Raw genomic sequence first — 288358 nt, 5'->3', positions numbered from 1 at the left:
AGCAGAAAGACAATCAGTGGAAGCAGCTGCAGACTGCTAAATCCAAGGAGCAGCCATTCCACTTAAAACCACCGGAGGGAGCCCAAGAGCAGAACTCACAAAAGTGCCACCTACAACCACCGGAGGGAGCCCAAGAGCGGAATTCAGAACACTGTCCGTCGTAGTCCAATTAATAATGAGTGTCCCATGACGTTCTCCCCTATAGAACAGTGACATCAGGTGATGTCACTGCTCTATAGGACCCTCAGTGACACACTGACAGGAGACAATGGCTCCTGCAATGCATCACTGAGAGGTTACCTTAGAACAAAGTCTCACTTTATGGCAATTGCTGCATGGGAAAATTTCTCAAACAGCAATGCCAAAAGACTAGGAACTATTTTTTTACAGCGGCGGAGGAATACAGTGTGGAAGGATACCTTCTGCCTGTCATTGTGTTCCTGAAGCCCATAAAGAGCGGTCACATCAGCTGATGCTGCCGTTCTCCCCGGAAGATCGACATGGGACACTAGTGGATTTATGCAGATCAAGGAGTATATTGGTTGTTTGTTATTTTAATCTTTTTGTACAGATGACACTGGCATAAGGGATCAAAATGACAAGTGATGGTGAGTATGTAATCTATGTTATATGTACTGTATGTCTGTATGTATGTATTGTATGTAATGTATGAATGTATTGCATGTAGTTTGTATGTGGTATGTATGTAGTATGTATGTTGTATGTAGTATGTATGTAGTATGTAGTATGTATGTAGTATGTATGTAGTATGTATGCTGTACGTATGTAGTATGTATGTAATATGTATGTAGTATGTACATATGTATGTAGTATGTATGTTGTATGTTTGTAGCATGTATGTATGTAGTATGTATGCATGTAGTATGTATGTATTATGTAGTATGTATGTATTTAGTATATATGTAGTATGTATGTAGTAAGTATGTATGCAGTATGTATGTAGTATGTATGCAGCATGAATGTAGTATGTATGTAGTATGTATGTTGTATGTATGTTGCATATATGTATTATGTTGTATGTATGTATGTAGTATGTATGTTGTATGTATGTAGTATGTATGTAGTATGGTGTATGTATGTTGTATGTATGCATGTTGTATGTATGTAGTATGTTGTACGTATGTAGTATATATGTTGTATGCATGTATGTAGCATGTATGTTGTATGCATGTAGTATGTATGTTGTATGTATGTTGTATGTTGTATGTTTGTTGTTTGCAGTATGTAGTATTTTTATTTATTTTTTTACATTCAACAAATTAGCTGGATGATGGGAATACTACTTTCCCATCATTGGCTAATGTGTCAATCACTGCCATTGTAGCAGGCATAGCCTGATGAGACTTGTAGACCCACGGCAGGCCACACAGACCCCCGAGAGGCCCGTACAGATCCCCGGCAGGTCACACAGACCCCCAGCAGGCCGTACAGACCATCCAGAGGCCCGTACAGACCCCCGGCGGGCCGCACAGACCCCCAGCAGGTTGCACAGACCCCCAAGAGGCCCATACAGACCAGCGGCAGGCTGAACAGACCCCCAGCAGGCCCATACAGACCCCCGGCAGGCCCACACAGACTCCTATGGTCACGCACACACAGACACGCAGTCTCCACCCACGCACCGCCCACACTCCATTATAGTGCATCATTGCACTATAGCAACTTCCGATTCCGGCATCCGACATCTTAAAAGTATCGGAACTCGGTATCGGAAATCCGATACAGCGAATATCGGCCGATACCCGATATTTGCAGTATGAGAATGCTCAACACTATTCAACACATTAGCCGGATGATGGCACTACTACTGTCCCATCATTGGCTAATGTGTCAATCACTGCAATTGTAGCAGGCATAGCCCGATGGGACTGCACACAAACACAAAGACCCCCGGCAGGCCGCACAGACCCCCGAGAGGCCCGTACAGACCCCCTGCAGGCCGCACAGACCCCCGGCAGGCCGCACAGACCCCCGGCAGGCCCGTACAGACCCCCAGCAGGCTGCACAGTCCCTCAGCCGGCCGCACAGACCCCCGAGAGGCCTGTACAGACCCCCGGCAGGCCGCACAGACCCCCGAGAGGCCTGTGCAGACCCCTGGCAGGCCGCACAGACCCCAGCAGGCCGCACAGATCCCCAGCAGGCCACACAGACCCCGGAGAGGCCCGCACAGACCCCCCGGCATGCCTGCACAGACCCTCCACGGTCCTACACAGACACGCAGTCTCCGCCAGTGCACCGTTCACACTCTTCTCCCCTCTGGAACAGAATGTACAAGGAAAGATAGGGCTTATTTTCATTCCGATATTTGTGTCCCATTGACTTGCATTGGTTTCTGGTATCGGTGTGGGTGATATCCGATATTTTTTGGATATCGGTCGATACAATCCGATCCCGATATTTCCGAATATCGGACGGTATCACTCAACACTAACAAGGAGATATAGCAGTAAGCATTAGGGTTGAGCGACCTTGACTTTTTTAGAGTCGAGTCGGGTTTCGCAAAACCCGACTATCTCAATAGTCGGGTCGAGTGAAATCGGCCGATTATGACGTAAAGTCGGGATCGACCAAAACACGAAACCCAATGCAAGTCAATGGGGCAGCATAGTCGGCAGTGAGTGGGGGCCAGGAAAACACCTAGAGTGCCCATTTTAATGCCAAAACCATGCATTCTTCTTAATGAAGCTTGTCAATCTTAATTTCCCTTATAATAATAGTTAAGGTAAGGTAAGTATTTAAATTTTGCAAGTGCTGTGATCCTGAGCAAGCGGGGGGGCCCACTCGTTGGCATTGGCACTGGCACAGGGCCCCTCAAAGTACGGCGGTGTGTTTGCACGGCGGGGGCGCCTCCCACCGGCAGCGACACTTTTGCGTACTATGAGGGGCCCTGTGCCAGTGACGTCGCCAACGAGTATTCCTCCCCCCACCTGATGAAGGAACCTGCACTTTCATCTGCACCTTCCTCTTTGTCCCCGTGTAAGGTGGTATGGTATGCGGGAAGAGGAACCTGACTTTCAGCAGGGTCACAATCTTGCTGTGTAGCGTGCACGGGGAATGTTGCGTTATGGGTCAATGTACCAGCAGACTCATCTATCAATGGCTGGGCAATGGGCAGGATGAGGAGGAAACACAGATATAGGCCCAAAGAATAAAGTGGTTTAAATGCAGTTCAAAATTGGTAAGAGGACTAACCAGGGGGCATTGCTTTGTTCAGTGGAGGACAACTGTAATGAGAGGCTGACACAGAGAGTAGGCCCAAATCAGTAATTAGTCTAAATGCAGTTTGAAATTGGCAACAGTAGTAAACAGGCGGCACAGCTTTGTTCAGTGGAGGAGAACAGCAAGGAGCGGCAGACACCAATAGTAGGCCCCAACCCAACTAGTAGGCCAAATGCAGTCTAACATTAACAACTACTTAACGAGAGCCTGAAAATGGAACTTCAGGACAGGAAACCAGGAGAATAGCAAGGAGCGGCAGACACTGTTAGTAGGCCCCAACCCAACTAGTAGGCCAAATGCAGTTTTTCCATTTAACAACTATTTAACAAGAGCCTGAAGATAGAAGCTCAGGAAAGGCAACCTGTAGAACACCTTGGAGCGGAAGACACCGTCTCTACAACCCAGACCCAACTTGTAGACCGAATGCAGTGTTGTTTTTCAACAACTACTTAAGAAGAGCCTCAAGATTGAAGCAATGGAGAGGCAACCTGGGGAACAGCTTGGAGTGGAACACACCGTCTCTACACCCCTGACCCAACTTGTAGGCCGCATGTAGTGTTGTTTTCAACAACTACTAAACGAGAGCCAGAAGATTGAAGCAATGGAGAGGCAACCTGGAGAACACCTTGGAGCGGCAGACACTGGTAGTAGGCCCCAACCCAAGTACTAGCCCCACTGCAGTTAGATTTACAAAAAAATACTAAACGAGAGCCTGAAGATCAAAGCTCAGAAAAGGCAACCCGGAGAACACCTTGGAGCGGCAGACACTGGTAGTAGGCCCCAACCCAAGTACTAGCCCCACTGCAGTTAGATTTAAAAAAAACTACTAAACGAGAGCCTGAAGATCAAAGCTCAGAAAAGGCAACCCGGAGAACACCTTGGAGTGGCAGACACTGGTAGTAGGCCCCAACCCAAGTACTAGCCCCACTGCAGTTAGATTTAATAAAACTAGTAAACGAGAGCCTGAAGATCAAAGCTCAGAAAAGGCAACCCGGAGAACACCTTGGAGCGGCAGACACTGGTAGTAGGCCCCAACCCAAGTACTAGCCCCACTGCAGTTAGATTTAATAAAACTAGTAAACGAGAGCCTGAAGATCAAAGCTCAGAAAAGGCAACCCGGAGAACACCTTGGAGCGGCAGACACTGGTAGTAGGCTTTAAACCCAAAATTTTGGTCAATGGAGTTTATAAAATGTTCCAGGGGTACACAGGCAGCATTGGTGTGGTAAGCGGAGGACAATTTCTATTTGGGACTGCAGACAGACTTAGTAGGCTGTCCCCTGTGGACCATGCATCCACAACATTAACCCAGTGCGCCGTAATGGACATGTAACCTTCTGTGGACATGCCTACTGGTCCATGCATCTGTTGTCAGGTGCACCTTTCTACTATTAGATAGCCTGAGAGCATGGACAATGCGGATTTTTACATGATGGTGGAGGGCTGGGATGGCTTTTCTCGCAAAAGAAGTGACGACTGGGTAGCTCTTACCGTGGTACAGCGTAGTCCATCTGGGCTTTATAATTATAAATTAAAGAAAAAAAGTAGGCTGTATGCACTTTGAAATAGGTTCCAGGGGTACACGGGCGGCAGTGGACTGGTCACTGGAGGACTAGTGGAAGGAGGGACCGCAGGCAGGCGTAGTAGGCCTAACATTATAAAATTGGGCTGTAGGCACTTTATAATTGGTTCCAGGGGTACACGGGCAGCATTGGTCTGGTCAGTGGAGGAGTAGTAGAAAGAAGGGACCGCACACAGGCTTCGAAGGCCTAACATAAAAAAATTGGGCTGTAGGCACTTTTAAATAGGTTCCAGGGGTACACGGGCAGCAGTGGTCTGGTCAGTGGAGGAGTAGTAGAAAGAACGGACCGCAGACAGGCTTCGAAGGCCTAACATAATAAAATTGGGAGGTAGGCACTTTATAATTGGTTCCAGGGGTACACTGGCAGCAGTAGACAGGTCAGTGGAGGCCTAGTGGAAGGAGGCACCGCAGACAGGCTTCGAAGGCCTAACATAAAAAAATTGGGCTGTAGGCACTTTTAAATAGGTTCCAGGGGTACACGGGCAGCAGTGGTCTGGTCAGTGGAGTAGTAGTAGAAAGAACGGACCGCAGACAGGCTTCGAAGGCCTAACATAATAAAATTGGGCTGTAGGCACTTTATAATTGGTTCCAGGGGTACACGGGCAGCAGTAGACAGGTCAGTGGAGGCCTAGTGGAAGGAGGGACCGCAGACAGGCTTCGAAGGCCTAACATAAAAAAAATTGGGCTGTAGGCACTTTAAAATATGTTCCAGGGGTACACTGTTGTGAATTCTGTGGCGGAGCTCCCTCCTGTGGTCACAAGTGGTACTTCGGCTGGTTCTCTCTGTGAGCTTCCGTTGGTGGAGGAAAGTGGTACTGCGGCTTCTGAGTTTCCTTCCTCAGGTGATGTGGTGAAGTCGTTAGGTGCTGCTCTATTTAACTCCACCTAGTGCTTTGATCCTGGCCTCCAGTCAATGTTCTAGTATTGGACCTGTTTCCTCCTGGATCGTTCCTGTGGCCTGCTGCTCTGCATAGCTAAGTTCCTCTTTGCTATTTGTTTGCTGTTTTTTTCTGTCCAGCTTGTCAATTTGTTTTTACTACTTGCTGGAAGCTCTGGGACGCAGAGGGTGTACCTCCGTGCCGTTAGTTCGGTACGGAGGGTCTTTTTGCCCCCTTTGCGTGGTGTTTGTAGGGTTTTGTGTTGACCGCAAAGTTACCTTTCCTATCCTCGCTCTGTTCAGAAAGTTGGGCCTCACTTTGCTATATCTATTTCATCTCTACGTTTGTCTTTTCATCTTAACTCACAGTCATTATATGTGGGGGCTGCCTTTTCCTTTGGGGTATTTCTCTGAGGCAAGGTAGGCTTATTTTCTATCTTCAGGCTAGCTAGTTTCTCAGGCCGTGCCGAGTTGCATAGGGAGCGTTAGGCGCAATCCACGGCTGCCTTTAGTGTGGTTGGAGAGGATTAGGGATTGCGGTCAACAGAGTTCCCACGTCTCAGAGCTCGTTCTTGTTTTTTCGGGTTATTGCCAGGTCACTGTATGTGCGCTGATCTCTATGTCCATTGTGGTACTGAATTACCTTTCATAACAGTACACGGGCAGCAGTGGTCTGGTCAGTGGATGAGTAGTAGAAAGAACGGACCGCAGACAGGCTTCGAAGGCCTAACATAATAAAATTGGGCTGTAGGCACTTTATAATTGGTTCCAGGGGTACACGGGCAGCAGTAGACAGGTCAGTGGAGGCCTAGTGGAAGGAGGGACCGCAGACAGGCTTCGAAGGCCTAACATAAAAAAATTGGGCTGTAGGCACTTTTATATAGGTTCCAGGGGTACACGGGCAGCAGTGGTCTGGTCAGTGGAGGAGTAGTAGAAAGAAGGGACCGCAGACAGGCTTCGAAGGCCTAACATAATAAAATTGGGCTGTAGGCACTTTATAATTGGTTCCAGGGGTACACGGGCAGCATTGGTGTTGTCAGCGGAGGCCGATTGTAATGAGTGTCTGCCAGTTAGTAGTCCCAAACAATAAATAGATGTTAATCTCTCGCATGACAACAAAACGAAACCACCAAAGGGTGCAATCATTCAGTACTGGGGTGGGCTCCTCTGCGGAGTTTCAGACCTAGTAATTTGGCGCAAAGTATTTACTTGGGTAAATATAGGACACTGCCAAGCAATATGTTAAGTACCATCATACATGTCAATACAATGGTATTGTCAGTGGCTGGAATTTAAGGATGTCAGCGCATAGACTAAACATTGGTGGAAATGTGAGAGATAATTGTGCAAGTGGTTTAGAAATGTTTGAGCTGGGGGTGGGGGAACTCTCTTGTGGCCGGCGGTACAGGCCCAGGGCCCCTCATGTTACAACAGTGTGTCTAACGTTGGGTGCGCACCACCACCGCCAGAGACACTTTATTGTACTATGAGGGACCCAGTGGCAGTGCCGTCGACCAAAAGCGGGCACACCCACCTCTTCAGACAAACAGCACTCTCACGGGTGCTGGCGCCAAGTGGCGATACCACGGCCCCGTGTGGGGAGTTTGGCCATTTAGGGAGGTGTAAACATGCCGTATGCTGGACAATCAGGTGCTGCAAATTATGAGATTGGAAAAGTCATTCAGAATAGTCCACAGGCAAGACCTTTACATAGGAAAGCTAGGTGTCAGCCGGGCAAGGTGGGGCAAAAGATTTCGAAATCCAGTTGTGGTTCATTTTAATGAAGGTTAGATCATCTACATTTTGGGTAGCCAGACGAGTCCTTTTTTCGGTTAATATTGAACCTGCAGCACTGAATACTCTTTCTGATAGGACACTAGCTGCCGGGCAAGCAAGCTCCTGCAATGCATATTCTGCCAATTCTGGCCAGGTGTCTAATTTGGATGCCCAGTAATCAAATGGGAATGACGGTTGAGGGAGAACGTCGATAAGGGATGAAAAATAGTTAGTAACCATACTGGACAAATGTTGTCTCCTGTCACTTTGAATTGATGCTGCAATACCTGTCCTGTCTGTGGTCATAGCAAAATCACTCCACAACCTGGTCAGAAAACCCCTCTGTCCAACGCCACTTCTGATTTCTGCCCCTCTAACACCTCTGGTCTGCTGGCCCCTGCAGCTCGTGTGAGAACGATCACAGGCGCTGTGTGCTGGGAATGCCTGAAGCAAACGGTCAACAAGAGTTGATTGTTTGGTTGCTAATATTAGTTCCAAGTTCTCATGTGGCATTATATTTTGCAATTTGCCTTTATAGCGAGGATCAAGGAGGCAGGCCAACCAGTAATCGTCATCGTTCATCATTTTAGTAATGCGTGTGTCCCTTTTGAGGATACGTAAGGCATAAACCGCCATGTGGGCCAAAGTTCCAGTTGTCAAATCTGCGGTTGTGCTTGGTTGAGGCAAATCTACGTCACTTGTGTCCCTCAAAAAACCATAACCCGGCCTTGCCACGCCACCAATTTCCAGTGGCCCCGGAAAAGCTTCCTCATTAAAAATATAATCATCCCCATCATCCTCCTCGTCCTCCTCTTCGCCCGCTACCTCGTCCTGTACACTGCCCTGGCCAGACAATGGCTGACTGTCATCGAGGCTTTCCTCTTCCTCTGCTGCAGACACCTGATCCTTTATGTGCGTCAAACTTTGCATCAGGAGACGCATTAGGGGGATGCTCATGCTTATTATGGCGTTGTCTGCTCTAACCAGCCGTGTGCATTCCTCAAAACACTGAAGGACTTGACACATGTCTTGTATCTTCGACCACTGCACACCTGACAACTCCATGTCTGCCATCCTACTGCCTGCCCGTGTATGTGTATCCTCCCACAAAAACATAACAGCCCGCCTCTGTTCGCACAGTCTCTGAAGCATGTGCAGTGTTGAGTTCCACCTTGTTGCAACGTCTATGATTAGGCGATGCTGGGGAAGGTTCAAAGACCGCTGATAGTTCTGCATACGGCTGGAGTGTACGGGCGAACGGCAGATATGCGAGCAAAGTCCGCGCTGGTCGGATAACCCCGGATAACTTTTCAGGAAGCACTGCACCACCAGGTTTAAGGTGTGAGCCAGGCAAGGAATGTGTTTCAGTTGGGAAAGGGAGATGGCAGCCATGAAATTCCTTCCGTTATCACTCACTACCTTGCCTGCCTCAAGATCTACAGTGCCCAGCGACGACTGCGTTTCTTTCTGCAAGAACTCGGACAGAACTTCCGCTGTGTGTCTGTTGTCACCCAAACACTTCATAGCCAATACAGCCTGCTGACGCTTGCCAGTAGCTGCCCCATAATGGGAGACCTGGTGTGCAACAGTGGCAGCTGCGGATGGAGTGGTTGTGCGACTGCGGTCTGTGGACGAGCTCTCGCTTCTGCAGGAGGACGAAGAGGAGGAGGAGGGGGTGCGAACGGCTACAGCCAACTGTTTCCTAGACCGTGGGCTAGGCAGAACTGTCCCAAAATTGCTGTCCCCTGTGGACCCTGCATCCACAACATTCACCCAGTGTGCCGTGATGGACACGTAACGTCCCTGGCCATGCCTACTGGTCCATGCATCTGTTGTCAGGTGCACCTTTGTGCTCACAGATTGCCTGAGTGCATGGACGATGCGCTCTTTAACATGCTGGTGGAGGGCTGGGATGGCTTTTCTGGAAAAGAAGTGTCGACTGGGTAGCTCGTAGCGTGGTACAGCGTAGTCCATCAGGGCTTTGAAAGCTTTCAAGCTTTCAAGCTTTCAAGCTTTAGGGCATCATCTCTAACGAGATTAGTCTAGCTATGTGGGCGTTCAAACCCTGTGTACGCGGATGCGAGGCTAAGTACTTCCTTTTTCTAACCATAGTCTCATGTAGGGTGAGCTGGACTGGAGAGCTGGAGATCGTGGAACTAGCGGGGGTGCCGGTGGACATGGCAGACTGAGAGACGGTGGGAGATAGTATTGTTGCCGCCGGTACCCTAGATGCAGTGTTTCCTACTAAGAAACTGGTGATTCCCTGACCCTGACTGCTTTGGCCTGGCAAAGAAACCTGCACAGATACTGCAGGTGGTGCGGAAAATGGTGGCCCTACACTGCCGGAAGGGATGTTGCGTTGCTGACTAGCTTCATTGGCCGAGGGTGCTACAACCTTAAGGGACGTTTGGTAGTTAGTCTAGGCTTGCAAATGCATGGTGTTGTTAAATGTCTATGCATGCAACTTGTATTGAGACTTTTCAGATTCTGACCTCTGCTTAAGGTAGTTGAACATTTTTTGACAGATGACTTTGCGGTGATCAATTGGATGTTGTTTAAAAAAATGCCAGACTGCACTCTTTCTAGCATCGGATACATTTTCAGGCATTGCAGACTGAGCTTTAACCGGATGGCCACGCTGTCCTCAAACAGGTTTTGACTTTGCCACGCGTTTTGGGCCAGATACGGGCCCGGCAGATGGAACCTGTTGCGATGTTGATGCCTGCTGCGGCCCCTCCTCCTCCGCTTCAGAACTACTGCCGCCTGCACCCTGTTCCCCCAATGGCTGCCAATCGGGGTCAACAACTGGGTCATCTATAACCTCCTCTTCTAGCTCGTGCGCAACTTCGTCTGTGTCACCGTGTAAGTCGGTGGTAGAGCGTTCGTGACGGGGCAACATAGTCTCATCAGGGTCTGATTCTGGATCAGTACCCTGCGAGGGCAATGTTGTGGTCTGAGTCAAAGGACCAGCATAGTTGTCTGGCTGTGGCTGTGCATCAGTGCACTCCATGTCAGATTCAACTTGTAATGGGCATGGACTGTTAACTGCTTCACTTTCTAAGCCAGGGACGGTATGTGTAAAGAGCTCCATGGAGTAACCCATTGTGTCGTCTGCTGCATCCTTCTCTGTTGTTGTTTTTGCTGAAGAGGACAAGGAAGCGACTTGTCCCTGACCGTGAACATCCACTAACGACGCGCTGCTTTTACATTTACCAGTTTCAAAAGAGGAGGCAAAAGAGCTAGAGGTAAGCCAAAACTTGCTCTTGCTGCTTCGGCTTTAAAAGCGGTTTTCCTACTCCCAGAAAAGGGAGCGTTCGAGGCCTTGTGTAGCCAGACGACGAACCTGGCTCCACAGCTGCAGACTTAGGTGCAATATTTTTTTTTCCCATGACCACCTGATGCTCCACTACCACTACCATCATTACCAGCTGACAATGAACTCCCCCGGCCACGACCTCTTCCACCAGACTTCCTCATTGTTTTAAAAACGTAACCAAACTAACGGTATTTGTTGCTGTCAAACAACTTACACGGTGAGCTATAAACTTCAGTATGATTTAGATACCCCTTTACAGGTGGGTGAGACCGCAAGGAAAAGCAGGCACAATGTTACACACTCTGTTTTTGGTGGCACCAAATGAGAGAGATGCCACACACGCAGGACTGTCACTCAAGCACAAATGTCAATATTAATCTCCCACTGTTTTTTTTTATTTTTTCAGGGAGAATTTAGAAACCCCCCCCCAAAAAAAAAATGATTTTTTAAGGAAGAATTTAGAAAACAAATTAAAAAAAGGGATTTTTTCAGAGAGAATTTAGAAACCAAATTAAAAAAAAAAAAAAAATGAGCTTTCTATGGCCCACTATCTGAGAGAGAGAGATGGCACACCCAGGAGTCAGGACTGGCACACAAGCACAAATGTCAATATTAATCTCCCACTGTTTTTTTAAATTTTTTCAGGGAGAATTTAGAAACCCCCCCCAAAAAAATGATTTTTTAAGGAAGAATTTAGAAAACAAATTAAAAAAAAGTGATGTTAGGAGTCGAATTTCCTCTGCTGCACAGGGGGAATCTCGATCCGTCTCCGCTGCGGTCTCCCATTCTTCTCCAGCCGCAGTGGAGTCTGCTCAGCAGGGACGTCGATCCCAGCGTCTCGCCCAGTCTGACTCTGTGCGAAGAGTTACTGCTGTTTTTCCTGCTTCTGCCATTGAAGCCAGTGCTGGGCAGCGGCGAGTGGACGTTTCTGGATCTAAGTCCTGCTTTTCTCTTTCTGAGCATGCCCAGGGCAGGATCTCCCGTTGGAGATCGAGGGTCACATGCTCAGGTACTGCAGCACATCCCATTGGTCCTTTTGGCAGGTTCTGAAAACGCAAAACTTCTGTAGCTGTTTCCTGTGCTGCAGCTATATAAACTGCGCATGACCGCACGGCCATGCGCTAGTATTGTCTTGTAAATATGTGTGTGTGTTGTGAGTGAAAGTCGCTCTTTAAATAACCCTCCCTATTGAATGTCAGTTCGCGGAAGGTGTATGTTTGCTATCTAGCGCCCGACTTATCCAACAGCACAAAACACACATTACAGCTACCAGTTGCTGTGTCCGCCAGTACGGCGCTGTGCGCTTGCTCTGCGCTTTCCTGACCCAATCCTGGGTGGTTAGTGGCATCCGTCAGTGCGGCACCGCACGCACTCTTGTGCCTTAATATTATTATTTATGTTCCTCTGACACACCCAGTTGCGGTGTTGTGCCAGCAAGTGTCTAATCGGACTTCAATCCTGTGTAGGGGTTGAGTCTGCTGACTTCTTGCTCGCACTTTATGTGCGGTACTGCGGTCCTGTGACGCAACAGGATCGCTTCCTTCACGCAGGGTGAAGTTAACCCATGTGTGTATACTTAGTACCGCCATATAGTTCGTCTTACTAGCAGCAGGGTCTTTTACCTGCACGGTGGACCTCGGACTGCGAACGCACCTAATACCATAACATCTGATTGTTGGTGCGTTCCGCCAGTCCCTAACAAGTGATTTTTTCAGAGAGAATTTAGAAACCAAATAAAAAAACAAATAGGCTTTCTATGGCCCACTATCTGAGAGAGATGGCACACCCAGGAGTCAGGACTGGCACACAAGCAGAAAGGCCAATATTAATCTCCCACTGTTTTTTTTAATTTTTTCAGGGAGAATTTAGAAACCCCCCCAAAAAAAATGATTTTTTAAGGAAGAATTTAGAAAAATTAAAAAAAGTGATTTTTTTCAGAGAGAATTTAGAAACCAAAAAAAAATAAATAGGCTTTCTATGGCCCACTATCTGAGAGAGAGAGATGGCACACCCAGGAGTCAGGACTGGCACACAAGCAGAAAGGCCAATATTAATCTCCCACTGTTTTTTTTTATTTTTTCAGGGAGAATTTAGAAACCCCCCCCCCAAAAAAAATGATTTTTTAAGGAAGAATTTAGAAAACAAATTAAAAAAAGTGATTTTTTCAGAGAGAATTTAGAAACCAAAAAAAAATAAATAGGCTTTCTATGGCCCACTATCTGAGAGAGAGAGATGGCACACCCAGGAGTCAGGACTGGCACACAAGCAGAAAGGCCAATATTAATCTCCCACTGTTTTTTTTATTTTTTCAGGGAGAATTTAGAAACCCCCCCCAAAAAAAAAATGATTTTTTAAGGAAGAATTTAGAAACCAAATAAAAAAAAATAAATAGGCTTTCTATGGCCCACTATCTGAGAGAGAGAGATGGCACACCCAGGAGTCAGGACTGGCACACAAGCAGAAAGGCCAATATTAATCTCCCACTGTTTTTTTTTTTTTTTTCAGGGAGAATTTATAAAACCAATAAAAAAAAATAAATAGACTTTCTATGGGCCACTATTTGAGAGAGAGATGGCACACTCAGGACTGGCACACAAGCCCACAGGGCAATATTAATCTCCCACTGTTTTTTTTTTTTTTTCAGGGAGAATTTATAAAACCAATGAGAAAATAATAAATAGGCTTTCTATGGGCCACTATTTGAGAGAGAGATGGCACGCTCAGGACTGGCACACAAGCCCAAAGGGCAATATTAATCTCCCACTGTTTTGTTTTTTTTCAGGGAGAATTTATAAAACCAATAAAAAAAAAAAAGATATAGGCTTTCTATGGCCCACTATTTGACAGAGAGATGGCACGCTCAGGACTGGCACACAAGCCCAAAGGGCAATATTAATCTCCCACTGTTTTTTTTTTTTTTCAGGGAGAATTTATAAAACCAATGAAAAAAAAATAAATAGGCTTTCTATGGCCCACTATTTACAGAGAGATGACACGCTCAGGACTGGCACACAAGCCCAAAGGGTAATATTAATCTCCCACTGTTTTTTTTTTTTCAGGGAGAATTTATAAAACCAATAAAAAAAAAAAAAATAGGCTTTCTATGGCCCACTATTTGACAGAGAGATGGCATGCTCAGGACTGGCACACAAGCCCATAGGACAATATTAATCTCCCACTGTTTTTTTTTTTTCAGGGAGAATTTATAAAACCAATAAAAAAAAAAAAAATAGGCTTTCTATGGCCCACTATTTGACAGAGAGATGGCATGCTCAGGACTGGCACACAAGCCCATAGGACAATATTAATCTCCCACTGTTTTTTTTTTTTCAGGGAGAATTTATAAAACCAATAAAAAAAAAATAAATAGGCTTTCTATGGCCCACTATTTGAGAGAGAGATGGCACGCTCAGGACTGGCACACAAGCCCAAAGGGCAATATTAATCTCCCACTGTTTTTTTTTTTTTCAGGGAGAATTTATAAAAACAATGAAAAAATAATAAATAGGCTTTCTACGGGCCACTATTTGAGAGAGAGATGGCACGCTCAGGACTGGCACACAAGCCCAAAGGGCAATATTAATCTCCCACAGTTTTTTTTTTCAGGGAGAATTTAGAAACCCCACAAAAAAAAACAGAAAAAAAAGTTAGGCTTTCTATGGCCCACTATGTGAGATGGCACACACAGGGATGGCACTCGAGCAGAAATGCCAGTCTTAATCTCCCACAGCTTTTGTTTTTAAGGAGAATTAAAAAAAAAAAAAAAAACACAGGGACTGTCCTACAATTACTATCTCCGTGCAGTAATCTCAGCCAGGTATGGCAGGCAGCAATAAGGAGTGGACTGCTGCACAAATTAAATAAAAAGTGTGGACAAACAAACAAGATAGCTGTGCAGAAAGGAAGGAACAACAGGATTTGTGCTTTGAAAAAAGCAGTTGGTTTGCACAGCGGCGTACACACAGCAATGCAGCTATCAGGGAGCCTTGTAGGGCAGCCCAATGAACTACAGCGCTGAGGAAAAAAAATGGAGCTTCCACTGTCCCTGCAAACAAAAGGTGGTGTTGGACAGTGGAAATCACTACAGCACAAGCGGTTTGGTGGTTAATGGACCCTGCCTAACGCTATCCCTGCTTCTGAAGAAATGGCAGCAACCTCTCCCTATGCTCAGATCAGCAGCAGTAAGATGGTGGTCGGCGGGAACGCCCCTTTATAGCCCCTGTGATGCCGCAGACAGCCAGCCCATCACTGCAATGCCCTTCTCTAAGATGGTGGGGACCAGGACCTATGTCATCACGCTGCCCACACTCTGCGTCCACCTTCATTGGCTGAGAAATGGCGCTTTTCGCGTCATTGAAACGCGACTTTGGCGCGAAAGTCGCGTACCGCATGGCCGACCCCGCACAGGGGTCGGGTCGGGTTTCATGAAACCCGACTTTGCCAAAAGTCGGCGACTTTTGAAAATGAACGATCCGTTTCGCTCAACCCTAGTAAGCATGATTACCTAGTAATATATAATTTCATAAATAAAAGATGAAGATTAGACTCCAGCTGATAAAATTTCAAATAGCAGCCTATCAAAGACAAAAAGAATGCATAAAAAAACATGAACAAAGCTATTATGTACATACCCCTGATAACATTAATCAAACAGGATATTGCAGTTCTATATAATCCTGGTACATATAGGTCCTCATACAGTGAGGTGCATAGAACCTATAGTGCATAGTTGGACATGAGAAAAACTGTGCTGCATATTTAGTCATATAAGGGTATTGCTTATGTAAAAAACTCCCCTCAAACCACGTGAATGAAAAGTAATTGAGTAAATTGGATGGAGATTGGACATAGAAGCACATAAGGGCAAGAGAGTATCTAGTCTGTAATTAAGGTATGTTACTACGCTTAACACATTAGCCGCTGCACACTTAAATATTAGTAGCTGAGTTTATTCTTCTATGGTATTATATGAACAATATTAGCGTCATAAAGACTTTCCCTTAGAATCTCAGTTATGTCTTCAGCAGATAGGCGCTGATTAGGGGGCAATAATGACATCCTCGGTCAATGTGTTAAGCACTTTCTTACCCCTGTGCTTGGAAACCTGGAATGCCTGGTGCAGTATCGTGATGCAACATCCGTCACAATAGTTATCTGTCAGTATAGTCCCTGGCTTCACCCTAATCCTGCAAATTATTCTGAGAAGGAAAATATTGTACACCATTCTTACTGCGGCAGACGTGCATCAAAAGCATACGGCATTTATTGTGTGACAGCTTGGTCTAAAAATACAAATAAAAAATTGATTGTTAAAAAAATTGCATTGCTATATATTTATACAGCAGCCGCACATGTCCATCTGAATTGGGCAAATTTTGCTGTGCTTCTAATGCTGCAATTTTTTCCAGCAATGACGTTCAATACAGCATTTATCATGCTAGAGTTGGGTCTCAAAACCCGATCCCCCAAAAAATTGTTTGTTAAAAAGAGTCCCATTGCTATTTTGAGATGCAGTCTTATACATCCATCTGTAGTGGGCAAATTTTTCAGGCATTGTAATACTGTCTGCAACGTTTTTTCAACAGGGATTTATCATACGTAATTTTAAATATGCAAGGTGCATGGTAATGAATGGGGAAGTGGATGTAATGCTGATAGTGAAGGCAGAAGTCAAGGCCGTGGGCAAGGTGAAACTGTGCCTACCACAGGAGCACAGCAAACACACACATCATATCGATCTAGCTTCCTGTTCCACTTGGTAAGGGGTTCAGATTATCTCTCTTGAAACAAGACCAGAATGAGTGGAATAGAACTAAGCAACAGCATGTATAAAAAAGACTTGGGTACACTAATAGATCACAGGCTGCACATCAGTCAACAGTGTGATGCAGCAGTAAAAAAGGCAAACACAGTTCTAAGATGTATTAAGAGAAGCATAGAATCTAGATCATGTGAAGTAATTGTCCCCCTCTACTCCTCCTTGGTCAGGCCTCATTTGGAACACTGTGTCCAGTTCTGGGCACCACATTTTCAAAAAGGCATTGAAAAACTGGAGTAAATTCAGAGAAGAGCTACCAGGATTGTGAGCGGCCTGCAAAACGTCCTACGAGAAACAGTTAAAATAATTTTTATTAATAATTATTTTTGCAGCCACTGGGCACCGCCATTTTCCTTTGCAGGAGTGTAAGAGTCCATGCACGACACTTACACTCTGCAAATTCTATGTTACTATATACAATTATTAGGTTCTGTAGAAGGACGTAGATCTGGGGATTTATTATGATGGAATATAGGCTGAACTGGATGGACAAATGTCTTTTTTCGGCCTTACTAGCTATGTTACTAAATACGGTAGCATTGGGCATAGGAGACTGCAGTCGGCGTCCGACCCCATACCTATCATTGAGCTGCTCCCTGCTGTGATCTGGCCACGCCCCCTGGGCTGTCTCCACTTCACAGCAGAGGCAGGAGGTTGGCGCCATCTTTCTTCAGCCCACACAGTGAGTGTATCTGTGAAATCCACTGTGACTTGAGAGCTGCGAGAGCTGCACTGTTATAGGAGGGACAGCTCCATCTGTCTCTCCTTTCACACTGTCAGCAGCGGCCATTCCCTGTCCTCTTCTATGCTGCCTGGTGCCCTGGCTCTAATCTCTAGAATTGCTAGAGAGGATGAAGTGCTGTGGTCTGATGTCCTCTTATCAGGAGCTGCAGAGAGGTAACAGAGGGGGATGGGGGAGGCTCTCTGTGCTGCTCCGACCCAGCCTCTCAGGCTATGTGCACACGTAGTCTGGGTCCACTGCGGATTTTTCTGCAGCAGATTCCAGTAGATTTGATAAATACGTAGTTTAGGTGCATCAGGGGCTCTGCAAATGCATTGTGATGCCTGCAGACCAATCCATCTATGTCTGCATTCCAAATGGCACTCCTTCCATTCCGAGCTCTGTCATGCACCCAAACAGTGGTTCCCCCCCACATATGGGGTATCAGCGTGCTCAAGACAAATTGGACAACAACTTTTGGGGACCAATTTCTCTTGTTGCCCTTGGGAAAATACAAAACTGGGGGCTAAAAAATTATTTTTGTGGAAAAAAAAAAATTATTTTCACTGCTCTGCGTTAATAAACTGTAGTGAAACACTTGGGGTTTCAAAGCTCTCACAACACATCTAGATAAGATCCTTAGGGGGTCTACTTTGCAAAATGTTGTCACTTGTGGGGGGTTTTCAATGTTTAGAAACATCAGGGGCTCTTCAAATGCAACACGGCATCCCATCTCAATTCCAGCCAATTTTGCATTGAAAAGTCAAACGGCGCTCCTTCCATTCCAAGCTCTGCCATGTACCCAACCAGTGGTTTACCCCCACATATTGGGTATCAGCATACTCAGGACAAATTGCACAACCACTTTTCCGGTACAATTTCTTCTGGTCACCTAGGGAAAATAAAAAATTGGGGCGGAAAGTTCATTTTTGTGAAAAAATATTATTTTTTTATTTTTACGGCTCAATATTATAAACTTCTGTGAAGCACTTAGTGGGTCAAAGTACTCACCACACATCTAGATAAGTTCCTTAGGGGGTCTACCTTCCAAAATGGTGTCACATGTGGGGGGTTTCAATGTTTAGGCACATTAGTGGCTCTCCAAACGCAACATGGCGTCCCATCTCAATTCCAGCCAATTTTGCATTTATCCTGGTACTCAGGACAAATTGTACAACAACTTTTGGGGTCCATTTTCTCCTGTTACCCTTGGAAAAATAAAACAAATTGGAGCTGAATACATTTTTAGTGAAAACAAATTAAATGTTCATTTTTTTAAACATTCCAAAAATTCCTGTGAAACACCTGAAGGGTTAATAAACCTCTTGAATGTGGTTTTGAGCACCTTGATGGGTGCAGTTTTTAGAATGGTGTCACAATTGGTTATTTTCTATCATATAGACCCCTCAAAATGACTTCAAATGTGATGTGGTCCCTAAAAAAAATGGTGTTGTAAAAATGAGAAATTGCTGGTCAACTTCTAATCCTTATAACTCCCTAACAAAAAAAAAAATTGGTTCCAAAATTGTGCTGATGCAAAGTAGACATGTGGGAAATGTTACTTATTAAGTATTTTGTGTGACATATCTCTGTGATATAATGGCATAAAAAATTCCAAAATTTTCAAAATTTTTGCCAAATTTCCGTTTTTTTCACAAATAAACACAGATAATATCAAAGAAATTTTACCACTATCAAGAAGTACGATATGTCTCGAAAAAACATTGTCAGAATCACTGGGATCCATTGAAGCGTTCCAGAGTTATAACCTCATAAAAGGACAGTGGTCAGAATTGTAAAAATTGGCCCGGTCATTAGCGTGCAAACCACCCTCGACCAAATACAATCCATTAAACAAGAAATTCCTACAATTTGTTAACGGTTTACATTTTACCTTGCTGTAATTATAAAAAGGTTAAACAATTAGTACAAATGGGAAGTACTCCTAAATATCACTAATCAATGTCAGAGTACTTATTTCTTCTATGATTGATTCTCTTTCTGTGATTATACCTTATTCTAAGCTTTGTAAATCTGACAAATTTGCAATAAACCGTATATCACAATCTGAGACTCCAAAGATTAAAGGGATTGTATTGTGAGAACATATTTTGATTCAAGCCGATGTGATGATCGACTGATCGAAGCAAGGGTGGCTTCTTCCACATCACGATTGACTGTTATCTCCAGCAGAGAAATTCTTACAGTATCTTGTTGCAAGGTAATCTTAGTAACCCCATTTTGTCCTTTATAGAGTGGATCCAGGCAAGGTAGTGTCCACTAATCATATCATTGAACCTTAATATTGTGAGGCATTCATTTTGATTACTTAACATTTGCAAATCTATGGACACATAGTATTGCAGGTTACACAAGAAAATGTGCAAATTATGTAAGTCGTACCAAATAAAGCTATGCCACAAATAGCTACAAAATATTTCTTCATAATTTTCTTACTGAGAAATGAGCATGCTTCAGTAAAACAGCAGTAATTTAAAATAGCCCAGTGAATAAGATCATCCATCTGTGAGCATCCAGAGGTAAACAGGTGCACTTGGGAGATTTTTTTCTCTTCTATTCTCTTCCATCCTCAATACGAAATATTAGTTCTATTCTAATTTGCCTCGGGTTAAATTCTGAATCAATTAATAGTTGTTGTTTAAGATTCATGTCTTATCGGTGTTATTAATATCTATACCATTGATTAATGGAACCTAAACTCCATGTTATGCGAGATATATGTTAAAGTCTCGTATATGACAAATTGCATATGTATAAATGCATTTATTAGTATAGCATGTCTTCTTTTTCTACCAATGTGTTAGAGATGATCAAATCGGTTTGATGTGTATTGAATTAAAGTTGAATTATGAATTTTGCTTCCAGGCAAATATAAACAATTTGAGATTTGATGAGCGAATCACCAAAAAATGCCCATCAGTGATGGGCCATCACCATTTTACACATTGCAAAAGATTTCATCAAACACAGAAGGTTGACATGTCCTCAGTCTTGGTGGTGTGAGCTACTCATAATACAATGAAAAATGTGCAATAGAAAGATGAAAAAGGACCTTTGACGTGGGCTGTGAGTTTGCAAATTTTTACCTTATAGTGACCAAATACCTCATGTCTTTTATAAATAAATGTTCACATATTTTTCCATTTTTCTGCAGGATGCAGCCAGGCCCTTTAGTGTTGGTTGGGTGAATTGGTGTCGAGTTTCCACTGCTGCACAGGGGGAATATCGAGCCACCTCTGCTGCGGTCTCCCATTCTTCTTCAGCCACAGTGGAGCCTGCTCAGCAGAGACATCGGTTCCAGCGTCTGGCTCAGTCAGATACTGTGCACTTGGTTACTGCTGATATTCCAGGCTCAGCCATTGTAACCAGCACTGTTCAGCGGCGAGCAGACGCTCCTGGGACTAAGTCCTGCTTTTCCTCCACTGAGCTTGCCCAAGGGACTACCTCTCATTGGAGGTCGGGGGTCACATGCTCAGGTCCTGTAGCTGCTCCTATTGGACCAATAGGAAGGTTCTGGAGAACTTACTCTATAAAGGGTTCGCATGGCCGCACGGCCATGCGCTAGTATAATTCAGTATTTGTGGATGTATGCCTGTTCTTGTGAAAGCTCGGAATCATTCCCATCCCTAGAGTTGTTGAATGCTCGAGAGTGTTGTAGCTGTCTAGCGCCAGATAGTGCCATCCAACACCAGGCACAAAATATACTGCGTCTATTCTGCAGTGACTGCCGCTGCGGTACTGTACGCACACTGTGCGGCTATCTTTTGCATCTCCTGAGAATCCATCTGTGTAGGGTGGGAACTCCCGTTTGATCCCAGCATCTGACTCAGGGCTTCATCAGGCGCGGGCTCAAAAGCCACCGAGGGTGAGAGCGGGATCAACCACCAGCATAGTGAAGGTGAGTTGCAGGATTCTTGCTAGTATCCAATTGCTGTGCCCTGTGAATGCTAACAGGGCACAGCGTTGTCTTTAATCCTGATGACTCTGTGATGCAACAGAGTTCGCTCCTATACAGACAGGGTGACGGTACCCGTGTCTATTCAGGCGTAGTACCGCCATATAGTGCCGCCATTTACTAGCAGCAGGTTCCACTCCTGCACGGTGGACCCCGGGCTGCGAACGCACCTATGCTATCTCTATATTTACTCGGTACATTCCGCCAGCCCTAACAGTATACTAGCGCCAGGGTCTGGCAAGTAATGGTGGACGATCAGCGTCTACAATGGTACATCCAGCAGCTGGAGGGTAGGTTGGCGGCGCTTGAACGCACAAACTTGGCTGTGGATGTCACCGCAGTTGCTGCTCAGGCTGCTAGCGTAGCTGCAGCCAGTTTGTCCACTGCCATCCCTGCTTCAACTTTATCCTGTATCCCGTTACCAGACAAGTTTGCTGGTGACAGTAAGCTGTGTCAGGGATTCGTGAGTCAGTGTGCTATACATCTAGAGCTCATGGCTGCACGTTTTTACATGGAATGGGATAAAGTGGGATTTATTTTATCCCTTTTGTCGGGCAGGGCATTGGAGTGGGCAACGCCGCTGTGGGAGCACGATGATCGTGTGGTGCAAAGTGCTGGTCACTTCTTGGACTCTATGAAACAGGTCTTTATGGGACCTCATGTCACTCATGATACAGTGCTCCAACTGATGGCATTGACACAGGGCTCGTCCATGGTCAGTCACTTCGCCGTCCACTTCCAGACTTTGGCATCTGAGCTGGAGTGGCTGGATAAAGTCCTTATCCCGGTGTGTTGGAAGGGACTGGCTTGAAGTACGCCTTGACCACCAGGGAGATTCCTAATAGGAATATACTCACCCTCAGACGCGCCCTGCTTCTTTCCGGCAGCCTTCCTTCCTAAGAATCAGCGCTTGAAGGACCTTTGGTGACGTCGCGGCTTGTGATTGGTCGCGTGAGCGGTCACATGGCCGGTCGCGCGACCAATCACAAGCTGCGACGTCATCTAAGGTCTTTCACGCGCTGATTCTAAGAAAGGAAGGCTGCTGGTTAGTACCAGGGCGCGTCAGAGGGTGAGTATAGCAATATTTTTTATTTTAATTCTTTATTTTACACTTAAATATGGATTTCGATACCGATTTCCGATATTGCAAACATATCGGAACTCGGTATCGGAATTCCGATACCAGATTCAGAAGATCGTCGACCTCATGGCGGACCCCACACAGGGTCGGGTCGGGTTTCATGAAACCCGACTTTGCCAAAAGTCGGCGACTTCTGAAAATGGCCGACCCATTTCGCTCAACCCTATTCTCCAGATATAGACTCCCACTGGGGAGATATTTGCAAAGTCATCAACCTCATACGGGAAAACTCCCTCTACGCCAAGTTGGAGAAGTGTGTGTTTGAGCAGGAGTCCTTGCCTTTCCTTGGCTGTATCATATCCGCCCAGGGATTGGCTATGGATCCTGCCAAGCTACAGGCTTTGATGGACTGGCAGGAACCCCATTCTCTCAAAGCGGTGCAGCACTTTATGGGGTTCATTAATTACTATCGCCAGTTCATTCCCCACTTCTCAACTTTGGTAGCTCCCTTGGTTGCCCTCACCAAAAAGGAGCAAATCCCAAATTGTGGTCAGAGGAGGTTTCCAGAGCCTCTCTCTCAATTAATTCATACTTCGCTAGCGCTCCCATTTTACATTGCCCCGATGTTGACAAACCTTTTATTATGGAGGTGGATGCCTCTTCTGTTTGTGCTGGAGCAGTCCTCTTCCAGAAGGATGCTCAAGGTTGGAAACATCCTTGCTTCTTCTTCTCCAAGACCTTCACACCAGCGAAGAGGAATTATTCTATCGGGGACAGGGAGTTGCTAGCCATGAAGTTGGCTTTCTCAAAGTGGAGACACCTCCTGGAGGGGGCTCGCTTTCCCTTCCAAGCTTACACCGACCACAAGAATTTGGTCTATATATAGACTACCCAGCGGCTAAATTCTCGCCAGGCCAGATGGTCCCTGTTCTTCTCCCAATTCCATTTCACCCTCCATTTTCTCTCTGGGGAGAAGAACATTGTGCCGATGCTCTTTCCTGCTCTGTAGTGTCATCAGTGGAGGAGGAGGACCCTCTGCTCATTGTCCCTTCTGAGAGTCTGAGGACCATGGCTCCTATTTTGCTAGAGTCTATGCCCCCGAGCAAGACTTTTGTGCCATCAAATTTGCGACCGGAGGTTCTCTCTGTAATAACCCTGCTGGCATCACTGCATGGCCTCGCATCCCCCACCTGCATTACTCTCAAACTCACTTACTTCTCTGGGCCTTGTGGTGACTTCTGTCTGCTGGCAGCTCCATGCTGTGTGCCTCATGTCTGCTGTTTGCTCGGTGCATGCCCTGTCTGTGTAAATAGGGGGGCGGCGCCAGCAACTTCTGTTTCTTATAGAGACTGTGCACCTTGCTAAGGTGTCCCTGGCCAATCGCCATGAGGCTTCCTGTATTTAAGACATCCCCACCCATTGGTGGGGGCCTGTGCAACTTACTCCTTCCGTCAGTTCTTAGCTGCTGAAGTGCCAGGCCATGTCTCTGTGACTCTTGTGTTCCACCACCCTGGGGGGCGTTGTACCCTGGTCTGTGTCCTGTGTAGCCACCCAGTGGGGCTTCGTACCCTGGCCTATGTCTGCCACCCAGAGGGGCGCCACACCCTGGCTTGTGTCCATTTCTCTGTACCTTGTCTGGTTCCTGACTCTGTCTTAGTCTAGTCCTGTTCCTGTGTTCGTTTATATCCCAGTCTTGATTTCCTTTCCCTTCTGTGTGTTCTGTCTGTCTTGCTTTGCTCTGCTGTTGGCTCCGCTCTCTGTGACCTTGCTTTGCTCCTGGCTCTGTATTCTGTTACCTTGCTCTGCACTCTGTGGCTTTGCTCTCTGCTCTGCACTCTGTGTCTTGCTCTGCACTCTGACTTTGCTCTGCTCTCAGCTCTGCACTCTGTGGCTTTGCTTTCAGCTCTGCACTCTGTGTCTTGCTCTGCACTCTGTGGCTTAGCTCTAGCTCTGCTCTCAGTAACTTTTCTCTGCACTCTGTGGCTTCGCTCTGTGGCTCTGCTCCCTTGCAGTTCTACCTGGCTCCGCTCTTTGCGGTTCTACTTTTCCTGCTCTTGGCTCTGCCTCCTGCGATTCTGCACTTGGCTCCACCTCCAGCTCTTGGCTCTGCCTCCTGCTTTTGGCTCCATGTCCGGCATCTCTGTTATTGGCTCTAGCTCCGATGCTTTCGCTCTGCATCCGCTCTTGCAGTCTTCCTCTACCTTTTCTTAAAGGGAAGGTGCCATCAAAAAAAATTTTTTTTCAGAAATTGTAAAAATGTAAAGAATTAATGATTACATTTTCTTAAAAAATATTATCATTTGTTTATAATTTAGTAAAATATGAAAAATAATTTGAAAAGTTTTGGAATTTCCACTTTTCAACACTAGGGGGAGCAGCTGCTGAAATTTCAGAAAAACCTAGTGTACAAATAGCTCACATTACAGCACTGCAGTAATTATGGGCGGAGTCTGCTGACCTGTGTGATGTCTCCTCTCCTCCCCTTCTGGGTGTTTGCTAAGGGATTAGAGAGGATGATATTCAGGAACCCGGTGAGCAGCCATTTTGTTGGTGACTGCAGAGTATGGCTGCCGTCACACTATCAGCATTTGGTCAGTATTTTACCTCAGTATTTGTAAGCCAAAACCAGGAGAGGAACAATTAGAGGAAAAGTATAATAGAAACATATCACCACTTCTGCATTTATCACCCACTCCTGGTTTTAGCTACAAATACTGAGGAAAAATACTGACCAAATACTGATAGTGGACGGCAGCCTTAGGCTACTTTCACACTAGCGTTGTTGGCTGTACGTTGCAATGCGTCATTCAGAAGAAAAAAGCATCCTGCAAAGTTGTCTGCAGGATGCGTTTTTTCCCCATAGACTAACATTACCGACGCATTGCGACACGTCGTAACTGTCGTGCGACGGTTGCGTCATGTTTTGGTGGACCGCCGCCACAAAAAAAGTTACATGTAACGTTTGTGCATCGAGTCCACCATTTTCGACCGCACATGCACGGCCGAAACTCCGCCCCATCCTCCCCAGACCTTACAATGGGGCAGCAGAGGCGTCGTAAGACTGCTTCCACTGCCCACGTCGGGCATTTCTTTCACAGCATGCGTCGGTACGACGCACTGCGACGGGCCCGTACCGACGCTAGTGTGAAAGCAGCCTTATACTGACAAGTAGACGGTCACCGAGGATGGCAGGCAGCAAGGATTCTGGGAGATATGTGGTGGAGGGAGCAGGGTGACAGCAGCACAGAGTATTTCAGGATAGCAGTGTGCTGGTCTATAGGGGCCGCCTGTTCGGTGTGCGGAGCAGCCAGGGATTGTACATAGAGCGCTGTCTTTTATACACATGGATGGACCGTCTGCTTCATAGAAATCCAGGAAACATTTCTGCGGATTGATGGCCTGGTCTGATCCAGACTTTGCATGCAGACCCCATTCCCCTCCTCAGATCCTGTCTTCCCCATCCTGTCCTGGCGATGTGTGAAAGCGAGGTGACAGGCGCAGTCTGGGGTGACGCTGGGAAGGAAATGTAGCCATATAGTAACAATAAAAATGAGACCCCTCTCTTCAGCTGCCTCACCAGCCTTCCCCTGACTACACCTAACTGGAGGTCATGCTTTACCCTCTATTACCCCAGACCCGCGTGCAGGTGCTCAGCCAGAACCACAATAGAATGGGTCCACTTTCTGAAGATAATACTGCCATAGTGTTCTCACATAATACCGCCATATAGATCACACACAATACTATCAAATAGATCACACAATACTGTCATACAGTTCTCACATAATACCACCATATAGATCACACATAATACCGCCAGTGTTCTCACATAATACCGCCATATAGATCACACATAATACCGCCAGTGTTCTCACATAATACTGCCATATAGATCACACATAATACCGCCAGTGTTCTCACATACCACCATATAGATCACACATAATACCGCCAGTGTTCTCACATACCACCATATAGATCACACATAATACCGCCAGTGTTCTCACATAATACCGCCATATAGATCACACATAATACCGCCAGTGTTCTCACATAATACCGCCATATAGATCACACATAATACCGCCAGTGTTCTCACATAATACCGTCAGTGTTCTCACATACCACCATATAGATCACACATAATACCGCCAGTGTTCTCACATACCACCATATAGATCACACATAATACTGCCATAGTGTTCTCACATAATACCGCCATATAGATCACACATAATACCGCCAGTGTTCTCACATGCCACCATATAGATCACACATAATACTGCCATAGTGTTCTCACATAATACCGCCATATAGATCACACATAATACTGCCATAGTGTTCTCACATAATACCGCCATATAGATCACACATAATACTGCCATAGTGTTCTCACATACCGCCATATAGATCACACATAATACTGCCATAGTGTTCTCACATAATACTGCCATATAAATCACACATAATGCTGCTAGTGTTCTCACATAATACCGCCATATAGATCACACACAATACCACCATATAATTCTCACAATAATGATCAAGCATAATACCACCATACAGATCACATAATACCATCATATAGATCTCACATAATGCCACAATACAGCATGACGCCCGCAGCTCCTGTTATCGCACGCATTGAGTTGTGTGTGCAATGGGGAAAGATATGCAGGGGGGAGAGGAGTGCATAGAAGTGGATTAGATACACGGTTCACCAGACAGTATCACACAGGAGAGGATTAGATACACGGATCACCAGACAGTATCACACAGGAGAGGATTAGATACACGGCTCAGCAGACAGTATTCCACAGGATTAGATACACAGGTCAGCACAGGATAGGATTAGATACACGGCTCAGCAGACACTATCACACAGGAGAGGATAAGATACACGGCTCACCAGACAGTATCACACAGGAGAGGATTAGATACACGGCTCAGCAGTCAGTATTCCAAAGGATTAGATACACAGGTCAGCACAGGATAGGATTAGATACACGGCTCAGCAGACACCATCACACAGGAGAGGATTAGATACACAGGTCAGCACAGGATAGGATTAGATACACGGCTCAGCAGACACTATCACACAGGAGAGGATTAGATACACGGCTCACCAGACAGTATCACACAGGAGAGGATTAGATACACGGCTCAGCAGTCAGTATTCCACAGGATTAGATACACAGGTCAGCACAGGATAGGATTAGATACACGGCTCAGCAGACACTATCACACAGGAGAGGATTAGATGCACGGCTCACCAGACAGTATCACACAGGAGAGGATTAGATACACGGCTCAGCAGTCAGTATTCCACAGGATTAGATACACAGGTCAGCACAGGATAGGATTAGATACACGGCTCAGCAGACACTATCACACAGGAGAGGATTAGATACACAGCTCAGCAGTCAGTATTCCACAGGATTAGATACACAGGTCAGCACAGGATAGGATTAGATACACGGCTCAGCAGTCAGTATTCCACAGGATTAGATACACAGGTCAGCACAGGAGAGGATTAGATACATGGCTCAGCAGACAGTATCACACAGGATAGGATTAGATACACGGCTCAGCAGTCAGTATTCCACAGGATTAGATACACAGGTCAGCACAGGATAGGATTAGATACACGGCTCAGCAGACACTATCACACAGGAGAGGATTAGATACATGGCTCACCAGACAGTATCACACAGGAGAGGATTAGATACACGGCTCAGCAGTCAGTATTCCACAGGATTAGATACACAGGTCAGCACAGGATAGGATTAGATACACGGCTCAGCAGACACTATCACACAGGAGAGGATTAGATGCACGGCTCACCAGACAGTATCACACAGGAGAGGATTAGATACACAGCTCAGCAGTCAGTATTCCACAGGATTAGATACACAGGTCAGCACAGGATAGGATTAGATACACGGCTCAGCAGACACTATCACACAGGAGAGGATTAGATACACGGCTCAGCAGTCAGTATTCCACAGGATTAGATACACAGGTCAGCACAGGATAGGATTAGATACACGGCTCAGCAGTCAGTATTCCACAGGATTAGATACACAGGTCAGCACAGGAGAGGATTAGATACATGGCTCAGCAGACAGTATCACACAGGATAGGATTAGATACACGGCTCAGCAGTCAGTATTCCACAGGATTAGATACACAGGTCAGCACAGGATAGGATTAGATACACGGCTCAGCAGACACTATCACACAGGAGAGGATTAGATACATGGCTCACCAGACAGTATCACACAGGAGAGGATTAGATACACGGCTCAGCAGTCAGTATTCCACAGGATTAGATACACAGGTCAGCACAGGATAGGATTAGATACACGGCTCAGCAGACACTATCACACAGGAGAGGATTAGATACATGGCTCACCAGACAGTATCACACAGGAGAGGATTAGATACACGGCTCAGCAGTCAGTATTCCACAGGATTAGATACACAGGTCAGCACAGGATAGGATTAGATACACGGCTTAGCAGAAACTATCACACAGGAGAGGATTAGATACATGGCTCAGCAGACAGTATTACACAGGAGAGGATTAGATACATGGCTCAGCACAGTATAGTGATAGATACAGGGTCTGATGTCCTGTGAGGAGCTGCAGTGAGAGGTCGTGCAGCACAGAGCCTCCCCCATCCCCCTCTGTTACCTCTCTGTAGCTCCTGATAAGAGAACATCAGACCACAGCACTTCAGACTCTCTAGCGATTCTAGAGATTCAGCCACACACCAGGCAGCAGAGGACAGGGAACGGCCGCTGAGTGTTGAGGGGAGACAGATGGAGCTGCCCCTCCAACAGCACAGCTCTCAGTCACAGTGGAGCTCACAGGTACACTCCACTGTAAGCTGAAGCAAGATGGCGCCGATCTCCTGCCTCTGCTGTGATGTGGAGATAGCCCAGGGGGCGTGGCCACATCAGAGCAGAGAGCAGCTTATAATGATAGCTATGGGGTCGCTTCCCGACTACAGATCTCTATGTCCAGGGCTGCCATATGTGAAGACTGTAAGTGTCATGCAGCTACACTTACAGTCCTGCAAATGAAAATGGCGGCGCCCAGTGGCAGAAAAAAAAATGAATAAAAAAAAACAATAAATACTGTGCACTTGAAAATAACATAAAAATAAGGAATTAACCCCTTCATGACCCAGCCTATTTTGACCTTAAAGACCTTGCCGTTTTTTGCAATTCTGACCAGTGTCCCTTTATGAGGTAATAACTCAGGAACGCTTCAACGGATCCTAGCGGTTCTGGGATTGTTCTTTCGTGACATATTGGGCTTCATGGTAGTGGTAAATTTAGGTCAATAAACTCTGCGTTTATTTGTGATAAAAACGGAAATTTGGCGAAAATTTTGAAAATTTCGCAATTTTCACATTTTGCATTTTTATTCTGTTAAACCAGAGAGTTATGTGACACAAAATAGTTAATAAATAACATTTCCCACATGTATACTTTACATCAGCACAATTTTGGAAACAAAATTTTTTTTTGCTAGGAAGTTATAAGGGTTAAAATTTGACCAGCGATTTCTCATTTTTACAACGAAATTTACAAAACCATTTTTTTAGGGACCACCTCACATTTGAAGTCAGTTTGAGGGGTCTATATGGCTGAAAATACCCAAAAGTGACACCATTCTAAAAACTGCACCCCTCAAGGTACTCAAAACCACATTCAAGAAGTTTATTAACCCTTCAGGTGCTTCACAACAGCAGAAGCAACATGGAAGGAAAAAATGAACATTTAACTTTTTAGTCACAAAAATTATCTTTTAGCAACAATTTTTTTATTTTCCCAATGGTAAAAGGAGAAACTGAACCACGAAAGTTGTTGTCCAATTTGCCCTGAGTACGCTGATACCTCAAATGTGGGGGTAAACCACTGTTTGGGCGCACGTCAGGGCTTGGAAGGGAAGGAGCGCCATTTGACTTTTTGAATGATAATTTGGCTCCACTCTTTAGCGGACACCATGTCACGTTTGGAGAGCCCAAGTGTGCCTAAAAATTGGAGCTCCCCCACAAGTGACCCCATTTTGGAAACTAGACGCCCCAAGGAACTTATCTAGATGCATAGTGAGCACTTTGAACTCCCAGGTGCTTCACAGAAGTTTATAACGCAGAGCCATGAAAATAAAAAATAATTTTTCTTTCCTCAAAAATGATTTTTTAGCCTGGAATTTCCTATTTTGCCAAGGGTAATAGGAGAAATTGGACCCCAAATGTTGTTGTCCAGTTTGTCCTGAGTACGCTGATACCCCATATGTGGGGGTAAACCACTGTTTGGGCGCACGGCAGGGCTCGGAAGGGAAGGCACGCCATTTGGCTTTTTAAATGGAAAATTAGCTCCAATCATTAGCGGACACCATGTCACGTTTGGAGAGCCCCTGTGTGCCTAAACATTGGAGATCCCCCAGAAATGACCCCATTTTGGAAACTAGACCCCCAAAGGAACTAATCTAGATGTGTGGTGAGGACTTTGAACCCCCAAGTGCTTCACAGAAGTTTATAACGCAGAGCCATGAAAATAAAAAAATTAAAATATTTTCTCAAAAATGATCTTTTAGCCTGCAATTTTTTATTTTCCCAAGGGTAACAGGAGAAATTTGACCCCAAAAGTTGTTGTCCAGTTTCTCCTGAGTACGCTGATACCCCATATGTGGGGGTAAACCACTGCTTGGGCACATGCCGGGGCTCGGAAGTGAAGTAGTGACGTTTTGAAATGCAGACTTTGATGGAATGCTCTGTGAGCGTCACGTTGCGTTTGCAGAGCCCCTGATGTGGCTTAACAGTAGAAACCCCCCACAAGTGACCCCATTTTGGAAACTAGACCCCGAAAGGAACTTATCTAGATGTGTGGTGAGCACTTTGAACCCCCAAGTGCTTCCAGAAGTTTATAATGCAGAGCTGTGAAAATAATAAATACGTTTTCTTTCCTCAAAAATAATTATTTAGCCCAGAATTTTTTAATTTTCCCAAGGGTAACAGGAGAAACTTGACCCAAATATTTGTTGTCCAGTTTCTCCTGAGCACGGTGATACCCCATATGTGGGGGTAAACTACTGTTTGGGCACATGCCGGGGCTCGGAATTGAAGTAGTGACGTTTTGAAATGCAGACTTTGATGGAATGCTCTGCGGGCGTCACGTTGCGTTTGCAGAGCCCCTGATGTGGCTAAACAGTAGAAACCCCCCACAAGTGACCCCATTTTGGAAACTAGACCCCGAAAGGAACTTATCTAGATGTGTGGTGAGCACTTTGAACCCCCAAGTGCTTCATAGAAGTTTATAATGCAGAACCGTGAAAATAATAAATACGTTTTCTTTCCTCAAAAATAAGTATTTAGCCCAGAATTTTTTATTTTCCCAAGGGCTACAGGAGAAATTGGACCCCAAAAGTTGTTGTCCAGTTTCTCCTGAGTATGCTGATACCCCATGTGTGGAGGTAAACCACTGTTTGGGCACACGTCGGGGCTCAGAAGGGAAGTAGTGACTTTTGAAATGCAGACTTTGATGAAATGGTCTGCGGGCGTCACGTTGCGTTTGCAGAGCCCCTGGTGTGCCTAAACAGTAGAAACCCCCCTCAAGTGACCCCATTTTAGAAACTAGACCCCCCAAGGAACTTATCTAGATATGTGGTGAGCACTTTGAACCCCCAAGTGCTTCACAGACATTTACAACGCAGAGCCGTGAAAATAAAAAATCATTTTTCTTTCCTCAAAAATGATGTTTTAGCAAGCATTTTTTTATTTTCACAAGGGTATCAGGAGAAATTGGACCCCAGTAATTGTTGCGCAGTTTATCCTGAGTATGCTGAGTATGCTGGTACCCCATATGTCGGGGTAAACCACTGTTTGCGCACACGTCGGGGCTCGGAATTGAGGGAGCACCATTTGACTTTTTGAATACGAGATTGGCTGGAATCAATGGTGGCGCCATGTTGCGTTTGGAGACCCCTGATGTGCCTAAACAGTTGTAACCCCTCAATTCTACCTCCAACACTAACCCCCCCACACCCCTAACCCTAATCCCAAATGTAGCCATAACCCTAATCACAACCCTAACCACAACCCTAATTCCAACCCTAACCCTAAGGCTATGTGCCCACGTTGCGGATTCGTGTGAGATTTTTCAGCATCATTTTTGAAAAATCCGCGGGTAAAAGGCACTGCGTTTTACCTGCGGATTTTCCGCGGATTTCCAGTGTTTTTTGTGCGGATTTCACCTGCGGATTCCTATTGAGGAACAGGTGTAAAACGCTGCGGAATCCGCACAAAGAATTGACATGCTGCGGAAAATACAACGCAGCGTTTCCGCGCGGTATTTTCCACACCATGGGCACAGCGGATTTGGTTTTCCATGGTACTGTAAACCTGATGGAACACTGCTGCGAATCCGCAGCGGCCAATCCGCTGCGGATCCGCAGCCAAATCCGCACCGTGTGCACATAGCCTAATTCTAAAGGTATGTGCACACGCTGCAGAAAATGCTGCGGATCCGCAGCAGTTTCCCATGAGTTTACAGTTCAATGTAAACCTATGGGAAACAAAAACACTTCTTTCTGCGAATTCCGCAGCGGTTTTACAACTTCTCAAATAGAAAATCGCAGTTGTAAAACCGCAGTGAAATGCGCAGAAAAAATGCGGTAAATCCGCCATAAATCCGCAGCGGTTTAGCACTGCGGATTTATCAAATCCGCAGCGGAAAAATCCGCAGAGGACCAGAATACGTGTGCACATACCAAAACCCTAACCCTAGCCCTAACCCTAACCCTACCCCTACCCCTAACCCTAACCCTAACCCTACCCCTAACCCTACCCCTAACCCTAACCCTACCCCTAACCCTAACCCTACCCCTAACTCTACCCCTAACCCTACCCCTAACCCTAACCCTACCCCTAACCCTATTCTAACATTAGTGGGAAAAAAAAATATTCTTTAGTTTTTTATTGTCCCTACCTATGGGGGTGACAAAGGGGGGGAGTCATTTATTATTTTTTTTATTTTGATCACTGAGATAGATTATATCTCAGTGATCAAAATGCACTTTGGAACGAATCTGCCGGCCGACAGATTCGGCGGGCGCACTCCGCATGCGCCCGCCATTTTGGAAGATGGCGGCGCCCAGGGAGAAGACGGACGGACCCGGCAGGATCGGTAAGTATGATGGGGTGGGGGGGAGCACGGGGGGGGGATCGGAGCATGGGGGGTGGATCGGAGCGCGGGAGGGGTGGAACGGAGCACGGGGGGGTGCATTGGAGCATCGGGGGGTGGATCGGACTGCAGGGGGGGTGGATCGGAGTGCAGGGGGGTGGTTGGAGCACGGGGGAGGGTGATTGCAGCACGGGGGGAGCGGACAAGAGCACGGGGGAGCGGCGCACAGGACGGAGGGGAGCCGGAGCAGTGTACCCGACAGATCGGGGGGCTGGGGGAGCGATCGGTGGGGTGGGGGCACATTAGTGTTTCCAGCCATGGCCGATGATATTGCAGCATCGGCCATGGCTGGATTGTAATATTTCACCCGTTATAATAGGTGAAATATTACAAATCGCTCTGATTGGCAGTTTCACTTTCAAAAGCCAATCAGAGCGATCGTAGCCACAGGGGGGTGAAGCCACCCCCCCTGGGCTAAACTACCACTCTCCCTGTCCCTGCAGATCGGGTGAAATGGGAGTTAACCCTTTCACCCGATCTGCAGGGACGCGATCTTTCCATGACGCCACATAGGCGTCATGGGTCGGATTGGCACCGACTTTCATGACGCCTACGTGGCGTCAAAGGTCGGGAAGGGGTTAAAGAGGTTTTGTTTTTTTTACAATATTAAAACGCGGCACCTTCCCTTTAAGTCCTCCTGTCTGAACAGGTTCTTACCTGTTTTACATACCTGTCTGCAGACCGGTCCCTACCGGTTCTTCCAGTGTACCAGCCTTGTCCGCCTGTCCTGCCAGAGAGCCAGCCGTACCTGCCTGCCTACCAGAGAGCCAGATGTGTCTGCCTGCCTGCCAGTGACTCTGTTGTACCAGTCTGTCTGCCTGTGTCCCAGCCATACCCGCTTGTCTGCCAGAGTACCAGCCATACCCGCTTGCCTGTCTATGTTCCGTTGCCCTGTGGGATCAGCAGCCACAGCCAGACACCACCCTGGAGTGGTACCTAGTAGCTTCCTATTCCTATAGCTCTGGACAGTCCTCTAATGAGGTAGTGTATACCTCTGCAATAAAAAATTATTCTAAGACTTTTATATTATATTTTTATTTATACCCCTGTCTCTGAGCGGTTGCTAGGGACAAACATATCTCGTTGGGCACATTCTGGCTTCATATTTATGAACCTGCATTCACCCCTCCCTTTTGTTATTTTCTTTCATAGGTAGTCACATTTTTTCTTTCTTTTATTTCAGTATGATTTATCTTATGTCTCCTCAATCTCCAACACTAGATCACAAGGGTTAACTGGTTTTATGCTACTACAGCCAGTCCAATTTTTGCCAAGGGTGTCTATGAAGCCCATAAAAGATTTTTTTTAAATGTAACCCCCCATGGGGAAATGTTTGTCAGCCCATGCACTTACTCTATGAGCATTACAAGTCTAGGAGACCCGCTCCTAAACCCCTTTACCCCCAAGGGTGGTTTGCACGTTATGGACCTGACCAATTTTTACAATTCTAACCACTGTCCCTTTATGAGGTTATAACTCTGGAATGGTTCAACGGATCCCGGTGATTATGACACTGTTTTCTCGTGACATACTGTACTTCATGACAGTGGTAAAATTTCTTTGATATTACTTGCGTTTATTTGTGAAAAAAACGGAAATTTGGCAAAAATTTTGAAAATTTTGCAATTTTCCAAATTTGAATTTTTATGTAATTAAATCACAGAGATATGTCACACAAAATACTTAATAAGTAACATTTCGCACATGTCTACTTTACATCAGCACAATTTTGGAACCAAAACTTTTTTCTTGTTACGGAGTTATAAGGGTTTAAAGTTGACCAGCAATTTCTCATTTTTCCAACACAATTTTATTTTAGGGACCACATCTCATTTGAAGTCATTTTGAGGGGTCTATATGATAGAAAATACCCAAGTGTGACACCATTCTAAAAACTGCACCCCTCAAGGTGCTCAAAACCACATTCAAGAAGTTTATTAACCTTTCAGGTGTTTCACAGGAATTTTTGGAATGTTTAAATAAAAATTAACATTTTGCTTTTTTTCACAAAAAATTTACTTCACCTCCAATTTGTTTTATTTTACCAAGGGTAACAGGAGAAAATGGACCCCAAACGTCCTGAGTACGCCGATACCCCATATGTGGAGGTAAACCACTGTTTGGGCACATGACAGAGCTCGGAAGCGAAGGAGCGTCATTTGACTTTTCAATGCAAAATTGACTGGAATTGAAATGGGATGCCATGTTGCGTTTGGAGAGCCACTGATGTGCCTAAACATTGAAACCTCCCACAAGTGACACCATTTTGGAAAGTAGACCCCCTAAGGAACTTATCTAGAGGTGTGGTGAGCACTTTGACCTACCAAGTGCTTCACAGAAGTTTATAATGCAGAACCGTAAAAATAAAAAATCATTTTTTTCACAAAAATTATTTTTTTGCCCCCAATTTTTTATTTTCCCAATGGTAAGAGAAGAAATTGGACAACAAACGTTGTTGTACAATTTGTCCTGAGTACGTTGATACCCCATATGTGGGAGTAAACCACTGTTTGGGCGCTTGGGAAAGCTCGGAAGGGAAGCAGCGCCGTTTGACTTTTCAATGCAAAATTGACAGGAATTGAGATGGGATGCCATGTTGCGTTTGGAGAGCCACTGATGTGCCTAAACATTGTAACCCCCCACAAGTGATGCCATTTTGGAAAGTAGACCCCCTAAGGAACTTATCTAGATATGTGGTGAGCACTTTGACCCACCAAGGGCTTCACAGAATTTTTTCCCCAAAAAATTATTTTTTAGACCCCAGTTTTGTATTTTTCCGAGGGTAACAGGAGAATTTGGACCCCAAAAGTTGTTGTCCAATTTGTCCTGAGTGCAATGATACCCCATATGTGGGGGGAACCACCGTTTGGGTGCATGGGAGGGCTCGGAAGGGAAGGAGCACCATTTGGAATGCAGACTTAGATGGAATGGTCTGCAGGCATCACATTGCATTTGCAGAGCCCCTAATGTACCTAAACAGTAGAAACCCCCCATAATTGACCCCATATTGGAAACTAGACCCCCCAAGGAACTTATCTAGATGTGTTGTGAGAACTTTGAGCCCCCAAGTGTTTCACTATAGTTTATAACGCAGAGCCGTGAAAATAAAAAATCTTTTTTTCCCACAAAAATTATTTTTTAGCCCCCAATTTTGTATCTTCCCAAGGGTAAAAGGAGAAATTGGACCCCAAAAGTTGTTGTCCAATTTGTCCTGAGTACGCTGATACCCCATATGTTGGGGTAAACTCCTGTTTGGGCACACGGGATAGCTCGGATGGGAACGAGCACTGTTTTACTTTTTTAACGCAGAATTGGATGGAATTGAGATCGGATGCCATGTCGCGTTTGGAGAGCCCCTGATGTGCCTAAACAGTGGAAACCCCCCAATTATAACTGAAACCCTAATCAAAACACACCCCTAACCCTAATCCCAACGGTAACCCTAACCACACCTCTAACCCAGACACACCCCTAACCCTAACCATAACCCTGACCCCTAACCCTAATCCGAATCCTATTCCCAACCATAAATGTAATCCAAACCCTAACCCTAACTTTAGCCCCAACCCTAACTGTAGCCTTAACCCTGGCCCCAACCCTAACCCTAGCACTAACCCTAACCCTAATGGGAAAATGGAAATAAATACATTTTTTTAATTTTTCCCTAACTAAGGGGGTGATGAAGGGGGGTTTGATTTACTTTTATAGCGGGTTTTTTAGTGGATTTTTATGATTGGCAGCCGTCACACACTGAAAGACGCTTTTTATTGCAAAAAATATTTTTTGCGTTACCACATTTTGAGAGCTATAATTTTTCCATATTTGAGTCCACAGAGTCATGTGAGGTCTTGTTTTTTGTGGGACGAGTTGACGTATTTATTGGTAACATTTTCGGGCACGTGACATTTTTTGATCGCTTTTTATTCTGATTTTTGTGAGGCAGAATGACCAAAAACCAGCTATTCATGAATTTCTTTTGGGGGAGGCGTTTATACCGTTCCGCGTTTGGTAAAATTGATAAAGCAGTTTTATTCTTCGGGTCAGTACGATTACAGTGATACCTCTTTTATATAATTTTTTTATGTTTTGGCACTTTTATACGATAAAAACTATTTTATAGAAAAAATAATTATTTTTGCGCCGCTTTATTCTGAGGACTATAACTTTTTTACTTTTTTGCTGATGATGCTGTATGGCAGCTCGTTTGTGGGACAAGATGATGCTTTCAGCGGTACTATGGTTTTTTATATCTGTTTTTTTGATCGCGTGTTATTCCACTTTTTGTTCGTCGGTATGATAATAAAGCGTTGTTTTTTTGCCTCGTTTTTTTTTTTTTCTTACGGTGTTTACTGAAGGGGTTAACTAGTGGGTCAGTTTTATAGGTTGGGTCGTTACGAATGCGGTGATACTAAATATGTGTACTTTTATTGTTTTGTTTTTTTTATTTAGATAAAGAAATATATTTATGGGAATAATATTTTTTTTTCTTTATTTAGGAATTTTTTTTTTTTTTTACACATGTGGAAATTTTTTTTAACTTTTTTACTTTGTCCCAGGGGGGACATCACAGATCGTTGATCTGACAGTTTGCACAGCACTCTGTCAGATCACCGATCTGTCTGAGAGCACTGCAGGCTTACCAAGCGCCTGCTCTGAGCAAGCAATTGGTAAGCCACCTGCCTCCCTGCAGGACCCGGATGCCGCGGCCATCTTGGATCCGGGCCTGCTACAGGGAGGGAGGTAAGGAGACCCTCGCAGCAATGCGATCACATCGCATTTTGCTGCGGGGGTCTCAGGGAAGCCCGCAGTGAGCCCCCTCCCTGCGCGATGCTTGCCTGCACCGCCGGCACACCGCGATCATGTTTGATCATGGTGTGCCGGGGGTTAATGTGCCGGGACGGTCCGTGACCGCTCCTGGCACATAGCACCGGATGTCAGCTGGCAGCTTCCCCTGTGAGCGTGGCCGATCGCCCTGGACGTACTATTCCGTCCGTGGGAATTTAGACCCACCTCACATGGACAGAATAGTACGTCCAATGACAGAAAAAGGTTAAAATTAGGCCTAGTTTTTAAGAATGCCTTCCTCAAGATATTATCATTCACCGCCACTAGATCACCATGGTTAACGGGTTTTGTGCTGCTACAGCCAGTCCAATTTTTGGAAAGGGTGTCTATGATGTCCATTAAAAGATTTTTTAAAAATATACCCCCAAGGGGAAATGTTTGGACGATTTTACTACTCCAAATTATTTATTTTAGTGTCTACTTAAGGACACATTTTTGGTGCCCACAAAAAACAAGAACACATTTTGATTTTTCTGTTTTCTCCGCCAGATGCACGGTGTATCTGTGGCATCTAAATCCTAACTTTGCATTCATACATTGCATTTTTTTGGTCTGCTAGACTGCTACCCTTGGTGTATACATTATTTTGTGTTTTTTAAAAAATACATCCCACATGTTGAAGCAGTCTGTTATATCAGTCACACGTCTGGTCTATCAGTGGTCTTCAAATGTTTTCTTTTCAGACATACACTCCACTTTTTTCTCTGATACCCTTGATGTATACAGTATTTTGTGTTTTTTTTTTTTAATTTTAAAAAATACATCCTACATATTGGAACAGTCTGTTATCTCAGTCACACGTCTGGTCTATGTGTGATCTTCAAATCTTGGCTTTTCAGCCATACATTCCATTTTGTGGTCTAATACCCTTGATGTATAGTATTTTGTGGTTAGAAAATTTTTTAAAATACAGGCCACATATTTAAACAGTCTGTTATCTACGTCCGACGGCCATTTTATGTGTGGTCTAAAAATAGTTTTTTTCATGAATACATTCCAAATTTTGGTCTGTCTAATACCCTAGGTCTATACACTATCTTGGTTAAAACAAAAAAAAATCTTACAGTGTGGTAGTTCCGTGACAACCCTGATCTATCTGTGGGCTACAAAGTGTGCTTTTGAGGCTTCCATTATCCATTTTTTGCTGTGTGTTACACTAGCTCAAAACAGTAAACACTATTTTGTCATGAATTTTTTTTTTAATTTTTTTTACCCCCATGTGGAAATGTTGGTCAGCCCATACACTTAGTGTATGGGCAGTACGAGTCTAGGAGACACGCTCCTTGGTAATGGGACAGTTTTGTTTAGGAGGCCCTCCTCCATGTTTCTCCCAAGGGGGGATTGGGGTGCGTGCAAATTTAGGTAAAGGCAGCCCTTGCATTGAATGCATAAGGAACCTGCATAGTAGGATCAGTTGAAGACTGTGAAGTGGGTTTTCCTGTGGCCATCCAGTATCTGGGTTCAAAGGCTTATTGGGGTGCATATGACATGGTAGCAGGGCAAGCCTTGCATTCAATGCAACATTTTTTTCAGGAGGCCCTCCTCTACCTCTCATGAAAGGGGTATTGGGATGCGTTGTAATCCTTGGCAGCCCAGCCACTCACAGCATAGGCAATAACAGCATGGGAGACCCACTGTTTAATAATGGCCCTTTAAGAATATTAATGCCGCCTGATTCCCCTCTAAAAATAGGTTTTGTGACTTTAAGAATCCTTCATTCATAAATGAAACAAGATGTGTCTCCTTAGGTGTCACACACCACATGGCCAACTGGGTTGTTAAATGTTACAATGACATTTCCCAGTGAATGCATTTGTATGGGTTGAAAGCAATGTGAAAGTTGAAAAATGCATCAAAAATGCTGCTTGTGAACATACCCCAAATGGTGAAATAATATTTTGGCCTGGGGTAAATTATTTTGCCTTATATAAAAGTCATTAGCCTGGAAAGGATGTACCTTAACATATTTCCAAGAAAAATCCTTTTTGGTTTAGTTTTTGTATGTTTTTTGGTGCACCTGTAAAAATGGCGTGAAACTCTGACAGCATTGCTTACAGCTGTGACCTAGGAGTCAGAACGGCTTCCAGGGGCGAACCCCATGATCCATCATTTTCTGACATTTTTTGACCTTAAAAGGACCCCTGGGGGGATTGTGGTAAAATATTCGGGTTTCCTATAGACTTACATTGGGCTCGTTGCTCGAGTAGAGTATGCCAATTTGCACCCGAGCATTTCACTAATGTTCAGTAAATGCACTCAATACTTGGTTGGGGTGTTACAGCAGCCCAGGTTGCTTTGATAGCAGTCTTTAGCTCATCTGCATTGTTGATTCGGGATTTGGATGGTTCGCCCCAGCAGTTCGCCCCTAGCAGTTTGTCCCGGGTACATTTACTTCACCTTTGGGAAGTTATACCATCCAGCTACCATACCATCACCCCAGAGGACCCATTTAATAAGTGTCGGTCCCTACTGACCGAATACCACAGGTGGCATCACTAACACAAACTTTGTTCACCAATCCCTTAAAAGACTTTTCCCTTTTATTTGAGTGCCCAGGGCCACGGACCGAGTCGCAGCCACTGTGACTTCCCATTCAAGTACTGGACTCGGTACCGAGTACCCAACTGCCCTGGTGGGCTACTCAACTTGGCGTCATGAACAGGATGTACCTGGGGGCGAACTGCTGGGGGTGAACTGCTGGGGGCGAAACATCCTATAACCGTTGATTCTGGTGTCTCTCATCTTCCTCTTGACAATACCACATAGATTCTCTTTGGGGTTATGGTCAAATGAGTTTTCTGGCCAATCAAGCACCATGATATTGTTGTTTTTAAACCAGGTATTGGTACTTTTGGCAGTGTGGACAGGCGCCAAGTCCTGCTGGAGAATTAAATTTCCATCTCCAAAAAGCTTGTTGGCAGAGTGAAGCATGAAGTGCTCTAAAATTTCCTGGTAGATGGCTGTGCTGAGTTTGGTCTTGATTAGAGTTGAGCGACCTTGACCTTTTTAGAGTCGAGCCGGGTTTCGCGAAACCCGACTATCTCAAAAGTCGGGTCGAGTGAAATCGGCCGATTATGACGTAAAGTCGGGATCGACCGAAACACGAAACCCAATGCAAGTCAATGGGGCAGCATAGTCGGCAGTGAGTGGGGGCCAGGAAAACACCTAGAGTGCCCATTTTAATGTCAAAACCATCCATTCTTCTTAATAAAGCTTGTCAAGCGTAATTTACCTTATAATAATTGGAAGGCATTTGAAATTGGGGGTCATTTGGCTAAAGTTGTGTGGGGTAGGGATGGTTCAAGTAATTAGTGGGCCCAGGAAATCTGGACCACGTCACGGCAGTGGAGCAGGGAGAGGTAAGTATTTCAACTTTGCAAGTGCTGTGATCCTGAGCAAGCAGGGGGGGCCCACTTGTTGGCATTGGCACTGGCACAGGGCCCCTCAAAGTACAGCGGTGTGTTTGCACGGCGGGGGCGCCTCCCACCGGCAGCAACACTTTTGCGTACTATGAGAGGCCCTGTGCCAGTGACGTCGCCAACTAGTATTCCTCCCCCCACCTGATGAAGGAACCTGCACTTTCATCTGCACCTTCCTCTTTGTCCCCGTGTAAGGTGGTATGGTATGCGGGAAGAGCAACCTGACTTTCAGCAGGGTCACAATGTTGTTGTGTAGCATGCACGGGGAATGTTGCGTTATGGGTCAATGTACCAGCAGACTCATCTATCACTGGCTGGGCAATGGGCACGATGAAGTGGAAACACAGATATAGGCCCAAAGAATAAAGTGGGCTAAATGCAGTTCAAAATTGGTAACACAGGAATAACCAGGGGGCATTGCAGTGGAGGACAACTGTAATGAGAGGCTGACACAGAGAGTAGGGCCAAATCAGTAAGTAGTCGAAATGCAGTTCAAAATTGGCAACCGTAGTAAACAGGCGGCACAGCTTTGTTCAGTGGAGGAGAACAGCAAGGAGTGGCAGACACCGATAGTAGGCCCCAACCCAACTAGTAGGCCAAATGCAGTCTAACATTAACAACTACTTAACGAGAGCCTGAAAATGGAATTTCAGGACAGGAAACCAGGAGAACAGCAAGGAGTGGCAGACACCGATAGTAGGCCCCAAACCAACTAGTACGCCAAATGCAGTTGTTCCATTTAACCACAATTTAATGAGAGCCTGAAGATAGAAGCTCAGGAAAGGCAACCTGGGGAACACCTTGGAGTGTAACACACCATCTCTCTCCACCCCATACCCATTTTGTAGGCCTAATGCAGTGTACTTTTCTACAACTACTAAACGAGAGTCGGAAGACCGAAGCAATGGCAAGGAAACCTGGGGAACACCTTGGAGTGTAACACACCATCTCTCTCCACCCCATACCCAATTTGTAGGCCTAATGCAGTGTAGTTTCCAAGAACTACTAAACGAGAGCCGGAAGATCGAAGCTCAGGAAAGGCAACCTGGGGAACACCTTGGAGTGTAACACACCCTCTCTCTACACCCCATACCCAATTTGAAGGCCTAATGCAGTGTAGTTTCCAAGAACTACTAAACGAGAGCCGGAAGATCGAAGCTCAGGAAAGGCAACCTGGGGAACACCTTGGAGTGTAACACACCCTCTCTCTACACCCCATACCCAATTTGAAGGCCTAATGCAGCGTAGTTTCCGACAACTACTAAACGAGAGCATGAAGATCGAAGCTCAGGAAAGGCAACCTGGGGAACACCTTGGAGTGTAACACACCCTCTCTCTACACCCCATACCCAATTTGAAGGCCTAATGCAGTGTAGTTTCCAAGAACTACTAAACGAGAGCCGGAAGATCGAAGCTCAGGAAAGGCAACCTGGGGAACACCTTGGAGTGTAACACACCCTCTCTCTACACCCCATACCCAATTTGAAGGCCTAATGCAACGTAGTTTCCGACAACTACTAAACGAGAGCCGGAAAATCGAAGCTCAGGAAAGGCAACCTGGGGAACACCTTGGAGTGTAACACACCCTCTCTCTACACTCCATACCCAATTTGAAGGCCTAATGCAGCGTAGTTTCCGACAACTACTAAACGAGAGCCGGAAGATCAAAGCTCAGGAAAGGCAACCTGGGGAACACCTTGGAGTGTAACACACCCTCTCTCTACACCCCATACCCAATTTGAAGGCCTAATGCAGCGTAGTTTCCGACAACTACTAAACGAGAGCCGGAAGATCGAAGCTCAGGAAAGGCAACCTGGGGAACACCTTGGAGTGTAACACACCCTCTCTCTACACCCCATACCCAATTTGAAGGCCTAATGCAGCGTAGTTTCCAACAACTACTAAACGAGAGCCGGAAGATCGAAGCTCAGGAAAGGCAACCTGGGGAACACCTTGGAGTGTAACAAACCCTCTCTCTACACCCCATACCCAATTTGTAGGCCTAATGCAGCGTAGTTTCCGACAACTACTAAACGAGAGCATGAAGATCGAAGCTCAGGAAAGGCAACCTGGGGAACACCTTGGAGTGTAACACAACGTCTCTCTACACCACGGAAGGGCTGATCCTTAGGAAGGAAGGCTGTTGGAAATAAGCATTGCGCGTCCGAGGGTGATTATATTCTTATTAGGTATATACTCACCCTCGGACGCGCCCTGCTTCTTTATTTGGAATGAATGTTTATTTGCAATGTGGTGTTGACTTTCTCTATTATTTTGGTAATTAATGATTTTATTATTTTCATTGTTTTGCATCTTCTCGGCAATAATATAAAGAAGACGCGACAGGACAACACTCGGTGGATGCCATATCTGTGTTTTCAATTTAAAAAACCTTTCAGTTAACTACTTGCAGGAGAAAGTAATTGTAGCTGGTGGCCATTTTTAGTACTGTACCAGATTTTAGTTGTGTGTTTGTTTTTAATGTTAAAATGTCTGCATTTGATATCTCACCAGTATTTTCTTTTTTATAAGCAAAATACTTTTTTTTTTATTTTATGATGTTGGTTCAAGGGGTACACGGGCAGCAGTAGACAGGTCAGTGGAGGCCTAGTGGAAGGAGGGACCGCAGACAGGCTTCGAAGCCCTAACATAATAAATTGGGCTGCCTGTAGGCAATTTAAAATTGGTTCCAGGGGAACACGGGCAGCAGTAGACAGGTCAGTGGAGGCCTAGAGGAAGGAGGGACCGCAGATGCGCCAATGTTTCCCCCATACCAAATTTGTAGGCCTAATGCAGTGTAGTTTTCAACAACTACTAAACGAGAGCCGGAATATCGAAGCTCAGGAAAGGCAACCTGGGGAACACCTTGGAGTGTAACACACCCTCTCTCTACACCCCATACCCAATTTGAAGGCCTAATGCAGTGTAGTTTCCAAGAACTACTAAACGAGAGCCGGAAGATCGAAGCTCAGGAAAGGCAACCTGGGGAACACCTTGGAGTGTAACACACCCTCTCTCTACACCCTATACCCAATTTGAAGGCCTAATGCAGCGTAGTTTCCAACAACTACTAAACGAGAGCCGGAAGATCGGAGGTCAGGAAAGGCAACCTGGGGAACACCTTGGAGTGTAACAAACCCTCTCTCTACACCCCATACCCAATTTGTAGGCCTAATGCAGCGTAGTTTCCGACAACTACTAAACGAGAGCATGATGATCGAAGCTCAGGAAAGGCAACCTGGGGAACACCTTGGAGTGTAACACAACGTCTCTCTACACCACGGAAGGGCTGATCCTTAGGAAGGAAGGTTGTTGGAAATAAGCATTGCGCGTCCGAGGGTGATTATATTCTTATTAGGTATATACTCACCCTCGGACGCGCCCTGCTTCTTTATTTGGAATGAATGTTTATTTGCAATGTGGTGTTGACTTTCTCTATTATTTTGGTAATTAATGATTTTATTATTTTCATTGTTTTGCATCTTCTCGGCAATAATATAAAGAAGACGCGACAGGACAACACTCGGTGGATGCCATATCTGTGTTTTCAATTTAAAAAACCTTTCAGTTAACTACTTGCAGGAGAAAGTAATTGTAGCTGGTGGCCATTTTTAGTACTGTACCAGATTTTAGTTGTGTGTTTGTTTTTAATGTTAAAATGTCTGCATTTGATATCTCACCAGTATTTTCTTTTTTATAAGCAAAATACTTTTTTTTTTATTTTATGATGTTGGTTCAAGGGGTACACGGGCAGCAGTAGACAGGTCAGTGGAGGCCTAGTGGAAGGAGGGACCGCAGACAGGCTTCGAAGCCCTAACATAATAAATTGGGCTGCCTGTAGGCAATTTAAAATTGGTTCCAGGGGAACACGGGCAGCAGTAGACAGGTCAGTGGAGGCCTAGAGGAAGGAGGGACCGCAGATGCGCCAATGTTTCCCCTATACCAAATTTGTAGGCCTAATGCAGTGTAGTTTCCAACAACTACTAAACGAGAGCCGGAATATCGAAGCTCAGGAAAGGCAACCTGGGGAACACCTTGGAGTGGAACACACCATCTCTCTACACCCCATACCCAATTTGAAGGCCTAATGCAGCGTAGTTTCCAACAACTACTAAACGAGAGCCGGAAGATCGAAGCTCAGGAAAGGCAACCTGGGGAACACCTTGGAGTGTAACACAACGTCTCTCTACACCACGGAAGGGCTGATTCTTAGGAAGGAAGGCTGTTGGAAATAAGCATTGCGCGTCCGAGGGTGATTATATTCTTATTAGGTATATACTCACCCTCGGACGCGCCCTGCTTCTTTATTTGGAATGAATGTTTATTTGCAATGTGGTGTTGACTTTCTCTATTATTTTGGTAATTAATGATTTTATTATTTTCATTGTTTTGCATCTTCTCGGCAATAATATAAAGAAGACGCGACAGGACAACACTCGGTGGATGCCATATCTGTGTTTTCAATTTAAAAAACCTTTCAGTTAACTACTTGCAGGAGAAAGTAATTGTAGCTGGTGGCCATTTTTAGTACTGTACCAGATTTTAGTTGTGTGTTTGTTTTTAATGTTAAAATGTCTGCATTTGATATCTCTCCAGTATTTTCTTTTTTATAAGCAAAATACTTATTTTTATATTTTCTGATGTTGGTTCCAGGGGTACACGGGCAGCAGTGGTGTGGTCAGTGGAGGCCTAGTGGAAGGAGTGACCGCAGACAGGCATCGAAGGCCTAAAATAATAACACATGGCTGTAGGCAATTTTAAATTGGTTCCAGGGGTACACGGGCAGCAGTGGTGTGGTCAGTGGAGGCCTAGTGGAAGGAGTGACCACAGACAGGCATCGAAGGCCTAAAATAATAACACATGGCTGTAGGCAATTTTAAATTGGTTCCAGGGGTACACGGGCAGCAGTGCCCTGGTCAGTGTAGTAGTAGTTGAAAGAATGGACCGCAGACAGGCATCGAAGGCCTAAAATAATAACACATGGCTGTAGGCAATTTTAAATTGGTTCCAGGGGTACACGGGCAGCAGTGGTGTGGTCAGTGGAGGCCTCGTGGAAGGAGTGACCGCAGACAGGCATCGAAGGCCTAAAATAATAACACATGGCTGTAGGCAATTTTAACCCTGCTGTTCTGTTGGTCAAAAATGACCGACTTTGAACTTCAATATTCTTTAAAATATTCAAGATGCGGCTCTGAAACCCGTGGCCGACCGACCCATCCTCATTTAAGTCAATCAACCACAAGTTTCAGAACCGCATCTTGAACACCCCAAAAAATACCAAAGTTCAAAATAGGTCTCCCCAGACCGAACAGAACAGCAGGGTTAAATTGGTCCCAGGGGTACACGGGCAGCAGTGCCCTGGTCAGTGTAGTAGTAGTTGAAAGAATGGACCGCAGACAGGCATCGAAGGCCTAAAATAATAACACATGGCTGTAGGCAATTTTAAATTGGTTCCAGGGGTACACGGGCAGCAGTGGTGTGGTCAGTGGAGGCCTAGTGGAAGGAGTGACCGCAGACAGGCATCGAAGGCCTAAAATAATAACACATGGCTGTAGGCAATTTTAAATTGGTTCCAGTGGTACACGGGCAGCAGTGCCCTGGTCAGTGTAGTAGTAGTTGAAAGAATGGACCGCAGACAGGCATCGAAGGCCTAAAATAATAACACATGGCTGTAGGCAATTTTAAATTGGTTCCAGGGGTACACGGGCAGCAGTGTTGTGGTCAGTGGAGGCCTAGTGGAAGGAGTGACCGCAGACAGGCATCGAAGGCCTAAAATAATAACACATGGCTGTAGGCAATTTTAAATTGGTTCCAGGGGTACACGGGCAGCAGTGCCCTGGTCAGTGTAGTAGTAGTTGAAAGAATGGACCGCAGACAGGCATCGAAGGCCTAAAATAATAACACATGGCTGTAGGCAATTTTAAATTGGTTCCAGGGGTACACGGGCAGCAGTGTTGTGGTCAGTGGAGGCCTAGTGGAAGGAGTGACCGCAGACAGGCATCGAAGGCCTAAAATAATAACACATGGCTGTAGGCAATTTTAAATTGGTTCCAGGGGTACACGGGCAGCAGTGCCCTGGTCAGTGTAGTAGTAGTTGAAAGAATGGACCGCAGACAGGCATCGAAGGCCTAAAATAAAAAAATTGGGCTGGCTGTAGGCAATTTTAAATTGGTTCCAGGGGTACACGGGCAGCAGTGGTGTGGTCAGTAGAGGCCTAGTGGAAGGAGTGACCGCAGACAGGCATCGAAGGCCTAAAATAATAACACATGGCTGTAGGCAATTTTAAATTGGTTCCAGGGGTACACGGGCAGCAGTGCCCTGGTCAGTGTAGTAGTAGTTGAAAGAATGGACCGCAGACAGGCATCGAAGGCCTAAAATAATAACACATGGCTGTAGGCAATTTTAAATTGGTTCCAGGGGTACACGGGCAGCAGTGGTGTGGTCAGTGGAGGCCTAGTGGAAGGAGTGACCACAGACAGGCATCGAAGGCCTAACATAACAAAAATGTCAATACAATGGTATTGTCAGTGGCAGGCATTGAAGGATGTCAGCGCATAGACTAAACATTGGTGGAGCTGTGAGATAATTTTGCAAGTGGTAGAGCACTGTTTGAGCTGGGGTGGGGGGAAACTGTCTTGTGGCCGGCGGTACAGGCCCAGGGCCCCTCATATTACAACGGTGTGTCTGACGTTGGGTGCGCACCACCACCGCCAGAGACACTTTATTGTACTAGGAGGGACCCAGTGGCAGTGCCGTCGACCAAAAGCGGGCTCACCCACCTCTTCAGACAAACTGCACTCTCACGGGTGCTGTCGCCAAGTGTCGATACCACGGCCCCGTGTGGGGAGTTTGGCCATTTAGTGAGGTGTAAACATGTCGTATGCTGGACAATCAGGTGCTGAAAATTACGAGATTGGAAAAGGCATTCAGAATAGTCCACAGGCAAGACCTTTTCATAGGAAAGCTAGGTGTCAGCCGGGCAAGGTGGGGCAAAAGATTTCGAAATCCAGTTGTGGTTCATTTTAATGAAGGTTAGATCATCTACATTTTGGGTAGCCAGACGAGTCCTTTTTTCTGTTAGTATTGAACCTGCAGCACTGAATACTCTTTCTGATAGGACACTAGCTGCCGGGCAAGCAAGCTCCTGCAATGCATATTCTGCCAATTCTGGCCAGGTGTCTAATTTTGATGCCCAGTAATCAAATGGGAATGACGGTTGAGGGAGAACATCGATAAGGGATGAAAAATAGTTTGTAACCATACTGGACAAATGTTGTCTCCTGTCACTTTGAATTGATGCTGCAGTACCTGTCCTGTCTGCGGTCATAGCAAAATCACTCCACAACCTGGTCAGAAAACCCCTCTGGCCAACGCCACTTCTGATTTCTGCCCCTCTAACTCCTCTGGTCTGCTGGCCCCTGCAGCTCGTGTGAGAACGATCACGGGCGCTGTGTGCAGGGAATGCCAGAAGCAAACGGTCAACAAGAGTTGATTGTTTGGTTGCTAATATTAGTTCCAAGTTCTCATGTGGCATTATATTTTGCAATTTGCCTTTATAGCGAGGATCAAGGAGGCAGGCCAACCAGTAATCGTCATCATTCATCATTTTAGTTATGCGTGTGTCCCTTTTGAGGATACGTAAGGCATAATCCGCCATGTGGGCCAAAGTTCCAGTTCTCAAATCTGCGGTTGTGCTTGGTTGAGGGGCAGTTTCAGGCAAATCAACGTCACTTGTGTCCCTCAAAAAACCAGAACCCGGCCTTGCCGCGCCACCAATTTCCAGTGGCCCCGGAAAAGCTTCCTCATTAAAAATATAATCATCCCCATCATCCTCCTCGTCTTCCTCCTCCTCTTCGCCCGCTACCTCGTCCTGTACACTGCCCTGGCCAGACAATGGCTGACTGTCATCAAGGCTTTCCTCTTCCTCAGCTGCAGACGCCTGATCCTTTATGTGCGTCAAACTTTGCATCAGCAGACGCATTAGGGGGATGCTCATGCTTATTATGGCGTTGTCTGCACTAACCAGCCGTGTGCATTCCTCAAAACACTGAAGGACTTGACACATGTCTTGAATCTTCGACCACTGCACACCTGACAACTCCATGTCTGCCATCCTACTGCCTGCCCGTGTATGTGTATCCTCCCACAAAAACATAACAGCCCGCCTCTGTTCACACAGTCTCTGAAGCATGTGCAGTGTTGAGTTCCACCTTGTTGCAACGTCTATGATTAGGCGATGCTGGGGAAGGTTCAAAGAACGCTGATAGGTCTGCATACGGCTGGAGTGTACGGGCGAACGGCGGATATGTGAGCAAAGTCCACGCACTTTGAGGAGCAGGTCAGATAACCCCGGATAACTTTTCAGGAAGCACTGCACCACCAGGTTTAAGGTGTGAGCCAGGCAAGGAATGTGTTTCAGTTGAGAAAGGGAGATGGCAGCCATGAAATTCCTTCCGTTATCACTCACTACCTTGCCTGCCTCAAGATCTACAGTGCCCAGCCACGACTGCGTTTCTTTCTGCAAGAACTCGGACAGAACTTCCGCGGTGTGTCTGTTGTCGCCCAAACACTTCATAGCCAATACAGCCTGCTGACGTTTGCCAGTAGCTGCCCCATAATGGGAGACCTGGTGTGCAACAGTGGCAGCTGCGGATGGAGTGGTTGTGCGACTGCGGTCTGTGGACGAGCTCTCGCTTCTGCAGGAGGACGAAGAGGAGGAGGAGGGGGTGCGAACGGCTACAGCCAATTGTTTCCTAGACCGTGGGCTAGGCAGAACTGTCCCAAACTTGCTGTCCCCTGTGGACCCTGCATCCACCACATTTACCCAGTGTGCCGTGATGGACACGTAACGTCCCTGGCCATGCCTACTGGTCCATGCATCTGTTGTCAGGTGCACCTTTGTGCTCACAGATTGCCTGAGTGCATGGACGATGCGCTCTTTAACATGCTGGTGGAGGGCTGGGATGGCTTTTCTGGAAAAAAAGTGTCGACTGGGTAGCTCGTAGCGTGGTACAGCGTAGTCCATCAGGGCTTTGAAAGCTTCGCTTTCAACTAACCGGTAGGGCATCATCTCTAACGAGATTAGTCTAGCTATGTGTGCGTTCAAACCCTGTGTACGCGGATGCGAGGCTAAGTACTTCCTTTTTCTAACCATAGTCTCATGTAGGGTGAGCTGGACTGGAGAGCTGGAGATCGTGGAACTAGCGGGGGTGCCGGTGGACATGGCAGACTGAGAGATGGTGGGAGATGGTATTGTTGCCACCGGTGCCCTAGATGCAGTGTTTCCTACTACGAAACTGGTGATTCCCTGACCCTGACGGCTTTGGCCTGGCAAAGAAACCTGCACAGATACTGCAGGTGGTGCGGAAAATGGTGGCCCTACACTGCCGGAAGGGATGTTGCGTTGCTGACTAGCTTCATTGGCCGAGGGTGCTACAACCTTAAGGGACGTTTGGTAGTTAGTCCAGGCTTGCAAATGCATGGTGGTTAAATGTTTATGCATGCAACTTGTATTGAGACTTTTCAGATTCTGTCCTCTGCTTAAGGTAGTTGAACATTTTTGACAGATGACTTTGCGCTGATCAATTGGATGTTGTTTAAAAAAATGCCAGACTGCACTCTTTCTAGCATCGGATACCTTTTCAGGCATTGCAGACTGAGCTTTAACCGGATGGCCACGCTGTCCTCCAACAGGTTTTAGCTTTGCCACGCGTTTTGGGCAAGATACGGGCCCGGCAGATGGAACCTGTTGCGATGTTGATGCCTGCTGCGGCCCCTCCTCCTCCGCTTCAGAACTGCTGCCGCCTGCACCCTGTTCCCCCAATGGCTGCCAATCGGGGTCAAGAACTGGGTCATCTATTACCTCTTCTTGTAGCTCGTGTGCAACTTCGTCTGTGTCACCGTGTCAGTCGGTGGTATAGCGTTCGTGATGGGGCAACATAGTCTCATCAGGGTCTGATTCTTGATCAGCACCCTGCGAGGGCAATGTTGTGGTCTGAGTCAAAGGACCAGGATAGTAGTCTGGCTGTGGCTGTGCATGTCAGATTCAACTTGTAATGGGCATGGACTGTTAACTGCTTCACTTTCTAAGCCAGGGACGGTATGTGTAAAGAGCTCCATGGAGTAACCCGTTGTGTCGCCTGCTGCATTCTTCTCTGTTGTTGTTTTTGCTGAAGAGGACAAGGAAGCGACTTGTCCCTGACCGTGAACATCCACTAACGACGCGAGGCTTTGACATTTACCAGTTTCACGAGAGGAGGCAAAAGAGCTAGAGGCTGAGTCAGCAAGATAAGCCAAAACTTGCTCTTGCTGCTCCGGCTTTAAAAGCGGTTTTCCTACTCCCAGAAAAGGGAGCATTCGAGGCCTTGTGTAGCCAGACGACGAACCTCTCTCCACAGCTCCAGACTTAGGTGCAATATTTTTTTTCCCACGACCTGCTGATGCTCCACCACTACCACTACCCTCATTACCAGCTGACAATGAACGCCCCCGGCCACGACCTCTTCCACCAGACTTCCTCATTGTTTTAAAAACGTTACCAAACGAACGGTATTTGTTGCTGTCACACAACTTACACGGTGAGCTATAACTTCAGTATGATTTAGCTACCCCTTTACAGGTGGGTGAGACCACAACGAAAATCAGCCACAATGTTACACACTCTGTTGTTGTTGGCAACAAATGAGATGGCACACACGCAGGACTGTCACTGAAGCGCAAATGTGAATATTTATCTCCCACTGATTTGTGTTTGTTTTTTTTAAAAGGGAGACTTCAGAAAAAAAAAAAATTAAAAAAAAATTATTTTTTACAGAAGAATTTATAAAACAAATAAAATGAAATGATTGTTTCAGGGAGAATTTAGGAAAAAAAAAAAAAAAAAAGGCTTTGTAGGGCCCACTGAGTGAGAGAGGACGCACACAGGAGTCAGGAGTGGCACACAAGCCCAGAGGCCAATATTAATCTCCCACCGATTGATTTAGTTTTTTTTTTTGGTAGATTTTGGAACCCAAATCAAGCAAAAAAATTAATAGGCTTTCTATGGCCCACAATTGGGGAGAGAGAGAGAGATGGCACACCCAGGAGTCAAGACTGGCACACAAGCAGAAGGGGCAATATGAATCTCCCACAGATTTTTTTTTTTTTTTTCAGGGAGACTTGAGAGAAAAAAAAATACAAAAAAAATGATTTTTTTCAGGAATAATTTAGAAACCAAAGAAAATAAAATGATTGTTTCAGGGAGAATTTAGAAAACAAATAAAACAAAAAATAGGCTTTCTAGGGCCCACTGAGTGACAGATGACGCACACAGGAGTCAGGAGTGGCACACAAGCCCAGAGGCAAATATTAATCTCCCACTGATTGATTTAGTGATTTTTTTTGGTAGATTTTGGAACCCAAATCAAGCAAAAAAATTAATAGGCTTTCTATGGCCCACAATTGGGGAGAGAGAGAGAGATGGCACACCCAGGAGTCAAGACTGGCACACAAGCAGAAGGGGCAATATGAATCTCCCACAGATTTTTTTTTTTTTTTTTTTTTCAGGGAGACTTGAGAGAAAAAAAAATACAAAAAAAATGATTTTTTTTCAGGAATAATTTAGAAACCAAAGAAAATAAAATGATTGTTTCAGGGAGAATTTAGAAAACAAATAAAACAAAAAATAGGCTTTCTAGGGCCCACTGAGTGACAGATGACGCACACAGGAGTCAGGAGTGGCACACAAGCCCAGAGGCCAATATTAATCTCCCACTGATTGATTTAGTGATTTTTTTTGGTAGATTTTGGAACCCAAATCAAGCAAAAAAATTAATAGGCTTTCTATGGCCCACTATTTGTGAGAGAGATGGCACGCTCAGGACTGGCACACAAGCCCAGAGGCCAATATTAATCTCCCATTTTTTTTTTTTCCAGGGAAAATTTATAAACCCAATAAAAAAAATAATAATAAATAGGCTTTCTATGGCCCACTATCTGAGAGAGAGAGATGGCACGCTTAGGACTGGCACACAAGCCCAAAGCCCAATATTAATCTCCCACTGATTGATTGATTGATTTTTTCAGGTAGAATTATGAACCCAAATCAACCAAAAAAATAAATAGGCTTTCTATGGCCCACTATTTGTGAGAGAGATGGCACGCTCAGGACTGGCACACAAGCCCAGAGGCCAATATTAATCTCCCACTTTTTTTTTTTTCCAGGGAAAATTTATAAACCCAATAAAATAATAAAATAATAGGCTTTCTATGGCCCACTATCTGAGAGAGAGAGAGATGGCACGCTTAGGACTGGCACACAAGCCCAAAGGCCAATATTAATCTCCCACTGATTGATTTAATGATTTTTTCAGGTAGAATTTAGAACCCAAATCAAGCAAAAAAATTAATAGGCTTTCTATGGCCCACTGAGTGAGAGATGGCACACACAGGAGTAAGGAGTGGCACACAAGCCCTGAGGCCAATATTTTTCTCCCACTGATTGATGTTGTGATTTTTTCTGGTAGATTTTGGAACCCAAATCAAGCAAAAAAAATAAATAGGCTTTCTATGGCCCACTGAGTGAGAGATGACACAGACAGAGATGGCACTCTAGCAGAAATGTCAATCTTAATCTCCCACAAAAAAAAAAAAAAAAAAAAAGGAACTGTCCTTCAATTACTATCTCCCTGCAGTAATCTCAGCCAGGTATGGCAGGCAGCAATAAGGAGTGGACTGATGCACAAATTAAATAAAAAGTGTGGACAAACAAACAAGATAGCTGTGCAGAAAGGAAGGAACAAGAGGATTTGTGCTTTGAAAAAAGCAGTTGGTTTGCACAGCGGCGTACACACAGCAATGCAGCTATCAGGGAGCCTTCTAGGGCAGCCCAATGAGCTACAGCGCTGAGGAAAAAAAAAAAAAAGGAGCTTCCACTGTCCCTGCACACCAAAGGTGGTGTTGGGCAGTGGAAATCGCTACAGCACAAGCGGTTTTGTGGTTAATGGACCCTGCCTAACGCTATCCCTGCTTCTGACGAAGTGGCAGCAACCTCTCCCTAAGCTCAGATCAGCAGCAGTAACATGGCGGTCGGCGGGAACTCCCCTTTATAGCCCCTGTGACGCCGCAGACAGCAAGCCAATCACTGCAATGCCCTTCTCTAAGATGGTGGGGACCAGGACCTATGTCATCACGCTGCCCACACTCTGCGTTTACCTTCATTGGCTGAGAAATGGCGCTTTTCGCGTCATTGAAACGCGACTTTGGCGCGAAAGTCGCGTACCGCATGGCCGACCACGCACAGGGGTCGGATCGGGTTTCATGAAACTCGACTTCGCCAAAAGTCGGCGACTTTTGAAAATGTTCGACCCGTTTCGCTCAACCCTAGTCTTGATAAAACACAGTGGACATACACCAGCAGATGACATGGCTCTCAAAACCATCACTGATTGTGGATACTTCACATTAGACCTTGGAAATCAAGTTCCCAGAGTCTAGAGGAAGAGTGGAGAGACAGACAATCCAAGCTGCTTGAAGTCCCGTTTGAAGTTTCCACAAGCACAATTCCACAATTTCCCCAATTCTACTTTCTCATTGACTTGCATTGTATTCGTTATTCAATATGACTATACAGATATTAAAAATTATTCATGCCGATTTTCCCGAATCTGAATATTTCACTATTCACTCATCACTACCCTCTATGCCTTGGAGATGCTGGCCTGCCCTGCAGAAAATGGACATGTGTGAAGGTGGGCATTCATTAAAATGAACCAGGTGTGGATTAGAGATAAGCGGTGTTCGAGTCGAACTGTTCACTAATTTCAAATTCGAACTGTTTTGGGCGGTGTTCGAGTTGTTCGACGAACCCGAACAATTTGCTTAAAATTCAGCTGTTCGAGTTTCTGTTCGATAACTGTTCGTTCACCAAAAGCCTAGCTTGATTTGCAGATTAAAACTGTTTATCATTGTTAATAGACTGTTTCAGTGTATAGTAGGCGGGGGATAGATCTGTGCTGAAATAACACCGATCTCCATTTTTTTTTCTTTCCCACATTTACAGTGGGGCGGTGCAGTCTCTCAGCCTATGAGCAGTGCACACACACACAGCAATTTGCATGTGATGCACACAAGCAAGGGCATGTGTCATTGGCTGTGTATGTCACATGTCCTTGCCCTATAAGAACCAGCCATTTGCCCCGTCACCACCATTTCCTCACTGCTGCAGCTTAGTGTTAGACGGCACCACTGCTGCTGTGGGCGCTATACAGACTAAGAGTGTTTTTTTTGGAGTGAATTGTCAGAGAGATAGGTTTATGGAGTCGGGAGGAGTCGGGACTAGTTGTAATATCAACCCTTTTCAGGGTAGTTAATAGCAGTTCATAGCACTGTTTGCCAGGCAGGTCTGTGTCAGTGCTATGCAAGTTCTCACAACACTGAGGACGATTCATTCGAAATGACTTCTCCATGCATTTTATGCATTGGTAAAAGCACTATGATGAAAAGTGTGATATGTGTAGATACCTGAAAACATATCACACTTTTCATCATAGTGCTTTTACCACTGCATAAAATGCATGGAGAAGTCATTTCGAATGAATCGTCCTCAGTGTTGTCACAGCATTTGGTGTAATCTAGCTCAGCCAATCCTTTTGGGCTAGTAGCATTGTTTGATAGTTATCTGAGTAGCCCCCTGTGAAGCTAGCTACACCGCCTGTGTATCTCAATTTTTACTGCATCTAATCCAGTTAATAGTTTAGGGTCTAGGAGCAGTGTCTGCACGTCAGCAGAGTAGCCCACCTGTGAAACTAACTACACCACCTGTGTATCTCAATTTTCGCTGCATCTAATACAGTTATTAGTTTTGGGCCTGGGAGCAGTGTCTGCACGTCAGCAGAGTAGCCTGCCTGTGAAACTAACTACACCGCCTGTGTATCTCAATTTTCACTGCATCTAATGCAGTTATTAGTTTTGTGCCTAGGAGCAGTGTCTGCACATCAGAAGAGTAGCCTGCCTGTGAAACTAACTACACCGCCTGTGTATCTAAATTTTCACTGCATCTAATCCAGTTATTAGTTTTGGGCTTAGGAGCAGTGTCTGCACGTCAGCAGAGTAGCCCGCCTGTGAAACTAACTACACCACCTGTGTATCTCTATTTTTACTGCAGCTAATCCAGTTAATAGTTTTGGGCCTAGGAGCAGTGTCTGCATGTCAGCAGAGTAGCCCAGCCACCCACCGCCTTTTTACCTAAGTACTACTTTTAACGGCATCTGGCCCAGGAAATCCTTTTGTACCTAGTAGAATTTGGTGCTACTCAGCAGCGTACTTCACTCATGAAGCAAGCTACACCGCCTGTTGATCTAATTACTAATTTTTAACTGCATCTAGCCCAGGAAATCGTTTTGTACCTAAAAGCATTTTGTGGTACTCAGCAGCATATCCCACCCATGAAGCAAGCTACACCGCCTGTTTACCTAACTACTATTTGTAACGGCATCTAGCCCAGGAAATCCTTTTGGGCCTATTAGAATTTGGTGCTACTCAGCAGCGTACTTCACCCATGAAGCAAGCTACACCGCCTGTTTACCTAACTATTTTGTAACGGCATCTAGCCCAGGAAATCCTTTTGTGCCTATTAGAATTTTGTGCTACTCAGCAGCGTACCCCACCCATGAAGCAAGTTACACCGCCTGCTTACCTAACTACTATTTTGTAATGGCATCTAGCCCAGGAAATCCTTTTGGGCCTATTAGAATTTGGTGCTACTCAGCAGCGTACTTCACCCATGAAGCAAGCTACACCGCCTGTTTACCTAACTACTATTTTGTAACGGCATCTAGCCCAGGAAATCCTTTTGGGCCTAGTAGAATTTGGTGCAACTCAGCAGCGTGCCCCACCCATGAAGCAAGCAACACCGACTGTTTACCTAACTACTATTTTGGAATGGCATCTAGCCCAGGAAATCATTTTGGGCCCAGTAGAATTTGGTGCTACTCAGCAGCATACCCCACTCATGAAGCAAGCTACACTGCCTGTTTACCTAAGTACTATTTTTTAACGGCATTTGGCCCAGGAAATCCTTTTGGGCGTAGTAGCAATTTCTGCTACTCAGCAGAGTACCCCACCCATGAAGCAAGCTACACCGCCTTCTTTCTTTTTCAATCTAACCCCTCGGTTCTGGGGTGTCCACTCTCCCTCCAGCTCTCTCCTTCTCACAGGTGGACTACCGCGTGTTTTCACACTGTGGCGAATCTTTTGGGCCCAGGCATAAGAAGTCGTCGAGGTAATGTATAATATGTGCCGCCTTACAAACGTCCATGACGACACATTTGAGGAAGCAACTAAACACCTCAAATAGTGAGCAGGATATGGAGCACCCCATGGGCAAACAGCGATCTAAGTAGTATGCTCCTTCACAGAAGCAGCCCAATGGGAGGACACTATTCGGAGGCACAGGTAGTAACTGTAACGCACCCTCAATGTCTGTTTTGGCCATTAGGGTGCCCCTTACCAACTTCTTGACCCGCCTGATTGCCTCGTCAAAGGATGTACAGTACATAGTACTGTACTTGGTTCCGCGTCAATGTTGTCGTTTACTGACTTGCCCCTTGGATATGACAAATGGTGGATTAGTCTGAATGTATTGGGTTCATTTTTTGGCACAACTCCCAACAGGGGTACCACTACATCTTCTAAGGAAAGTGTTCTGAAGGGACCTGCTGCCATTCTACCTAAAGATATTTATTTTTTTATTTTTTTGTCAAGACGTCTGGGTGTTGGTAGAGTAAGTATACATTTTTACTCCAGCCTTTCTTGATTTTAGAAGGGCATGACATGCCTATATCTGTGTCTCCTCCTCCTTTTACTCCTCCACCTCTTTTCTTTTCACATGACTATATGTAGTTGTGACGTTTCCATGTGTTTTTTGTGTCTTCTGAGCAGTTTGTCAGCTTTTGGACACCTTTTAAGGTGTTTTCTATGTGTTTTCCATGTGGTTGTATGTGTTTGTGTTTGCCTGCCATTCGTTTCAATAGGGTTCGACGGTGTTCGTCGAACGTTCGATGACCATTTCGTCGAACACGTCCCTGTTCGATGAGCCAAACCCGAACACTAGGGAGGTGGCTCAACACTAGTGTGGATCCCACAAGACTTGTCTGTGCGATTGGCTGACTAAACAAATATAGCAGCCAGGTCCAGCCATTGTTATACTCCACCAGTTTTTTCTACACATTTGAATAAAGGAACTTCTGACTACAGGACCAGTGAGTGCTGCCGCGTTTGTTCTATGATTTGCTATACTCCACCAATTTATTTGTTCAATTTGCCACTCCCAATGTTTTGAGGCCTCCTTAATTAAAAAGGAATAAAAAGACCTGGTTCAAGATGGCTTTTTTTTGTTTGTTTTTGTTTTTGTTTTGTTTTTTTTTGGGGGGGGGGTTATTCGTCTTTTAATTTTTTATTTTTTTTATGTTAAATCACTTCCTTATAACAAACAAACACAGTTGGATTCCTCCTCTAGATCTCTACCTCCTGGTTCAAAATTGTTATTTTTATTTGTTTTCATTCTGTTATTTTTAGACATTTTTCTATACACATTTGTTTTCAGGGCAATTGTTCACCTTTTACCCTCATTTTGTTTCATTTTCAGCCTCCTATCTCTTACTAGACCATTTTACAGCCATTTTATAGCACAAAACTTTGTGTTCCCATTGGTTTCTAAGGGGTTCGGATAAAGTTTGAGTCAAGATCTGGTACCCGAACTGAAATGTGGACTACATTTCAACTGAACCCGATGAGCCTGAATATCTACCGGTCCTCCCATCCCTAGCCACCGCTCATCATTCCAGCTCTCACTCTGTCCTCTGTATGACCCGAAAGCTGTGAACTGCGGTAACCTTATTGACATCACTGCTCATCACAGTCACTGGGTCTCACTGAGTGCAGCGTGAGACTTGGCAGTAGCAGATCAGTGGCTGCTGCTCCATTCTATGGAGCTTCTTTCTCTAAACGGGGTTCCATATGCTGAACTATGAAGTTGGGGATCGTCATGGGACCTCTATGTGGTCTTCGGCGTAGGTGTTTTTTTTTTTAATAAATTGATGAAAGAGGGAATTTTTCAGGGAGTGTTTTTTTTTTTTTACAAATAAAGGACTTTTGTGTGTCTGTTTATATCTTTTAACTATTGTGTTAGTAATGGGAGTGTCTGACAGATGCCTCTCCATTACTAACAGCAGGGCTTGATACCATTTCTGGGGTGGCTGAGGTCTGGTATTTTTAGACTGAGAAGGGCCAGATAAGCATGGACCTCCCATCCTTTTAATATCAGCTCACAAGTCTCTGCTTTGCTTTTCCTCATTATCAAAAATGGTGGGACCCACTTTATTTTTTTTAGCTTACTTAATTTTTTAAAACCAGCACATGCACAGCAGATAGCTGTGAGCTGATACTATAAAACTGGGAAGGTCTGTAAATATGTTGCCATTCCTAGCCTATTAATATCAGGCCTCAGTTGTCTGCTTTCCCTTAGCTGATTATTAAAATTGGGGAGAACTCACATTTTTTAATTAATATACTTGTTTATTTAATAAGTTAAAGGGAATCTCTAAGGCTAGGTTCACATTGCGTCAAGTACATGGCGTTAAACAGATTCGTTAAACGCATGTACAGAAAAGGAGCCAAAATATGTGTAAAATCGTCGTCACGGTAACGCTAGCGTTAACGCATGTGATCGCGTTTTTTCATTTGGATGTCCATTACGAAGTATCCGTTTTGCTGCGTTTGTCACTGTCAATAAAGTTGTCCTTTTTTTTTTTTCCCTTTTGTCATTGTCGGGTGTGGGTGCAGACTCATTCTCCATTTTGAAAGCATTGAGTGAACTTCTGCTAGCAAGATGTTTGTGTCTGAGCTCGTTAGATTTCGCTTGATGCGGTTGCGACTTCGGCAGAGAAAGCGTAGTTTGCAAAGGAGATATTGGATCCACGAAGTGAATTTCTTGCAGAATACATATGGTGCCTTTCACACCCTGTATGTTCAGCTTCGGGATCATCCCTTCAAATTCCAACGCTATCTACGGATGTCCATTGAGACCTTTGATGTTCTGCTCTCACATGTGAAGGATGAGATACATCATCATCGCAGCACTTTTCGTGAAAGCATCTGTGCGGAGCAACGTTTAGTAGTGACTGTGAGGTAATTATACATTTTTTTTATCATTCTACTAGCTGAAGAGCCCGGCGTTGCCTGGGCATAGTAAATATCTGTGGTTAGTTATAGCACCTCACTTCTCTTATTTTCCCATCACGCCTCTCATTTTCCCAATCACATCTCTCATTTTCTCCCTCACACCTCTCATTTTCTCCCTCACTCCTCTCATTCCCCCCTAACACTTGTCATTTCGACCTCACATCTGTCATTTTCTGATCACTCCACTATTTTCCCTCACTCCTCTCATTTTGCACTCACACCTTTTCATTTTCACCTCACACCTCTCATTTTCACCTCAGTATATACATGTTTGTCATCTCCCTTATATATAGTATACACCTGTATGTCATCTCCCCTGTATATAGTATATACCTGCTGTGTGTCATCTCCCCTGTATATAGTATATACCTGTATGTCATCTCCTCCTATATATAGTATATACCTGTATGTCATCTCCTCCTATATATAGTATATACCTGTATGTCATCTTCTATATATAGTATATACCTGTATGTCATCTCCTCCTGTATATAGTATATACCTGTGTGTTATCACCCCTGTATATAGTATATATCTATGTGTCATCTCCTCCTGTATATAGTATATACCTGTATGTCATCTTCTATATATAGCATATACCTGTATGTCATCTCCACCTGTATATAGTATATACCTGTAGGTAATCTGCTCCTGTATATAGTATATACCTGTGTGTCATCTCCTCCTGTATATAGTATATACCTGTATGTTGTCTCCTCCTGTATATAGTATGTACCTGTATGTAATCTCCTCCTCTATATAGTATATACCTGTGTGTCATCTCTCCTATATATAGTATATATCTGTGTGTCATCTCCCCTGTATATAGTATATACCTGTGTGATCTCCTGTATTAGACCTCATTCACACGTTATTTGCTCAGTATTTTTACCTCAGTATTTGTAAGATAAATTGGCAGCCTGATAAATCCCCAGCCAACAGGAAGCCCTCACCCTGGCAGTATATATTAGCTCACACATACACATAATAGACAGGTCATGTGACTGACAGCTGCCGTATTTCCTATATGGTACATTTGTTGCTCTTGTAGTTTGTCTGCTTATTAATCAGATTTTTATTTTTGAAGGATAATACCAGACTTGTGTGTGTTTTAGGGCGAGTTTCGTTTGTCAAGTTGTGTGTGTTGAGTTGTGTGTGGCGACATGCATGTAGCGACTTTTGTGAGATGAGATTTGTGTGGCAACATGCGTGTAGCAACTTTTTGTGTGTTGAGTTGCATGTGACAGGTTAGTGTAGCAAGTTGTGTGCAGCAAGTTTTGCGCATGGCGAGTTTTGCGCATGGCGAGTTTTATGTGTGGTGCCTTTTGAGTATGTGCAAGTTTTGTGTGAGGCAACTTTTGCATGTGTTGCAAATTTTGTGCATGTGGCAATTTTTCCGCGTGTGCAAGTTTTGCGTGTGGCGAGTTTTCCATGAGGTGAGTTTTGCACTTGTGGCGAGTTTTGCATGAGCCTAGTTTTTGCATGTGGCGAGTTTTGCGCGTGGCGAGTTTTGAGCGGCGACTTTTGTGTTTCGACTTTTATGTGGCGAGGTTGGTGTATGGGTGGTGAAATGTGTGCTGAGGGTGGTATATGTGTTCAAGCACGTGGTAGTGTGTGGGGCATTTTGTGTGTGTGTTCATATCCCCGTGTGTGGTGAGTATCTCATGTCGGGGCCCCACCTTAGCAACTGTACGGTATATACTCTTTTGCGCCATCGCTCTCATTCTTTAAGTCCCCCTTGTTCACATCTGGCAGCTGTCAATTTGCCTCCAACACTTTTCCTTTCACTTTTCCCCATTATGTAGATAGGGGAAAAATAGTTTGGTGAATTGGAAAGCGCGGAGTTAAAATTTCACCTCACAACATAGCCTATGACGCTCTCAGGGTTCAGACGTGTGAGTGTGCAAAATTTTGTGGCTGTAGCTGCGACGCCTCCAACACTTTTCATTTCACTTTTTTCCCATTATGTAGATAGGGGCAAAATTGTTTGGTGAATTGGAAAGTGCGGGGTTAAAATTTCACCTCACAACGTAGCCTATGACGCTCTCGGGGTCCAGACGTGTGACTGTGCAAAATTTTGTTTCTGTAGCTGCGACGCCTCCAACACTTTTCCTTTCACTTTTTTCCCCATTATGTAGATAGGGGCAAAATTGTTTGGTGAATTGGAACGCGCGGGGTTAAAATTTCGCCTCACAATATAGCCTATGACGCTCTCGGGGTCCAGACGTGTGACTGTGCAAAATTTTGTGGCTGTAGCTGTGACGGTGCAGATACCAATCCCGGACATACACACACACATACACACACACACACACACACACACACACACACACACACACACACACACATTCAGCTTTATATAGTAGATTGACAAAGACTAGATCTCGGTATCGTGTGGCATAATGTTCATTTAGCAATTGTATATTCTATTGTAACCAGCCTTTTAGTTGATCTTTAAAATCCATTTTTTTTCTTTTTGAATGCCGACAGATATCTGGCTACCGGAGAATCTTTTGCGTCACTGCATTATCAATTTAGACTTGGGAAGTCAACAATTTGCCAACTGGTTCGGGAAACTTGTGATGCCATTTGGAACAACTTGCAACCACTTGTGCTACCAACACCAACATCAGAAATGTGGCTAGCGATTTCCCAACAGTTCGAGGATGTGGCTAATTTCCCCAATTGTATTGGTGCCGTGGACGGCAAGCACATTCGAATTCAGAAACCAGCGCATAGTGGCTCACTATACTACTGCTATAAAAAATACTTTTCTATTGTTTTGATGGCTATTGTGGATGCAAGGTACCGTTTTGTTGCTGTGGATATTGGTGCTTATGGCCGGACTAACGATTCCAGAGTCTTCAGAGACTCCAACATGGGCCGAGGTTTGTACAGCCAAAATTTTAACATACCCTCATCACGACCTGTACCGGGGACCAATGACCCAAGTTTGCCCTATGTTTTAGTTGGTGATGAGGCGTTCCAACTCGGACAAAATCTCCTCAAGCCGTACTCAAGCCATAGTCTAAACTCCACCAGGCGCATTTTTAATTATCGCTTCAGCCGGGCAAGACGTTATGTGGAGTGTGCCTTTGGGATTTTGACATTAAAATGGCAGATTTTACTAACCTGCATGCAACTGCAACCAGAAAATGTGGACCGTGTTGTGAAGGCGTGCATCTGTCTGCATAATTTTTTGGCGAGACATGAACCCCAGGTGGTAGACCCCGATGAATGTGAGTCGAACCTCATTAGCATTGAATCGACTGCTGTTCGGTCTACAGCACAAATAATGAGGCTTCGTGATCAATTTGCACATTACTTCACACATGAAGGCCATGTTCCATGGCAAGACAGACACGTGTGAAAATAATTTAAAGTCTTAAGTTGTATCCTGATGTTTTGCTGAAATGTGTGTGGCTTTTATTGTTTGTTTTATTTCCCACAACCTTATGTCGTGTAAAAATTAAAGTCATATAAGAATCTTAAATTTTAAACAGTTTACTAAATGTTTATGGATTTTTCCAACAAACTGTTGGTAGACAGGTTTAACATATGATATGAGGTTCCATGCTCGTTTCACCCCGGCCTCTATATTGAGGGTTGTAGGCCGGCAAGTCCATTCTTCTTGTTCCCGATGGAGCGGGTTCCTGGGGGCCCACAAATTCCTCAAGAAGGTCGTTCAGTCTTTGTCTAAACATAAGGTTTCTATATATATTTTGAGCGACAGGCACATAGGACAAGAAAAGTAGCTTCCACTCATTAGCAGAGTATACAGACTCGCGGGATTGCAGGTCGGTAATTTCCCGCCTCAGGTCTTTGAGCTCACTGCGACACATGTCCTCTACCCGTTGGAGTCCATCGACGATAATTGCATCAGCTTCATCTTTTTGTGATGCTCGCTTGCGTCCACGCTGTGATTGCAACCGGGCACTCACACCTGCAGCAACAGTGCTTCTCTCCACAGATCGTGGCTCGCTGATGCCAGACATCTTCAGGTTGGGTTGGTTCCACTGGAGAAGGCTCCAGTTCCTCTGTCGGTCTAGGCGCAGCGGCACTGCATATCGTGCTGTAACCCCCAAAAAAATGTTTTTATTATTTTCCTTTCAACAATTATGTCTCGCACACAGACCTATTTGTACTTACGAGTTACGAGCGCTGAGACAATGTTTTTTGAAGGAAGAGCAATTGGTCGTAATGCACATACGGGGTCACCCGTTTGCCACTTGATCCGCTTGGTGCATTCTGACTGTTGCGATAGTCACGGACAAAGCGATCGCGTATGGATTTCCAATGGGTATGGACAGCATCGGCTTTAAATAAAAAAAAAAAAAAGTTATATAAATAGTAGATAGATAGTTTGAAAATATATTAGTAGAAAAATTGTTGATAGTTTGTTACGATAGTTGATATATAAATAGTAGATAGATAGTTGTTAGATAGTAGTTAGATAGATAATAGAGAAATAGTTTAGAAATAGTGTATAGATAGTTGAGAATTGAGAGATAGATAGCAGACAACAAGTGGATAGGTTGATAGGATAGAATTTTTTTTTTTTTTCCACATTTTGCAATGTAACGTCACCAATATTTACCAATTTTTTTCTTTGAGGTTGTCGACTTCTCAATGTATCGGGGATCGAAGTGACAGATAATTTGATCCCACAACTTGCGGTTCTTCACAATGTCATGGTGGGAGCTGTCGCTCTGGTGCCATATGGAGGGGTTGGCTTCCACGAGGTTGATCAGTGTCTCGTTGTCAATAGTCAATGTTTCTTCGACAACGACAATCCTTTTTTTTTTGGTCGCTGACTTGGACTATGTAAACACAAAACGTTATGTTGAAAGTGTCAATTTCACTGGATGGCCATATTCATATATACAGAGATAGATAGATAGATAGATACATAGATATAGAGATAGATAGATACAAAGATATAGAGAGATAGATACATAGATATAGCGATAGGTAGATACATAGATATAGCGATAGATAGATACATAGATATAGAGAGATAGATACATAGATATAGAGATAGACAGATACATAGATATAGATAGATAGATAGATACATACATAGATATAGCGATAGATACATAGATATAGACAGATATAGACATAGATATAGAGATAGATATATACATAGATATAGATAGATAGATACATAGATATAGCGATAGATAGATACATAGATATAGCGATAGATAGATACATAGAGCGATAGATAGATACATAGATAGAGCGATAGATAGTTGATAGATGGTTTATAGATATAGTAGATAGAAAGTGAATAGATAGATTGTTGATAAATATTGGATAGAATATTTCTAGTTTTATATTTACCACTGGCAGTTGTGGCGACGACAGACGGCTAGGGACCTTCTTTCTCTTGTGTCCTCCGTGTGCCACAACCTATTGTGTATGTAAAATGAAAAAAAATTTAACATTCATTGGATCAATAAATTTATGCCTGAAAAATTCAAAATGTGTGCCATATACCTTTGTGGTTTTTGCCTGTTTTTTTTGGGGGGGGCCTAGCAGCCTCGGGCTCAGAAGACTCCTATTTACAATAAAAACATGATTTTTATAACGTGCTTAGCTCAATACAATGGAGTTTCACACAACATTATTGTGGTTTTTTAAAGTGCACGCCTACCGATTGAGAAGAAAACACCGCAGACACGCTGCTGCTGCTGCTGACATCAGTATCCGACATCTGCGTGCAACAAAGCAATACATTTTTAGTACACACACATCCGACAGACAATACAGACTCCCATGATGTATACAGAGATATATAATATATAGAAATGTACTTACATTTCCTGTGATCTCTTTCAAGACTCTGTCACGTGCAGTAGGCCTCAGGAGAAATGTGTGGGTGGGATATTCCTCATTTGGCCGAAATCACATTTCCTGTCACATGACCACATGTGACCACCCTCAAACGCTATTAAAACGTGTGGTTCTATTTGGAAATTTTTCATGATTTGCGTCTGACTGTGTTTGCCATAGCCTTCTATGGCAGAATGAACGCTTCCGTTAGTATTGCGTTAGCTTGGCCAGACCCGAAAACGCTGCAAGCCGCGTTCAAGGTCCGTCAGAAAAAAAATGTTATGTGACAAACGCATACCAATTTTGGGATGCGTCACGATGCGTCAGACAATGCAAGTCTATGGGCGCGTTAGTATGTGCATTACATTGCATTTTTACTACTTAAAAACGTGTCCGTTAGACGGACTCACCTAGCGCAATGTGAACCTAGCCTAAGGTGATTTTTTTTGGACTGTACTAATGAAAGCTTGTGTGGCACCCCTAGGGGTATTTGCCACAAAAATAGTTACTGACAGTAAATACAAATACTAAAATAGCAAGACTGCACTACCACCTCCGGCCAGAAGGGGGAGCTCCAGAGATTCCCCTTGATCCATTCTGGTCTGAGAGAAGAAATGGCAGTTGGGCTAAGGAGCTGAAAGTGAGAGGTCATACAGCTGAATTTCTAACAGCCCTATGACGGTTTCCAGGCCCAAATCACCGGCCTGAGGAGAAAAGGGACAGAGAAAAAGGACATTGTGAGAACCGGGTAGCATTAATCACTACCCAGAACAGGCGCAAAGATGGATACCGGATCCGTGGCTGTATTCATTATATATAATACAGCAACCGGAAAAACGTGAGGTGATATCAGCTTCACTAGGGCCGGACGCAGCAACAGACACAGAGTTCAGCGGTACTCCCGGAGGGGGTAAGCTGATAAAAGGACTCGGTTTGCCCGTCGAAACAGGACCCGGAGGGGACAGATTGGGCCGGCAGCCAGTTCACATACAGCAGCAGGGCCACACAGAAATTGCGTACAATAAGAGGCGAAGACCCCGGCAGGGTCAAAGTAACTAAGAGTTCCCATACAGACTCCGGTGACAGGACTGGTTGTAGATCCCTTTATGTTAAAGTAAACTGGTTAAACGTTTCAGTGCCTCAGTCTTTCATTTGGACAATAGCCAATATCCAGGATCGGGATCATCGTCGCTGGGAGAACCTGCTGCTGATCAAGTAAGTGCCTGCTCCCTCACGATACCCCTTACACTGTGCATTGCCTGAGGCTACAGCACCGGGTCAAGCCACCCGTGACATCCCCCTTAAGAGACAGACCCCATTGGTCCGGTGCTGGGTATCCCGGTCTCCTGGGCGTCACAATTGGCGTCACGAACAGGATCGAGCCAGCCCATATACCGGGTATTGTGTGCCGTGATTGGAGCCCAAAACTTTGAAAACTTGGATGAAAAATCTTGAAAATTGACTTTATTAAAGAAAATTCCATTTCCCATTAAAAACTATTGAAAGTGACTTTTCCCCATTGGTTATAATGGAGTAAAGATGGCCGCCATCACTTCATAACCGTTAGGCACGAGACTGTTAATTGAGCTACGCCATTACCTGAGCCCCAGTCTAACTGAAAAACTTCAGAATCCGCCATTACAGAGCGCGTGGCGGGCGGGAGCAGCAGGGGGCGTGTCATTGTGGGCGGCACCAAGGTGAGCGCTCTGACGTCAGAGTAAGGGGAAAACCAATCCTGCTGCACAGCGGAACGAATCTACACTATCCCGACGGAAGCAGAGGACCGGAAGGGTCCGGATTAACTAAGGGGGCACAGTATGTCACAGCACGGAGACGCCGCAGCACCCGGCGACGCTAATGCAGCTGAAAGACAGAGTGTCGATAGAGAGTCCGGTAGCGCAGCGGTGCAAGGAGTGGTGCCCATCATGCCGGTGCTGATGCCATATACCCCGGGTGGCCCGTGGCTTCCAAGGTATGAAGGTGAGCCTAATACCCTTGACGATTTCAGAGAAAAGATGCTGGCCCATTTTAACATGTTCCCCGTGGGTGAAGTTCAGCGTGTTAGTCTCCTGATGATGCAGTTAAGTGGCCATGCTAAGCGAGAAGTCACAGCATGGGCAGCTGATCTAAAAGACACTGTTGAACGCATATTTGCTGGATTAAAAGCTACATTTGAAACCACTGCCAGCAGCAAAGCTAAAATACGATTCTTTAATTGCAAACAAAAAGCTAATGAGGGCGTGAGAGACTTTGCCTTAAACCTGCAGGAAGCCCTTAAATCACTTACACTGGCTGAACCCATTTTTAACACCGGAGCGGATAAACTGCTAAGAGATCAATTTATTGAGGGACTCTACACCCCTTCTCACCGGGGGCATGTGAGCATGCTTGTTTTTAAGAACCCTGAATTGACATTTGCCCAATTAAAGGAGAGCGCTATACGTCTCCAACTGGCAGAGGCACCTCGGGATCAGGAGCCTGCGCAACCCATGGCAGAGGCTCCTCAACAACAGGGAGTGCCAGTGACATCAGCTATGTCCGGGGCCATTGCTAAGCCCCTGGGGCCCAGTACTAATGAGGCTCTTTAACAAAAGCTTGACTCTTTAACTGATATTGTTGCTTCAATGGCTAAAACCATGCAGGAGATGAGAGGACCCAAGATGGAGTTGGCAAACCATAGAGAAGATGTTCCATGGATGAGACCCCGGAGATACCCGACATGGAGAGGACGACCCCGCGACCGCTACCAACCGGATGGACAGCCCATTTGCCGCCGTTGCCAGCAGCCAGGCCACTTTGCACGAGATTGTGATTTAAACGGGAATTCCCTGGGAATGCGGGCCGCTTCGCAGGAATGAACTTTCAAGGCCCAACACCCTGGCACGACAGGTACATCGGAGGACGACCCATTGTCCCTATCGTGCTGGACGGAATTCCCCTCAACGCTTTGCTGGACACAGGTTCCCAGATTTCATCTATACCGTATATCCTTTATAAGAGGTACTGGGCTGATGCAGATATTGATAAAGGGCCCTCTGATGTTGAACTAGATATATGGGCCAGTAATGGTAAGTTGGTACCGAAACTAGGATTCAGAGAGATGACCATAAAGATTGGTAAAGTAGAATTGAAGAAACAGGGTATAATTGTTGTTGATGTTGACCGGCGGAACTGTGAACCAACTGTATTGATAGGAATGAATGTGTTAGAGAACTGCTTTTCCGAAGTTATTTCTGTCTTACAGCAAATTGCTGAAACTGCCCAATCCTGCCAGCAGAGAGTTCTCCAAAGGGAAATAAAAGTATTGATGTTAAGGCAACAGGTAGAAGTTGCAGGTGGAGAAATCGGCAGTGTGAGGGTAAGTGATCCAACGTCTATTATAATCCCACCAAAAACAGAAATGCTGGTATGGTGTAGAGCAGCCATTGGTACTAAGGGACGAGATTATCAAGCCTTAATAGAACCAGTGTACACCGACAGCAGGCCCACTATACTCACAGCACGAGGGGTAATCGAGGTACACCGGGGACGAGTGCCGGTACGACTTTTGAAATGGGGAGAGGAAGAGGTCACTTTGCCAAGGTATGCTACAGTGGCAAAGCTATATACTGTTGACAACAATGCCATCACAACCATTGAGCCCTTAGAACCAACCTGTCAGGTGGAAGGCAACGGCTCAGACGGAGAATTGGAGGATTGGTGCCAACAGCTACACGTGGGCATAAGTTCAACACCTACCCATCAAAAACAAGGGGTGTATAGGCTAGTGACGGAATATGAACAAGTCTTCAGTAAACACCCATTGGACTTCGGACGGATAGGAGGGGTAGAACACACAATCCCCACCGGTGACCATCCCCCAATAAAAGAAAGATATAGACCCATACCGCCCGCTCACTATCAATGTGCAAAAGATATGCTGAGGGAGATGAAACAGGCCGGGGTAATAAGAGACAGCTGTAGCCCCTGGGCGGCCCCTCTAGTGATTGTCAAAAAAAAGGACTGAACCATGAGAATGTGCGTAGACTACCGGCGGATTAATAACATCACCCATAAAGACGCCTACCCCTTGCCTAGGATAGAAGAGTCCTTGACTGCTTTGAAATCTGCTAATTATTTTTCCACCTTAGACTTAACAAGTGGGTATTGGCAAGTCCCTGTGGCTGAGAGAGATAAGGAAAAGACGGCATTCACCACACTAATGGGTCTATGTGAATTTAATCGCATGCCATTCGGACTCTGCAACGCATCCGGTACCTTCCAGCGGCTGATGGAATGCTGCCTCGGACACAAGAACTTCGAGACTGTCCTCCTGTACCTAGATGATGTGATCGTCTACTCAAAGACTTACGAACAACACTTAAAAGATCTGGCAGAAGTGTTCGAAGCCTTATCCAGGTATGGCATGAAAATCAAGCCATCCAAATGTCACCTTCTCAAGCCAAAGGTACAGTACCTGGGACACATCGTGAGTTCGGAGGGAGTAGCACCGGATCCCGAGAAAATAAGCGCCATAAGGGATTGGCCAAGACCTACCAACGCAAAAGAAGTGAGGCAATTCCTGGGATTGGTGGGTTACTATCGCAGATTTATAAAAGGATTTACCAAGTTGGCAGCACCCTTGCAAGACGCCTTGGTAGGGCAGACGAAGAAACCTTCAAACCGAAACCCTCCTTTCCAGTGGAACGACGAAAGGGAAGACTCCTTTGAACAACTAAAGAAGGCACTAACCGGTGAAGAGGTTCTGGCATACCCAGATTACCATCAACCTTTCATCCTCTACACCGATGCCAGTAATGTGGGACTAGGAGCGGTGCTGTCACAAAAGCAAGAAGGTCGGGAGAAAGTCATCGCCTTTGCAAGTAGAAAGCTCCGGCCTACTGAAAGAAATCCAGAAAATTATAGCTCCTTCAAATTGGAACTACTGGCAGTAGTTTGGGCTGTGACTGAACGTTTCAAACACTATCTGGCCGCTGCAGAATTTATTGTCTATACTGACAACAATCCGTTGACCCACCTGGACACAGCCAAATTAGGTGCGTTAGAACAGCGATGGATAGCCCGGTTATCTAATTACAACTTCAAGATCAAGTATCGAGCAGGTCGCAAGAATGGAAATGCCGATGCCCTATCCCGGATGCCACACTTGAGAGATGTAGAAGAAGAAACGGGGGAGCTTGAAGAAATTGAACTACCAGCCTTCCATCATCCCAAGGCAAAACATCATCAGTCAAGTACCTATCAGAAACAACAAGAGGTGAATTTTAATCCGTTAGCACACCATAGATGGGCTGACACCCAAGACAGCAATCCGGCTGTGAAGTTGGTGAAGGAACTGTTAACTGAGCAAAGTGCATATCCCGATGAGGATGCCCCAGAAGAGACGCATCAACTCTGGAAAGAGAGAGGCAAAATGTTCCTGTATCAAGGGAAGCTCTGTAGAAGGTACACCAATCCGAAAACACATGAATTGGTTTGGCAGATTATCGTGCCTAAACAAGATGTCAAGATGGTCCTCGAAGCTTACCATAATGGTGCTGGTTACTTCGGTTGGAAAAAGTTAGAAGTACTTCTAAGAGAAAGATTTTATTGGGTCAGGATGAGAAAATCAATCGAACAGTGGTGCAGAAATTGTGGCCCGTGCAACCTCAGAAGAAACGATCAAAAGAACCAAAGAGCACCACTGCAGCCCATAATCACCAAACAACCACTTGAACTTGTAGCCATGGACCACGTGAAGTTGACACCAAGCCGGTCCGGCTATGTCTATGCCTTGACCATCGTGGACCATTATTCACGCTTCTTGGTAGTAGTACCCGTAAAAGATCTGACAGCAAAAACAGCAGCCAAAGCGTTCCAAACGTACTTTTGTAGACCCCATGGATATCCGGAACAGGTTCTCACCGACCAAGGTACAGCCTTTGAATCAGAGATCTTCAGAGAATTCTGTAATATGTATGGTTGCAAAAAGATCCGGACGACGGCCTATCATCCACAAACAAACGGCTTATGCGAGAAGATGAACCATATTGTAATAGACCTACTAAAGACTTTACCTGAGACAGAAAGGAATCAATGGCCAGAGAAATTGCCTGACTTGGTGGATCTGTATAATCATGTTCCGGTGAGCTCCACCAACTGCACCCCAGCTTACCTTATGCGTGCAAGACCCGGCCAATTACCAATTGATCTAGAAATGGGAATTCTGAAACCAGACGCAGAAGTTCAAGACTCCAATTGGGATATCATACGGCAAAAGCAGTATCGCCAAGTGCAAGAGAGTGTGGAAAGAAGCCTTCAGCAAACTAGAGAAAGACAAGAGTGAACTTTCAACCAGAATGCTCTAGCGACCCCATTAAGACCGGGTGATCAAGTGCTCAAGAGAAACCGTCGAACCAATAAACTAGACAATCAGTGGGAAGCCGTACCCTACACAGTTTTACCAACAAGAATGGATAATCCTAAAATGTGTCTCATTAGCAAAAACGGAGGCTTAACATCTGTATTAGTGTCAAGAGACAATCTTAAATTGTGTCCGGAAGCATTAAAAGAGCCAGAAGTTGTCCAGCCAGAATCAGAAGTTATTCAACCCATACAGGTTCAACCAGTAAAGGAAAAAGAAGAGGAAATGTATCACACCTGTATAGGAGACTTTCCCAAAACCCTACATAACATGGTGCAGTAGTGGTTCCCATGGTGGCCTTTTACCCAACACCGAACCCAATACCAGAAGTCCCAAGACAGGAAGAGGCTGACCCCGTACTACAGGAGGTTCCAGGCCAGGAAGAACAGATTCCTGGTCAGAGTAATCCCATTCACGGTGGACTTGCCAACTCCATAGTCATGGAATTATCTTTAGCAGAACGGGCAGATACTACATCCGCAGTAGACAGTAGTACACCACATGAAGAGATACCGTCATTACGTAGATCACAGCGTAGTACCCAGGGTCAATTACCGGCCAGGTATGCAGATTACCAACTATAAAGCTCATAATGTGAATTGTATATATGTTATGCCGTATATAGTTAAACAGAAAATGTAGTATAGTCATTGTTATCAGTCTGCAACGTTTAAGCCCAGTGCCTACAGAGACTTGTCTGTATGAACTTCTTGCATATTCTTGAACTTTTTATCAGCCCGGAGGCACTAAATCCAAGCTCCGGAAAGACTGCTTTTTGAACTTTGCTTTTTGCTCTTTTTGAACTTTCTTTAGACTTTATATTGACAACTCCGTTGGAAAAATGGAACTAAATTCCTGGACACAAAGTGCAGTGCCTTTCCTAGTACCTTCAAGGATAGAACTGTATTAATAGACGCTATTTGAAGTGACTTTTTACAGAACTCTATTTTTGTTTCCTTGAGTGATTTTTGTAACTTTTCATTTTTAAGACTCTGTACATATTAATTGTTATTTCAAAATGTTATTGTCCCACAGTCCCGGAGTACTGTTCTTAACTAAGGGGGAATGTGGCACCCCTAGGGGTATTTGCCACAAAAATAGTTACTGACAGTAAATACAAATACTAAAATAGCAAGACTGCACTACCACCTCCGGCCAGAAGGGGGAGCTCCAGAGATTCCCCTTGATCCATTCTGGTCTGAGAGAAGAAATGGCAGTTGGGCTAAGGAGCTGAAAGTGAGAGGTCATACAGCTGAATTTCTAACAGCCCTATGACGGTTTCCAGGCCCAAATCTCCGGCCTGAGGAGAAAAGGGACAGAGAAAAAGGACATTGTGAGAACCGGGTAGCATTAATCACTACCCAGAACAGGCGCAAAGACGGATACCGGATCCGTGGCTGTATTCATTATATATAATACAGCAACCGGAAAAACGTGAGGTGATATCAGCTTCACTAGGGCCGGACGCAGCAACAGACACAGAGTTCAGCGGTACTCCTGGAGGGGGTAAGCCGATAAAAGGACTCGGGTTGCCCGTCGAACCAGGACCCGGAGGGGACAGATTGGGCCGGCAGCCAGTTCACATACAGCAGCAGGGCCACACAGAAATTGCGTACAATAAGAGGCGAAGACCCCGGCAGGGTCAAAGTAACTCAGAGTTCCCATACAGACTCCGGTGACAGGACTGGTTGTAGATCCCTTTATGTTAAAGTAAACTGGTTAAACGTTTCAGTGCCTCAGTCTTTCATTTGGACAATAGCCAATATCCAGGATCGGGATCATCGTCGCTGGGAGAACCTGCTGCTGATCAAGTAAGTGCCTGCTCCCTCACGATACCCCTTACACTGTGCATTGCCTGAGGCTACAGCACCGGGTCAAGCCACCCGTGACATCCCCCTTAAGAGACAGACCCCATTGGTCCGGTGCTGGGTATCCCGGTCTCCTGGGCGTCACACTTGAAATAGGCGTTGATCAGCCCTTTAAGGATATGTAACTTTTATTGCTCTCACTTCTACGATTTTGTCCAGTTTATCAGATGTAAATTAGAAATATTCAGGTCTGGGGAAAAGTGGTTATTATTTTCAATTGACATCAGCTTAACGGAGCAGCGCCTTTGAGTGCTGTTTCCATCCATTTCAGCTATTTTCCAACCACCTAGCCCTTTATGTAGGGTCTGCCGGAAAAATGCTTGAGTTTCCCATTTAATTCCATTACATGTAGTGCTCTTGTCAAGTCTGTCCTAATGTCAGACCGGCTTTATTCGGGTGCCGAGCACTTGAGCATTTTAGATCTCAGTCACTAGTAACTATTTACTTAATCATGTGTGTTCAATCTTAATGACCTTGATGCAAAAATTTGATCAAAAAGCACAACACAAAAAAGTGAATTAAGAACACTTGCAAATTATTAATTGGGCCTCCAATCTACATATATGATTTTGGACTACAGGCTAATCAACTGTACATGGGACAGCACAACATTAACTCTATCTTTATAGTTGGTGACTTGCCCTTGCATTGGCTTCTTTTCAGCTCCAAGTGCCATTGTACTCTGTCCTGACACTAACTTATACTAACAGTATATTTTTTGTGCCGCTGCACAGTTTGTCCTAATGCTCAATGGCGAGAGAACACTGAACGATAATGCAACAGCAGAAAAGAAACAATGTGATAATTATACTGGGGTTGTGCTCCTTCTTTCTGGAGTCATGGGCTCACAATTTCAATCTATCACTGCTCTTCAGCTGCACGCCTGCCTGCTCACTTTAGGGATTAGTAGCTGAAGAGGGAACGTACATTTGGAGTCTACTCACTCGTTGCCTGTTTTGCACACTTTATTAAGCAATTTTCAGAAAGTTCAGGTTGGAGGTTAGGTTAATATTGTAGTGAAGACAAATCTACACTGAGAACTAGCAGAAAAATAAAAGTCAATGAATAGGTAGCTGAAGACAGGAAGACAAAGTTAGGTCTTGGTTGATACACAGCTAGATAACAGCAAAGTCAAAAACATGAAAACCACACAGTCTGCAATACACTTAAGTGTTCTATCTGTTTATTTTCATAGATGCAACACATATCCATTACAGTTAGTGATTAGCGAATATACTCGTTACTCGAGATTTCCCGAGCACGAGCGGGTGACCTCGGAGTATTTTTTACTGCTCGGAAATTTAGTTTTCCTCACCTCAGCTGAATGATTTACATCTTTTAGCCAGCTTGATTACATGTGGGGATTTCCTAGCAACTAGGCAACCCCCACATGTACTTATACTGGCTAACAGATGTAAATCATTCAGCTGCGGCAATGAAAACGAAATCTCTGAGTACTAAAAATACTCAGAGGTCACCCGAGCATGTTCGGGAAATCTCGAGTAATGACTAATGAGTAATAATAATAATCTTTATATAGCGCTAACACATTCTGCAGCGCTTTACAGTTTTGCACACATTATCATCACTGTCCCCGATGGGGCTCACAATCTAGATTCCCTATCAGTATGTCTTTGGAATGTGGGAGGAAACCGGAGTACTCGGTGGAAACCCACGCAAACATGGAGAGAACATACAAACTCTTTGCAGATGTTGTCCTGGGTGAAATTAGAACCCAGGACCCCTGCACTGCAAGGCTGCAGTGCTAACCACTGCGCCACCATGCTGTGAGTATATTCGCTCATCACTAATTATAATCTATGGTGCTAGTCACAAATCTGATATATATATTTTTTTCCAAACATTTTATTGGAATTTTAAAAATTTTAACCGGGAAGGATAGACAAGGAGGGGCGGGAAGGGAAGGGTTGGTATACAAAGGTAGGAGGGATAAACCCCTATGGTAATAGGGGAGACAGGCGAACATATAATACTTTGGTATGATATTTTTAATGGACCATGTGTCTGTGCAGAACTCATGGAGACTTGTCCATTTTTTCTAGCATCATAGTTGAAAAGGGATTTGGACCGTGAAGAGCCTGTACAGCTCACGGAAATCTTATTTTTCTTTATCCATCCATGAAAAACACTGATGATACACCAATCATAAAAACGGATACTGTCCATAAATTGGTGCACACTGATCCAAAACACGGATGACATCAGTACCATTTTTCACATACGTGTTTAAAAACAGACGTGTGAATGAGGCCTAAATTGTAAATAAAATGACCAAAAATACACTAGTAAAGCAAAAAACATAGCAGGGAATTCTAGACCAGTTCCCTGAATGCTGAGGTCATATACTATGGCCTAGTGCTGATTTTTCTGCCCAAAGAGTCATGATGTTGATGTTGGAACGAAAAGAATCTGGACAGGCCACGGCATGGCCTGCTAGCTAGAATGCCTGGGTAGTTTGTGCGATCATCATCTAGTGACAGGTTAGTAAAACAAAAAGCTATTAACACAGAAGACTTGTTTTCTTGTTGTGGCCTTTAATACGAATGCATTATTATTGGTATCCTGGTATGTAATTGTTATCTCCCAAATTTATAACATACTATTTTATCTTGGCTAATGAGATTTTAGATTTTTTTTAGAAGCTTCAATAAAACACCTGGCAGTCAAATTTTCTCCTCACTAGTTTGAGTTCTCAGTAAAACTGCAGTAATTTTTTCTGAAATGCCATTACTGATAAGCACTAAGGAAGAATATTATTCAGTATTCAGTATGAGTGGCTTTAGTATCAGAAATAGATAAGTGTCAAATAAAGGCTTTTCTTTTGCTATATTCGAAGAGTTAAGAATCATTCATAAGGCTGTATTGCAGCTTTATTTTGCACAGCACCAATTCTGCCAGAGAGGTTAAGTAGGCCTTTACTATACTTTTATATGCCTATTTAATAGGATGTCCAACAGAAATTACATCATGCACTTTTGAATTCCATGTGCCTGATTCGTCATTTCATTTCCGCCAGATTGTTGGAGTGAATAACTCTCAATAAGTAACTTTTTGAATTACAACAAATTTGTCAAACAATTTGCACATTTTTTCAAGTTGTCTTCAGTTAATTTTCCACTTTTTTACATCAATGTGGCTTTTCCAGATGTATTAGACAGATTCATTATATGCCACTTTTCAATAAAAGTCTCAAAATTTGGTGTATTTTTATTCCATTACCCTATGGAATGATTTTATATACGGCACCAATGTTATTCCATCATTGTGTGTTCATCTACGTTTTTGTTTTTATTTCAGCTCGGATCGGATTACAATTGGACCCGAAAAAACTCACAGCATGCTGCAATTGTAATCGGAAATCGGATCGCATTCCGCAATAGAAGTCAATGGGTGCTAGAAAAAATCACACAGCACTCAGACCACCTGAGTGCTGTCCCATTTTTACATACGAAATCTCCTTGGAAAAGCTGGCAAATCACATATATCTATAGATGTCAGTGAACAGGCTGGACAGATATTTGACTGGGATGATTTAGTGAATACTCCTTTGAGCAGGGGGTTGGACCAGATGACCCAGGAGGTCCCTTCCAATTCTAACATTCTATGATTCTATGAGAGCATGACAAAAAATGGATGTTCGGTAGGGATGAGAGAACATGTTCGATGATAGTCGGTTGTCACTTGAGAATCAAAGTGTTCGTTTGTGCTCGTTACTCAAGGACTAATGGGCAGTGCTCGAGTGAAAACTCGAGTGAAAAGTCGAATCCCTGTCCAGCATCTTTGCCAATAGGCATGCAAGGATTGCCTGTGAGTCACTTTATTGCCATAACCATCTTGGTTGTTGCATTAATGTGCTTGGCTGGCCATGTGACATTACCAGGTTATAAAAAGACAGGTGATACCTGACTCCATTGCACAGCTGTGTAATACTTTGTATTCGAGGGAGAGGGTGCTTGTCAAGGCCTGTGTGCACAGCATAACGAATCAGAGGCCAGTAGTGTTGATACTAATGCTGAAGCTGAGGCATCATACTAAGAGCTCTTTTAAGGGCTAAATGTTTGCAGCACATACAATTTGCATTCTGTATTCATCCTAGGAAGGAATAGTCGCTGGAGCAGGAAGAGTGACAGAATCCAGTCTGTAGACAGAATAGAGGCCTGTGAAGTCCATTGGCAAATATATACAGTAACATGAAAAAGTGTTTGCCCCCTTCTTGATTTCCTATTCTTTTGCATGTTCATGCTCAGATCTCAAAATAAATTTAAATATTAGAGAAATATATTACAAGTAAACATGAGATACAGTTTTTACATGAAGGTCTTTATTACTAAGGGAAAATATATTCAAAACTGTGGGGCCCTGTGTGAAAAGTGATTGTCCCAAACCCCCCTACTTAAAACATATATTAACTGGGGTTTATGATATCTTTGGGACACTGAGGACAAATTCCCTAGCCACATGCAGACCTCAATTAAGATCACTTAAATAGCACCTGCCTGAATAAGTGTAATAGACCAAAAGATCCTCAAAAGCTAGACATCATGATGTGATCCAAAGACATTCTGGAACAACTAAGAAACAAAGTAATTGAGAACCATCAGTCTGGAAAAGGTTATTAAAGCCATTCTTAAGCTTTGGGACTCCAGTGAGGCACAGTGAGAGCCATTATCCACATATAGTGAAAACATGGAACAGTAATAAACCTTCACAGGAGTGGCCAACTGACCAAAATTACCGCAAGAGTGCAGCAATGTTTCATCCACGAGGTCACAAAAGACCCCACAACAACATCTAAAGAACTGCAGCCCTCGCTTGCCTCAGTTAAGGTCAGTGTTCATGATTCCATCATCAGAAAGAGACTGGGCAAAAAAGGCCTACATGGTAGAGTTCCAAGATGAAAACCATGGCTGAGTAATAACATCATAAAGGCATCTTGATGATCCCCAAGACTTTTTGGAGAATACTCTGTGGACTGATGAGACAAACGTTGAACTTTGTGGAAGGTGTATGTCCCTTTACATCTGGCATAGAAGTAACTCAGCATTTCAGAAAAGGAACATCATAGCAATAGTAAAACATGGTGTTGTTAGTATGATAGTCTAGAACTTTTTGTTGCTTCAGGACCTGGAAAACTTGCTGTGGTAAATGTAGCCATGAATTCTGATGTGTGCCAAAAAAAAGATAATGTCTGGCCATCTGTTCTTAACCTCAAGCTGAAGCACAGTTGGGTTATCTATTTATTTTACTCATTTATACAGCACCATTATTTCTACAGCACATTACGAACATTATTGGCACTCTCCCCATTGGGGCTCACAATCTAGAATCCCTATCAGTATGATTTTGGAATGTGGTAGGAAACCCACGCAAACACAGAGAGAACATGCCAACTTCTTGCAGATGTTATCTTTGTTAGGATTTGAACCCAGAACACCAGGGCTGCAAGACTGCAGTGCTAACCACTGAGTCACTATGCTGCCCAGACAATGATCCAAAACACACCAGCAAGTCCACCTCTGTATGGTTTAAGAAAAACAAAATGAAGACATTGGAGTAGCCTTGTCAAAGTCCTGACCTTAATCCATTTGAAATGCTGTGGCATGACCTTAAACAGATAGTTCATGCTTGGAAATCCTTCAATGTGTCTGAAAAATAACAATTCTGCAAAGATGAGTGGGACAAACTTCCACCAGAGCAATGTAAAGACTCATTGCCAGTTATTGCAAATTCTTGATTGCACTTGTTGCTGCTAAGGGTGGCCCAACCATTTATTAGGTTTAGGGGGCAATTACTTTTTCACACAGGGCCCTGTAGGTTTGGATGTTTTTTTCTTTTAGTAAAAAAATTCATTTAAAAACTGCATTTTGTGTTTATTATGTTATCTTTGTCTAATATTTAAATTTGTTTGGTGATCTGAAACATTTTAAGTGTGACAAACATGCAAACGAATAGGAAATCAGGAAAGGGGCAAACACTTTTTCATACAATTGTAGCTCCTTTTTTCGTGTGGGGGCTCAAAAAATGTAATATATTTTTGATCCATCAATATTACATGCTTTGAGGACCTTTTTTGTGTTATATAACACACCCAAATATCTTTGAAACATTTTCCTGGACTACATTTCTCAACCAAAACCATAGGGTACAGTAAATTTTTCTGATTTCTAAAACTGCTTAAAAGCTTTAAAAAAAATTGTAGGCTTCCATTTTTTATATAATAATATAATCTTTATTTTTATATAGCGCTAACATATTCCGCAGCGCTATACATACATTATCATTGCTGTCCCCGATGGGGCTCACAATCTAACAATCTCACAATTCCCTATCAGTATGTCTTTGGATTTCCATTTGTCTTTCCATTTGTCAGACATACAGTATTACATGGTCTGTGAACATTTCTGTGATCTGTTAACCTCCTAAAAAGCTGTTAAATAGTGTTGAGCGATACCGTCCGATACTTGAAAGTATCGGTATCGGATAGTATCGGCCGATACCCGAAAAGTATCGGATATCGCCGATACCGATATCCGATACCAATACAAGTCAATGGGACACCAAGTATCGGAAGGTATCCTGATGGATCCCAGGGTCTGAAAGAGAGGAAACTCTCCTTCAGGCCCTGGGATCCATAGTGAGGTGTAAAATAAAGAATTAAAATAAAAAATATTGTTATATTCACCTCTCCGGCGGCCCCTGGAACATCACCGCGAGGAACCGGCGTCCGGCAGGTTTCTTTGTTCAAAATGAGCGCCTTTAGGACCTGCGGAATGACGTCGCGGCTTCTGATTGGTCGCGTGCCGCCCATGTGACGCCACGCGACCAATCAGAAGCCGCGACGTCATTCCACAGGTCCTAAAGGCGCTCATTCTAGGAATTTATCTGAGGAATGACGTCGCGGCTTCTGATTGGTCGCGTGGCGGTCACATGGGCGGCACGCGACCAATCAGAAGCCGCGACGTCATTCCGCAGGTCCTAAAGGCGCTCATTTTGAACAAAGAAGCCTGCCGGACGCCGGTGACTCGCGGTAATGTTCCTGGGGCCGCCGGAGAGGTGAATATAACAATATTTTTTATTTTAATTCTTTATTTTACACCTCCGATACCGATACCCGATACCACAAAAATATCGGATCTCGGTATCGGAATTCCGATACCGCAAGTATCGGCCGATACCCGATACTTGCGGTATCGGAATGCTCAACACTACTGTTAAACATTTTGTAGGCCTCCATTTTTAAGCCATACAGCATTATGTGGTCTGTGAACATTTCTGTGATCTGTCAAACTGCTTCAAAGCTTTTAAAAAATCTAGAGGCCTCCATTTCTTAGACATAAAGTGTTACTTTGTCTGAATATTTCTGTGCTGTCTAAAAGTGAAAAAGAAAAAAGCAAGCCAGCTCACCGGTTCTCAGAAGCGCGGAACTCCGTCTTGAAAGGCAATAGATCCATAGTGAAGAAACACATGTACCAGCTTCATAAAAAATAAAAATGCAGATTTTATTGAAGAGATTTAAAAGAGTGCATACTCCACGGATCTCACAATAGCCCCGGGAGGAGAGCGATGCGTTTCGACTGCTGGCGCAGTCTTTATCCAAGCTGATCTTTCCTGAGGCACATACCAGCATATAAAGTAACATGCACCAATCACCGAGAGGTGACATGTCACATGATCAGAAGGTCCTAAAAAAGCATATAACAATTGCATGCTAATACATATATAAACATAAGATAGATTAAAACAAAATAGTGTTATTTGCTGACATTAGACAGATATCAATAATGGAACATTATCTCATTTTTATGGTTTAAACCATCCAGAAAACGTCTGCCCAAAACAAAGATCCAATACGCTTCCCGAGTTAATAGGATTCTATGGATATCTCCACCCCGGTGAGGTTTTTTTATTTTCTCTAGACCCATTACCCGGAGAGATGAAGTGTCCCGTGCATGACAATCAATAAAGTGTTTAGCAGCAGATGAAATATTGCGATTTATATTTTTTGTATTGGAAGTGTCATATAGATGTTCTGTGATGCGATTTTTTAATTTCCGTACAGTGCAACCTATATAAGACTTATCGCATGCACTGCAATCAATTTTATAGATAACGTTCCGAGTGTTACAGTTAATGAGATCCTGTACATAAAATGAATTTGTGTGATTATGGTTCTGGAAGGACTCACCAGTGACAATATGTTTGCATGTGGAACAATTTGTTGTGTTACATTTGTAACAGCCTTTACACTTTAAACATGTGGATTGCGGTCTATCTGAAATGAAGATGCTAGGTGAGAGAATGTTCCCTAGAGTGGGTGCCTTTCTGGCTACAATGTTACAACCATGTTGTGCAAAATTTTAGCAAGAGTCAGGTCCTCATATAAGATTGGTAAGGACTTTTGAATTATGCTTTTAATGGCATTAAATTGCGGGCTATACTGCAAGCATACAAAAGGTTTCTCTGCATATTGCTTGTTGCTAATTTTTGCTGGAACCCTATTACTTGGAGGTGGTTTTATTAAATCTTTATGTTTTTTCTTGGACACAATGTTAAGAGCGCGGTTCAACATCCAATTTGGGTAGCCGCGTTTTTTAAGTTTGGTACAGGATTTAGCAAGATCTTGTTGAAGAGCAACTTCATCATTACAGTTGCGCTTTAATCTAGTAAATTCTCCTACCGGAATTGCCTGAACAGTGTGTTTTGGGTGACTACTGTTTGCGTGGAGAATAGTGTTCCCTGCTAGCGGTTTAGAAAAAGTACGAGTGGCAATTCATTGTTTGTCTATGCCCGTAAGTTCTAAATCTAAAAAGTTAATTTTGGAAATTTCATGTACATAAGAAAATTTGATATTATATTCATAATTATTGATATAATTAACGAAATTTTGTATAACTGACATATCCCCTTTCCAGATGATAAGCATGTCGTCAATATATCTCCCGTACCATTAAATAAATGGCATAAGTTTATTACACGTGGAGTACAAAAAATGAAATTCCCAAAAACCCATCACCAAATTAGCTAAGGATGGCGAAAACTTGGCACCCATCGCCACACCCATGTGCTGCAAATAATAAGCCCGATTAAAAGAAAAAAAGTTGTGGGTCAACAGAAAAAATGTGACCTGTAAAATATACTCAATTAGATCTTGGGAGTAGCCACTGTACTTCTGTAAATTAAATTGTAAGGTTTCCAATGCTATACTATGGGGTATACAAGTATATAGAGAAACCACGTCACAACTAAGCCAGGAGAAATCCGATGACCATTCTTTCTCTGTCAAAATATCCAAAATGTCCCTGGTATCTTTATTGTGGCCTGGCACTCTCAAAACCAGTGGCTGCAATAATGAGTCCAGCCATTGTCCCATAAGTTCATTAGTGGAGCCAATGCTGGATACAATCGGGTGCATGGCTGGAGAAATGCTGTTTTTATGGATCTTGGGTAATCCATATAAAATAGGTGTTACTGGATGGGAAACCTTCAGAAAATCACTCTGTTTCTTTGAAATAACTCCTAACGAGAATCCTTCATCAATAGTGTTGAGCGATACCTTCCGATATCGGAAAGTATCGGTATCGGTTTGGATCGGCCGATATTCAAAAAATATCGGATATCGCCGATACCGATACCCGATCCCAATGCAAGTCAATGGGACCAAAATATCGGAATTAAAATAAACCCTTTCTTTCCTTGTAGGTTCATTCTACATGAAGGAAAACAACTAAGAATAATGTAGGATGTATGGGGGAGGTGGCGGAGACATTAAAGGCAATGAGGATTAGTCCAATCAAATAGAATAGCATGATTTTTTTTTTTTTTAAAGACGTTCGGATTGAAAAAGATATTGACTATGTAAATTTTTTTTTATTTTGTCAGATATTGATGTTTCACTATTCCACGACCTTCCCCTTCTTTTTTTTCCTTTTCCCACACTTTCATCTTCATCATCATCAGCATCTTTGACATCAACTTCTTCACCTTATTCATCTTCTTCTTCATCTTCTACCTATTTTTTTTTTTTTATTACATTCTTCATATTCATTTTCTTCAACTATTATTATTCTTCCTATTCTACATATTCTTTTTATTCCACTGTTATTATTCTTCCTATTCTACTTCTTCATCATATTCTCATTTGTGACAGGCATTCCCGTAGTTGTTATCTATAAAAGTTGGAAGATTACACCTTCCGTTCTGCCAGTCACAAAAGTTACATTTGTCCGCGTTCAGTTTGGCCTGCAGCATCAGGCTTTATCCAGGGGCACCACGAGGAGGAACGGACTCACCCCCATACACTGCTTAGTCTTCTTCTGCATATAATTTAGATAATATCTTTTGCTCTGATATTAAGTGTTATGCTTAATGTTCTTCTGCTCTTTGTTCTGCAGCCTCTTGTTCTTCTGCTTCTCGGTATTCCATGTCGTCGTCTCCAGGGTCGTCGTCTTCAGTGTCGTCATCTCTGCCGTCGTCGTCTCCGCCGTCGTAGTCTCCATCGTCGTCTCCGCCGTCGTCGTCGTCGTCATCGGGGTGGTCTTCCGGGTCGTCGTCGTCGTCGTCATCGGGGTGGTCTTCCGGGTCGTCGACTTTAGGGTCTTCAACTTGGAAATGTAGCAGAAGGTACAAGAAGGCTGAGAAAATGCCAAGAACCAGCTGATGGAACTGGAACTCGGATGGCTACCCGAAGGTTCAAGAGCCTATGGAACTACCGAGGACCAGCTGATGTTACTGGAACCCGGTTACTAAGCAGGAGGTACCCGTGCTAAAAAGCACAACCAAGGACCGCCTGACGTTGGCGGAACTCGGATACCCAGAAGGAGGCACCTAAGCCAAAGGCTCTGCCCGGAACCAGCTGACGTTACTGGAACCAGGATGGGGAGCAGAAGGTACAAGAGCAAAAGACACTGCCGAGAACCAGCTGACGGTACTGGAACCCGGATGGGTAGCCGAAGGTCCAAGAGCCAATGGAACTACCGAGGACCAGCTGACGTTACTGGAACCCGGTTACTAAGCAGGAGGTACCCGTGCCTGAAAGCACTACCAAGGACCACCTGACGTTGGTGGAACTTGGATACCCAGAAGGAGGCACCTAAGCCAAAGGCTCTGCCCGGAACCAGCTGACGTTACTGGAATCAGGATGGGGAGCAGAAGGTACAAGAGCAAAAGACACTGCCTAGAACCAGCTGACGGTGCTGGAACCAGGTGGTGGACCCGAAGGCCCACAGGAGAGGAGAGAACAGCTAGGCCGCGAGGCAGCCGCAGTTACCGAACCCCAACAGTCCTACAGGGGGAGCTGGGCCTACTGGCACTACAGAACCAGCCTTGACTACCAGTTCACGCAGCCCACATAGGAAGCTCCTAAACTGGAGGCACCCTGGAGTTGGCTAACTCGACCGCACCACGACGGGGCAAGCATAGGCGTCTCAGTGAAGTTGACACAACCCGGAAACAGCTGACGGTGCTGAAACCAGGCTTGGCACGAGGGAGTACCTGTGACAAGAACACTGCCGAGAACCAGCTGGCGGTGCTGGAACCCGGATGCGTTGCCCCAGTGTGCAAGAGCCAATGGCACGACCGAGGACCAGCTGACGGTGCTGGAACCCGGTTACTAAGCTGTAGGTGCCCGCGCTTAAAAGCACTACCAAGGACCGCCTGGCGTTGGCGGAACTCGGATACCCAGGAGGAGGCACCTAAGCCAAAGGCTCGGCCCGGAACCAGCTGACGGTGCTGGAACCAGGTGGTGGACCCCAAGGCCCACAGGAGAGGAGAGAACAGCTAGGCCGCGAGGCAGCCGCAGTTACCGAACCCCAACAGTCCTACAGGGGGAGCTGGGCCTACTGGCACTACAGAACCAGCCTTGACTACCAGTTCACGCAGCCCACATAGGAAGCTCCTAAACTGGAGGCACCCTGGAGTTGGCTAACTCGACCGCACCACGACGGGGCAAGCATAGGCGTCTCAGTGAAGTTGACACAACCCGGAAACAGCTGACGGTGCTGAAACCAGGCTTGGCACGAGGGAGTACCTGTGACAAGAACACTGCCGAGAACCAGCTGGCGGTGCTGGAACCCGGATGCGTTGCCCCAGTGTGCAAGAGCCAATGGCACGACCGAGGACCAGCTGACGGTGCTGGAACCCGGTTACTAAGCTGTAGGTGCCTGCGCTTAAAAGCACTACCAAGGACCGCCTGGCGTTGGCGGAACTCGGATACCCAGGAGGAGGCACCTAAGCCAAAGGCTCGGCCCGGAACCAGCTGACGGTGCTGGAACCAGGTGGTGGACCCCAAGGCCCACAGGAGAGGAGAGAACAGCTAGGCCGCGAGGCAGCCGCAGTTACCGAACCCCAACAGTCCTACAGGGGGAGCTGGGCCTACTGGCACTACAGAACCAGCCTTGACTACCAGTTCACGCAGCCCACATAGGAAGCTCCTAAACTGGAGGCACCCTGGAGTTGGCTAACTCGACCGCACCACGACGGGGCAAGCATAGGCGTCTCAGTGAAGTTGACACAACCCGGAAACAGCTGACGGTGCTGAAACCAGGCTTGGCACGAGGGAGTACCTGTGACAAGAACACTGCCGAGAACCAGCTGGCGGTGCTGGAACCCGGATGCGTTGCCCCAGTGTGCAAGAGCCAATGGCACGACCGAGGACCAGCTGACGGTGCTGGAACCCGGTTACTAAGCTGTAGGTGCCCGCGCTTAAAAGCACTACCAAGGACCGCCTGGCGTTGGCGGAACTCGGATACCCAGGAGGAGGCACCTAAGCCAAAGGCTCGGCCCGGAACCAGCTGACGGTGCTGGAACCAGGTGGTGGACCCCAAGGCCCACAGGAGAGGAGAGAACAGCTAGGCCGCGAGGCAGCCGCAGTTACCGAACCCCAACAGTCCTACAGGGGGAGCTGGGCCTACTGGCACTACAGAACCAGCCTTGACTACCAGTTCACGCAGCCCACATAGGAAGCTCCTAAACTGGAGGCACCCTGGAGTTGGCTAACTCGACCGCACCACGACGGGGCAAGCATAGGCGTCTCAGTGAAGTTGACACAACCCGGAAACAGCTGACGGTGCTGAAACCAGGCTTGGCACGAGGGAGTACCTGTGACAAGAACACTGCCGAGAACCAGCTGGCGGTGCTGGAACCCGGATGCGTTGCCCCAGTGTGCAAGAGCCAATGGCACGACCGAGGACCAGCTAACGGTGCTGGAACCCGGTTACTAAGCTGTAGGTGCCCGCGCTTAAAAGCACTACCAAGGACCGCCTGGCGTTGGCGGAACTCGGATACCCAGGAGGAGGCACCTAAGCCAAAGGCTCGGCCCGGAACCAGCTGACGGTGCTGGAACCAGGTGGTGGACCCCAAGGCCCACAGGAGAGGAGAGAACAGCTAGGCCGCGAGGCAGCCGCAGTTACCGAACCCCAACAGTCCTACAGGGGGAGCTGGGCCTACTGGCACTACAGAACCAGCCTTGACTACCAGTTCACGCAGCCCACATAGGAAGCTCCTAAACTGGAGGCACCCTGGAGTTGGCTAACCCGACCGCACCACGACGAGGCAAGCATAGGTGTCTCAGTGAGCTTGACACAACCCGGAAACAGCTGACGGTGCTGAAACCAGGTTTGGCACGAGGGAGTACCTGTGACAAAAACACTGCCGAGAACCAGCTGGCGGTGCTGGAACCCGGATGCGTTGCCCCAGTGTGCAAGAGCCAATGGCACGACCGAGGACTAGCTGACGGTGCTGGAACCCGGTTACTAAGCTGTAGGTGCCCGCGCTTAAAAGCACTACCAAGGACCGCCTGGCGTTGGCGGAACTCGGATACCCAGGAGGAGGCACCTAAGCCAAAGGCTCGGCCCGGAACCAGCTGATGGTGCTGGAACCAGGTGGTGGACCCGAAGGTCCACAGGAGAGGAGAGAACAGCTAGGCCGCGAGGCAGCCGCAGTTACCGAACCCCAACAGTCCTACAGGGGGAGCTGGGCCTACTGGCACTACAGAACCAGCCTTGACTACCAGTTCACGCAGCCCACATAGGAAGCTCCTAAACTGGAGGCACCCTGGAGTTGGCTAACTCGACCGCACCACGACGGGGCAAGCATAGGCGTCTCAGTGAAGTTGACACAACCCGGAAACAGCTGACGGTGCTGAAACCAGGCTTGGCACGAGGGAGTACCTGTGACAAGAACACTGCCGAGAACTAGCTGGCGGTGCTGGAACACGGATGCGTTGCCCCAGTGTGCAAGAGCCAATGGCACGACCGAGGACCAGCTGACGGTGCTGGAACCCGGTTACTAAGCTGTAGGTGCCCGCGCTTAAAAGCACTACCAAGGACCGCCTGGTGTTGGCGGAACTCGGATACCCAGGAGGAGGCACCTAAGCCAAAGGCTCGGCCCGGAACCAGCTGACGGTGCTGGAACCAGGTGGTGGACCCGAAGGTCCACAGGAGAGGAGAGAACAGCTAGGCCGCGAGGCAGCCGCAGTTACCGAACCCCAACAGTCCTACAGGGGGAGCTGGGCCTACTGGCACTACAGAACCAGCCTTGACTACCAGTTCACGCAGCCCACATAGGAAGCTCCTAAACTGGAGGCACCCTGGAGTTGGCTAACTCGACCGCACCACGACGGGGCAAGCATAGGCGTCTCAGTGAAGTTGACACAACCCGGAAACAGCTGACGGTGCTGAAACCAGGCTTGGCACGAGGGAGTACCTGTGACAAGAACACTGCCGAGAACCAGCTGGCGGTGCTGGAACCCGGATGCGTTGCCCCAGTGTGCAAGAGCCAATGGCACGACCGAGGACCAGCTGACGGTGCTGGAACCCGGTTACTAAGCTGTAGGTGCCCGCGCTTAAAAGCACTACCAAGGACCGCCTGGCGTTGGCGGAACTCGGATACCCAGGAGGAGGCACCTAAGCCAAAGGCTCGGCCCGGAACCAGCTGACGGTGCTGGAACCAGGTGGTGGACCCCAAGGCCCACAGGAGAGGAGAGAACAGCTAGGCCGCGAGGCAGCCGCAGTTACCGAACCCCAACAGTCCTACAGGGGGAGCTGGGCCTACTGGCACTACAGAACCAGCCTTGACTACCAGTTCACGCAGCCCACATAGGAAGCTCCTAAACTGGAGGCACCCTGGAGTTGGCTAACTCGACCGCACCACGACGGGGCAAGCATAGGCGTCTCAGTGAAGTTGACACAACCCGGAAACAGCTGACGGTGCTGAAACCAGGCTTGGCACGAGGGAGTACCTGTGACAAGAACACTGCCGAGAACCAGCTGGCGGTGCTGGAACCCGGATGCGTTGCCCCAGTGTGCAAGAGCCAATGGCACGACCGAGGACCAGCTGACGGTGCTGGAACCCGGTTACTAAGCTGTAGGTGCCCGCGCTTAAAAGCACTACCAAGGACCGCCTGGCGTTGGCGGAACTCGGATACCCAGGAGGAGGCACCTAAGCCAAAGGCTCGGCCCGGAACCAGCTGACGGTGCTGGAACCAGGTGGTGGACCCCAAGGCCCACAGGAGAGGAGAGAACAGCTAGGCCGCGAGGCAGCCGCAGTTACCGAACCCCAACAGTCCTACAGGGGGAGCTGGGCCTACTGGCACTACAGAACCAGCCTTGACTACCAGTTCACGCAGCCCACATAGGAAGCTCCTAAACTGGAGGCACCCTGGAGTTGGCTAACTCGACCGCACCACGACGGGGCAAGCATAGGCGTCTCAGTGAAGTTGACACAACCCGGAAACAGCTGACGGTGCTGAAACCAGGCTTGGCACGAGGGAGTACCTGTGACAAGAACACTGCCGAGAACCAGCTGGCGGTGCTGGAACCCGGATGCGTTGCCCCAGTGTGCAAGAGCCAATGGCACGACCGAGGACCAGCTGACGGTGCTGGAACCCGGTTACTAAGCTGTAGGTGCCCGCGCTTAAAAGCACTACCAAGGACCGCCTGGCGTTGGCGGAACTCGGATACCCAGGAGGAGGCACCTAAGCCAAAGGCTCGGCCCGGAACCAGCTGACGGTGCTGGAACCAGGTGGTGGACCCCAAGGCCCACAGGAGAGGAGAGAACAGCTAGGCCGCGAGGCAGCCGCAGTTACCGAACCCCAACAGTCCTACAGGGGGAGCTGGGCCTACTGGCACTACAGTACCAGCCTTGACTACCAGTTCACGCAGCCCACATAGGAAGCTCCTAAACTGGAGGCACCCTGGAGTTGGCTAACTCGACCGCACCACGACGGGGCAAGCATAGGCGTCTCAGTGAAGTTGACACAACCCGGAAACAGCTGACGGTGCTGAAACCAGGCTTGGCACGAGGGAGTACCTGTGACAAGAACACTGCCGAGAACCAGCTGGCGGTGCTGGAACCCGGATGCGTTGCCCCAGTGTGCAAGAGCCAATGGCACGACCGAGGACCAGCTGACGGTGCTGGAACCCGGTTACTAAGCTGTAGGTGCCCGCGCTTAAAAGCACTACCAAGGACCGCCTGGCGTTGGCGGAACTCGGATACCCAGGAGGAGGCACCTAAGCCAAAGGCTCGGCCCGGAACCAGCTGACGGTGCTGGAACCAGGTGGTGGACCCCAAGGCCCACAGGAGAGGAGAGAACAGCTAGGCCGCGAGGCAGCCGCAGTTACCGAACCCCAACAGTCCTACAGGGGGAGCTGGGCCTACTGGCACTACAGAACCAGCCTTGACTACCAGTTCACGCAGCCCACATAGGAAGCTCCTAAACTGGAGGCACCCTGGAGTTGGCTAACTCGACCGCACCACGACGGGGCAAGCATAGGCGTCTCAGTGAAGTTGACACAACCCGGAAACAGCTGACGGTGCTGAAACCAGGCTTGGCACGAGGGAGTACCTGTGACAAGAACACTGCCGAGAACCAGCTGGCGGTGCTGGAACCCGGATGCGTTGCCCCAGTGTGCAAGAGCCAATGGCACGACCGAGGACCAGCTGACGGTGCTGGAACCCGGTTACTAAGCTGTAGGTGCCCGCGCTTAAAAGCACTACCAAGGACCGCCTGGCGTTGGCGGAACTCGGATACCCAGGAGGAGGCACCTAAGCCAAAGGCTCGGCCCGGAACCAGCTGACGGTGCTGGAACCAGGTGGTGGACCCCAAGGCCCACAGGAGAGGAGAGAACAGCTAGGCCGCGAGGCAGCCGCAGTTACCGAACCCCAACAGTCCTACAGGGGGAGCTGGGCCTACTGGCACTACAGAACCAGCCTTGACTACCAGTTCACGCAGCCCACATAGGAAGCTCCTAAACTGGAGGCACCCTGGAGTTGGCTAACTCGACCGCACCACGACGGGGCAAGCATAGGCGTCTCAGTGAAGTTGACACAACCCGGAAACAGCTGACGGTGCTGAAACCAGGCTTGGCACGAGGGAGTACCTGTGACAAGAACACTGCCGAGAACCAGCTGGCGGTGCTGGAACCCGGATGCGTTGCCCCAGTGTGCAAGAGCCAATGGCACGACCGAGGACCAGCTGACGGTGCTGGAACCCGGTTACTAAGCTGTAGGTGCCCGCGCTTAAAAGCACTACCAAGGACCGCCTGGCGTTGGCGGAACTCGGATACCCAGGAGGAGGCACCTAAGCCAAAGGCTCGGCCCGGAACCAGCTGACGGTGCTGGAACCAGGTGGTGGACCCCAAGGCCCACAGGAGAGGAGAGAACAGCTAGGCCGCGAGGCAGCCGCAGTTACCGAACCCCAACAGTCCTACAGGGGGAGCTGGGCCTACTGGCACTACAGAACCAGCCTTGACTACCAGTTCACGCAGCCCACATAGGAAGCTCCTAAACTGGAGGCACCCTGGAGTTGGCTAACCCGACCGCACCACGACGAGGCAAGCATAGGTGTCTCAGTGAGCTTGACACAACCCGGAAACAGCTGACGGTGCTGAAACCAAGTTTGGCACGAGGGAGTACCTGTGACAAAAACACTGCCGAGAACCAGCTGGCGGTGCTGGAACCCGGATGCGTTGCCCCAGTGTGCAAGAGCCAATGGCACGACCGAGGACTAGCTGACGGTGCTGGAACCCGGTTACTAAGCTGTAGGTGCCCGCGCTTAAAAGCACTACCAAGGACCGCCTGGCGTTGGCGGAACTCGGATACCCAGGAGGAGGCACCTAAGCCAAAGGCTCGGCCCGGAACCAGCTGACGGTGCTGGAACCAGGTGGTGGACCCCAAGGCCCACAGGAGAGGAGAGAACAGCTAGGCCGCGAGGCAGCCGCAGTTACCGAACCCCAACAGTCCTACAGGGGGAGCTGGGCCTACTGGCACTACAGTACCAGCCTTGACTACCAGTTCACGCAGCCCACATAGGAAGCTCCTAAACTGGAGGCACCCTGGAGTTGGCTAACTCGACCGCACCACGACGGGGCAAGCATAGGCGTCTCAGTGAAGTTGACACAACCCGGAAACAGCTGACGGTGCTGAAACCAGGCTTGGCACGAGGGAGTACCTGTGACAAGAACACTGCCGAGAACCAGCTGGCGGTGCTGGAACCCGGATGCGTTGCCCCAGTGTGCAAGAGCCAATGGCACGACCGAGGACCAGCTGACGGTGCTGGAACCCGGTTACTAAGCTGTAGGTGCCCGCGCTTAAAAGCACTACCAAGGACCGCCTGGCGTTGGCGGAACTCGGATACCCAGGAGGAGGCACCTAAGCCAAAGGCTCGGCCCGGAACCAGCTGACGGTGCTGGAACCAGGTGGTGGACCCCAAGGCCCACAGGAGAGGAGAGAACAGCTAGGCCGCGAGGCAGCCGCAGTTACCGAACCCCAACAGTCCTACAGGGGGAGCTGGGCCTACTGGCACTACAGAACCAGCCTTGACTACCAGTTCACGCAGCCCACATAGGAAGCTCCTAAACTGGAGGCACCCTGGAGTTGGCTAACTCGACCGCACCACGACGGGGCAAGCATAGGCGTCTCAGTGAAGTTGACACAACCCGGAAACAGCTGACGGTGCTGAAACCAGGCTTGGCACGAGGGAGTACCTGTGACAAGAACACTGCCGAGAACCAGCTGGCGGTGCTGGAACCCGGATGCGTTGCCCCAGTGTGCAAGAGCCAATGGCACGACCGAGGACCAGCTGACGGTGCTGGAACCCGGTTACTAAGCTGTAGGTGCCCGCGCTTAAAAGCACTACCAAGGACCGCCTGGCGTTGGCGGAACTCGGATACCCAGGAGGAGGCACCTAAGCCAAAGGCTCGGCCCGGAACCAGCTGACGGTGCTGGAACCAGGTGGTGGACCCCAAGGCCCACAGGAGAGGAGAGAACAGCTAGGCCGCGAGGCAGCCGCAGTTACCGAACCCCAACAGTCCTACAGGGGGAGCTGGGCCTACTGGCACTACAGAACCAGCCTTGACTACCAGTTCACGCAGCCCACATAGGAAGCTCCTAAACTGGAGGCACCCTGGAGTTGGCTAACTCGACCGCACCACGACGGGGCAAGCATAGGCGTCTCAGTGAAGTTGACACAACCCGGAAACAGCTGACGGTGCTGAAACCAGGCTTGGCACGAGGGAGTACCTGTGACAAGAACACTGCCGAGAACCAGCTGGCGGTGCTGGAACCCGGATGCGTTGCCCCAGTGTGCAAGAGCCAATGGCACGACCGAGGACCAGCTGACGGTGCTGGAACCCGGTTACTAAGCTGTAGGTGCCCGCGCTTAAAAGCACTACCAAGGACCGCCTGGCGTTGGCGGAACTCGGATACCCAGGAGGAGGCACCTAAGCCAAAGGCTCGGCCCGGAACCAGCTGACGGTGCTGGAACCAGGTGGTGGACCCCAAGGCCCACAGGAGAGGAGAGAACAGCTAGGCCGCGAGGCAGCCGCAGTTACCGAACCCCAACAGTCCTACAGGGGGAGCTGGGCCTACTGGCACTACAGAACCAGCCTTGACTACCAGTTCACGCAGCCCACATAGGAAGCTCCTAAACTGGAGGCACCCTGGAGTTGGCTAACCCGACCGCACCACGACGAGGCAAGCATAGGTGTCTCAGTGAGCTTGACACAACCCGGAAACAGCTGACGGTGCTGAAACCAAGTTTGGCACGAGGGAGTACCTGTGACAAAAACACTGCCGAGAACCAGCTGGCGGTGCTGGAACCCGGATGCGTTGCCCCAGTGTGCAAGAGCCAATGGCACGACCGAGGACTAGCTGACGGTGCTGGAACCCGGTTACTAAGCTGTAGGTGCCCGCGCTTAAAAGCACTACCAAGGACCGCCTGGCGTTGGCGGAACTCGGATACCCAGGAGGAGGCACCTAAGCCAAAGGCTCGGCCCGGAACCAGCTGACGGTGCTGGAACCAGGTGGTGGACCCGAAGGTCCACAGGAGAGGAGAGAACAGCTAGGCCGCGAGGCAGCCGCAGTTACCGAACCCCAACAGTCCTACAGGGGGAGCTGGGCCTACTGGCACTACAGAACCAGCCTTGACTACCAGTTCACGCAGCCCACATAGGAAGCTCCTAAACTGGAGGCACCCTGGAGTTGGCTAACTCGACCGCACCACGACGGGGCAAGCATAGGCGTCTCAGTGAAGTTGACACAACCCGGAAACAGCTGACGGTGCTGAAACCAGGCTTGGCACGAGGGAGTACCTGTGACAAGAACACTGCCGAGAACCAGCTGGCGGTGCTGGAACACGGATGCGTTGCCCCAGTGTGCAAGAGCCAATGGCACGACCGAGGACCAGCTGACGGTGCTGGAACCCGGTTACTAAGCTGTAGGTGCCCGCGCTTAAAAGCACTACCAAGGACCGCCTGGTGTTGGCGGAACTCGGATACCCAGGAGGAGGCACCTAAGCCAAAGGCTCGGCCCGGAACCAGCTGACGGTGCTGGAACCAGGTGGTGGACCCGAAGGTCCACAGGAGAGGAGAGAACAGCTAGGCCGCGAGGCAGCCGCAGTTACCGAACCCCAACAGTCCTACAGGGGGAGCTGGGCCTACTGGCACTACAGAACCAGCCTTGACTACCAGTTCACGCAGCCCACATAGGAAGCTCCTAAACTGGAGGCACCCTGGAGTTGGCTAACTCGACCGCACCACGACGGGGCAAGCATAGGCGTCTCAGTGAAGTTGACACAACCCGGAAACAGCTGACGGTGCTGAAACCAGGCTTGGCACGAGGGAGTACCTGTGACAAGAACACTGCCGAGAACCAGCTGGCGGTGCTGGAACCCGGATGCGTTGCCCCAGTGTGCAAGAGCCAATGGCACGACCGAGGACCAGCTGACGGTGCTGGAACCCGATTACTAAGCTGTAGGTGCCCGCGCTTAAAAGCACTACCAAGGACCGCCTGGCGTTGGCGGAACTCGGATACCCAGGAGGAGGCACCTAAGCCAAAGGCTCGGCCCGGAACCAGCTGACGGTGCTGGAACCAGGTGGTGGACCCCAAGGCCCACAGGAGAGGAGAGAACAGCTAGGCCGCGAGGCAGCCGCAGTTACCGAACCCCAACAGTCCTACAGGGGGAGCTGGGCCTACTGGCACTACAGAACCAGCCTTGACTACCAGTTCACGCAGCCCACATAGGAAGCTCCTAAACTGGAGGCACCCTGGAGTTGGCTAACTCGACCGCACCACGACGGGGCAAGCATAGGCGTCTCAGTGAAGTTGACACAACCCGGAAACAGCTGACGGTGCTGAAACCAGGCTTGGCACGAGGGAGTACCTGTGACAAGAACACTGCCGAGAACCAGCTGGCGGTGCTGGAACCCGGATGCGTTGCCCCAGTGTGCAAGAGCCAATGGCACGACCGAGGACCAGCTGACGGTGCTGGAACCCGGTTACTAAGCTGTAGGTGCCCGCGCTTAAAAGCACTACCAAGGACCGCCTGGCGTTGGCGGAACTCGGATACCCAGGAGGAGGCACCTAAGCCAAAGGCTCGGCCCGAACCAGCTGACGGTGCTGGAACCAGGTGGTGGACCCCAAGGCCCACAGGAGAGGAGAGAACAGCTAGGCCGCGAGGCAGCCGCAGTTACCGAACCCCAACAGTCCTACAGGGGGAGCTGGGCCTACTGGCACTACAGAACCAGCCTTGACTACCAGTTCACGCAGCCCACATAGGAAGCTCCTAAACTGGAGGCACCCTGGAGTTGGCTAACTCGACCGCACCACGACGGGGCAAGCATAGGCGTCTCAGTGAAGTTGACACAACCCGGAAACAGCTGACGGTGCTGAAACCAGGCTTGGCACGAGGGAGTACCTGTGACAAGAACACTGCCGAGAACCAGCTGGCGGTGCTGGAACTCGGATGCGTTGCCCCAGTGTGCAAGAGCCAATGGCACGACCGAGGACCAGCTGACGGTGCTGGAACCCGGTTACTAAGCTGTAGGTGCCCGCGCTTAAAAGCACTACCAAGGACCGCCTGGCGTTGGCGGAACTCGGATACCCAGGAGGAGGCACCTAAGCCAAAGGCTCGGCCCGGAACCAGCTGACGGTGCTGGAACCAGGTGGTGGACCCCAAGGCCCACAGGAGAGGAGAGAACAGCTAGGCCGCGAGGCAGCCGCAGTTACCGAACCCCAACAGTCCTACAGGGGGAGCTGGGCCTACTGGCACTACAGAACCAGCCTTGACTACCAGTTCACGCAGCCCACATAGGAAGCTCCTAAACTGGAGGCACCCTGGAGTTGGCTAACTCGACCGCACCACGACGGGGCAAGCATAGGCGTCTCAGTGAAGTTGACACAACCCGGAAACAGCTGACGGTGCTGAAACCAGGCTTGGCACGAGGGAGTACCTGTGACAAGAACACTGCCGAGAACCAGCTGGCGGTGCTGGAACACGGATGCGTTGCCCCAGTGTGCAAGAGCCAATGGCACGACCGAGGACCAGCTGACGGTGCTGGAACCCGGTTACTAAGCTGTAGGTGCCCGCGCTTAAAAGCACTACCAAGGACCGCCTGGTGTTGGCGGAACTCGGATACCCAGGAGGAGGCACCTAAGCCAAAGGCTCGGCCCGGAACCAGCTGACGGTGCTGGAACCAGGTGGTGGACCCGAAGGTCCACAGGAGAGGAGAGAACAGCTAGGCCGCGAGGCAGCCGCAGTTACCGAACCCCAACAGTCCTACAGGGGGAGCTGGGCCTACTGGCACTACAGAACCAGCCTTGACTACCAGTTCACGCAGCCCACATAGGAAGCTCCTAAACTGGAGGCACCCTGGAGTTGGCTAACTCGACCGCACCACGACGGGGCAAGCATAGGCGTCTCAGTGAAGTTGACACAACCCGGAAACAGCTGACGGTGCTGAAACCAGGCTTGGCACGAGGGAGTACCTGTGACAAGAACACTGCCGAGAACCAGCTGGCGGTGCTGGAACCCGGATGCGTTGCCCCAGTGTGCAAGAGCCAATGGCACGACCGAGGACCAGCTGACGGTGCTGGAACCCGATTACTAAGCTGTAGGTGCCCGCGCTTAAAAGCACTACCAAGGACCGCCTGGCGTTGGCGGAACTCGGATACCCAGGAGGAGGCACCTAAGCCAAAGGCTCGGCCCGGAACCAGCTGACGGTGCTGGAACCAGGTGGTGGACCCCAAGGCCCACAGGAGAGGAGAGAACAGCTAGGCCGCGAGGCAGCCGCAGTTACCGAACCCCAACAGTCCTACAGGGGGAGCTGGGCCTACTGGCACTACAGAACCAGCCTTGACTACCAGTTCACGCAGCCCACATAGGAAGCTCCTAAACTGGAGGCACCCTGGAGTTGGCTAACTCGACCGCACCACGACGGGGCAAGCATAGGCGTCTCAGTGAAGTTGACACAACCCGGAAACAGCTGACGGTGCTGAAACCAGGCTTGGCACGAGGGAGTACCTGTGACAAGAACACTGCCGAGAACCAGCTGGCGGTGCTGGAACCCGGATGCGTTGCCCCAGTGTGCAAGAGCCAATGGCACGACCGAGGACCAGCTGACGGTGCTGGAACCCGGTTACTAAGCTGTAGGTGCCCGCGCTTAAAAGCACTACCAAGGACCGCCTGGCGTTGGCGGAACTCGGATACCCAGGAGGAGGCACCTAAGCCAAAGGCTCGGCCCGAACCAGCTGACGGTGCTGGAACCAGGTGGTGGACCCCAAGGCCCACAGGAGAGGAGAGAACAGCTAGGCCGCGAGGCAGCCGCAGTTACCGAACCCCAACAGTCCTACAGGGGGAGCTGGGCCTACTGGCACTACAGAACCAGCCTTGACTACCAGTTCACGCAGCCCACATAGGAAGCTCCTAAACTGGAGGCACCCTGGAGTTGGCTAACTCGACCGCACCACGACGGGGCAAGCATAGGCGTCTCAGTGAAGTTGACACAACCCGGAAACAGCTGACGGTGCTGAAACCAGGCTTGGCACGAGGGAGTACCTGTGACAAGAACACTGCCGAGAACCAGCTGGCGGTGCTGGAACTCGGATGCGTTGCCCCAGTGTGCAAGAGCCAATGGCACGACCGAGGACCAGCTGACGGTGCTGGAACCCGGTTACTAAGCTGTAGGTGCCCGCGCTTAAAAGCACTACCAAGGACCGCCTGGCGTTGGCGGAACTCGGATACCCAGGAGGAGGCACCTAAGCCAAAGGCTCGGCCCGGAACCAGCTGACGGTGCTGGAACCAGGTGGTGGACCCCAAGGCCCACAGGAGAGGAGAGAACAGCTAGGCCGCGAGGCAGCCGCAGTTACCGAACCCCAACAGTCCTACAGGGGGAGCTGGGCCTACTGGCACTACAGAACCAGCCTTGACTACCAGTTCACGCAGCCCACATAGGAAGCTCCTAAACTGGAGGCACCCTGGAGTTGGCTAACCCGACCGCACCACGACGAGGCAAGCATAGGTGTCTCAGTGAGCTTGACACAACCCGGAAACAGCTGACGGTGCTGAAACCAGGTTTGGCACGAGGGAGTACCTGTGACAAAAACACTGCCGAGAACCAGCTGGCGGTGCTGGAACCCGGATGCGTTGCCCCAGTGTGCAAGAGCCAATGGCACGACCGAGGACTAGCTGACGGTGCTGGAACCCGGTTACTAAGCTGTAGGTGCCCGCGCTTAAAAGCACTACCAAGGACCGCCTGGCGTTGGCGGAACTCGGATACCCAGGAGGAGGCACCTAAGCCAAAGGCTCGGCCCGGAACCAGCTGACGGTGCTGGAACCAGGTGGTGGACCCGAAGGTCCACAGGAGAGGAGAGAACAGCTAGGCCGCGAGGCAGCCGCAGTTACCGAACCCCAACAGTCCTACAGGGGGAGCTGGGCCTACTGGCACTACAGAACCAGCCTTGACTACCAGTTCACGCAGCCCACATAGGAAGCTCCTAAACTGGAGGCACCCTGGAGTTGGCTAACTCGACCGCACCACGACGGAGCAAGCATAGGCGTCTCAGTGAAGTTGACACAACCCGGAAACAGCTGACGGTGCTGAAACCAGGCTTGGCACGAGGGAGTACCTGTGACAAGAACACTGCCGAGAACCAGCTGGCGGTGCTGGAACACGGATGCGTTGCCCCAGTGTGCAAGAGCCAATGGCACGACCGAGGACCAGCTGACGGTGCTGGAACCCGGTTACTAAGCTGTAGGTGCCCGCGCTTAAAAGCACTACCAAGGACCGCCTGGCGTTGGCGGAACTCGGATACCCAGGAGGAGGCACCTAAGCCAAAGGCTCGGCCCGGAACCAGCTGACGGTGCTGGAACCAGGTGGTGGACCCGAAGGTCCACAGGAGAGGAGAGAACAGCTAGGCCGCGAGGCAGCCGCAGTTACCGAACCCCAACAGTCCTACAGGGGGAGCTGGGCCTACTGGCACTACAGAACCAGCCTTGACTACCAGTTCACGCAGCCCACATAGGAAGCTCCTAAACTGGAGGCACCCTGGAGTTGGCTAACTCGACCGCACCCCGACGGGGCATGCATAGGCGTCTCAGTGAAGTTGACACAACCCGGAAACAGCTGACGGTGCTGAAACCAGGCTTGGCACGAGGGAGTACCTGTGACAAGAACACTGCCGAGAACCAGCTGGCGGTGCTGGAACACGGATGCGTTGCCCCAGTGTGCAAGAGCCAATGGCACGACCGAGGACCAGCTGACGGTGCTGGAACCCGGTTACTAAGCTGTAGGTGCCCGCGCTTAAAAGCACTACCAAGGACCGCCTGGCGTTGGCGGAACTCGGATACCCAGGAGGAGGCACCTAAGCCAAAGGCTCGGCCCGGAACCAGCTGACGGTGCTGGAACCAGGTGGTGGACCCGAAGGTCCACAGGAGAGGAGAGAACAGCTAGGCCGCGAGGCAGCCGCAGTTACCGAACCCCAACAGTCCTACAGGGGGAGCTGGGCCTACTGGCACTACAGAACCAGCCTTGACTACCAGTTCACGCAGCCCACATAGGAAGCTCCTAAACTGGAGGCACCCTGGAGTTGGCTAACTCGACCGCACCACGACGGGGCAAGCATAGGCGTCTCAGTGAAGTTGACACAACCCGGAAACAGCTGACGGTGCTGAAACCAGGCTTGGCATGAGGGAGTACCTGTGACAAGAACACTGCCGAGAACCAGCTGGCGGTGCTGGAACACGGATGCGTTGCCCCAGTGTGCAAGAGCCAATGGCACGACCGAGGACCAGCTGACGGTGCTGGAACCCGGTTACTAAGCTGTAGGTGCCCGCGCTTAAAAGCACTACCAATGACCGCCTGGCGTTGGCGGAACTCGGATACCCAGGAGGAGGCACCTAAGCCAAAGGCTCGGCCCGGAACCAGCTGACGGTGCTGGAACCAGGTGGTGGACCCGAAGGTCCACAGGAGAGGAGAGAACAGCTAGGCCGCGAGGCAGCCGCAGTTACCGAACCCCAACAGTCCTACAGGGGGAGCTGGGCCTACTGGCACTACAGAACCAGCCTTGACTACCAGTTCACGCAGCCCACATAGGAAGCTCCTAAACTGGAGGCACCCTGGAGTTGGCTAACTCGACCGCACCACGACGGGGCAAGCATAGGCGTCTCAGTGAAGTTGACACAACCCGGAAACAGCTGACGGTGCTGAAACCAGGCTTGGCACGAGGGAGTACCTGTGACAAGAACACTGCCGAGAACCAGCTGGCGGTGCTGGAACCCGGATGCGTTGCCCCAGTGTGCAAGAGCCAATGGCACGACCGAGGACCAGCTGACGGTGCTGGAACCCGGTTACTAAGCTGTAGGTGCCCGCGCTTAAAAGCACTACCAAGGACCGCCTGGCGTTGGCGGAACTCGGATACCCAGGAGGAGGCACCTAAGCCAAAGGCTCGGCCCGGAACCAGCTGACGGTGCTGGAACCAGGTGGTGGACCCCAAGGCCCACAGGAGAGGAGAGAACAGCTAGGCCGCGAGGCAGCCGCAGTTACCGAACCCCAACAGTCCTACAGGGGGAGCTGGGCCTACTGGCACTACAGAACCAGCCTTGACTACCAGTTCACGCAGCCCACATAGGAAGCTCCTAAACTGGAGGCACCCTGGAGTTGGCTAACCCGACCGCACCACGACGAGGCAAGCATAGGTGTCTCAGTGAGCTTGACACAACCCGGAAACAGCTGACGGTGCTGAAACCAGGCTTGGCACGAGGGAGTACCTGTGACAAAAACACTGCAGAGAACCAGCTGGCGGTGCTGGAACCCGGATGCGTTGCCCCAGTGTGCAAGAGCCAATGGCACGACCGAGGACCAGCTGACGGTGCTGGAACCCGGTTACTAAGCTGTAGGTGCCCGCGCTTAAAAGCACTACCAAGGACCGCCTGGCGTTGGCGGAACTCGGATACCCAGGAGGAGGCACCTAAGCCAAAGGCTCGGCCCGGAACCAGCTGACGGTGCTGGAACCAGGTGGTGGACCCCAAGGCCCACAGGAGAGGAGAGAACAGCTAGGCCGCGAGGCAGCCGCAGTTACCGAACCCCAACAGTCCTACAGGGGGAGCTGGGCCTACTGGCACTACAGAACCAGCCTTGACTACCAGTTCACGCAGCCCACATAGGAAGCTCCTAAACTGGAGGCACCCTGGAGTTGGCTAACCCGACCGCAACACGACGGGGCAAGCATAGGCGTCTCAGTGAAGTTGACACAACCCGGAAACAGCTGACGGTGCTGAAACCAGGCTTGGCACGAGGGAGTACCTGTGACAAGAACACTGCCGAGAACCAGCTGGCGGTGCTGGAACCCAGATGCGTTGCCTTGCCTATTAAAGATTGTCTTCCTAGAGCCCCAACTAGCGGTGTTGGAGCAAAGGGTAAGCAGGGGGAGATGAGTGTAGGCCGAAGCCTGCACTGGAGGCAGCTTTGTGTCTGCGTTGCGTTTGCAGGACACTTTGCCGGCTACACACTGGGGGAACAGCTGGCGTTGCTGAACCCCACTAACACAATGGCGTGTGTTTTTCTCTGTGCAGCTAGCACTTGCGGGCAAAAACTAGCGATGTTAGAGCCCGTGTTGAAGCAGGAGGAGGAGGAGAGGAGCAGAGTGTAGGCCGAAGCCTAGTTGAACCAATTTCAAAGGAAACCTTTAACCCCCCCCTCAGGTGTTACAAAGTACAAGAGACACACCTTGTGCAGTATTAATGCTGCACAAGTGAAAGGTTGCTCTTTTAATTTGTCTACTTGCACACGCTGAATGAAAGACATACACAATTTACCCCATTCTACAGTCAAACTGTAGTGGATGCGTGACTTGGTTTTTTGATGAGACGCAGCACAGGTGTCCAAAATAACGCCTTGGTGCTTGGCGCAGCTTCCTGAGCGTTGTTATTTGCTGTACAGGAGTCTGCGCTCTTGTGTTATCCCTTGGCAATGCCCTGTTAGCGCTGCCCATCTTATGACATCATTTCATGTTGGCCGGTGCGGTTAACGATGGCCATAAATCCCAGACCCACAGTGTCTTTTCATAAAGCCACACTGCGGTGCTGGGATTCGTGGCCTTGAGCAGTAAATATTTTGGCCGCTCACACACGTCCTTACACCTGCTTCAGACTGGGCGGCCTCTGCTGATCCCTTCTCGCATGCCGCGGCCATGAGGCTGCACAGTCTGAAGAAGGCGGAAGGAGATGAGTTAAGACAGGCGAAGATATGCACTGCTCGTGCCCATCAATCACACCCTCGCAGTCAAAATAATTAAGACAACGAGGAGCATTTTATTCAGGCAGGGCGGACGAACAGGCGCAAGTAGCCAACCAATGATGTCAGAAGACGGGAAGCGCTACCAAGGGGGGTGCTGCGTATCATTAGAAAGGAAAGTCACACCTCAGGGACAGTGGAATAGTCTCAAAGAGACACATTTTGTACGTGTTGAGTTCCACGTGGGCAAGGAGAAAACATCAGCCACCTTGTACAAATGCAGCAGTACTGCTGTACAAGGTGGCTGTTATACATAGAAACACCTGGGGGTGGGGGCCAGGCTCCCTTCAATTTCAGTTCATGTGCCTGCATGGCGTTTGCAGGTCACGTTGCAAGCTGCACAGCAGGGGAACAGCTGGCGGTGCTGAACCCCACTAACACATTGGCTGGTGTTTTTCTCTGTGCAGCTAGCATTTCCGGGCAAAAACTAGCGGTGTTTGAGCCCAGGGTCAGCAGGAGGAGGAGGAGAGGAGCAAAGTGTAGGCCGAAGCCTGCACTGGTGGCAGTTTTTGGTCGGTTGTGCCAGCGTGGCTTGTGCTGGACACGATGCTGGCTACACAGCGGGGGAACAGCTGGCGGTGCTGAACCCCACTAACACATTGGCTGGTGTTTTTCTCTGTGCAGCTAGCATTTCCGGGCAAAAACTAGCGGTGTTTGAGCCCAGGGTCAGCAGGAGGAGGAGGAGAGGAGCAAAGTGTAGGCCGAAGCCTGCACTGGTGGCAGCTTTTGGTCGGTTGTGCCAGCGTGGCTTGTGCTGGACACGATGCCGGCTACACAGCGGGGGAACAGCTGGCGTTGCTGAACCCCACTAACACATTGGCTGGTGTTTTTCTCTGTGCAGCTAGCATTTCCGGGCAAAAACTTGCGTTGTTAGAGCCCAGGGTCAGCAGGAGGAGGAGAGGAGCAGAGTGTAGGCCGAAGCCTAGTTGAACCAATTTCAAAGGTTACCTTTAACCCCCCCTCAGGTGTTACAAAGTACAAGAGCCACTCCTTCTGCAGCATTAATGCTGCACAATTAAAAGGTTGCTCTATTAATTTGTCTACTTGCACAAGCTGAATGCAACACGTAGACTATTTAGCCCATTATACTGTTAATCAGTAGTGGAGGCGTGACTTGTCTTTTTAAAGAAAAGCAGCACAGGTGTCGAAAACAACACCTTTTTGCATGGGCGCAGCTTCCTGAGCGTTGTTAGTTGCTGTACAGGAGTCTGCGCTCTTGTGATCCTTTGGCCATGCGCTGTGAGCGCTTCCTGTCTTATGACCTCATTTCATGTTGGCCGTTGCGGTTAGCGATGGACATGAATCCCAGACCCACAGTGTGTTTTTAAAAAATCACACTGCGGTGCTGGGATTCGTGCCCTGGTGCAGTAAATATGTTTGCCGCTCACACATGTCCTTACACCTGCTTCAGACTGGGCGGCCTCATCTGATCCCTTATCGCCTGCCGCGGCCATGAGGACACCCAGTCTGAAGAAGGCGGAAGGAGATGAGTGAACACAGGCAAACATATGCACTGCACATGCCCATCAATCACACCCTCGCTGTCCAAAATAATAAGACACCGAGGGGCGTTGTTTTGAGCAGGGGAGATGCACAGGCGCAGCCAGCTAACCAATGATGTCAAAAGACGGGCAGCGCTAACAAGGGTGGTGCTGCGTGTCATTACAAAGGAAAGTCACACCTCAGGGACATTGTAATGGTCTCTAATGAGACACATTTTGTACGTGTTGAGTTCCACGTGGGCAAGGAGAAAAAGTCAGCCACCTTGTACAAATGCAGCAGTACTGCTGTACAAGGTGGCTGTTATACATAGAAACACCTGTGGGTGGGGGGCAGGCTCCCTTCAATTTCAGTTCATGTGCCTGCGTGGCGTTTGCAGGTCACGTTGCAAGCTACACAGCAGGGGAACAGCTGGCGTTGCTGAACCCCACTGACACATTGACTGGTGTTTTTCTCTGTGCAGATTGCATGTCCGGGCAAAAACTAGCGGTGTTAGAGCCCAGGGTCAGCAGGAGGAGGAGGAGAGGAGCAAAGTGTAGGCCGAAGCCTGCACTGGTGGCAGCTTTTGGTCGGTTGTGCCAGCGTGGCTTGTGCTGGACACGATGCCGGCTACACAGCGGGGGAACAGCTGGCGTTGCTGAACCCCACTAACACATTGGCTGGTGTTTTTCTCTGTGCAGCTAGCATGTCCGGGCAGAAACTGGCGTTGTTTGAGCCCAGGGTCAGCAGGAGGAGGAGAGGAGCAAAGTGTAGGCCGAAGCCTGCACTGGTGGCAGCTTTTGGTCGGTTGTGCCAGCGTGGCTTGTGCTGGACACGATGCCGGCTACACAGCGGGGGAACAGCTGGCGGTGCTGAACCCCACTAACACATTGGCTGGTGTTTTTCTCTGTGCAGCTAGCATTTCCGGGCAAAAACTAGCGGTGTTTGAGCCCAGGGTCAGCAGGAGGAGGAGGAGAGGAGCAAAGTGTAGGCCGAAGCCTGCACTGGTGGCAGCTTTTGGTCGGTTGTGCCAGCGTGGCTTGTGCTGGACACGATGCCGGCTACACAGCGGGGAACAGCTGGCGGTGCTGAACCCCACTAACACATTGGCTGGTGTTTTTCTCTGTGCAGCTAGCATTTCCGGGCAAAAACTAGCGGTGTTTGAGCCCAGGGTCAGCAGGAGGAGTAGAGGAGCAGAGTGTAGGCCGAAGCCTAGTTGAACCAATTTCAAAGGTTACCTTTAACCCCCCCCTCAGGTGTTGCAAGGTACAAGAGCCACACCTTGAACAGCATTAATGATGCACAAGTCAAAGGTTGCTCTATTTAATTTTGCTCCTTGCACACGCTGAATTAAACACGTACACTATTTAGCCCATTATACTGTCAAACAGTAGTGGAGGCGTGACTACTAGTCTTTTTAAGGTGACGCAGCACAGGTGTACAAATTTACACCTAGGTGCTGTGCGCAGATTCCTTACCGTTGTTATTTGTAGTACAGGAAACTGCGCTCTTGTGTTATCCCTTGGCAATACCCTGTTAGTGCAGGCCGTCTCATGACCTCATTTCATGTTGGCCGGTGCGGTTAACGATGGCCATAAATCCCAGACCCACAGTGGCTTTTCCTAAAGTCACACTGCGGTGCTGGGATTCGTGGCCTTGTGCAGTAAATATGTTCGCCGCTCACACATGTCCTTACACCTGCTTCAGACTGGGCGGCCTCAGCTGATCCCTTATCGCATGCCGCGGCCATGAGGCCGCACAGTCAGAAGAAGGCGGAAGGAGGGGAGTGAAGACAGGGGAACATATGCACTGCTCGTGCCCATCAATCACACCCTCGCAGTCAAAATATATGAGACAACGGGGGGCGTTGTGTCGGGCAGGGGGGACGCACAGGCACAGCCAGCCAACCAATGATGTCAGGAGACGGGCAGCGCTAACAATGGGGGTGCTGCGTGTCATTAAAAAGGAAAGTCACACCTCAGGGACATTGTAATGGTCTGTAATGAGACACATTTTGTACTTGTTGAGTTCCACGTGTGCAAGGAGAAAAAGTCAGCCACCTTGTACAAATGCAGCAGTACTGCTGTACAAGGTGGCTGTTATACATAGAAACACCTGGGGGGGTGGGGGGCAGGCTCCCTTCAATTTCAGTTCATGTGCCTGCGTGGCGTTTGCAGGACACGTTGCCAGCTACACAGCAGGGGAACAGCTGGCGGTGCTGAACCCCACTAACACATTGGCTGGTGTTTTTCTCTGTGCAGCTAGCATGTCCGGGCAGAAACTGGCGTTGTTTGAGCCCAGGGTCAGCAGGAGGAGGAGAGGAGCAAAGTGTAGGCCGAAGCCTGCACTGGTGGCAGCTTTTGGTCAGTTGTGCCAGCGTGGCTTGTGCTGGACACGATGCCAACTACACAGCAGAGGAACCGCTGGCGGTGCTGAACCCCACTAACACATTGGCTGGTGTTTTTCTCTGTGCAGCTAGCATGTCCGGGCAGAAACTGGCGTTGTTTGAGCCCAGGGTCAGCAGGAGGAGGAGAAGAGCAAAGTGTAGGCCGGAGCCTGCACTGGTGGCAGCTTTTGTTCTGTTGTGCCAGCGTGGCTTGTGCTGGACACGTTGCCGACTACACAGCAGGGGAACAGCTGGCGTTGCTGAACCCCACTAACACATTGGCTGGTGTTTTTCTCTGTGCAGCTAGCAGTTCCGGGCAAAAACTAGCGGTGTTTGAGCCCAGGGTCAGCAGGAGGGGTAGAGGAGCAGAGTGTAGGCCGAAGCCTAGTTGAACCAATTTCAAAGGTTACCTTTAACCCCCCCCCTCAGGTGTTGCAAGGTACAAGAGCCACACCTTGAACAGCATTAATGATGCACAAGTCAAAGGTTGCTCTATTTAATTTTGCTCCTTGCACACGCTGAATTAAACACGTACACTATTTAGCCCATTATACTGTCAAACAGTAGTGGAGGCGTGACTACTAGTCTTTTTAAGGAGACGCAGCACAGGTGTACAAATTTACACCTAGGTGCTGTGCGCAGATTCCTTACCGTTGTTATTTGCAGTACAGGAAACTGCGCTCTTGTGTTATCCCTTGGCAATACCCTGTTAGTGCAGGCCGTCTCATGACCTCATTTCATGTTGGCCGGTGCGGTTAACGATGGCCATAAATCCCAGACCCACAGTGGCTTTTCCTAAAGTCACACTGCGGTGCTGGGATTCGTGGCATTGTGCAGTAAATATGTTTGCCGCTCACACATGTCCTTACACCTGCTTCAGACTGGGCGGCCTCAGCTGATCCCTTATCGCATGCCGCGGCCATGAGGCCGCACAGTCAGAAGAAGGCGGAAGGAGGGGAGTGAAGACAGGGGAACATATGCACTGCTCGTGCCCATCAATCACACCCTCGCAGTCAAAATATATGAGACAACGGGGGGCGTTGTGTCGGGCAGGGGGGACGCACAGGCACAGCCAGCCAACCAATGATGTCAGGAGACGGGCAGCGCTAACAATGGGGGTGCTGCGTGTCATTAAAAAGGAAAGTCACACCTCAGGGACATTGTAATGGTCTGTAATGAGACACATTTTGTACTTGTTGAGTTCCACGTGTGCAAGGAGAAAAAGTCAGCCACCTTGTACAAATGCAGCAGTACTGCTGTACAAGGTGGCTGTTATACATAGAAACACCTCGGGGGGTGGGGGGCAGGCTCCCTTCAATTTCAGTTCATGTGCCTGCGTGGCGTTTGCAGGACACGTTGCCAGCTACACAGCAGGGGAACAGCTGGCGGTGCTGAACCCCACTAACACATTGGCTGGTGTTTTTCTCTGTGCAGCTAGCATGTCCGGGCAGAAACTGGCGTTGTTTGAGCCCAGGGTCAGCAGGAGGAGGAGAGGAGCAAAGTGTAGGCCGAAGCCTGCACTGGTGGCAGCTTTTGGTCAGTTGTGCCAGCGTGGCTTGTGCTGGACACGATGCCGACTACACAGCAGAGGAACAGCTGGCGGTGCTGAACCCCACTAACACATTGGCTGGTGTTTTTCTCTGTGCAGCTAGCATGTCCGGGCAGAAACTGGCGTTGTTTGAGCCCAGGGTCAGCAGGAGGAGGAGAGGAGCAAAGTGTAGGCCGAAGCCTGCACTGGTGGCAGCTTTTGTTCTGTTGTGCCAGCGTGGCTTGTGCTGGACACGTTGCCGACTACACAGCAGGGGAACAGCTGGCGTTGCTGAACCCCACTAACACATTGGCTGGTGTTTTTCTCTGTGCAGCTAGCAGTTCCGGGCAAAAACTAGCGGTGTTTGAGCCCAGGGTCAGCAGGAGGAGTAGAGGAGCAGAGTGTAGGCCGAAGCCTAGTTGAACCAATTTCAAAGGTTACCTTTAACCCCCCTCAGGTGTTGCAAGGTACAAGAGCCACACCTTGTGCAGCATTAATGCTGCACAAGTAAAAGGTTGCTCTATTTGTTTTGCTCCTTGCACACGCTGACTAAAACACGTACACTATTTAGCCCATTATACTGTCAAACAGTTGTGGAGGCGTGACTTGTCTTTTTAACGAGACGCAGCACAGGTGTCAAAATTTGCACCTAGGTACTGGGCGCAGATTCCTGAGCGTTGTTATTTGCTGTACAGGAGTCTGCGCTATTGTGATCCCTTGGCCATGCGCTGTGAGCGCTTCCTGTCTTCTGACCTCATTTCATGTCGGCCGTTGCGGTTAGCGATGGACATGAATCCCAGACCCACAGTGTGTTTTCAAAAAATCACACTGCGTGGCTGGGATTCGTGGCCTTGTGCAGTAAATAGGTTTGCCGCTTACACATGTCCTTATACCTGCTCCAGACTGGGCGGCCTCAGCTGATCCCTTATCGCCTACCACGGCCAGGAGGCCGCACAGTCTGAAGAAGGCGGAAGGAGATGAGTTAAGACAAGCTAACATATGCACTGCTCGTGCCCATAAACCACACCCTCGCTGACAAAATAAATATGACAACGAGGGGCGTTGTTTCTAGCAGGGCGGATGCACAGGCGCAGCCAGCTAACCATGATGACAAAAGACGGGAAACGCTACCAAGGGGGGTGCTGCGTATCATTACAAAGGAAAGTCACACCTCAGGGACAGTGGAATGGTCTCAATGAGACACATTTTGTACGTGTTGAGTTCCACGTGGGCAAGGAGAAAAAGTCAGCCACCTTGTACAAATGCAGCAGTACTGCTGTACTAGGTGGCTGTTATACATAGAAACACCTGGGGGGGGTGGGGCCAGGTTCCCTTTAATTTCAGTTCCTGTGCCTGCATGGCGTTTGCAGGTCACGTTGCCGGCTACACAGCAGGGGAACAGCTGGCGTTGCTGAACCCCACTAACACATTGGCTGGTGTTTTTCTCTGTGCAGCTAGCACTTCCGGGCAAAAACTAGCGGTGTTTGAGCCCAGGGTCAGCAGGAGGAGGAGAGGAGCAGAGTGTAGGCCGAAGCCTGCACTGGTGGCAGCTTTTGTTCTGTTGTGCCAGCGTGGCTTGTGCTGGACACGTTGCCGACTACACAGCAGGGGAACAGCTGGCGGTGCTGAACCCCACTGACACATCACCTAGTGTTTTTTCTGTGTAGACAACACTTCCAGGTGGCAACTGACAGTGTTGAAACCCAGGGAATCAAAGAGGAGCAGAGTGTAGGCTGAAGCCTGCAGTGGAGCAAGTTGAAAGGGAACCTTTAACCCCCCCCCCAGGCATTTGTTGCTGAAAGAGCCATCTTGTACAGCAGTAATACTGCACATGGAAAATGGTGGCTCCGAAAATTATGCTCCTTGCAAACGCTGAAGTACACACTCATATAATGTGTCCCCTCACACCGTCAAACCATCCCGGAAGTGGGACTTTCCTTTGTAATGTGACACAGCACAGCCGTCATTCCAACCCCCTTGGTGCCGGGCGCCACCTCCTCAACGTTGTTTGGTTCTGTCATGGAGCCCGCGCTGTAATGTTATCCCTTGGCCATGCACAGTTAGCGGTGCCCGTCTTCTGACATCATGTAGGTGTCAGGCTGGCAGTGCCTGTGCGTCCAAGCTGCCCGAGATCCAACCTTGCAGTGTCATCTAATGTAGTCCCACTGCGGGCCAGGGATCCATGGGCATGCGCAGTGCATATCATCGCCTCTCACTCACCTCCTTCCTGCTTCTTCAGACTGTGCGGCGTCACGGCCGTGGCATGCTATTAGGGATCAGCTGACGCCGCCTAGTCTGAAGAAGCGTGAAGAAGGGGAGTGAGAGGCTAGTATATGCACTGCGCATGGCCATGGATACCAGGCCCACTGTGGGATCACATTAGACGACACTGCGAGGTGTGATTTCGGGCAGCGTGGACGCACAGGCGCAGCCAGGACGACAACAAATGATGTCAGAGGACGGGCAGCGCAAACTGTGCATGGCCAAGGGATAACATAACAGCGCAGGGTCCATGACGGAATCAAACAACGCTAAGGAGGCAGCGCACGGTGCCAAGGGGGTAGCAATGACGGCTGTGCTGCGTCACATTACAAAGGAAAGTCCCACCTCCGGGACGGTTGGACGGTGTGAGGGGACACATTACATGAGTGTGTAGTTCAGCGTTTGCAAGGAGCATAATTTCAAGAGCGACCTTTCCCTTGTGCAGTATTAGTGCTGCACATGGTGGCTCTTTCAGTAACAAACGCCTAGGGGGGGGGGGACAGGTCCCCTTACATTTTAGTTGTGCCAGCGTGGCGGTCGCATGACACATTGCCGGATACACAGCTGGGGATCAGCTGACGTTACTGAACCCCAATAACAGAGGAGCGACTGTTGACTGTGCACACAGCACTTCCAGGCACCAACTGGCGGTGTTAGAGCCCAGGGACAGCAGGAGGAGCAGATTGGAGGTATTGCCGCACACACAGCTGGGGATCAGCTGACGTTACTGAACCCCAATAACAGAGGAGCGACTGTTGACTGTGCACACAGCACTTCCAGGCACCAACTGGCGGTGTTAGAGCCCAGGGACAGCAGGAGGAGCAGAGGAACAGAGTGTAGGCCGAAGCCTGATTGGAGCAAGTTGAAAGGAAACCTTTAACCCCCCCCCCCCAAGACGTTTGTAGCTGAAAGAGCCATGTTGTGCAGCACTAAGGATGCAAAAGGAAAAGGTTGCTCTTTTAATTATGCTCCTTGCAAACACCGAAGTAAACACTAAAAATGTGTCCCTTTATACCGTTAAACCGTTCCGGAGGTGCGAATTTCCTTCGTAATGGGACACAGCACAGCTGTCATTCCTATCCCCTTGATGCCGTGCGATGCCTCCTCAGCGTTGTTTTAAGCTGTCACGGAGCCTGCGCTGTTCTGTTAGCCCTTGGCCATGCCCAATTAGCGCTGCCTGTCTTCTGACATAATTTGGTGTCAGGCTGTCAGTGCCTGTGCGTCCACGCTGCTCCAGATCCCACCTCGCAGTCTCATCTAACGTAATCCCACTGCGGGCCTTGGAACCATGGGCATGCACAGTGCATAACCTCGACTCTCACTCCCCTCCTTCCCTCTTCTTCAGACTGTGCGGTGTCACGGCCGTGGCATGCTAGGGATCAGCTGACGGCGCACAGTCTAAAGAAGGCGGAGGGAAATGAGCGAGAGCCCGAGGGGAAGACATGCACTGCGCATGCCCATGGATCCCAGGCCCGCAGTGTGACTCAATCAGAAGACACTGCGAGGCGGGATCTCGGGCACCGCGGCCGCACAGGCGCAGCCAGCCTGACACCAAATTATGTCAGAAGACAGGCAGCGCAAATAGGGCATGCCCAAGGGATAACAGAACAGCGCAGGCTCCGTGACAGCTTAAAACAACGCTGAGGAAGCAGCGCATGGCACCAAGGGGGTAGGAATGACGGCTGTGCTGCGTCACATTACGAAGGAAAGTCCCAGCTCCGGGACGGTATAATGGTATCAGTGAACACATTTTATAAGTGTTAAGTTCTGCGTGTGCAAAGAGCTAAAAAAAAAGAGCTACCTTTTCCTTGTGCAGCATTACTGCTGCACAAGATGGCTCTTTCAGTAACAAACGACGGGGGGGGGGGGGACAGGTTCCCTTACATTTAGGTTGTTGTGCCAGCGTGGCGGTCGCAGGACACATTGCCGGCTACACAGCTGGGGATCAGCTGACGTTACTGAAACCCAATAACACTGGGTCGTATGTTTTTACTGTGCAGCCTGCACTTCTGAGCCGCAACTGGCGGTGTTGGAGCCCAGGAATAGCAGTTCAGGTGGTAGAAAGATGAACACAGCAGGAGACCTGGATGACACCCAATTACTTAATCAGGCAGAGGAGTGGCAAATTCCTGCGAGATCCAGGCCTGGTTCATTTTCAGGAAAGTAAGCCGGTCAATGTTATCGGAGGATAGTCGCATGCGACGGTCTGTTAGTACACCACCTGCGGCACTAAAGACACGTTCCGATAAGACACTAGCCGCAGGGCAAGCCAGCACCTCCAATGCATACTGGCTTAGCTCTGGCCATGTATCCAGCTTAGAGACCCAAAACTTGAACGGGGAAGAGCCGTCTGGGAGTACAGTAAGAGGGCAAGCCATGTAGTCTGTCACCATCTGACGGAACCGTTGCCTCCTGCTGACTGGAGCCGCCGGTGATGGTGTAGACATTTGGGGCGGGCACACAAAAGTGTGCCAGAGTTGTGCCATACTGGGCTTGCCTTGGGCAGAGGCACTGCTTCTGCTCCCTCTTTGGGCAGAGCCTCCCCCACTGCCTCGACGCACTGAGCTGCTTTGTAAAGCACTAGCAGCACTCCTCTCAGTTGGACAGGAGAAGATGATGGAATTCACCAGTGTGTCGTGGTACTCCCGCAATTTACGCTCCCGGGTCAACGCAGGGATGAGGTTTTGGACGTTGTCCCGGTAGCGAGGATCGAGGAGGGTGAACACCCAATAATCAGGCATGTTGAGAATGTGGTCGATGCGGCGGTCGTTTCTCAGGCACTGCAGCATGAAATCCACCATGTGCTGCAGAGTGCCAACTGGCCCAGAAACGCTGTCCCCTGCTTGAGACATGATCTCTGCCCGCTCGTCATCACCCCACCCTCGCTGTACACACTGACCACTGGACAATTGTGTCGCTCCCTCCTCTGGACGGAGCTCTTCCTCCTCCATTGACTCCTCCTCATCCTCCTCACAAATTGGCCCCTGCGTACCCCTTTGTGAGGAACCACGTGGCGCTGACTCTCCAGAAGCTGATGGAAAAGGTGACTCCTCATCCTCCACCTCTTCCACCACATCATCCCTTAACCCTTGCAAAGTTTGCTGAAGCAGGCAGATAAGGGGGACAGTCATGCTGACTAGTGCATCATCTGCACTTGCTATCCGCGTGGAATAATCAAAAGGACGCAAAACCTGGCAGACGTCCTTCATAGTGGCCCACTCTGTGGTTGTGAAGTCTGATCGGCGCTGACTGCCACTTCTTTGCGCCTGATGCAGCTGGTACTCCATAACTGCTTGCTGCTGCTCACACAACCGCTCCAACATATGTAACGTGGAATTCCACCGGGTAGGTAGGTCACATATGATGCGGTGTTCCGGAAGGCGGAATCGGCGCTGCAGAGCAGCAATGCGGGATCTGGCCAAGCTGGAACGCCGCAAGTGAGCACACTCTAGGCGGACCTTGTGCAGCAGGGCATCAAGATCCGGATAGTCCCTCAGAAAACTCTGCACAACCAAATTGAGCACATGTGCCAGACATGGGATGTGAGTGAGGTTGCCAAGGGCCAAAGCTGCCACCAGATTTCGGCCATTGTCACACACTACCATGCCTGGCTGGAGATTCGCTGGCAGTAACCACACATCGCTCTCCTGCTTTATGGCATTCCAGAGCTCCTGCGCTGTGTGGCTTCGATGCCCCAATGAAACTAGTTTCAAGACGGCCTGCTGACGTTTGGCCACGGCTGTGCTCATGTCGGTCATAGGTAAACGTTAACGGGTCCATGTGGGGGTGGACTGTGACGGATCCTGCAGAGAGGAATCAGAGGAACTGGTGTAAGAGGAGGAGTCGATGCGTACAGACTGGATTCCTGCAATCCTTGGAGTGGGCAGGACACGTCCTGCGCCACTCGCACGATCTGTACCTGGCTCAACAACATTAACCCAATGGGCAGTGAGGGAAACATATCGCCCCTGTCCATGCTGACTGGTCCACGCATCGGTGGTGAGGTGGACCTTGCTACTGACGGCGTTCAGTAGCGCATGTTTTATGTTTGCCTCAACATGCCTGTGCAGGGCAGGGACAGCCTGCCTGCTGAAGTAAAAGCGGCTGGGCACCTTGTACTGTGGGACTGCCAATGCCATCAAGTCACGGAAGCTGTCAGTCTCCACCAGCCTGAACGAGAGCATTTCCAGGGACAACAGTTTGGCAATGCCTGCATTCAGAGCCTGTGCTCGGGGGTGGTTGGCCGAGAATGCCCGCCTTTTCTCCCATGCCTGTACTACCGATGGCTGTAGAGTAGACTGGGAGTGTGAGGATGACTGGGAAGGTGGTGCTGTGGGTGGAATTACACAAGGTCTCTGGGAGGAAGCCAAACCAGCTGTGCGTGAGCTGGAGGAAGAGGCAACACGAGCTGAAGAGGTGGTAGCTGCCGCTGTTGGTTGGCCTACATCTTCAGTGTGTTTCTGTAACTCCACCGCGTGCCTGGTCCGCACATGTTTCCACATATTTGTGGTATTGAGGTTGCTGACATTTTTCCCTCTTTTTACTTTATGATGACACAGCTTGCATTTGACAAAACAAATGTCATCTGCAACTGTGTCAAAAAAGGACCAGGCACTGCAAGTCTTGGGAGCGCCCTTTTTGGCTTTGGAAAGAGACAGGCTCCTAACGGGTGCCAAAGTGGAGGCTACAGGCTCCGCAGTCTTCCCCCTCCCTCTCCCTCTTTGGCCCGTAAGAGGAAGCTCTTCCTCTGAGCTGCTCCCACCACCTTCCTGTTCCTCACGCCACGATGGGTCAAGGACCTCATCATCTCCACTACCCTCTGCCACCAACTGCTCCTCCTGGGTAGTCTCAGCAGCACAGTACGCACGAGAAAGCGGCACCTGAGTTTCATCATCAGATGCGTACTGCGCTGTGGTCACCGGAGGCACTGGCCCACCTGCCTCTTCAGAGTCAGAGAGAAAAAGGTGTTGGGCATCACTGCACACTGCCTCTTCTTCCATTTCTCCAATGCTGCTTGGCTGGCCCCCTGTTTCCAAGCCAAGAGATTCAGAGAACAGAAGTAGAGACGGCTCCTGTCCTGGGCTCTCTGACTGCCTGGCCAATTTGGCAGGTGGTGAAGAGACAGATGGCTGCTCTCCAGTGCTCTGTGCCTGAGAGGATGTGGCACTAACTGAAGTCGATGCCGAGGCGTTAGCTGCCATCCACCCGACAACGGCTTCAATTTGGTCTTCACGCAGCAGCGGTGCACGGCGCTCTCCGACAAAGCTGCGCATGAAGGACTGTTCCCTGCTGAAACTGAGTGACGACGAGTCACCGGCGCCCGCAGCAGGCACAGAATCACCACGTCCTCTCCCTGCTCCTCTCCCTGCTCCGCGCCCACGCCCACGTGCCTTACTCCCTGCCCTCTTCATCTTGGTTGACAGATAAAGATAAGCAGAAAAGTACTAAGGCCTTAGTGTGCTTATTCCTGTAATGCTCCTCCTAACAGGTGTAAGAAACACTAATGTTGTAAATTGTGGACTAAACTTTATTATTTTTCAAATGTGGCCTACACAAGTGTTAAGTTGTGTTTGGTGAACTTAACTTTTTTTTTGGTGCAGATCGGGCTACAGAGCTAGTTTAAATCACACGGAGACCGTGCAGACAGCCGTAAACGGCGCTGCAAGGCCAAAAAACCCTCCTCTAGGTTATCCTATATAGTGTTTTTCCACTATTTAGCTGGATACAAGTGGAAAGACACTAATAGGAATTTTTTTTTTCAAATTTTAAACTGGCTGCACTATTTGAAAAAAAGGAAATTGTTTTTCAAGGTATGAGGCAGTAACGCACCCTGAGCTGAATCCAACCGGCTATGGCTGCACACAGACTACAGGGCGAGCTGCGCTCACACAGAGACCGTGCAGACAGCCGTAAACGGCGCTGCAAGGCCCCAAAAAAACCCTCTAGGTTATCCTATGTAGTGTTTTTCCACAATTGAGCTGGAGACTGGTGGAAAGACACTAATAGGAATTTTTTTTTTTTCAAATTTTAAACAGGCTGCACTATTTCAAAAAAAGGAAAATTTTTCTCAAGGTATGAGCCAGTAACGAACCCTGAGCTGAATCCAACCGGCTATGGCTGCACACAGACTACAGGGCGAGCTGGGCTCACACGGAGACCGTGCAGACAGCCGTAAACGGCGCTGCAAGGCCAAAAAACCCTCCTCTAGGTTATCCTATATAGTGTTTTTCCACTATTTAGCTGGATACGAGTGGAAAGACACTTATAGGATTTTTTTTTTTCAAATTTTAAACAGGCTGCACTATTTGAAAAAAAAGGAAAATTTTTCGCAAAGTATGAGCCAGTAACGAACCCTGAGCTGAATCCAACCGGCTATGGCTGCACACAGACTACAGGGCGAGCTGGGCTCACACGGAGACCGTGCAGACAGCCGTAAACGGCGCTGCAAGGCCAAAAAACCCTCCTCTAGGTTATCCTATATAGTGTTTTTCCACTATTTAGCTGGATACGAGTGGAAAGACACTAATAGGAATTTTTTTTTTCAAATTTTAAACAGGCTGCACTATTTGAAAAAAAGGAAAATTTTTCTCAAGGTATGAGCCAGTAACGAACCCTGAGCTGAATCCAACCGGCTATGGCTGCACACAGACTACAGGGCGAGCTGGGCTCACACGGAGACCGTGCAGACAGCCGTAAACGGCGCTGCAAGGCCCAAAAACCCCCCTCTAGGTTATCCTATGTAGTGTTTTTCCACAATAGAGCTGGAGACTGGTGGAAAAACACTAATAGGAAATTTGAGAAAAAATGTGCAGCAGGCTGCACTAAGAGCAAAAAAGAACAACTGTGTGAGGCAGTGTGAACCCCCCCTGAGCTGAATACAACCGGGTATATGGCTGCACACAGACTACAGAGTGAGCTGCACACACACACACACACAGAGACCTTGCAGAACGCTGTTAAAACAGCGCTGCAAGGCAAGAGCAAGGTGAACAGTGAAGAACACACAGCGTTTTGCTAAATTAGCCTTTGGAAAGGAAAATAAAGCAATTAGCAAGCTCAACTGGCCCTCAGTTAGAACACAGCGTCCTGTCCCTAACTGAAATCACAGCAGAGTGAGCGCAAAATGGCGGCAGCGCTTTTTTATAGTGCAGAGTGACATCATTTCAGCAGCCAATCCCAGCCTTGCCAGTACTTACATGCCCACCATGCTAAACAGGATGTGCCCACACTTTCATTCATTCCTCATTGGCTGCTGCGTTCAATTTGAATTCTGGGAACTTCCGATTCCGGTATCCGATACGCGGGAAGTATCGGAATTCAGTATCGGAATTCCGATACTGCAAATATCGGCCGATATCGGCTGTCTGCACGGTCTCCGTGTGAGCCCAGCTCGCCCTGTAGTCTGTGTGCAGCCATAGCCGGTTGGATTCAGCTCAGGGTTCGTTACTGGCTCATACCTTGTGAAAAATGTTCCTTTTTTTTCAAATAGTGCAGCCTGTTTAAAATTTGAAAAAAAAAAATCCTATAAGTGTCTTTCCACTCGTATCCAGCTAAATAGTGGAAAAACACTATATAGGATAACCTAGAGGAGGGTTTTTTGGCCTTGCAGCGCCGTTTACGGCTGTCTGCACGGTCTCCGTGTGAGCCCAGCTCGCCCTGTAGTCTGTGTGCAGCCATAGCCGGTTGGATTCAGCTCAGGGTTCGTTACTGGCTCATACCTTGAGAAAAATTTTCCTTTTTTTGAAATAGTGCAGCCTGTTTAAAATTTGAAAAAAAAAAATTCCTATTAGTGTCTTTCCACCAGTCTCCAGCTCAATTGTGGAAAAACACTACATAGGATAACCTAGAGGGTTTTTTTGGGGCCTTGCAGCGCCGTTTACGGCTGTCTGCACGGTCTCTGTGTGAGCGCAGCTCGCCCTGTAGTCTGTGTGCAGCCATAGCCGGTTGGATTCAGCTCAGGGTGCGTTACTACCTCATACCTTGAAAAACAATTTCTTTTTTTTCAAATAGTGCAGCCAGTTTAAAATTTGAAAAAAAAAATTCCTATTAGTGTCTTTCCACTTGTATCCAGCTAAATAGTGGTAAAACACTATATAGGATAACCTAGAGGAGGGTTTTTTGGCCTTGCAGCGCCGTTTACGGCTGTCTGCACGGTCTCCGTGTGATTTAAACTAGCTCTGTAGCCCGATCTGCACCAAAAAAAAAGTTAAGTTCACCAAACACAACTTAACACTTGTGTAGGCCACATTTGAAAAATAATAAAGTTTAGTCCACAATTTACAACATTAGTGTTTCTTACACCTGTTAGGAGGAGCATTACAGGAATAAGCACACTAAGGCCTTAGTACTTTTCTGCTTATCTTTATCTGTCAACCAAGATGAAGAGGGCAGGGAGTAAGGCACGTGGGCGTGGGCGCGGAGCAGGGAGAGGAGCAGGGAGAGGACGTGGTGATTCTGTGCCTGCTGCGGGCGCCGGTGACTCGTCGTCACTCAGTTTCAGCAGGGAACAGTCCTTCATGCGCAGCTTTGTCGGAGAGCGCCGTGCACCGCTGCTGCGTGAAGACCAAATTGAAGCCGTTGTCGGGTGGATGGCAGCTAACGCCTCGGCATCGACTTCAGTTAGTGCCACATCCTCTCAGGCACAGAGCACTGGAGAGCAGCCATCTGTCTCTTCACCACCTGCCAAATTGGCCAGGCAGTCAGAGAGCCCAGGACAGGAGCCGTCTCTACTTCTGTTCTCTGAATCTCTTGGCTTGGAAACAGGGGGCCAGCCAAGCAGCATTGGAGAAATGGAAGAAGAGGCAGTGTGCAGTGATGCCCAACACCTTTTTCTCTCTGACTCTGAAGAGGCAGGTGGGCCAGTGCCTCCGGTGACCACAGCGCAGTACGCATCTGATGATGAAACTCAGGTGCCGCTTTCTCGTGCGTACTGTGCTGCTGAGACTACCCAGGAGGAGCAGTTGGTGGCAGAGGGTAGTGGAGATGATGAGGTCCTTGACCCATCGTGGCGTGAGGAACAGGAAGGTGGTGGGAGCAGCTCAGAGGAAGAGCTTCCTCTTACGGGCCAAAGAGGGAGAGGGAGGGGGAAGACTGCGGAGCCTGTAGCCTCCACTTTGGCACCCGTTAGGAGCCTGTCTCTTTCCAAAGCCAAAAAGGGCGCTCCCAAGACTTGCAGTGCCTGGTCCTTTTTTGACACAGTTGCAGATGACATTTGTTTTGTCAAATGCAAGCTGTGTCATCATAAAGTAAAAAGAGGGAAAAATGTCAGCAACCTCAATACCACAAATATGTGGAAACATGTGCGGACCAGGCACGCGGTGGAGTTACAGAAACACACTGAAGATGTAGGCCAACCAACAGCGGCAGCTACCACCTCTTCAGCTCGTGTTGCCTCTTCCTCCAGCTCACGCACAGCTGGTTTGGCTTCCTCCCAGAGACCTTGTGTAATTCCACCCACAGCACCACCTTCCCAGTCATCCTCACACTCCCAGTCTACTCTACAGCCATCGGTAGTACAGGCATGGGAGAAAAGGCGGGCATTCTCGGCCAACCACCCCCGAGCACAGGCTCTGAATGCAGGCATTGCCAAACTGTTGTCCCTGGAAATGCTCTCGTTCAGGCTGGTGGAGACTGACAGCTTCCGTGACTTGATGGCATTGGCAGTCCCACAGTACAAGGTGCCCAGCCGCTTTTACTTCAGCAGGCAGGCTGTCCCTGCCCTGCACAGGCATGTTGAGGCAAACATAAAACATGCGCTACTGAACGCCGTCAGTAGCAAGGTCCACCTCACCACCGATGCGTGGACCAGTCAGCATGGACAGGGGCGATATGTTTCCCTCACTGCCCATTGGGTTAATGTTGTTGAGCCAGGTACAGATCGTGCGAGTGGCGCAGGACGTGTCCTGCCCACTCCAAGGATTGCAGGAATCCAGTCTGTACGCATCGACTCCTCCTCTTACACCAGTTCCTCTGATTCCTCTCTGCAGGATCCGTCACAGTCCACCCCCACATGGACCCGTTAACGTTTACCTATGACCGACATGAGCACAGCCGTGGCCAAACGTCAGCAGGCCATCTTGAAACTAGTTTCATTGGGGCATCGAAGCCACACAGCGCAGGAGCTCTGGAATGCCATAAAGCAGGAGAGCGATGTGTGGTTACTGCCAGCGAATCTCGAGCCAGGCATGGTAGTGTGTGACAATGGCCGAAATCTGGTGGCAGCTTTGGCCCTTGGCAACCTCACTCACATCCCATGTCTGGCACATGTGCTCAATTTGGTTGTGCAGAGTTTTCTGAGGGACTATCCGGATCTTGATGCCCTGCTGCACAAGGTCCGCCTAGAGTGTGCTCACTTGCGGCGTTCCAGCTTGGCCAGATCCCGCATTGCTGCTCTGCAGCGCCGATTCCGCCTTCCGGAACACCGCATCATATGTGACCTACCTACCCGGTGGAATTCCACGTTACATATGTTGGAGCGGTTGTGTGAGCAGCAGCAAGCAGTTATGGAGTACCAGCTGCATCAGGCGCAAAGAAGTCGCAGTCAGCGCCGATCAGACTTCACAACCACAGAGTGGGCCACTATGAAGGACGTCTGCCAGGTTTTGCGTCCTTTTGATTATTCCACGCGGATGGCAAGTGCAGATGATGCACTAGTCAGCATGACTGTCCCCCTTATCTGCCTGCTTCAGCAAACTTTGCAAGGGTTAAGGGATGATGTGGTGGAAGAGGTGGAGGATGAGGAGTCACCTTTTCCATCAGCTTCTGGAGAGTCAGCGCCACGTGGTTCCTCACAAAGGGGTACGCAGGGGCCAATTTGTGAGGAGGATGAGGAGGAGTCAATGGAGGAGGAAGAGCTCCGTCCAGAGGAGGGAGCGACACAATTGTCCAGTGGTCAGTGTGTACAGCGAGGGTGGGGTGATGACGAGCGGGCAGAGATCATGTCTCAAGCAGGGGACAGCGTTTCTGGGCCAGTTGGCACTCTGCAGCACATGGTGGATTTCATGCTGCAGTGCCTGAGAAACGACCGCCGCATCGACCACATTCTCAACATGCCTAATTATTGGGTGTTCACCCTCCTCGATCCTCGCTACCGGGACAACGTCCAAAACCTCATCCCTGCGTTGACCCGGGAGCGTAAATTGCGGGAGTACCACGACACACTGGTGAATTCCATCATCTTCTCCTGTCCAACTGAGAGGAGTGCTGCTAGTGCTTTACAAAGCAGCTCAGTGCGTCGAGGCAGTGGGGGAGGCTCTGCCCAAAGAGGGAGCAGAAGCAGTGCCTCTGCCCAAGGCAAGCCCAGTATGGCACAACTCTGGCACACTTTTGTGTGCCCGCCCCAAATGTCTACACCATCACCGGCGGCTCCAGTCAGCAGGAGGCAACGGTTCCGTCAGATGGTGACAGACTACATGGCTTGCCCTCTTACTGTACTCCCAGACGGCTCTTCCCCGTTCAAGTTTTGGGTCTCTAAGCTGGATACATGGCCAGAGCTAAGCCAGTATGCATTGGAGGTGCTGGCTTGCCCTGCGGCTAGTGTCTTATCGGAACGTGTCTTTAGTGCCGCAGGTGGTGTACTAACAGACCGTCGCATGCGACTATCCTCCGATAACGTTGACCGGCTTACTTTCCTGAAAATGAACCAGGCCTGGATCTCGCAGGAATTTGCCACTCCTCTGCCTGATTAAGTAATTGGGTGTCATCCAGGTCTCCTGCTGTGTTCATCTTTCTACCACCTGAACTGCTATTCCTGGGCTCCAACACCGCCAGTTGCGGCTCAGAAGTGCAGGCTGCACAGTAAAAACATACGACCCAGTGTTATTGGGTTTCAGTAACGTCAGCTGATCCCCAGCTGTGTAGCCGGCAATGTGTCCTGCGACCGCCACGCTGGCACAACAACCTAAATGTAAGGGAACCTGTCCCCCCCCCCGTCGTTTGTTACTGAAAGAGCCATCTTGTGCAGCAGTAATGCTGCACAAGGAAAAGGTAGCTCTTTTTTTTTAGCTCTTTGCACACGCAGAACTTAACACTTATAAAATGTGTTCACTGATACCGTTATACCGTCCCGGAGCTGGGACTTTCCTTCGTAATGTGACGCAGCACAGCCGTCATTCCTACCCCCTTGGTGCCATGCGCTGCCTCCTCAGCGTTGTTTTAAGCTGTCACGGAGCCTGCGCTGTTCTGTTATCCCTTGGGCATGCCCTATTTGCGCTGCCTGTCTTCTGACATAATTTGGTGTCAGGCTGGCTGCGCCTGTGCGGCCGCGGTGCCCGAGATCCCGCCTCGCAGTGTCTTCTGATTGAGTCACACTGCGGGCCTGGGATCCATGGGCATGCGCAGTGCATATCTTCCCCTCGGGCTCTCATTTCCCTCCGCCTTCTTTAGACTGTGCGCCGTCAGCTGATCCCTAGCATGCCACGGCCGTGACACCGCACAGTCTGAAGAAGAGGGAAGGAGGGGAGTGAGAGTCGAGGTTATGCACTGTGCATGCCCATGGTTCCAAGGCCCGCAGTGGGATTACGTTAGATGAGACTGCGAGGTGGGATCTGGAGCAGCGTGGACGCACAGGCACTGACAGCCTGACACCAAATTATGTCAGAAGACAGGCAGCGCTAATTGGGCATGGCCAAGGGCTAACAGAACAGCGCAGGCTCCGTGACAGCTTAAAACAACGCTGAGGAGGCAGCGCACGGCATCAAGGGGATAGGAATGACAGCTGTGCTGTGTCCCATTACGAAGGAAATTCGCACCTCCGGAACGGTTTAACGGTATAAAGGGACACATTTTTAGTGTTTACTTCGGTGTTTGCAAGGAGCATAATTAAAAGAGCAACCTTTTCCTTTTGCATCCTTAGTGCTGCACAACATGGCTCTTTCAGCTACAAACGTCTTGGGGGGGGGGGTTAAAGGTTTCCTTTCAACTTGCTCCAATCAGGCTTCGGCCTACACTCTGTTCCTCTGCTCCTCCTGCTGTCCCTGGGCTCTAACACCGCCAGTTGGTGCCTGGAAGTGCTGTGTGCACAGTCAACAGTCGCTCCTCTGTTATTGGGGTTCAGTAACGTCAGCTGATCCCCAGCTGTGTGTGCGGCAATACCTCCAATCTGCTCCTCCTGCTGTCCCTGGGCTCTAACACCGCCAGTTGGTGCCTGGAAGTGCTGTGTGCACAGTCAACAGTCGCTCCTCTGTTATTGGGGTTCAGTAACGTCAGCTGATCCCCAGCTGTGTATCCGGCAATGTGTCATGCGACCGCCACGCTGGCACAACTAAAATGTAAGGGGACCTGTCCCCCCCCCCTAGGCGTTTGTTACTGAAAGAGCCACCATGTGCAGCACTAATACTGCACAAGGGAAAGGTCGCTCTTGAAATTATGCTCCTTGCAAACGCTGAACTACACACTCATGTAATGTGTCCCCTCACACCGTCCAACCGTCCCGGAGGTGGGACTTTCCTTTGTAATGTGACGCAGCACAGCCGTCATTGCTACCCCCTTGGCACCGTGCGCTGCCTCCTTAGCGTTGTTTGATTCCGTCATGGACCCTGCGCTGTTATGTTATCCCTTGGCCATGCACAGTTTGCGCTGCCCGTCCTCTGACATCATTTGTTGTCGTCCTGGCTGCGCCTGTGCGTCCACGCTGCCCGAAATCACACCTCGCAGTGTCGTCTAATGTGATCCCACAGTGGGCCTGGTATCCATGGCCATGCGCAGTGCATATACTAGCCTCTCACTCCCCTTCTTCACGCTTCTTCAGACTAGGCGGCGTCAGCTGATCCCTAATAGCATGCCACGGCCGTGACGCCGCACAGTCTGAAGAAGCAGGAAGGAGGTGAGTGAGAGGCGATGATATGCACTGCGCATGCCCATGGATCCCTGGCCCGCAGTGGGACTACATTAGATGACACTGCAAGGTTGGATCTCGGGCAGCTTGGACGCACAGGCACTGCCAGCCTGACACCTACATGATGTCAGAAGACGGGCACCGCTAACTGTGCATGGCCAAGGGATAACATTACAGCGCGGGCTCCGTGACAGAACCAAACAACGTTGAGGAGGTGGCGCCCGGCACCAAGGGGGTTGGAATGACGGCTGTGCTGTGTCACATTACAAAGGAAAGTCCCACTTCCGGGATGGTTTGACGGTGTGAGGGGACACATTATATGAGTGTGTACTTCAGCGTTTGCAAGGAGCATAATTTTCGGAGCCACCGTTTTCCATGTGCAGTATTACTGCTGTACAAGATGGCTCTTTCAGCAACAAATGCCTGGGGGGGGGGAGGTTAAAGGTTCCCTTTCAACTTGCTCCACTGCAGGCTTCGGCCTACACTCTGCTCCTCTTTGATTCCCTGGGTTTCAACACTGTCAGTTGCCACCTGGAAGTGTTGTCTACACAGAAAAAACACTAGGTGATGTATCAGTGGGGTTCAGCACCGCCAGCTGTTCCCCTGCTGTGTAGTCGGCAACGTGTCCAGCACAAGCCACGCTGGCACAACAGAACAAAAGCTGCCACCAGTGCAGGCTTCGGCCTACACTCTGCTCCTCTCCTCCTCCTGCTGACCCTGGGCTCAAACACCGCTAGTTTTTGCCCGGAAGTGCTAGCTGCACAGAGAAAAACACCAGCCAATGTGTTAGTGGGGTTCAGCAACGCCAGCTGTTCCCCTGCTGTGTAGCCGGCAACGTGACCTGCAAACGCCATGCAGGCACAGGAACTGAAATTAAAGGGAACCTGGCCCCACCCCCCCCAGGTGTTTCTATGTATAACAGCCACCTAGTACAGCAGTACTGCTGCATTTGTACAAGGTGGCTGACTTTTTCTCCTTGCCCACGTGGAACTCAACACGTACAAAATGTGTCTCATTGAGACCATTCCACTGTCCCTGAGGTGTGACTTTCCTTTGTAATGATACGCAGCACCCCCCTTGGTAGCGTTTCCCGTCTTTTGTCATCATGGTTAGCTGGCTGCGCCTGTGCATCCGCCCTGCTAGAAACAACGCCCCTCGTTGTCATATTTATTTTGTCAGCGAGGGTGTGGTTTATGGGCACGAGCAGTGCATATGTTCGCCTGTCTTAACTCATCTCCTTCCGCCTTCTTCAGACTGTGCGGCCTCCTGGCCGTGGTAGGCGATAAGGGATCAGCTGAGGCCGCCCAGTCTGGAGCAGGTGTAAGGACATGTGTAAGCGGCAAACCTATTTACTGCACAAGGCCACGAATCCCAGCCACGCAGTGTGATTTTTTGAAAACACACTGTGGGTCTGGGATTTATGTCCATCGCTAACCGCAACGGCCGACATGAAATGAGGTCAGAAGACAGGAAGCGCTCACAGCGCATGGCCAAGGGATCACAATAGCGCAGACTCCTGTACAGCAAATAACAACGCTCAGGAATCTGCGCCCAGTACCTAGGTGCAAATTTTGACACCTGTGCTGCGTCTCGTTAAAAAGACAAGTCACGCCTCCACAACTGTTTGACAGTATAATGGGCTAAATAGTGTACGTGTTTTAGTCAGAGTGTGCAAGGAGCAAAACAAATAGAGCAACCTTTTACTTGTGCAGCATTAATGCTGCACAAGGTGTGGCTCTTGTACCTTGCAACACCTGAGGGGGGTTAAAGGTAACCTTTGAAATTGGTTCAACTAGGCTTCGGCCTACACTCTGCTCCTCTACTCCTCCTGCTGACCCTGGGCTCAAACACCGCTAGTTTTTGCCCGGAACTGCTAGCTGCACAGAGAAAAACACCAGCCAATGTGTTAGTGGGGTTCAGCAATGCCAGCTGTTCCCCTGCTGTGTAGTCGGCAACGTGTCCAGCACAAGCCACGCTGGCACAACAGAACAAAAGCTGCCACCAGTGCAGGCTTCGGCCTACACTTTGCTCCTCTCCTCCTCCTGCTGACCCTGGGCTCAAACAACGCTAGTTTCTGCCCGGACATGCTAGCTGCACAGAGAAAAACACCAGCCAATGTGTTAGTGGGGTTCAGCACCGCCAGCTGTTCCTCTGCTGTGTAGTCGGCATCGTGTCCAGCACAAGCCACGCTGGCACAACTGACCAAAAGCTGCCACCAGTGCAGGCTTCGGCCTACACTTTGCTCCTCTCCTCCTCCTGCTGACCCTGGGCTCAAACAACGCCAGTTTCTGCCCGGACATGCTAGCTGCACAGAGAAAAACACCAGCCAATGTGTTAGTGGGGTTCAGCACCGCCAGCTGTTCCCCTGCTGTGTAGCTGGCAACGTGTCCTGCAAACGCCACGCAGGAACATGAACTGAAATTGAAGGGAGCCTGCCCCCCACCCCCCGAGGTGTTTCTATGTATAACAGCCACCTTGTACAGCAGTACTGCTGCATTTGTACAAGGTGGCTGACTTTTTCTCCTTGCACACGTGGAACTCAACAAGTACAAAATGTGTCTCATTACAGACCATTACAATGTCCCTGAGGTGTGACTTTCCTTTTTAATGACACGCAGCACCCCCATTGTTAGCGCTGCCCGTCTCCTGACATCATTGGTTGGCTGGCTGTGCCTGTGCGTCCCCCCTGCCCGACACTACGCCCCCCGTTGTCTCATATATTTTGACTGCGAGGGTGTGATTGATGGGCACGAGCAGTGCATATGTTCCCCTGTCTTCACTCCCCTCCTTCCGCCTTCTTCTGACTGTGCGGCCTCATGGCCGCGGCATGCGATAAGGGATCAGCTGAGGCCGCCCAGTCTGAAGCAGGTGTAAGGACATGTGTGAGCGGCGAACATATTTACTGCACAAGGCCACGAATCCCAGCACCGCAGTGTGACTTTAGGAAAAGCCACTGTGGGTCTGGGATTTATGGCCATCGTTAACCGCACCGGCCAACATGAAATGAGGTCATGAGACGGCCTGCACTAACAGGGTATTGCCAAGGGATAACACAAGAGCGCAGTTTCCTGTACTGCAAATAACAACGGTAAGGAATCTGCGCACAGCACCTAGGTGTAAATTTGTACACCTGTGCTGCGTCTCCTTAAAAAGACTAGTAGTCACGCCTCCACTACTGTTTGACAGTATAATGGGCTAAATAGTGTACGTGTTTAATTCAGCATGTGCAAGGAGCAAAATTAAATAGAGCAACCTTTGACTTGTGCATCATTAATGCTGTTCAAGGTGTGGCTCTTGTACCTTGCAACACCTGAGGGGGGGGGGTTAAAGGTAACCTTTGAAATTGGTTCAACTAGGCTTCGGCCTACACTCTGCTCCTCTACTCCTCCTGCTGACCCTGGGCTCAAACACCGCTAGTTTTTGCCCGGAACTGCTAGCTGCACAGAGAAAAACACCAGCCAATGTGTTAGTGGGGTTCAGCAACGCCAGCTGTTCCCCTGCTGTGTAGTCGGCAACGTGTCCAGCACAAGCCACGCTGGCACAACAGAACAAAAGCTGCCACCAGTGCAGGCTTCGGCCTACACTTTGCTCCTCTCCTCCTCCTGCTGACCCTGGGCTCAAACAACGCCAGTTTCTGCCCGGACATACTAGCTGCACAGAGAAAAACACCAGCCAATGTGTTAGTGGGGTTCAGCACCGCCAGCTGTTCCTCTGCTGTGTAGTCGGCATCGTGTCCAGCACAAGCCACGCTGGCACAACTGACCAAAAGCTGCCACCAGTGCAGGCTTCGGCCTACACTTTGCTCCTCTCCTCCTCCTGCTGACCCTGGGCTCAAACAACGCCAGTTTCTGCCCGGACATGCTAGCTGCACAGAGAAAAACACCAGCCAATGTGTTAGTGGGGTTCAGCACCGCCAGCTGTTCCCCTGCTGTGTAGCTGGCAACGTGTCCTGCAAACGCCACGCAGGCACATGAACTGAAATTGAAGGGAGCCTGCCCCCCACCCCCCCAGGTGTTTCTATGTATAACAGCCACCTTGTACAGCAGTACTGCTGCATTTGTACAAGGTGGCTGACGTTTTCTCCTTGCACACGTGGAACTCAACAAGTACAAAATGTGTCTCATTACAGACCATTACAATGTCCCTGAGGTGTGACTTTCCTTTTTAATGACACGCAGCACCCCCATTGTTAGCGCTGCCCGTCTCCTGACATCATTGGTTGGCTGGCTGTGCCTGTGCGTCCCCCCTGCCCGACACAACGCCCCCCGTTGTCTCATATATTTTGACTGCGAGGGTGTGATTGATGGGCACGAGCAGTGCATATGTTCCCCTGTCTTCACTCCCCTCCTTCCGCCTTCTTCTGACTGTGCGGCCTCATGGCCGCGGCATGCGATAAGGGATCAGCTGAGGCCGCCCAGTCTGAAGCAGGTGTAAGGACATGTGTGAGCGGCGAACATATTTACTGCACAAGGCCACGAATCCCAGCACCGCAGTGTGACTTTAGGAAAAGCCACTGTGGGTCTGGGATTTATGGCCATCGTTAACCGCACCGGCCAACATGAAATGAGGTCATGAGACGGCCTGCACTAACAGGGTATTGCCAAGGGATAACACAAGAGCGCAGTTTCCTGTACTGCAAATAACAACGGTAAGGAATCTGCGCACAGCACCTAGGTGTAAATTTGTACACCTGTGCTGCGTCACCTTAAAAAGACTAGTAGTCACGCCTCCACTACTGTTTGACAGTATAATGGGCTAAATAGTGTACGTGTTTAATTCAGCGTGTGCAAGGAGCAAAATTAAATAGAGCAACCTTTGACTTGTGCATCATTAATGCTGTTCAAGGCGTGGCTCTTGTACCTTGCAACACCTGAGGGGGGGGTTAAAGGTAACCTTTGAAATTGGTTCAACTAGGCTTCGGCCTACACTCTGCTCCTCTACTCCTCCTGCTGACCCTGGGCTCAAACACCGCTAGTTTTTGCCCGGAAATGCTAGCTGCACAGAGAAAAACACCAGCCAATGTGTTAGTGGGGTTCAGCACCGCCAGCTGTTCCCCCGCTGTGTAGCCGGCATCGTGTCCAGCACAAGCCACGCTGGCACAACCGACCAAAAGCTGCCACCAGTGCAGGCTTCGGCCTACACTTTGCTCCTCTCCTCCTCCTCCTGCTGACCCTGGGCTCAAACACCGCTAGTTTTTGCCTGGAAATGCTAGCTGCACAGAGAAAAACACCAGCCAATGTGTTAGTGGGGTTCAGCACCGCCAGCTGTTCCCCCGCTGTGTAGCCGGCATCGTGTCCAGCACAAGCCACGCTGGCACAACTGACCAAAAGCTGCCACCAGTGCAGGCTTCGGCCTACACTTTGCTCCTCTCCTCCTCCTGCTGACCCTGGGCTCAAACAACGCCAGTTTCTGCCCGGACATGCTAGCTGCACAGAGAAAAACACCAGCCAATGTGTTAGTGGGGTTCAGCAACGCCAGCTGTTCCCCCGCTGTGTAGCCGGCATCGTGTCCAGCACAAGCCACGCTGGCACAACCGACCAAAAGCTGCCACCAGTGCAGGCTTCGGCCTACACTTTGCTCCTCTCCTCCTCCTCCTGCTGACCCTGGGCTCAAACACCGCTAGTTTTTGCCCGGAAATGCTAGCTGCACAGAGAAAAACACCAGCCAATGTGTTAGTGGGGTTCAGCACCGCCAGCTGTTCCCCCGCTGTGTAGCCGGCATCGTGTCCAGCACAAGCCACGCTGGCACAACTGACCAAAAGCTGCCACCAGTGCAGGCTTCGGCCTACACTTTGCTCCTCTCCTCCTCCTCCTGCTGACCCTGGGCTCTAACACCGCTAGTTTTTGCCCGGACATGCAATCTGCACAGAGAAAAACACCAGTCAATGTGTCAGTGGGGTTCAGCAACGCCAGCTGTTCCCCTGCTGTGTAGCTTGCAACGTGACCTGCAAACGCCACGCAGGCACATGAACTGAAATTGAAGGGAGCCTGCCCCCCACCCACAGGTGTTTCTATGTATAACAGCCACCTTGTACAGCAGTACTGCTGCATTTGTACAAGGTGGCTGACTTTTTCTCCTTGCCCACGTGGAACTCAACACGTACAAAATGTGTCTCATTAGAGACCATTACAATGTCCCTGAGGTGTGACTTTCCTTTGTAATGACACGCAGCACCACCCTTGTTAGCGCTGCCCGTCTTTTGACATCATTGGTTAGCTGGCTGCGCCTGTGCATCTCCCCTGCTCGAAACAACGCCCCTCGGTGTCTTATTTTTTTGGACAGCGAGGGTGTGATTGATGGGCATGTGCAGTGCATATGTTTGCCTGTGTTCACTCATCTCCTTCCGCCTTCTTCAGACTGGGTGTCCTCATGGCCGCGGCAGGCGATAAGGGATCAGATGAGGCCGCCCAGTCTGAAGCAGGTGTAAGGACATGTGTGAGCGGCAAACATATTTACTGCACCAGGGCACGAATCCCAGCACCGCAGTGTGATTTTTTAAAAACACACTGTGGGTCTGGGATTCATGTCCATCGCTAACCGCAACGGCCAACATGAAATGAGGTCATAAGACAGGAAGCGCTCACAGCGCATGGCCAAAGGATCACAAGAGCGCAGACTCCTGTACAGCAACTAACAACGCTCAGGAAGCTGCGCCCATGCAAAAAGGTGTTGTTTTCGACACCTGTGCTGCTTTTCTTTAAAAAGACAAGTCACGCCTCCACTACTGATTAACAGTATAATGGGCTAAATAGTCTACGTGTTGCATTCAGCTTGTGCAAGTAGACAAATTAATAGAGCAATTTTTTACTTGTGCAGCATTAATGCTGCAGAAGGAGTGGCTCTTGTACTTTGTAACACCTGAGGGGGGGTTAAAGGTAACCTTTGAAATTGGTTTAACTAGGCTTCGGCCTACACTCTGCTCCTCTCCTCCTCCTGCTGACCCTGGGCTCTAACAATGCTAGTTTTTGCCCGGAAATGCTAGCTGCACAGAGAAAAACACCAGCCAATGTGTTAGTGGGGTTCAGCAACGCCAGCTGTTCCCCCGCTGTGTAGCCGGCATCGTGTCCAGCACAAGCCACGCTGGCACAACCGACCAAAAGCTGCCACCAGTGCAGGCTTCGGCCTACACTTTGCTCCTCTCCTCCTCCTCCTGCTGACCCTGGGCTCAAACACCGCTAGTTTTTGCCCGGAAATGCTAGCTGCACAGAGAAAAACACCAGCCAATGTGTTAGTGGGGTTCAGCACCGCCAGCTGTTCCCCCGCTGTGTAGCCGGCATCGTGTCCAGCACAAGCCACGCTGGCACAACCGACCAAAAGCTGCCACCAGTGCAGGCTTCGGCCTACACTTTGCTCCTCTCCTCCTCCTCCTGCTGACCCTGGGCTCAAACACCGCTAGTTTTTGCCCGGAAATGCTAGCTGCACAGAGAAAAACACCAGCCAATGTGTTAGTGGGGTTCAGCACCGCCAGCTGTTCCCCTGCTGTGCAGCTTGCAACGTGACCTGCAAACGCCACGCAGGCACATGAACTGAAATTGAAGGGAGCCTGGCCCCCACCCCCAGGTGTTTCTATGTATAACAGCCACCTTGTACAGCAGTACTGCTGCATTTGTACAAGGTGGCTGATGTTTTCTCCTTGCCCACGTGGAACTCAACACGTACAAAATGTGTCTCTTTGAGACCATTCCACTGTCCCTGAGGTGTGACTTTCCTTTCTAATGATACGCAGCACCCCCCTTGGTAGCGCTTCCCGTCTTCTGACATCATTGGTTGGCTACTTGCGCCTGTTCGTCCGCCCTGCCTGAATAAAATGCTCCTCGTTGTCTTAATTATTTTGACTGCGAGGGTGTGATTGATGGGCACGAGCAGTGCATATCTTCGCCTGTCTTAACTCATCTCCTTCCGCCTTCTTCAGACTGTGCAGCCTCATGGCCGCGGCATGCGAGAAGGGATCAGCAGAGGCCGCCCAGTCTGAAGCAGGTGTAAGGACGTGTGTGAGCGGCCAAAATATTTACTGCTCAAGGCCACGAATCCCAGCACCGCAGTGTGGCTTTATGAAAAGACACTGTGGGTCTGGGATTTATGGCCATCGTTAACCGCACCGGCCAACATGAAATGATGTCATAAGATGGGCAGCGCTAACAGGGCATTGCCAAGGGATAACACAAGAGCGCAGACTCCTGTACAGCAAATAACAACGCTCAGGAAGCTGCGCCAAGCACCAAGGCGTTATTTTGGACACCTGTGCTGCGTCTCATCAAAAAACCAAGTCACGCATCCACCACAGTTTGACTGTAGAATGGGGTAAATTGTGTATGTCTTTCATTCAGCGTGTGCAAGTAGACAAATTAATAGAGCAACCTTTCACTTGTGCAGCATTAATACTGCACAAGGTGTGTCTCTTGTACTTTGTAACACCTGAGGGGGGGGTTAAAGGTTTCCTTTGAAATTGTTTCAACTAGGCTTCGGCCTACACTCTGCTCCTCTCCTCCTCCTCCTGCTTCAACATGGGCTCTAACATCGCTAGTTTTTGCCCGCAAGTGCTAGCTGCACAGAGAAAAACACACGCCATTGTGTTAGTGGGGTTCAGCAACGCCAGCTGTTCCCCCAGTGTGTAGCCGGCAAAGTGTCCTGCAAACGCAACGCAGACACAAAGCTGCCTCCAGTGCAGGCTTCGGCCTACACTCATCTCCCCCTGCTTACCCTTTGCTCCAACACCGCTAGTTGGGGCTCTAGGAAGACAATCTTTAATAGGCAAGGCAACGCATCTGGGTTCCAGCACCGCCAGCTGGTTCTCGGCAGTGTTCTTGTCACAGGTACTCCCTCGTGCCAAGCCTGGTTTCAGCACCGTCAGCTGTTTCCGGGTTGTGTCAACTTCACTGAGACGCCTATGCTTGCCCCGTCGTGTTGCGGTCGGGTTAGCCAACTCCAGGGTGCCTCCAGTTTAGGAGCTTCCTATGTGTGCTGCGTGAACTGGTAGTCAAGGCTGGTTCTGTAGTGCCAGTAGGCCCAGCTCCCCCTGTAGGACTGTTGGGGTTCGGTAACTGCGGCTGCCTCGCGGCCTAGCTGTTCTCTCCTCTCCTGTGGGCCTTGGGGTCCACCACCTGGTTCCAGCACCGTCAGCTGGTTCCGGGCCGAGCCTTTGGCTTAGGTGCCTCCTCCTGGGTATCCGAGTTCCGCCAACGCCAGGCGGTCCTTGGTAGTGCTTTTAAGCGCGGGCACCTACAGCTTAGTAACCGGGTTCCAGCACCATCAGCTGGTCCTCGGTCGTGCCATTGGCTCTTGCACACTGGGGCAACGCATCCGGGTTCCAGCACCGCCAGCTGGTTCTCGGCAGTGTTTTTGTCACAGGTACTCCCTCGTGCCAAGCCTGGTTTCAGCACCGTCAGCTGTTTCCGGGTTGTGTCAAGCTCACTGAGACACCTATGCTTGCCTCGTCGTGGTGCGGTCGGGTTAGCCAACTCCAGGGTGCCTCCAGTTTAGGAGCTTCCTATGTGGGCTGCGTGAACTGGTAGTCAAGGCTGGTTCTGTAGTGCCAGTAGGCCCAGCTCCCCCTGTAGGACTGTTGGGGTTCGGTAACTGCGGCTGCCTCGCGGCCTAGCTGTTCTCTCCTCTCCTGTGGGCCTTGGGGTCCACCACCTGGTTCCAGCACCGTCAGCTGGTTCCGGGCCGAGCCTTTGGCTTAGGTGCCTCCTCCTGGGTATCCGAGTTCCGCCAACGCCAGGCGGTCCTTGGTAGTGCTTTTAAGCGCGGGCACCTACAGCTTAGTAACCGGGTTCCAGCACCGTCAGCTGGTCCTCGGTCGTGCCATTGGCTCTTGCACACTGGGGCAACGCATCCGTGTTCCAGCACCGCCAGCTGGTTCTCGGCAGTGTTCTTGTCACAGGTACTCCCTCGTGCCAAACCTGGTTTCAGCACCGTCAGCTGTTTCCGGGTTGTGTCAACTTCACTGAGACGCCTATGCTTGCCCCGTCGTGGTGCGGTCGAGTTAGCCAACTCCAGGGTGCCTCCAGTTTAGGAGCTTCCTATGTGGGCTGCGTGAACTGGTAGTCAAGGCTGGTTCTGTAGTGCCAGTAGGCCCAGCTCCCCCTGTAGGACTGTTGGGGTTCGGTAACTGCGGCTGCCTCGCGGCCTAGCTGTTCTCTCCTCTCCTGTGGGCCTTGGGGTCCACCACCTGGTTCCAGCACCGTCAGCTGGTTCCGGGCCGAGCCTTTGGCTTAGGTGCCTCCTCCTGGGTATCCGAGTTCCGCCAATGCCAGGCGGTCCTTGGTAGTGCTTTTAAGCGCGGGCACCTACAGCTTAGTAACCGGGTTCCAGCACCGTCAGCTGGTCCTCGGTCGTGCCATTGGCTCTTGCACACTGGGGCAACGCATCCGGGTTCCAGCACCGCCAGCTGGTTCTCGGCAGTGTTCTTGTCACAGGTACTCCCTCGTGCCAAGCCTGGTTTCAGCACCGTCAGCTGTTTCCGGGTTGTGTCAAGCTCACTGAGACACCTATGCTTGCCTCGTCGTGGTGCGGTCGGGTTAGCCAACTCCAGGGTGCCTCCAGTTTAGGAGCTTCCTATGTGGGCTGCGTGAACTGGTAGTCAAGGCTGGTTCTGTAGTGCCAGTAGGCCCAGCTCCCCCTGTAGGACTGTTGGGGTTCGGTAACTGCGGCTGCCTCGCGGCCTAGCTGTTCTCTCCTCTCCTGTGGGCCTTGGGGTCCACCACCTGGTTCCAGCACCGTCAGCTGGTTCCGGGCCGAGCCTTTGGCTTAGGTGCCTCCTCCTGGGTATCCGAGTTCCGCCAACGCCAGGCGGTCCTTGGTAGTGCTTTTAAGCGCGGGCACCTACAGCTTAGTAACCGGGTTCCAGCACCGTCAGCTGGTCCTCGGTCGTGCCATTGGCTCTTGCACACTGGGGCAACGCATCCGTGTTCCAGCACCGCCAGCTGGTTCTCGGCAGTGTTCTTGTCACAGGTACTCCCTCGTGCCAAACCTGGTTTCAGCACCGTCAGCTGTTTCCGGGTTGTGTCAACTTCACTGAGACGCCTATGCTTGCCCCGTCGTGGTGCGGTCGAGTTAGCCAACTCCAGGGTGCCTCCAGTTTAGGAGCTTCCTATGTGGGCTGCGTGAACTGGTAGTCAAGGCTGGTTCTGTAGTGCCAGTAGGCCCAGCTCCCCCTGTAGGACTGTTGGGGTTCGGTAACTGCGGCTGCCTCGCGGCCTAGCTGTTCTCTCCTCTCCTGTGGACCTTCGGGTCCACCACCTGGTTCCAGCACCGTCAGCTGGTTCCGGGCCGAGCCTTTGGCTTAGGTGCCTCCTCCTGGGTATCCGAGTTACGCCAACGCCAGGCGGTCCTTGGTAGTGCTTTTAAGCGCGGGCACCTACAGCTTAGTAACCGGGTTCCAGCACCGTCAGCTGGTCCTCGGTCGTGCCATTGGCTCTTGCACACTGGGGCAACGCATCCGTGTTCCAGCACCGCCAGCTGGTTCTCGGCAGTGTTCTTGTCACAGGTACTCCCTCGTGCCAAGCCTGGTTTCAGCACCGTCAGCTGTTTCCGGGTTGTGTCAACTTCACTGAGACGCCTATGCTTGCCCCGTCGTGGTGCGGTCGAGTTAGCCAACTCCAGGGTGGCTCCAGTTTAGGAGCTTCCTATGTGGGCTGCGTGAACTGGTAGTCAAGGCTGGTTCTGTAGTGCCAGTAGGCCCAGCTCCCCCTGTAGGACTGTTGGGGTTCGGTAACTGCGGCTGCCTCGCGGCCTAGCTGTTCTCTCCTCTCCTGTGGACCTTCGGGTCCACCACCTGGTTCCAGCACCGTCAGCTGGTTCCGGGCCGAGCCTTTGGCTTAGGTGCCTCCTCCTGGGTATCCGAGTTCCGCCAATGCCAGGCGGTCCTTGGTAGTGCTTTTAAGCGCGGGCACCTACAGCTTAGTAACCGGGTTCCAGCACCGTCAGCTGGTCCTCGGTCGTGCCATTGGCTCTTGCACACTGGGGCAACGCATCCGTGTTCCAGCACCGCCAGCTGGTTCTCGGCAGTGTTCTTGTCACAGGTACTCCCTCGTGCCAAGCCTGGTTTCAGCACCGTCAGCTGTTTCCGGGTTGTGTCAACTTCACTGAGACGCCTATGCTTGCCCCGTCGTGGTGCGGTCGAGTTAGCCAACTCCAGGGTGCCTCCAGTTTAGGAGCTTCCTATGTGGGCTGCGTGAACTGGTAGTCAAGGCTGGTTCTGTAGTGCCAGTAGGCCCAGCTCCCCCTGTAGGACTGTTGGGGTTCGGTAACTGCGGCTGCCTCGCGGCCTAGCTGTTCTCTCCTCTCCTGTGGGCCTTGGGGTCCACCACCTGGTTCCAGCACCGTCAGCTGGTTCCGGGCCGAGCCTTTGGCTTAGGTGCCTCCTCCTGGGTATCCGAGTTCCGCCAACGCCAGGCGGTCCTTGGTAATGCTTTTAAGCGCGGGCACCTACAGCTTAGTAACCGGGTTCCAGCACCGTCAGCTGGTCCTCGGTCGTGCCATTGGCTCTTGCACACTGGGGCAACGCATCCGGGTTCCAGCACCACCAGCTGGTTCTCGGCAGTGTTCTTGTCACAGGTACTCCCTCGTGCCAAGCCTGGTTTCAGCACCGTCAGCTGTTTCCGGGTTGTGTCAACTTCACTGAGACGCCTATGCTTGCCCCGTCGTGGTGCGGTCGAGTTAGCCAACTCCAGGGTGCCTCCAGTTTAGGAGCTTCCTATGTGGGCTGCGTGAACTGGTAGTCAAGGCTGGTTCTGTAGTGCCAGTAGGCCCAGCTCCCCCTGTAGGACTGTTGGGGTTCGGTAACTGCGGCTGCCTCGCGGCCTAGCTGTTCTCTCCTCTCCTGTGGACCTTCGGGTCCACCACCTGGTTCCAGCACCGTCAGCTGGTTCCGGGCCGAGCCTTTGGCTTAGGTGCCTCCTCCTGGGTATCCGAGTTCCGCCAACGCCAGGCGGTCCTTGGTAGTACTTTTAAGCGCGGGCACCTACAGCTTAGTAACCGGGTTCCAGCACCGTCAGCTGGTCCTCGGTCGTGCCATTGGCTCTTGCACACTGGGGCAACGCATCCGGGTTCCAGCACCGCCAGCTGGTTCTCGGCAGTGTTCTTGTCACAGGTACTCCCTCGTGCCAAGCCTGGTTTCAGCACCGTCAGCTGTTTCCGGGTTGTGTCAACTTCACTGAGACGCCTATGCTTGCCCCGTCGTGGTGCGGTCGAGTTAGCCAACTCCAGGGTGCCTCCAGTTTAGGAGCTTCCTATGTGGGCTGCGTGAACTGGTAGTCAAGGCTGGTTCTGTAGTGCCAGTAGGCCCAGCTCCCCCTGTAGGACTGTTGGGGTTCGGTAACTGCGGCTGCCTCGCGGCCTAGCTGTTCTCTCCTCTCCTGTGGGCCTTGGGGTCCACCACCTGGTTCCAGCACCGTCAGCTGGTTCCGGGCCGAGCCTTTGGCTTAGGTGCCTCCTCCTGGGTATCCGAGTTCCGCCAACGCCAGGCGGTCCTTGGTAGTGCTTTTAAGCGCGGGCACCTACAGCTTAGTAACCGGGTTCCAGCACCGTCAGCTGGTCCTCGGTCGTGCCATTGGCTCTTGCACACTGGGGCAACGCATCCGGGTTCCAGCACCGCCAGCTGGTTCTCGGCAGTGTTCTTGTCACAGGTACTCCCTCGTGCCAAGCCTGGTTTCAGCACCGTCAGCTGTTTCCGGGTTGTGTCAACTTCACTGAGACGCCTATGCTTGCCCCGTCGTGGTGCGGTCGAGTTAGCCAACTCCAGGGTGCCTCCAGTTTAGGAGCTTCCTATGTGGGCTGCGTGAACTGGTAGTCAAGGCTGGTTCTGTAGTGCCAGTAGGCCCAGCTCCCCCTGTAGGACTGTTGGGGTTCGGTAACTGCGGCTGCCTCGCGGCCTAGCTGTTCTCTCCTCTCCTGTGGGCCTTGGGGTCCACCACCTGGTTCCAGCACCGTCAGCTGGTTCCGGGCCGAGCCTTTGGCTTAGGTGCCTCCTCCTGGGTATCCGAGTTCCGCCAATGCCAGGCGGTCCTTGGTAGTGCTTTTAAGCGCGGGCACCTACAGCTTAGTAACCGGGTTCCAGCACCGTCAGCTGGTCCTCGGTCGTGCCATTGGCTCTTGCACACTGGGGCAACGCATCCGGGTTCCAGCACCGCCAGCTGGTTCTCGGCAGTGTTCTTGTCACAGGTACTCCCTCGTGCCAAGCCTGGTTTCAGCACCGTCAGCTGTTTCCGGGTTGTGTCAACTTCACTGAGACGCCTATGCTTGCCCCGTCGTGGTGCGGTCGAGTTAGCCAACTCCAGGGTGCCTCCAGTTTAGGAGCTTCCTATGTGGGCTGCGTGAACTGGTAGTCAAGGCTGGTTCTGTAGTGCCAGTAGGCCCAGCTCCCCCTGTAGGACTGTTGGGGTTCGGTAACTGCGGCTGCCTCGCGGCCTAGCTGTTCTCTCCTCTCCTGTGGGCCTTGGGGTCCACCACCTGGTTCCAGCACCGTCAGCTGGTTCCGGGCCGAGCCTTTGGCTTAGGTGCCTCCTCCTGGGTATCCGAGTTCCGCCAATGCCAGGCGGTCCTTGGTAGTGCTTTTAAGCGCGGGCACCTACAGCTTAGTAACCGGGTTCCAGCACCGTCAGCTGGTCCTCGGTCGTGCCATTGGCTCTTGCACACTGGGGCAACGCATCCGGGTTCCAGCACCGCCAGCTGGTTCTCGGCAGTGTTCTTGTCACAGGTACTCCCTCGTGCCAAGCCTGGTTTCAGCACCGTCAGCTGTTTCCGGGTTGTGTCAACTTCACTGAGACGCCTATGCTTGCCCCGTCGTGGTGCGGTCGAGTTAGCCAACTCCAGGGTGCCTCCAGTTTAGGAGCTTCCTATGTGGGCTGCGTGAACTGGTAGTCAAGGCTGGTTCTGTAGTGCCAGTAGGCCCAGCTCCCCCTGTAGGACTGTTGGGGTTCGGTAACTGCGGCTGCCTCGCGGCCTAGCTGTTCTCTCCTCTCCTGTGGGCCTTCGGGTCCACCACCTGGTTCCAGCACCGTCAGCTGGTTCTAGGCAGTGTCTTTTGCTCTTGTACCTTCTGCTCCCCATCCTGATTCCAGTAACGTCAGCTGGTTCCGGGCAGAGCCTTTGGCTTAGGTGCCTCCTTCTGGGTATCCAAGTTCCACCAACGTCAGGTGGTCCTTGGTAGTGCTTTCAGGCACGGGTACCTCCTGCTTAGTAACCGGGTTCCAGTAACGTCAGCTGGTCCTCGGTAGTTCCATTGGCTCTTGGACCTTCGGCTACCCATCCGGGTTCCAGTACCGTCAGCTGGTTCTCGGCAGTGTCTTTTGCTCTTGTACCTTCTGCTCCCCATCCTGGTTCCAGTAACGTCAGCTGGTTCCGGGCAGAGCCTTTGGCTTAGGTGCCTCCTTCTGGGTATCCGAGTTCCGCCAACGTCAGGCGGTCCTTGGTAGTGCTTTTTAGCACGGGTACCTCCTGCTTAGTAACCGGATTCCAGTAACATCAGCTGGTCCTCGGTAGTTCCATAGGCTCTTGAACCTTCGGGTAGCCATCCGAGTTCCAGTTCCATCAGCTGGTTCTTGGCATTTTCTCAGCCTTCTTGTACCTTCTGCTACATTTCCAAGTTGAAGACCCTAAAGTCGACGACCTGGAAGACCACCCCGATGACGACGACGACGACGACCCGGAAGACCACCCCGATGACGACGACGACGACGGCGGAGACGACGACGGAGACTACGACGGCGGAGACGACGACGGCGGAGATGACGACACTGAAGACGACGACCCTGGAGACGACGACATGGAATACCGAGAAGCAGAAGAACAAGAGGCTGCAGAACAAAGAGCAGAAGAACATTAAGCATAAGACTTAATATCAGAGCAAAAGATATTATCTAAATTATATGCAGAAGAAGACTAAGCAGTGTATGGGGGTGAGTCCGTTCCTCCTCGTGGTGCCCCTGGATAAAGCCTGATGCTGCAGGCCAAACTGAACGCGGACAAATGTAACTTTTGTGACTGGCAGAACGGAAGGTGTAATCTTCCAACTTTTATAGATAACAACTACGGGAATGCCTGTCACAAATGAGAATATGATGAAGAAGTAGAATAGGAAGAATAATAACAGTGGAATAAAAAGAATATGTAGAATAGGAAGAATAATAATAGTTGAAGAAAATGAATATGAAGAATGTAATAAAAAAAAAAAATAGGTAGAAGATGAAGAAGAAGATGAATAAGGTGAAGAAGTTGATGTCAAAGATGCTGATGATGATGAAGATGAAAGTGTGGGAAAAGGAAAAAAAAGAAGGGGAAGGTCGTGGAATAGTGAAACATCAATATCTGACAAAATAAAAAAAAATTTACATAGTCAATATCTTTTTCAATCCGAACGTCTTTAAAAAAAAAAAAATCATGCTATTCTATTTGATTGGACTAATCCTCATTGCCTTTAATGTCTCCGCCACCTCCCCCATACATCCTACATTATTCTTAGTTGTTTTCCTTCATGTAGAATGAACCTACAAGGAAAGAAAGGGTTTATTTTAATTCCGATATTTTGGTCCCATTGACTTGCATTGGGATCGGGTATCGGTATCGGCGATATCCGATATTTTTTGAATATCGGCCGATCCAAACCGATACCGATACTTTCCGATATCGGAAGGTATCGCTCAACACTAATTGTGACCTCTTAACCTGCATGCTTCATGAGGGACAGGATGAAATGCAGTTTAGCAATGCCCAAAACTTAGAGCAGCCATGGCCGCAAGAGCATGATGGTGGGGAATGACAAATTTGGAATAAGGGTGATGATGATGAGACACAGTTGCCACTAAGTCTTCTTGTTGTTAATTCATGAAGTCAGGAGGACCAGGGTGCATTAGCGGAAGACGAGGTGGTGGATGGCGAAGTCACTGCCACAACCTGGGAATCTGCAGAGTGAGGCCAGCAGCGCTGAGGAGGAGAGATCAGCAGCACCGAAACAGTCAGAAACAGACAGGAAGAGGCAGTGGGGTCACCAGAAGGACAAGGCGGGAAACTTTTCTGCAGAGCACCGACACTCGTGCATTTCTCTGTCAAAGTACCCAATTTGGGACTTTTTCAATGAGAGTTCGGAAAGTAACAAAACTGCCATTTTCAACCTGTGCCATGCCAAGATCAGCAAGGACATGACCACTAAGAATCTAATCACAACCAGCAGGATCAGGTACATGTCATCTAAACACCCGACATGGTGGGCCAAACGTCTGAGTCCATGATTGGTCCCGTTGGGTAGTAGAGGGTAAGATGTGCACTCTCGCTATAGGTGGTGCAGACTGAACATGGAGGAGTTCTCCACACTATCGTCTTGGATAACAACAGTCGCACTCAAGAATGAAAGTCTTGAAATTTCTTTGCCAAACAAACGTGGTTTTTTTATTGTTGTAAGTGAACACCAATTTAAGAAATATCACCGCAGTATTTACAGAGAGTTTCAAAGTTTTCAGGGTAACGTTTCGACCTGCCGGGTCTTTCTCAAACCCCACTGTAACAAAAATATGTACAACATCACAAAACATGAAACCAAAAACACGAACAACATAAATAGCTAGGATTTATATACATATATACAAAAACAAAAATAAATATAAAGAGAGTCCCTATATTGTTGAAAATTACGAAGACGTCGCCCCGACTGTGGACATGGCGACAGCATGACAGGAACTAATGAAATCCTGGCAGGTATACTGGTACAGAGCTTCAGGCTTTAAAACGGACATATGTTGACAAGGTAGAAAAAAACATCTAGAATCTGTGTACATATTTCAAAAGAGGAGTATACTATAGAGACGTGATTCCTGGAGGGCAGACATTCTAGTGGAATCCACCATAACCGTAACACATAAATATCAAAGGTGCTGGCTCTGTAGGATAACAATCTTGCACAAATACTACAAAACGCAGGATACATGCACAAACAGTATAAAGCGAACAAAACCTTGTAATAAAGCTAAATAGGATAGACTCCACAGGTGGTGGATACTAATAGAAGCTGGGGACTGACTGACCTTTAAAAAAAGTAGAAATCATGAAGGGCACAGATCCCTGGAGGATAGCAGGAGTCCCGTTAGGGGCTATAAGAAAGAAAGCCAGAGGGGTAAGTGAATTGGCTAAAGAAATACGAGTCCAAAATAGCAGGAGGAAAGCAGGTAGATAAAAGTTACCTAGGCTGTGGCTGCAGCAGGTGTCTGCGGTGGTGGTGTGTGTGGGAGCAGGGGGAAGGAGGCGCCTTATGTATCTGGCGGCAGGAAGTGCCGACCAGGAGATGCGCAAGCGCAATAGCACTATAAAAAGTGCGAGGTATGGAACGCACAGGGCCCGGGAGCATGCGCGGTAGGGCAGTGAAGTGGAACGCACGGTGTCTATGGGCTAAGTCGCGCAGGCGCCGTCAGGAGAAGCGCAGTAGTGCTGTGAAGTAGAACGCTCGATGTCTATGAGTAAAGACGCGCACTTTTATTCATACGCACCATCCCATTATGCCAAAAGTCTACAACATCATCCACAAACATTGGCCCATTTTAGCCAAATCTTATCCTAATGTTGAAGCTTTCCAGACTCCCGCACTCATGTGCAAACGACGCCCACAGAACATCAGGGACAACTTAGTCAGAGCCGATGTGGGTAGCTTTTCCAGAGTCCCAAAACAGACCTTTCTTGGCACAGAACGTAGAGGCACATTTCTGTGCCTCAACTGCGCCACCTGCTCTAACATTATCAAGGGTGACAGGATTACCCACCCCCACACGGGCAAATACTTTAACATTAATGGCTTCTACACATGCGACACCAATTATGTCGTCTACCTATTAAAGTGCCCGTGTGGTTTATTGTATGTGGGTGAGACTACCCAACATCTACGTGACAGAATCGCTGGTCATAAATCCACCATACGCTGCAAGAAGACATGGCTACCAGTCCCCCACCACTTCGTTAATGCGAACCATAATGTTTCGCAACTAAGGGTACAGGTAATCGAACAGGTCGAGCGGCCTCGAAGAGGTGGTGACCACATCAGACGTTTGAAAGAAAGGGAGGCCTACTGGATTTACACCCTTCAAACATTGGCCCCTAAGGGCCTCAACAGAGAACTGGACTTCACATTTAAGTAATCATTTAATATTGTGAACTAACCTTGGTAACTTCTATACCTATACAGGTGGTGGATTAGTTTCTTTTCCATTTTTTCTCTTTGACTAACTCTTACTTTATTTTTGCAGACACATTAGCTCTCTGCCTCTTCCGCAGGGTGAGTATGGTCGATTTTTACTTTTTAGTTTTATTCTTATTTTTAATTTTTATTTTTATTTTTATTTTTTATTTTTTATTTTATTTTTTTATTTTTTATTTTATTTTTTTTCTTTAGTTTCACAAACTTCTATTTTTTCTAGACATCGTTTTTTCTTGGGTTATTGCTTCGTAGGTTCATTTTAGTTTCATTATTTTTCCAAAATTCTTCTCTCATTTAGCAATCATCATTACTTCTCTTCTTTCTTAATTTTTTATTCTCATTATTTTTTATTTTTTATTTTTATATCTTCATACTTCCTTTTATTTCTCATTCTTCCTTATCTTTACTCTATTTTCTTTCATTTTTGTCTGCTCATTTCCCCTCTTTAGCAGTATTCTCTGTCTCACCGCTTTTATTTCCCACCTTCCACACATACTCCCCGCCCTCTCCATATTCCCATCATAGTCTGCCTTTCCCTTCCTCCTTTGTTTGTCTCTACATACGCTGTCCCTACTAGGCTTTTTCCTTCCGTAGCATTTACACTGCTGTTTGAGCTTTCTGCGCCTCAGCCACACAGCTTCTCTGTGCGCCTGCGCAGTTACCTCTCCCCTGTACTGCCGTCCATTGCTCTGAATGGAGCGCTCCTCCTGACGGCGCCTGCGCGTCTTTTCTCATAGACATTGAGCGCTCTACTTCACAGCACTACTGCGCTTCTCCTGACGGCGCCTGCGCGACTTAGCCCATAGACACCGTGCATTCCACTTCACAGCGCTACCGCGCATGCTCCTGGGCCCTGTGCGTTCCATACCCCGCACTTTTTATAGCGCTAGTGCGCTTGCGCATCTCCTGGTCGGCACTTCCTGCCGCCAGATACATAAGGCGCCTCCTTCCCCCTGCTCCCACACACACCACCACCGCAGACACCTGCTGCAGCCACAGCCTAGGTAACTTTTATCTACCTGCTTTCCTCCTGCTATTTTGGACTCGTATTTCTTTAGCCAATTCACTTACCCCTCCGGCTTTCTTTCTTATAGCCCCTAACGGGACTCCTGCTATCCTCCATGGATCTGTGCCCTTCATGATTTCTATTTTTTTAAAGGTCAGTCAGTCCCCAGCTCCTATTAGTATCCACCACCTGTGGAGTCTATCCTATTTAGCTTTATTACAAGTGTAACACCTGCACTGGGAACTGTTAGGGCAGCTACTGGTATACTGGGATTTACAGACCCTAAGAAGAGCTTTGCAGCTGCTGTTATACCAGGACCTACAGACATTAGCAGATTTTCCTCTGAGCTGCAGTGGACTACAATTCCCAAGGACCCCTGGACTACAATTCCCAGGGATCCTTGTTTGAGTCAGATGACACAGCTTGGATTGGAGGAGGAGGGACTTGGAGGCAGGAGCTGGGGAGAAAGTGAAACTAAGAATTCAGAGGAAGAAAGGAGCGTGGTATCTTGTTGGGAGAGACGGAGCACGGGGGACTTGCCTGGCCCCATGCTGCAGGGTTGCTGTCCTCCCGGATATACTCGTGTTGCTGGAGAGAGTGCGACGTTGTTTTACCCTCTGGAGCAAGTTGCATCAAGAACTTGGAGAGGTCTGCCTGCACTCCCACTGTATAAAGGACTGAATCCGGCCGCCCCCAGCTGGTGTCCAGAGAACCATCCGACCGTTGGAGACGTGCCGTGAGTGACTTTCTGAGACTTGTGGTCCTACCAGCGTTATTTACAGTGAGTACATTACAGCCCAGACTATTGCCAGTTATATTCGTCTAAGTGCACCAACTGTTTTAATTTGCGCGCCTGCATCCGCGGCAACTGGGCCCCAACGTTGGGACTGAGTTAAACTAGAAGAAACAAACAAAAAACCCTACTACGTTATACTTGCAGGGTTGAAGTAGAATTAGAGTGAGATGTGTATATGACCTTGACAGAGCACAGTTATTTGTATTTCATGTTATTCGTTTAAATCCATCTAATTTATGCTGCATAGCAATAAACCTGTTAAACTGTTTTACTCCGGAACCCTGTGAGTGTGTACTGAGAGTGGCAGGGGCTTCCCGAATCAGCCCCTGGCAGAAGATAATAGCCCTTCTGCAGTCCCAGAGAGAGAACTCCAATCAAGATTCGGGTGGAGGCACTGCGCCCTGGAGAGGTGAGACCCCCCATAACACCCAGTGTACCGTGGTAGCCCTAAAGGGGTGTTACAGTGGAGGCACTGCTGAGATCTAGAACTAACACAGGAGTATTTACTATGGAGACTGTAACAGAACAAGAAGTGTATTTATGGTGTGAAGAGATGGATGTTCCCGCCAAACAAAGCTTTGCAGTGAGTGGTGAGCTCTGTGATGCGTCTGATGAAGAGATACTGAAAATAGTTAACCGACTCACTGAACTTGCCCACCCTAAAGTGGTTGATCGCCGGAAGGAAAAGGGGGGACAGTTACCCACAGCCCTGATTTCAACCGGGCAGATCTTGAGGAAAGAATACTTCCCCTCTATGGTAGTTGTGTCTTCAGAGTATGGTCGACAATGGCAGATCACTTGGCCTACTGAGTCCGAAGTTGAGACCCGGCAACAGGAATCAACCACTCAGCCTAGAAAGACTAGTATATCTCCACCTTCTACTCCACCTATATTCCGTCCTGAAAAGACAGCGGCCCCTGCTGATGTACTTATGACAGCTATGGAAAAGTTAGTCAGTCAGTTTGCCAAGATGCAGCCAGAAGGGAACTACCGTCGTCTAAGAATTTTCTCGGGTGCCCTCCCCACCCCTACTGGAGAAGAAGGATATGATACTTGGAGGGATGTCACTTTACAGTGCCTAGAAGAGTGGCAGTGCACTGATGCTATAAAGAGGCAGAGAATAGTAGAGAGCTTGAAGGGTACTGCTATGGAGGTGGTGCAGGCTGCTTGGCGGAGCAAGCCTCTGGCAACTTATCAAGATTATATGAGTGCGTTAGAAGATGCTTTTGGATCCCCTGAAGATGCTACTGATCTACTCTTTAAACTCCGTACCACCTACCAACAGCCAGATGAGAAGATGTCCGACTATTTATACCGACTAGATAAGCTGGTTCATAGAATAGTATCTAAAGGTGGCATCAGCCCTCAAGAAGTTGATCAGTGTCGCCTGGAACAAGTACTCAGAGGAGCTCTCACTCATGATCCAATTGCCCAGCGGATGAGGTCTTGTGATAGAGAGAAGATTCCTGGATCTTTTCATGAGTTGCTTAAGGAAGTTCGGAAGGAGGAGGTTATTTTGGCCGCAAGAGAGAAGGCATCCCCTCGGGTGACTACTGTTGCCTTGAAGCCAGAAGCCGACTGCCGACACATAGAACTGTTGAAAGTCATCGAGAAACAGGGGGAGCAGATTACACAACTGTTAAGTGCTCAGGCCAAGACAATACAGCGACTTCAAAGTGTTGCGGAGGTAGCCGAGCAGAAAACACTGGTTTCAGGAAGAGAGAAAGAAGATCTCGGTAGAGTGGAGAGTAGGAAACCAGAAGGGTGCTTCGTCTGTGGGAGTCCAGGCCATATAGCTCGTCAGTGTCCAAAGAGGTGGAGCTCAAAGAACTCTTCACAGCTTGCCCATCACCCTCAGAGGCAGTCGGGAAACGGGAAAGGGGGCCAGTAGAACCCCATACTGAGCCCCCATCAGCAACTAGGACCTACTCTACCGCCCCATCTAATAGTGCATCATCGAAAACCCTGCCTGAAGGTTTAGTGGGACCATCCCCACATGTCCCCGCATATATCAATGGTCAACCTTGCACAGTATTACTGGATAGCGGGTCTCAAGTATCTATCATCTTTGAAGGATGGTATAAGAGATATTTATCCAAAGTGCCTCTGAAACCGTTGTCTGGACTCGTGGTGTGGGGACTGAGTGAGCACAGCTACCCCTACAGAGGATACGTGTCCGTGACGCTACGATTCTCAGAGACTGTTGTTGGAGTGGATAAAGAGATACCCATCATAGCGCTAATCTGCCCAGAGGCCGAGGCAGATGAGAGACAAACACCTGTCATAGTGGGAACAAATGCCAACATCTTCCGTACGTTAGCTCAGTGGTGTCGGGAAGTTGGGGGAGAAAATTACTCGCAGACCCTATCCATCCACCCAGTCTGCCTGGAGGCCTATGTGAGAACGGAGGAGGAGAAGAGGGAACTACGGCCTGAAAGCTTTGACCCTTGTTTTGAAGGAAGCGAGCTAAAAGGAGAAGAGAGGGGGTTGGTCATTGATGGCCTGATGATGCGAGGTGCAGTTTTTTCTCTAGGTGAATGGGACATGGGCCTCGCTCATGGAGTGGAGCATCGCATTCGGTTGAAGGATCAAAAGCCTTTTCGAGAGAGGTCCCGAAGATTGGCCCCAGCAGATATCGAAGATGTTAGGCAGCATCTACGCGGTATGTTAGACACAGGAGTCATCATAGAATCTAGTAGCCCTTATGCTTCCCCCATTGTGATAGCTCGAAAGAAAAATGGAGCTATTCGGATGTGTGTGGATTATCGAACCTTGAATAAGCGTACGATCCCCGACCAGTACACTGTGCCCAGAATCGATGAAGCTTTGGATTGCTTGCAAGGGAGCCAATGGTTTTCTGTGTTAGATCTCCGGAGTGGCTACTATCAGATACCCATGTCAAAAGAAGATCAAGAGAAGACTGCTTTTATCTGCCCCATTGGGTTCTTCGAGTTTCAGAGACTGCCTCAAGGACTGACAGGTGCTCCGGCCACTTTTCAGAGATGTATGGACAAAGTAGTGGGGGACATGCACTTACGTGAGGTCCTGGTTTATCTCGATGATCTAATTGTTTTTGGGAAGACTCTGGAAGAACACAACCAGCGGTTGTTCAAGGTGCTGGATCAGTTGAAGGAGGCTGGGTTGAAGTTGTCCCTTGATAAGTGCCGGATTTGCCAGACGACTGTGAAATATGTGGGGCACATAGTCAGCAGAGAAGGAATTTCCACCGACCCCGCCAAAGTGGAGGCTGTTGTAAACTGGCCAAAACCCACCAAACTGAAGGAGCTTAGGTCCTTTTTAGGATTTTGCGGATACTACCGAAGATTTGTACCCCAGTACTCTCGGATTGCGAAGCCGTTAACTGCCCTTACTCAGGGGTATCCCCCTTCTGGGAGGACAGCCCATTCCTCAAGGTCAGGAAAGAAGGTCTACTTTAAAGTTAACGAACTTTTTGGGGATAGATGGACACCGGCATGCGATGAGGCATTCGAGAAATTGAAGTCATGCTTGACCCAAACCCCAGTGTTGGCCTATGCAGACCCCAGCAAACCATATGTGTTACATGTAGATGCTTCTCTTGACGGGCTAGGAGGGATTCTTTATCAAGACCATGAAGGCTGTCTGCGTCCCATCTACTACATTAGTCGAGGATTGACTTCCAGTGAACGCAACTACCCAGCCCACAAACTGGAGTTTCTGGCCTTGAAATGGGCTGTAGTGGACACGCTGCATGACTACCTCTATGGGGTACCCTTTGTGGTTCATACCGACAACAATCCATTAACCTACGTGAGAACCACGGCAAAACTGGATGCCACGGGGTACCGGTGGCTTGCCGCACTCTCTTTGTACGATTTCAGCTTAAAATATCGACCGGGGATCAGTAACATCGATGCAGACACACTCTCTCGCCTGCCTAGGGAACCCTTAAATGAAGAAGAAGAAGGAGGATGGATAGAGGTCCCTGCCCCTGAGGTGAAGACTCTGTGCCATAGACATCAAACTAATGCTCTCCCTATGCAGGGTTGTGCTGAATTCCTAGGAGTATCCAGTGAATCGCTCCCGTTGTTGTACTGCCAAGTGACAAATGTAACCCCAGACTTTCTCCCTCAACTGAGTCGTAATCAAGTCCAAAAGGCGCAGCAGGAGGATCGATCAGTGGGGGTGGTCCGATGGTGGGTTAAGAGGGGCTGGAGGCCCGAAAAGAATGCATTACGAACAGAGGAATCTGTCCTGCTGACGCGGCAGCTAGAGTCTCTGGTAGTAAGAAATGGACTACTATACCGGGAGGCAAAGCGCCAGAAGGAAGGAGTCCACCGACAGCTGGTGTTACCCACCCGATTCCGGAGGATGGTCATGAAGTCCCTGCATGATGACCATGGACATCTTGGCATCGAAAAGACCATGAGTCTTGTGGCTGACCGATTTTACTGGCCTCGGATGGAAGTGGATATTGAAGACTACTGCAAATCATGCTCCCGATGTGTGTTGAGAAAAACCTTGCCTTTGAGAACAGCCCCCCTTGTGAACATTACCAGTGATGGCCCACTTGAGCTAGTGTGCATTGATTTCCTCTCCATCGAGCCTGATGAAAGCAATGTCAGTAATGTGTTAGTGGTCACTGACCATTTCACCCGATATGCCCAAGCCTACCCCACCAAAGATCAAAGGGCAACTACTGTAGCAAAAACACTATGGGAGAAGTTCTTCGTGCATTATGGGCTGCCTGCCCGCATCCATACTGATCAAGGAAGAGATTTCGAAAGTAGACTAATCAAGGAGCTATGCGCTATCTGTGGGATCAAGAAATCCAGAACCACCCCGTATCACCCCCAAGGAGACCCTCAACCTGAGAGGTTCAACCGTACCCTTCTGAACATGTTAGGCACTTTGGATCCCAGGAAGAAGGGACAATGGAGCAGGCATGTGAGTCAGTTGGTTCATGCCTACAATTGCACCACAAATGAGTCAACGGGATACTTGCACTATTTTCTCATGTTTGGAAGAAAAGCTCGGCTTCCAGTGGATATTAGTTTTGGGACATCCTTTGAAAATTCTAATGGGAAGACCTATTTAAAATATGTGTCCCAGCTAAAAGAAGATTTGGAAAAAGCGTACAGATTGGCAGAGCAGGCCTCTGGTCGGTCAGGGAAGCGCAATAAGACTCGCTACGACTGTAGAGTTCGGGAACAAGTTTTACTGCCTGGAGATAGAGTTCTTATCCAACTTCTAGGTCTTCCGGGGAAGCATAAGCTTGCTGATCGGTGGTGTACTGACCCTTATGTGCTGATGGAGAAGCTGCCTGGTGTCCCGGCCTACAGAGTGAAGCCCAAGAATGGGAGTTGAGCTGTCATAACCTATCATCGACACCATTTGTTGCCTGTGGGAATAAACATCCTGTTACCGCCATTGCCAACCCAAGGAGGTCATACAAACCTTCCATGCAATAGGTGAAGTCGTAGGTGTCAACAACCACCCCAGCCTGGAGTTGCTTCAGGAGGAAGTGACAGCGAGTCTGGGGATGAATGGGGATCTGAAGGTCAATGGAGCTACAGGTGGACTGAGGACCCATGCCCCATAGGGGGGGGCCCTGAAAACCAGACTTCTGAAGTGGAAGCACAAAAAAAGGACATTCGTCAGGAGGCGAGGGCGCTCTGCCCACCATTGGGGGAGAGTTCAGAAGAGGGACATTTATTAAATGAAGAGATCCACCTGGAGGAGCCCGTTCTTGACCGACAAGAGTCGGGAGCTGAGGAGGGGGCCCCCTCAGTACACACTCATCCCAAACGGGACACTAGGCCACCCATGATGCTGACCTATGATAGAATGGGACATACCACTGAGGTCCCCCGGCTGATACACTTTAATTCAAAATCTGTTTGGCCTTATTTCCTAGTATCTCCTATGTGTCCAGGAGGTGGTTTGCGTGCAAGTAAATTTGGTGTTAGTCAGGATGCTTTAACCCCCATTCATGTTTCAGGTGGTGAGTCCTCATGTCGTGATGGGACACTTTCAATGACTCACCAGGGGGAGAGTGTAACACCTGCACTGGGAACTGTTAGGGCAGCTACTGGTATACTGGGATTTACAGACCCTAAGAAGAGCTTTGCAGCTGCTGTTATACCAGGACCTACAGACATTAGCAGATTTTCCTCTGAGCTGCAGTGGACTACAATTCCCAAGGACCCCTGGACTACAATTCCCAGGGATCCTTGTTTGAGTCAGATGACACAGCTTGGATTGGAGGAGGAGGGACTTGGAGGCAGGAGCTGGGGAGAAAGTGAAACTAAGAATTCAGAGAAAGAAAAGAGCGTGGTATCTTGTTGGGAGAGACGGAGCACGGGGGACTTGCCTGGCCCCATGCTGCAGGGTTGCTGTCCTCCCGGATATACTCGTGTTGCTGGAGAGAGTGCGACGTTGTTTTACCCTCTGGAGCAAGTTGCATCAAGAACTTGCAGAGTTCTGCCTGCACTCCCACCGTATAAAGGACTGAATCCGGCCGCCCCCAGCTGGTGTCCAGAGAACCATCCGACCGTTGGAGACGTGCCGTGAGTGACTTTCTGAGACTTGTGGTCCTACCAGCGTTATTTACAGTGAGTACATTACAGCCCAGACTATTGCCAGTTATATTCGTCTAAGTGCACCAACTGTTTTAATTTGCGCGCCTGCATCCGCGGCAACTGGGCCCCAATGTTTGGACTGAGTTAAACTAGAAGAAACAAACAAAAAAACCCTACTACGTTATACTTGCAGGGTTGAAGTAGAATTAGAGTGAGATGTGTATATGACCTTGACAGAGCACAGTTATTTGTATTTCATGTTATTCTTTTAAATCCATCTAATTTATGCTGCATAGCAATAAACCTGTTAAACTGTTTTACTCCTGATCCCTGTGAGTGTGTACTGAGAGTGGCAGGGGCTTACCGAATCAGCCCCTGGCAGAAGATAATAGCCCTTCTGCAGTCCCAGAGAGAGAACTCCAATCAAGATTCGGCTGGAGGCACTGCGCCCTGGAGAGGTGAGACCCCCCATAACACCCAGTGTACCGTGGTAGCCCTAAAGGGGTGTTACACAAGGTTTTGTTCGCTTTATACTGTTTGTGCATGTATCCTGCGTTTTGTAGTATTTGTGCAAGATTGTTATCCTACAGAGCCAGCACCTTTGATATTTATGTGTTAAGGTTATGGTGGATTCCACTAGAATGTCTGCCCTCCAGGAATCCCGTCTCTATAGTATACTCCTCTTTTGAAATATGTACACAGATTCTAGATTTTTTTTCTACCTTGTCAACATATGTCTGTTTTAAAGCCTGAAGCTCTGTACCAGTATACCTGCCAGGATTTCTTGACTTGGTCCCGTTGGGTGACACCACTGCTTCTTTCCCTGTGCTAGGTGTTTCCCAATGCCCTGTTCAAAACACTGGCACATATGCCTCTTGCCCTGCATCTGTCCTTTTACATTCTGCTTTACCATCATCAGGTGCACTTTTAAATCCTTGTCCCAGCTCAGCGACGGATAGGTGAGGGATATTGTTGCCTTTTATTTTATTTTTTTTCAGGAGAATGAGGGTTTTGGTGGAATAGGCTTTTGGTGAGTATAACTGTGTTTGTTATTTTTAAATAAAAAGGTAAAACTGTGTTTTGTTTTATTTCTAATAAAAGACTTTATTCTTGCTGTGTCTTTATTTACCATATAACTTAGGATTAGTTATGGATAGGTGTCTCATAGATGCCTCTACATTAGTAATACGTGGTTTTGATGTCACCTGACAATTCAAAGGTGACATCAACCACACAAATATGAACCCCACTTGCCACTGCTACAGGGCAAGTGGGAAGAGACGGGCAAAGTGCCAGAATTGGTGCATCTAATAGATGTGCGCTTTCTAGGCAGCTGCCGGCTGCTATTTTTAGGCTGGGGGCAATATTCATGTCTCCTTACCAGGCTGAGAATACCAGCCCCCAGCAAGGCTGGTTGTCAAAAATGAGGGAACCCAGGCTTCTTAAATTATTTATTTAAATAATAAAAAAAAACAGCATGGGGACCCCTCTAATATTGATAACTAGCCTTGTTGAAGCTAACAGCTGAGGGTTGAAGCCCCAGCTGTGAAATTTGCCTGGCTGGTTATCAAAAATACAGAGAAACTCACGCTGTTTTTTTTAAATAATTTTTTTACAGTGCAGAAGTCGGCTAATGAATACACCCATAAGCAGCTCGTGCTCTCGCTGTTATTAGTGGCAGCAGGTGTCAGATGATGGGACCAATTGTTCCATCAGCTGACACCAGTGACCGGAGGTTTATACCTCTGATCACAGCTGAGCGCACACGTTGTCTTTTGACTGCGTGGGAACCACAGCTTTCTGACCGGGGGGATGATTTCACCACTGGTCAGAAGTGGTGTTTGCCTGCTGTCATGCACATGATAGCATGGTAAACACTGGATTTTCTGGCCCCCATTCAAGTGAATGGTGCACAGATTCGGGTTCGGGTCCATGTACTGTTTTTGTTCCCGAACCCAAACTTTTTGTAACTGTTCCGCCGAACCCGTCGAACCCAAACATCCAGGTGTCTGCCCATCTCTAATAACAGGCGATCAAAATATTGTATCTGCGCCAAAATGGTATCATTAAAAATGTCAGCTCGTTGCGCAATAAATAAACCTCACCCAACCCGAGATCACGAAAAATGGAAATGCTACAAGTATTGTAAATTGGAGCATTTTTCTTAACAAAGTTGGGGAATTTTTTTCACCACTTAGTTAAAAAAGAACCTAGACAGGCTCAGTCTCATAAAAATGAACAAAGCTTGGATTAACACCCACTTTTCCACACCACCAGCTGACAGCAGCACTGTTTGTAATATTCAGTATTTGAATGAGGTGCGCCAGTTGTTGCCTTTCAGGGGTCTATGGGTGACCCTAATCAAGTTTCCTTCATAACTGTTTAAGAACATCAACTATACTATGAAATACTTTTGTTCAAAATGTTGTTATGGATTCAATTACTCATCAATACAGTTTAACACCATTATGGTTAGTGTTGCATTATGGTGGTATATAAAATGTACAAAAAGCGTAGAAAATTAGTTCAGGATTAGATTACTCATCCATACAGTATTAAGTGCTTTCTGTCACATTTTGGTGGTTTGAACAGAAAAAAGTGTTTGAAAATGTTGCTTGTTTTTTTTCATTTCTAAATAACCCATACATTATTCCATGCTTTGGGATATGTTTGTAATAAATAAGACTCCAAAAAAACCTTTACAAATTCTACTGGTTTACATTTGCCAGGCACACAATATTTTGTGCTCTTGGGTACATTTCATTGGTTTATAGCCCTAAAAAAGTCTTCAAAATGTTATCTTTATTATATTGATCACCCATAGATTATTCCGCATTGTGGAGTACATGTCCAAAATGTATTGGTATCATATTGCTCAACCATTGCGTATTATATCTTCTGGGGTACATTTCATTGCTATAAAAGGTTCACAAAACTTGCTGCAAATTAATTGGTATCATGTGGCTCACCCATAGGGTATTACATCTTCTTGGGTACATTTTGTTGTTAAAAAAGGCTCAAAAAAGTGTTTAAAATTTATGGGTATTATATTGCCCACCTATAGGCTATTCCAATGTATAGAATACATTTTGTTTGTATAAAAGCTTCAAAAACTTGATAAAAAATGTATCGGTATTATATTGGTCACCCATTGGGTATTACGTCTTCTTTGGTACATTTCATTGCTATAAAAGGCTCAAAAAACATGCTCCAAATTTAATGGTATCATGTTATTCACCCATATGGTATTACATCTTCTTAGGTGCATTTAGTTGCTATATAAGCCTACAAAAACTTGTTTCAAATTTATCGGTATCATATTACTCACCCATAGGGTATTACATCTTCTTGGGTACATTTTGTTGCTATAAAAGGCTCAAAAAACTTTTTCAAAATTTATATGCATTATATTGCTCACTTTTAGACTATTCTTTGGTATGGAGTACAGTTTGTTGGTATAAAAGCCTAAAAAACCTTGGCAAAAAATGTATTGGTATTATATTGCTCACACATAGGGTATTTAGGGTATTGCATCTTATGGGGTACAGTTTCAGGTAAGTCTCCAAAAACATGTTCAAAATTTTAAGCTGTGTACACATGTTGCAGATTGGGTGTGTTTTCTCACTTTTTTTTTGGCATGGATTTGTGACAAAACCTGAATCAAAACCTGATGACAGCAAAGTGAATGAGAAACCTAAAGTGTCATGCACAAGTTAAGTAACATAGTAACATAGTAACATAGTAACATAGTTATAAAAGGCCGAAAAAAGACATTTGTCCATCCAGTTCAGCCTATATTCCATCATAATAAATCCCCAGATCTACGTCCTTCTACAGAACCTAATAATTGTATGATACAATATTGTTCTGCTCCAGGAAGACATCCAGGCCTCTCTTGAACCCCTCGACTGAGTTCGCCATCACCACCTCCTCAGGCAAGCAATTCCAGATTCTCACTGCCCTAACAGTAAAGAATCCTCTTCTATGTTGGTGGAAAAACCTTCTCTCCTCCAGACGCAAAGAATGCCCCCTTGTGCCCGTCACCTTCCTTGGTATAAACAGATCCTCAGCGAGATATTTGTATTGTCCCCTTATATACTTATACATGGTTATTAGATCGCCCCTCAGTCGTCTTTTTTCTAGACTAAATAATCCTAATTTCGCTAATCTATCTGGGTATTGTAGTTCTCCCATCCCCTTTATTAATTTTGTTGCCCTCCTTTGTACTCTCTCTAGTTCCATTATATCCTTCCTGAGCACCGGTGCCCAAAACTGGACACAGTACTCCATGTGCGGTCTAACTAGGGATTTGTACAGAGGCAGTATAATGCTCTCATCATGTGTATCCAGACCTCTTTTAATGCACCCCATGATCCTGTTTGCCTTGGCAGCTGCTGCCTGGCACTGGCTGCTCCAGGTAAGTTTATCATTAACTAGGATCCCCAAGTCCTTCTCCCTGTCAGATTTACCCAGTGGTTTCCCATTCAGTGTGTAATGGTGACATTGATTCCTTCTTCCCATGTGTATAACCTTACATTTATCATTGTTAAACCTCATCTGCCACCTTTCAGCCCAAGTTTCCAACTTATCCAGATCCATCTGTAGCAGAATACTATCTTCTCTTGTATTAACTGCTTTACATAGTTTTGTATCATCTGCAAATATCGATATTTTACTGTGTAAACCTTCTACCAGATCATTAATGAATATGTTGAAGAGAACAGGTCCCAATACTGACCCCTGCGGTACCCCACTGGTCACAGCGACCCAGTTAGAGACTATACCATTTATAACCACCCTCTGCTTTCTATCACTAAGCCAGTTACTAACCCATTTACACACAATTTCCCCCAGACCAAGCATTCTCATTTTGTGTACCAACCTCTTGTGCGGCACGGTATCAAACGCTTTGGAAAAATCGAGATATACCACGTCCAATGACTCACTGTGGTCCAGCCTATAGCTTACCTCTTCAGAAAAACTGATTAGATTGGTTTGACAAGAGCGATTTCTCATAAACCCATGCTGATATGGAGTTAAACAGTTATTCTCATTGAGATAATCCAGAATAACATCCCTCAGAAACCCTTCAAATATTTTACCAACAATAGAGGTTAGACTTACTGGCCTATAATTTCCAGGTTCACTTTTAGAGCCCTTTTTGAATATTGGCACCACATTTGCTATGCGCCAATCCTTCGGAACAGACCCTGTCGCTATAGAGTCCCTAAAAATAAGAAATAATGGTTTATCTATTACATTACTTAGTTCTCTTAGTACTCGTGGGTGTATGCCATCCGGACCCGGAGATTTATCTATTTTAATCTTATTTAGCCGGTTTCGCACCTCTTCTTGGGTTAGATTGGTGACCCTTAATATAGGGTTTTCATTGTTTCTTGGGATTTCACCTAGCATTTCATTTTCCACCGTGAATACCGTGGAGAAGAAGGTGTTTAATATGTTAACTTTTTCCTCGTCATCTACAACCATTCTTTCCTCACTATTTTTTAAGGGGCCTACATTTTCAGTTTTTATTCTTTTACTATTGATATAGTTGAAGAACAGTTTGGGATTAGTTTTACTCTCCTTAGCAATGTGCTTCTCTGTTTCCTTTTTGGCAGCTTTAATTAGTTTTTTAGATAAAGTATTTTTCTCCCTATAGTTTTTTAGAGCTTCAATGGTGCCATCCTGCTTTAGTAGTGCAAATGCTTTCTTTTTACTGTTAATTGCCTGTCTTACTTCTTTGTTTAGCCACATTGGGTTTTTCCTATTTCTAGTCCTTTTATTCCCACAAGGTATAAACCGCTTACACTGCCTATTTAGGATGTTCTTAAACATTTCCCATTTATTATCTGTATTCTTATTTCTGAGGATATTGTCCCAGTCTACCAGCTTAAGGGCATCTCTAAGCTGGTCAAACTTTGCCTTCCTAAAGTTCAGTGTTTTTGTGACTCCCTGACAAGTCCCCCTAGTGAAAGACAGGTGAAACTGTACAATATTGTGGTCGCTATTTCCTAGATGCCCGACCACCTGCAGATTTGTTATTCTGTCAGGTCTATTAGATAGTATTAGGTCTAAAAGTGCTGCTCCTCTGGTTGGATTCTGCACCAATTGTGAAAGATAATTTTTCTTGGTTATTAGCAGAAACCTGTTGCCTTTATGGGTTTCACAGGTTTCTGTTTCCCAGTTAATATCCGGGTAGTTAAAGTCCCCCATAACCAGGACCTCATTATGGGTTGCAGCTTCATCTATCTGCTTTAGAAGTAGACTTTCCATGGTTTCTGTTATATTTGGGGGTTTGTAACAGACCCCAATGAGAATTTTGTTACCATTTTTCCCTCCATGAATTTCGACCCATATGGACTCGACATCCTCATTTCCTTCGCTAATATCCTCCCTTAAAGTGGACTTTAGACAAGACTTTACATAGAGACAAACCCCTCCTCCTCTCCGATTTTTACGATCCTTTCTAAACAGACTGTAACCCTGTAAGTTAACTGCCCAGTCATAGCTTTCATCTAACCATGTCTCGGTTATTCCCACTATGTCAAAGTTACCTGTAGATATTTCTGCTTCTAGTTCTTCCATCTTGTTTGTCAGGCTTCTGGCGTTTGCGAGCATGCAGTTTAGAGGATTTTGTTTTGTTCCAATCTCCTCGCTGTGGATTGTTTTAGAAATGTTCTTACCTCCCTTCTGAGTATGTTTTCCTGGATCTTCTTTGTTCAAGTCTAATGTTTTTCTTCCCGTCCCCTCTTCTTCTAGTTTAACGCCCTCCTGATGAGTGTAGCGAGTCTTCTGGCGAATGTGTTTTTCCCAGGTTTGTTGAGGTGTAGTCCGTCTCTGGCGAGGAGTCCATCGTACAAGTAATGGTCCAGGAATCCGAATCCTTGTTGTCTGCACCATCGTCTTAGCCAGTTGTTTGCATCAAGGATCCTGTTCCATCTCCTGGTGCCATGCCCGTCTACTGGAAGTATTTTTGACTTGCAGATTTGAGGCAGAAAATAATCTGCAGCATGTCAATTCTCTGTGCGTTTTTGCTCTGTGTTTTTCATCATTCACTTCACTCTAATCAGCCAAAATCACAGGGCAAAAAAAGCAACAAAAACATGGCAAAAAATGCACCAAAAACGCACATTTTTACAGTTGCATTTTTCCTGCCAACAGATAGAGAAATGGTGCAGAAATTTTACTTAGGCCGGGATCATACATACGAGAAACTTGCACGAGTCTCGCATCTCAATATGCGGCACTGCTGCTGGCACTCGGGACCAGAGCATGCAGCTGCATAGAAATACATGCAGCCGCATGCTCCGGTCTTGAGTGCCGGCGGCAGTGCTGCAAATTGAGATGCGAGACCCGTGCGAGTTTCTTGCACGTGTGACCCCAGCCTTAATGTGTGCACATACCCTTATCGGTATTATATTGCTCACCCATAGACTATTCTGTGGTCTGGAGTACATTTCCTGGGTATATAACCCTCAAACGATCATGGCCTTTATGAATCTAGGAGTGCCAACACATGACAATCTGAACAGAATATGTATGAGATCCTCCTTTATGTATAATACAGTGTGTATCTAAGTCCATTAATTTTGGCAGTTCTTGCTTCCTTAGTAAATTAAACTAAAATATCCTAATTTTTTAACAGAAAGACAATCTAGGTTTACTTAAATTATATTCTTTTTTACATTCTTTTAAAATGTTGCCTTATTTACAAGTCATTATGCAGGAAAAAATATTTCTTAACATTTTTTCCTGTAAAATGCAATTTCTAATCAGTTTGGAATGTTTTATTGTCACTCCTTAAAATGTAGTAAAAGTGTGACACCATTGTTCTCAGCAGTGATCTGGGAGTCAGAGATGCTTCCAGAGGTCTTCCCCATGCTGCTCTCCTTCCATTTAGCACTTTACCCATCTATTCCAACATATTCACTGCCCCTCAGACCTCATTGTAGGGTCTGACAGAAAAAAGGGTGGCTTTACTGTAAACTACTATACTTGTTACTCGAAATGAGCAAGCAAGGATTAGAAATTACTTGGTACCAGCAACGAACACCCGAGCATTTTAGTGCTCGCTCATCCCTAATGTTTACGTCCCCCATTCATGTTAACCCCTTAGTGACCGGGCCAAATTTTTAACCCCTTAACCCCGGAGCTTTTTTTGATTTTGCGTTTTCGTTTTTCGCTCCCCTTCTTCCCAGAGCCTTTACTTTTTTATTTTTCTAAGGCCTTATTTTTTGCGGGACGAGTTGTACTTTTGAACTAGACCATTGGTTTTACCATGACATGTACTATAAAACGGGAAAAAAATTCCAAGTGTGGTGAAATTGCAAATAAAGTGCAGTCCCACACTTGTTTTTTGTTTGGCTTTTTTGCTAGGTTCACTAAATGCTAAAAATGACCTGCTATTATGACTCTCAAGGTCATTACGAGTTCATAGACACCAGAGATCGCAGGGTGGATTTTTAGCATATTGTCAGAGCTCAAGTTGCAGTTCAAGTGGAGGTCTGGGGTGCTAGGTTTCTTTTTATACACACACACTAATTAACCGATCATTTACTGAGCACATGTGAGGATGTAAACTAGGATTGGGTGCATTATATGACCATGCAAAATAATTTTTGTCTTGCCAAAATCTGACCATTCTGTGTCCATTAACTGATCAATATTTCTGCACTGATGCCAATTTATTTTCATAACCTAAACCACATTTCTGAGGGTTTCAGCTTTCAAAAGAATAATTTATACAACAAATGGATGAATTTAATGTCAGGTTATAAGCTTTTATTTTCATAACATGGATACGCGACATAACTTCTGTCAGGGAGTGTATGTGTGTTCAGTACATGACTTATTCCTTCCAAGGTCCATATTAAGGACCAGGGGGCACTCATTACAGGTGGAAGAAAGGAGATTCTGGCAGCTAAATAGGAAAGTGTTCTTTACAGTTATAGCAGTCAGAATGTGCAATGATCTACCACAAAACGCTTTTAAAAAGGGGCTAAATGATTTCCTCGGTACACATGACAATGCAGATTATAGTTAATTTAGTGACAAAATGAACAATTGGTGGAGAAAGGTTGAACTTGATGGAACTAGGTCTTTTTCAACCTACATAACTATGTTACCCCTTTAAGTTTACATGTACTCAATATATGTAGCCACTTAAAAATGTCTCTAGATACAGATTATCACTGTAGAATAATGAGCCTATGTGAAACTATAAATTCGGTCTGCGCTAAAAACCCATACCTATAACTATTTTTTTCTTGTAATGCAATCATTTAACACACCACTCCAGCATTGCTTTTTACCACTGGAGTGGGGCTTAAACTTAAGTCCCCTGCCCCCAATCACATACTCAGTCTTCAGCGTCTTCACCATTTTTCCAGCGCCACACCAGTCTTGTAGTGCCATCTTGTAAGCGCAGCTTCTGGCTGGCCAAAAGTCAGAAGCTACATTACAAGCTCTCAATGCAAATCTATGAGAGCCAGAATGAGGCTCACATAGACTTGGTGATTATTAATTAGTGATTTCCGGCTCGCTTCATGAAACACTTCAGCAGTGAAATAAAAAAAAAAACGCTGGAGAGGTGCTTTAAGCAGCATTAAAGAAGAAGCACTTTTTATTTTTTAATTACATGATGAAAATTCCTGTTGTGCCATAAAATGTAATTTGAAGGTACATCAATGGTGCATCAGGTATTATGGATGGCATTGCTGAGATACAAAATACACATGTGGGCATTGGTCCCAGCTCAACAATAGGAAATAAAGCCACATATACATCTCTGGCAAAAATTAAGAGACCACTGCAAAATGTTGAGTTTGTCTGATTTTTCCCTTTATAGGTATATTTTTGACTAAAATGTAAATTGTTCTTTTATTCTATAAACTACTTACAACATGTCTCCGAAGTTCCAAGCAATACATTACATATAAATTTTTGGAAATTAAAAATGGTAAAAATAACAAAAAAACAAAAAATGCATTGCTTGCATACCTCAAATAATGCAAAAAAACAAGTTCATAATCATTTAGAAACAACAATACAAATGTTTTAACTCAGGAAGAGTTCAGGAATCAATATTTTGTGGAATAACCATGATTTTTATTCACAGCTTTCATGCGTCTTGGCATGCTTTCCACCAGTCTGCTTTTGGGTAACCTCATGCCACTCCTGGTACAAAAATGTAAGCAGTTCTTCTTTGTTTGATGGCTTGTGACTATCCATCTTCCTCTTGATTACATTCCAGAGGTTTTCAATGGGGTTCAGGTCTGGAGATTGGGCTGGCCATGGCAGGGAATTGATGTGGTGGTCCTTCGTCCACACCTTGATTGACCAAGCGGTGTGGCATGGCACATTGTCTTGCTGGAAAAAACAGTCCTCAGAGTTGGGGAACATTGCCTGAGCAGAAGGAATCAACTGTTTTCCAGGGTAACCTTCTATGCAGCTTGATTCATATGTCCTTCGCAAACAACAACCTGCCCAATTCCAGCCTTGCTGAAGCATCCCCAGATCCTCCACCAAATTTCACAGTGGGTCCAAGACACTGTGGCTTGTCGCCTCTCCAGGTCTCCGTCTAACCATTAGATGACCAGGCGTTGATCTGAGGATGCTTCAGCAAGGCTGGAAATGGGCAGGTTAATCTTTGCGAAGGGAGTATGAATCATTATTTGAGGTCTGCAAGCAATGCATTTTTTTTGTTATTTTGACCATTTCTCATTTTCAGAAAATAAATACAAAATGTATTGCTTGGAAATTTGGAGACATGCTGTCAGTAGTTTATAGAATAAAAGAACAATTTACATTTTACTCAAAAATATACCTATAAAGAGAAAAATCGAGCAAACTGAAAATTTTGCAGTGGTCTCTTCATTTTTGACAGAGCTACATAAATTCAAAATAACTACTAGATTGGAAATTGAGAGTGCTTTAGCTAAAGGAAATTAGGCTAGCCTTGGAAATTTTCTCTTTTACTGAGTGTAATTCAATCTTATAATAGACCTTCCTCAGTCGTCACTTCTACGTATCAGAACAGCAGTGCAATCTAAGTTAAATTATCAGTATCAAAGTTCAACCCTAATGAAATAAATTTGGTTAAAATGATGTCTTTCAGATAGAGGACACCTCAGTAACTATAATATATTATCAACATTCTCACAGAAGAGGTGTGACATGTGACTCTGAAATAATGGTTCTAATATTTAAGCCTCCTGAAATAATTATTTGCCATCAATCTCTGTTGGAGGAGCTAGCGGAGTCAAGTGATGCATGCAAAGAATGGCAGTTATAAGAAGACAGATTTTAGAGTGTGGTAAAAAATGAGGAATGGAGCCTGGTGACTGTTCCATATGGCTACCCAGTATGTGAATGGAAAATGTCAAAAATAGTGTCTCATCAACTAGTTCTTGACTGTTCCCTAAGAAAATATGCCTTGCATTTCGAGTGGTCTTCAATTGACATTCCAGTGGCTGCGTTCTACATGTGCTCATAGTCACTATCTAGCAAATAATTAGAATTGGTGACATGCAAATCTCTGTAATACTTAGGTAAAATTTTAACTTTTCATTTTATATCTTTAAAGCATAGCAAAATAAAGAGCATACGTGAACGTAATAATGAGGTCAGTCCCAATGCTGTACATATAATGTACGTAAAAAAATAAAAAGTAGAATAGGATAGGAAATAACATAATAATAATTTTTATTTTTATAACGCCAACATATTCCGCAGCACTTTACAATTTTATACGGGACTTGTACAGACAATAAATAAGGACATTAAAGAGTAAACATAGCTCAGATACCAAAAGGAGTGAGAGCCCTGCTTGCAAGCTTTACAATCTATTAGGAAATAGGGTCAACAGAAAAACTAAATGGTAAAATGTGCTAATGTGCTGCGGAATATGTTGGCGTTATAAAAATAAAAATTATTATTATGTCATTTCCTATCCTATTCTACTTTTTATTTTTTTCAAAACGGGTGCTCCCAAGGGTTGCAACGCCTGGTCCTTTTTGGCACAGTTGCAGATGACATTTGCTTTGTCAAATGCAAGCTGTGTCATCAGAAAGTCAAAAGAGGGAAAAGTGTCAGCAACCTCAATACCACAAATATGTGGAAACATGTGCGGACCAAGCACGTGGTGGAGTTACACTGAAGACCTAGGCCAACCTACAGCAGCACCTAACACCTCTTCAGCTCATGTTGTAGCCTCTTCCTCCAGCTCACACACAGCTGGTTCGGCTTCCTCATAAGATCAACATGGAAGAACCTCTGGCACTGTTGTCCAGAGACCCAGTGTAATTGTACCCACAGCACCACGTTCCCTGTCATCCTCACACTCCCAGCCCAGTCTACAGCCATCGGTAGCACAGGCATGGGAGAAAAGGCGGCTATTCTCGGCAAACCATCCCTGAGCACAGGCTCTGAATGCTGGCATTGCAAAACTAATGTCCCTTGAAATGCTGTCATTCAGGTTGCTGGACACTGACACCTTCCATATCTTGATTGCATTGGCAGTCCCGCAATACAACGTGCCCAGCCGCTTTTATTTCAGCAGGCAAGCCGTCCCTGCCCTGCAAAAGCATGTGGAGGGAAACATTAAACATGCACTACTAAACGCCATCAGTAGCAAGGTCCACCTCACCACTGATGCGTTGACCAGTCACCATGGACAGGGACGATATCTTTCCCTCACTACCCATCGGGTAAATGTTGTGGAGCCCGTTACAGATCGTGAGAGTGGCGCTGTACGTGTTCTGCCAACTCCAAGGATTGCAGGATTCCAGTCTGTACACATTGATTTCTCCTCATACTTCAGTTCTTCTGAATCAGCGCTGCAGGAGCCGTCACAGTCCACCTCCCCATGGACCCGTGAACGCTTACCTTTTACGACCAATATGAGCACAGCCGTGGCCAAACGTCAACAGGCCGTATTGAAATTAATTACTTTGGGGAATCGAAGCCACACAGCACAGGAGCTCTGGAATGCCAACAAGCAGGAGAGCGATGTGTGGTTTGTGCCAGCGAATCTCGAGCCAGGCATGGTAGTGTGTGACAATGGCCGAAATCTGGTTGCAGCTCTGGGCCTAGGCAACCTCACTCACATCCCATGTCTGGCACATGTGCTCAACTTGGTTGTGCAGAGTTTTTTGAGGGACTATCCGGATCTTGATGCACTGCTGCACAAGGTCTACCTAGAGTGTGCTCACTTGCGGTGTTCCAGCATGGCAAGATCGCGCATTGCAGCTCTGCAGCGCCGATTCTGCCTTCCGGAACATCACATCGCATGTGACCTACCCATCAGTTGGAATTCAACGTTACATATGTTGGAGCGGTTGTGAGAGCAGCAGCCAGCGTTAATGGAATACCAGCTGCATCAGGCGCAAAGAAGCCGCACTGCGTGCCGTTCAGACTTCACAACCACTGAGTGGGCCACTATGAAGGACATCTGCCAGGTTTTGCGTGGCTTCGATGATTGCACGCGGATGGCGAGTGCAGATGATGCCCTTATCTGCCTGCTTGAAAAAACACTGCAAGCGCTAAGGGATGAGGTTGTGGAAGAGGTGGAGGATGAGGAGTCACAAATGCCATTTGCTTCTGGACAGTCTGCATGACGTGGTTCCTCACAAAGGCCTAGGCAGGGGACACTTTGTGAGGAGGATGAGGAGGAGTCAATGGAGGAGGAAGACATCCGTCCAGAGGAGGGAGGTACACAATGCTCTAGTTGTCAGTATGTAGAGCAAGGGTGGGGTGATGCAGAGCAGGCAGAGATCACGCCTCAAGCAGGGGACAGTGTTTCTTGGTCAGTTGGCAGTTTGCAGCACATGGTTGATTTCATGCTGCAGTGCCTGAGAAACGACCGCCGCATCGCCCACATTCTCAACACGGCTGATTATTGGGTGTATACACTCCTAGATCCTCGCTACCAGGACAACTTTCAAAGCCTCATTACACTGTTGAACTGGGAGCATAAAATGCGGGAGTAACAAGACACACTGGTACAGTCCATCATCTTCTCCTGTCCAATCGAGAGCAGTGCAGCTAGTGCTTTACAAAGCAGCTCAGTGCATCGAGGCAGTAGAGGAAGCTCTGCACAAAGTGGGAGCAGAAGCAGTGCCTCAGCACAAGGCAAGACCAGTAGGCCCAACTGTGGCAAAGTTTTGTGTGCCCGCCACAAATGTCTACACCATCACAGACGGCTCCAGTCATCAGGAGGCAACATTTCCGTCAGATGGTGACAGACCACATGTCTTGCCCTCTCAGTGTACTCCCAGACGGCTCTTCCCCCTTCAAGTTTTGGGTCTCCAAGCTGGATACATGGCCAGAGCTTAGCCATTATGCATTGGAGGTGCTGGCTTGCCCTGCTGCTAGTGTATTATCGGAACGCGTCTTTAGTGCTGCATGTGGTGTACTAACAGACCGTCGCATGCGACTATCCTCCGATAACGTTGACCGGCTTACTTTTCTGAAAATGAACAAGGCCTGGATCTCTCAGGAATCTGCCACTCTTCTTCCAGATTAAATAATTGTTTGGCAGCAGTATCCAGGTCTCCTGTTGTGTTCATGTTTCTACCACCTGAACTGACATTCAGACAACAGACATTAAACTGCCACAAGTGTAGGCCTCCGCCTACACTCAGTTTCTCCTGGATTCCCTGGGCTCCCACACCGCCAGTTGCAGCTCAAAACTGCTGTCTGCACAGTCAACACTTGCTGCCATGTTATTGGGTTTAAGTAACGTCAGCTGCTCCCCAGCTGTGTATCCGGCAATTTGTCCTGCTACCCCCACGCTGACACAACAACAGATATTAAACTGCCTCGAGTGCAGGCCTCGGCCTACACTCTGCTTCTCCTGGAGTCCCTGGGCTCCAACTCCGCAGTTCCTGCTCGGAAGTGCCATTTGCACAAAGAAAAACACTCGCTCATGTGTTAGTGAGGTTCAGTAATGTCAGCTGCTCCCCTGCTGTGTATCCAGCAATTGCTCCTGCTATCTCCACACTCACACTACTTCAGATATTAAACTGCCTCAAGTGCAGGCCTCAGCCTACACTCTGCTTCTCCTGGATTCCCTGGGCTCCAACACCACCAGCTGCTGCTCGGAAGTGCCGTCTGTACAATCAACACTTGCTGCTGTGTTATTGGGTTTCAGTAACGACAGCTGATCTCCAGCTGTGTATCTGGCAATTGCTCCTGCTACCTCCACACTCACACTACTACAGAAATTAAAGGGAACCTGTACCCCCCCAAGGCGTTTGTAACTGAAAGAGCCACGATTGTGCAGCACTAATGCTGCACAAGGAAAAGGTGGCTCTTTTAGTTATGCTCCTTGGTGGGACTTTCCTTCGTAATGAGACGCAGCACAGCCGTCATTCATACCGCCTTGGCGCCGGGCACTGCCTCCTCAGCTTTATTTTAATCTGTCCCAGAGCCTGTGCTGTTATGTTAAACCTTGGGCATGCGCAGTTAGCGATGCCCGTCTTCTGACATCATTTGGTGTCAGGCTGAATGCGCCTGTGCGGCTGCGCTGCCCGAGATCCCACCTCCCAGTGTCTTCTGATTTATTCACACTGCGAGGCTGAGATTGATGGGCATGCGCAGTGGATGGGCAGCGCTAACTGCGCATGGCCAAGGGATAACATAACAGTGTAGGCTCCGGGACAGATTCAAACAACACTGAGGAGGTGGCGCTCGGCCCCAAGGGGGTATGAATGACGGCTGTGCTGCATCTCATAAGGAAGAAAAGTCCCGCCTCAGGGACGGTTTCATGGTATGAGGGGCCACATTTTATAAGTGTTAACTTCAGCATGTGCAAGGAGCATAAGTAAAAGAGCCACCTTTTCCTTGTGCAGCACTTGAGCAAGGTGGCTCTTTTAGTTGCAAACACCTGGGGGGTTAAAGGTTCCCTTTCAACTTGCTCCAATTAGGCCTCAGCCTACACTCTGTTTCTCATGCAATCCCTGGGCTCCAACACCGCCAGTTGCTGCTCAGAAGTGTCTTTGGCACAGTTACTCCCTTCTGTCCAGCCCGGTTCCAGCACGCCAGCTGTTTCCGGGTAGTGTCTATGTCACTTTGCCTCCAATACGTTGTCCTGTCGGGTTGCGGTCGGGTTAGCCAACTCTATGGTGCTGCAGTTTAGGTGATTCCTATGTGGGCTGCGGGAACTGGCAATCAAGGCTGGTTCCGTGGTGCCAATAGGACAAGCTCCCCTGTAGGACTGTGGGTTTTCAGTAACTACGGCCAGCTCAAGGACTAGCAATTTTTTTTTCCTGTGGACCTTCTGCTGCCTATCTGAGTTCCAGCACTATTAGCTGGTCCTTAGGAAGACAATTTTGAATAGGTCCCCCTGGTTCCAGTACCGTCAGCTGGTTCCAGGCAGAGCCTTTGGATTAGGTGCCTCCTTCTGGGTATCCAAGTTCCACCAACATCTGGTGGTCCTTGGTGGTGCTTTCTGGCACGGGTACCTCCTGCTTAGTAACCGAGTTCCAGTACAGTCAGCTGGTCCTCGTTAGTTAGATTGGCTCTTGTACCTTCTGCTACCTCCCGGCTTCCAGTACCGTTAGCTGGTTCTCGGCAGTGTCTTTGGCTCTTGTACATTCGGCTCCCCATCCTGGTGCCAGTACCGTCAGCTGGTTCCAGGCAGAGCCTTTGGCTGAGGTGCCTCCTTCTGGGTATCCGAGTTCCACCAACGTCTGGTGGTCCTTTGTAGTGCTTTCTGGCATGGGTACCTCCTGCTTAGTAACCGGGTTCCAGTAACGTCAGCTGGTCCTCGGTAGTTCCATTGGCTCTTGTACCTTTGGCTACCCATCCGGGGTCCAGTATCGTCAGCTGGTTCTCGGCAGTGTCTGTTGCTCTTGTACCTTCAGCTCCCCATCATGGTTCCAGTATCGTCAGCTGGTTCCAGGCATAGCCTTTGGCTTAGGTGCCTCCTTCTGGGTACTCGTGTTCCACCAACGTCTGATGGTCCTTGGTAGTGCTTTCTGGCACGGGTACCTCCTGCTTAGTAATCGGGTTCCAGTACCGTCAGCTGGTCCTTGGTAGTTCCATTGGGTCTTGTACCTTCAGGTAGCCATCTGGGTTCCAGTACCGTCAGCTGGTTCTCGGCAGTTCCTCAGCCTTCTTGTACCTTCTGCTACATTTCCAAGTTCAAGACCCTAAAGACGACGACCCCGAAGACCACCCCGAAGACAATGACGACCCTGGAGATGACGACCCTGGAGACAACGACCCTGGAGACGATGACCCTGAAGACCGAGAAGCAGAAGAACAAGAAGCTGCAGAATAAAAAGTAGAAGAACATTAAACATAAGACTAAAAATCAGAGCAAAAGATATTATCTAAATTATAAGCAGAAGAAGATTTAGCAGTGTATTAGGGTGAGACTGTTCCTCCTCGTGGTGCCCCTGGAAAAAACCTGCTGCTGCAGGCCAAACTGAACGCAGACAAATCCTGTTGTAAATCTTTTGTGACAGGCAGAACGGAAGGTGTAATCTTCAAACTTTTATAGATAACAACTACAGGAAGGCCTGTCACAAATAAGAATATGATGAAGAAGATGAATATGAAGAAGATGAAGAAGTTGAATATGAAGAAGAATAATAGTTGAATAAAAAAAATGAAGAAAGTAAAAAAAAAATAATAGGAAGAAGGTGAAGAAGAAGAAGATGAATAAGGTGAAGGAGAAGTTGATGAAAAAGATGCTGTTGCTGAGGATGATGAAGAGGAAAGTGTGGAAGAAGTAAAAAAGAAGGTGAAGAGCATAGAAGTAGTGAAACATAAATATCTGACAAAATATAAAAAAATCTTAACATAGTCAATATCTTTGTAACTCCGAACGTCTTAAAAAAAAATAATAATTCCTGCTATTCCATTTGATTGGCCTAAACCTCTATGCCTTTAATGTCTCCTCCACCTCCCCCAATGCATCCTACATTATTCTTAGTTGTTTTACTTCATGTTGAATTAACCTACAAGGAAAGAAAGGGTTTATTTTAATTCCGATATTTTTGTCCCATTGACTTGCATTGATATCGGGTATCGGTATCGGCGATATCCAATATTTTTTTAATATCGGCCGATCCAGTCCGATATTGATACTTCTGGATATCGGAAGGTATCGCTCAACACTAGTGGGTAGTGAAGAAAAGATCTGAATCAAATATGACACCATGTTCCTGGGTACTATTGGTGGAGCCACATGGATATTGCAATATCGGGCATAGGTAGGTCAGTGGAGGGAGGAAACACGAGGACTTCAGTTCTTGACAGATTTAGTTTTAGATAGAAAGAGGAGATGATGTTAGAGAAGGCAAAAAGAAAATCACTGGTATTTTGTAATAATGCAGAAGTAATGTCCAGAGCCGAGGTATATATTTGGGTGTCATCAGCATAAATATTGTACTGAAAACCAAACCCCATCAGTAAGTTAAATGGGAGAGGAAGAGGAGCCAGCAACATATACAGTTGCATGAGAGCTAAATGCATATCAATGGGCACTGATGACACTCGCATGAGTCAGAGGATAACTTACATAGAGATAGCAGAGGGTGCCGTGTGTATATGCTGTGACCCCGACAGTGCCGTTTCGCCAATTCAGGCTTCTTCCATATCAGTGCCCATTGATATGCATTTAGCTCTCATGCAAATAGAGGCATGATTTGGCACCAGCAGGAGGTCATATTTGTATAGGGACTACACATTGCAGCTCATGAGGCCATGGGTTGTTAGTGAGTCTTGTACTCCATATAGATCTGCTATGCAGTATTGGCATTTCTTCTAGATATGGCACTTATAGGAGGCTAGATGTATATGGGGATCACATATTGTAGCCCACAGGTGACATTTTACCTTGAGCTGTTAGCACATTTTTGCACTTTATGTATTTCTACCATATAATACTAGCACCCTTTTTATATAATACAAATCTTCCATCTTCTTTCCGGCCATATTTAGTCTTGGTATATACTATTGCATATTAATAGACATATAGGACTGTCTGTTCAGTACCATTACAGAGTAGTGTTTTCTACATGGTCTATTGTACTTTTTGACCACTGCATTAGTTATTTTTATTAGGCTCCTACGATCATGAGATTGTATCTCCCTATGAGCTGTATACATTTACTGGCATTCTTACATATATCATTGAGAGGTGTATACCGTGTTGTTTATATGCGTGTTTGTTTTTATTGATGTTCCTTGTTTGTCTATTTTCATGGTGTTTTAGTGGTATTCTATATTATATTTAATAAAGGTTTTTCCAATTTTAGTTCTAGTGTGCATACCTTATTTCCCCATGCATACAAGGGAAATTGTGTAGCAGGGAAGGAGATAGTATTAGTATTGCCAGAAGGATCTGCATTAGGAGACATATCTCCTGAGAAAAGAAAATTAGAGAGTGAGCAGATGGTTGAGTGATTTGTGAAAGCATCTCTTGTGTTGTATGTTGGGAATGAATGGATCTGTGCGGTTTAACATTGTGAAGAAAGTATGAGAGCTGTACATTCAGTAGGAGAAGACAGGAGAGTGGGGTTGATATGGATGGAGTGTGCCAAGTTTGTGAAAGAGGGGTAGATGTGGGACATTGCAGCAGCCAAAACATAAATGGCACAAACACATATTATTATTATTTATTATTATAGCATCATTTATTCCATGGCATGTTACATGTGAGGAGAGGTATACATAATAAAAACAAGTACAATAATCTTAAACAATACAGGTCACAACTGGTACAGGAGGAGAGAGGACCCTGCCCTTGAGGGCTGACAATCTACAAGGGTGGGTGAGGATGCAGTAGGCGAGGTTAGAGCTGGCCGTGCAGCGGTTTGGTCGATTGGTGGTTATTGCAGATTGTAGGCTTGTCGGAAGAGGTGGGTCTTCATGTTCTTTTTGAAGGTTTCGATGGTAGGCGAGAGTCTGATGTGTTGTGGTAGAGGGTTCCAGAGTAGGGGTGATGCACGAGAGAAATCTTGTATGCGATTGTGGGAAGAGGGGATAAGAGGGGAGTAGAGAAGGAGATCTTGTGAGGATCGGAGACTGCGTGCAGGAAAGTACTGGGAGATGAGGTCACAGATGTATGGAGAAGACAGGTTGTGGATGGCTTTGTATGTCATGGTTAGGGTTTTGTACTGGAGTCTCTGGGTAATGGGAAGCCAGTGAAGGGATTGACAGAGGGGAGATGATGGGGAATAGCGGGGGGACAGGTGGATTAGTGGGGCAGCAGAGTTTAAAATAGAGTGGAGGGGTGCGAGAGTGTTAGAGGGGAGGCCACAGAGCATTAGGTTACAGTAGTCGAGGCGGGAGATGATGAGGGCATGGACTAGGGTTTTTCCAGATTCTTGGTTTAGGAATGTACGGATCCGTGAAATATTTTTGAGTTGAAGGTGGCAGGAAGTGCAAAGGGCTTGGATATGTGGTTTGAAGGAAAGATCAGTGTCAAGGATTACCTCGAGACAGCGAACTTGTGGGACTGGGGGGAGTGGGCAGTCATTTACTGTAATGGATAGGTTTGTTGGGGGGGTCGCGTGAGACGGGGAAAGACGATGAATTCTGTTTTGTCCATGTTAAGTTTTAGAAATCTAGAGGAGAAGAAGGATGAAATAGCAGACAGACATTGGTGTCATATGGTGAATACTCTTTGCAAATCAGATGACCTGGAAGGAACTTAGTTTGAATGTCTTGCAGGTCTTTCCTTTCTCCTTCCCTGTCTAACTGCCATTTTTAACTGCCCTGGCACTTAGAAAAATATGGCACTTGTAATAAATCTGCACAAGTGCCCAACTGCACAAAAGTGCTAGGTCTCTTGGCTAGGTCTAAATATACAGAGAAGTATGTGCTTAGATCTAAAGGTACCTTCACACTGAGCAACTTTAGAACGATAACGATAGCGATCCGTGACGTTGCAGCGGCCTGGATAGCGATATCATTGTGTTTGACACGCAGCAGCGATCAGGATCCTGCTGTGACATCGCTGGTCGGAGCAAGAAGGCCAGAACTTTATTTTGTCGCTAGATCACCCGCTGACATCGCTGAATCGGCGTGTGTGACGCCGATCCAGCGATGTGTTCACTTGTAACCAGGGTAAACATTGGGTTACTAAGCGCAGGGCCGCGCTTAGTAACCCGATATTTACCCTGGTTACCATTGTAAATGTAAAAAAACCAAATCACTACATACTTACATTCCGGTGTCTGTCGCATCCCCCGGCGTCAGCTTCCCTGCACTGACTGTCAGCGCTGGCTGGCCGTAAAGCAGAGCACAGCGGTGACGTCACCTGCTTTACGGCTGGCGCTTACACAGTGCAGGGAAGCTAACGCCGGGGGACGCGACAGACACAGGAATGTAAGTATGTAGTGTTTTTTTTTTACATTTACAATGGTAACCAGGGTAAACATCGGGTTACTAAGCACAGCCCTGCGCTTTAGTAAACCGATGTTTACCCTGGTTACCCGGGGACTTCGGCATCGTTGGTCGTTGGAGAGCTGTCTGTGTGACAGCTCTCCAGCGACCACACAACGACTAAACAGCGACGCTGCAGCGATCGGCATCGTTGTCTATATCGCTGCAGCGTCGCTTAATGTGACGGTACCTTAACACAAATTTATCTCGTTAACAATCAATTAACTAGCTTAAGACAGCAGGAGACAATAAACTACAAACTACAGAGATAACAAACTTGCAGATCATCATGGATCATAAACTCTATAAACACATCTATGTATTTCACCTTCATCATACACAAACATTAGTGATGAATAGTGTTGAGCGATACCTTCCGATATCGGAAAGTATCGGTATCGGTTTGGATCGGCCGATATTCAAAAAATATCGGATATCGCCGATACCGATACCCGATCCCAATGCAAGTCAATGGGACCAAAATATCGGAATTAAAATAAACCCTTTCTTTCCTTGTAGGTTCATTCTACCTGAAGGAAAACAACTAAGAATAATGTAGGATGTATGGGGGAGGTGGCGGAGACATTAAAGGCAATGAGGATTAGTCCAATCAAATAGAATAGCATGTTTTTTTTTTTTTTTTAAAGAAGTTCGGATTGAAAAAGATATTGAGTATGTAAATTTTTTTTATTTTGTCAGATATTGATGTTTCACTATTCCACGCCCTTCCCCTTCTTTTTTTTCTTTTTTTTTTTTTTCTTTTCCCACACTTTCATCTTCATCATCATCAGCATCCTTGACATCAACTTCTTCACCTTATTCATCTTCTTCTTCATCTTCTACCTATTTTTTTTTTTATTACATTCTTCATATTCATTTTCTTCAACTATTATTATTCTTCCTATTCTACATATTCTTTTTATTCCACTGTTATTATTCTTCCTATTCTACTTCTTCATCATATTCTCATTTGTGACAGGCATTCCCGTAGTTGTTATCTATAAAAGTTGGAAGATTACACCTTCCGTTCTGCCAGTCACAAAAGTTACATTTGTCCGCGTTCAGTTTGGCCTGCAGCATCAGGCTTTATCCAGGGGCACCACGAGGAGGAACGGACTCACCCCCATACACTGCTTAGTCTTCTTCTGCATATAATTTAGATAATATCTTTTGCTCTGATATTAAGTCTTATGCTTAATGTTCTTCTGCTCTTTGTTCTGCAGCCTCTTGTTCTTCTGCTTCTCGGTCTTCCATGTTGTCGTCTCCAGGGTCTTCGTCTCCAGTGTCGTCATCTCCGCCGTCGTCGTCTCAGCCGTCGTCGTCTCCGCCGTCGTCGTCGTCGTCGTCATCGGGGTGGTCTTCCGGGTCGTCGTCATCGGGGTGGTCTTCCGGGTTGTCGACGTTAGGGTCTTCAACTTGGAAATGTAGCAGAAGGTACAAGAAGGCTGAGAAAATGCCAAGAACCAGCTGATGGAACTGGAACTCGGATGGCTACCCGAAGGTTCAAGAGCCTATGGAACTACCGAGGACCAGCTGACGTTACTGGAACCCGGTTACTAAGCAGGAGGTACCCGTGCTAAAAAGCACTACCAAGGACCGCCTGACGTTGGCGGAACTCGGATACCCAGAAGGAGGCACCTAAGCCAAAGGCTCTGCCCGGAACCAGATGACGTTACTGGAACCAGGATGGGGAGCAGAAGGTACAAGAGCAAAAGACACTGCCGAGAACCAGCTGACGGTACTGGAACCCGGATGGGTAGCCGAATGTCCAAGAGCCAATGGAACTACCAAGGACCAGCTGACGTTACTGGAACCCGGTTACTAAGCAGGAGGTACCCGTGCCTGAAAGCACTACCAAGGACCACCTGACATTGGTGGAACTTGGATACCCAGAAGGAGGCACCTAAGCCAAAGGCTCTGCCCGGAACCAGCTGACGGTACTGGAACCAGGATGGGGAGCAGAAGGTACAAGAGCAAAAGACACTGCCGAGAACCAGCTGACGGTGCTGGAACCAGGTGGTGGACCCGAAGGCCCACAGGAGAGGAGAGAACAGCTAGGCCGCGAGGCAGCCGCAGTTACCGAACCCCAACAGTCCTACAGGGGGAGCTGGGCCTACTGGCACTACAGAACCAGCCTTGACTACCAGTTCACGCAGCCCACATAGGAAGCTCCTAAACTGGAGGCACCCTGGAGTTGGCTAACTCGACCGCCCCACGACGGGGCAAGCATAGGCGTCTCAGTGAAGTTGACACAACCCGGAAACAGCTGACGGTGCTGAAACCAGGCTTGGCACGAGGGAGTACCTGTGACAAGAACACTGCCGAGAACCAGCTGGCGGTGCTGGAACCCGGATGCGTTGCCCCAGTGTGCAAGAGCCAATGGCACGACCGAGGACCAGCTGACGGTGCTGGAACCCGGTTACTAAGCTGTAGGTGCCCGCGCTTAAAAGCACTACCAAGGACCGCCTGGCGTTGGCGGAACTCGGATACCCAGGAGGAGGCACCTAAGCCAAAGGCTCGGCCCGGAACCAGCTGACGGTGCTGGAACCAGGTGGTGGACCCCAAGGCCCACAGGAGAGGAGAGAACAGCTAGGCCGCGAGGCAGCCGCAGTTACCGAACCCCAACAGTCCTACAGGGGGAGCTGGGCCTACTGGCACTACAGAACCAGCCTTGACTACCAGTTCACGCAGCCCACATAGGAAGCTCCTAAACTGGAGGCACCCTGGAGTTGGCTAACTCGACCGCCCCACGACGGGGCAAGCATAGGCGTCTCAGTGAAGTTGACACAACCCGGAAACAGCTGACGGTGCTGAAACCAGGCTTGGCACGAGGGAGTACCTGTGACAAGAACACTGCCGAGAACCAGCTGGCGGTGCTGGAACCCGGATGCGTTGCCCCAGTGTGCAAGAGCCAATGGCACGACCGAGGACCAGCTGACGGTGCTGGAACCCGGTTACTAAGCTGTAGGTGCCCGCGCTTAAAAGCACTACCAAGGACCGCCTGGCGTTGGCGGAACTCGGATACCCAGGAGGAGGCACCTTAGCCAAAGTCTCGGCCCGGAACCAGCTGACGGTGCTGGAACCAGGTGGTGGACCCCAAGGCCCACAGGAGAGGAGAGAACAGCTAGGCCGCGAGGCAGCCGCAGTTACCGAACCCCAACAGTCCTACAGGGGGAGCTGGGCCTACTGGCACTACAGAACCAGCCTTGACTACCAGTTCACGCAGCCCACATAGGAAGCTCCTAAACTGGAGGCACCCTGGAGTTGGCTAACTCGACCGCCCCACGACGGGGCAAGCATAGGCGTCTCAGTGAAGTTGACACAACCCGGAAACAGCTGACGGTGCTGAAACCAGGCTTGGCACGAGGGAGTACCTGTGACAAGAACACTGCCGAGAACCAGCTGGCGGTGCTGGAACCCGGATGCGTTGCCCCAGTGTGCAAGAGCCAATGGCACGACCGAGGACCAGCTGACGGTGCTGGAACCCGGTTACTAAGCTGTAGGTGCCCGCGCTTAAAAGCACTACCAAGGACCGCCTGGCGTTGGCGGAACTCGGATACCCAGGAGGAGGCACCTTAGCCAAAGGCTCGGCCCGGAACCAGCTGACGGTGCTGGAACCAGGTGGTGGACCCCAAGGCCCACAGGAGAGGAGAGAACAGCTAGGCCGCGAGGCAGCCGCAGTTACCGAACCCCAACAGTCCTACAGGGGGAGCTGGGCCTACTGGCACTACAGAACCAGCCTTGACTACCAGTTCACGCAGCCCACATAGGAAGCTCCTAAACTGGAGGCACCCTGGAGTTGGCTAACTCGACCGCCCCACGACGGGGCAAGCATAGGCGTCTCAGTGAAGTTGACACAACCCGGAAACAGCTGACGGTGCTGAAACCAGGCTTGGCACGAGGGAGTACCTGTGACAAGAACACTGCCGAGAACCAGCTGGCGGTGCTGGAACCCGGATGCGTTGCCCCAGTGTGCAAGAGCCAATGGCACGACCGAGGACCAGCTGACGGTGCTGGAACCCGGTTACTAAGCTGTAGGTGCCCGCGCTTAAAAGCACTACCAAGGACCGCCTGGCGTTGGCGGAACTCGGATACCCAGGAGGAGGCACCTTAGCCAAAGGCTCGGCCCGGAACCAGCTGACGGTGCTGGAACCAGGTGGTGGACCCCAAGGCCCACAGGAGAGGAGAGAACAGCTAGGCCGCGAGGCAGCCGCAGTTACCGAACCCCAACAGTCCTACAGGGGGAGCTGGGCCTACTGGCACTACAGAACCAGCCTTGACTACCAGTTCACGCAGCCCACATAGGAAGCTCCTAAACTGGAGGCACCCTGGAGTTGGCTAACTCGACCGCCCCACGACGGGGCAAGCATAGGCGTCTCAGTGAAGTTGACACAACCCGGAAACAGCTGACGGTGCTGAAACCAGGCTTGGCACGAGGGAGTACCTGTGACAAGAACACTGCCGAGAACCAGCTGGCGGTGCTGGAACCCGGATGCGTTGCCCCAGTGTGCAAGAGCCAATGGCACGACCGAGGACCAGCTGACGGTGCTGGAACCCGGTTACTAAGCTGTAGGTGCCCGCGCTTAAAAGCACTACCAAGGACCGCCTGGCGTTGGCGGAACTCGGATACCCAGGAGGAGGCACCTTAGCCAAAGGCTCGGCCCGGAACCAGCTGACGGTGCTGGAACCAGGTGGTGGACCCCAAGGCCCACAGGAGAGGAGAGAACAGCTAGGCCGCGAGGCAGCCGCAGTTACCGAACCCCAACAGTCCTACAGGGGGAGCTGGGCCTACTGGCACTACAGAACCAGCCTTGACTACCAGTTCACGCAGCCCACATAGGAAGCTCCTAAACTGGAGGCACCCTGGAGTTGGCTAACTCGACCGCCCCACGACGGGGCAAGCATAGGCGTCTCAGTGAAGTTGACACAACCCGGAAACAGCTGACGGTGCTGAAACCAGGCTTGGCACGAGGGAGTACCTGTGACAAGAACACTGCCGAGAACCAGCTGGCGGTGCTGGAACCCGGATGCGTTGCCCCAGTGTGCAAGAGCCAATGGCACGACCGAGGACCAGCTGACGGTGCTGGAACCCGGTTACTAAGCTGTAGGTGCCCGCGCTTAAAAGCACTACCAAGGACCGCCTGGCGTTGGCGGAACTCGGATACCCAGGAGGAGGCACCTTAGCCAAAGTCTCGGCCCGGAACCAGCTGACGGTGCTGGAACCAGGTGGTGGACCCCAAGGCCCACAGGAGAGGAGAGAACAGCTAGGCCGCGAGGCAGCCGCAGTTACCGAACCCCAACAGTCCTACAGGGGGAGCTGGGCCTACTGGCACTACAGAACCAGCCTTGACTACCAGTTCACGCAGCCCACATAGGAAGCTCCTAAACTGGAGGCACCCTGGAGTTGGCTAACTCGACCGCCCCACGACGGGGCAAGCATAGGCGTCTCAGTGAAGTTGACACAACCCGGAAACAGCTGACGGTGCTGAAACCAGGCTTGGCACGAGGGAGTACCTGTGACAAGAACACTGCCGAGAACCAGCTGGCGGTGCTGGAACCCGGATGCGTTGCCCCAGTGTGCAAGAGCCAATGGCACGACCGAGGACCAGCTGACGGTGCTGGAACCCGGTTACTAAGCTGTAGGTGCCCGCGCTTAAAAGCACTACCAAGGACCGCCTGGCGTTGGCGGAACTCGGATACCCAGGAGGAGGCACCTTAGCCAAAGGCTCGGCCCGGAACCAGCTGACGGTGCTGGAACCAGGTGGTGGACCCCAAGGCCCACAGGAGAGGAGAGAACAGCTAGGCCGCGAGGCAGCCGCAGTTACCGAACCCCAACAGTCCTACAGGGGGAGCTGGGCCTACTGGCACTACAGAACCAGCCTTGACTACCAGTTCACGCAGCCCACATAGGAAGCTCCTAAACTGGAGGCACCCTGGAGTTGGCTAACTCGACCGCCCCACGACGGGGCAAGCATAGGCGTCTCAGTGAAGTTGACACAACCCGGAAACAGCTGACGGTGCTGAAACCAGGCTTGGCACGAGGGAGTACCTGTGACAAGAACACTGCCGAGAACCAGCTGGCGGTGCTGGAACCCGGATGCGTTGCCCCAGTGTGCAAGAGCCAATGGCACGACCGAGGACCAGCTGACGGTGCTGGAACCCGGTTACTAAGCTGTAGGTGCCCGCGCTTAAAAGCACTACCAAGGACCGCCTGGCGTTGGCGGAACTCGGATACCCAGGAGGAGGCACCTTAGCCAAAGTCTCGGCCCGGAACCAGCTGACGGTGCTGGAACCAGGTGGTGGACCCCAAGGCCCACAGGAGAGGAGAGAACAGCTAGGCCGCGAGGCAGCCGCAGTTACCGAACCCCAACAGTCCTACAGGGGGAGCTGGGCCTACTGGCACTACAGAACCAGCCTTGACTACCAGTTCACGCAGCCCACATAGGAAGCTCCTAAACTGGAGGCACCCTGGAGTTGGCTAACTCGACCGCCCCACGACGGGGCAAGCATAGGCGTCTCAGTGAAGTTGACACAACCCGGAAACAGCTGACGGTGCTGAAACCAGGCTTGGCACGAGGGAGTACCTGTGACAAGAACACTGCCGAGAACCAGCTGGCGGTGCTGGAACCCGGATGCGTTGCCCCAGTGTGCAAGAGCCAATGGCACGACCGAGGACCAGCTGACGGTGCTGGAACCCGGTTACTAAGCTGTAGGTGCCCGCGCTTAAAAGCACTACCAAGGACCGCCTGGCGTTGGCGGAACTCGGATACCCAGGAGGAGGCACCTTAGCCAAAGGCTCGGCCCGGAACCAGCTGACGGTGCTGGAACCAGGTGGTGGACCCCAAGGCCCACAGGAGAGGAGAGAACAGCTAGGCCGCGAGGCAGCCGCAGTTACCGAACCCCAACAGTCCTACAGGGGGAGCTGGGCCTACTGGCACTACAGAACCAGCCTTGACTACCAGTTCACGCAGCCCACATAGGAAGCTCCTAAACTGGAGGCACCCTGGAGTTGGCTAACTCGACCGCCCCACGACGGGGCAAGCATAGGCGTCTCAGTGAAGTTGACACAACCCGGAAACAGCTGACGGTGCTGAAACCAGGCTTGGCACGAGGGAGTACCTGTGACAAGAACACTGCCGAGAACCAGCTGGCGGTGCTGGAACCCGGATGCGTTGCCCCAGTGTGCAAGAGCCAATGGCACGACCGAGGACCAGCTGACGGTGCTGGAACCCGGTTACTAAGCTGTAGGTGCCCGCGCTTAAAAGCACTACCAAGGACCGCCTGGCGTTGGCGGAACTCGGATACCCAGGAGGAGGAACCTTAGCCAAAGGCTCGGCCCGGAACCAGCTGACGGTGCTGGAACCAGGTGGTGGACCCCAAGGCCCACAGGAGAGGAGAGAACAGCTAGGCCGCGAGGCAGCCGCAGTTACCGAACCCCAACAGTCCTACAGGGGGAGCTGGGCCTACTGGCACTACAGAACCAGCCTTGACTACCAGTTCACGCAGCCCACATAGGAAGCTCCTAAACTGGAGGCACCCTGGAGTTGGCTAACTCGACCGCCCCACGACGGGGCAAGCATAGGCGTCTCAGTGAAGTTGACACAACCCGGAAACAGCTGACGGTGCTGAAACCAGGCTTGGCACGAGGGAGTACCTGTGACAAGAACACTGCCGAGAACCAGCTGGCGGTGCTGGAACCCGGATGCGTTGCCCCAGTGTGCAAGAGCCAATGGCACGACCGAGGACCAGCTGACGGTGCTGGAACCCGGTTACTAAGCTGTAGGTGCCCGCGCTTAAAAGCACTACCAAGGACCGCCTGGCGTTGGCGGAACTCGGATACCCAGGAGGAGGCACCTTAGCCAAAGGCTCGGCCCGGAACCAGCTGACGGTGCTGGAACCAGGTGGTGGACCCCAAGGCCCACAGGAGAGGAGAGAACAGCTAGGCCGCGAGGCAGCCGCAGTTACCGAACCCCAACAGTCCTACAGGGGGAGCTGGGCCTACTGGCACTACAGAACCAGCCTTGACTACCAGTTCACGCAGCCCACATAGGAAGCTCCTAAACTGGAGGCACCCTGGAGTTGGCTAACTCGACCGCCCCACGACGGGGCAAGCATAGGCGTCTCAGTGAAGTTGACACAACCCGGAAACAGCTGACGGTGCTGAAACCAGGCTTGGCACGAGGGAGTACCTGTGACAAGAACACTGCCGAGAACCAGCTGGCGGTGCTGGAACTCGGATGCGTTGCCCCAGTGTGCAAGAGCCAATGGCACGACCGAGGACCAGCTGACGGTGCTGGAACCCGGTTACTAAGCTGTAGGTGCCCGCGCTTAAAAGCACTACCAAGGACCGCCTGGCGTTGGCGGAACTCGGATACCCAGGAGGAGGCACCTTAGCCAAAGTCTCGGCCCGGAACCAGCTGACGGTGCTGGAACCAGGTGGTGGACCCCAAGGCCCACAGGAGAGGAGAGAACAGCTAGGCCGCGAGGCAGCCGCAGTTACCGAACCCCAACAGTCCTACAGGGGGAGCTGGGCCTACTGGCACTACAGAACCAGCCTTGACTACCAGTTCACGCAGCCCACATAGGAAGCTCCTAAACTGGAGGCACCCTGGAGTTGGCTAACTCGACCGCCCCACGACGGGGCAAGCATAGGCGTCTCAGTGAAGTTGACACAACCCGGAAACAGCTGACGGTGCTGAAACCAGGCTTGGCACGAGGGAGTACCTGTGACAAGAACACTGCCGAGAACCAGCTGGCGGTGCTGGAACCCGGATGCGTTGCCCCAGTGTGCAAGAGCCAATGGCACGACCGAGGACCAGCTGACGGTGCTGGAACCCGGTTACTAAGCTGTAGGTGCCCGCGCTTAAAAGCACTACCAAGGACCGCCTGGCGTTGGCGGAACTCGGATACCCAGGAGGAGGCACCTTAGCCAAAGTCTCGGCCCGGAACCAGCTGACGGTGCTGGAACCAGGTGGTGGACCCCAAGGCCCACAGGAGAGGAGAGAACAGCTAGGCCGCGAGGCAGCCGCAGTTACCGAACCCCAACAGTCCTACAGGGGGAGCTGGGCCTACTGGCACTACAGAACCAGCCTTGACTACCAGTTCACGCAGCCCACATAGGAAGCTCCTAAACTGGAGGCACCCTGGAGTTGGCTAACTCGACCGCCCCACGACGGGGCAAGCATAGGCGTCTCAGTGAAGTTGACACAACCCGGAAACAGCTGACGGTGCTGAAACCAGGCTTGGCACGAGGGAGTACCTGTGACAAGAACACTGCCGAGAACCAGCTGGCGGTGCTGGAACTCGGATGCGTTGCCCCAGTGTGCAAGAGCCAATGGCACGACCGAGGACCAGCTGACGGTGCTGGAACCCGGTTACTAAGCTGTAGGTGCCCGCGCTTAAAAGCACTACCAAGGACCGCCTGGCGTTGGCGGAACTCGGATACCCAGGAGGAGGCACCTTAGCCAAAGGCTCGGCCCGGAACCAGCTGACGGTGCTGGAACCAGGTGGTGGACCCCAAGGCCCACAGGAGAGGAGAGAACAGCTAGGCCGCGAGGCAGCCGCAGTTACCGAACCCCAACAGTCCTACAGGGGGAGCTGGGCCTACTGGCACTACAGAACCAGCCTTGACTACCAGTTCACGCAGCCCACATAGGAAGCTCCTAAACTGGAGGCACCCTGGAGTTGGCTAACTCGACCGCCCCACGACGGGGCAAGCATAGGCGTCTCAGTGAAGTTGACACAACCCGGAAACAGCTGACGGTGCTGAAACCAGGCTTGGCACGAGGGAGTACCTGTGACAAGAACACTGCCGAGAACCAGCTGGCGGTGCTGGAACCCGGATGCGTTGCCTTGCCTATTAAAGATTGTCTTCCTAGAGCCCCAACTAGCGGTGTTGGAGCAAAGGGTAAGCAGGGGGAGATGAGTGTAGGCCGAAGCCTGCACTGGAGGCAGCTTTGTGTCTGCGTTGCGTTTGCAGGACACTTTGCCGGCTACACACTGGGGGAACAGCTGGCGTTGCTGAACCCCACTAACACAATGGCGTGTGTTTTTATCTGTGCAGCTAGCACTTGCGGGCAAAAACTTGCGATGTTAGAGCCCGTGTTGAAGCAGGAGGAGGAGGAGAGGAGCAGAGTGTAGGCCGAAGCCTAGTTGAACCAATTTCAAAGGAAACCTTTAACCCCCCCCTCAGGTGTTACAAAGTACAAGAGACACACCTTGTGCAGTATTAATGCTGCACAAGTGAAAGGTTGCTCTATTAATTTGTCTACTTGCACACGCTGAATGAAAGACATACACAATTTACCCCATTCTACAGTAAAACTGTAGTGGATGCGTGACTTGGTTTTTTGATGAGACGCAGCACAGGTGTCCAAAATAACGCCTTGGTGCTTGGCGCAGCTTCCTGAGCGTTGTTATTTGCTGTACAGGAGTCTGCGCTCTTGTGTTATCCCTTGGCAATGCCCTGTTAGCGCTGCCCATCTTATGACCTCATTTCATGTTGGCCGGTGCGGTTAACGATGGCCATAAATCCCAGACCCACAGTGTCTTTTCATAAAGCCACACTGCGGTGCTGGGATTCGTGGCCTTGAGCAGTAAATATTTTGGCCGCTCACACACGTCCTTACACCTGCTTCAGACTGGGCGGCCTCTGCTGATCCCTTCTCGCATGCCGCGGCCATGAGGCTGCACAGTCTGAAGAAGGCGGAAGGAGATGAGTTAAGACAGGCGAAGATATGCACTGCTCGTGCCCATCAATCACACCCTCGCAGTCAAAATAATTAAGACAACGAGGAGCATTTTATTCAGGCAGGGCGGACGAACAGGCGCAAGTAGCCAACCAATGATGTCAGAAGACGGGAAGCGCTACCAAGGGGGGTGCTGCGTATCATTAGAAAGGAAAGTCACACCTCAGGGACAGTGGAATGGTCTCAAAGAGACACATTTTGTACGTGTTGAGTTCCACGTGGGCAAGGAGAAAACGTCAGCCACCTTGTACAAATGCAGCAGTACTGCTGTACAAGGTGGCTGTTATACATAGAAACACCTGGGGGTGGTGGCCAGGCTCCCTTCAATTTCAGTTCATGTGCCTGCGTGGCGTTTGCAGGTCACGTTGCAAGCTACACAGCAGGGGAACAGCTGGCGTTGCTGAACCCCACTGACACATTGACTGGTGTTTTTCTCTGTGCAGATTGCATGTCCGGGCAAAAACTAGCGGTGTTAGAGCCCAGGGTCAGCAGGAGGAGGAGGAGAGGAGCAAAGTGTAGGCCGAAGCCTGCACTGGTGGCAGCTTTTGGTCGGTTGTGCCAGCGTGGCTTGTGCTGGACACGATGCCGGCTACACAGCGGGGGAACAGCTGGCGGTGCTGAACCACACTAACACATTGGCTGGTGTTTTTCTCTGTGCAGCTAGCATGTCCGGGCAGAAACTGGCGTTGTTTGAGCCCAGGGTCAGCAGGAGGAGGAGAGGAGCAAAGTGTAGGCCGAAGCCTGCACTGGTGGCAGCTTTTGTTCTGTTGTGCCAGCGTGGCTTGTGCTGGACACGTTGCCGACTACACAGCAGGGGAACAGCTGGCGGTGCTGAACCCCACTAACACATTGGCTGGTGTTTTTCTCTGTGCAGCTAGCATTTCCGGGCAAAAACTAGCGGTGTTTGAGCCCAGGGTCAGCAGGAGGAGTAGAGGAGCAGAGTGTAGGCCGAAGCCTAGTTGAACCAATTTCAAAGGTTACCTTTAACCCCCCCCTCAGGTGTTGCAAGGTACAAGAGCCACACCTTGAACAGCATTAATGATGCACAAGTCAAAGGTTGCTCTATTTAATTTTGCTCCTTGCACACGCTGAATTAAACACGTACACTATTTAGCCCATTATACTGTCAAACAGTTGTGGAGGCGTGACTTGTCTTTTTAACGAGACGCAGCACAGGTGTCAAAATTTGCACCTAGGTACTGGGCGCAGATTCCTGAGCGTTGTTATTTGCTGTACAGGAGTCTGCGCTCTTGTGTTATCCCTTGGCAATACCCTGTTAGTGCAGGCCGTCTCATGACCTCATTTCATGTTGGCCGGTGCGGTTAACGATGGCCATAAATCCCAGACCCACAGTGGCTTTTCCTAAAGTCACACTGCGGTGCTGGGATTCGTGGCCTTGTGCAGTAAATATGTTCGCCGCTCACACATGTCCTTACACCTGCTTCAGACTGGGCGGCCTCAGCTGATCCCTTATCGCATGCCGCGGCCATGAGGCCGCACAGTCAGAAGAAGGCGGAAGGAGGGGAGTGAAAACAGGGGAACATATGCACTGCTCGTGCCCATCAATCACACCCTCGCAGTCAAAATATATGAGACAACGGGGGGCGTTGTGTCGGGCAGGGGGGACGCACAGGCACAGCCAGCCAACCAATGATGTCAGGAGACGGGCAGCGCTAACAATGGGGGTGCTGCGTGTCATTACAAAGGAAAGTCACACCTCAGGGACATTGTAATGGTCTCTAATGAGACACATTTTGTACGTGTTGAGTTCCACGTGGGCAAGGAGAAAAAGTCAGCCACCTCGTACAAATGCAGCAGTACTGCTGTACAAGGTGGCTGATATACATAGAAACACCTGTGGGTGGGGGGCAGGCTCCCTTCAATTTCAGTTCATGTGCCTGCGTGGCGTTTGCAGATCACGTTGCAAGCTGCACAGCAGGGGAACAGCTGGCGGTGCTGAACCCCACTAACACATTGGCTGGTGTTTTTCTCTGTGCAGCTAGCATGTCCGGGCAGAAACTGGCGTTGTTTGAGCCCAGGGTCAGCAGGAGGAGGAGAGGAGCAAAGTGTAGGCCGAAGCCTGCACTGGTGGCAGCTTTTGTTCTGTTGTGCCAGCGTGGCTTGTGCTGGACACGTTGCCGACTACACAGCAGGGGAACAGCTGGCGGTGCTGAACCCCACTAACACATTGGCTGGTGTTTTTCTCTGTGCAGCTAGCATTTCCGGGCAAAAACTAGCGGTGTTTGAGCCCAGGGTCAGCAGGAGGAGTAGAGGAGCAGAGTGTTGGCCAAAGCCTAGTTGAACCAATTTCAAAGGTTACCTTTAACCCCCCCCTCAGGTGTTGCAAGGTACAAGAGCCACACCTTGAACAGCATTATTGATGCACAAGTCAAAGGTTGCTCTATTTAATTTTGCTCCTTGCACACGCTGAATTAAACACGTACACTATTTAGCCCATTATACTGTCAAACAGTAGTGGAGGCGTGACTACTAGTCTTTTTAAGGAGACGCAGCACAGGTGTACAAATTTACACCTAGGTGCTGTGCGCAGATTCCTTACCGTTGTTATTTGCAGTACAGGAAACTGCGCTCTTGTGTTATCCCTTGGCAATACCCTGTTAGTGCAGGCCGTCTCATGACCTCATTTCATGTTGGCCGGTGCGGTTAACGATGGCCATAAATCCCAGACCCACAGTGGCTTTTCCTAAAGTCACACTGCGGTGCTGGGATTCGTGGCCTTGTGCAGTAAATATGTTCGCCGCTCACACATGTCCTTACACCTGCTTCAGACTGGGCGGCCTCAGCTGATCCCTTATCGCATGCCGCGGCCATGAGGCCGCACAGTCAGAAGAAGGCGGAAGGAGGGGAGTGAAAACAGGGGAACATATGCACTGCTCGTGCCCATCAATCACACCCTCGCAGTCAAAATATATGAGACAACGGGGGGCGTTGTGTCGGGCAGGGGGGACGCACAGGCACAGCCAGCCAACCAATGATGTCAGGAGACGGGCAGCGCTAACAATGGGGGTGCTGCGTGTCATTAAAAAGGAAAGTCACACCTCAGGGACATTGTAATGGTCTGTAATGAGACACATTTTGTACTTGTTGAGTTCCACGTGTGCAAGGAGAAAAAGTCAGCCACCTTGTACAAATGCAGCAGTACTGCTGTACAAGGTGGCTGTTATACATAGAAACACCTGGGGGGGTGGGGGGCAGGCTCCCTTCAATTTCAGTTCATGTGCCTGCGTGGCGTTTGCAGGTCACGTTGCAAGCTACACAGCAGGGGAACAGCTGGCGTTGCTGAACCCCACTGACACATTGACTGGTGTTTTTCTCTGTGCAGATTGCATGTCCGGGCAAAAACTAGCGGTGTTAGAGCCCAGGGTCAGCAGGAGGAGGAGGAGAGGAGCAAAGTGTAGGCCGAAGCCTGCACTGGTGGCAGCTTTTGGTCGGTTGTGCCAGCGTGGCTTGTGCTGGACACGATGCCGGCTACACAGCGGGGGAACAGCTGGCGGTGCTGAACCCCACTAACACATTGGCTGGTGTTTTTCTCTGTGCAGCTAGCATGTCCGGGCAGAAACTGGCGTTGTTTGAGCCCAGGGTCAGCAGGAGGAGGAGAGGAGCAAAGTGTAGGCCGAAGCCTGCACTGGTGGCAGCTTTTGTTCTGTTGTGCCAGCGTGGCTTGTGCTGGACACGTTGCCGACTACACAGCAGGGGAACAGCTGGCGGTGCTGAACCCCACTAACACATTGGCTGGTGTTTTTCTCTGTGCAGCTAGCATTTCCGGGCAAAAACTAGCGGTGTTTGAGCCCAGGGTCAGCAGGAGGAGTAGAGGAGCAGAGTGTAGGCCGAAGCCTAGTTGAACCAATTTCAAAGGTTACCTTTAACCCCCCCCTCAGGTGTTGCAAGGTACAAGAGCCACACCTTGAACAGCATTATTGATGCACAAGTCAAAGGTTGCTCTATTTAATTTTGCTCCTTGCACACGCTGAATTAAACACGTACACTATTTAGCCCATTATACTGTCAAACAGTTGTGGAGGCGTGACTTGTCTTTTTAACGAGACGCAGCACAGGTGTCAAAATTTGCACCTAGGTACTGGGCGCAGATTCCTGAGCGTTGTTATTTGCTGTACAGGAGTCTGCGCTCTTGTGTTATCCCTTGGCAATACCCTGTTAGTGCAGGCCGTCTCATGACCTCATTTCATGTTGGCCGGTGCGGTTAACGATGGCCATAAATCCCAGACCCACAGTGGCTTTTCCTAAAGTCACACTGCGGTGCTGGGATTCGTGGCCTTGTGCAGTAAATATGTTCGCCGCTCACACATGTCCTTACACCTGCTTCAGACTGGGCGGCCTCAGCTGATCCCTTATCGCATGCCGCGGCCATGAGGCCGCACAGTCAGAAGAAGGCGGAAGGAGGGGAGTGAAAACAGGGGAACATATGCACTGCTCGTGCCCATCAATCACACCCTCGCAGTCAAAATATATGAGACAACGGGGGGCGTTGTGTCGGGCAGGGGGGACGCACAGGCACAGCCAGCCAACCAATGATGTCAGGAGACGGGCAGCGCTAACAATGGGGGTGCTGCGTGTCATTACAAAGGAAAGTCACACCTCAGGGACATTGTAATGGTCTCTAATGAGACACATTTTGTACGTGTTGAGTTCCACGTGGGCAAGGAGAAAAAGTCAGCCACCTCGTACAAATGCAGCAGTACTGCTGTACAAGGTGGCTGATATACATAGAAACACCTGTGGGTGGGGGGCAGGCTCCCTTCAATTTCAGTTCATGTGCCTGCGTGGCGTTTGCAGGTCACGTTGCAAGCTACACAGCAGGGGAACAGCTGGCGTTGCTGAACCCCACTAACACATTGGCTGGTGTTTTTCTCTGTGCAGCTAGCATGTCCGGGCAGAAACTGGCGTTGTTTGAGCCCAGGGTCAGCAGGAGGAGGAGAGGAGCAAAGTGTAGGCCGAAGCCTGCACTGGTGGCAGCTTTTGGTCGGTTGTGCCAGCGTGGCTTGTGCTGGACACGATGCCGGCTACACAGCGGGGGAACAGCAGGCGGTGCTGAACCCCACTAACACATTGGCTGGTGTTTTTCTCTGTGCAGCTAGCATGTCCGGGCAGAAACTGGCGTTGATTGAGCCCAGGGTCAGCAGGAGGAGGAGAGGAGCAAAGTGTAGGCCGAAGCCTGCACTGGTGGCAGCTTTTGGTCGGTTGTGCCAGCGTGGCTTGTGCTGGACACGTTGCCGACTACACAGCAGGGGAACAGCTGGCGGTGCTGAACCCCACTAACACATTGGCTGGTGTTTTTCTCTGTGCAGCTAGCATGTCCGGGCAAAAACTAGCGGTGTTTGAGCCCAGGGTCAGCAGGAGGAGTAGAGGAGCAGAGTGTAGGCCGAAGCCTAGTTGAACCAATTTCAAAGGTTACCTTTAACCCCCCCCTCAGGTGTTGCAAGGTACAAGAGCCACACCTTGTGCAGCATTAATGCTGCACAAGTAAAAGGTTGCTCTATTTGTTTTGCTCCTTGCACACGCTGACTAAAACACGTACACTATTTAGCCCATTATACTGTCAAACAGTTGTGGAGGCGTGACTTGTCTTTTTAACGAGACGCAGCACAGGTGTCAAAATTTGCACCTAGGTACTGGGCGCAGATTCCTGAGCGTTGTTATTTGCTGTACAGGAGTCTGCGCTATTGTGATCCCTTGGCCATGCGCTGTGAGCGCTTCCTGTCTTCTGACCTCATTTCATGTCGGCCGTTGCGGTTAGCGATGGACATGAATCCCAGACCCACAGTGTGTTTTTAAAAAATCACACTGCGGTGCTGGGATTCGTGCCCTGGTGCACTAAATATGTTTGCCGCTCACACATGTCCTTACACCTGCTTCAGACTGGGCGGCCTCATCTGATCCCTTATCGCCTGCCGCGGCCATGAGGACACCCAGTCTGAAGAAGGCGGAAGGAGATGAGTGAACACAGGCAAACATATGCACTGCACATGCCCATCAATCACACCCTCGCTGTCCAAAAAAATAAGACACCGAGGGCCGTTGTTTCGAGCAGGGGAGATGCACAGGCGCAGCCAGCTAACCAATGATGTCAAAAGACGGGCAGCGCTAACAAGGGTGGTGCTGCGTGTCATTACAAAGGAAAGTCACACCTCAGGGACATTGTAATGGTCTCTAATGAGACACATTTTGTACGTGTTGAGTTCCACGTGGGCAAGGAGAAAAAGTCAGCCACCTCGTACAAATGCAGCAGTACTGCTGTACAAGGTGGCTGATATACATAGAAACACCTGTGGGTGGGGGGCAGGCTCCCTTCAATTTCAGTTCATGTGCCTGCGTGGCGTTTGCAGGTCACGTTGCAAGCTACACAGCAGGGGAACAGCTGGCGTTGCTGAACCCCACTGACACATTGACTGGTGTTTTTCTCTGTGCAGATTGCATGTCCGGGCAAAAACTAGCGGTGTTAGAGCCCAGGGTCAGCAGGAGGAGGAGGAGAGGAGCAAAGTGTAGGCCGAAGCCTGCACTGGTGGCAGCTTTTGGTCGGTTGTGCCAGCGTGGCTTGTGCTGGACACGATGCCGGCTACACAGCGGGGGAACAGCAGGCGGTGCTGAACCCCACTAACACATTGGCTGGTGTTTTTCTCTGTGCAGCTAGCATGTCCGGGCAGAAACTGGCGTTGTTTGAGCCCAGGGTCAGCAGGAGGAGGAGAGGAGCAAAGTGTAGGCCGAAGCCTGCACTGGTGGCAGCTTTTGGTCGGTTGTGCCAGCGTGGCTTGTGCTGGACACGTTGCCGACTACACAGCAGGGGAACAGCTGGCGGTGCTGAACCCCACTAACACATTGGCTGGTGTTTTTCTCTGTGCAGCTAGCATTTCCGGGCAAAAACTAGCGGTGTTTGAGCCCAGGGTCAGCAGGAGGAGGAGAGGAGCAGAGTGTAGGCCGAAGCCTAGTTGAACCAATTTCAAAGGTTACCTTTAACCCCCCCCTCAGGTGTTGCAAGGTACAAGAGCCACACCTTGTGCAGCATTAATGCTGCACAAGTAAAAGGTTGCTCTATTTGTTTTGCTCCTTGCACACGCTGACTAAAACACGTACACTATTTAGCCCATTATACTGTCAAACAGTTGTGGAGGCGTGACTTGTCTTTTTAACGAGACGCAGCACAGGTGTCAAAATTTGCACCTAGGTACTGGGCGCAGATTCCTGAGCGTTGTTATTTGCTGTACAGGAGTCTGCGCTATTGTGATCCCTTGGCCATGCGCTGTGAGCGCTTCCTGTCTTCTGACCTCATTTCATGTCGGCCGTTGCGGTTAGCGATGGACATGAATCCCAGACCCACAGTGTGTTTTCAAAAAATCACACTGCGTGGCTGGGATTCGTGGCCTTGTGCAGTAAATAGGTTTGCCGCTTACACATGTCCTTACACCTGCTCCAGACTGGGCGGCCTCAGCTGATCCCTTATCGCCTACCACGGCCAGGAGGCCGCACAGTCTGAAGAAGGCGGAAGGAGATGAGTTAAGACAGGCGAACATATGCACTGCTCGTGCCCATAAACCACACCCTCGCTGACAAAATAAATATGACAACGAGGGGCGTTGTTTCTAGCAGGGCGGATGCACAGGCGCAGCCAGCTAACCATGATGACAAAAGACGGGAAACGCTACCAAGGGGGGTGCTGCGTATCATTACAAAGGAAAGTCACACCTCAGGGACAGTGGAATGGTCTCAATGAGACACATTTTGTACGTGTTGAGTTCCACGTGGGCAAGGAGAAAAAGTCAGCCACCTTGTACAAATGCAGCAGTACTGCTGTACTAGGTGGCTGTTATACATAGAAACACCTGGGGGGGTGGGGCCAGGTTCCCTTTTAATTTCAGTTCCTGTGCCTGCATGGCGTTTGCAGGTCACGTTGCCGGCTACACAGCAGGGGAACAGCTGGCGTTGCTGAACCCCACTAACACATTGGCTGGTGTTTTTCTCTGTGCAGCTAGCACTTCCGGGCAAAAACTAGCGGTGTTTGAGCCCAGGGTCAGCAGGAGGAGGAGAGGAGCAGAGTGTAGGCCGAAGCCTGCACTGGTGGCAGCTTTTGTTCTGTTGTGCCAGCGTGGCTTGTGCTGGACACGTTGCCGACTACACAGCAGGGGAACAGCTGGCGGTGCTGAACCCCACTGACACATCACCTAGTGTTTTTTTCTGTGTAGACAACACTTCCAGGTGGCAACTGACAGTGTTGAAACCCAGGGAATCAAAGAGGAGCAGAGTGTAGGCCGAAGCCTGCAGTGGAGCAAGTTGAAAGGGAACCTTTAACCCCCCCCCCCCCCCCCCCAGGCATTTGTTGCTGAAAGAGCCATCTTGTACAGCAGTAATACTGCACATGGAAAATGGTGGCTCCGAAAATTATGCTCCTTGCAAACGCTGAAGTACACACTCATATAATGTGTCCCCTCACACCGTCAAACCATCCCGGAAGTGGGACTTTCCTTTGTAATGTGACACAGCACAGCCGTCATTCCAACCCCCTTGGTGCCGGGCACCACCTCCTCAACGTTGTTTGGTTCTGTCACGGAGCCCGCACTGTAATGTTATCCCTTGGCCATGCACAGTTAGCGGTGCCCGTCTTCTGACATCATGTAGGTGTCAGGCTGGCAGTGCCTGTGCGTCCAAGCTGCCCGAGATCCAACCTTGCAGTGTCATCTAATGTAGTCCCACTGCGGGCCAGGGATCCATGGGCATGCGCAGTGCATATCATCGCCTCTCACTCACCTCCTTCCTGCTTCTTCAGACTGTGCGGCGTCACGGCCGTGGCATGCTATTAGGGATCAGCTGACGCCGCCTAGTCTGAAGAAGCGTGAAGAAGGGGAGTGAGAGGCTAGTATATGCACTGCGCATGGCCATGGATACCAGGCCCACTGTGGGATCACATTAGACGACACTGCGAGGTGTGATTTCGGGCAGCGTGGACGCACAGGCGCAGCCAGGACGACAACAAATGATGTCAGAGGACGGGCAGCGCAAACTGTGCATGGCCAAGGGATAACATAACAGCGCAGGGTCCATGACGGAATCAAACAACGCTAAGGAGGCAGCGCACGGTGCCAAGGGGGTAGCAATGACGGCTGTGCTGCGTCACATTACAAAGGAAAGTCCCACCTCCAGGACGGTTGGACGGTGTGAGGGGACACATTACATGAGTGTGTAGTTCAGCGTTTGCAAGGAGCATAATTTCAAGAGCGACCTTTCCCTTGTGCAGTATTAGTGCTGCACATGGTGGCTCTTTCAGTAACAAACGCCTAGGGGGGGGGGGGGGGGACAGGTCCCCTTACATTTTAGTTGTGCCAGCGTGGCGGTCGCATGACACGTTGCCGGATACACAGCTGGGGATCAGCTGACGTTACTGAACCCCAATAACAGAGGAGCGACTGTTGACTGTGCACACAGCACTTCCAGGCACCAACTGGCGGTGTTAGAGCCCAGGGACAGCAGGAGGAGCAGATTGGAGGTATTGCCGCACACACAGCTGGGGATCAGCTGACGTTACTGAACCCCAATAACAGAGGAGCGACTGTTGACTGTGCACACAGCACTTCCAGGCACCAACTGGCGGTGTTAGAGCCCAGGGACAGCAGGAGGAGCAGATTGGAGGTATTGCCGCACACACAGCTGGGGATCAGCTGACGTTACTGAACCCCAATAACAGAGGAGCGACTGTTGACTGTGCACACAGCACTTCCAGGCACCAACTGGCGGTGTTAGAGCCCAGGGACAGCAGGAGGAGCAGAGGAACAGAGTGTAGGCCGAAGCCTGATTGGAGCAAGTTGAAAGGAAACCTTTAACCCCCCCCCCCAAGACGTTTGTAGCTGAAAGAGCCATGTTGTGCAGCACTAAGGATGCAAAAGGAAAAGGTTGCTCTTTTAATTATGCTCCTTGCAAACACCGAAGTAAACACTAAAAATGTGTCCCTTTATACCGTTAAACCGTTCCGGAGGTGCGAATTTCCTTCGTAATGGGACACAGCACAGCTGTCATTCCTATCCCCTTGATGCCGTGCGCTGCCTCCTCAGCGTTGTTTTAAGCTGCCACGGAGCCTGCGCTGTTCTGTTAGCCCTTGGCCATGCCCAATTAGCGCTGCCTGTCTTCTGACATAATTTGGTGTCAGGCTGTCAGTGCCTGTGCGTCCACGCTGCTCCAGATCCCACCTCGCAGTCTCATCTAACGTAATCCCACTGCGGGCCTTGGAACCATGGGCATGCACAGTGCATAACCTCGACTCTCACTCCCCTCCTTCCCTCTTCTTCAGACTGTGCGGTGTCACGGCCGTGGCATGCTAGGGATCAGCTGACGGCGCACAGTCTAAAGAAGGCGGAGGGAAATGAGCGAGAGCCCGAGGGGAAGATATGCACTGCGCATGCCCATGGATCCCAGGCCCGCAGTGTGACTCAATCAGAAGACACTGCGAGGCGGGATCTCGGGCACCGCGGCCGCACAGGCGCAGCCAGCCTGACACCAAATTATGTCAGAAGACAGGCAGCGCAAATAGGGCATGCCCAAGGGATAACAGAACAGCGCAGGCTCCGTGACAGCTTAAAACAACGCTGAGGAGGCAGCGCATGGCACCAAGGGGGTAGGAATGACGGCTGTGCTGCGTCACATTACGAAGGAAAGTCCCAGCTCCGGGACGGTATAACGGTATCAGTGAACACATTTTATAAGTGTTAAGTTCTGCGTGTGCAAAGAGCTAAAAAAAAAGAGCTACCTTTTCCTTGTGCAGCATTACTGCTGCACAAGATGGCTCTTTCAGTAACAAACGACGGGGGGGGGGGGGGGACAGGTTCCCTTACATTTAGGTTGTTGTGCCAGCGTGGCGGTCGCAGGACACATTGCCGGCTACACAGCTGGGGATCAGCTGACGTTACTGAAACCCAATAACACTGGGTCGTATGTTTTTACTGTGCAGCCTGCACTTCTGAGCCGCAACTGGCGGTGTTGGAGCCCAGGAATAGCAGTTCAGGTGGTAGAAAGATGAACACAGCAGGAGACCTGGATGACACCCAATTACTTAATCAGGCAGAGGAGTGGCAAATTCCTGCGAGATCCAGGCCTGGTTCATTTTCAGGAAAGTAAGCCGGTCAACGTTATCGGAGGATAGTCGCATGCGACGGTCTGTTAGTACACCACCTGCGGCACTAAAGACACGTTCCGATAAGACACTAGCCGCAGGGCAAGCCAGCACCTCCAATGCATACTGGCTTAGCTCTGGCCATGTATCCAGCTTAGAGACCCAAAACTTGAACGGGGAAGAGCCGTCTGGGAGTACAGTAAGAGGGCAAGCCATGTAGTCTGTCACCATCTGACGGAACCGTTGCCTCCTGCTGACTGGAGCCGCCGGTGATGGTGTAGACATTTGGGGCGGGCACACAAAAGTGTGCCAGAGTTGTGCCATACTGGGCTTGCCTTGGGCAGAGGCACTGCTTCTGCTCCCTCTTTGGGCAGAGCCTCCCCCACTGCCTCGACGCACTGAGCTGCTTTGTAAAGCACTAGCAGCACTCCTCTCAGTTGGACAGGAGAAGATGATGGAATTCACCAGTGTGTCGTGGTACTCCCGCAATTTACGCTCCCGGGTCAACGCAGGGATGAGGTTTTGGACGTTGTCCCGGTAGCGAGGATCGAGGAGGGTGAACACCCAATAATCAGGCATGTTGAGAATGTGGTCGATGCGGCGGTCGTTTCTCAGGCACTGCAGCATGAAATCCACCATGTGCTGCAGAGTGCCAACCGGCCCAGAAACGCTGTCCCCTGCTTGAGACATGATCTCTGCCCGCTCGTCATCACCCCACCCTCGCTGTACACACTGACCACTGGACAATTGTGTCGCTCCCTCCTCTGGACGGAGCTCTTCCTCCTCCATTGACTCCTCCTCATCCTCCTCACAAATTGGCCCCTGCGTACCCCTTTGTGAGGAACCACGTGGCGCTGACTCTCCAGAAGCTGATGGAAAAGGTGACTCCTCATCCTCCACCTCTTCCACCACATCATCCCTTAACCCTTGCAAAGTTTGCTGAAGCAGGCAGATAAGGGGGACAGTCATGCTGACTAGTGCATCATCTGCACTTGCCATCCGCGTGGAATAATCAAAAGGACGCAAAACCTGGCAGACGTCCTTCATAGTGGCCCACTCTGTGGTTGTGAAGTCTGATCGGCGCTGACTGCGACTTCTTTGCGCCTGATGCAGCTGGTACTCCATAACTGCTTGCTGCTGCTCACACAACCGCTCCAACATATGTAACGTGGAATTCCACCGGGTAGGTAGGTCACATATGATGCGGTGTTCCGGAAGGCGGAATCGGCGCTGCAGAGCAGCAATGCGGGATCTGGCCAAGCTGGAACGCCGCAAGTGAGCACACTCTAGGCGGACCTTGTGCAGCAGGGCATCAAGATCCGGATAGTCCCTCAGAAAACTCTGCACAACCAAATTGAGCACATGTGCCAGACATGGGATGTGAGTGAGGTTGCCAAGGGCCAAAGCTGCCACCAGATTTCGGCCATTGTCACACACTACCATGCCTGGCTGGAGATTCGCTGGCAGTAACCACACATCGCTCTCCTGCTTTATAGCATTCCAGAGCTCCTGCGCTGTGTGGCTTCGATGCCCCAATGAAACTAGTTTCAAGACGGCCTGCTGACGTTTGGCCACGGCTGTGCTCATGTCGGTCATAGGTAAACGTTCACGGGTCCATGTGGGGGTGGACTGTGACGGATCCTGCAGAGAGGAATCAGAGGAACTGGTGTAAGAGGAGGAGTCGATGCGTACAGACTGGATTCCTGCAATCCTTGGAGTGGGCAGGACACGTCCTGCGCCACTCGCACGATCTGTACCTGGCTCAACAACATTAACCCAATGGGCAGTGAGGGAAACATATCGCCCCTGTCCATGCTGACTGGTCCACGCATCGGTGGTGAGGTGGACCTTGCTACTGACGGCGTTCAGTAGCGCATGTTTTATGTTTGCCTCAACATGCCTGTGCAGGGCAGGGACAGCCTGCCTGCTGAAGTAAAAGCGGCTGGGCACCTTGTACTGTGGGACTGCCAATGCCATCAAGTCACGGAAGCTGTCAGTCTCCACCAGCCTGAACGAGAGCATTTCCAGGGACAACAGTTTGGCAATGCCTGCATTCAGAGCCTGTGCTCGGGGGTGGTTGGCCGAGAATGCCCGCCTTTTCTCCCATGCCTGTACTACCGATGGCTGTAGAGTAGACTGGGAGTGTGAGGATGACTGGGAAGGTGGTGCTGTGGGTGGAATTACACAAGGTCTCTGGGAGGAAGCCAAACCAGCTGTGCGTGAGCTGGAGGAAGAGGCAACACGAGCTGAAGAGGTGGTAGCTGCCGCTGTTGGTTGGCCTACATCTTCAGTGTGTTTCTGTAACTCCACCGCGTGCCTGGTCCGCACATGTTTCCACATATTTGTGGTATTGAGGTTGCTGACATTTTTCCCTCTTTTTACTTTATGATGACACAGCTTGCATTTGACAAAACAAATGTCATCTGCAACTGTGTCAAAAAAGGACCAGGCACTGCAAGTCTTGGGAGCGCCCTTTTTGGCTTTGGAAAGAGACAGGCTCCTAACGGGTGCCAAAGTGGAGGCTACAGGCTCCGCAGTCTTCCCCCTCCCTCTCCCTCTTTGGCCCGTAAGAGGAAGCTCTTCCTCTGAGCTGCTCCCACCACCTTCCTGTTCCTCACGCCACGATGGGTCAAGGACCTCATCATCTCCACTACCCTCTGCCACCAACTGCTCCTCCTGGGTAGTCTCAGCAGCACAGTACGCACGAGAAAGCGGCACCTGAGTTTCATCATCAGATGCGTACTGCGCTGTGGTCACCGGAGGCACTGGCCCACCTGCCTCTTCAGAGTCAGAGAGAAAAAGGTGTTGGGCATCACTGCACACTGCCTCTTCTTCCATTTCTCCAATGCTGCTTGGCTGGCCCCCTGTTTCCAAGCCAAGAGATTCAGAGAACAGAAGTAGAGACGGCTCCTGTCCTGGGCTCTCTGACTGCCTGGCCAATTTGGCAGGTGGTGAAGAGACAGATGGCTGCTCTCCAGTGCTCTGTGCCTGAGAGGATGTGGCACTAACTGAAGTCGATGCCGAGGCGTTAGCTGCCATCCACCCGACAACGGCTTCAATTTGGTCTTCACGCAGCAGCGGTGCACGGCGCTCTCCGACAAAGCTGCGCATGAAGGACTGTTCCCTGCTGAAACTGAGTGACGACGAGTCACCGGCGCCCGCAGCAGGCACAGAATCACCACGTCCTCTCCCTGCTCCTCTCCCTGCTCCGCGCCCACGCCCACGTGCCTTACTCCCTGCCCTCTTCATCTTGGTTGACAGATAAAGATAAGCAGAAAAGTACTAAGGCCTTAGTGTGCTTATTCCTGTAATGCTCCTCCTAACAGGTGTAAGAAACACTAATGTTGTAAATTGTGGACTAAACTTTATTATTTTGCAAATGTGGCCTACACAAGTGTAAGTTGTGTTTGGTGAACTTAACCTTTTTTTTGGTGCAGATCGGGCTACAGAGCTAGTTTAAATCACACGGAGACCGTGCAGACAGCCGTAAACGGCGCTGCAAGGCCAAGAAACCCTCCTCTCGGTTATCCTATATAGTGTTTTTCCACTATTTAGCTGGATACGAGTGGAAAGACACTAATAGGAATTTTTTTTTTCAAATTTTAAACTGGCTGCACTATTTGAAAAAAAGGAAATTGTTTTTCAAGGTATGAGGCAGTAACGCACCCTGAGCTGAATCCAACCGGCTATGGCTGCACACAGACTACAGGGCGAGCTGCGCTCACACAGAGACCGTGCAGACAGCCGTAAACGGCGCTGCAAGGCCAAAAAACCCTCCTCTAGGTTATCCTATATAGTGTTTTTCCACTATTTAGCTGGATACGAGTGGAAAGACACTAATAGGAATTTTTTTTTTCAAATTTTAAACAGGCTGCACTATTTGAAAAAAAGGAAAATTTTTCTCAAGGTATGAGCCAGTAACGAACCCTGAGCTGAATCCAACCGGCTATGGCTGCACACAGACTACAGGGCGAGCTGGGCTCACACGGAGACCGTGCAGACAGCCGTAAACGGCGCTGCAAGGCCAAAAAACCCTCCTCTCGGTTATCCTATATAGTGTTTTTCCACTATTTAGCTGGATACGAGTGGAAAGACACTAATAGGAATTTTTTTTTTCAGATTTTAAACAGGCTGCACTATTTGAAAAAAAGGAAAATTTTTCTCAAGGTATGAGCCAGTAACGAACCCTGAGCTGAATCCAACCGGCTATGGCTGCACACAGACTACAGGGCGAGCTGGGCTCACACGGAGACCGTGCAGACAGCCGTAAACGGCGCTGCAAGGCCAAAAAACCCTCCTCTAGGTTATCCTATATAGTGTTTTTCCACTATTTAGCTGGATACGAGTGGAAAGACACTAATAGGAATTTTTTTTTTCAAATTTTAAACAGGCTGCACTATTTGAAAAAAAGGAAAATTTTTCTCAAGGTATGAGCCAGTAACGAACCCTGAGCTGAATCCAACCGGCTATGGCTGCACACAGACTACAGGGCGAGCTGGGCTCACACGGAGACCGTGCAGACAGCCGTAAACGGCGCTGCAAGGCCCAAAAACCCCCCTCTAGGTTATCCTATGTAGTGTTTTTCCACAATAGAGCTGGAGACTGGTGGAAAAACACTAATAGGAAATTTGAGAAAAAATGTGCAGCAGGCTGCACTAAGAGCAAAAAAGAACAACTGTGTGAGGCAGTGTGAACCCCCCCTGAGCTGAATACAACCGGGTATATGGCTGCACACAGACTACAGAGTGAGCTGCACACACACACACACACAGAGACCTTGCAGAACGCTGTTAAAACAGCGCTGCAAGGCAAGAGCAAGGTGAACAGTGAAGAACACACAGCGTTTTGCTAAATTAGCCTTTGGAAAGGAAAATAAAGCAATTAGCTAGCTCGACTGGCCCTCAGTTAGAACACAGCGTCCTGTCCCTAACTGAAATCACAGCAGAGTGAGCGCAAAATGGCGGCAGCGCTTTTTTATAGTGCAGAGTGACATCATTTCAGCAGCCAATCCCAGCCTTGCCAGTACTTACATGCCCACCATGCTAAACAGGATGTGCCCACACTTTCATTCATTCCTCATTGGCTGCTGCGTTCAATTTGAATTCTGGGAACTTCCGATTCCGGTATCCGATACGCGGGAAGTATCGGAATTCAGTATCGGAATTCCGATACCGCAAATATCGGCCGATACCCGATACTTGCGGTATCGGAATGCTCAACACTAGTGATGAATAGTGTTGAGCGATACCTTCCGATATTCGGAAATATCGGTATCGGATTGGATCGGCCGATATTAAAAAAATATCGGATATCGCCGATACCGATACCCGATACCAATGCAAGTCAATGGGACAAAAATATCGGAATTTAAATAAAACCTTTATTTCCTTGTAGGTTAATTCTACATCAAGGAAAACAACTAAGAATAATGTAGGATGTATTAGGGGAGGTGGAGGAGACATTAAAGGCATAGAGGTTTAGCCCAATCAAATGGAATAGCAGGAATTAATTTTTTTAAGACGTTCGAAGTTACAAAGATATTTACTATGATAAGATTTTTTATATTTTGTCAGATATTTGTTTCACTACTTCCATGCTCTTCACCTTCTTTTTTATTTCTTCCACACTTTCTTCTTCATCATCCTCAGCAGCATCTTTTTCATCAACTTCTTCACCTTATTCATCTTCTTCTTCACCTTCTTCCTATTATTCTTTTTTTTTACATTCTTTATATTTTTCTTATTCAACTATTCTTCTTCTTCATATTCTACTTCTTCATCCTCTTCATATTCTTCTTCTTTATCATATTCTTATTTGTGACAGGCGTTCCTGTCATAAAAGTTTGAAGATTACACCTTCCGTTCTGCCTGTCACAAAAGATTTACAACAGGATTTGTTCACGTTCAGTTTGGCATGCAGCAGAAGGTTTTTTCCAGGGGCACCACGAGGAGGAACAGACTCACCCCCATACACTGCTTAGTCTTCTTCTGCTTATAATTTAGATAATTTCTTTTGCTCTGATTTTTAGTCTTATGTTTAATGTTCTTCTGCTTTTTGTTCTGCAGCTTCTTATTCTTCTGCTTCTTGGTCTTCTTCGGGGTGGTCTTCAGGGTCGTTGTCTCCAGAGTCGTCGTCTCCAGGGTCGTCGTCTCCGGGGTCATTGTCTTCATTGGGGTGGTGTTCAGGGTTGTCGTCTCCACGGTTGTCGTCTCCGGGGGCGTCGTCTCCGGGGTCGTCGTCTCCAGGGTCATCGTCTCCGGGGTCGTCGTCTTCTTCAGGGGTCGTCTTCAGGGTCGTCGTCTTTAGGGTCGTCATCAGGGAGATCCAGAGTGATTAGCAAAAACCATTTCCAAAAGCTTGAACTTGGAAATGTAGCAGAAGGTACAAGAAGGCTGAGGGATACCCGAAGGTACAAGAGCCAATGAAACCGAGGACCTGCTGACGGTACTGGAACCTGGTTACTAAGCAGGAGGTAAACATGCCAGAAAGTACTACCAAATACCACCAGACGTTGGTGGAACTCGGATACCGAGAAGGAGGCATCTAACCCAAAGGCTCTGCCTGGAACCAGCTGACGGTACTGGAACCAGGATGGGGAGCAGAAGGTACAAGAGCTAAAGACACTGCCGAGAACCAGCTGACAGTACTGGAACCCGGATGGGTAGCAGAAGGTACAAGAGCCAATGGAACTACCGAGGACCAGTTGACGGTACTGGAACCCGGTTACTAAGCAGGAGGTACCCATGCCAGAAAGCACGAAAGCACTACCTAGGACCACCAGACATTGGTGGAACTCAGATACCGAGAAGGAGGCACCTAAGCCAAAAGCCCTGCCTGGAACCAGCTGACGGTACTGGAACCAGGGGGACCTACTCAAGATTGTCATCCAAAGAAACAGCTAATGGTGCTGTAACTCAGATAGGCAGCAGAAAATCCACATGAAAAAAATTGCTAGGCCGCGAGCCGGCAGGAGCTACCGAAAACCCGCAGACCTACAGGGGGAGCTTGTTCTATTTGCACTATGGAACCAGCCTTGATTGCCAGTTACCGCAGCCCACATAGGAAGCACCTAAACTGCAGGCACCATAGAGTTGGCTATCGCCGTGGCATGCGCTTAGGGATCAGCTGACGCCGCACAGTCTGAGGAAGGCAGAAGCAGATGAATGAGAGGCGAAGATATGCACTGCGCATGCCCATGAATCCCAGCCCTGCAGTGTGAATAAATCAGAAGACACTGCAGGGCGGGATCTCAGGCAGCGCAGCCGCACAGGTGCAGTCAGCCTGACATCAAATGATGTCAGAAGATGGTCAGCGCTAACTACGCATGGCCAATGAATAACATAACAGCGCAGGCTCTGGGACAGATTAAAACAACGCTCAGGAGGCAGCGCACGGCGCCAAGGGGGTATGAATGACGGCTGTGCCGTGTCTGAATAGGAAGGAAAATCCCGCCTCAGGGACTTTCACGGTGAGAGGGTGCACATTTTATAAGTGTTTAGTTCAGCATGTGCAAGGAGCATAACAAAAAGACCACATTGTCCAAATGCAGCATTAGTGCTGCACAAGGTGGCTCTTTTATTTACAAACGTATGGGGGGGAAGGTTCCCTTTAACATCTGAAGTAGTGTGAGTGTGGAGGGGCCAGGAGAAATTGCCGCACACACAGCAGGAGAGCAGCTGGCGTTACTGAACCCCAATAACAGAGGAGCAACTGTTCACTGTGCAGATGGCACTTCCGAGCAACAACTGGAGGTGTTGGAGCCCAGGGACAATGCTAGAAGCAGAGTGTAGGCCGAGGCCTAATTAGAGCAAGTTTAATATCTGTTGTAGTCTTAGTGTGGTGGGAGCTGGAGAAACTGCTGCACACACAGCAGGGGAGCAGCTGGCGTTACTGAACCCCAATAACGAGGAGCAACTGTTGACTGTGCAGACGGCACTTCTGAGCAACAACTGGTGGTGTTGGAGCCCAGGGTCAATGCTAGAAGCAGAGTGTAGGCCGAGGCCTAATTGGAGCAAGTTTAATATCTGTTGTAGTCTTAGTGTGGAGGGAGCTGGAGAAATTGCTGCACACACAGCAGGGGAGTAGCTGGCGTTACTGAACCCCAATAACAGAGGAGCAACTGTTCACTGTGCAGACGGCAATTCCGAGCAACAACCGGTGGTGTTGGAGCCCAGGTCAATGCTAGAAGCAGAGTGTAGGCCGAGGCCTAATTAGAGCAAGTTTAATATCTGTTGTAGTCTTAGTGTGGAGGGAGCAGGAGAAATTGCTGCACACTAGGGTTGAGCGACTGTTAGTTTTTTAGGGTCGAGTCGGGTTTCGCGAAACCCGACTATCTCAAAAGTCGAGTCGAGTGAAATCGTCCGATTATCGCGAAAAGCCGGGCATCGACCGAAACACGAAACCCAATGCAAGTCAATGGGGGGGCATAGTCGGCAGTGAGTGGAGGCCAGGAAAACATGTACAGTGCCCATTTTAATGGCAAAACATACATTCTTGTTACTGAAGCTTGACAATCTTAATTTACCTTATAATAATAGTAAGGCATTGGAAATTGGGGGTCATTTGGCTAAAGTTGTGGGGGGTAGGGCTGGATCAAGTATTTAGTGGGCCCAAGAAATCTGGACCACGTCACGGCAGTGGAGCAGGGAGAGGTAAGTATTTCAACTTTGCAAGTGCTGTGATCCTGAGCAAGCAGGGGGGGCCCACTCGTTGGCATTGGCACTGGCACAGGGCCCCTCAAAGTACGGCGGTGTGTTTGCACGGCGGGGGCACCTCCCACCGGCAGCGACACTTTTGCGTACTATGAGGGGCCCTGTGCCAGTGACGTCGCCAACGAGTTTCCCCCCCCACACCTGATGAAGGAACCTGCACTTTCATCTGCACCTTCCTCTTTGTCCCCGTGTAAGGTGTTATGGTATACGGGAAGGGTAACCTGACTTTCAGCATGGTCACAATCTTGCTGTGTAGCGTGCACGGGGAATGTTGCGTTATGGGTCAATGTACCAGCAGACTCATCTATCACTGGCTGGGCAATGGGCAGGATGAGGAGGAAACACAGATATAGGCCCAAATAATAAAGTGGGCTAAATGCAGTTCAAAACTGGTAACAGGACTAACCAGGGGGCATTGCTTTGTTCAGTGGAGTACAACTGTAATGAGAGGCTGACACAGTGAGTAGGCCCAAATTAGTAAATAGGCTAAATGCAGTTCAAAATTGGTAACAAAAGTAAACAGGCGGCACTGGTTTGTTCAGTGTAGGAGAACATCAAGGAGCGGCAGACACCGTTAGTAGGGCCAACAAAAGAAGTAGGCCAAATGCAGTGTTATATTAAAAACAATTTAACGAGAGCCTGAAGATAGAAGCTAGGGAAAGGCAACCTGGAGAACACCTTGGAGCGGAAGACACCGTTTGTAGAACCCAGACCCAACTTGTAGGCCTAATGCAGTGTTGTTTCAACAACTACTTAACAAGAGCTTCAAGATAGAAGCTAGGGAGAGTCAACCTGGAGAACACCTTGGAGCGGCAGACACCGTCTCTACAACCCAGACCCAACTTGTAGGCCTAATGCAGTGTTGTTTCAACAACTACTTAATGAGAGCTTCAAGATAGAAGCTAGGGAGAGGCAACCTGGAGAACACCTTGGAGCGGCAGACACCGTCTCTACAACCCAGACCCAACTTGTAGGCCTAATGCAGTGTTGTTTCAACAACTACTTAATGAGAGCTTCAAGATAGAAGCTAGGGAGAGACAACCTGGAGAACATCTTGGAGCGGTTGATGCCTTCTTAGCGAGGATCAAGGAGGCAGGCCAACCAGTAATCATCATCGGTCATCATTTTAATAATGCATGGGTCCCTTTTGAGGATACGTAAGGCATAATCCGCCATGTGGGCCAAAGTTCCAGTTGTCAAATCTGCGGTTGTGCTGGGTTGAGGGGCAGTTTCAGGCAAATCTACGTCACTTGTCTCCCTCAAAAAACCTGAACCCAGCCTTGCAACGCCAACAGTTGCTATTGGCCCCGGAGAAGCTTCCTCATTCAAAAAATACTCATCACCATCATCCCCCTCGTCCTCCTCCTCTTCGCCCGCTACCTCGTCCTGTAGACTGCCCTGACCAGACAGTGGCTGACTGTCATCAAGGCTTCCCTCTTCCTCGGCTCCAGACGCCTGCTCCTTTATATGCGTCAAACTTTGCATCAGCAGACGCATTAGGGGGATGCTCATGCTTATTATGGCGTTGTCTGCACTAACCAGCCGTGTGCATTCCTCAAAACACTGAAGGACTTGACACAGGTCTTGTGCCTTCGACCACTGCACACCTGACAACTCCATGTCTGCCATCCAACTGCCTGCCCCGGTATGTGTATCCTCCCACAAATACATAACAGCACGCCTCTGTTCGCACAGTCTCTGAAGCATGTGCAGTGTGGAGTTCCACCTTGTTGCAACGTCGATGATTAGGCGATGCTGGGGAAGGTACAAAGACCGCTGATGGTTCTGCATACGGCTGGAGTGCACTGGCGAACGGCGGATATGCGAGCAAAGTCTGCGCACTTGGAGGAGCAGGTCGGGTAACCCCGGATAACCCAGGAAGCACTGCACCACCAGGCTTAAGGTGTGAGCCAGGCAAGTAATGTGTTTCAGTTGTGAAAGGGCTATGGCAGCCATAAAATTCCTTCCGTTATCACTCACTACCTTGCCTGCTTCAAGATGTACAGTGCCCAGCCATGACTGAGTTTCTTTCTGCAAGAACTCGGACAGAACTTCCGCGGTGTGTCTGTTGTCGCCCAAACACTTCATTGCCAATACAGCCTGCTGAAGCTTGCCACTAGCTGAATGAATAAATAACTTGGCACTCAACAGATAGTTAGTGATGAAATTGAACAAAAGGTATTTATTACTTGGATTGCAGTCCAATTTAAACGTTTCGGTCAAACATTTGACCTTCTTCAGTAAGCCGACTGCTAGTTTCACGGTAGATGTAAGTTATCAGAAAAAACAAGGTCCTATGTTGTGGTATTCTATGGACCTGTCCAATAATGGCGTCAGCATCTAATAATCAGATTTAATTGTCGAGCTTTGGAAGGAAGTCTAATGTACGTAATAAGATATGGATGAGGATTAAGGTATATATATTAGGAAAATGCCCAATGAAATACCGGTGGCATAGAACAGATAAACTCAGATGCACGCAGGCTTAGGGTGCCGGAGTAGTAGTATGACATCTATCATAAAAGACTATTGGGGAGTCCCAAGAGAGTAGGAACACTGGAGAGAATCGCTCCAGTGTAGAAGAGGTAAATGGTGTACGTCAACGCGGTGTCCGCCGCTAGTTGAGTCTGAGTGATGCGAGGATGAGTACTTCCTTTTTCTAACGAGAGTTTCATGTAGGGTGAGCTGGACTGGAGAGCTGCAGATCGTGGAACTAGCGGGGGTGCCGGTGGACATGGCAGACTGAGAGAGGGTTGGAGATGGTATTCTTGCTGGTGTTTCCTACTACGAAACTGGTGATTCACTGACTGCTTTGGCCTGGCGATGAAATCTGTACATTTACTGCAGGTGGTGCGGGAAATGGTGGGCTTACAGTGAGGGAAGGGATGTAGCGTTGCTGACTAGCTTCATTGGCTGAGGGTGCTACAACCTTAAGAGACGTTTGGTAGTGAGTCCAGGCTTGCACATGCATGGTGGTTAAATGTCTACGCATGCAACTTGTATTTAGACTTTTAGGATTCTGACCTCTGCTTAAGGTAGTTGAACATTTTTGACAGATGACTTTGCGCTGATCATTTGGATGTTGTTTACAAAAATGCCAGACTGCACTCTTTCTACTATCGGATATGTTTTCAGGCATTGCAGACTGAGCTTCTTTAACCAGATGTCCACGCTGTCCAACAACTGGTTTTGGTTTTGCCACGCGTTTTTGGCCAGATACGGGCCTGGCAGATGGGCCTGTTGCAATGTTGATGCCTTCTGTGGCTCCTCCGCTTCAGAGCTACTGCCACCTGCACCCTGTTCCCCCAATGGCTGCCAATCGGGGTCAACAACTGGGTCATCTATGACCTCCTCTTCTATTTCGTGTGCAACTTTGTCTGTGTCACCGTGTAAGCCGGTGGTATAGCGTTCATGACGGGGCACCATAGTCTCATCAAGGTCTGATTCTGGATCAGTACACTGCGAGGGCAATGTTCTGGTCTGAGTCAAAGGAACAGCATAGTAATCTGGCTGTGGCTGTGCATCTGTGCACTCCATGTCCGATTCAACTTGTAATGGGCATGGCCTGTTAACTGTTTCACTTTCTAACCCAGGAACGGTATGTGTGAAGAGCTCCATGGAGTAACCCGTTGTGTCGCCTGACGCATCCTTCTCTGTTGTTCTTGGTAAAGAAGACAAGGAAGCGACTTGTCCCTGACCATGAACATCCACTAACGACGCGCTGCTTTTACATTTACCAGTTTCAGAAGAGGAGGCGAAAGAGCTAGAGGCTGAGTCAGCAAGGAAAGCCAAAACTTGTTCTTGCTGCTCCGGCTTTAAAAGCGGTTTTCCTACTCCCAGAAAAAGGAGCGTTCGAGGCCTTGTGTAGCCAGACGACGAACCTGGCTCAACAACTCGACACTTAGGTGCTATATTGCTTTTCCCACGACCACCTAATGCTCCACCACCACCATCATTACCAGCTGGCAATGACCGCCTACGGCCACGACCTCTTCCACCAGACTTCCTCATTGTTTGAAAAACATAACCAAACTAACGGTATTTGTTACTGTAAAACCAGTTACAAGGTGAACTCAAACTTCTGTTGGCTTTATATATCCCTTTATAGGTGGGTGAGACTGCAGGGAAAATCAGGCCCAATGTATAACAGTACACAGCTTCAGTGGCAGACAGATATGCCACTAACAGGACTGACGCTGATGCAGACACTAACAATTAAAATCTCCCCCTTTTTATTTTTTCTGGGAGATATTGAAGAAATGTGGCCCACTCTTATACAGTATATGTACTGTGGCACAAAATTAGAGACAGATGCCACACACAGCACTGGCAATGAGGCAGAATTGCCAATCTTAATCTCCCACTATTTTTTTTTCAGGGAGAATTTAACCCTCCGTCACATACAATAGGCCTGACAGGCACATCTCTTTTACTTTAATTTCTCCCTTCTCACCAGATTTTCAGGAAACCCACTCCCTCTAGATAGTCTCCTGGCTCTAGCTGCTGTGTGAAACCTGATTCCACAGTTGGTCTGCAGAGCTTCAGGAAGAAAGATATAGCTGTGCTGGCTTCTCAGACTCATTTGTCCTGAACACATCACACTTTATAAGGTTGGTATGTAATGTTTTTAGTCAATACTATTGTTTATTTAGCTTGTTTTATGAATGGATAGAGAAAGGTTTGTGGATATTTCATAAAAATAAGGCAGATTTTCTTACAAATGAAAGTGTGCTTCTCAGGAGTTTTGAAATTTGTGTATATCAAAGTTATTACTTTTATAATGAGTAAATAGTTTTCTTTGCACCTGATTATGTGTAGTCTCTTTTATTACATCCCTATGAAGGTCACTGATCACTTTTAGAGCACTGAAATTGCAAACATTAGATATTATAGGTATTTTTCTAGCCTGCGCCTGACAGTCACATTGTATGTGAACTCATTAGAACCGATATTGTATGTGACGGAGGGTTAAAAGAAATCTGGCCCAGTATTACACACTAGGTTTAATGTGGCACAAAATTTGAGACAGGTGGCACACACAGGAGTGGCACTGAAGCAGAAATGCCAATGTCAATCTCCCACTATTTTTTTCAGGGAGAATTTAAAAGAAATCTGGCCCAGTATTACACACTAGGTTTAATGTGGCACACAATTTGAGACAGGTGGCACACACAGGAGTGGCACTGAAGCAGAAATGCCAATCTTAATCTCCCACTACTTTTTTTTCAGGGAGAATTGAAAAGAAATCTGGCCCAGTATTACACACTAGGTTTAATGTGGCACAAAATTTGAGACAGGTGGCACACACAGGAGTGACACTGAAGCAGAAATGTCAATCTTAATCTCCCACTACTTTTTTTTTTTCAGGGAGAATTTAAAAGAAATCTGGCCCAGTATTACACACTAGTAGGGTTGAGCGAAACGGATCGTTCATTTTCAAAAGTCGCCGACTTTTGGCAAAGTTGGGTTTCATGAAACCCGACCCGGCCCCTGTGCGGGGTCGGCCATGCGCTACGCGTCTTTCGCACTAAAGTCGCGTTTCAATGACGCGAAAAGCGCCATTTCTCAGCCAATGAAGGTGGACGCAGAGTGTGGGCAGCGTGATGACATAGGTCCTGGTCCCCACCATCTTAGAGAAGGGCATTGCAGTGATTGGCTTGCTGTCTGTGGCGTCACAGGGGCTATAAAGGGGCGTTCCCGCCGACCGCCATCTTACTGCTGCTGATCTGAGCGTAGGAAGAGGTTGCTGCCGCTTCGTCAGAAGCAGGGACAGCGTTAGGCAGGGTCCATTAACCACCAAACCGCTTGTGCTGTAGCGATTTCCACTGTCCAACACCACCTTTGTTTGCATTTTTTTTTCCTCAGCACTGTAGCTCATTGCGCTGCCCTAGAAGGCTCCCTGATAGCTGCATTGCTGTGTGTACGCCACTGTGCAAACCAACTGCTTTTTTCAAAGCACAAATCCTGTTGTTCCTTCCTTTCTGCACAGCTATCTTGTTTGTTTGTCCACACTTTTTATTTCATTTGTGCAGCAGTCCACTCCTTATTGCTGCCTGCCATACCTGGCTGAGATTACTGCAGGGAGATAGTAATTGTAAGACAGTCCCTGTGTTTTTTTTTTTTTTTAAGTCTCCCTAAAAAAAAAGCTGTGGGAGATTAAGATTGGCATTTCTGCTCGAGTGCCATCCCTGTGTGTGCCATCTCACATAGTGGGCCATAGAAAGCCTAATTTTTTTTTCTGTTTTTTTTTTTTGTGGGGTTTCTAAATTCTCCCTGAAAAAAAAAAAACAGTGGGAGATTAATATTGGCCTTTGGGCTTGTGTGCCAGTCCTGAGCGTGCCATCTCTCTGTCAAATAGTGGGCCATAGAAAGCCTATTTTTTTTATTTTTATTGGTTTTATACATTCTCCCTGAAAAAAAAAACAGTGGGAGATTAATATTGCCCTTTGGGCTTGTGTGCCAGTCCTGAGCGTGCCATCTCTCTGTCAAATAGTGGGCCATAGAAAGCCTATTTATTTTTTTTTCATTGGTTGTATAAATTCTCCCTGAAAAAAATAAAAACAGTGGGAGATTAATATTGCCCTTTGGGCTTGTGTGCCAGTCCTGAGCGTGCCATCTCTCTGTGAAATAGTGGGCCATAGAAAGCCTATTTATTATTTTTTCATAGGTTTTATAAATTTTCCCTGAAAAAAAAAACAGTGGGAGATTAATATTGCCCTTTGGGCTTGTGTGCCAGTCCTGAACGTGCCATCTCTCTGTCAAATAGTGGGCCATAGAAAGCCTATTTATTTTTTTTTTATTGGTTTTATACATTCTCCCTGAAAAAAAAAAAACAGTGGGAGATTAATATTGCCCTTTGGCCTTGTGTGCCAGTCCTGAGCGTGCCATCTCTCTGTCAAATAGTGGGCCATAGAAAGCCTTTTTTTTATTGGTTTTATACATTCTCCCTGAAAAAAAAAAAACAGTGGGAGATTAATATTGCCCTTTGGGCTTGTGTGCCATTCCTGAGCGTGCCATCTCTCTGTCAAATAGTGGGCCATAGAAAGCCTATTTATTTTTTTTTCATTGGTTGTATAAATTCTCCCTGAAAAAAATAAAAACAGTGGGAGATTAATATTGCCCTTTGGGCTTGTGTGCCAGTCCTGAGCGTGCCATCTCTCTGTGAAATAGTGGGCCATAGAAAGCCTATTTTTTTTTTTTTCATTGGTTGTATAAATTCTCCCTGAAAAAAATAAAAACAGTGGGAGATTAATATTGCCCTTTGGGCTTGTGTGCCAGTCCTGAGCGTGCAATCTCTCTGTGAAATAGTGGGCCATAGAAAGCCTATTTATTATTTTTTCATTGGTTTTATAAATTTTCCCTGAAAAAAAAAAAACAGTGGGAGATTAATATTGCCCTTTGGGCTTGTGTGCCAGTCCTGAGCGTGCCATCTCTCTGTCAAATAGTGGGCCATAGAAAGCCTATTTATTTTTTTTCATTGGTTGTATAAATTCTCCCTGAAAAAAATAAAAACAGTGGGAGATTAATATTGCCCTTTGGGCTTGTGTGCCAGTCCTGAGCGTGCCATCTCTCTCTCAAATAGTGGCCCATAGAAAGCCTATTTATTTTTTTTTCATTGGTTTTATAAATTCTCCCTGAAAAAAAAAAACAGTGGGAGATTAATATTGCCCTTTGGGCTTGTGTGCCAGTCCTGAGCGTGCCATCTCTCTCTCTCAGATAGTGTGCCATAGAAAGCCTATTTTTTTATTTATTTATTTGGTTTCTAAATTCTCTCTGAAAAAAATCACTTTTTTTTAATTTGTTTTCTAAATTCTTCCTTAAAAAATCATTTTTTTGGGGGGGTTTCTAAATTCTCCCTGAAAAAATAAAAAAAAAACAGTGGGAGATTAATATTGGCCTTTCTGCTTGTGTGTCAGTCCTGACTCCTGGGTGTGCCATCTCTCTCTCCCAGATAGTGGGCCATAGAAAGCCTATTTGTTTTTTTTTTATTTGGTTTCTAAATTCTCTCTGAAAAAATCACTTTTTTTAATTTGTTTTCTAAATTCTTCCTTAAAAAATCATTTTTTTTTTTGTGTGTTTCTAAATTCTCCCTGAAAAAATAAAAAAAAACAGTGGGAGATTAATATTGGCCTTTCTGCTTGTGTGCCAGTCCTGACTCCTGGGTGTGCCATCTCTCTCTCTCAGATAGTCGGCCATAGAAAGCCTATTTGTTTTTTTTTTTGTTTGGTTTCTAAATTCTCTCTGAAAAAATCACTTTTTTTATTTTGTTTTCTAAATTCTTCCTTAAAAAATCTTTTTTTTGGGGGGTTTCTAAATTCTCCCTGAAAAAATAAAAACAAACAGTGGGAGATTAATATTGACATTTGTGCTTGAGTGACAGTCCTGCGTGTGTGGCATCTCTCTCATTTGGTGCCACCAAAAACAGAGTGTGTAACATTGTGCCTGCTTTTCCTTGCGGTGTCACCCACCTGTAAAGGCGTATCTAAATCATACTGAAGTTATAGCTCACCGTGTAAGTTGTTTGACAGCAACAAATACCGTTAGTTTGGTTACGTTTTTAAAACAATGAGGAAGTCTGGTGGAAGAGGTCGTGGCCGGGGGCGTTCATTGTCAGCTGGTAATGAGGGTAGTGGTAGTGGTGGAGCATCAGGTGGTCGTGGAAAAAAAATATTGCATCTAAGTCTGGAGCTGTGGAGCCAGGTTCGTCGTCTGGCTACACAAGGCCTCGAACGCTCCCTTTTCTGGGAGTAGGAAAACCGCTTTTAAAGCCGGAGCAGCAAGAGCAAGTTTTGGCTTACCTTGCTGACTCAGCCTCTAGCTCTTTTGCCTCCTCTTTTGAAACTGGTAAATGTAAAAGCAGCGCGTCGTTAGTGGATGTTCATGGTCAGGGACAAGTCGCTTCCTTGTCCTCTTCAGCAAAAACAACAACAGAGAAGGATGCAGCAGGCGACACAACGGGTTACTCCATGGAGCTCTTTACACATACCGTCCCTGGCTTAGAAAGTGAAGCAGTTAACAGGCCATGCCCATTACAAGTTGAATCTGACATGGAGTGCACTGATGCACAGCCACAGACAGACTACTATGCTGGTCCTTTGACTCAGACCACAACATTGCCCTCGCAGGGTACTGATCCAGAATCAGACCCTGATGAGACTATGTTGCCCTGTCACGAATGCTCTACCACCGACTTACATGGTGACACAGACGGAGTTGCGCACAAGCTAGAAGAGGAGGTTATAGATGACCCAGTTGTTGACCCCGATTGGCAGCCATTGGGGGAACAGGGTGCAGGTGGCAGTAGTTCTGAAGCGGAGGAGGAGGGGCAGCAGCAGGCATCAACATCGCAACAGGTTCCATCTGCCGGGCCCGTATCTGGCCCAAAAAGCGTAGCAAAGTCAAAACCTGTTGGAGGACAGCGTGGCCATCCGGTTAAAGCTCAGTCTGCAATGCCTGAAAAGGTAGATGCTAGAAAGAGTGCAGTCTGGCATTTTTTTAAACAACATCCAATTGATCAGTGCAAATTCATCTGTCAAAAATGTTCAACTACCTTAAGCAGAGGTCAGAATCTGAAAAGTCTCAATACAAGTTGCATGCATAGACATTTAACCACCATGCATTTGCAAGCCTGGACTAACTACCAAACGTCCCTTAAGGTTGTAGCACCCTCGGCCAATGAAGCTAGTCAGCAACGCAACATCCCTTCCGGCAGTGTAGGGCCACCATTTTCCGCACCACCTGCAGTATCTGTGCAGGTTTCTTTGCCAGGCCAAAGCAGTCAGGGTCAGTGAATCACCAGTTTCGTAGTAGGAAACACTGCATCTAGGGCACCTGCGGCAACAATACTATCTCCCACCGTCTCTCAGTCTGCCATGTCCACCGGCACCCCCGCTAGTTCCATGATCTCCAGCTCTCCAGTCCAGCTCACCCTACATGAGACTATGGTTAGAAAAAGGAAGTACTTAGCCTCGCATCCGCGTACACAGGGTTTGAACGCCCACATAGCTAGACTAATCTCGTTAGAGATGATGCCCTACCGGTTAGTTGAAAGCGAAGCTTTCAAAGCCCTGATGGACTATGCTGTACCACGCTACGAGCTACCCAGTCGACACTTCTTTTCCAGAAAAGCCATCCTAGCCCTCCACCAGCATGTTATAGAGCGCATCGTCCATGCACTCAGGCAATCTGTGAGCACAAAGGTGCACCTGACAACAGATGCATGGACCAGTAGGCATGGCCAGGGACGTTACGTGTCCATCACGGCACACTGGGTGAATGTTGTGGATGCAGGGTCCACAGGGGACAGCAATTTTGGGACAGTTCTGCCTAACCCACGGTCTAGGAAACAGTTGGCTGTAGCCGTTCGCACCCCCTCCTCCTCCTCGTCCTCCTGCAGAAGCGAGAGCTCGTCCACAGACCGCAGTCGCACAACCACTCCATCCGCAGCTGCCACTGTTGCACACCAGGTCTCCCATTATGGGGCAGCTACTGGCAAGCGTCAGCAGGCTGTATTAGCTATGAAGTGTTTGGGCGACAACAGACACACCACGGAAGTTCTGTCCGAGTTCTTGCAGAAAGAAAAGCAGTCGTGGCTGGGCACTGTAGATCTTGAGGCAGGCAAGGTAGTGAGTGATAACGGAAGGAATTTCATGGCTGCCATCTCCCTTTCCTAACTGAAACACATTCCTTGCCTGGCTCACACCTTAAACCTGGTGGTGCAGTGCTTCCTGAAAAGTTATCCGGGGTTATCCGACCTGCTCCTCAAAGTGCGTGGACTTTGCTCACATTTCCGCCATTCGCCTGTACACTCCAGCCGTATGCAGACCTATCAGCGGTCTTTGAACCTTCCCCAGCATCGCCTAATCATAGACGTTGCAACAAGGTGGAACTCAACACTGCACATGCTTCAGAGACTGTGCGAACAGAGGCGGGCTGTTATGTTTTTGTGGGAGGATACACATACACGGGCAGGCAGTAGGATGGCAGACATGGAGCTGTCAGGTGTGCAGTGGTCGAAGATACAAGACATGTGTCAAGTCCTTCGGTGTTTTGAGGAATGCACACGGCTGGTTAGTGCAGACAACGCCATAATAAGCATGAGCATCCCCCTAATGCGTCTGCTGATGCAAAGTTTGACGCACATAAAGGATCAGGCGTCTGCAGCAGAGGAAGAGGAAAGCCTTGATGACAGTCAGCCATTGTCTGGCCTGGGCAGTGTACAGGACGAGGTAGCGGGCGAAGAGGAGGAGGAGGATGATGGGGATGATTATATTTTTAATGAGGAAGCTTTTCCGGGGCCACTGGAAATTGCTGGCATGGCAAGGCCGGGTTCGGGTTTTTTGAGGGACACAAGTGACGTAGATTTGCCTGAAACTGCCCCTCAACCAAGCACAACCGCAGATTTGACAACTGGAACTTTGGCCCACATGGCGGATTATGCCTTACGTATACTCAAAAGGGACACACACATTACTAAAATGATGAACGATGACGATTACTGGTTGGCTTGCCTCCTTGATCCTCGCTATAAAGGCAAATTGCAAAATATAATGCCACATGAGAACTTGGAACTAATATTAGCAACCAAACAATCAACTCTTGTTGACCGTTTGCTTAAGGCATTCCCAGCACACAGCGCCCGTGATCGCTCTCACACGAGCTGCAGGGGCCAGCAGACCAGAGGTGTTAGAGGGGCAGAAATCAGAAGTGGCGTTGGACAGAGGGGTTTTCTGACCTGGTTGTGGAGTGATTTTGCTATGACCCCAGACAGGACAGGTACTGCAGCATCAATTCAAAGTGACAGGAGACAACATTTGTCCAGTATGGTTACTAACTATTTTTCATCTCTTATCAACGTTCTCCCTCAACCGTCATTCCCATTTGATTACTGGGCATCCAAATTAGACACCTGGCCAGAATTGGCAGAATATGCATTGCAGGAGCTTGCTTGCCCGGCAGCTAGTGTCCTATCCGAAAGAGTATTCAGTGCTGCAGGTTCAATATTAACCGAAAAAAGGACTCGTCTGGCTACCCAAAATGTAGATGATCTAACCTTCATTAAAATGAACCACAACTGGATTTTGAAATCCTTTGCCCCACCTTGCCCGGCCGACACCTAGCTTTCCTATGAAAAGGTCTTGCCTGTGGGCTATTCTGAATGACTTTTCCAATCTCGTAATTTGCAGCACCTGATTGTCCAGCATACGACATGTTTACACCTCCCTAAATGGCCAAACTCCCCACACGGGGCCGAGGTATCGCCACTTGGCGCCAGCACCCGTGAGAGTGCTGTTTGTCTGCAGAGGTGGGTGTGCCCGCTTTTGGTTGACGGCACTGCCACTGGGTCCCTCATAGTACAATAAAGTGTCTCTGGCGGTGGTGGTGCGCACCCAACGTCAGACACACTGTTGTAACATGAGGGGCCCTGGGCCTGTACCGCCGGCCACAAGAGAGTTCCCCCACCCCCAGCTCAAACATTGCTAAACCACTTGCACAATTATCTCTCACAGTTCCACCAATGTTTAGTCTATGCGCTGACATCCGTAAATTCCTGCCACTGACAATACCATTGTGTTGACATGTATGATGGTGCTTAACATAGTCAGGGGCAGTGTCCTATATTTACCCAAGTAAATACTTTGTGCCAAATTACTAGGTCTGAAACTACGCAGAGGAGCCCACCCCAGTACCGAATGATTGCACCCTTTGGTGGTTTCGTTTTGTTGTCATGCGAGAGATTAACATGTATTTATTGTTTGGGACTACTAACTGGCAGACACTCGTTACAATCGGCCTCCGTTGACAACACCAATGCTGCCCGTGTACCCCTGGAACCAATTATAAATTGCCTACAGCCCAATTTTATTATGTTAGGCCTTCAAAGCCTGTCTGCGGTCCCTTCTTTCTACTATACTCCACTGACCTGTCTACTGCTGCCCGTGTACCCCTGGAACCAATTAGAAAGTGCCTACAGCCCAAATTTTTTTATGTTAGGCCTTCGAAGCCTGTCTGCGGTCCCTCCTTCCACTAGGCCTCCACTGACCTGTCTACTGCTGCCCGTGTACCCCTGGAACCAATTATAAAGTGCCTACATCCCAATTTTATTATGTTAGGCCTTCGAAGCCTGTCTGCGGTTTCTTCTTTCTACTACTACTCCACTGACCACACCAATGCTGCCCGTGTACCCCTGGAACCAATTTAAAAGTGCCTACAGCCCAATTTTTTTATGTTAGGCCTTCGAAGCCTGTCTGCGGTCCCTCCTTCCACTAGGCCTCCACTGACCTGTCTATTGCTGGCCGTGTACCCCTGGAACGAATTTAAAAGTGCCTACAGCCCAATTTTTTTTTATGTTAGGCCTTCGAAGCCTGTCTGCGGTCCCTTCTTTCTACTACTACTCCACTGACCAGACCAATGCTGCCCGTGTACCCCTGGAACCAATTATAAAGTGCCTACAGCCCAATTTTTTTTATGTTAGGCCTTCGAAGCCTGTCTGCGGTCCCTCCTTCCACTTGGCCTCCACTGACCTGTCTACTGCTGGCCGTGTACCCCTGGAACCAATTATAAAGTGCCTACATCCCAATTTTATTATGTTAGGCCTTCGAAGCCTGTCTGCCGTCCCTTCTTTCTACTACTACTCCACTGACCAGACCATTGCTGCCCGTGTACCCCTGGAACCAATTTAAAAGTGCCTACAGCCCATTTTTTTTTATGTTAGGCCTTCAAAGCCTGTCTGCGGTCCGTTCTTTCTACTACTCCTCCACTGACCAGACCACTGCTGCCCGTGTACCCCTGGAACCAATTTAAAAGTGCCTACAGCCCAATTTTTTTTATGTTAGGCCTTCGAAGCCTGTCTGCGGTCCGTTCTTTCTACTACTCCTCCACTGACCAGACCACTGCTGCCCGTGTACCCCTGGAACCAATTTAAAAGTGCCTACAGCCCAATTTTTTTTTATGTTAGGCCTTCGAAGCCTGTCTGCGGTCCCTCCTTCCACTAGGCCTCCACTGACCTGTCTATTGCTGGCCGTGTACCCCTGGAACGAATTTAAAAGTGCCTACAGCCCAATTTTTTTTTATGTTAGGCCTTCGAAGCCTGTCTGCGGTCCCTTCTTTCTACTACTACTCCACTGACCAGACCAATGCTGCCCGTGTACCCCTGGAACCAATTATAAAGTGCCTACAGCCCAATTTTTTTTATGTTAGGCCTTCGAAGCCTGTCTGCGGTCCCTCCTTCCACTAGGCCTTCACTGACCTGTCTACTGCTGGCCGTGTACCCTGTTGTGAGTTCTGTTTTTGGGCTGCCTCTGGTGGTTACTGATGGTACTGGGTGATTTGTGTTCTGCTGTCTCTGGTGTCCACGTGTTCTATTAGGATTTGGGAGTTTCCTATTTAACCGGGCTTTCTTGTCATTTCCCCGCCGGCTATCAAGGTTATCAGAGTGTTTTGTTACCTCAGCTTCTGGCTTCAGTAATCTTCAGGACAAGCTAAGTTTTTGTTTTTCTTGTTCCATGTTTTGCTTTATTTTTGTCTTGTCCAGCTTGCATATAATTGTTTCTTTGCTGCTGGTTGCTCTAGCGGGCTGTAATTGCTCCTCATGTTCCATGAGTTGGAATATGAGTTCAAGTAATTACAGGATGTTTTTTTGAAGGGTTTTTTGCTGACCGCGCAGTTTACTTTTGTATCCTCTGCTATCTAGTTTTAGCGGGCCTCATTTTGCTGAATCTGTTTTCATACTGTGTATGTGCCTTCCTCTCATTTCACCGTCATTATATGTGGGGGGCTGCTATTTCTGTGGGGTATTTCTCTGGAGGCAAGAGAGGTCTGTGTTTCTTCTAATAGGGGAAGTTAGATCTTCGGCTGGTGCGAGACGTCTAGGATCAACGTAGGCACGTTCCCCGGCTATTGTTATTTGTGTGTTCAGGTTTAGGGTCGCGGTCAGCTCAGGTTCCATCACCCTAGAGCTCGTTGGTGCTTGTCCTTTTGTGATTCCCTGCCATTGGAATCATGACAGTATAGCCGGCCCAAAAATGTTTGGGCTGAAGTAGGAGGAAAAGTAGTCTGAGGAAGTTTTTTTTTTTTTTTCTCCTCTGAGGTTGCTGCCTAGCCCTAATTGCAGCCTGGCTGATTTTTTTTTTTTTTTTTTCCTCCTCTTAATCCTTGAATGGCTCTGACCTTAGCTGTTTATCATGGACGTCCAGAGTTTAGCTTCCAGCTTGAATAATCTTGCTGCTAAGGTTCAAAATATACAAGATTTTGTTGTACATGCTCCTATGTCTGAACCTAGAATTCCTATTCCAGAGTTCTTTGCTGGAGATAGATCTAGTGTTCTGAATTTTAGGAACAATTGCAAGCTGTTCCTTTCTTTGAAATCTCGCTCTTCAGGAGACCCTGCTCAGCAGGTTAAGATTATTATATCTTTCCTGCGGGGTGACCCTCAAAATTGGGCATTTGCATTGGCACCAGGGGATCCTGCGTTGCTTAATGTGGATGCGTTTTTTCTGGCATTGGGTTTGCTCTATGAGGAACCTAACCAAGAGATTCAGGCTAAAAAAGCTTTATTGGCTCTCTCTCAGGGGCAAGATGAAGCAGAAATATATTGTCAAAAATTTCGGAAATGGTCAGTGCTTACTCAGTGGAATGAGTGCGCCCTGGCTGCAAAGTTCAGAGATGGCCTTTCTGAGGCCATTAAGGATGTTATGGTGGGGTTCCCTGCGCCTACAGGTCTGAATGAGTCTATGACTATGGCTATTCAGATTGATCGGCGTTTACGGGAGCGCAAACCTGTGCACCATTTGGCGGTGTCTTCTGAACAGGCACTTGAGACAATGCAATGTGATTGAGTTCAGTCTAGAAGTGAACGGCAAAACTATAGGCGGAAAAATGGGTTGTGCTTTCATTGTGGTGATTCAGCTCATGTTATATCAGCATGCTCTAAACGCACAAAAAAGGTTGATAAGTCTGTTGCCATTAGTACGTTACAGTCTAAGTTCATTCTGTCTGTGACTCTGATTTGCTCATTATCATCCATTTCCGTCGATGCCTATGTAGATTCAGGCGCTGCCCTGAGTCTTATGGATTGGTCATTTGCCAATCGCTGTGGGTTTAGTCTTGAGCCTCTGGAAGTCCCTATTCCTTTGAAGGGAATTGACTCTACACCTTTGGCTATGAATAAACCTCAGTACTGGACACAAGTGACCATGCGTATGACTCCCGTTCATCAGGAGGTGATTCGCTTCCTGGTATTGTATAATTTACATGATGTTCTAGTACTTGGTCTGCCATGGTTACAAACTCATAATCCAGTCCTTGACTGGAAAACAATGTCTGTGTTAAGCTGGGGATGTCAGGGGGTTCATGATGATGCACCTCCGATTTCTATCGCTTCATCTACTCCTTCTGAGGTTCCTGTATTTTTGTCGGATTATCGGGATGTTTTTGAGGAGCCTAAGCTCAGTTCGCTTCCTACTCACAGGGATTGCGATTGTGCTATAGATTTAATTCCTGGTAGTAAATTTCCTAAAGGTCGTTTGTTCAATCTGTCAGTGCCAGAGCATACTGCTATGCGGGATTATGTTAAGGAGTCCTTGGAAAAGGGACATATCCGTCCATCTTCGTCCCCTTTGGGAGCAGGTTTTTTTTTCGTGGCCAAGAAAGATGGGTCCTTGAGGCCTTGTATAGATTATCGTCTTTTGAATAAGATTACCGTAAAATATCAGTATCCTTTGCCTTTGTTGACTGATTTGTTTGCTCGCATTAAGGGGGCTAAATGGTTCACTAAGATTGATCTCCGGGGTGCGTATAATCTTATACGAATAAAGCAAGGTGATGAGTGGAAAACTGCATTTAATACGCCTGAGGGCCATTTTGAGTATTTGGTAATGCCTTTCGGACTTTCTAATGCTCCTTCAGTCTTCCAGTCCTTTATGCACGATATTTTCCGTGAATATCTGGATAAATTTATGATTGTGTATTTGGATGATATTTTGGTTTTTTTCTGATGACTGGGAGTCTCATGTTCAGCAGGTCAGGAAGGTGTTTCAGGTCCTGCGGGCTAATTCCTTGTTTGTAAAGGGCTCAAAGTGTCTCTTTGGAGTCCAGAAGATTTCTTTCTTGGGGTATATTCTTTCCCCTTCTACTATTGAGATGGATCCCGTCAAGGTTCGGGCTATTTGTGACTGGACACAGCCTGCATCTCTTAAGAGTTTGCAGAAGTTCTTGGGCTTTGCTAATTTCTATCGTCGTTTTATAACTAATTTTTCTAGTGTTGTTAAGCCTTTGACGGATTTGACTAAGAAGACTGCTGATGTTGCTGATTGGTCTCCTGCGGCTGTGGAGGCCTTTCAGGAACTTAAACGCCGGTTTTCTTCTGCTCCTGTGTTGCATCAGCCTGATGTTTCGCTTCCTTTCCAAGTTGAGGTTGATGCTTCCGAGATTGGAGCGGGGGCGGTTTTGTCACAGAGAAGCTCCGATTGCTCGGTGATGAAGCCATGTGCGTTCTTTTCTAGAAAATTTTCGCCCGCTGAGCGGAATTATGATGTGGGTAATCGGGAACTTTTGGCCATGAAGTGGGCATTTGAGGAGTGGCGTCATTGGCTGGAGGGTGCTAGACATCGTGTGGTGGTCTTGACTGATCACAAAAATCTGATTTACCTTGAGTCTGCCAGGCGTCTGAATCCTAGACAGGCTCGTTGGTCACTGTTTTTCTCTCGTTTCAATTTTGTGGTTTCATACCTGCCAGGTTCAAACAATGTGAAGGCGGATGCTCTTTCTAGGAGTTTTGTGCCTGACTCCCCTGGAAATTCTGAGCCCACTGGTATCCTTAGGGATGGGGTGATTTTGTCGGCCGTCTTCCCAGACTTGCGACGTGCTTTGCAGGAGTTTCAGGCGGGTAAACCTGATCGTTGTCCGCCTGAGAGACTGTTTGTTCCGGATAGTTGGACCAGTAGAGTCATCTCCGAGGTCCATTCTTCTGCGTTGGCAGGTCATCCTGGAATATTTGGTACTAGAGACTTGGTGGCCAGGTCTTTTTGGTGGCCTTCCTTGTCGAGGGATGTGCGTTCTTTTGTGCAGTCTTGTGAGGTTTGTGCTTGGGCTAAGCCTTGCTGTTCTCGAGCCAGTGGATTGTTGTCACCTTTGCCTATCCCGAAGAGGCCTTGGACGCACATTTACATGGACTTTATTTCGGATCTCCCTGTCTCTCAAAAAATGTCCGTCATCTGGGTTGTGTGTGACCGCTTTTCTAAAATGGTTCATCTTGTACCCTTGCCTAAGTTGCCTTCCTCCTCTGAATTGGTCCCTCTGTTTTTCCAGAACGTGGTTCGTTTGCATGGGATTCCGGAGAACATCGTTTCTGACAGGGGATCGCAGTTTGTGTCTAGATTTTGGCGGACGTTCTGTGCTAAGATGGGCATTGATTTGTCCTTTTCGTCTGCATTCCACCCTCAGACGAATGGCCAGACGGAGCGAACTAATCAGACCTTGGAAACTTATTTGAGGTGTTTTGTTTCTGCTGATCAGGATGACTGGGTTACCTTTTTGCCGCTGGCCGAGTTTGCCCTTAATAATCGGGCTAGTTCTGCTACCTTGGTTTCTCCTTTCTTTTGTAATTCGGGGTTTCATCCTCGTTTTTCCTCTGGTCAGGTGGAGCCTTCTGATTGTCCTGGAGTGGACATGGTGGTGGATAGGTTGCATCAGATTTGGAGTCATGTGGTGGACAATTTGAAGTTGTCCCAGGAGAAGGCTCAGCAGTTTGCTAATCGCCGTCGCCGCGTGGGTCCTCGACTTCGTGTTGGGGACTTGGTGTGGTTGTCTTCTCGTTTTGTTCCTATGAAGGTCTCTTCTCCTAAGTTCAAGCCTCGGTTCATCGGTCCTTATAGGATCTTGGAAATTCTTAACCCTGTGTCGTTTCGTTTGGATCTCCCGGCATCGTTTGCTATTCATAATGTGTTCCATCGGTCGTTGTTGCGGAGGTATGAGGTACCTGTTGTTCCTTCGCTTGAGCCTCCTGCTCCGGTGCTGGTGGAGGGAGAATTGGAGTATGTTGTGGAGAAGATCTTGGATTCTCGTGTTTCCAGACGGAAACTCCAATATTTGGTCAAGTGGAAGGGTTATGGTCAGGAGGATAATTCTTGGGTGGTTGCCTCTGATGTTCATGCTGATGATTTGGTCCGCGCTTTTCATAGGGCTCATCCTGGTCGCCCTGGTGGTTCTCGTGAGGGTTCGGTGACCCCTCCTCAGGGGGGGGGTACTGTTGTGAGTTCTGTTTTTGGGCTCCCTCTGGTGGTTACTGATGGTACTGGGTGATTTGTGTTCTGCTGTCTCTGGTGTCCACCTGTTCTATTAGGATTTGGGAGTTTGCTATTTAACCGGGCTTTCTTGTCATTTCCCCGCCGGCTATCAAGGTTATCAGAGTGTTTTGTTACCTCAGCTTCTGGCTTCAGTAATCTTCAGGATAAGCTAAGTTTTTGTTTTTCTTGTTCCACGTTTTGCTTTATTTTTGTCTTGTCCAGCTTGCATATAATTGTTTCTTTGCTGCTGGTTGCTCTAGCGGGCTGTAATTGCTCCTCATGTTCCATGAGTTGGAACATGAGTTCAAGTAATTACAGGATGGTTTTTTGAATGGTTTTTTGCTGACCGCGCAGTTTACTTTTGTATCCTCTACTATCTAGTTTTAGCGGGCCTCATTTTGCTGAATCTGTTTTCATACTGTGTATGTGCCTTCCTCTCATTTCACCGTCATTATATGTGTGGGGCTGCTATTTCTGTGGGGTATTTCTCTGGAGGCAAGAGAGGTCTGTGTTTCTTCTAATAGGGGAAGTTAGATCTTCGGCTGGTGCGAGACGTCTAGGATCAACGTAGGCACGTTCCCCGGCTATTGTTATTTGTGTGTTCAGGTTTAGGGTCGCGGTCAGCTCAGGTTCCATCACCCTAGAGCTCGTTGGTGCTTGTCCTTTTGTGATTCCCTGCCATTGGAATCATGACAGTACCCCTGGAACCAATTATAAAGTGCCTACATCCCAATTTTATTATGTTAGGCCTTCGAAGCCTGTCTGCCGTCCCTTCTTTCTACTACTACTCCACTGACCAGACCATTGCTGCCCGTGTACCCCTGGAACCAATTTAAAAGTGCCTACAGCCCATTTTTTTTTTATGTTAGGCCTTCGAAGCCTGTCTGCGGTCCGTTCTTTCTACTACTCCTCCACTGACCAGACCACTGCTGCCCGTGTACCCCTGTAACCAATTTAAAAGTGCCTACAGCCCAATTTTTTTTTATGTTAGGCCTTCGAAGCCTGTCTGCGGTCCCTTCTTTCTTCTACTACTCCACTGACCAGACCAATGCTGCCCGTGTACCCCTGGAACCAATTATAAAGTGCCTACAGCCCAATTTTTTTTATGTTAGGCCTTCGAAGCCTGTCTGCGGTCCCTCCTTCCACTAGGCCTCCACTGACCTGTCTACTGCTGGCCGTGTACCCCTGGAACCAATTATAAAGTGCCTACATCCCAATTTTATTATGTTAGGCCTTCGAAGCCTGTCTGCGGTCCCTTCTTTCTACTACTACTCCACTGACCAGACCAATGCTGCCCGTGTACCCTTGGAACCAATTTAAAAGTGCCTACAGCCCAATTTTTTTTATGTTAGTCCTTCGAAGCCTGTCTGCGGTCCCTTTTTTCTACCACTCCTCCACTGACCAGACCACTGCTGCCCGTGTACCCCTGGAACCAATTTAAAAGTGCCTACAGCCCAATTTCTTTTATGTTAGGCCTTCAAAGCCTGTCTGCGGTCCCTCCTTCCACTAGGCCTCCACTGACCTGTCTACTGCTGCCCGTGTACCCCTGGAACCAATTATAAAGTGCCTACATCCCAATTTTATTATGTTAGGCCTTTGAAGCCTGTCTGCGGTCCGTTCTTTCTACTACTCCTCCACTGATCAGACCAATGCTGCCCGTGTACCCCTGGAACCAATTAGAAAGTGCCTACAGCCCAATTTTTTTTATGTTAGGCCTTCGAAGCCTGTCTGCCGTCCCTCCTTCCAATAGGCCTCCACTGACCTGTCTACTGCTGCCCGTGTACCCCTGGAACGAATTTAAAAGTGCCTACAGCCCAATTTTTTTTATGTTAGGCCTTCGAAGCCTGTCTGCGGTCCCTCCTTCCACTAGGCCTCCACTGACCTGTCTACTGCTGCCCGTGTACCCCTGGAACGAATTTAAAAGTGCCTACAGCCCAATTTTTTTTTATGTTAGGCCTTCGAAGCCTGTCTGCGGTCCGATCTTTCTACTACTCCTCCACTGACCAAAACAATGCTGCCCGTGTACCCCTGGAACCAATTAGAAAGTGCCTACAGCCCAATTTTTTTTATGTTAGGCCTTCGAAGCCTGTCTGCGGTCCCTTCTTTCTACTACTACTCCACTGACCAGACCAATGCTGCCCGTGTACCCCTGGAACCAATTAGAAAGTGCCTACAGCCCAATTTTATTATGTTAGGCCTTCGAAGCCTGTCTGCGGTCGCTTCTTTCTACTACTACTCCACTGACCAGACCAATGCTGCCCGTGTACCCCTGGAACCAATTTAAACGTGCCTACAGCCCAATTTTTTTTATGTTAGGCCTTCGAAGCCTGTCTGCGGTCCCTCCTTCCACTAGGCCTCCACTGACCTGTCTACTGCTGCCCGTGTACCCCTGGAACGAATTTAAAAGTGCCTACAGCCCAATTTTTTTATGTTAGGCCTTTGCAGCCTGTCTGCGGTCTCTCCTTCCACTAGGCCCCCACTGACCTGTCTACTGCTGCCCGTGTACCCCTGGAACGAATTTAAAAGTGCCTACAGCCCAATTTTTTTTTATGCTAGGCCTTCGAAGCCTGTCTGCGGTCCGTTCTTTCTACTACTCCTCCACTGACCAGACCAATGCTGCCCGTGTACCCCTGGAACCAATTAGAAAGTGCCTACAGCCCAATTTTATTATGTTAGGCCTTCGAAGCCTGTCTGCGGTCCCTTCTTTCTACTACTACTCCACTGACCAGACCAATGCTGCCCGTGTACCCCTGGAACCAATTTAAAAGTGCCTACAGCCCAATTTTTTTATGTTAGGCCTTCGAAGCCTGTCTGCGGTCCCTCCTTCCACTAGGCCTCCACTGACCTGTCTACTGCTGCCCGTGTACCCCTGGAACGAATTTAAAAGTGCCTACAGCCCAATTTTTTTTATATTAGGCCTTCGAAGCCTGTCTGCGGTCCCTTCTTTCTACTACTACTCCACTGACCAGACCAATGCTGCCCGTGTACCCTTGGAACCAATTATAAAGTGCCTACAGCCCAATTTTTTTTATGTTAGGTCTTCGAAGCCTGTCTGCGGTCCCTCCTTCCACTAGGCCTCCACTGACCTGTCTACTGCTGCCCGTGTACCCCTGGAACCAATTATAAAGTGCCTACATCCCAATTTTATTATGTTAGGCCTTCGAAGCCTGTCTGCGGTCCCTCCTTCCACTAGTCCTCCAGTGACCAGTCCACTGCCGCCCGTGTACCCCTGGAACCTATTTCAAAGTGCATACAGCCTACTTTTTTTCTTTTATTTATAATTATAAAGCCCAGATGGTCTACGCTGTACCACGGTAAGAGCTACCCAGTCGTCACTTCTTTTGCGAGAAAAGCCATCCCAGCCCTCCACCATCATGTAAAAGTCCGCATTGTCCATGCTCTCAGGCTATCTAATAGTAGAAAGGTGCACCTGACAACAGATGCATGGACCAGTAGGCATGTCCACGAAAGGTTACATGTCCATTACGGCGCACTGGGTTAATTTTGTGGATGCATGGTCCACAGGGGACAGCCTACTAAGTCTGTCTGCAGTCCCAAATAGAAATTGTCCTCCGCTTACCACACCAATGCTGCCTGTGTACCCCTGGAACATTTTATAAACTCCATTGACCAAAATTTTGGGTTTAAAGCCTACTACCAGTGTCTGCAGCTCCAAGGTGTTCTCCGGGTTGCCTTTTCTGAGCTTTGATCTTCAGGCTCTCGTTTAGTATTTTTTTTAAATCTAACTGCAGTGGGGCTAGTACTTGGGTTGGGGCCTACTACCAGTGTCTGCCGCTCCAAGGTGTTCTCCGGGTTGCCTTTTCTGAGCTTTGATCTTCAGGCTCTCATTTAGTATTTTTTGGTAAATCTAACTGCAGTGGGGCTAGTACTTGGGTTGGGGCCTACTACCAGTGTCTGCCGCTCCAAGGTGTTCTCCAGGTTGCCTCTCCATTGCTTCAATCTTCTGGCTTTCGTTTAGTAGTTGTTGAAAACAACACTGCATGCGGCCTACAAGTTGGGTCAGGGGTGTAGAGACGGTGTGTTCCACTCCAAGGTGTTCCCAGGTTGCCTCTCCATTGCTTCAATCTTAAGGCTCTTGTTAAATAGTTGTTAAATGGAACAACTGCATTTGGCCTACTAGTTGGGTTGGGGCCTACTAACAGTGTCTGCCGCTCCTTGCTGTTCTCCTGGTTTCCTGTCCTGAAATTCCATTTTCAGGCTCTCGTTAAGTAGTTGTTAATGTTAGACTGCATTTGGCCTACTAGTTGGGTTGGGGCCTACTATTGGTGTCTGCCGCTCCTTGCTGTTCTCCTCCACTGAACAAAGCTGTGCCGCCTGCTGCTGCCAATTTCGAACTGCATTTAGACTAATTACTGATTTGGGCCTACTCTCTGTGTCAGCCTCTCATTACAGTTGTCCTCCACTGAACAAAGCAATGCCCCCTGGTTAGTCCTCTTACCAATTTTGAACTGCATTTAAACCACTTTATTCTTTGGGCCTATATCGGTGTTTCCTCCTCATCCTGCCCATTGCCCAGCTAGTGATAGATGAGTCTGCTGGTACATTGACCCATAACGCAACATTCCCCGTGCACGCTACACAGCAAGATTGTGACCCTGCTGAAAGTCAGCTTCCTCTTCCCGCATACCATACCACCTTACACGGGGACAAAGAGGAAGGTGCAGATGAAAGTGCAGGTTCCTTCATCAGGTGGGGGGAGGAATACTCGTTGGCGACGTCACTGGCACAGGGCCCCTCATAGTACGCAAAAGTGTCGCTGCCGGTGGGAGGCGCCCCCGCCGTGCAAACACACCGCCGTACTTTGAGGGGCCCTGTGCCAGTGCCAATGCCAACGAGTGGGCCCCCTCTGCTTGCTCAGGATCACAGCACTTGCTTAGTTTAAATACTTACCTTACCTTAACTATTATTATAAGGGAAATTAAGATTGACAAGCTTCATTAAGAAGAATGCATGGTTTTGGCATTAAAATGGGCACTCTAGGTGTTTTCCTGGCCCCCACTCACTGCCGACTATGCTGCCCCATTGACTTGCATTGGGTTTCGTGTTTCGGTCGATCCCGACTTTACGTCATAATCGGCCGATTTCACTCGACCCGACTATTGAGATAGTCGGGTTTTGCAAAACCCGACTCGACTCTAAAAAAGTCAAGGTCGCTCAACCCTACACACTAGATTTAATGTGGCACAAAATTTGAGACAGGTGGCACACACAAGAGTGGCACTGAAGCAGAAATGCCAATCTTAATCTCCCACTATTTTTATTTTTTCAGGGAGAATTGAAAAGAAATCTGGCCCAGTATTACACACTAGGTTTAATGTGGCACAAAATTTGAGACAGGTGGCACACACAGGAGTGGCACTGAAGCAGAAATGCCAATCTTAATCTCCCACTATTTTTATTTTTTCAGGGAGAATTGAAAAGAAATCTGGCCCAGTATTACACACTAGGTTTAATGTGGCACAAAATTTGAGACAGGTGGCACACAGGAGTGGCACTGAAGCAGAAATGCCAATCTTAATCTCCCACTATTTTTTTTTCAGGGAGAATTGAAAAGAAATCTGGCCCAGTATTACACACTAGGTTTAATGTGGCACACAATTTGAGACAGGTGGCACACACAGTAGTGGCACTGAAGCAGAAATGCCAATCTTAATCTCCCACTATTTTTATTTTTTCAGGGAGAATTGAAAAGAAATCTGGCCCAGTATTACACACTAGGTTTAATGTGGCACAAAATTTGAGACAGGTGGCACACACAGGAGTGGCACTGAAGCAGAAATGCCAATCTTAATCTCCCACTACTTTTTTTTTTTCAGGTAGAATTTAAAAGAAATCTGGCCCAGTATTACACACTAGGTTTAATGTGGCACAAAATTTGAGACAGGTGGCACACACAGGAGTGGCACTGAAGCAGAAATGCCAATCTTAATCTCCCACTATTTTTAGTTTTTCAGGGAGAATTGAAAATAGATCTGGCCCAGTATTACACACTAGGTTTAATGTAGCACAAAATTTGAGACAGGTGGCACACACAGCACTGGCAATGAGGCAGAATTGCCAATCTTAATCTCCCACTATTTTTATTTTTCAGGGAGAATTGAAAAGAAATCTGGCCCAGTATTACACACAAGGTTTTATGTGGCACAAAATTTGAGACAGGTGGCACACATAGGAGTGGCACTGAAGCAGAAATGCCAATCTTAATCTCCCACAATTTTTTTTTTCAGGGAGAATTGAAAAGAAATCTGGCCCAGTATTACTCACTAGGTTTAATGTGGCACAAAATTTGAGACAGGTGGCACACACAGGAGTGGCACTGAAGCAGAAATGCCAATCTTAATCTCCCACTATTTTTATTTTTTCAGGGAGAATTGAAAAGAAATCTGGCCCAGTATTACACACTAGGTTTAATGTGGCACAAAATTTGAGACACGTGGCACACACAGGAGTGGCACTGAAGCAGAAATGCCAATCTTAATCTCCCACTATTTTTTTTTTCAGGGAGAATTTAAAAGAAATCTGGCCCAGTATTACATACTAGGTTTAATGTGGCACAAAATTAGAGACAGATGCCACACACAGCACTGGCACTGAGGCAAAATTGCAAATCTTAATCTCCCACTATTTTTTTTTATTTATGGGAGAATTGGCAAGAAATCAGGCCCACTGTTAGACTGTATGTTTTCTGTGCCAGAAAATGAGACACAGATGCCACACACAGGACTGCCACTGATACAGATTTGCCAATTTTAATCTGCACCCTTTTTTTTTCTTCAGGGAGACTAGCGAATAAATCTGGGCCACTGTATTAGAGTATATTTTTTGTGGCAGAAAGTGGCTTGAAGAGATACAACGAAACAAAAAAAAAAGGGGACTGTCCTACAATTACTATCTCCCTGCAGTAATCTCAACAATGTATGGCAGGCAGCAATAACAAGGAGTGGACTGCTGCACAAATGAAATAAAAAGTGTGGACAAACTAATAAGAAAGCTGTGCAGAAAGGAAGGAGCAACAGGATTTGTGCTTTGAAAAAAGCAGTTGGTTTGCACAGCGGTGTACAAACAGCAATGCAGCTATCAGGGAGCCTTCTAGAGCAGCCCAATGAGCTACAGCGCTGAGGAAAAAAAATGTAGCCTCCACTGTCCCTGCTAAGAAAAGGTGGTGTTGGACAGTGGAAATCGCTACAGCACAAGCGGTTTGGGGGTTAATGTACCCTGCCTAACGCTATCCCTGCTTCTGACGAAGCGGCAGCAACCTCTCCCTATGCTCAGATCAGCAGCAGTAAGATGGCGGTCGGCGGAAACGCCCCTTTATAGCCCCTGTGACGCCGCAGAAAGCAAGCCAATCACTGCAATGCCCTTCTCTAAGATGGTGGGGACTGAGACATATGTCATCACGCTGCCCACACTCTGCGTCCAACTTTATTGGCTGAGAAATGGCGCTTTTCGCGTCATTGAAACGCGACTTTGGCGTGAAAGTCGCGTACCGCATGGCCGACCCCGCACAGGGATCGGGTCGGGTTTCATGAACCCGCATGGCCGACCAGAAAGTCGGCGACTTCTGAAAATGACCGACCTGTTTCGCTCAACCCTATCGCACACACAGCAGGGGAGCAGCTGGCCTAACTGAACCCCAATAACAGAGGAGCAACTGTTGACTGTGCAGATGGCACTTCCGAGCAACAACTGGCGGTGTTGGAGCCCAGGTCAATGCTAGAAGCAGAGTGTAGGACGAAGCCTAATTGGAGCATGTTTAATATCTGTTGTAGTCTTAGTGTGGAGGGAGCAGGAGAAATTGCCGCACACACAGCAGGGGAGCAGCTGGCATTACTGAACCCCAATAAAATAGGAGCAACTGTTGACTGTGTAGATGGCACTTTCGAGCAGCAATTGGCAGTGTTGGAGCCCAGGGTCAATCAGGGTGTAGGCCGAGGCCTAATTGGAGCAAGTTTAATATCTGTTGTAGTCTTAAGGTACCGTCACATTAAGCAATGCTGCAGCGATATAGACAACGAGCCGATCGCTGCAGCGTCGCTGTTTAAGTCGCCAGGAGACGTCAAACACGGCAACAGCAGAACGATGCAGGACGTACTTATCGTTCTCGCTGGTTGTTCGCTCCATGAAAAAACATTGCAGGAATCGTTGCTTTTGCTGTCAAACATGACGAATCACGCCAACCTGATGACCAAATAAAGTTCCGGAATTTTAGCTACGACCAGCGATGTCACAGCAGGATCTTGATCGCTGCTGCGTGTCAAACACAATGAGATCACTATCCAGGACGCTGCAATGTCACGGATCGTTCTCGTTCTCGGAAAGTTGCTCAGTGTGAAGGTACCTTTAGTGTGAAGGGAGCAGGAGACATTGCCGGACACACAGCAGGGGAGTAGCTGACGTTGCTGATCCCCACTAACACAGGAGCTATTGTTTTTCTATGTGCAGATGGCACTTCTGAGCAGCAACTGGTGGTGTTGGAGCCCAGGGAATCCAGGGTAGCAGAGTGTAGGCTGAGGCCTAATTGGAGCAAGTTTAATATCTGAAGTAGTGTGAGTGAGGATGGAGCAGGAGAAATTGCGGGATACGCAGCAGGGGAGCAGCTGACGTTACTGAACCCCAAAAACACGGCAGCAAGTGTTGACCATGCAGACGGCACTTCTGAGCAGCAACTGGCGGTGTTGGAGCCCAGGGAATCCAGGAGAAACAGAGTGTAGGCCAAGGCCTAATTGGAGCAAGTTTCAAATCTGTAGTAGTGTGAGTGTGGATAGAGCAGGAGCAATTGCCGAATACACAGCTGGGGATCAGCTGACGTTACTGAACCCCAATAACAGAGGAGCAACTGTTGACTGTGCAGACAGCACTTCCGAGCAGCAACTGGCGGTGTTGGAGCCCAGGGATTACAGGAGAAACAGAGTGTAGGCCGAGGCCTAATTTGCAGGGCATGGATGGCTTGCCTGCTGAAATAAAAGCAGCTGGGAATGTTGTATTGTGGGACTGCCAATGCCATCAAGTTACGGAATGTGTCAGTCTCTACCAGCCTGAATGACAGCATTTCAACGGACATTAGTTTTGCAATGCCAGCATTCAGAGCCTGTGCTCGGGGGTGGTTTGCCGAGAATGGCTGCCTTTTCTCCCATGCCTGTGCTACCAATGGCTGTAGACTGGGCTGGGAGTGTGAGGATGATAGGGAACGTGGTGCTGTGGGTGGAATTACAATGGGTCTCTGGACAGCAGTGCCAGAGGTTCTTCCATGCGATCCTGTGAGGAAGTCGAACCAGTTGTGTGTGAGCTGGAGGAAGAGGCTACAACACGAGCTGAAGAGGTGGTAGGTGCCGCTGTAGTTTGGCCTAGATCTTCAGTGTGGTTTTGTAACTCCACCACATGCTTGGTCTGCACATGTTTCCACATATTTGTGGTATTGAGGTTGCTGACACTTTTCCCTCTTTTGACTTTCTGATTACACAGCTTGCATTTGACAAAGCAAATGTCATCTGCAACTGTGTCAAAAAAGGACCAGGCACTGCAAGTCTTGGGAGTGCCCGTTTTGGCTTTTGGAAGAGGCATGCTCCTAATTGGTGCCGAAGTGGAGGCTACAGGCAATGCAGTCTTTCCCCTCCCTCTCCCTCCTTTTTGGGCCATTCGGGAAATCTCTTCCTCAGACCTGCTCCGACCACCTTCCAGTACCTCACGCCACGATGGGTCAAGGACCTCATCATCTACACTACCCTCTTCAAACAACTGCTTCTTCTGGGTCGTCTCGACAGCACAGTATGCACCAGAAAGTGACACCTGAGTCTCATCATCAGATGTGTACTAAGGTGTGCTGACCATAGGCACTGGCCCACCCGCCACTTCAGATTCAGAGAGACAAAGCAGTTGCGCATCACTGCATACTGCCTCTTCTTCAGTTTCTTGAATGCTGCTTGGCTGGCCCCCTCTTTCCAAGCCAAGAGATTCAGAGAACAGAAGTAGAGATGGCTCCTGTTCTGGGCTCTATGACTGCCTGGGCAATTTGGCAGGTGGTGAAGAGACAGATGGGTGCTCTTCAGTGTTCTGTGCCTGAGAGGATGTGGCACTAATCAAAGTCGAAGTGTTAGCTGCCATCCGACAATGGCTTCAATTTGTTCGTCCCACAGCAGTGGGGTACTGCGAGCTCCTACAAAGCTGCTCATGAAGGACTGCTCCCTGCTAAAACTGGGGGATGATGAGTCACAGCAGGCACAGAATCCCCACATCCTTTCCCTGCAGAAACTCCACGCCCACAACCACGTGCCTTACTCCCTGCCTTCTTCATCTTGGTAGACTGATAAAGATAGGCTGAAAAGTACTAAGGGCTTAGTGTGCTTATTCCTGAACAGCTGCTAACAGGTATAAGAAACACTAATTTTATAAAGTCTGGACTAGACTTTAATAAGAGCTAATGTGGCCTACACAACTGTAAAGTGGAGTGTTTGGTGAACTTTATTTACTTTTTGTTTTTTTCGCAAAAAGACACTGGATGTGCCCAAAGATGTAAAACCGATAGTATCACAAACTTTTTGTAGCGATTACAATGCAGGAAAGTAACCTACAATGCAATAGATGAGGCTCCAAAAAATAGGCTAATACTAATCTGGCTGGGGCTACAGGGCACAAGGCTGCAGAAAGGCTCCTCTATGTACTCCTATATAGTGTTTTTCCGCAATCTAGCAGGATATGGATGGAAACCCACTAATAGGATAAATCTGGAAAAATTTGCAGCAGGCAGCACTAATTGAAAAAAGGACAATGGAACAGTATGAGGCAGTGATGCACGCTGAGCTGACTACAACCAGCTGTGGCTGCAGAACAGACTACAGCGTGAGCTGAACTCACATAGAGACCTTGCAGACAGCCGTGAACAGCGCTGCAAGGCCAAAAAAAGCTCCTCTATGTACTCCTATATAGTGTTTTTCCACAATCTAGCAGGATATGGATGGAAACCCACTAATAGCATAAATCAGAAAAAATGTGCAGCAGGCAGCACTAATTGAAAATAAGGACAATGGAACAGTATGACGCAGTGATGCACCCTGAGCTGACTACAACCAGCTGTGGCTGCAGAGCAGACTACAGAGTGAGCTGCACTAACACGGAGACCTTGCAGACAGCTGTGAACAGCGCAGCAAGACAAAAACAAGGTTCTCACACAGCAGTTGCTAAATTAGCCTGGGTAAAGCAAAACGAAGCAAATCGCTATCTCAAACTATTCCTCAGTCAGAACAACAGCGTCCTGTCCCTAACTGAATTCACAGCAGAGTGAACCCAAAATGGCGGCGGCAGCTTTTATAGTGCATCATGACATCATTTCAGCAGCCAATCACAGCCATGCCAGTAGTTACATGCCTAACATGCAGAACAGTATGTGCCCACACTTCTAATGATTCCTCATTGGCTGAATGAAATGAAACTGGCTCATTGCATTATGGGAACTTCCGATTCTGGTATCCGATATTGCAAAAGTATCGGAACTCAGTATTGAAATTCCGATACCGCGAATATCGGCCGATACCCGATATTTGCAGTGTTGGGATCACACTCAGTCGGAGCAGCCTTTGGAAGTGGAGAATCACCAGAAATAATACACAAGACACGTCTTGTATAGTGTATCACTGGGAAATCTCTGAAGCACGCCTGCCTCCAAGGTGCTATCCCTTCTTTATATAGTTGTTTCAGTAGGTGTAGTGGTTATACAAGTTTTGCATGTTTAAACAAAGAGACAAAACAGGAAAGAAAGAAAAGAAAAGAAAACAGTTTCGTGGGCGGCAGTTTCACAACAAACAGTACAAAGGCAATTCCACAGACAGGAAAAACAGGATTTCATACTATAGCTAAAATGTCCTTGAATGGACAGGTCAATATTTATCACAAATTCTTTTTTTTTATTTTTGTTCATTGAGGTAATCTTTTTTGTTCTGCTCTTCACAATCCCCCCTTTGACATATTCCATTCAAAACCTTGTCGATCATTTTAGTCATTCTTTTTGTGATATTACAAAAAAAAACTTTATATTCTCGCATCCATTACACAAAATTTATTTGTGCATACCGAGATACCCTTGAGTACAACCTTGAACAATACATATATAATTACAATAACTATAACTGTATGTATTAGGCTTTGCATAATCCCGGTAACCCACCCACCGATCCCTCTGAACCAATTGGCCGGGTTAAGAAAAGAAAAGGTATCTGACCACCAGCTATCCTTATTTTGGTCATTGTCTTTGTCATACTGATCCCTGAGTCGTTGTACGTCTTTTAATTTAAATCTCATACTCATAGTACTATTCGGGTCTATATAATGACAGCAGGTGGGTCCGATGATTTGACACATACCCCCTTGTGAGGCAGTTAGGTAATCCAATACCAGGGTATGTTGGTTAGTGACTATTATAAGCTGATTCTGTACAGCTATACTAGTATTTAATATGTCCAATATATCCCAAATCTGATCATCTAGATAATCCGTGGCTCTAACTAATTTATCCCACATCTGTGTTAACATAGGATAAATAAAAATGGTACTAGCAATTTTGTTGGGAATTCCCATTTGTACTATATGCGGCCTCCCCGAGGGACGTGGTGAGTTATCTGCAGCTCTTTTATACAGTGTGTGCTTGGGCACGGCTTGCATATTCACTTGTTTATTTGAAATTATGAAAGTAGCCGGGGTTAGGCGTCCTAATGTACAAGTACCCTTTATACCTACGGGAAGCCATTTATATGCTCCTTCTCCGCATATCCAAAATGTACCCTCAGGCAGATCCCACAAAGCTGAGTGCTGCAATACCAATCTGTGAGCCAAATCCACAAAACTAGATACATTCTGAAGCATACACCAAGAGGGTTTTTGTCCCAAGGGGCTACAGTACCCGGCTGCGGGATTACCACATACATGCATTCCGTTGACATACTCATTGGATTCATTACAAACCAGGTTCCCCGGCTTACTTGTACAACTGTTATCATCACCTTGGGGGAACAACTCAGAATGTTCCCATTTTCTATTATGTATGTATCTTTCCAATACTACAGGTTTGAAAGCATCAGAGGGAGGGGCGGTTGTACTGAAACTGAGCTGTAGATTTTCAGTGGGGACCTGTCCTAAATCAGTTAATCCAGTCTTATTCCTAGGTACCCATTTTCCTCCCTTGAATGCTAAATATTGTAAGTTGTCTATTTTTCCTGTAAGATTGCCCTGCCACCAAGGAAATTCTACCCATCCCACAATTGGTATGGCGATTGTAGTATTCCATAGTCTAGTATTGCCAGGTTGGTTGTTGGCCAGGTTGTCTGAACAATTAGGCCAAGCGAATATTTCTTCAGCTGACACGGGAACTGCTAGAAAAGGTATACTTGTGGCTGATACTGGTGAATGGGTACAGATCCAACAATCTGCCAGGGGTTGCGTATTATTTAACAAGTCATGCACTAATTTTCTATGATGTTGTACGAATCTATTGTTCAAAGGGGCTAGAGAATTCAGTCTTTCCCATGCCTCCGTTGAGGTTAACATTATTAACATCAATATCATGAGTCTTATACTGCTTTTTTGCAATGGCTTGCATGTATCCATGATGCCTTTCCTTCAAGCTTGACTGCTGTTGGAGTTGTTAACAGGACTTGGAAAGGTCCGTCAAATCTCGGTTCCAGAGTCTTTCTGGTGTGTCTTTTCACGTAGACTTGATCACCAGGTTCCAACTCGTGGCCTCCTTCGAGATTTTCTGGATCTGGAAGGGAAGCAAAAACTTGCGAATGCACTTTAGTTAAACGTTTTTGTAATTCTTGTACATAAGCAGTTAAAGTCTCAGTATTCAACATCAGTTGTTGTGGAAAATAACAACCCAAATTTGCTGCTCTACCAAAAAGAATCTCATGTGGTGACAGCTTAGCCTTCCCCCTTGGGGTGTTTCGGATGGAATACAGGGCAAGTGGTAGACACTCGGTCCAAGGCTTTCCTGTTTCTGCCATGGCCTTCTGGATTTTTAATTTTATTGTCCCATTTAATCTTTCCACTTTACCTGAACTCTGTGGATGATATGGAGTGTGAAACTGGTTTTCTACTCCCAACATTTTCATAACATTCTGGAATATTTCCCCAGTAAAATGGGTACCTCTATCTGACTCGATCACCTCAGGCATGCCGTAACGGGGTATCAGTTCATGTGCTATTTTAATGGCAGTAGTTTTTGCTGAGGCTCTACGAACTGGATAAGCCTCTGGCCACCCTGAGAACATGTCCACACACACAAGCACATATTCGTATCCATTGTACCTAGGAAGTTGGATGTAGTCGATCTGGAGTCTTTGAAAGGGATACAGTGGTCTTACATGATGCTTGGTTGGGGTTTTAATGGCCTGACCTGGATTGTGTGCCAGGCATATAGCGCATGCAGCACACATGTTCCGAGCAAAATTACCAAAACCTGGAGCCAACCACCTTTCTTTTACCTTGAGCGTCATACCATTTGCCGACACATGCGTGGGTAGGTGGAGGTCACTTGCCACTGCGGGGTACCAGGCCCTGGGTAAACACAACAAAGTTCCTTTTTTCCATAATCCTTGCTGATCTTCTGCCCCTTTTTTCTGCCACTGCCCTCGTTCTTCGTTGTCTACCTGTTTCTGAGCTTCCTTCAATCTTTCCTCATCATCTTCAGAGCTATCTAGTGTGTGGGCATGATGTAAGGGTTTACGTGCTGCCTGTTTTGCTGCCTTATCGGCTTTATCGTTACCCCTGGCTTCCTCGGTGTCGAGTCTCACATGTGCAGCTACCTTTATCACCGCTATTTCTTTAGTTTCTTGTGCTGCCTCCAGAATCTGTCTAATGAGGGAGGCATGTTTAACAGGTTGGCCTGAAGCAGTCATATAACCTCTGGCTCTCCATATTACGCCAAAATCGAAAATAATGCCATGTGCATATCTAGAATCAGTGTATATGTTTGCTGTCTGATCTTTGGCTATTTTTAAAGCTTCAACTAATGCCGTAAGTTCTGCTTCTTGTGCAGACTGATTAGCAGGGAGAGGTTCTGCTTTCAGCACTTCATGCTGAGTTACTACCGCATAACCTGTATGAAATTGTCCATTCATATCTGCATATCTACTGCCATCTATGAAAAGTTCAAATGTAGCATTACAGAGTGGCTTGTCACATACATTACATAAGCCCTGAGTCTCTTGTTCCATTAATTGTACACAATCATGCATTGACTTTGATGGGTCAAAGGAGTTGGAGAGTGCAGTTGCAGTTTCCTCAGGTATGGTACACCCCTCAGACTCTAAAGGGAGCAAAGACGTGAGATTAAGAGTCTGAATCCTGGCAAAGGAAATGTTGGGCGGCAGTAGTAGGGAACATTGGAGACGGAGGTGTCTGGCCATTGAAATATGTTTAGGTTGGACCTGGTTAAGAATGCCATGTACATCATGAGTGGTCTGAACTAGAAGTGGGTGATCAAGAACAATCTCAGAAGCTTTATCTAATAACAGTGAAATTGCGGCTACTACTCTTACACAAGAAGGTGCGGCTCTAGCTACAGGGTCCAGATGAGCTGATATGTATGCCACAGGTCTCTGTTTGTTTCCATGTTTTTGTGTGAGCACCCCTGTAGCATGTGAGGATATCTCAGCTGCCATCAATTGAAAAGGTTTAGTGTAGTCTGGGAGTCCCAAAGCCGGAGCTGATACCAGTGCTGTTTTCAAAGAGGAAAATGACTGTTTAGCCTCTTCACTGAGTGAATATGGTGTGTTGGCAATACAGTCATATAAAGGCTGCATGAGTTGACTTGCATGTATGATCCACTGTCTACAGTGTGAAACAATACCTAGGAAAGCACGCAGCTGTTTGTGATTCCTGGGTTCAAGCATGTTACGTATGGCTTCCGTACGTTGAGGTGTGAGGTGTCTGATGCCCTGTGATATGCAGTGACCTAAAAACACGACTGTTTGTTGACAAGCCTGGAGTTTCTGTCTATTTACTTTACAGCCTTCTTGCGCTAGGAAAATTAAGAAATTAACAGTTGAGGTAACTGCCGTCTGCTCATCAGGGCAACAAATAAGTAAGTCATCTACATACTGTAGAATGACTACTCCTGGTTCTGGGATGAAATTTTTTAGCACGGTCTGCATTGCTTCAGAGTACAAAGTTGGTGAGTGTACCATACCTTGTGGCAATCTTGTCCATGCTAATTGTTTACCCTTGAATGTAAAGGCAAACAAATGCCAACAGTTCTTATGTAGTGGCACAGAAAAAAATGCGTTTGATAAGTCAATTACCGTAAAATATGCAGCAGTGCTGGGAATTTGAGACAGTAAGGTATGAGGATTCGGTACCACAGGGGTGACCGGTGCCAAAACCTTATTGATTTCCCGTAAGTCGTGCACCATGCGATATTTCACCATAGTTTCTTTGGAGGACACTTTCTTTTTAACAGGATACAAGGGTGTATTGGCGGGTGACCTGATTTCTACCAAAACACCTTGTAACACATAATCCTGAATTTGTTAAGAAATCGCCTGTTCTTGCTGGGCGCTGATGGGGTATTGCCTAAGCTGAGGTAATATGGTTCCCGGGGCAGTTTCTAACAGTATAGGAGCTACTGATAAAAATCCTACATCAGTGTCTCCTTTTGCCCATAGGCTGTCAGGAACCCGAGACAAGTCAATTTTTGCTTGTTGAGTGTAAATTTCGGGAAAATCCTCCATTGCCTGTATTCTAACATATGGTTCCAGAGTTTCTGCATCTTCAGGGATGGTCAGCATAACTGTGCCATCTTCTCTAAAATGGATGTTTGCATGCATTTTACTTAAGACATCAGTACCCAACAAGCAGGTAGGTGCACCTTTAGCAAATAAAAATTTGGATACAAAAGTTTTAGGGCCAAAGCTCACATTTAAAGGTTTTGTAAAGGGCAATGCCTGAATTTTACCATCATACCCTTCTGCATATGTAACCTTTGAGGATATATTGTCAGGATATGGTAAAAAGTCCTGATTTAAAATGGAGGATGTTGCTCCCGTATCTATCAGAAAAGGTACATTTTTACCCTCAACTTCAACTTGTATTATTGGTCTTCTAGAAGGAAGAGAGACCTGCATAACTTTCAGTCATTCTGAGCTGTCTGTTTGATCAGGCACTGGGTTATTTATCCTATTTTTGGGTACAAAGGTTCCTGAATCTATATCTGCTTTTCTCTTCCTACATTCCCTTTGGAAATGTCCTGGCTTCTTACAGTAATGACAAGTAAACTTTTGATTAGCAGAGCCAGTATTAGCCTGTGCAATTCTTACTGGCTTAGAATTTTCTCTTAAGTCCATTTCTATCCCTACAGCTTTCTGTCTAGCCAGGTGTGGGTCTTCCAAGGTTCTCCAATCAGGGGTTGCGGCCTTAAGCTTTTCCTTCACTTTTGGAGACAATCCATCTATAAAGGTTTTTGTAACTAACCTCATCATTCCTGGAGCGGTTAGATCCATGCCTTCATCTCTGAAATTATTTTCTACACTTAGATAATATTCGTCTACTGATTGTCCAGATTTCTGAGCCACCACTCCCGTTGTTCCTCTCTGCCTCTGTCTCTCCCTCATGAAAACCATTAAGGGATCTACAAATTGTGTACCTGATTCTATCGTTTGTAAGGCACCATCTCCTGCTTGGGGCCTATGTACCTGTAGATTCGCTAATAGCTCCTGGAAGAGTCCAGGAGTCATTTTCATTCTACATAATTCTTCTCCATCTGCCCAAACTCCAGCGTGAGTCTGCATAATTTGCTGTATATATTGTGCAAATCTAACTGGACACTGGGTGGGATCTGGTGCGTTATGCAAGAGAGACATGCCTTCAGCGGGGGACCAAGGGAAATATTGTCGAGTTTGGTGATATCTAGTTCCCATTACTCCGTCAGCACCAGGTTCCCTAAAAGGTCTTGGTACTACCCTAACAGGGGCAAGTACAGCGCCATGTCTAGGTGTACCACAGGCTAGGCAATCATTTTTCCAGTCTGGATTTTGTTGTCCACAGTGCGGACATACCCATCCTCCTGGTCCGGCTAAACTTTGAGGTGGTGTTTGGAGAAAAGATGGGGCATGTGGGTTAAGGTATGGGGGTGGGGTATTTTTAGATTCCACATTTTGTTTTTCTCCACAGCCTGTGGGTCTAATACACCACTTTTTACTCTGTTGATTATATGTCCATCCCTCATTTTCTGCTACCCTAGAGACATCAATCAATGCTTGGATCTGATCTATCCATTTCTTGTCTCTGATTATGCCTTTTTTCCTTTCCTGAATTCCTTCCCATAGTTTTCTACTAAAAGCTTCTGCCCTAGTAACTCCAAACTTACTAAAAATCTTTTTCAGCCCCTTAGTGGCATCTTCACCACTTCTCTCCTTTATGATAGTATAGATATCTAATTCTTCTGGTTCCGACTTTGTTTGCTTATTCCCCATTTTCTTATCCTGAGCTTTCTTGCCCTAGGTGGCGTTTGGGTATGAGAATACCTCGTTACCTTCTTCCTAAGGAGCTAGGATGTCTTTTTCTTGCCCTAGGTGGCGTTTGGGTATGAGAATACCTCGTTACCTTCTTCCTAAGGAGCTAGGATGTTTAAACTGTGTTGATGTAAGAAAATCCTGATTCCTACACCTATAGCAAACAACACAAATGCAACCAGACAGAAAAAGAAAAAGAACATACAACGTATCTTGTCCCAGGCTAATTTATCTGTCCTGGGCTTATACTATCACACACAACGTATTCTTGTCCCAGGCTAATTTATCTGTCCTGGGCTCATACTATCATACACTTATCCGTCACCAGGTTTTTGTCAAAGACAGGATCAGAGATTGAACATAGGCGCGGAGGTCTCCCCGAAAGGACGCAACCACGTTGCCCAGTGGGACAGTCACTTCTTCTGTTTCAACCCCCTGGGCGGCTTATAGGGCTATTCCCAACTTCCACACACCTTCTATTCACATTCACTCTCATTCAATGCCGTACTCCGTGAGGTGATCAATTCCTAAATAGTTCAAGAACCCGAGCTATAGGTATCCTCCTCTACTAGAACTACCCGCTAAAGAACACGACACAGAAAATCTTACGGACAGTGCAGGGCAGATATAAGAGATCTAACAGTGTCTCTTACCTGGCCAGGTTTTTGTTCATCTGCCGTCCATTATCCCAGATTCTCTTTTCATTCGTATTCTGCCGTGTTCTTGAAGGAATACACAGACCTCGGGTCCCTGTTCGGGCGCCAGGAAATGTTGGGATCACACTCAGTCGGAGCAGCCTTTGGAAGTGGGGAATCACCAGAAATAATACACAAGACACGTCTTGTATAGTGTATCACTGGGAAGTCTCTGAAGCACGCCTGCCTCCAAGGTGCTATCCCTTCTTTATATAGTTGTTTCAGTAGGTGTAGTGGTTATACAAGTTTTGCATGTTTAAACAAAGAGACAAAACAGGAAAGAAAGAAAAGAAAAGAAAACAGTTTCGTGGGCGGCAGTTTCACAACAAACAGTACAAAGGCAATTCCACAGACAGGAAAAACAGGATTTCATACTATAGCTAAAATGTCCTTGAATGGACAGGTCAATATTTATCACAAATTCTTTTTTTTTATTTTTGTTCATTGAGGTAATCTTTTTTGTTCTGCTCTTCACAGCAGTATTGGAATGCTCAATACTAGTGATGAATGAATCTGATGAAATTTGAATTTGGCAGTTTGCACAAGAAAATGTCCTTTATTATGGTCTAGGATTTCTCCAGACTTCATGCATAATAAACTTGGATGTAAAAAAAATAGTCTTATTACCTCTCAACTATCCTGATGAAGCTACAGCCTACTGTCTGATCATCCCCTTCATCTGACATCTTCTTTCCTTCCGCACGTGACATCATCTCTTCAGGCATCTTCTCTCAGCACTTAGGCTTCTGGCGCTGAGTAGACATGATAGCACGTATTGTGATTCTACAACAACATGACGTGTCATCTGAGGCTTGGTCAGCCATACACATCCAAGACATACTTAGCATCAGAAGCACTGGCATAAAGTGAAGTTGCCTGAAGAGGACCAGATGATAGACTGCAAAAGGCAAAATGAGTAGCCCACTTCAAGTCAGAAATATGATAGCCAGCTCCAACCAGACAAACCCTTTAACATTGAAAAAAATATGTAGCATAGAACATCCAAGATGTTCTTGTCTTATGCCCCTTGCATGAAATCTTAGCAAAAAGAAAGTTAAGAATGGAAGAAGAGATACTAATGTTTTGATGTCACCATGTAAACCTATATTTAGTTGTGATTTCAAATTAATTTACATTGCTATGATTAAAGTATAACCGTCGTTTAAATTTTTATTTCAGCAATCAATAGTTAATGTGAAAATAAGCAAATTAGTAGTATATCTTATCAGAGAAATCTACTTCTTTCTCTGCCAGAACTGATCAGTCATTATCAAAAATTCTCAATTCTGTGGTGCAATCTGTATTCAGTGAAGACAGACTTTCCCATTACTGAGAAAGACAGTTGCTACAGATACACTTCTATATAGATGGGAGGGGGAAGGGGAGGAGCTCTGTCTCTGTCTCCTCCCATCTGAATAGAGTTGTACCAGTAACAATTGCCTTCCTCAGTAATGAGAAAGTCTGTCTTCACTGAATACAGATTTTACCTCAGCAGTGAGAATTGTAATCGTGAATAATCAATTCTGTCAGAGAAAGAAGCAAATTTCTCTGATAAAATACATTACAAAATTGCCTTTTTTCATGTGTACTATTGATTTATTAAATAAAAATTAAAAAGACGGTTACTCTTTAAGAATGCAAAGATCGTTGGAAACACATCAGTCTGTGGACGTGTCTTTTTAACATGAGTTTACAATTAATGAAAAGCTTTTCATGTCTTCTACATATTTGTGCCAGCTTTTTATGTTTATCGGAATTTCCCTAGTGGTCACTATATCGGCACTTGATTAATGAGGATCTTTGGTTATCTGGATGCATGGGAAGTGTGTTGAGCTACAAGTGAACTGTTGTTTTGTCCTGTAAAACTATATTGGTGCTTTTGCTAACTGGAACTCAAATTGATAGTTAACGTCTTAGTGCTATGTGTCTCTCTTACCAAAATATCATCAGTCACAAAATCATATCAGTATCTGTGGGGCTTTTTCCTAATCCTACTACAAAGGCAAGCCGCAACTTTTCAAAAAAAGAATAATAGTCAGGCTTCCTAACATCAGACCATACTACTGTATATTGTCTTGTGCTTGTTGTGCTATACTCGGCTTTATCACTGAAAACAGTCACAAACTACACCCTGACCTATAGTCATGTATCCTATTCCTTCTGTTAGTCGTCTCCTTCTCTGCCCTTCAGCCATTTCTACACTGCCTGCATTCTCTCCCTCAACAGATGAATTTAATTTTTTAATAAAAATGGACTCGATTTTTGCGTGGGAGAGACAGATATAAGAAGTGGCAAAATGTGCTGAGGTAATATAAGGGAGAGCAGCATGTCATGTTCACCTCTGGGAAACCATTATCCAACAATGTTCTGCATGCCGGACTTCAAGATTCCTCCTGCTCTCAGACCTTCTCGTTGCCATCCAGACAGTTCATATTATATCACATTTCAAAACGGCTTTGACAGCCTCCTCTTAAATTATCTCAGGAAAAGAGAAAAATCTGCAAGAAACACAAAATATATTGAAAGATGCATTACATAAATCCTGTTCTTTTATTTTTTCATTTTAAAGTAACTACCGTAGATTGTCATGTCAGGGAATTTGTGTTTTTCACTTAATCTGATGTGGGCCAGCCTTTCTAACAGGCAAACTTTAAAATGCTAAGGTAGTCATTTTGTTCAATCAATGCACAAACTCGAAGTAAACAGCACAGACATTTACATATTTATCAACCATGAATTTCCTGTGAGGAGAAAATTGTAGGCAAATTATATAACTCTAGTCTTCACCATTTCAGCTTTAAATGAATACAAATAAATGCATAGGCTGATATTCAGGCCACTAAGTTATGGAGCAAATAAAAGTTTACCAATCATAATGTTAGAAAACCAGAAGTGGGTACAATCATGGAAGTGGTGGAAATCCTAATTTAAAGGGAGGGAAGCTGTCACCATAAAAATGCAGTCCAATCTGCAGGCCTCATGTTGTTGAACAAAAGAGATGTGTGGATTGATATATACAGTAGTTTTGTGACAAAATATCAGTATAACTCATTTCATCATTTAAAGCTCTGCTCTTTGTGGGATATGCTGTCCAGTGGGTGGTCTTATCAGTCACTGACAGGTGTCTCTGTATGCACAGATAGGACCACCCACTGGACCAAAAACCACAGAAAGAGCTGAGAATTCAATTATGAAAACAAATATTGTATTGAGACTTTATTAAAAAAAAATCTATACACCAATCCACTCAGCTCCCTCTGATGTACAACATGGTGCTTGCAGATTGCATTTTCATGGTGACAGGTTCCCTTTAAGAATAGTGTCCACCAGCACCAAGGCATGCAGATCCTGCAAATGTGGACAAAGACTCTAGCACCTCCTGGGGGGTGCAAAATTTACATTGGATGCAGTTGATGCTAAGTAAATATTTTACATGGTATTAGTACTAGAGATAAGTGGATCAGGTAGAATTTGAATTTGCTAGATCACAATGATTTTCAGTGAAGTTGTTCTCTGCAAATTGAATATTCCTTATTATAATTCAATTAAAATACTTTATTCTGGGTGTCTGTGTGTTTATTTGCAATGTAACTATAGGATTAGTAATGGAGAGATGTCTTATAGACACCTCTCCATTACTAAGCCCTGGGCTTGATGTCAAGTGACAATACAAAGTTGACATCAACCCGACAAATATGAACCCCACTTGCCACCGCCACAGAGCAAATGGAAAGAGCCAGGTAAAGCACTACAATTGGCGCATCTTTGGATGTGCCAATATTGGGGCGGCTGGGGGTTGCTATATTAGACTGGTGAAGGCCAAAATCCATGGGCCTCGCCAGCCTAAGAATATCAGGCCACAGCTCTCTTCTTTCTCCTTGGCGGTTTAACAAAAATAGAGGGACCCCACGCTAGTTTTTTTTTTTTAAGGGATCCCACTATTTTTGCTAACCATCCAAGTTAAGCAGATTGCTGTGGCCTGGTGTTATCAGGCTTTTAAGGTTCATGGATTTTGGATCCTTACCAGCCTGAAATACCAGTCCCAGTAGTCTGCTTTACTCTGACTGCTTAATAAATATAGGGGGACCCCATGCTACTTTTTTTTTAATTATTATTTATTTAATAAAAAAGGAGAGGACCTCTCTCCGTGCTTTCCTCCAATTCCTGTGTCATGTACTTCAGGCACTACACAAGATTCACTATTATTTAAATTAATACACATGTGTAGTAAGCTGCGTTCTCGCACTTGATATGTATGTGATTAGGAAGATAATATGGATTTACCAATCTAATGAAAGTCTATAGGTAATTTACGCGTCTCCGCTACATAAATTGACATGCTACAGTTTGTAAAGACACTCCGCATGTCCGTCTATGCGGGTGATCTGCGAGCATCGGCACATGCATAGTGGGCATGGGATTTCTTGAAATCCCATATACTGTGCTGTTACAGCTGGATGCTGCAGGTTGGACACTGCGGGTGTACGCAGCATCCAACCCGCAGTGTTCACTGACCATGGGAACATACCCCAATATATCTGCAAACAGGAAATCACTTTTTTTCCTACCAGAATCCAACTTTCAATTAGCTTTATTTCAAGTGACAAAAAAAGCATGCAATGAAAAAACGCATCAAAACACATGCTGGAAAAAATGCATAAAAAACGCATGTAAAAAACGCATAAAAAACACAGGTTACCTGTCAGTGACTTCAGATGCAGATTTGGTGCAGATTTCACGTGCGACAAATCTTTAACAAACACTGAGCCATTCTTGATTGCGTGCACCTACCCTAAAAGGTTATGAAATCCGCTCACCTGATAGGGTTGTGATAGTCACTCCTATAGAAAGCATGTGAAGGCTGATGCAGGATCACCAATGTGGTCCGATGCAATTGAATAAGGAATGTGGTTATTCAAAATCCGCATTGCCAAGTATCCAAAGTATGATAAAAGATTAGGTATGAATGGGGTTTATTTCTTCAACGCGTGTCAAAGTTTTTACCTCTTCATCAGGACGAACCCACAACCTTGAAACGCACTGACAAAATAAATCGCATTCATACCCCCTCTTTGTCTATGATCGTACTTTGGATACTTGGCAGGACAGATTTTGAATCACCACAATACTTATTCAATTTTAATTTTCACATTAGAAATAGACAGTAGTCTGTCTCAAACATGACATGATAATTTGTGTCTGCAATCATTTCATGCACCAGGCTTCGATAATAGGAAACATTACAATCTACTTAAAGGGAATCTAGGTTGTAGCTACTTACTCTAAGAGCAGCATAATTTAGAGACATGGACACATGACAGTTGATCTATACAGCTGACATGTGCCTGAAAAACAGTCGCGGGTGGAATCGCGATCCTCTCACGTCTGTTAACTAGTTAAATGCCTCTGTCAATCTCTGACAACAGCATTTAACTCGCACTTACTGGAAACACGTCTTAAATTCGTTGACCCGTCACATGATCGCGGGTCACTGATGGGTTGGCATAACAACCATAGATCTCCAGCAGACCACTTTGATTGTCATTGCCAGTTTGCTATGAGTGCTGCCTTATGATGGTACCCCTGCCTCTGCTATAACTGGTGTGGACCTCCCTCGCCTCTCCTTCTTAGTTAAGCATGGAAGCTTGCTCCCTGCCTCTTGCATTGTCTGATGGGAATTTTTTCAACATGTTTTTCACAATGGCCTTCTGGTATAGCACCATTTTAGTAGGCCTGTCCGCCTCAGGAAGGAGAGATGCAAAGTTCTCCTTGTAGTGTGGGTCTAGCATGATGACCAATCAGTACAATTTTTTGCCCAAGATGAATGTAACGTGAGGGTGACAAGACAGGCAGCAGCACATAAAGTTGGCCATGGGTCATGCTCCTTACAGCTAACACTTCCCTCTCTCAACCAAGATGACTACTCTCCACCTCCTCATCCTCCTCTATCTCTTCCTCCTCATTCCGCTCATCCGCCCATCTACGTAGTAGAGAGGGTGTGAAGCTTGTGTGGGTACTAGCCTCTGTTGCTCTAGCAATCAGCTCCTGTTCCTCCTCCTCCTCCACAGCCTCCACCTCCTCATTGATGAGACTGGGCTGGGTAGTATTTCCCTTTCTCACATCTTCCTCCATCTCCACCTGGTACACATGCAAAGCTTCAGCTTTAATTATGATTAGCGACTGTATAGGTAGGCACAGAAGCGGGGTTGTTACACTGATCATGGCGCTATTGCCGCTCAACATTTTTGTGCAGTCCCTAAAGTCTTGGGGAACCATACAAATGTCAGACATCCATGCCCAGTCTTCAGTTGTTATGTGCGGAGGGTGCCCAGCATACCAACAGGCATATTGGAGCTGGGATTTGACAACTGGCCTCTGCTGCTCATAAAGCCTTTCAGTGTTATGTCACCACCAGGGGATGACCTGCCTTGCGCTGCTGCAGAGCTGCCAGAGTGGCAGCAGAAGTAGTGTGCTATTACAACAGGGGGATGCTGCACAAGGAAACACCAGTACACAAGCAAAGGTGCTTACCTGTCAGGCCTCTGACCAATTACGCTATCAAGGTGCAGCAGACCCAAGTTAAGATGGCAACTGCACAGGTGCACCTATATATCACGCGTAATATATAACACTTATACATGTTAAACAGGACCGAACTGGCCTTCTGACAATTCTGGCAAATGCCAGAAGGGCCTGTCTGGTGATGGGCTGCCTTGTCTGCTATGTTGTTAACAGAATCAGTGTTCTCAAGACATCCATACTGTTAAGAGTTGTGACTCCGTCACTTACTCCAGCAGGTCACAGCTATCATTAGAAATATTGGTCTTGTAGTAAATCTTCCTTTCCTCCATCCAGGGTAATATTAGTAAATAAATCCCATCTGGTGTTTGGGGACGGGGACAACATGGGCCAGTGTGATTTCAAGTGCCAGGGCTTAATTTCAGCCCCAGTCCGTGCCTGATGTTAAACACAGTATATAACAATAACCCCTATACATTATACATAATACTTGAAACCTGTATATCATACACAATACATTACTTATACTTTACAAACAATATGTAACAATAATATATCACACATAATATATCACACAATACAATGTACCTATAAATCACACATAATGCATGATACCTATTGTAGTTATTATACATAATATATGACACCTATACATTACGCAGAATATATGACACCTAAACATTACACATAATACATGACCCTTATTTATCTCACATTACATATGACACCTATATCTTTTACACAAAACATGACACCTATACATTACACAAAATATCACACATGTATATTTTTCATAATACATTATATCTATATATTACACACAAGACAAAACACCTATACATTATTCATAGAGTTGAGCGACTTTTAATTTTTTAGGATCGAGTCGAGTTTCGCGAAACGCGACTTTGTCAAAAGTTGGGTCGGGTGAAATCGGACGATTATTGCGAAAAGTCGGGGGCCGACCGAAACACGAAACCCAATGCAAGTCAATGGGGAATCATAGTCGGCAGTGAGTGGAGGACAGGAAAACACCTACAATGTCCATTTTAATGCCAAAAACATCAATTCTTAATTCTTAAGCTTGTCAATCTTAATTTACTTTATAATAATAGTTAGGCATTGAAAAGAGGGGGTCATTTGGCTAAAGTTGTGGGAGGGTAGGGCTGGCCCAAGATTTTCGTGGGCCCAGGAAACGCGGAATACGTCACGGCGGTGGAGCAGGGAGAAGTAAGTATTTCAACTTTGCAAGTGCTGTGATCCTGAGAATGCAGGGGGGGCACTCGTTGGCACTTGGCACTGGCACAGGGTCCCTCATAGTACGGCGGTGTAATTGACGGCGGGTGGCGCCTCCCCGTCTGCCAGAGACACTTTTGCTTACTATGAGGGGCCCTGGGCCAGTGACATTGCCACCGAGTATGCCCCCCCACCTGATGAAGTAACCTGCACTTTCATCTGCACCTTCCTCTTTGGCCCCGTGTAAGGTGGTATAGTATGCGGGAAGGGGAACCTGACTTTCAGCAGGGTCAGATTCTGGCTGTGTAGAGTGCAAGGGGAACGTAGTGGTCTGGGTCAATGTTCCAGCTGACTCATCTAGCAGTGGCTGGGCAATGGGCAGGATGAGGAGGAAACACAGATATAGGCCCAAATAATAAAGTAGGCTAAATGCAGTTCAAAATTGGTAACAGGACTAATCAGGCAGCATAGCTTTGTTCAGTGGAGGACAACTGTAATGAGTAGCTCAGACACAGTTTGTAGGCTAAATGCAGTTCAAAATTGGTAACAGGACTAAACAGGCAGCATAGCTTTGTTCAGTGGAGGACAACTGTAATGAGTGGCACAGATACAGATAGTAGGCCCAAATACAAAAGTAGGCTAAATGCAGTTCAAAATTGGTAACAGGACTAAACAGGCAGCATAGCTTTGCTCAGTGGAGGACAACTGTAATGAGTGGCTCAGACACAGTTTGTAGGCTAAATGCAGTTCAAAATTGGTAACAGGACTAAACAGGCGGCATAGCTTTGTTCAGTGGAGTACAACTGTTATGAGTGGCGAAGACACAGTTTGTAGGCCCACAGTAAAAAAGTAGGCTAAATGCAGTTCAAAATTGGTAACAGGACTAAACAGGCAGCATTGCTTTGTTCAGTGGAGTACAACTGTAATGAGTGGCGCAGACACAGTTAGTAGGCCCAAAATAAAAAAGTAGGCTAAATGCAGTTCAAAATTGGTAACAGGACTAAACAGGCGGCATAGCTAGGTACTGGGCTGGGCTCCTCTGCTGAGTAGCAGACAGTGGTAGTAGGCGCAAAGTATTAACTGGTCTAAATGGAGGCCTAGGCCCCTGTATATTTTAACTATCATCTATCATTTCAACAAATTTGTATTGGCAGTGCCATTGAAGGATTTAACAGCACAGACTACACAGTGGTGGAGCAGGGAGAGGTAAGTATTGCAAGTGGTAGAGCACAGTTCGAGCTGGGGGGACACTCTCTCGTGGGCGGCGGTACTGGCAGAGGGCCCCTCATATTACGACGGTGTGTCTGACATTGGTTGTGCACCACCACCGTCAGAGACACTTCATTGTACTATGAGGGACCCTGTGCCAGTGCCGTCGCCCAAGAGTGGGCGCACCCACCTGTCCAGGCAAACGGCACTCGCACGGGTGCTTGCGCCAGGTGGTGACCACGGCCCTGTGGGGGGAGTCAACCCATTTAGGGAGGTATAAAAATGGCCTATGGTGGACATACAGCAGCTGCAAATGGCGGAATTGGAGAAGTCAGTAAGAGGAGGCCAAAAGCAAGACATTTTTCAGGCAAGCTACGTGTCAGCAGGAGAAGGTGGGGAAAAATAATTTGAAATCCATGATTGGTTCATTTTAATGAAGGTTAGATCATCAACATTCTGGGTAGCCAGACATGTCTTTTTTTTTGTCAGTATTGAACCAGCAGCACTGAAGACTCTTTCTGATAGCACACTAGAAGCAGGGCAAGCGAGCTCCTGTAATGCATATTCTGCCAATTCAGGCCAGGTGACTATTTTAGATGCCCAATAATCAAAGGGGAATGACCTGTGAGGGAGAACATCGATAATGGAGGAAAAGTAGTTTGTAATCATACTGGACAAATGTTGTCTCCTGTCACTTTGAATCGATGCAGCAGTACCTGTCGTGTTTGCGGTCATTGCAAAATCACTCCACAACCTGGTCATAAAACCCCTCTGTCCAACGCCACTTCGGATTTGTGCACCTCTAACACCTCTGCCATGTTGCCCCCTACGGCTCGTGTGAGAACCATCACCGCCGCTGTGTGCTGGGAATGCCTGAACCAAACGGTCTGCAAGAGTTACTTGTTTGGTAACCAATATTTGCTCAAGGTTCACATGTGGCATGATATTTTGTAATTTTCCTTTATATCGCGGATCCAGGAGGCAGGCCAACCAGAAATCGTCATCGGTCATCATTTTGATAATGCGGGGGTCCCTTTTTAGGATACGCAAGGCATACTCAGCCATGTGGGACAATGTTCCAGGTGTCAATTCACTGCTTGTGCTGGGTTGAGGAGCACTTTCTTGCAAATCAACATCACTTGTGTCCCGCAAAAACCCTGTACCTGACCTTGCAATGCCACCAGTTTCTATTGCCCCCTGTGAAGCATCCTACTCCCATAAATATTCATCCCCATCATCCTCCTCCTCCTCCTCTTCGTCTGCCACCTCGTCCTGGAGAGTTCCCTGAGCAGACAATGGCTTACTGTCATCAAGGCTTCCCTCCTCCTCGGCTGCAGACGCCAGCTCCTTAATGTGCGTCAAACTTTGCATCAGCAGACGCATTAGTGGGATGCTCATGCTTATGAGCTTATGCACCACCAGGTTCAAGGTGTGAGCCAGGCAATGTATGTGTTTAAGTTCTGAAAGGGCTATGGCAGCCATAAAATTCCTTCCATTATCACTAACTACCTTGCCTGCCTCAAGATGTACACTGCCCAGCATTGACTTAGTTTGTTGCTGCAAGTACTCGGCCAATACTTCCGCGGTGTGTCTGTTGTCGCCCAAACACTTCATTTCTAACACAGCCTGCTGACGCTTACCACTAGCTGTTCGATAATGGGACACCTCGTGTGCAAAACTGGCAGCTGCTGATAGAGTGGTCGTGAGACTGCACTCTGTGAATGAGCTTTCACTTTTGGAGGAGAAGGAGGGGTGGCGAACGCCTACAGCCAACTGTTTCCTAGACCATGGGCTAGGCAGAACTGTCCCACTATGGCTGTCCCCTGTGGGCCCTGCATCCACCACATTAACCCAGTGTGCCATGATGGACACGTAACATCCCTGGCCATGCCTACTGGTCCATGCATCTGTTGTGAGGTGCACCTTTCTACTGACTGATTGCCTCAGTGCATGAACAATGCGGTCTTTGACATGCTGGTGGAGGGCTGGGAAGGCTTTTCTCACAAAGAAGTGTTGACTGGGTAGGTCATAGCGTGGTACTGTGTAGGTTATCAGGGCTTTGAAAGCTTCACTTTCAACCAACCGGTAGGGCATCATCTCTAACGAGATTAGTCTAGCAATGTGGGCGTTCAAACCCTGTGTACGCGGATGAGAGGATGAGTACTTTCTTTTCTTAACGAGAGTCTCTTGTAGGGTGAGCTGGACTGGAGAGCTGCATATGGTGGAACTAGCGGTGGTGGTGGTGGTGGACATGGCGGATTGAGAGAGGATTGGTGACGGTATTCTCGATGTTGGCCTACATACAGTGTTTCCTACCAATAACCTTGTGATTCCCTGACTGCTTTGGCCTTGCGACGATACCTCCACATTTGCTGCTGGTGATGTCCTAACCAGTGGGCTTACAGTGAGGGAAGCAATGTAGAGTTGCTGACTACATTCATTCTGAGCAGGTGCACCATCTGTATGGGATGTTTGGTAGTTAGTCCAGGCTTGCAAGTGCATGCTGGTTAAATATATAAGCATGCACATTGTATTTAAATTTTGAAGATTGTTCCCTCTGCTAAAGGTTTTTGAGCATTTTTTACAGATAACTTTTGACTGATCATTCGGATCTTGGTTAAAAAATTGCCACACTTCACTCTTCCTACTATGGAATACCTTTTCAGGCATTGCACGCTGTGCTACTTTCACCAGATGGCCTCGCTGTCCTAAAACTTTTTGTTTTTGACAAACGTTTTTGGCCTGATATGGGCCCGCCAGATGACAGCTGTTGCGATGTAGATGGCCGCTGCGGATCATCCTCCTCCACTTCTGAGCTACTGGCTGCGGCACCCTCTTCCCCCAATGGCTGCCAATCTGGATCAACAACTGGGTCATCTATCACTTCCTCTTCAATGTCATGTGCACCTTCCTCTGTGTCACCGTGTAAGGTGCTATAGCGTTCGGGACGGGGCACCATAGTCTCATCAGGGTCAGATTCTGGCTCAGTACACTGCGAGGGCAATGTAGTTTTCTGAGTCAATGGAACAGCATTATAATCTAGCTGTGGCTGTGCATCAGTGCACTCCATGTCCGATTCATCTTGTAATGGGCAGTTAACAATTTCCCGTTCTAACCCAGGCACGGTATGTGTAAAGAGCTCCATGGAGTAACCTGTAGTGTCGCCTGATGCATCCTTCATTTTTGGTTTGGGTGAAAGACACAAGGAAACGTCTTGTTCCTGATCGGGAGCATCCACTGACAACTCGCTGCTTTTATATTTGGAATTTTCTGAAGAGGAGGCGAAAGAGCTAGAGGCTGAGTCAGCAAGGAAAGCCAAAACTTTTTCCTGCTGCTCCTGCTTTAAAAACCATTTTCCTACTCCCAGATAAGGGAGCCTTCATGGCCTTGTGTAGCCAGACGATGATGCTGGCTCAACACCTCCAGCCTTAGGTGCTATTGTGCTTTTGTCACTACCACCAGATGCACCACCACCATCAGTACCAGCTCGCACCACCGCCTACGGCATCTTCCACCTGACTTCCTCATTTTTTGGAAAATCTAACCAAAATAACAACCGTTATATGGTACTGTAAAACAAGGTAGAAGGTGTATATAAATGTGTTGAGATTTTAAATCTCCCTTTTTTGGGGGGAGACTGAACAAAAAATCAGACCCTGTGCAAAAAAAAACACAATGTAAGTGGCTGAAAGTGGCTGGCTGATATACGACAAACTAACAGGACTGAAATATATCCACTTTGTGATCATTTGAATCTCACTTTTTTGGGGGGGAGACTAAACCAAACCTCAGGCCCTGTGCATAAAACAACACAATGTAAGTGGCAGAAAGTGGCTGGCTGATATACCACAAACTAACAGGACTGAAATATATCCACTTTGTGATAATTTGAATCTCACTTATTTGGGGGGGAGACTAAACCAAACCTAAGGGCCTGTGCATAAAACAACACAATGTAAGTGGCAGAAAGTGGCTGGCTGATATACCACAAACTAACAGGACTGCAGTTTATCCATTTTGTGATAATTTGAATCTCACTTTTTTGGGGGGGAGACTAAACCAAACCTCAGGCCCTGTGCATAAAACAACATAATGTAAGTGGCAGAAAGTGGCTGGCTGATACACCACAAACTAACAGGACTGAAATATAGCCACTTTTTGATAATTTGAATCTCTCTTTTTTTTTGGGGGGGGGGGAGACTAAACCAAACATCAGGCCCTGTGCATAAAAGAACACAATGTAAGTGGCAGAAAGTGGCTGGCTGATAAACCACAAACTAACAGGACTGAAATATGTCCACTTTGTGATAATTTGAATCTCACTTTTTTTGGGGGGAGACTTAACCAAACCTCAGGCCCTGTGCATAAAACAACACAATGTAAGTGGCAGAAAGTGGCTGGCTGATATACCACAAACTAACAGGACTGCAGTATATCCACTTTGTGATAATTTAAATCTCACTTTTTTTTGGGGGGGAGCCTAAACCAAACCTCAGGCCCTGTGCATAAAACAACACAATGAAAGTGGCAGAAAGTGGCTGGCTGATATACCACAAACTAACAGGACTGAAATATATCAACTTTGTGATAATTTGAATCTCACTTTTTTTGGAGGGAACTAAACCAAACCTCAGGCCCAGTGCATAAAACAACACAATGTAAGTGTCAGAAAGTGGCTGGAAGATATATGAAAAAATACAAGGACTGTAGTACAATTTCAATCTCCCTACAATGATCTCAGGAAAAGAATGGCAGCAATAAAAAGGACTGCTGCACACAAAAGTGTGGACAAATAAACAAGATAACTGTGCAGAAAGGAGCAACCGGTATTTTGCTTTTAAAAAAGCAGTTGGTTTGCACAGCGGCGTGCAAACAGCATTGCAGCTATCAGGGAGCCTTATAAGGCAGCCTAATAAGCTACAGAGCTGATGCACCAAAAATATAGCCTCCACTGTCCCTGCAAACAAATGGTGGTGTTGGACAGTGGAAATCGCTACAGCACAAGCAGTTTCGGGGCTTAATCTTCCCTCTCTAACTATATCTCTTCTTCTGATGAACCTGCGGCAACCTTTCCCTATGCTAAGATCGGCATAAGTAAGATGGCGGTCGGCGTGCACGCCCCTTTATAGCCCCTGTGACGCTGCAGAAGGTAAGCCAATCACTGTCATGCCCTTCTCTAAGATGGTGGGGACCGAGGCCTATGTCATCATGCTGCCCACACTCTGCGTCCTCCTTCATTGGCTGAAAAATGGCGCTGAACGCATCATACGAAATGCGCGAAGATCGCCGACCTCATGACCGATCCCACACTAGGATCGGGTCGGGTTTCATGAAACCCAACTTTGCCGAAAGTCGGCAATTTTTGAATTTGTCCGATCCGTTTCGCTCAACCCTAATTATTCATGATACATGATGCCTATATTTTCATATAATACATGACAATTATTTATCACACACAATTCATGACACCTATATATTACACAGAATTAATGTCACCTATACATTACTCAAAATACATGATACCCATATAATTATTTTATTATTTCATTTTTTCTTGATAAGGTATTATGAAAATTTGAAGAATCTTTATTACTTTATTGAATCTGATGCTCTTTAATCCCTTACCGACTTATGCTGTATTGGTACATCAAATGTCGGCCCCTGACTGTAATATGGCTCACACGCTGAGGCGGCATTTTTCCCCCACATGACGGCTGATTTAATCAACCAACATGAGCATCAAACAGTTGCGGGTGTAGTGAAGCTCCTCTCGCAGCTGTTAACTTGTTAAATCCCGCTGTCAATATCTAACAGCGGCATTTATTATGTGCCGACACGTGGGGCGTAATTCCATCCACCCATCGGCGTGCATGTGACATGATCGCGGTGCGCAGATAGGTTGTCATGACAGCCGGGGGTCTGCTGAAGACCCCTGTGCCTGTCATTGTGATCCTCTTGTGAAAGCCAGTCCATAGAAATCGCGATTTCCTCAATACATAGGAGTGCTGATACACTGCTATACATAGTACAAGCGCCCAACCCAGGGCCTACAAAATTTAAAGATTAAATGCTCTTTGGAGAACCATACACCCCTAACTGGCCTTAATGGACTCTTATAAACCCTTCCAACAGCGGAGGTTGGCACCCTAGCTTGAACGCAATGTGGCGACCCAGCTCACCGACGGCTAGACATATATGCCCCTTGGAATTCCCTACATGTAAGAGTGCAATCGGTACTTAACAGATAACCTAAATCAAAGGAAATTAGTGCCGTGGTGTATAGGAAGAGGAAAAGTGTTTAAACCTCTTTCTGACCTTGGACGGGATAGTACGTCCGAGGTCAGATACCGCGCCTTGATGCAGGGCTCCGGCGGCGAGCCCGCATCAAAGCCAGGAGATGTCAGCTGTTTTGAACAGCTGATATGTGCCCACAATAGCGGCAGGTGAAATTGCGATTCACCCGCCGCTATTAACTAGTTAAATGCCACTGTCAAACGCTGACAGCGGCATTTAACCGGCGCTTCCGGCCAGAAGAATAGTGAGAATAGTAATGATGCCGGCCTGCTGTGAGCGCCCCCCTGTGGTCGGCGCTCATAGCACACCTGCATTTCTGCTGCACAGCAGCGATCTGATGATCGCTGCTATGTAGCAGAGCCAATCGAGTGGTGCCAGCTTCTAGCCTCTCATGGAGGCTATTGAAGCATGGCAAAAGTAAAAAAAAATGTTAAAAAAGTGAAAAAAAGTAAAAAAAAAATATAGAAGTTTAAATCACCTCTCTTTTGCCCCATTCAAAATAAATCAATAAAAAAAATCAAACCTACACATATTTGGTATCGCCGCGTTCAAAATCGCCCGATCTATCAATAAAAAAAGGATTAACCTAATTGCTAAACAGCATAGCGAGAAAAAAGTTTGAAACTCCAGAATTAAGTTTTTTTGGTCACCGCGACATTGCATTAAAGTGCAATAACGAGCGATCAAAAGAACATATCTGCACCAAAATGCTATCATTAAAAACGTCAGCACACAAAAAAATAAGCCCTCACCCGACCCCAGATCATGAAAAATGGAAAGTTTGGATTTTTTTTCACCACTTAGATAAAAAGGAACCTAAACATGTCTATGAACTAGTAATGACCTGGATAATCATAATGGCTGGTCAGTTTTAGCATTTAGTGAACCTAGTAAAAAACCCAAACAAAAAACAAGTGTGGGATTGCACTTTTTTTGCAATTTCACCGCACTTGGAATTTTTTTTTCCTGTTTTCTAGTACACAACATGCTAAAACCAATGATGTCGTTCAAAAGTACAACATGTTTTGGAAAAAATAAGCCCTCACATGGCCATATTGATGGAAATATAAAAAAGTTATGGCTCTGGGAAGAAAGGGAGCAAAAAATGAACACGGAAAAGCGGAAAATCACAAGGTCATGAAGGGGTTAATGTGATCCCAATGGGGATGTGTCAATATGCAATGTCAATAGCTCCTAATCGGGAGCCCCAAACAGCACAACCAATAAACCAGAACTCTAAAAACATAAACAAACAAAAAAAAACAAATGCATAACATATCAAAAGGGTTTACAGGGTAGATGTAAAAAAGCCTAGGCTAAAATACCGTCCTCTGACCCTGGATGTACTGTCCCTACCTTGCTGCGGAGGTTGACACCCTAGCTATAGATACGCAGATTGGCGACCCCGCTCTCGTCGACTCCCAATCACTTCCCCTTAAAGGTACCGTCACACTAGACGATATCGCTAGCGATCCGTGACGTTGCAGCGTCCTCGCTAGCGATATCGTCCAGTGTGACAGGCAGCAGCGATCAGGCCCCTGCTGTGCTGTCGCTGGTCGGGGAAGAAAGTCCAGAACTTTATTTGGTCACTGGACTCCCCGCAGACATCGCTGAATCGGCGTGTGTGACACCGATTCAGCGAAGTCTTCACTGGTAACCAGGGTAAACATCGGGTTACTACCTTGCTGCGGAGGTTGACACCCTAGCTATAGATACGCAGATTGGCGACCCCGCTCTCGTCGACTCCCAATCACTTCCCCTTAAAGGTACCGTCACACTAGACGATATCGCTAGCGGCCCTGCACTTAGTTACCCGATGTTTACCCTGGTTACCGGCATCGTTGGTCGCTGGAGAGCGGTCTGTGTGACAGCTCTCCAGCGACCAAACAGCGACGCTGCAGCGATTCGGATCGTTGTCGGTATCGCTGCAGCGTCGCTTAATGTGAAGGGGCCTTTACACTCACCCTCTTTGCTATAGTCAAACAGGAGGGAGGAGGAAGAAAAGGTGCAAGATAAACTTTATCAGTGTGATAGGGATAGAATATTATTAAAGATTCCACAATTAGTGGTGTTCTAAAGATATTACAAACTGTACAGCCATATTGCACAAAAACATGTCATTGCACTATTACCCTATTGCACTATGCCCAAAATAACAAATAATAATACAGTTGTGGCCAAAAGTATTGACACCCCTGCAATTCTGTCAGATAATACTCAGTGTCTTCCTGAAAATGATTGCAATCACAAATTCTTTGGTATTATTATCTTCATTTAATTTGTCTTAAATAGTTTCAATCGAGATAAAGAAAGGCAGCACTCACCGATCCATCCGAGACAGGTATCTTTATTGTTACAGATTAAAAGTCTTCAAGGCCGGGGGTACAGATTCCAAAGACTGCGGCAAGCCTGACGACGGCCGTTTCGCACCATTGTAAGGTTATTGTAACATTAATCTCAATTACCCCCTATGAGAACTGTTACATTAAGTTTTTTACTGCTGTTTGTAGTAACGTTTGGTGCACAAAGCTGTTTTTAATTTAACTTTGTTTTTAAGTGTCTTGCACGTGAAGGGGGCGTGTCGGCATGGTGGGAGGAAGTGGTGAGAGGAGGGGTTTTTGCCTCTGATCGCCTTTTTCACCTGGCATGACGAGCGCTCATTCACTGACCCGTAGAAGCACCAGGAGGGTGCGAAACGGCCGTCGTCAGGCTTGCCGCACTTTTTGGAATCTGTACCCCCGGCCGTGAAGACTTTTAATCTGTAACAATAAAGATACCTGTCTCGGATGGATCGGTGAGTGCTGCCTTTCTTTATCTCGATTGGATTTATTGGCATGTGTTGTCGGCAGAAGCACCCGAGGTCCGGCGGCTACATCTCTGTTCACAGGCGTGAGAACTCAGCTGTGTCATTAGGAGGTGGTGCGGGCTACTGCGTTCCTGGAGACTGACTTTCTTGTCTTAAATAGTGTTGAGCATTCCGATACCGCAAGTATCGGGTATCGGCCGATACTTGCGGTATCGGAATTCCGATACCGAATTCCAATACTTCCCACGTATCGGATACCGGAATCAGAAGTTCCCAGAATTCAAACTGAACGCAGCAGCCAATGAGGAATGAATGGAAGTGTGGGCACATCCTGTTTAGCATGGTGGGCATGTAAGTACTGGCAAGGCTGTGATTGGCTGCTGAAATGATGTCACTCTGCACTATAAAATACGCTGCCGCCATTTTGCGCTCACTCTGCTGGGATTTCAGTTAGGGACAGGACGCTGTGTTCTAACTGAGGGCCAGTTGAGATAGCTAATTGCTTTATTTTGCTTTTCCAAGGCTAATTTAGCAAACGCTGTATTCACTGTTCAGTTCACCTTGCTCTTGCCTTGCAGCGCTGTTTTAACAGCGTTCTGCAAGGTCTCAGTGTGTGTGTGTGTGTGCAGCTCACTCTGTAGTCTGTGTGCAGCCATATACCAGGTTGTATTCAGCTCAGGGGTGGTTCACACTGCCTCACACAGTTCTATCCATTGTCCTTTTTTGCTCATAGTGCAGCCTGCTGCACATTTTTTCTAAAATTTCCTATTAGTGTCTTTCCACCCGTCTCCAGCCAAATAGTGGAAAAACACTAGATAGAATAACCTAGAGGGGGGTTTTTGGGCCTTGCAGCGCCGTTTACGGCTTTCTGCACGGTCTCCGTGTGAGCGCAGCTCGCCCTGTAGTCTGTGTGCAGCCACAGCCGGTTGTATTCAGCTCAGGGTTTTGTCACTGCCTCATACTGTAAAATAACTTGTCCTTTTTTCAAATAGTGCAGCCTGTTGAAAAAATTTTTAAAAATGTCCTATTAGTGTGTTTCCACCCGTCTCCAGCAAAATAGTGGAAAAACACTAGATAGGATAACCTAGAGGAGGGTTTTTGGGCCTTGCAGCGCCGTTTACGGCTGTCTGCACGGTCTCCGTGTGAGCGCAGCTCGCCCTGTAGTCTGTGTGCAGCGACAGCCCATTGTATTCAGCTCACGGTTTGTCACTGCCTCATACCGTTCAATAACTTTTCATTTTTTTCAACTAGTACAGCCTGTTTAAAAATTATTTAAAAAATTCTTATTAGTGTCTTTCCACCCGTCTCCAGCTAAATAGTGGAAAAACACTAGATAGGATAACCTAGAGGAGGGTTTTTGGGCCTTGCAGCGCCGTTTACGGCTGTCTGCACGGTCTCCGTGTGAGCGCAGCTTGCCCTGTAGTCTGTGTGCAGCCACAGCCCGTTGTATTCAGCTCAGGGTTTGTCACTGCCTCATACCATTAAAAAACTTTTCCTTTTTTTCAACTAGTGCAGCCTGTTTAAAAATTATTTAAAAAATTCCTATTAGTGTCTTTCCACCCGTCTCCAGCTAAATAGTGGAAAAACACTAGATAGGATAACCTAGAGGAGGGTTTTTGGGCCTTGCAGCGCCGTTTTCGGCTGTCTGCACGGTCTCCGTGTGAGCGCAGCTCGCCCTGTAGTCTGTGTGCAGCGACAGCCCGTTGTATTCAGCTCAGGGTTTGTCACTGCCTCATACCGTTAAATAACTTTTCATTTTTTTTCAACTAGTGCAGCCTGTTGAAAATTTTTTAAACAATTTCCTATTAGTGTCTTTCCACCCGTCTCCAGCAAAATAGTGGAAAAACAATAGATAGGATAACCTAGAGGAGGGTTTTTGGGCCTTGCAGCGCCGTTTACGGCTGTCTGCACGGTCTCCGTGTGATTTAAACTCGCTCTGTAGCCCGATCTGCACAAAAAAAAAAGTAAAGTTCACCAAACACAACTTAACACTTGTGTAGGCCACATTTTATCAATAATAAAGTCTAGTCCACACTTTACAACATTAGTGTTTCTTACACCTGTTAGGAGGAGCATTTCAGGAATAAGCACACTAAGGCCTTAGTACTTTTCTGCTTATCTTTATCTGTCAACCAAGATGAAGAGGGCAGGGAGTAAGGGTCGTGGGCGTGGGCGTGGAGCAGGGAGAGGAGCAGGGAGAGGACGTGGTGATTCTGTGCCTGCTGCTGGCACCGGTGACTCACCATCACCCAGTTTCAGCAGGGAACAGTCCTTCGTGCGCAGCTTTGTCGGAGAGCGCCGTGCACCGCTGCTGCATGAAGATCAAATTGAAGCCGTTGTCGGATGGATGGCACATAACGCATCGACTTCAATTAGTGCCACATCCTCTCAGGCACAGACCACTGGAGAGCAGCCATCTGTCTCTTCACCACCTGCCAAATTGGCCAGGCAGTCAGAGAGCCCAGGACAGGAGCAGTTTCTACTTCTGTTCTCTGAATCTCTTGGCTTGGAAACAGGGGGCCAGCCAAGCAGTATTGGAGAAATGGAAGAAGAGGCAGTGTGCAGTGATGCCCAACAGCTTTGTCTCTCTGACTCTGAAGAGGCGGGTGGGTCAGTGCCTGCGGTGACCACAGCGCAGTACGCATCTGATGATGAAACTCAGGTGCCGCTTTCTGGTGCGTACTGTGCTGCCGAGACTACCCAGGAGGAGCACTTGGTGGCAGAGGGTAGTGGAGATGATGAGGTCCTTGACCCATCGTGGCGTGAGGAACAGGAAGGTGGTGGGAGCAGCTCAGAGGAAGAGATTCCCCTAACGGGCCAAAGAGGGAGAGGGAGGAGGAAGACTGCGGAGCCTGTAGCCTCCACTTTGGCACCAGTTAGGAGCCTGTCTCTTTCAAAAGCCAAAAAGGGCGCTCCCAAGACTTGCAGTGCCTGGTCCTTTTTTGACACAGTTGCAGATGACATTTGTTTTGTCAAATGAAAGCTGTGTCATCAGAAAGTAAAAAGAGGTAAAAGTGTCAGCAACCTCAATACCACAAATATGTGGAAACATGTGCGGACCAGGCACGTGGTGGAGTTCCAAAAACACACTGAAGACCTAGGCCAACCAACAGCGGCAGCTACCACCTCTTCAGCTCGTGTTGCTTCTTCCACCAGCTCACGCACAGCTGGTTCGGCTTCCTCCTTGGATCGCCATGGAAGAACCTCTGGCACTGTTGTCCAGAGACCTAGTGTAATTCCACCCACAGCACCACGTTCCCAGTCATCCTCACACTCCCAGCCTAGTCTACAGCCATCGGTAGTACAGGCATGGGAGAAAAGGCGGGCATTCTCGGCAAACCACCCCCGAGCACAGGCTCTGAATGCAGGCATTGCCAAACTTCTGTCCCTGGAAATGCTCTCATTCAGGCTGGTGGAGACTGACAGCTTCCGTGACTTGATGGCATTGGCAGTCCCACAGTACCAGGTGCCCAGCCGCTTTTACTTCAGCAGGCAAGCTGTCCCTGCCCTGCACAAGCATGTGGAGGGACAAATCAAACATGCGCTACTGAACGCCGTCAGTAGCAAGATCCACCTCACCACCGATGCGTGGACCAGTCAACATGGACAGGGGCGATACCTTTCCGTCACTGCCCATTGGGTTAATGTTGTTGAGCCGGGTACAGACCGTGTGAGGGCGCAGGACGTGTCATGCCCACTCCAAGGATTGCAGGAATCCAGTCTGTATGCATTGACTCCTCCTCTTACACCAGTTCCTCAGATTCCTCGCTGCAGGATCCGTCACAGTCCACCTCCACATGGACCCGTGAACGTTTACCTGTTACGACTGACATGAGCACAGCCGTGGCCAAACGTCAGCAGGCCGTCTTGAAATTAGTTTCTTTGGGGAATCGAAGCCACACAGCGCAGGAGCTCTGGAATGCCCTAAAGCAGGAGAGCGATGTGTGGTTTGTGCCAGCGAATCTCCAGCCAGGCATTGTAGTGTGTGACAATGGCCGAAATCTGGTGGCAACTTTAGGCCTTGGCAACCTCACTCACATCCCATGTCTGGCACATGTGCTCAATTTGGTTGTGCAGAGTTTTCTGAGGGACTATCCGGATGTTGATGCACTTCTGCACAAGGCCCGCCTAGAGTGTGCTCACTTGCGGCGTTCCAGCTTGGCAAGATCCCGCATTGCTGCTCTGCAGCGTCGGTTTCGTCTTCCTGAACATCGCATCATATGTGACCTACCTACCAGGTGGAATTCCACGTTACATATGTTGGAGCGGTTGTGTGAGCAGCAGCAAGCAGTAATGGAGTACCAGCTGCATCAGGCGCAAAAGAGTCGCAGTCAGCGCCGCTCAGACTTCACAACCAGAGAGTGGGCCACTATGAAGGACGTCTTCCAGGTTTTGCGTCCTTTTGATTATTCCACGCGGATGGCAAGTGCAGATGATGCACTAGTCAGCATGACTGTCCCCCTTATCTGCTTGCTTCAAGAAACCCTGCAAGGGATAAGGGATGATGTGGAAGAGGTGGAGGATGAGGAGTCACCTTTTCCATCAGGTTCTGGACAGTCAGCGCCACGTGGTTCCTCACAAAGGGGTCGGCAGGGGACCCTTTGTGAGGAGGATGAGGAGGAGTCAATGGACGAGGAAGAGCTACGTCCAGAGGAGGGAGTTCCACCATTGTCCAGTGGTCAGTGTGTACAGTGAGGGTGGGGTGATGAAGAGCGGGCAGAGATCATGTCTCAAGCAGGGGACAGCGTTTCTGGGCCAGTTGGCAGTCTGCAGCACATGGTTGAGTTCATGTTGCAGTGCCTGAGAGACGACCGCCGCATCGACCACATTCTCAACGTGCCTGATTAATGGGGGTACGCCCTCCTCGATCCTCGCTACCGTGACAATGTCCAAAACCTCATCCCGGCGTTGACACGGGAGCGTAAAATGCGGGAGTACCACGACACACTGGTGAATTCCATCATCTTCTCCAGTCCAACTGAGAGGAGTGCTGCTAGTGCTTTACAAAGCAGCTCAGTGCGTCGAGGCAGTGGAGGAGGAGGCTCTGCACAAAGAGGGAGCAGAAGCAGTGCCTCTGCCCAAGGCAAGCCAAGTATGGCACAACTGTGGCAAACTTTTGTGTGCCCGCCCCAAATGTCTACACCATCACCGGCGGCTCCAGTCAGCAGGAGGCAACGGTTCCGTCAGATGGTGACAGACTACATGGCTTGCCCTCTTAGTGTACTCCCAGACGGCTCTTCCCCGTTCAAGTTTTGGGTCTCTAAGCTGGATACATGGCCAGAGCTAAGCCAGTATGCATTGGAGGTGCTGGCTTGCCCTGCGGCTAGTGTCTTATCGGAACGTGTCTTTAGTGCCGCAGGTGGTGTACTAACAGACCGTCGCATGCGACTATCCTCCGATAATGTTGACCGGCTTACTTTCCTGAAAATGAACCAGGCCTGGATCTCGCAGGAATTTACCACTCCTCTGCCTGATTAAGTAATTGGGTGTCATCCAGGTCTCCTGATGTGTTCATCTTTCTACCACCTGAACTGCTATTCCTGGGCTCCAACACCGCCAGTTGCGGCTCAGAAGTGCAGGCTGCACAGTCTAAACATACGACCCAGTGTTATTGGGTTTCAGTAACGTCAGCTGATCCCCAGCTGTGTAGCCGGCAATGTGTCCTGCGACCGCCACGCTGGCACAACAACTTAAATGTAAGGGAACCTGTCCCCCCCCCTCGGCGTTTGTTACTGAAAGAGCCATCTTGTGCAGCAGTAATGTTGCACAAGGAAAAGGTAGCTCTTTTATGTTAGCTCCTTGCACACGCAGAATTTAACACTTATAAAATGTGTTCACTGATACCGTTATACCGTCCCGGAGCTGGGACTTTCCTTCATAATGTGACGCAGCACAGCCGTCATTCCTACCCCCTTGGTGCCATGCGCTGCCTCCTCAGCGTTGTTTTAAGCTGTCACGGAGCCTGCGCTGTTCTGTTATCCCTTGGCCATGGCCAGTTTGCGCTGCCTGTCTTCTGACATAATTTGGTGTCAGGATGGCTGCGCCTGTGCGCCCGCGCTGCCCGAAAACCCGCCTCGCAGTGTCTTCTGATTGAATCACACTGCGAGCTTGGGATCCATGGGCATGCGCAGTGCATATCTTCACCTCGGGCTCTCGCCCATCTCCCTCCGCCTTCTTTAGACTGTGCGCCGTCAGCTGATCCCTAATAGCATGCCACGGCCGTGACGCTGCACAGTCTGAAGAAGAGGGAAGGAGGGGAGTGAGAGTCGAGGATATGCACTGTGCATGTCCATGGATCCAAGGCCCGCAGTGGGATTACAATAGACGACACTGCGAGGTGAGATCTGGAGCAGCGTGGACGCACAGGCACTGACAGCCTGACACCAAATTATGTCAGAAGACAGGCAGCACAAATTGGGCATGGCCAAAGGATAATAGAACAGCGCAGGCTCCGTGACAGCTTAAAACAACGCTGAGGAGGCAGCGCTCGGCACCAAGGGGATAGGAATGACAGCTGTGCTGCGTCCCATTACGAAGGAAATTCCCACCTCCGGGACGGTTTTACGGTATAAGGGGACACATTTTTAGTGTTTACTTCTGTGTTTGCAAGGAGCATAATTAAAAGAGCAACCTTTTCCTTTTGCATCCTTAGTGCTGCACAAGATAGCTCTTTCAGCTACAAACGTCTTGGGGGGGGGTTAAAGGTTCCCTTTCAACTTGCTCCAATCAGGCTTCGGCCTACACTCTGTTCCTCTGCTCCTCCTGCTGTCCCTGGGCTCTAACACCGCCAGTTGGTGCCTGGAAGTGCTGTCTGCACAGTCAACAGTCGCTCCTCTGTTATTATGGTTCAGTAACGTCAGCTGATCCCCAGCTGTGTGTGCGGCAATACCTCCAATCTGCTCCTCCTGCTGTGCCTGGGCTCTAACACCGCCAGTTGGTGCCTGGAAGTGCTGTCTGCACAGTCAACAGTCGCTCCTCTGTTATTGGGGTTCAGTAACGTCAGCTGATCCCCAGCTGTGTGTGCGGCAATACCTCCAATCTGCTCCTCCTGCTGTCTCTGGGCTCTAACACCGCCAGTTGGTGCCTGGAAGTGCTGTCTGCACAGTCAACAGTCGCTCCTCTGTTATTGGGGTTCAGTAACGTCAGCTGATCCCCAGCTGTGTATCCGGCAATGTGTCATGCGACCGCCACGCTGGCACAACTAAAATGTAAGGGGACCTGTCCCCCCCCCCCAGGCGTTTGTTACTGAAAGAGCCACCTTGTGCAGCACTAATACTGCACAAGGGAAAGGTCGCTCCTGAAATTATGCTCCTTGCAAACGCTGAACTACACACTCATGTAATGTGTCCCCTCACACCGTCCAACCGTCCTGGAGGTGGGACTTTCCTTTGTAATGTGGCGCAGCACAGCCGTCATTGCTGCCCCCTTGGCACCGTGCGCTGCCTCCTTAGCGTTGTTTGATTCCGTCATGGACCCTGCGCTGTTATGTTATCCCTTGGCCATGCACGGTTTGCGCTGCCCGTCCTCTGACATCATTTGTTGTCGTCCTGGCTGCGCCTGTGCGTCCACGCTGCCCGAAATCCCACCTCGCAGTGTCGTCTAATGTGATCCCACAGTGGGCCTGGTATCCATGGCCATGCGCAGTGCATATACTAGCCTCTCACTCCCCTTCTTCACGCTTCTTCAGACTAGGCGGCGTCAGGTGATCCCTAATAGCATGCCACGGCCGTGACGCCGCACAGTCTGAAGAAGCAGGAAGGAGGTGAGTGAGAGGCGATGATATGCACTGCGCATGCCCATGGATCCCTGGCCCGCAGTGGGATTACATTAGATGACACTGCGAGGTTGGATCTCGGGCAGCTTGGACGCACAGGCACTGCCAGCCTGACACCTAAATGATGTCAGAAGACGGGCACCGCTAACTGTGCATGGCCAAGGGATAACATTACAGCGCAGGCTCCGTGACAGAACCAAACAACGTTGAGGAGGTGGCGCACGGCACCAAGGGGGTTGGAATGACGGCTGTGCTGTGTCACATTACAAAGAAAACTCCCACTTCTGGGACGGTTTGACGGTGTGAGGGGACACATTATATGAGTGTGTACTTCAGCGTTTGCAAGGAGCATAATTTTAGGAGCCACCATTTTCCATGTGCAGTATTACTGCTGTACAAGATGGCTCTTTCAGCAACAAATGCCTGGGGGGGGGGTTAAAGGTTCCCTTTCAACTTGCTCCACTGCAGGCTTCGGCCTACACTCTGCTCCTCTTTGATTCCCTGGGTTTCAACACTGTCAGTTGCCACCTGGAAGTGTTGTCTACACAGAAAAAACACTAGCTGATGTGTCAGTGGAGTTCAGCACCGCCAGCTGTTCCCCTGCTGTGTAGTCGGCAACGTGTCCAGCACAAGCCACGCTGGCACAACCGACCAAAAGCTGCCACCAGTGCAGGCTTCGGCCTACACTCTGCTCCTCTCCTCCTCCTGCTGCCCCTGGGCTCAAACACCGCTAGTTTTTGCCCGGAAGTGCTAGCTGCACAGAGAAAATCACCAGCCAATGTGTTAGTGGGGTTCAGCACCGCCAGCTGTTCCCCTGCTGTGTAGCCGGCAACGTGACCTGCAAACGCCACGCAGGCACATGAACTGAAATTAAAGGGACCCTGCCACCCACCCCAAGGTGTTTCTATGTATAACAGCTACCTTGTACAGCAGTAATGCTGCATTTGTACAAGGTGGCTGACTTTTTCTCCTTGCCAACGTGGAACTCAACACGTACAAAATGTGTCTCATTGAGACCATTCCACTGTCCCTGAGGTGTGACTTTCCTTTCTAATGGTACGCAGCACCACCCTTGGTAGCGCTGCCCGTCTTCTGACATTATTGGTTGGCTGCCTGTGCCTGTGCGTCCGCCCTGCCCGACACAACCCCCCTCGTTGTCTCATATATTTTGGCTGCGAGGGTGTGATTGATGGGCATGTGCAGTGCATATGTTCGCCTGACTCTTAACTCATCTCCTTCCGCCTTCTTCAGACAGTGCGGCCTCATGGCCGTTGTAGGCGATAAGGGATCAGCTGAGGCCGCCCAGTCTGAAGCAGGTGTAAGGACATGTGTGAGCGGCAAACATATTTACTGCACAAGGGCACGAATCCCAGCCACGCAGTGTGGTTTTTTGAAAACACACTGCGGGTCTGGGATTCATGGGCATTGCTAACCGCACCGGCCAACATGAAATGAGGTGAGAAGACAGGCAGCGCTCACAGCGCATGGCCAAGGGATCACAATAGCGCAGATTCCTGTACAGCAAATAACAACGCTCAGGAGGCTGCGCCCAGCACCAAGGCGTTATTTATGTGAACCTGTGCTGCGTCTCCTTAAAAAGACAAGTCACGCCTCCAATACAGAACTGAACTACTGTTCAATGGGCTAAATTGTGTACGTCTTTCATTCTGCGTGTGCAATGAGCAAAACTTAAAGAGCAACCTTTAACTTGTGGAGCTTTACTGCTGCACAAGGTGTGGCTCTTCAACATTGTAACACCTGAGGGTGGGTTAAAGGTTACCTTTGAAATTGGTTCAAGTACACTCTGCTCCTCCTGCAGACCCTGGGCTCTAACTACGCCAGTTGGGGCCCGGAAGTGCTGGATGCACAGAGAAAAACACCCACCATTGTGTCAGTGGGGTTCAGCACCGCCAGCTGTTCCCCTGCTGTGTAGCCGGCATCGTGTCCAGCACAAGCCACGCTGGCACAACAGACCAAAAGCTGCCACCAGTGCAGGCTTCGGCCTACACTTTGCTCCTCTCCTCCTCCTGCTGACCCTGGGCTCTAACACTGCCAGTTTTTGCCCGGACGTGCTAGCTGCACAGAGAAAAATACCAGTCAATGTGTCAGTGGGGTTCAGCACCGCCAGCTGTTCCCCTGCTGTGTAGCTGGCAACGTGTCCTGCAAACGCCATGCAGGCACCTGAACTGAAATTAAAGGGAACCTGGCCCCACTCCCCCAGGTGTTTCTATGTATAACAGCCACCTTGTACAGCAGTACTGCTGCATTTGTACAAGGTGGCTGATTTTTTCTCCTTGCCCACGTTGAATTAAACACGTAAAATATGTGTCTCATTACAGACCATTACAATGTCCCTGAGGTGTGACTTCCCTATTTAATGACACGCACCACCCCCCTTGGTAGCGCTGCCCGTCTTCTGACATCATTGGTTGGCTGGCTGTGCCTGTGCGTCCGCCCTGCCCGACACAACCCCCCTTGTTGTCTCATATATTTTGGCTGCGAGGGTGTGATTGATGGGCATGTGCAGTGCATATGTTCGCCTGTCTTAACTCATCTCCTTCGGCCTTCTTCAGACTGTGCGGCCTCATGGCCGTGGTAGGCGTTAAGGGATCAGCTGAGGCCGCCCAGTCTGAAGCAGGTGTAAGGACATGTGTGAGCGGCAAACATATTTACTGCACAAGGCAAGAAACCCAGCCACGCAGTGTGATTTTTTGAAAACACACTGCGGGCCTGGGATTCATGACCATTGCTAACCGCACCGGCCAACATGAAATGAGGTGAGAAGACAGGCAGCGCTCACAGCGCATGGCCAAGGGATCACAATAGCGCAGACTCCTGTACAGCAAATAACAACGCTCAGGAATCTGCGCCCAGCACCTAGGTGTAAAATTTGACACCTGTGCTGCGTCTCCTTAAAAAGACAAGTCACGCCTCCACTACTGTTTGACAGTATAATGGGCTAAATAGTGTACGTGTTTTATTCAGCATGTGCAATGAGCAAAATTAATAGAGCAACCTTTGACTTGTGCAGCATTAATGCTGCACAAGGTGTGGCTCTTGTACCTTGCAACACCTGAGGGGGGGTTAAAGGTAACTTTTGAAATTGGTTCAACTAGGCTTCGGCCTACACTCTGCTCCTCTCCTCCTCCTGCTGACCCTGGGCTCTAACACCGCTAGTTTTTGCCCGGAAATGCGAGCTGCACAGAGAAAAACACCAGCCAATGTGTTAGTGGGGTTCAGCACCGCCAGCTGTTCCCCTGCTGTGTAGCCGGCATCGTGTCCAGCACAAGCCACGCTGGCACAACAGACCAAAAGCTGCCACCAGTGCAGGCCTCGGCCTACACTCTGCTCCTCTACTCCTCCTGCTGCCCCTGGGCTCAAACACCGCTAGTTTTTGCCCGGAAGTGCTAGCTGCACAGAGAAAAACACCAGCCAATGTGTTAGTGGGGTTCAGCACCGCCAGCTGTTCCCCTGCTGTGTAGCCGGCATCGTGTCCAGCACAAGCCACGCTGGCACAACAGACCAAAAGCTGCCACCAGTGCAGGCTTCGGCCTACACTTTGCTCCTCTCCTCCTCCTGCTGACCCTGGGCTCTAACACCACTAGTTTTTGCCCGGAAATGCGAGCTGCACAGAGAAAAACACCAGCCAATGTGTTAGTGGGGTTCAGCACCGCCAGCTGTTCCCCTGCTGTGTAGCCGGCATCGTGTCCAGCACAAGCCACGCTGGCACAACAGACCAAAAGCTTCCACCAGTGCAGGCCTTGGCCTACACTCTGCTCCTCTCCTCCTCCTGCTGCCCCTGGGCTCAAACACCGCTAGTTTTTGCCCGGACGTGCTAGCTGCACAGAGAAAAACACCAGTCAATGTGTCAGTTGGGTTCAGCACCGCCAGCTGTTCCCCTGCTGTGTAGCTGGCAACGTGTCCTGCAAACGCCATGCAGGCACCTGAACTGAAATTAAAGGGAACCAGCCCCCACCCCCCAGATGTTTCTATGTATAACAGCCACCTTGTACAGCAGTACTGCTGCATTTGTACAAGGTGGCTGACTTTTTCTCCTTGCCCACGTTTAATTAAACACGTACTAAATGTGTCTCATTGAGACCATTCCACTGTCCCTGAGGTGTGACTTTCCTTTCTAATGATACGCAGCACCACCCTTGGTAGCGCTGCCCGTCTTTTGACATCATTGGTTAGCTGGCTGCGTCTGTGCGTCCGCCCTGCTAGAAACAACGCCCCTCGGTGTCTTATTTATTTTGACTGCGAGGGTGTGATTGATGGGCATGTGCAGTGCATATGTTTGCCTGTGTTTACTCATCTCCTTCCTCCTTCTTCAGACTGGGTGGCCTCATGGCTGCGGCATGAGATAAGGGATCAGATGAGGCCGTCCAGTCTGAAGCAGGTTTAAGGACATGTGTGAGCGGCAAACATATTTACTGCACAAGGCCACGAATCCCAGCCACGCAGTGTGATTTTTTGAAAACACACTGTGGGTCTGGGATTCATGTCCATCGCTAACCGCAACGGCCGACATGAAATGAGGTCAGAAGACAGGAAGCGCTCACAGCGCATGGCCAAGGGATAACAAGAGCGCAGACTCCTGTACAGCAAATAACAATGCTCAGGAAGCTGCGCCCATGCACCAAGGTGTTATTTTGGACACCTGTGCTGCTTTTCTTTAAAAAGACAACTCACGCGGCGCCTCCAGTACTGTTTGACAGTATAATGGGCTAAATAGTGTACGTGTTTTATTCAGCGTGTGCAAGGAGCAAAATTAATAGAGCAACCTTTTACTTGTGCAGCATTAATGCTGCACAAGGTGTGGCTCTTGTACCTTGCAACACCTGAGGGGGGGTTAAAGGTTACCTTTGAAATTGGTTCAACTAGGCTTCAGCCTACACTCTGCTCCTCTCCTCCTCCTGCTGACCCTGGGCTCTAACACCGCTAGTTTTTGCCCGGAAGTGCTAGCTGCACAGAGAAAAACACCAGCCAATGTGTTAGTGGGGTTCAGCACCGCCAGCGGTTCCCCTGCTGTGTAGAAGGCATCGTGTCCAGCACAAGCCACGCTGGCACAACTGACCAAAAGCTGCCACCAGTGCAGGCTTCGGCCTACACTCTGCTCCTCTCTTCCTCCTGCTGAACCTGGGCTCAAACACTGCCAGTTTTTGCCCGGACATGCTAGCTGCACAGAGAAGAACACCAGCCAATGTGTTAGTGGGGTTCAGCACCGCCAGCTGTTCCCCTGCTGTGTAGCCGGCATCGTGTCCAGCACAAGCCACGCTGGCACAACTGACCAAAAGCTGCCACCAGTGCAGGCTTCGGCCTACACTCTGCTCCTCTCCTCCTCCTGCTGACCCTGGGCTCAAACACCGCCAGTTTTTGCCCGGACATGCTAGCTGCACAGAGAAGAACACCAGCTAATGTGTTAGTGGGGTTCAGCACCGCCAGCTGTTCCCCTGCTGTGTAGCCGGCAACGTGACCTGCAAACGCCACGCAGGCACATGAACTGAAATTGAAGGGAGCCTGCCCCCCACCCCCAGGTGTTTCTATGTATAACAGCCACCTTGTACAGCAGTAATGCTGCATTTGTACAAGGTGGCTGACTTTTTCTACTTGCCCACGTGGAACTCAACACGTACAAAATGTGTCTCATTGAGACAATTCCACTGTCCCTGAGGTGTGACTTTCCTTTCTAATGATACGCAGCACCCCCCTTGGTAGCGCTTCCCGTCTTCTGACATCATTGGTTGGCTGGCTGCGCCTGTCCGTCCGCCCTGCCTGAAACAATGCTCCTCGTTGTCTTACTTATTTTGACTGCGAGGGTGTGATTGATGGGCACGAGCAGTGCATATCTTCGCCTGTCTTAACTCATCTCCTTCCGCCTTCTTCAGACTGTGCGGCCTCATGGCCGCGGCATGCAAGAAGGGATCAGCTGAGGCCGCCCAGTCTGATGCAGGTGTAAGGACATGAGTGACAGGTGAAAAAATTTACTGCACAAGGTCACGAATCCCAGGCCCGTAATGTGACTTAAAGAAAAGACACTGCGGGTCTGGGTTTCATGGCCATCGCTAACCGCACCGGCCAACATGAAATGAGGTCAGAAGACAGGCAGCGCTCATAGCGCATGGCCAAGGGATAACAAGAGCGCAGACTCCGGTACAGCAAATAACAACGCTCAGGAAGCTGCGCCCATGCACCAAGGTGTTATTTTGGACACCTGTGCTGCGTCTCCTTAAAAAGACAAGTCACGCCTCCACTACTGTTTGACAGTATAATGGGCTAAATAGTGTACGTGTTTTATTCAGCGTGTGCAAGGAGCAAAATTAATAGAGCAACATTTTACTTGTGCAGCATTAATGCTGCACAAGGTGTGGCTCTTGTACCTTGCAACACCTGAGGGGGGGTTAAAGGTTACCTTTGAAATTGGTTCAACTAGGCTTCGGCCTACACTCTGCTCCTCTCCTCCTCCTGCTGACCCTGGGCTCTAACACCGCTAGTTTTTGCCCGGAAATGCGCGCTGCACAGAGAAAAACACCAGCCAATGTGTTAGTGGGGTTCAGCACCGCCAGCTGTTCCCCTGCTGTGTAGCCGGCATCGTGTCCAGCACAAGCCACGCTGGCACAACCGACCAAAAGCTGCCACCAGTGCAGGCTTCGGCCTACACTCTGCTCCTCTCCTCCTCCTGCTGCCCCTGGGCTCAAACACCGCTAGTTTTTGCCCGGAAGTGCTAGCTGCACAGAGATAAACACCAGCCAATGTGTTAGTGGGGTTCAGTACTGCCAGCTGTTCCCCTGCTGTGTAGCCGGCATCGTTTCCAGCACAAGCCACGCTGGCACAACCGACCAAAAGCTGCCACCAGTGGAGGCTTCGGCCTACACTCTGCTCCTCTCCTCCTCCTGTTGACCCTGGGCTCAAACACCGCTAGTTTTTGCCCGGAAGTGCTAGCTGCACAGAGAAAAACACCAGCCAATGTGTTAGTGGGGTTCAGCACCGCCAGCTGTTCCCCTGCTGTGTTGCCGGCAACGTGACCTGCAAACGCCACGCAGGCACATGAACTGAAATTGAAGGGAGCCTGCCCCCCACCCCCAGGTGTTTCTATGTATAATAGCCACCTTGTACAGCAGTACTGCTGCATTTGTACAAGGTGGCTGACTTTTTCTCCTTGCCCACGTGGAACTCAACACGTACAAAATGTGTCTCATTAGAGACCATTACAATGTCCCTGAGGTGTGACTTTCCTTTTTAATGACACGCAGCACCCCCATTGTTAGCGCTGCCCGTCTTCTGACATCATTGGTTGGCTGGCTGTGCCTGTGTGTCCGCTCTGCCCGAAACAATGCCCCTTGTTGTCTCATATATTTTGACTGCGAGGGTGTGATTGATGGGCACGAGCAGTGCATATCTTCGCCTGTCTTCACTCCCCTCCTTCCGCCTTCTTCAGACTGTGCGGCCTCATGGCCGTGGCAGGCGATAAGGGAACAGCTGAGGCCGCCCAGTCTGAAGCAGGTGTAAGGACATGTGTGAGCGGCGAACATATTTACTGCACAAGGCCACGAATCCCAGCACCGCAGTGTGACTTTATGAAAAGGCACTGTGGGTCTGGGATTTATGGCTATCATTAACCGCACCGGCCAACATGAAATGAGGTCATAAGACGGGCTGCACTAACTAGGTATTGCCAAGGGATAACACAAGAGCGCAGACTACTGTACTGCAAATAACACCGCTCAGGAACCTGCGCCCAGCACCTAGGTGTAAATTTTGACACCTGTGCTGCGTCTTCTTAAAAAGACAAGTCACGCCTCCACTACTGTAAGACAGTATAATGGGATAAATAGTGTACGTGTTTTATTCAGCGTGTGCAAGGAGCAAAATTAAGAGGGCCACCTTTGACTTGTGCAGCATTAATGCTGCACAAGGTGTGGCTCTTGTACCTTGCAACACCTGAGGGGGGTTAAAGGTTACCTTTGAAATTGGTTCAACTAGGCTTCGGCCTACACTCTGCTCCTCTCCTCCTCCTGCTGACCCTGGGCTCTAACACCGCTAGTTTTTGCCCGGAAATGCGAGCTGCACAGAGAAAAACACCAGCCAATGTGTTAGTGGGGTTCAGCACCGCCAGCTGTTCCCCTGCTGTGTAGCCGGCATCGTGTCCAGCACAAGCCACGCTGGCACAACAGACCAAAACTGCCACCAGTGCAGGCTTCGGCCTACACTCTGCTCCTCTCCTCCTCCTGCTGACCCTGGGCTCAAACACCGCTAGTTTTTGCCCGGAAGTGCTAGCTGCACAGAGAAAAACACCAGCCAATGTGTTAGTGGGGTTCAGCACTGCCAGCTGTTCCCCTGCTGTGTAGCCGGCAACGTGACCTGCAAACGCCACGCAGGCACATGAACTGAAATTGAAGGAAGCCTGCCCCCCACCCCCAGGTGTTTCTATGTATAACAGCCACCTTGTACAGCAGTACTGCTGCATTTGTACAAGGTGGCTGACTTTTTCTACTTGCCCACGTTGAACTCAACACGGAGAAAATGTGTCTCATTGAGACCATTCCACTGTCCCTGAGGTGTGACTTTCCTTTCTAATGATACGCAGCACCACCCTTGGTAGCGCTTCCCGTCTTTTGACATCATTGGTTAGCTGGCTGCGCCTGTGCGTCCGCCCTGCTCGAAACAACGCCCCTCGGTTTCTTATTTATTTTGTCAGCGAGGGTGTGGTTTATGGGCACGAGCAGTGCATATGTTCGCCTGTCGTCACTCATCTCCTTCCGCCTTCTTCAGACTGTGCAGCCTCATGGCCGCGGCATGCGAGAAGGGATCAGCAGAGGCCGCCCAGTCTGAAGCAGGTGTAAGGACGTGTGTGAGCGGCGAAAATATTTACTGCTCAAGGCCACGAATCCCAGCACCGCAGTGTGACTTTATGAAAAGGCACTGTGGGTCTGGGATTTATGGCCATCGTTAACCACACCGGCCAACATGAAATGAGGTCATGAGACGGGCAGCGCTAACAGGGCATTGCCAAGGGATAACACAAGAGCGCAGACTCCTGTACAGCAAATAACAACGCTCAGGAAGCTGCGCCAAGCACCAAGGCGTTATTTGGGACACCTGTGCTGCGTCTCCTTAAAAAGACAAGTCACGCCTCCACTACAGTTTGACTGTAGAATGGGCTAAATTGTGTACGTCTTTCATTCAGCATGTGCAAGTAGACAAATTAATAGAGCAACCTTTGACTTGTGCAGCATTAATGCTGCACAAGGTGTGGCTCTTGTACTTTGTAACACCGGAGGGGGGGTTAAAGGTTTCCTTTGAAATTGGTTCAACTAGGCTTCGGCCTACACTCTGCTCCTCTCCTCCTCCTGCTGCCCCTGGGCTCTAACACCGCAAGTTTTTGCCCAGAAGTGCTAGCTGCACAGAGAAAAACACCCGCCATTGTGTCAGTGGGGTTCAGCAACGCCAGCTGTTCCCCCACTGTGTAGCCGGCAAAGTGTCCTGCAAACGCAACGCAGACACAAAGCTGCCTCCAGTGCAGGCTTCGGCCTACACTCTGCTCCCCCTGCTTACCCTTTGCTCCAACACCGCTAGTTGGGGCTCTAGGAAGACAATCTTTAATAGGCAACGCATCCGGGTTCCAGCACCGCCAGCTGGTTCTCGGCAGTGTTTTTGTCACGGGTACTCCCTCGTGCCCAGCCTGGTTCCAGCACCGTCAGCTGTTTCCGGGTACTGTCAAACTCACTGAGACACCTATGCGTTGCCCCGTCGTGTTGCGGTCGAGTTAGCCAACTCCAGGGTGCCTCCAGTTTAGGAGCTTCCTATGTGGGCTGCGTGAATTGGCAGTCAAGGCTGGTTCTGTAGTGCCAGTAGGCCAAGCTCCCCCTGTAGGACTGTTGGGGTTCGGTAACTGCGGCTGCCTCGCGGCCTAGCTGTTCTCCCCTCTCATATGGACCTTGTGGTCCACCACCTGGTTCCAGCACCATCAGCTGGTTCCGGGCCGAGTCTTTGGCTTAGGTGCCTCCTCCTGGGTATCCGAGTTCCGCCAACGTCAGGCGGTCCTTGGTAGTGCTTTTAAGCGCAGGCACCTACAGCTTAGTAACCAGGTTCCAGCACCGTCAGCTGGTCCTCGGTCGTGCCATTGGCTCTTGCACACTGGGGCGATGCATCCGGGTTCCAGCACCGCCAGCTGGTTCTCGGCAGTGTTTTTGTCACGGGTACTCCCTCGTGCCCAGCCTGGTTCCAGCACCGTCAGCTGTTTCCGGGGACTGTCAAACTCACTGAGACGCCTATGCTTGCCCCGTTGTGTTGCGGTCGTGTTAGCCATCTCCAGGGTGCCTCCAGTTTAGGAGCTTCCTATGTGGGCTGCATGAATTGGTAGACAAGGCTGGTTCTGTAGTGCCAGTAGGCCAAGCTCCCCCTGTAGGACTGTTGGGGTTCGGTAACTGCGGCTGCCTCGCGGCCTAGCTGTTCTCTCCTCTCCTGTGGACCTTGTGGTCCACCACCTGGTTCCAGCACCGTCAGCTGGTTCCGGGCCGAGCCTTTGGCTTAGGTGCCTCCTCCTGGGTATCCGAGTTCCGCCAACGTCAGGCGGTCCTTGGTAGTGCTTTTAAGCACGGGCACCTACAGCTTAGTAACCGGGTTCCAGCACCATCAGCTGGTCCTCGGTCGTGCCATTGGCTCTTGCACACTGGGGCGACGCATCCGGGTTCCAGCACCGCCAGCTGGTTCTCGGCAGTGTTTTTGTCACGGGTACTCCCTCGTGCCCAGCCTGGTTCCAGCACCGTCAGCTGTTTCCGGGGACTGTCAAACTCACTGAGACGCCTATGCTTGCCCCGTCGTGTTGCGGTCGGGTTAGCCAACTCCAGGGTGCCTCCAGTTTAGGAGCTTCCTATGTGGGCTGCATGAATTGGTAGTCAAGGTTGGTTCTGTAGTGCCAGTAGGCCAAGCTCCCCCTGTAGGAGTGTTGGGGTTCGGTAACTGCGGCTGCCTCGCGGCCTAGCTGTTCTCCCCTCTCCTGTGGACCTTGTGGTCCACCACCTGGTCCCAGCACCGTCAGCTGGTTCCTGGCCGAGCCTTTGGCTTAGGTGCCTCCTCCTGGGTATCCGAGTTCCGCCAACGTCAGGCGGTCCTTGGTAGTGCTTTTAAGCGCGGGCACCTACAGCTTAGTAACCGGGTTCCAGCACCGTCAGCTGGTCCTCGGTCGTGCCATTGGCTCTTGCACACTGGGGCGACGCATCCGGGTTCCAGCACCGCCAGCTGGTTCTCGGCAGTGTTTTTGTCACGGGTACTCCCTCGTGCCCAGCCTGGTTCCAGCACCGTCAGCTGTTTCAGGGGACTGTCAAACTCACTGAGACGCCTATGCTTGCCCCGTCGTGTTGCGGTCGGGTTAGCCAACTCCAGGGTGCCTCCAGTTTAGGAGCTTCCTATGTGGGCTGCATGAATTGGTAGTCAAGGCTGGTTCTGTAGTGCCAGTAGGCCAAGCTCCCCCTGTAGGACTGTTGGGGTTCGGTAACTGCGGCTGCCTCGCGGCCTAGCTGTTCTCTCCTCTCCTGTGGACCTTCTGGTCCACATCCTGTTTCCAGCACCGTCAGCTGGTTCTCGGCAGTGTCTTTTGCTCTTGTACCTTCTGCTCCTCATCCTGGTTCCAGTACCGTCAGCTGGTTCCGGGCAGAGCCTTTGGCTTAGGTGCCTCCTTCTGGGTATCCAAGTTCCACCAACGTCAGTTGGTCCTTGGTAGTGCTTTTTAGCACGGGTGCCTCCTGCTTAGTAACCGGGTTCCAGTAACGTCAGCTGGTCCTCAGTAGTTTCATTGGCTCTTGGACCTTCGGCTACCCATCCGGGTTCCAGTACCGTCAGCTGGTTCTCGGCAGTGTCTTTTGCTCTTGTACCTTCTGCTCCCCATCCTGGTTCCAGTAACGTCAGCTGGTTTCGGGCAGAGCCTTTGGCTTAGGTGCCTCCTTCTGGGTATCCGAGTTCCGCCAACGTCAGGCGGTCCTTGGTAGTGCTTTTTAGCACGGGTACCTCCTGCTTAGTAACCGGGTTCCAGTAACGTCAGCTGGTCCTCGGTAGTTCCATAGGCTCTTGAACCTTCGGGTAGCCATCCGAGTTCCAGTTCCATCAGCTGGTTTTTGGCATTTTCTCAGCCTTCTTGTACCTTCTGCTACATTTCCAAGTTGAAGACCCTAAAGTCGACGACCCGGAAGACCACCCCGATGACGACGACGACGGCGGAGACGACGACGGCGGAGACGACGAGGGCGTAGACGATGACCCTGGAGATGACGACCCTGGAGACGACGACATGGAAGACCGAGAAGCAGAAGAACAAGAGGCTGCAGAACAAAGAGCAGAAGAACATTAAGCATAACACTTAATATCAGAGCAAAAGATATTATCTAAATTATATGCAGAAGAAGACTAAGCAGTGTATGGGGGTGAGTCCGTTCCTCCTCGTGGTGCCCCTGGATAAAGCCTGATGCTGCAGGCCAAACTGAACGCGGACAAATGTAACTTTTGTGACTGGCAGAACGGAAGGTGTAATCTTCAAACTTTTATAGATAACAACTACGGGAATGCCTGTCACAAATGAGAATATGATGAAGAAGTAGAATAGGAAGAATAATAATAGTTGAATAAAATGAATATGAAGAATGTAATTAAAAAAAAATAGGTAGAAGATGAAGAAGAAGATGAATAAGGTGAAGAAAGTTGATGTCAAAGATGCTGATGATGATGAACATGAAAGTGTGGGAAAAGTAAAAAAAAAAAAGGGGAAGGGCGTGGAATAGTGAAACATCAATATCTGACAAAATTTAAAAAAAATTAGGCTATTCTATTTGATTGCGCTAAACCTCTATGACTTTAATGTCTCCGCCACCTCCCCAAATACATCCTGCATTATTCTTTGTTGTTTTCCTTCATGTAGAATGAACCTACAAGGAAAGAAAGGGTTTATTTTAATTCCGATATTTTGGTCCCATTGACTTGCATTGGGATCGGGTATCGGTATCGGCGATATCCGATATTTTTTGAATATCGGCCGATCCAATCCGATACCGATACTTTCCGATATCAGAAGGTATCGCTCAACACTAGTCTTAAATGAAAAAACACAAAAGGGAATGAAGCAAAAAGCAAAACATTGATCATTTCACACAAAACTCCAAAAATAGGCCAGACAAATGTATTGGCACCCTCAGCCTAATAATTGGTTGCACAACCTTTAGCCAAAAAAACTGCGGCCAACCGCTTCCGGAAACCATCAATGAGTTTCTTACAATGCTCTGCTGGAATTTTAGACCATTCTTCTTTGGCAAACTGCTCCAGGTCACTGATATTTGAAGGGTGCCTTCTCCAAACTGCCATTTTTAGATCTCTCCACCGGTGTTCTATGGGATTCAGGTCTGGACTCATTGCTGGCCACCTTAGAAGTTTCCAGTGCTTTCTCTCAAACCATTTTCTAGTGCTTTTTGAAGTGTGTTTTGGGTCATTGTCTTGCTGGAAGACCCATGACCTCTGGGGAGACCCATGACCTGAGGGAGACCCAGCTTTCTCACACTGGGCCCTATATTATGCTGCAAAATTTTTTGGTAGTCTTCAGACTTCATAATGCCATACACACGGTCAAGCAGTCCAATGCCAGAGGCAGCAAAGCAACCCCAAAAACATCAGGGAACCTCCGCCATGTTTGACTGTAGGACCGTGTTCTTTTCTTTGAATGCCTCTTTTTTCCCCTGTAAGCTCTATGTTGATGCCTTTGCCCAAAAAGCTCTACTTTTGTCTCATCTGACCAGAGAACATTCTTCCAAAACGTTTTAGGCTTTTTCAGGTAAGTTTTGGAAAACTCCAGCCTGGCTTTTTTATGTCTCCGGGTAAGAAGTGGGGTCTTCCTGGGTCTCCTACCATACAGTCCCTTTTCATCCAGACGCTGACGGATAGTACGGGTTGATACTGTTGCACCCTCGGACTGCAGGGCAGCTTGAACTTGTTTTGATGTTAGTCGAGGTTCTTTATCTAATATCCGCACAATCTTGCGTTGAAATCTCTTGTCAATTTTTCTTTTCCGTCCACATCTCGGGAGGTTAGCCACAGTGCCATGGGCTTTAAACTTCTTGATGACACTTCGCACGGTAGATAGAGGAACATTCAGGTCTTTGGAGATGGACTTGTAGCCTTGAGATTGCTCATGCTTCCTCACAATTTGGTTTCTCAAGTCCTCAGACAGTTCTTTGGTCTTCTTTCTTTTCTCCATGCTCAATGTGGTACACACAAGGACACAGGACAGAGGTTGAGTCAACTTTAATCCATGTCAACTGGCTGCAAGTGTGATTTAGTTATTGCCAACACCTGTTAGGTGCCACAGGTAAGTTACAGATACTGTTAATTACACAAATTAGAGAAGCATCACATGATTTTTCGAACAGTGACAATACTTTTGTACACCCCTTTTTTTATGTTTGGTGTGGAATTATATCCAATTTGGCTTTAGGACAATTCTTTGTGTGTTTTTTCATTTAAGACAAAGTAAATGAAGAGAATAATAACAAAGAATTTGTGTTTGTAATCATTTTCAGGAAGAAACTGAGTATTATCTGACAGAATTGCAGGGGTGTCAATACTTTTGGCCACAACTGTAAATAGTGGAATCTTATCTGGAATCCGGATGACAGATAAATGTCTCAATAGAAGAATGCCTCAATGTTTTTCCCTTCCATAATACAAGTTCATCAGGAGGCAAATGGATCAGCCGATGCCCACAGATAAAGGACAACTGGCAGTCAAGACATCCTGGTTGCAGGTCAGTTTCAAATCCGCTAAGGGGACTATTGAACACAGCAAAAAATAAAAAAAAAGGATTTCAAAAACATGAACAAAATAAAAAAGTACATTTCTAATCACCCTCTTTTGACCCCATGAAAAATAAAACAATTAAAAAAATAGACATAATTGGTAACGCTGTGTTTGTAAAAGTCCGACATATCAAAATATACAATAAATTAATCAGATCGGTAAAATGCATAGTGAGAAAAAAACTTGACGCCAAAATTACGTCTTTTTTGCTACCGCAACATTGCAATAAAATACAAAAAGACAAAATAAAAAAAATCATATCTATCCCAAAATGATATACCATATTTTGCGGCATATAAGACAACTTTTTAACCCCTGAAAATCTTCTCAAAAGTCGGGGGTCGTCTTATACACCGGGCATGGCATGTGCGGAGCTCTGAGGTCGCCGCATATGGTGCAGGGAGCGGTCATGGATGGTTCTCAGGGTCTGGAGGAGAGGAGACTCTCCTTCAGGCCCTGGGATCCATATTCGTGCAAAAAAAAGAATAAAAATAAAAAATATGGGAATACTTACGTTTCGACGGCCCCCGGAGTTCTCCCAGTTTTCAGCGGTTGCCTGCGGTGGCTTCCGTTCCCAGGGATACATTGTGCACCGCGAAGGACTTTTGTGACATCGCGGTCTCCTCTCCTCCAGACCCTGGGAACCATCCGGGACCGCTCCCTACACACGCCGTATAAGATGACACCCGATGTATAAGATGACCCCCGAAAACTTGGGGGTTATCTTATACTCTCAGTCGTCTTATACGCCGAAAAATAAGGTAAGTAAAAACACGTTGTCAGGGTGAAAAAACATCAGTCCTCGCACTGCCCCAAACCTCGAAAAATGACAATGTTATGGAAAAATAAAAAAGCTATGGCTCTTGAAAGAAGGGGAGGAGAAACTGAAACAAAAATAGAAAAAAAGAAAATGGCCATGAAGGAGTTAAACTGCATTTCTGCTGCACAGCAGCGATCTGATGATCCCTGCTATGTAGCAGAGCCAATCGAGTGGTGCCAGCTTCTAGCCTCTCATGGAGGCTATTGAAGCATGGCAAAAGTAAAAAAAATGTTAAAAAAGTGAAAAAAATAAAAAAAATTTAAAAGTTTAAATCACCTCCCTTTTGCCCCATTCAAAATAAATCAATAAAAAAAATCAAACCTACACATATTTGGTATCGCCGCGTTCAAAATCGCCCGATCTATCAATAAAAAAAGGATTAACCTGATTGCTAAACAGCATAGCGAGAAAAAAGTTTGAAACTCCAGAATTAAGTTTTTTTGGTCACCGCGACATTGCATTAAAGTGCAATAACGAGCGATCACAAGAACATATCTGCACCAAAATGCTATCATTAAAAACGTCAGCACACAAAAAAATAAGCCCTCACCCGACCCCAGATCATGAAAAATGGAAAGTTTGGATTTTTTTTTCACCACTTAGATAAAAAAGAACCTAAACATGTCTATGAACTAGTAATGACCTGGATAATCATAATGGCTGGTCAGTTTTAGCATTTAGTGAACCTAGTAAAAAACCCAAACAAAAAACAAGTGTGGGATTGCACTTTTTTTGCAATTTCACCGCACTTGGAATTTTTTTTTCCTGTTTTCTAGTACACAACATGCTAAAATCAATGTTGTCGTTCAAAAGTACAACTTGTTTTGGAAAAAATAAGCCCTCACATGGCCATATTGATGGAAACATAAAAAAGTTATGGCTCTGGGAAGAAAGGGAGCAAAAAATGAACACGGAAAAGCGGAAAATCACAAGGTCATGAAGGGGTTAATGTGATCCCAATGGGGATGTGTCAATATGCAATGTCAATAGCTCCTAATCGGGAGCCCCAAACAGCACAACCAATAAACCAGAACTCTAAAAACATAAACAAACAAAAAAAACCAAATGCATAACATATCAAAAGGGTTTACAGGGTAGATGTAAAAAAGCCTAGGCTAAAATACCGTCCTCTGACCCTGGATGTACTGTCCCTACCTTGCTGCGGAGGTTGACACCCTAGCTATAGATACGCAGATTGGCGACCCCGCTCTTGTCGACTCCCAATCACTTCCCCTTAACATTAACCCTCTTTGCTATAGTGAAACAGGAGGGAGGAGGAAGAAAAGGTGCAAGATAAACTTTATCAGTGTGATAGGGATAGAATATTATTAAAGATTCCACAGTTAGGTGATAGTGCGCTCAGGGATTATATTGGTGTTACAGTAAAACAGAACAAAAACCATATAATGGTAGATCAATAACCATGAAGACAAATCTCAAGCCCTTAAAATTACTATAATTTGGGGTCACAACAATAGTAAGACCCCATTAGTCTGCTCATAATCAGTACTTACAAAACAACACCTTAGTCAATTACTTCATTATGTACTAGAGCTAAAAGATTATAGGTGTCTTTCTCAAAAGATCCACTTATCTCAAATATATTAGTGGTGTTCTAAAGATATTACAAACTGTACAGCCATATTGCACAAAAACATGTCATTGCACTATTACCCTATTGCACTATGCCCAAAATAACAAATAATAATACAGTTGTGGCCAAAAGTATTGACACCCCTGCAATTCTGTCAGATAATACTCAGTTTCTTCCTGAAAATGATTGCAATCACAAATTCTTTGGTATTATTATCTTCATTTAATTTGTCTTAAATGAAAAAACACAAAAGAGAATGAAGCAAAAAGCAAAACATTGATCATTTCACACAAAACTCCAAAAATGGGCCAGACAAAAGTATTGGCACCCTCAGCCTAATAATTGGTTGCACAACCTTTAGCCAAAAAAACTGCAGCCAACCGCTTCCGGAAACCATCAATGAGTTTCTTACAATGCTCTGCTGGAATTTTAGACCATTCTTCTTTGGCAAACTGCTCCAGATCACTGATATTTGAAGGGTGCCTTCTCCAAACTGCCATTTTTAGATCTCTCCACAGGTGTTCTATGGGATTCAGGTCTGGACTCATTGCTGGCCACCTTAGAAGTCTCCAGTGCTTTCTCTCAAACCATTTTCTAGTGCTTTTTGAAGTGTGTTTTGGGTCATTGTCTTGCTGGAAGACCAATGACCTCTGAGGGAGACCCAGCTTTCTCACACTGGGCCCTATATTATGCTGCAAAATTTTTTGGTAGTCTTCAGACTTCATAATGCCATGCACACGGTCAAGCAGTCCAGTGCCAGAGGCAGCAAAGCAACCCCAAAACATCAGGGAACCTCCGCCATGTTTGACTGTAGGACCGTGTTCTTTTCTTTGAATGCCTCTTTTTTCCCCTGTAAGCTCTATGTTGATGCCTTTGCCCAAAAAGCTCTACTTTTGTCTCATCTGACCAGAGAACATTCTTCCAAAACGTTTTAGGCTTTTTCAGGTAAGTTTTGGAAAACTCCAGCCTGACTTTTTTATGTCTCCGGGTAAGAAGTGGGGTCTTCCTGGGTCTCCTACCATACAGTCCCTTTTCATCCAGATGCTGACGGATAGTACGGGTTGACACTGTTGCACCCTCGGACTGTAGGGCAGGTTGAACTTGTTTGGATGTTAGTCTAGGTTCTTTATCTAACATCCGCATAATCTTGCGTTGAAATCTCTTGTCAATTTTTCTTTTCCGTCCACATCTCGGGAGGTTAGCCACAGTGTCATGGGCTTTAAACTTCTTGATGACACTTCGCACGATAGACAGAGGAACATTCAGGTCTTTGGAAAAGGACTTGTAGCCTTGAAATTGCTCATGCTTCCTCACAATTTGGTTTCTCAAGTCCTCAGACAGTTCTTTGGTCTTCTTTCTTTTCTCCATGCTCATTGTGGTACACACAAGGACACAGGACAGAGGTTGAGTCAGCTTTAATCCATATCAACTGGCTGCAAGTGTG

The sequence above is a fragment of the Ranitomeya imitator genome, chromosome 3 (genome assembly GCF_032444005.1).
Source record: "Ranitomeya imitator isolate aRanImi1 chromosome 3, aRanImi1.pri, whole genome shotgun sequence".
NCBI lineage: Eukaryota > Metazoa > Chordata > Amphibia > Anura > Dendrobatidae > Ranitomeya > Ranitomeya imitator.
The sequence above is the reverse complement of the archived record's forward strand: the minus strand, read 5'-3'. Positions refer to the sequence as shown.